Below are 243,793 nucleotides of genomic sequence, written 5' to 3'. Positions count from 1 at the left end.
AGACCTGGGCAGTCAGTTGTGTGATGTGAAGGGTTATTCTATTTTATGGAAAGCTTCAGGAGTCTCTTAGTACAAAAAATGTGTGAATAAAGAAGAGCCCAGGTAAATGTGGGAACTTACGAGGATTTTAGATCCAGAATCCAATCCGAAAATCCCAGCTGGACTGGCTTTTTGACAGGCTTCTTGATTTTGCAAGCCCCTTTGTGTTCTTTTGATTGTCACCACTTAAGATTCTGTCTCTGTGTGATTCTAATTATTTCACCTCTCCTGCCTTTAAATAGCAGCCTTCGAGGTCACTTTATCCACACTTTGCAATACAGCTAAGGCATTGCAGTATTTGTTAGTTCGGATCTGACAGCCTATTAACCTTCAACCGCACATAAATACATTCTTTGTTCATGCTGTGTTATAAAACAAACATTTTAATGGGAACTGATAGAATCATAAATGCTGCTTTCTCAGCGCAGAGATCCCAGCGCTTAACAGCAGTCTTTAAGTGTCTTCTCCCCTCATCTCTCTCCAGTGGCCATGGCCAGACCAGAGAAATGGCCGAGAGAATTTTATCACATGATAAAATGAGCTTTATTGCATGATAAAAGCACATTCACACAACACTATTGTACCATAGTCTTTGGGGAGGACTAAAACAATCCCAGCAACAATAATTCAGAATTCTGCTTCAGGAATTGGTATCCCACTCGCACTGGTATTCAGTAATAACTTTTGCTTCAGCGAAGTAGTGTTGATTTGGAGTATGCATTGGGTCCCAACAAAGTCTGTTTCTAAGATGGTAGCTTCCAGTAGAAGGGACTGCTGAAGTGGTCAAACCAGTCTTGTTGTTAAGTTAATGGTCATAACCAGGCCTGTAAGTACCTTATCTCCATGGCTAAAGACTGGACCATGTTGCCATTGGACTAACTAGGAAATGGTGGTGGCAGAAGAAAGAGTAGCCCACACCCCTTGCATCTGGCTGAAGACCGTATCATCTTGTAGGAAGGAGAACAATAGGCCAAGAGCTGAAGCTGGGCTTGGAAAGGAGACAGAGACTTGACTTGCTTTTCATGCTGAAACCAAACTATGGCTTGGGGGGGGGGGTCGCCCTAGAAAACAAATGGGGAAGCATGATTTGTTGGATTGTGAATGCTGTGAGTCCTACTATCTTATGCTCAGGTTGTATATATGTGCAAATAAAACCATACACTCTAAAGACACCACAGTCTCCAGTGATCTTCATTGCAAGGTAAGCAATGTTTCTTACCACTCAGAGACTTGGTGCACACAACAAATATACTCCTACTGTGTGTGATGAGCAGGTCATGCAACTAGACTTTCCCATCTTCTCCCTGCCCCATCTGCTCTGGAGGGTTGCCTAAAAGTATCCGTTGCATTCTCCGGGCTTAGGCCAGTTCCTTGTCTACCTGGATTGCCGGTAGAAAGTCAGCACTGTTTAGCCATGCAAGTGGGCTGACCTGCATCTCAGGCATGGGTTTCAATGCCCAGCATCAGGAACTCAGCAGTCCTTAAGCAAAGGCTGGATTAATGTGCTGAGCTCCCATGCTGACTCCATCAATGCCTCCCTCTGAACATCCTCCATTATCTGAAGAGCTCTGTTAACCAAACCTATTATCTTTCCCCCCTTGGTTTTTCAAGTTGAGAGAGGGAAAGCAACTTCTTTAATGGCCCACAGATTGATGATTAACATTTTACACGTCCCTGCTGGTAAGTAAAAGAACTGCTTTGTGGACAGTGAAAATGCCTGCGAGAAGGAAGCGGGAGTCAACTTGCTTTATTAAGTTGTGCTGCTTCATTAATCACTCTCTTTTTTATTGCAGTGCTTCAAGCCACATCCATTGCGCTTCCCCGGAATGGGTGAGATCAAGCGCAAGTGCTCTTAATGCACCTTTGACATCTGGCCTAGCAGCTGGCTATCTGCTACTGAGCTCTCGAGAACCGTTAAGAGCCATGTTCACTGTGACCATTCTATCCCTTCTGATTTAAAGCTACTGCAGAGGGCAATGAATTACCTTAAAGGAGCTCCTCTATAAAACCCTAAGTTTTATGCCGGACCCCCGCCGGCCTCACTACTTTGTGAGCATGAACAATCAGACAATTGAACTGATTTGACTTTGCCACTCCCGGAGTTTCATTGCCTTTAACCTGGGGATGTAATGATAGTAATGTTATGCTAAGTGCCTCTCTTACAAGGGCTGTCGGATCAAGTAGGGCAACCCATTCTTGTTAGTTGGAAACTGTGGTGATTTGCAGCGATAGGGAAAATAGATTGAGCCCGATTAACTTAGCTTGGAGTGTAGATTATTTTCATTTAAAGGTTTTGGAGGTTGGAAATGCCCTGATTATCTCTTTTAATTGTCTGCTCATTTGAAGGCAAGATTGCTCTGAAATTCTTAAACTTTGGGGTCAAAGCTTTCAGTTGCACAACTGCTGATGAGTTCCTTTACACGGCACTAGGAGTTTGCTTCTGGAAGATGGGCCCTTTGCTCTTGGGCATTAGGAAAGGTGCAGGGAAACTGATCAGTCCCCTCCACATGACTCTGATGAGGCTCCACCTGCAGCAGACCTACCAATTTGGTGCTGAAATTGTGACTATCAAATGGATGGACATTTTGTGGAAAGCAGCACCTGCAGCAAGGAAGTGAAAGAAACACACCTGTTAATGGTGGGCGTGGATGGGACCAGGGCCATTGTCCGTGGTGCCCTATGAGATGGGCATAGGCCTCCCCTTATCCAAGCATGGTGCTTGTTTGTTATTATTTGCCCATTACAATGTGCATGTTTGACTCTAAAAAGGGGGCATGGGAAAGAGCATGGGTGGAAAAGAGCTGATAAGCCTTTACTCCGGGCAGGAAAAATAAATACCTAAGTACAAAACATTCACAGTAGAAGCAATCCTGACCCACTGGGGCTTTCTGCGCCTTTAGGGCTGTGGCCACTCTTGTCCCAGTGATGGGGAAAGCTCCCCTCACCTCTTTATCCACTACTTGAATGAAAAGCACTCACATGTAGAAGAAGCAGTATGATTGTGCCACTGGCCCCCACCTCTGACAAAGCTAGGCAGGCTCAACCCCTGGCATCAATGCATTCTGTAGCTATAATAATATAAATTATTGTCTCACACCCATCAATTCCTATTTCCTCCCAACCCAACCTTCACTCCTCCTCCATACATCCCTGTGAAGTTTGGCTGCCCTTATCCCATTTCTGCTCTGTGTGCCCTCATCTCCACAGAGACTATGACTGCTCTCAGCCAATCCATTGACCACCACGACACAGGTGCCAACTCCTAGGGGTCGAGGTAATTTGGCCCCTGAGGGGGCAAAGTTGATGCACCAGGAAGAGGCCTGCTGCTCAGCACTCTTCTCGTGCTCCCAGCCTCTCCCACTTTCCACTCCCTCCCCACCCCAAGTCCCTCAACAGAGCGGTGGTGAGTGGGAGAGGCTGGGGGTGTGCCCAGTCATTTTGCCTCCCTAACACCAGCTCCCCGCTCCCCCCACCTCTCTGTTGCAGGCTTGGGGGTGGGGAGTGAGCCAACAAAGCAAAGTGACTGCTGCATCCAACACCTCTCAGGTGGGCGCCATTCGAAGAGAACGAGTGTGGTGTTCATGGTGAGTTCTTTTCCTGCAAAAATAGCACTGCTCAGCTCTGCTGCTGCACAGGGCAAAGGCACCAGGCAGGCAAGGGCAAGAGGTGCCTCATGTCCTCTAAGTTCTGGGTAGGTCTGCCTGATGTTCCCAAGTCGCCCATCTCTGGGCTCTCTATATCCTTCCGTGACTGTGGAATGAAAGATTAATCTTCCCTTCCCAAAGCACTCTAGTGCTGCTGTAAAATCATTAGGTCCTCAGAATGCCTTCAATTCCAAAAACCTATTTATGCTCTTTCCCCCTGCTGTATTTTATTTACTTGCCTATTATATTTATATCCACCTTTGTCTTCCAAGGATCTTAAGGTTCTCCTCCCCATTTCATCCTCACAAGAACCCTGTGAGGTAGTTTAAGCTAAGAGATGGTGACTGGCCCAAAGTCACCCAGTGAGCTTCACAGCTGAGTGGATGTTTGAACCCTGACCTCCCAGGTCCAGCACTCTAACCATTATACGCCACCACCATGATATCGGTAGTAAACAAACACAGGTGGTGAAACTGTTGCACATTTTTACACAACCGAAACAACTCTTTGCAATGTTTTCTCAACAGTGATATGTTCAGTACATATTTCAAAAGAAACATTATTATTTTCTGTTATCCAATAGAGAAGACTATGCATCTTAACATCTTTCATCATTTTTACTGTCTTGTTTGGGTGTCTTTGGGTACCTACTTCCAAGTTTGTTGCTTAAAAAGAAAAGAAAAAATAACACCCTTCTTTTTCCATATGTCTTCCACATTGTAACATTCTCTTACTATGGAATGTTGAATAGGTCCTATTTTAATTTCCTGTTACTATACATAAAAATTCAGTCTAAATTGTAGTGTATTGTTATGAGTTTATGAGGTTGGGGGGGAGGTCAGTCTCAATGAGTCCTGAATCCCTTCCACTTATCGGGATCCTGTATCTGTAACAAAGTGAAATGTAGCTCCTCTCTGCCCTGTAAGAATATTACTGGGCTCATTTCTCTTTCAGCATCACTTATTTCTACCTACTCTTTCACTTTCCCCTTGGTGACAGTTCTAAAAATATCTTCTTCTTTTTATTGGTGACTTTTCTAAAAGTGGCAGGTGAAGACTTGGCCAGAATATACTAGGAATATATGCACAGTGCATTGGCTTATTTACCGTATTTATAAAGTGTTTTATTCCAACTGTTGGCCCAAAAAGCTTCCAGAGAAGTTTTAGTGAAAAACAATCTAAAATAGATGACATAAAAGGAAAAGGGAATAGGGAGGAAGGAGGAAAGGAGCAAGCTCAGGTACTAGTTCTTAAAGTTATAATGACCAGTTGGGGTGGAAACAGTGCAGGGACCCTGATGGGATGACTGCTGCTTGGTGACACTTGCGGAAAAGCCAAAGGCAGCTCTGAGAAGCCATGATAGAATAACCCTGCTTCCTTTCTCTGTCTTTCTGCTCTGCAACCTGGTGGAATATTGGCATTTGCTCAGTACAATATATGTCCATTTCCAGCATGGCCTACTTTTAAAATGTTTCAATCTAAGCCCTGATGCTTCATCCAGAGCCGTCTTTCTCATAGGGCCTGGGTGCTGGCCTCTCAGGGGTGCCCCAGTGAGTGGAGGAGCTGCACGGCTTTGCTGGCAGCCTCCTCTTTCCCTGCACGCCACCAGCTGCGCCCCACCAACCATAAGGCTGGCGGGTGTGCAGCTTCCCTCCCAAGCCTCTGCGGGGATCACTGTCCCACAACGGCATGGGGGAGAGTTGTGCCCCCCAGTGGCTGGCAGTGAGCAGCTACGGGCACCCCAACACTATCCATGGTAATTTGGGGGCACTGGGTGGATATTTGCACCCCGGTGCTGCATCTGCTAAAGACAGCCCTGGTTTCACCCATAGTTTCATTTAAAGTCACACTGCGTTGTGTCAAAGACCATTATTATACATGCATATTTCTCCTATTGGTCCCTCCCTCCAGTTTCTCATTTTTCCATACTTAACTTCAGTTCTCCACATTTCCATACCAGTTTGTGATTCAAGCTCCATCCCCAAGTCCCCAGGGAAATTCTTCAGCATTTTAGCGTGAATTTCTTCTAAGACACATCTTTGTGTGCAATTTTGCCTAAAACACACAATTTTGCAAAAGAGTTTTCTCTAATACGATGCATGTTTCCACATCATTTCCACTAATATGTACCTTTTGGGGGCACACTTCACCCTTGTCCATGTATACATGACTTGGCTGGAGAGAACTGCATTGCTAAATTTGGAGAGGTGAAATTTTGAAGGATGGCTACACCTCAATTTTCACATTGTTTCAGAAAGCATGAATGAGGTAGGTTTGCCTTTAAATCAGAACTGCATCAAACTTTTCCCCACACCCCAACCCTACTTGAAGGTGCAGGACATATCTCTGAGGATCTGGTGTGGGGTAACAGAGGTGTGCTTTTAGTGTATAGTTTTTGTGGTAAAGAAGATGCACCCTGGCCTTTGATACCATATATACATAAGGTATATAGAATAGAATAGAATAGAATAGAATAGAATAGAATAGAATAATAGAAGAGAAGAGAAGAGAAGAGAACTCCCTTTATTCTATTAGTTGAAAATTGTTCTAACTAACCTGCCTTCAAAATATTATGGTGAAGGGTAGGTTAAAAATACATAATCATGGTCATCTATTGTTGTGTAGAAGAGCCTCCTGTTTGCCTCCGTTTATGCTCTGCTTTCAAATTTATAAATAAAACCAATGTTAACAGAGTCCCAAAGTACCTGCAAAAAGAGGTTTCGTTTGGAAGAATGGATTGGCACTGAATTTATAGTAGAAAGTCAACATCTTGAGCGTAGAAGAATTGTGTGGAAATGTCAGTTGGGGGTGGGGGGTTTATTGTTTTGTTTTGCTTTTGTTCTTGTTTTTAGTATGCATTTTGTGTTTTTATCTTGTATTTTTATACTATGAACCATCCTGAGATGAAAAACAGAGTACAGATTTAATAAATCCTCCTCATCATAATGGGGAGCTGCTGGGTGAAGGTTAGCAATATATTATGGCTTATAGCAAAAGCTGCTGTTCTGCTCATGCAGCCGACTTCCATCTACCCTCCTCTTCTCTCCTCTGTAGCACACTCAGAATCTTCACCTGTCAGGGCCTGGGCAGAGGAGGAATGGCAGAGACCGCCTCCCCATCCTAACCCTTCCAGGGAGGAGGAAGAGGAAGACAGTACAGATTTACAACAGGGGTTTGAGGGAGGTCACAGCTCAGAGGCAGATGAGGGGGAAAGTTGGGAAATCATGGGAAGGCCAGAGCAGCTGACTGACACGATGTCATTAGAAAGCATTCCAGACCCACCATCTCCCAGAACCCGGCAAGCCTTAAAAGCTGGAGAGCAAAGAGCTTGAAGACAGAGGGCAGTTAGTGGCATCCGTAGAGGAGGTGGTGATGATGATGATGAATGAGGAAATGGGAGAGAAGGGGGATGGAGATTGACTCGGGACAACACCATTATCCCAAGAGGCTGGGTTCTATAGCCTCTCTCTGTAAAGTTTGAAATAAAAAAGGACTGTAAGAAACTTTTCCTTGTCTTTATATTTTCCTGGGCAACCAGCCAGGAGCCGCTGACTTCATCCTGACATCACCAGAGGGTTGGATGACCCTCCAGAACAGATTTTTTGGGGAATGTGAAGGAAGAGGAGAGGAAAGGAAGAAGAAGTCCTGTTGCGTGAGCAGAAGTCTATTTGTGCAACAATCCTAGGTGTAAGAACATTTACTGTTTGTCGCAGGCAGCCATAAACTCATTAACTAAAATGTATATTGTGTAAAAATGAAACAAAAACACATAGAGAACATAATTTATTTTATTTTAGTGTCTCTGGACTCAGCTACACAGCTGCAAATAAAACATTTTAAAATGTGTTGTAAAGTGCAGTATACAAATGTGACACTAGATGGCGACAGTGAGCTATGCAAAATTCAATGCATTTTTCAAAACTTTTTTTAAAAAAGCATTTTCACAGCATTTTCAATATGTGTGTAGATTCCACCTCTGAGATTCGAAAGTATTATATGCTCTACATATATCAGCAATTGAAATCCTGGTTTGGGGCACTTAAATCCCATAGATTTCAATGCCCCCAAATCAACCTCACAGGTTACCAGATGGTGCTAACGGAAGCTTCCTTCCTGTACAAATCCTGCTCACCAGGATGACCACCAGAGGTTTTCACTTGGGTCTACTCTCTTAAGAAGGGCCCACCTATTAAGAAGGGCCCAACATATTTAAAAACCATGGCACTGCAGTCGTGCATTCTTCACCCACCCTCCTCAGCTTTTTCCTACTAATTTCAGAGTTCATATGTTATGGTTGATTGGGTGTTATTATGTATTATGACCTTGCTATGGATGTATCGGTTGCTGTATTCGGGGCCAGGGAAGAATTTTATGTCCATATTGTCTGGTCCAGAGTTTTCCGCCTACCTTATAGCGATCGTCACAGCTTTGGCAGATAAGTCACCGGGTAGTAGAATGCATAGTAAGGAATGGGGGGGGGCAGGGAGTTGTAGGGCACTGCTTTCCTCTCCTAAGAAGTCCAGATCCAAGGGAGGTGTGTCTTTCCATAAACCCAGATTGGGACTGAGGGCCATAGCACCCCCCTCCCCAGTGGCAACTCTGATGAGCTGTTCCTACTTGATATATTTCATCCTATCTGGGACTGGCAGTCAGCAGGTGGGCTGACTGATTTGAAAATCACCCAGTGCCTAAGCCAAAGCACTTACATCTGTAATCAATACAGTTTTGGACAGTTTCAACCCAAAAATGTAGCACCATGTCTCTGTGATTATACCCATTAGGCATCCAGGTGGCAGGCTCACTGCACTTGAGGACACAAGTAGCAGCTTCAGAGAGGTAGATTTTCATTGTGACCTGGAATAGGAAAGGATTTGCCTCCTTTTCCCATGTACTGCGGAATTGCTCCTGACTGGACCTCCCAAAGGTTGCTCTTCAGAGATTAAAACCCCCCAAAAGATTCATATAACTCCATGTGATGACTTTAAAGCCAAGTGTAGTTTGGCTCTCAGGCATATTTAGTTGATGGAATATTATAAAATATTGTAGCCATTCCTAACTCCAAAATTATGTACACAAATAAAAGGCCTGTTAAATTGGGAGTATTGTATGTGTCTGGAGATCTGTTCATAAAGAGGTGTGCACATTCCTTTCCCAAACTGGCCCTCCAGCTGGGGAGAGGTCCCATCTTTCTCTTTCTTATCCTTCTTGATGTGACCACAGCAGACTCCTGTTTGGAAGTTCATGTGCAGTTCCCAGGGAGAAGGTGCATTTGGCAGAGCTCAGTCCCAGATGAAAAGTCTTCGAATTCTGGCCTTACCTTTTCCCTGCTGAATGACTTTAACAGCAGACACCTGGGGGCAGTGCAAGTAGGACCTGGCTGGTCAAACCTGAAATTATTGATCGCCTGAAGTGAATAATCATTTTCTATCGAACTCCAGGTTAGTGTTGATCTCATTGCCCACAAGGGACTCTTTCCTAGATTGCAGTCCATTTATTTTATAGCATTTGATCAGTGCAACTAATAATTGAGCCTGCTCCTATCTGCATAGCCTGGCCTCTTCATTTGCCTAACCCGACTCAACATCCCATCTTTTGGGCATGCAACGATGTCACAGAATGCAGGAACTATCTATTAAACTGTACCTTTTCCTGCTTTTAGCCAAAGGACAAGAGTAAATTTTGTGAGGGAAAAAAATCATGTCAAACAATTGATTTCTTATACATTTTTTTTTAATTTTCTTCAGCATTAAAGAAAGGAACTTCATCAACATTGATTGTCATTTACAGAAAACATTCAAAAATCATGTGTGCATTATTATGGAATGCTAACAGTATTGAACTAATAACTTACAGGACATAAAATAAGACAAAAAGCTATTACATTCTAAAGAAATAGAAAACCTTTTAAAAATTTTTGATGGGTTGTGGGGATGCTGGTCCTAAAACATTTATAAGAAAATAATAATAATGGTCACTTTCTAAATGAATCAGGCTGTAGTTTTTACTCACGTTCACATAAATATTAAACATGGGAGAAAGAGCAGAGAGAGAGAACCATGTCAGAAGGAAACTGCGGATGTCAAACAAATGTTTTGTCATCTGTTTGTGTGTTTGCTTTCTGTATCTAAAGGCCAATAAAATACATCATTATTAATTTTATCATACAATTAAGCTTCATGGGGGGGGAATTAATATTGATTCTATGAGATGTTTACTTCTAGGGAATAATAATTATTAATGGTTTCAAGTGAATCTTTTTGACTGGGTATTTTTTTGTCTCTCCTTGTTTTCAGGCCAGAACACAACTCTGATTCTTTGTTGTTGTTTTTCTAAGAGTGGTGAGCATGCTTGATTAAAGTTGCAAACTACTCCTAAAAGGAAGATAAAATAAACTTACAACAATAACAGCTACAGCCAAGCACCAAATAACTTGTGGTTCCAACAGCACAGAGATGTAACATCTCACTTCACGTTAACAAAAGTTACTGGAAATAGGATAAAAATAGTTAACCTTTGAAACTTGGAAGTATATGAAAATCAGTTTCTCTCATAATTCTAAAAGCAAGGAAGCATTTCCAGGGATTTTTTTCTTCAAAAAATATTAGAAAGTTTTATTTAAATCTTATTACTTTTTTAAAATAAATTGGTCATCATAAAATATTACCCATGAAAATCAAACTTAGGTAACCTGCAAAGGCAACCCAAATCACTTGCACTTGTAGTTGTGCTCCTGTCTGCCTTTCTCATAGCTGTAATACAGTGAAGGTTTCCCCCCCCTACTATGGTCCTTAAAACATTTATTTGGTGAAGGTCAGTTATGGCTTCATCTTGTAGCTACTGAGTGGTCTGACCTCAGATTCAAATAAGAAACGAAAAGTGTATAAAAATATTTTGTTCATTGGAGAGAAATATTAGATTCTGCTGATCCACACTGGAAAGGTTTGTCAAAAGGCATAAAGCTCAATTCACTACAATATTTTTCCTGTGCAAATCTCATTGAAGCAAATGAGAGCAGCACAACTTTGAACTAACAGTTTAGTGCAGTACTCGCCTGGACTTACACACCTCTCATTTATTTCTATGGGATGTGCACAGAAAAATATACCGGCGGATTTGCTCATATGCTCTTTGAACAATTGTTCTGGAAACAGAATTTTTCTAATGCACAATTTTCAGTGCACAGTCCCATTGGGAACATTTCATTGACAACTCTCCTCCTCCTCCCTGTTATAAAGCAGGAGGGTGACACTAACACCAAGGCTGTTCAAAAGGCTTTATCTATTACAATCAGTTTCCATAAAAAACTGAAGAGTACATTACACTCATAGGAAGCAAGTACATAATTTGCTCTTTGATGTTTTTTTTCTCTTTATAAAAGCATTACAAAGTCTTATGCTTAAACAGAGACATAGGAAAAAAATCAGTGTTTTTAAACTGTCCCAAAGATATTTACAGGAAAAAATACAGAGACAGCTTACATAGTATTAGACCTTCTGTGAGTATATATTATTAAAAGTAATTCCATTTGAAAAAATATTGTATTTGTCTTCTACATTTCTACAATACATATTCAGGTTTTACTTTGTGTTTTTCTTCAGTGTTGTTGATCAAATGAGGCAGATGGTAGAGAGTTGAGTAAGCAAAAGAGATTGTGTAGCTGTTCCAAGTCCTAATTCATGTAAGTCGCACCTCATTTTTACAACCAGAGCAAGTTACTTTGACACGATAGTCGTCTGAAGGCTGCTTTTTAAATTGAACCCTTCCAATCATGGCCGTAGACAGGATTTCGGGGGGGGGGGGAGGGCTAGGGGGGCAGCCAAAGCTGTGGAGCTTTTTTTTGTTGAGCTTTTCTTAGGAGATCACCCTCTAAAGTTGGTGAGCTTTTTAGGGGTTTTTTGGGGGGGGGGCATTATAGAGTGATTTTTGGTATTGTGACCAGTTGTGAAATATTCATCAAATTCTCTGATATTTTCTGCTTCCTGATTCAACTGAGTATCAAAGGCCAGCCCAGCAATACAGCTGAAAGATGCCATGGCTTGGAGTTTGGCAATCTAATTGGTAGAAAATTCAACACTTGCAGGGCACTTACAAATCGGACATCGATGGCATTCTTAAAGAGGATGTCCTTAGCGGACTGTTGAGATCATAATACAGCACAAGGAGAGAGGTGGTGCCGAAGGGTTGTTGGGCTGAACCCTTTATTCTCACAGTCAACAAAAACAAAACACAACCTGTAATGGCTGTGCTAGTTAACATCTTACGTGTCCACCTGGATCTACTCTGAAAAGGTTCATGGAGCTTCTGCGAGAGATAAAGATATCCTCAGCTATATCCTCAGAACTGCCTCATGCAAGTCTCTTAGGGCACTCTGTTCAGATGTCCTTTCTGATGCCTATTGTGGCTTTTGTACCCTCCTGTGTTTTCTCCCCTGGCATCTATGCCATTGCTGACATCCTTCTCTGTCCCTTTAGTCACCTTAGGGTTCTTGCTTCCCCAGGAGAAAGCAGAGCTACTACAACTGCCATGTTCAGCTGCTAAGTGTTTCTGGTCCTCCCATGTGACAAAAGATCTGGCCATGGACTAATGTGAGTGCTTGAAATATCGATGGAAGAAGCAGCCCTAGAGTGGGGGAAAGTTAGACAAAAGGCATTGCAGCATTCCTACCTACACGGATTCAAAACGAATTTGGAAAGCCTCATATATTTCATTTGTGCTTTATTTATGGCCATGGATACAATCACTGTGCCTCTGTGTCTTGTAAGCTGTAGGCCAGGTTGCAGGCAGAGAGAACCATATTTGCTAACGCCATTTGATGGCTTTCCAAAATAAGTGCAGGAGCAAATCCTCACCACCCAGAGAGGAACGCTTGCTTTGCATGAAAGAACTTCTAAAGGTCATGTCATTGTAGAGCATCTTATTAAATAACACATTTTTTTGCCTGATTCAGACATTGAAGTGACACATTGAAAAGAACACAATCATAGTGCATTTGATCCCTAGAAGAAGCTGACAGACTAATCTATTTTGCTTCAATTCTTTAAGCTGGGAATCTAATCAAAGACAAATATAAGTGCTTTTCTCTTTCTTTAAATAAGCTGTTTTAAGTAGAATACTCTTCAAGGTAGAGGCTGTTCTCCGCAGCAGCCCAACTGGCTTGAATAATATATGCTGCCTGAATAATAAAGGATGAATGTGGCAATGTAATAAAACAACAACAACAAGGTAATGGTGTTTTTTTTTTTAAAAAAAACCACAATATTTCTGAACTCCATTTGCTGTTGAACATACTTGACTGTTGCCAATTCCCATCTATGCTAAAGGGTATCTGCCTTTTCTAGGAACAAGCATACATTCCCCTCTCACACAACAGCAGTATTTTCAGTCACAAGTTAGCAGCTCCATCCTCCAAAAAGAATAAAACAAAAAACCAACAATTATGCCATAAAATAAAATCAACACTGGTATCTATAGTAGATGAAGCTTTTTCTTTATGTTAGCTTACAGAAGACAGCGTGCAAAGCAAACATTTTCTGCAAATGTTCATAAAAAATAATAACACTCAGATTTTATTGCTGCTATATCCAATGCTGTTGACTTTCACTCATCCATTGTTCTGTGGTTGAACCACTGGGATGAGAAAAATAGGCAAGTATTATACATCAAGTTACTAAACTCACTGTACGCAGTTTAATCCTCATAATCTGCAGTAATGCAGAGGACCATTTGAGCCCCACACCACAGGCGCCTCTCCTCACAAATGTTTGTGCGTTTCTTTATTCTTTTTCATGTAAACTGAGCAGATGATTTTTTTTATTATTATAAAACACTAGTATATGAGCACAATCAATCCATGTCACTATACATTCAGATTGCTGTTTTAGGAAGAACTGTTGCATTAGTTACCACTGGAGAAATATCAGGTACCTTCTCAACAAGAAAGAGCTACCGTTTCTCAACGTCATTGAGGGGAAGAGTATAAACATAGCTGGTTTGAGGAAAAATTACCTAGCCATAAATTTTAAATAGGAGGCTTATCAGAGTGAAAGATTACTTAAAATATCTCCCATATTTAAGGTTTCACAAGTGGCAAAATGACCAGTGTGAATTTTAATAATGTGATATAGAAAGTAGAAGGCATTATAAAATCAAATACATGTCAAGACCAGTGAATTTTAAACAGAACATTCAAATATCACCCTTAGCCTTGCTTCTGAAAATACCCTTCCCTCCATTCTAAACATAATTGGGGGGGGGGGAAATAAGTTTAATGATTTCCATTGAATTTACCGCTTAATAAATGCACTTGGATTACAGTCCAAAGTCTGCAATCTTAAAATGTATTATTTATTGTAATAAACAGAACTTGCTTCAAACTAAATGTGCTTAATAACAGGCCTAAATTCTGCAAAGCTTTGTACTATGAAGCTTTTACAGAGTATGCATAAAAGTAATATTTAAAGTTCTGTGGCTTCAGAGATTGCGCCTGTGTCTTTGGTGTGGGGGTTATACTAGACAGTCAGCTTTGTCTGGACTGTCAAGGGGAGGAACTAGAGTGAGTTGTACAGCACATGCTTCCTATGGCTGAAGGTTCCAGGTTCAGTCCTGGCATCTATAGTTAAGGGAAGGACCTGCTGAAATTAGGTTTCACCTTACATAAAATGCTGTGTTTTAGCTGCATTGCATTCCAGTTGCTCTACAGAACGCTTTAGGCATGTAGCCAGTATTTTCCTATAGAGCTTCTGTATTTCCACCCACGGGTGACTGAGTTTTATGTTTGGCTCCTGAGTGCCTATATATGCAAATGAAGCTGCTTGCATCCCAAAGACACAGCAGCTGGGGGCTGTAGGTCTTTGGGTGCTGGTCAGTCTGCATGCAGGAGGAGGAGGAAGGAGACATAGATTTTGGAACGCTCCTTGGTAATAGTGTCAGATGCTTAAAGGCTCATGCTGGGACCAGTGCGAGAAAGTGTGTAAAAAACTGGAAACAATGTACCTCTGTTATTTTGTAACGTTTGAAACTTTGTTCTGCAAGTAAAGGTTTCAAAACGCATTTCCAGTATTGAAGATTTATTTCTGCGAAAAGTCAGATCAGAGGTCTTCCATTGTTACAATAACTAACAGGACCTGCCCCTCAGACTTGGTGATAATCTCTATACAGTTTATGGCTGTCTCTAAAAATCAAACTGGATGAATTAATTTGAATAGGAAGCAGCAGCATTTCCCCCCTTGTTGTTGTTGTTGTTGTTGTTGTTGTTGTTGTTTAACTTTCTCTTCTGTTCCTGTTCCCTCATCCATTATTTATGTAGCATTTTAATTTTGCAAAGGATTCAAGCCAAGATCTTGCTAGGCAAGAAGGGTACGCTCAGCTGATCACTTCTTTTATTTGCTGGCCCAGGTGCCTCCAGCTGCCAGGACAGCAACACAGGAAGCCATACAAATGACCTGACAACATCTTGGAATTGCAATGGCCACGGTTTTATTGATTCCAGATGTCAGTTGGCTTTGGCATGTGTCTCAAAACAACCAACCTAATTGTTGCCTGATTCATGGTCATTCCTGGGATCCCCATATGACACACATCACATAGGACAATCCCTCCAGGAAACCATTTGATGAGTTATATGGCCTGTTGGGCCCATCTGGGTTTTCAGAAAGAATCCTTTCCCCCAAACACCTTTACTGGTGTACCTTGATACTTGGATCAAAAAGCAACCCCCCCATTTAGACTAAGGGTTCAACCCAATCATAGGCGCCAGCTGAGGTGTCTTCAGCCCCCTCTATATGGTTTCCCAGGGAGCTCAGCTCCCCCAATATTGAGGTGGGCGAAGGAGGCCAAGCACCAAGCAGAGCACTCCCCACCTCCACTGCCTCTGCCACCTCCTCTCCCCCACTCCCAGGCCAAGCATCTGTGCTGCCACTGCCTCCTTCTCCCGCCATTGCTGCCGTGGGGTTCTCGACAGAAGCGGCTGTGGCTCAGGTGGGTCCACAAGTGGCCAGCCCCCCTGTGGCCAGGAACCTTGCTGCAGCGCTCCATTGCTGTTGTCGCCACTTCTCCCCCTACTGCTGCTGACTGTGGCTGCTGTGGTGGATGCAGCAGCAGCTGCCACTCAGGCCCTGCCAGCCTCAGCCATGCTGCAGCCCAGCTGGCAGGGGGCTCAGTGGGCTGGGTTAGGCGCTGGGCCTCCTCCTGGCTCCGTGTGTGCACACGTGATGTCACAGGCACATACCATGTGCCACGCAGTGATGCCACAGGGGCACTACATGGCGCTGAGCCACTCCAATGCTGGGCCAAAGGCGGTGCCTCTGAACCCAATGCCTTTTTCTGCCAGCAAGTTGTGACAGTTGCTGTGAGGGAGGTAGACAAAATCTCCAAAATGGCTCAATTTGTCTGCAGGCAAATTCCTCCCTGGCCCTCAATACGGTGACCTGAGTGACCCCACTGCAAGGCCATACATATGCACGGCCCACTTACCTGGCATGAAGCCAGTTTAAATGCAGTGGAGATGGACCTCAAAAGTACCACCCCTAGCTTGGCCATGATTGGCCAGTTCAAATTTGATTTCACCAGGCTGCAACTGCTGCCGCCGCCGAAATGGTAAGCGGTCTTTCCTGCAATGGTGTAATGGTGAAGTGTTAAAGTAAAGACCATGCTTACAGAAATGGATGCCTTTAGATTTACAAACTTTTCATAAAACTTTTGAGATTTTATAACCCATATCCTGTCTGCCCTAACGTCTATTCTTCCCCTAAACCCCACAACCATTTCCTCTCTTCTGAAAGTTATTTATCATCACTGATATCTAAGTGACCTTTCCAAGCTTGTGGGTGAACAGCATAGAACAGCCTTCCAATACATCGTGCTTTCCAGATGTTTTGGACTATAACTCCCATCATCCCTGGGCATGCTGGATGGGGCTGATAAGAGTTGTAGTCCAAAACATCTGGAGAGCAGCAAGTTGGGGAAGGGTGGTGCAGGATGGCACATGAGTTCTGAGCACATTTACCCATCTTGTTTCTCCAATTGTTTCTAGAATGCGACATGAAAGAGAAAGGCTTAAAGGAGAGAATTTAAGTGGGCAAATGCATCAATAGCTTTATGTAGAGCCTATGCTGTACCTTTGGTTCCACAGGAAGCTGCCTGATCTCAGGTCAGTCTATTTGCCTATCTGGTCCAGCTCTGACTTGAAGCAATCTCCAAAATCCTATGGAGAGTTCTTTTTACACCTGCTACAAGATCCATTTTTAAAAAGACAAACAAACCAAAACCATAGAGATACCAGTTGCCTCCTACATATGCAACAAGTGCTTTACCACTGAACTGTGGCCTCTTCCTTGGACATCATTTGAACTGGGAGATACTGGTTCCAGGATCTCTAAGGACCAATTTGAAGGGGCAGTTCCTAAGCCTATCTGAGGGGCGTTTTTTGATTTCCTTTTGGCCAAATGAGCTCTAAGAAATGTACTGCAAGAAATGGTAGGACAGAGCTTACACACTTTGCCGGCGTTCTTGCAATGGCATAAGTGTTAAAAAGTACAGGTACAAATCATGGAATCGCTTCAGAGATACCCACCAATCCACACAGTACTTTCCTTTGCACGATTACAGGCACATACTGCTCAATTGTGTGGAGAATATTTGGTAGCAGAAATGAGTGTGTGAGCTGGCTCTAATTCTTTTAAGGGTGGGATACCCTGTGAAGTGCTTTGGTCTGTCAACAAACAGAGGGGCTCAACTGGATGATTCTTTTGCAATAGGAACAACTTGGTTGTTATTTTACTGCTATCCCATATATTTTTCCATGTGGTAAATCAGCAAAACTGTAGCAATTATGCAAATGTGTTACAATTGTCTGTCAAAGATCTTGATCAAAACACACTTACTTAGATTAAATCCCAAGTCCTGCTGCCTTAACAGGGACTTATATTCAAGCAGGTGCGTTTATAATGGTGGTGCAAGTAATCCATCCTTTTTTTTGACCACAGAAAATGCTTTGCAGACCAAATGTTAAATACGCCAGTACTGTACTTTGAAATTCTATTTATATGGTCAGAATTTGATTCTGAAGGATGGAAATTCACAATATGGATCTCGTGCTCACAATCAAAGTGTGAAATCAGTGGTGCATTTTGCTGAGGAAAGAGTAACAGTGAATTCAGTTTGTAACCTCATCATCTCTAATAGCTGGCTTGAAAGCCTTGTCTGGGTCTTCCACATTTTGGCATCTCAAATTGTGCCTTTCAACACATTTCTAATAATGGTTTCCTTATTATTACTGTTATTTTATATATCTTATTATTTTTAATAAGGTAATATCCCTGAGTGGCATACAGTGCAACATCTGCATCAAGCAGTGATTGTCATTTACAAAGTGAAGATTTAAAAGGAAAGAATAAGATGGCCCTAGTGTTCGATATACAGTTCTTACAGCATATCAGAGACACTGGTTAGTTTATAAAGAGGAGGCAGAATGGCTGAGTCATGTGTACACACACACACACACACACACACACACACCTTTTTAGTGTCCAGAAAAAAATAGCTGTTTGTCTCAAGTTTCAAAGTTTCAATTCCATATGCATTTCACCATTGATCCCATATTACCATTTTGGAAAATACAATTGCACCCTGATGCAAAGCTCTTGGATGGGTGGCCTGTGGTGCTATTTCCAACAGGAAGAGAAGTTGTGGTTATATAAAGGAATGGTAATATGAATCTGTCTGGGCATCATGGTCTCTACTTCACATAATGAATTCCTGGCATAGGGCAATAGTTTGGTGACCTTGTTTTTGGACTGGACCATTAGAATTCTCGTTTTACTGGTGCAAACCTCACTATGTGTGCTCATTTGAAAATGAAAACCTACCTGACGTTGGCACCCCACCTCCCTCTTTGTCTGTCATTTTTACCACGTTGATAGTGTGGAGTTAAAGTGAGTACTGATCTTCAGCCCATGTAAATATATCCTCGGATTCAACAAAAACAGATTCAACCCAAATCCTACAGCTGGGAGCATCCCAACATCCCCACAATGCAGAACGCACATAGAGTATCAAGAAGGAAAACAAGAAGATTATGTTAGATGAGAGTTGAAAGAGCTCAGGACCTCCCTGCCTCAAATCCTGCAAGGTCCCTAACACAAACCAATCATCAAATATATATTGCATTTGGAAACAGCTTGGTTTAATTGAGTGTCTTCTATTACCCTGTTTTCCTAGCAATCAGTAAAGTAATCTTTCCATTAGAAGGAAATATGACTCTTGGAATTAATTCTTTATACAGAGAGCCAGCAGGAGTGACATTTATACAAAATTAAGTCCCTGTAGAAGTGTAACAAGCAGTCTACATCTGTCTGCTCAGACACTGAGAATAAAGTGGCTCAGTGCTTTTACATTATCAGAATACAATATAAAGTGTTATTGCTGTGTTGGTTCCAGAGGAGGAGAGACAAATCAAGTAAAGGAAGAAGGGGTATCCGTTACAAGGACAGCTTCTGTTGTCTCGCCATATCCTGTTATTCTGAAGAGGGAAAGCAGAAGAAGAAAGAAGAAGCAGGAGGCAGTCCAAGAGTATTCAAAGGAGGTTTTTCCTATTCAGTTGGCATGGAGCTCAGACTCTTATTTTGTAAAACAATTCTTTATCAGTCACTGAAAAACCAGTGCCATTTATAGTGTAACTTCTGCCTGTCTCTCTGTTGTTAAAAGCACAGGAGCTTTATAAGGGGCGGAAGGAAATATGGCGATGTGGCACCCAGAGCCACTTGGAGGGACATAGCCTGTGGTGATGGGGTGGGAAGTGGAAGATCTGATCCTGGTTTGGTTAATGATTCTAAACATCATTGGATTAAATTTTGTATATATACTTCAAAATAATTCCACTTTCAGGAGACTGCATCTACTGAGACGGGAGACTGCAGCTATTGAGATGTGATGTAAGAAAGGCATGAAATGGAAGGAAGGGGAAATCATGAAGGAAGGGTACACACACAATGTGGGTTGCCAGTGCGGAGGAGCAGATAAGTGGGAGGGAAAAGGACAGAGTGCGCATGGACATTCAATTGCCTAATGGCATCCGTCTCCCCAGGAGATCGCAGCTGCAGAGATAAGAAAATGAAATTCATTCTGCTATCTGGAGAGGTCGCTTCCTGGTTTGCATGGAGAAGCCCAGTACCAGAAGCATGCAGCTGCATTGAGGCAGCACCGGATGTTGAAATTCTGTGCCCCCAACAATTTTGCACCCAGGGCTACAGTCCCTGTGCCCCCCCAAAATGTTACACCACTGTAAACATGAGTAGCCAACAGTTGCAGGGAGAAGGTCAGGCAGGCCAAAGCTCTGAATGATCTCAGGCTTGCAAGAGAGGTTAATAAGAAAAGAAAAGGTTTCTTCAGCTATGTTTGAAGCAAGAGGAAGAACAAGTAATAGTATGTCCCTTGCGTGCAGAAGACGAAGAAATGCTATTGTGCGACAGAGAGAAGGCAGAACTGCTCAACACTTACTTCACCTCTGTCTTCACCCAAAAGCAAAGTGATGCCCAACCTGGTAAAAGCAGAATAAACAATGCAAGGAGGGAGTTGCAGCCCAAGACAGGAAAAGAGGAGGTAAGGGAACACTTAACTACTTTAAACAAATTCAATTCTCCAGGACCTGAAAAGCTGCACCCAAGGCTACTAAAGGAGCTTGTGGATGTAATCTCAGAGCCTCTGTCTATAATCTTTGATAATTCCTGGAGAACAAGGGAAGTGCCTATGGACTAGAGGTGGGAAAATGTTGTTTCCATCTTCAAAAAGTGGTGGGGGTGGGGAAGAGAAGACCCAGCTAACTACTGTCCGGTCAGCTTTATGTCAATACCAGAAAAGGTTCTGGAACAGATAATTAAGCAGTCAGTCTATAAGCACTTAGAAAAGGATGCTGTGATTACTATCATCCAGCATGGGTTCCCCCCGTGCCAGACAAATATATATCTCTCTCTCTTTTATAGAGTTACAAGCTTGGTGGATCAGAGGAATGTGGTGGATGTAGTGTATCTTGATTTCCGTAAGGTTTTGACAAAGTGCCCCTTGATATTCTTGTGGTGAAGCTGGTAAAATGTGGGAGTTAATTGTTAGGTGAATTTGTAGCTGGTTGACTGATCAGACCTAGAGTACTTACTAACAGTTCCTCATCATCCTGGAACAAACCTGACAAGTGGGGTGCTGCAGGGCTCTGTCCTGAGACCATTGTTGTTCAACATCTTTATAAACAACTTGGATGAAGGTATTCATCCAAACTGGGAGGGGTGGCAATGCCACAGAAGACAGAATCAGAATTCAAGAAACTAACAAAATAAATTTCAATAGGGACAAATGAAAGGTTCTACAGTTACACCAGAGGGGGGGGGGACCTGGTGTGCTAGTAGTACATGTGAAAAGGATTTAGGGGTCTTAGTGGAACAATAGTGTGATAAGGCTGCAAAAAGAGCCAATGCTATTCTGTGCTGCATCAACAGCAGTATAGTGTCCAGATCAAGGGAAGTAATAGTACCACTCTATTCTGCCTTGGTCAGAACCCAATTTAATAAGGACACTGGGAAGTGTGCAGAGAAAGGCGACCAAGATGCTTTAAGGGTCTGGAAACCAATTCTTATGAGGAATGATTGAGGGAGTTGGGTATGTTTAGTCTAGTAAAGAGGAGACTGAGTGGAAACATCATCTTCAAATATCTCAAGGGCTGTCACATGGAGGATGGAGCAAGCTTGTTTCTCCTGCTCTGGAGCCTAGGCCCTTAACCAATGGATTCAAGTTACAAAGTATGTATGAGCTGACAGTATGAGCTGTTCGGCAGTGGAACAGTCTCCATTGGAGTGTAGTGGACTCTCCTTCCCTGGAGGTTTTTAAGCAGAGGTTGGATGGCCACCTGTCATGCATGCTTTAGCTGAGATTCATGCATTGCAGGGGTTGGACTAGATGACCCTTAGGGTCCCTTCCAACTCCACAGTTCTATGATTCCATGAAATAGAGTGTAAGATCTTCACTAGTTCTAATGTAGGTCAGGCATTTAATGATTTTGTTCTCATTTACAACAAAGGACAAACATTTGTAAATTACGTTGGAATCTCTAGGTGGCACAGCAAATTAATTTAGGAAATGAAAGTGAATTTGCATATGTCAGTTAATGTGTTTCTATTTTGGAAAATGGGGTACTGGCTTAAATCACCACCACCACCAAAAAAACTCATTCTACTTTTTTTTTTTTTTTTACAGCTGTGCTTTTCCAAACTAAAGTCTGGAATGCAGAGAACAGATTTCAATAAAATTAGGAGCTGCATATACTACAGTATGGACTTTAAAAAAGCTTATCCCAAGTCGGATATGATTGCTATGGGCCGTTGTTGTCAGAGGGTATAAAGAATATATTTGTGTCATAGAAAAGAGGCAGTAGAAGGTGGAACATAATGGGTTGCAGAAGAAAGGCAAGAGAGGATACATCCTATAGTATCTAGCAGGCTTCCAGGAGGTTTGGGAGGTGGGCCAGGCCAGTTTTAGAAGACCACAAATATGTTGCAGAGATGGCAAGGTTTAGACCTTGGAATCTTGTGTCCTGACTAGCATCTTCTATAACCATCCTTGGATAGCTGTTGAAGGACAACACATGCCCAAGGCATCTAAGATGCAGCTTTGAAGAAGACTGCTAAGAGAGATTGGACCCAGTCTACAGTTGGGAGAAATCTGCTCTTGGAATGGCTCTGCCCTTGCAATTCTTAACACATCTACAACCGTAGGGGTTGGGGAGTAGGGGATAGGTTTCATATGAAATCTCTTAGATGCTGGTGGAATGTTATGTAGAAGCTCTGTGGCTTGAGGATTCATGGTCCAGAGATCAGGGGCATTAATGGTAGGTGCTTCAATGGGTTGAACTAGCACTCCTGTATTGTTTAGACATAGCAGTTGAGCAATGAAAGCCCTGGATTTGAAATGAACTAGTGAAAACAGCTGTTGATCCAGACACTGGGATATTAAAATTGCATTCAACAATGGGTATGCAGATGGAAAGCCTCCACTTTCACCTCACAGCCTCACAATAATACCTTAGTGGATGATAACAGGTTGTTTGCTCTTGTAACTTTTGCTTTACTCCTTCAGAGTTACATCACTGGGCTGCTCCATCACCCTTGGGGAATATCAGAGCAATAGTGATGATTTTTGTTTGACAAAGTGTTAATAAAATAAACTCTTTCTGATTCACAAAAAAACTGTTTTGGACAAGTCTACATTTTACTCTCTGGTTTAAATACTCTATTGGCATTGTGTCCTATAATATTAGGTTTAATATATGTTTTATCACCGGGGGGGGGGGGGGAATCTCCCAATAACTTTTTCTCTGTCCATTTGAATTATCCAGACAAGGCTTTGGCACCACAATACTAACCTGACTTTTCATTCACTGACTGCGTACTGCATTCACATTATATACAAACTGATCAGAAAAGGTACCATCTTGTCATTATACATGGGTGGATGGCAGAGCAAAATCCTAATTGCCCAACATAAAACTAGCACATTACATGAAGAGTTAAAAATGCAGAAGAGCGTCCCTAGAAAATAGGCATTTTTTAAGCTACAGCAAGTGTTTGCGTATTCCATATATGTGTGTGTATATATGTACTATATTGGTATATAGCAGGGATGGCTATCTGGTGATTCATTAACCAATTTCATCCTGAGTCTGGGGTTGCTACCAAATTTGAATCACGTTGTGGTTAAACTTTGCCTGTAGTTTTATTTGGAGGAAAGGAAATGCTGATTTTATGTATGTTAATGTATGAATGCTTTTTAAATACTTCATCTCTCTTGGGCATATTGAGCTTAGCCGCCCGGCATGGTGAAGTAGAGATGTGTAGCAAAATAGACTTCTGGCACCTGAGTGCTGTTTTAAGGATAGAGAATGTCAAAGCCATCCATCCCTGGTATATACTATCCATGTATGTATACACACAGGACATGATCCTTGCCCATGTGTTAAAAGATCCCCAAAGGGCGTAAGGGAGACCTGTTTTCACTTGTTCCTCTCAGTTTGTGCATAGCATAATGGAAATTTACAGAGAATGGGAAGTCCCTAAAGCTCGTTCATGTGAGCTCAGATGGGGGTATGGGAGGCACACAGAGACCACCCATTGCCCAGATTCCTCTAGAATGCTGCATGCACACTGGCTGAGGAGAGGGTTGAAACAGAGCTCTTTTAAGCCCCCTGAGGTATCCTCCATGCACGCACACGGCACCCAGGCAGGAAAGGCTCATGCCCATATATATATATACACACCTACACACACACACACCTATTTCCAAGACAGCCACATATTGCCACATGCATTTAACTAGCTAAAAACATAGAAATAGGTAAGCCTAGTTTAGTGGAAATTTTTTAAATTATATTTGAACAATAAACAGCAAGAGTAATACCGCAAAGTACTCCTCTGTTTTCATTTATATCTACAATAAACTTCTATAAACAGTTTGTCTCCCAAAAACAAAGCCCCCAATAAAATAAAATCAAAAATAAAGGTAACACCCAGTGTTCTATATTTGCAAATTTCTGGTAAGTTAAAAATAAACAAAACAAAACAAAAAGAAGGGAAAAATTAACATAAAGGGAAAAAGAAGAGAAACAAAAACAGGCCCCACTCAGAGGTGCATATTTACATTCTTCAAACTGTAGCGGTGAAAAATAATTCTATTAAGTGCAGGACATTCCTAGTGTTGCAGTAGTGACATATTTAAGAAAGTCTCCATGAAAACAATTCTTTTGTCTGAAGAGTGATGCATTCCATGAAATATTCTAGCTTTGCCTTCACTTGCAGCCAGTGGCAGAGTCTGGATTGAACAGTTCCTTGTATAACGGAGGAAACAGTGTATTCACTATATCGGGATGAGATTGTTTAAATACCTGCAGTTTTTCTCCGTGCAAGTTGCAAAGTGCAGTGATAGTTGGTATCTTGGCTACTAACTATAAGACAGACAAAGAAGCAAATTGAGAGAAAGTTTATTCTTAAAGAAATTGTCTCATGAAATCCTGATTTCTAAACTGATTGGCTTTCCTGCTGCAATTTTCTTCTAAAAGCAGCAGCTGTACATGAAAATGACACAGAGAGGTGTGTGCATGTGATTTGGATTGGGGCCTCTGAGTTGGAAGTGGGGTTCTACATCCTTACATTGCCGGAGCTGCTATTTTCTGGCTACCTGAAGGAGCACCACCTGCCATATAGATTACCTGGGTCTTAACTTCAGAGGGCTTGCTTTATGTGTTAGGCCACTAGGTATGTAAGGACAAGAGTTAATGCCTTTTCAGTGGTGGCACTACAGCTCTGGAATATCCTCTATGTGGAGCCAATAGGCTCCATCTCTGGCCAGTTTCTACAGAGAACACTTTTCATTTGACAGATTTGTAATGTTTAAAACTTTACTACTGATGTTTCTCTCCAGTAGCTTTATATGACTACTTTTTAGTTTTATCTATACTGGTGTTTTTAATGTGTGGCGTTTGCTTTCTGATTTCCTCTTTCTTGTGTTGTGACATTCCTATGAGTGCCCTTGGGGCACAGGAGCAGACTATGAGCAATGGAGGGAAATATATGGAGGCACACATTCTATGCCTGTATATTTTCCTTTCCGTGGCTAGTAGCAGCTCCATGGGAAAGACTTGGACCATAACATACAGGAAGCAGAAGCCCCTGGTGTGTGTGTGTGTGTATGGCTGGGTGGCTGGCAGCTGCCCGACTGACACTAGTCTTGCTGGTGCTCATCAAATGATATGGGGTGCGGCAGGGAGGTGGCAAGGTCAGGAACACTGCACACGTTCAGTGACGGAAGCACCGGCTTGGCTTCCCCATGTTGGGAGAGCAGCTCTGGGGCACTGCGGCCTCGCCATGCTGGCTGCTCCTGATGGAGGGGAAGCATTGGAATTCCCTTTGCCATACCAAAGACCTTATCCAAATCAGCCCAGCTGCTTTATGTTTATGAGGTTGTTTTTCTTTATAAAATAAACCCAAAGCAGCTAATAATAATAAGCATGAAACGTCATAAAACAGTTCCAATTACAGTGAAAACAGTTCAGATAACTGCATTCAAATTCACACTATAAAAATAAGAGCAGAATACAACAATTCATCATGAAGGCGGTGGGACAGGTCTCTGCTGTAAAATTTAATTAGAGCCTAATAAGGTTTCTTTAAATAAAATAAATTAATTGTAATACAAATTATCAGAGCATGGGGATTGAAACTGAATTATTTTTCTTTGAGTTTTTATAATGTATCTTGACTGATGTTTTAAATTGGGGGCTAACACCAGCAAGCTTGACTTGCAGTTGCATTGTGCCTATTAGCCTGTGATCAGCAGATCAGCCGGAGCGAAAGGCCATTCTAGCTGGGCATGCATCCTTCCCTTGCGTATGGGTGGGGGAAACTGCAGGGCAGGGAGACTCCATCAGCACAGCTCCAAGTGCACAATCTATTGCTCTACATGCAAATCCCTTCACACACTGGATGCAGCAGATTTTAAATTCTGGGGTAGATTCTAGCATGTGTGTGGAATAGAAGCCATAGCAATGTCTGAAGATCACATGGTGAGCCCTGATATACAAGGAAAATTCCTGGGTAGGAGCGTGAAGAACTATTTGATTCAAACAAGAAAGCCTTTGGGGGCAGGAACATTGGAATCACTAATAGCCAATCAGAAAAAGGGGGAATTAAAATCAATATTAATTAAGTGTACACTTTTTACATAGGAGTGTCAGTTTGTGTACTGAAGAGCTACCTTTGCCAAAGTCTCATCGTCAAGATGATTCTTCTGGATCACATGTTGAAGTGCAAAATAAATCTTTTCCTGAAGCTTCTGGACTTTCCTCGGTTCCAACAGCCAAGCCCGATCTGGCCAAAAGAAATAAAATAAATTCAAATGAAGGCATAAACTAAAGCCAGAAAGATGGAAAGATGGCTTGTAGCCATAGGTGTTAATAGTGTGGTGGTCCCAGTTGCAGAGCCACCCCTCCCTGCGCAGAAGCTATAGCTAAGGCATAAAGGAACAAACTCAACCAGACTACGATCTGGATTAGAAATGGACACAACTTTATTGATTCCAGATGCAGGTGAACTTTTGCTCAGGCATTGGGTGTATATCCATCCAGCCTCCTGCTAGAGGGCTGAAACTTTGACAGAGTTGTGCCAAGGTTTATGGTGTCCCCAAGACGGCAAACTACCAAGGTGGCTATTCCCACCTGCCCCACACTTGGCTTCTGGACAGAGACTTCCACCAAGGCCCCTCTAACAGGGAACCATGAGTACACACCTGATCTTTGGTGATGCACCAATTCAACTGGGACCTGGATAACTAGGATTCCACCCAATGCCTTACCTGCCCAAATTTGCTATGGGGAAAGTTGCTCGTTTTGCTATGGGAAAGGCAAAACCTCGCCTGTTTGCAGGCAAATTTCTTCCTGGCTCCAAATATGGCAACCATTAGCAACCAGAGCAAGGTCAGGTATTACAAGGAGGTAAACATGATTAAAACAAGGAATAGTAAAAAACAAGTGACTTGGAATGCAGAATAAGGCTAAACAAGACACATTACAAAAGCATGACAAGGAGGGAGGGAGGGTGCGCTCTTCTGCCAGCTGTGATGAAGGTGGCGGGCTCAGTCGGCTTTCAAGCATCCCTGGTGCACTGGAGAAGAAGCATCTGCTTCCCAGTCCATAAGTGAGGCTCTGCTCCCTCAGGTGCCCAGGATTTGGTGGGCAATCCCATCCGGCAATGTGTCCGGCCATGCCCACGAGTAGTCCTGGCTGCCACGACAGGCCACAACTGCCTTCCACCCGAATAGAGTAAGTGGCCATTGTAACCCCACCATGAGGAGGAAGTGCAATATTTTAGCTCCCCATCTCAAAAGAGCTAAGTTTTTAGTATTTGGGTTTATCTGATATTAGCTTTCACTTTAGGTGCAGGCAGCAATGCATTCCTCTCTACCCTTGCCCTATGGCTTTCCCAGCCCCTGCAAGCTGCTCACATATCACAGCTGTACTAGGCAGGTTCTGGGGAAAATAGATGTTTTGGAAACCTACCACACAATCTAGCAGACCACTGTGTAAGTCTATGATTGGGACACTAATTTGTGAAACTTGAAACCACATAACTTTAAAGGACATTCCACTGAAAACAAGAATGTTTGTTTCCATTGCAAGCAATGTGGTTTGAACCAATATGCTGAATGTCCTCTCCCAGTTCCTGCTCTGACTGAAGATTAGTGCTTTCTGGTTCTTGGACTAGAAATGGCATCTTTTCTGCTGTAGTTCTGAGCCTCTTATTTTCTTATATGTGGAGATATTTGACAGTGGCCAGAGCAGTCCTGGTTTAGCTGCTTTCCTGCAATTTTCCTTTTTATTATCCTGTTGATGAATTCCATAAAGATAATGCTGCGTGTAGCAGGGGCAACAAAATCATACTTCGGTTCTATCCTTGAAATATCAAGTAACTGCCAGGAAAACGTCCGCAAGTTTAGTAATGGAATTGAATTAAAGTGCAATGGAAACTTTGCTGTACGATATCCAGAGTTATATGGCTATATAGTCCATATGCCATACCTCTTCTGTATTCAAACATGCACACAGCAGCAGTTGTAACTTGTAACATCAATTCTTCTCCTTCTCCACTAATCCTATTTTACAGTTTGGCATGACTGGCCTTCAGGTTTAGCTGTGCAAATTGCCACTGCCTGAAAGCCCACCTCCTTCCCTGCAGAGAGGTTTCTCTTGGTAGTTCCATTGTCCTCAGCATCTTAAAAGTGGTTGGCATTCTCTCTGGCAGTTGTGTAACTCCCTCCCCACAGAGATACATCTGGCATCTTCTTTATGCAGCTTTTGGCAAATACTGAAGATGCTGTTGCAATACAGTATACAGTTACTGACTCACACTTGCATGCATGAAAGGGTTAACTTGGGCCCTGAGTTCAAGCTGCCAATGGGTGGAGTTTAGTGGGCTCCCAGCAACTTTTGATCCCCCCTTTCCTCTCTCTGCTGTCTTCCTGGAAGAAAGGAGTCATGCGGAATGGCTCCCTGACAAAGAAAAATCAAGTGAATGAATCTCTCTAAAATAGATTTTACACCCTGCAGCTTTCCTAAAGCTTGCACGATCCTTTTGTGATGAAACCAAGTTCTTTTCTTTTAAGTCATTTGGATCCTTTTTTCTTCTTTGCTTTTCTGCCTGTAGGTGGAGACTTTTTTTTGCTGTAACTCCTGAAACTCTGAGTAACCTCTTCAATTATTTGGAAAACTAAATGTCTGATTTATTCTAGTATTTTCATGAAGATTGTTTGTTTAAAGGTGGATGAGGTGAGATTTAAATCTAACCAAGTTTTAATGTGCCTGGTAGCTATGAGAGAGTAAAAAATCTCCTCCAAGCCTCTTTCTCCAACCTAACAACAACAACAGCAACAACAACAACAACAGCAACAACCTACACTGGTTGTTCAGCTGTTGCTCTCTGCCATGTGAAAAAGGAAGAGTCACCAGGTTATGTGCTGCTGTGTAGCACTTTAAAAAACCTGCCACATGAATCAGGATAAACTTACCCACTATGCAGAAGCACTGTAATATAATACACTATGGTAAAGGCCAAGCCATGCAGTAGAACAGTGTGGTTGGTCCCCAGCTAGCATGCCAACGGTTTGGCATGATAGCACCATCCATCACCATCTGGCCGACCATTGCTCATTCCTGCTCTAGCACATATTTACCCAAGTTTGTTCCTGTAAACCTCAGGGATCATGTAGCCCAGCTTCAATGCTTAACCTCTTCAGTTGTAATTTTTATTGAATTACAGGCAAAATACAAGACAGATCAAACCCATTCAGTAATTTAACGTACGTACTTATGTGAAGAACAACAGTAATCAGCATAGGCTGAAAAGAACTGGAAATAGTGAAGTTTCTATGGGACGCAGGTGGGAAAGTATAATTTGTTGAAGATAACTACCTGGTGATATCAGAACAGCAGATGAAAACAAGGCAATTTCCTCCTCAGTCAGCTGCAAGGAACATAAATTCTTTGCAAAGTCAAATGCTTCATTCACGAGGTCATCAGAACCTGCGTGCAGAAGACAAAGTCAACATAAAATCATATTGCTTCACATGTAATGTTTTCCCAGGAATATTATTGTGATCAAATGCATGCATGTGTCCATAATGAATGGGCATCAGTTCTCTTCCATTTCCCTTACATCCAGGCAGTGAAACAAATATATCATGCAGAAGAACCAGTCAATTTCCTACACTAACAACACATACATTCTTGGTGCTTAGAGATAGTTATGAGGAAAAGCAGTTTCAATCTTCCCTGAAGAGCTGCTGATTGAGATCAGAACATTAGCATGCGCACATGAGAACTGAGGATATTTTCTCTGGGGTCTGTAAGGGATGTTCAGCAAGCATGACTTTCACTGCTATCGCACTTCAGTGACAGGACAACAGACCACTTGTCGTTTTTCTTATAGCTACTAAAGACAGAGAAGGCCCATTTCTTGTGCAAATGAGAAGCTAACTAAACTATTGCCTTTGGACGATTTATTTGAGGCCTTATTTAACTTGCCTCATATATATCCTAAAGATACAACATTTTGAATCCAGAGTTCCTGTGAGTGAAACTCCAGTCATGGGAAGTTCCTACTGGAAGAAGTTGGTTGTATTTTGTTGATTCGTCCTTTCCATCTGCAACCTCTGAAATAACTGCTAAAGAGCATCATACTCTGATGAACATGGTAGGTTGGAGGGGAGGCTTAAGGGGGAGCTAGTAAAAATCATCTTTATTCAGTGGGAACCTTAGCTGAATCTCATGCTCTTTCACAAGCTCTTCCATCTATAGAGGTAACTCTGGATCCAACCAGTACCCTTGAGTATGCCAGAAAAAAGCACTGGATCCAACCTCGGGGAAAACTCAAAAAGAGAAAGAACCAACTATTGTGCTGAATGCTACAAAGAAGGCTAGGTATGTTTTCAGTTACTTTTCTAATCTTTCTGTGTAATGAGTTATAGTTTTACAGCAGATTATCAGTTGTTGCCAATTCAATAGTCATAAAAGAACTCTTCCCACAAGCTGGATTGAAACATAACATAACAGTGAACAAAGAACTAAGTGTGATATGAGGTTCCAGTCAAATATATAGTTGTATGTGCTTATTGACTCATTTAAAGCACTTTTACTCCAGTCTTTAAAAGAAGAAGACAAGACTCCAGAGTGGCTGACAAAGTTCAGAGATAAGAAATAATTCCAACTCATTTCCACCGGAGTTTAATGTATAGACCTGTGGCTTGTATTGTGGCTTAAATTTATTTGGCACACTTATGAAGGTACACTTATAAGTGGATGCTAATATAATCCCTTTTCATGAGTCAGCTTTACCTTTTGTTCTTGATCACTTCACGATTATTATAATTTTACTCTCATTACTCTCACTGTTTATATTTGAGCATCAATTTTGTTTCTACCATACAATAGTAATATAAAGGAGGCTCACAAAAAGATATAAAGCAGTGAAATACAACAGTACAAATGGGACAGCAGAATAATGGCCCAGTATACCGGAAGGAGAATCACCCCCCCCCCATTGTTCAGCCCAGACACCTCTGAGGGCCTTCTCGTGGTTCCCTCACTGCAAGAAATGAAGTTACAGGGAACCAGGCAGAGGACCTTCTCAGCAGTGACACCCTCCTTTCAGATGAACGCCATTCCTTCAGATGTCAAGGAGATAAAGAACTACACAACTTTTAGAAGACAGCTGAATGCAGCCACGTATCAGGAAGTTTTTAATGTTTGACATTTTCTTATGTTTTATATGTGCTGTAAGCCACCCAGAGTGGCTGGGGAAAACCCAGCCAGATGGGTGGGGTACAGTTTATTATTATGATTATGATTATGATTATTATTATTAGTCAAGGGTGATGCAATTAAGGGCTTATCCACACTTACCTTTGCCTCGCTCTTCCCAGGCACAGGCCTGTGCTTTAAAGCTCTGTGTCTGTGCATTTTTTTCTTGCCCTGAGCTTTCCCTGTGAATCCTTGCTCTTTAGTGCTCAATTAGAGTAAACATCAGTTCAGGTTTTCCACCTTCAGTGTACGTTAGCATCATTTTTATACCTTATACAGTAAATAAAAAACTTAAGCGGATCCAAGCCCTGATTTACATTCTTTCTACTTTGCCCTTTCCCCAAATCTTAATATGGCGTTAATGTTTCTCCCAGCTCTGTTTACCCAAAGGGCTGGAGAAGAAGCATCTAAAATGATGATTACACAATCAGAGGTTCAGATTAACGAGAGTGTTATTAACCTATGACCTCACTTATATGGAAACAAGCAGTGCCTGGGGAATGACAGTGGAATCTAACAGATTCTTTTTATTTAAAATATCTTCAATGGTGATGAGTCGATACTCATTTGATAATATATGGCTGCAGGTGCCACCATTATATACACAGATCACACCACAATTTTATGGCTTGAGTAAACAATGAAGAAACCACCCTACCCAAAGCCTTGAACATTTGCATCCCTCCATATTTTCCTTCAAACAGAACAGTGTTGTTGAGTGGATTGAAGGCACGGCACATTCTGACTAAAACCACTTCCAAGCAGCCTGGAAAGACAGCAAAAGTTACTGTACAGATATATCACGATGAGATATTTGCATTCAGCCATTTTCTGGAAGGTATTCACAAACAAATTATTATTCCTGATCTCCACAGCTAGATGCAGTGGCTAGTGCAAGCTAGCCTGTAGCTCTTCTTTTGCAATTGTGGGATTTCGGTAATATTCTGTGAAAAAGGCAGTGAATGAGCGGATGAGCTGCTTCTCCCCTGACACAGAAGGGAGAAGTCACAGAATTACTCTAATTTAATCATAACAGTGCTGGCTGAATATGCATGGAAACAGTATTGGACGACTCAATTGTGAGAATGTATTGTGGACCACCAAGCCCTTGCTTTGCCTACTTTTGAAGTTGAGGTTGTCCTGCAAAAGTAAAAAACAGTCCAGCATGCTTTGCTCCAAAAATCCCACCCCTCCCCCATCTCATTAAGAGAAAAACAACTACAATTGAATATAATTTTAAACCAACAAAATATATGTAAAATATTGTGTTCTCTAAACACTTTTGTTGCATTTATTTATTTATTTATTTATTTATTTTTGATAGGCATTGGAAGAAAAAAACAGCATTAGAAGATAGCTGCTTGGCTGAAATGATGATAATGCAGTTCTGTAGTGAAGTTGATTTTATCAGTCTTTTTTGTCCTTTATCCAGCTCAACATTATTTGCAGGGCAACCCTATCTATGTCTTTTCAGAAGTAAGTCCCACTGAGTTCAAAGGGTACGAGCATTTTAAAACTCTCACTTCTGCTCAGGTGTAAGGGGGCACAACGGGATATCCTCTGCACATGTAGGTCATAGTCAAATTTTAGGCATTGTTTAACACTCTAGCTTTTTCAGTGACATAGCATGATGTCCCATCTGATACCCTGTTTGAATCCTGAAGCTGAGTTATCAATGTTTCTGTAAGCTTTGGTAATTCTGTTCCTCAAATACTGCTGTTAGTAAATTAACTGTTGTCGTCCCCAACCTGATCCCCTCCAGAAGTTGAGCTCAACTCCCATGAGCCCCAGCCAGCTGTTGCTGTTTAAAACACCTGGAGGGCCCTTGGTCATGAAGGCTAATGGAAACACTGACACCATCTCTGTTTACTCACCTGATTTGAGAAGTAGAATTTGATCATTTTGACAGAGCTCCATGAAGCCTGTTATCCGCTTGGCAAATTCCACCACGTACTGAATGGCATGTGTGATCTGGATTGCGCACTGCTGCCATAATGCTTCTCTTGACTTCCGGAAGAAACGTGCGTGCAAAAGGAGAGCAGAAGGTAATCATATAGCAAGTTGATCCTTCAGACGTGAAATGAATGTATGCTGTTCAGCCACATGATCAATAATATATTGATGACAATTACTCATGTGATAGGGGCAGATCCCATTGTTACTGAAGCAATAAGTGGTATTCAACTAAGCTTTACTTCAGGTAGACCCACTGAAATGTATGACATGACTTAAGTTAGGTTTATTAATTTTAATAGATCTTCTCAGAAAAACTTAGTTGAATACCGCCCATTGTGCAGATGCTTTAACCTACTATGATAATTACTAAGTGCATAAATTAAAATAGCAAGAAAAAATAACTCTATTTAATAGGACTGTTTTGTGGTGTTAAACACAAAAACATTCATGTAAGTCCAGGGTGTAAATTTCAGGGTGTACTCACTGCTGAATTGACCTCGTCTGAGGATGGGGCAAATATAATAAATTTATCAGTTCCTGCATGTTCCTTGAACTCTATGGTAATTGATCCAGAATCATTACAAAGCATAGTTTCTAGTAATGCAAGTCGAGTCGCTCCACGAGTAGATGCACAGCTCACAGGTCCAGAAGTAGGTTTTATCTAATCATTAGACCCTGATGCAGCAGTGGAAAACTTCCAGTCCATGAGACAGATTATACCTGGCATGGGTCCTAATTTTCCCCAAATCACACCCACCTGCCCCACACCTGTTGTCATATGTAACATCAGGTGTGGGGCAGGTAAAAAGATGTGGCTGCAAAGGAACAATTGGAACCCTTAAAGAGCGCTCCTGATTGTTACTTAGCAAGCCAGACATGCTGTGAGTGCCAGTTACCTGATGGGGGCTGGCAAGTAAATCCCAATGGGATTCGCTCCACGATGGACTTCTCAGTCAGGAACTCCATAGTGCAACCACTCCCTGCCCAAAGCAGCGTGATGTCAGTGCTGTTCTGCTCATTGGCACTGACAGCATCACTTGCCAAGGAACAACTGGGAGCAGATGAAAATGCCCAATGTAAACGGCCGCACACACCTGTCAAAGCAGTCTATATGTTGGATCCAGTTTCCCACCCCTCCTCTAAGGTAGAGATGTGCATGTCTCACCTGGTTTCTGGAGAATGTGCTTTTTCCTTCCCATTAGGATTATTCAGACTTTTCTGTCCAGTGAGCCCCTGAGCTTCCACTGGCAGATCGAGGGACATCTGAGTCCATCAAACTCCTGTATGTTTTATTATCTGAGTGGAGGAGGATCCACACCAACATCTCATAAAAAGGCCCTGACACATGTGGGAATGCTAATTTTAGGGAACAACACGAATCCACCAATGGGACTCAGTTCCCATGTCTTTTAGACCATGTTCCCTCACAAGAGCTGAAGAGGACAAGGAGCAAAGCCCCAAGAGTGACTGATGTAACCTGCATGAACAAGGCTTGTTCTAACACACGGAGCATCTTTTTGCTCCAGTTCCTGTTTATGACTGGGTTCCTTATGCAGTGCTTGTGGGTGCTCTGGAGTCCTCACTCGCCCCTTGGCATCCATTGAGCCAGCCTTCCAGCTGGCTGCTAAAACTTTATTCTAAAAGGAAAAGGGACCCTGCTGCTACTGGGTAAGGGATGTCCTATTCAACAACAATAATTTATTATTTATACCCCACCCATCATACTGGGTTTCCCCAACCACTCTGGGCAGCCTCCAACTTATATAAAAACATAATAAAAGATTATCATTAAAAAACTTCCCTATCCAGGGCCGCCTTCTGATGTCTTCTAAAGGTTGCATCTCATTGGCTTGGGGAAGGGGGTGTCACATAAACGCCATACGCTCCAACATTTCTCTAGTGAACATAGGGATGTCCTAAGGAAAAGTGGGACATTCCAGTATCAAATCAGAAACCGGGAAGACTCCTGTAAACCTGGGGCTGTCCCTGGAAAATATGGACACTTGGAGGGTCTGTTGTTTTATTTGTTTATTGGATGTTTGTGTTGGTGTTTGCCATAGTGCTCCACTGAATTCCTTCCTAAGACGTTGCTCCTGTTTTAAAATGTCATTTTTCAAAAGTGCTGTCCTCAAGTGTGTTATCCAGCAATTAATTGGCAGAAATAATGCACAGAACAACAGTGATTAGGAATGAGTAATAACAACATTAATAATTTATATGCTGCCCATCTGACAAGAATATAGAAGCCTAATACAGTGAGTTGTGTTTTTGGTACCTTGCTCTGGTATTCTTTGACTTCTTCATATGTGTGGGTTTGCCAGGCCAGCTGGTGTAGTTCCTCTATTGTGTACTGACATGTCTCCAAATGGGACTTAATGATATTCTGTGCAATTCGGTCTAAGAAAGAGGAAGAAAAAGGAAGAAACTCTGCTTCACAATCATTATTATTTTAAATATAGGTACTTTGTTTTACATTGCTCTAATCATGTTTTCTTTTGCTAAGAAGGCAGGACAGAATTAAATAATAATGTTATCTAGTAATACTAGGATAATAGTAAAGATGAGGATAATGACAGCCAATCCTTTATTGCAGTGACCATACGATGAGCTGGCAGCTGAACAATAGTCTCAAGAACACTTTCCCCATTGCTACAACACACCGGGCACTTTTTTTTAGTGGTACTGTACTCCACTGCCATGTAGAAGCAGCAATTTATTACTTGCACTTTCTATTAATTTGTCTATTAATTTGTCTTCGCAAGGGTCAAATAACATAACCCGATAATCAGCCAACAACAAACACAAATCTTTGGTTGTGCATGTTGCTTGAACATCACTCCTGTGGCCATAAGGTGATGGCAAAACAGCAACTAACAGTAAGTACATGTGGAATGCAAGTGCTGCAAAACTGAAGTGGAAGAGATTCAAGCCCATATTGGGGAATGTACACTTGTGCAATTAAAGTGGACGGAACTGCTTTATCCCCACCATGCAACAAATCCACTTTAAAAAAGTAACAGACTCTTTTGTGGTCAGGAAAGTAATGTGGAAGTGCATTTTTGAAAAGGGTGGAATGAATGAATGGCTTATAAACACCCCAAAAGGAAATCAGGATAAATTCAGGAAGCTTGCTCCTTGCAAATCAATAAGAATGAATGCTCAATAAAAAATTGATATACTCTAACTTCTACAAGCAAAACAGGATGAATGCTCAATATATAGGTTGTCTGCAGGAGCCCTGGAAAACAGGGAATGAGACATTCTGCAATATAGTACAATAGCTATATTCTACCATATTGCACAACTGCTGAAGTAAGGCACAACAAGGACACTCAATATGAGCTGAGCTGAGCTGCTTCTCTGCTCAAAATGGCAAAACGAGTGCCATTTTGAGCAGAGAAGCAGCTCAGCTCATGGATCTGGACATATGCATTATTTAATTAATCCATTTATTTAAAATATTCATGATCCAAATATGCATAGCAGTATAAAAGAGAAATAAATAAAAATTATTAATACCAAGTACAAGATGTGTATGGAGAAGCAGCAAAAACTATAAGGCACAATGAAGCAGAATTAACATTAAAAATTCCATGACAAATAAAGGGTAACTTGGCTTAGCACTGAAAAGATTTTAATTATGGCACCAAAGATCAGCTTGTATAACGTATTTCCACTAAAGGAGGCACTCAGAGAAGAACCTCAAATGAAGACTTTTAAGACATGGGCAGACTGTTATGGGAAGAGATGTTCCATTAGGCATTTGGGTCCCAAGCCATTTATGAATTCAGTGGTAGGTGCCAGCTCCTGGATTTGGCTTTGAGGTGAACAGGCAGACAATGCAGTTCGTCCAATAAATTGTGTAATCCAAATCTACTTGGCTAAACCAGTCAGAATTTTGTAAGCCAAGTTCTACTTCAAGTCATCTTCAGGGACAACACCACTTGCATGTCAAGGTCCCCAAGATACCCCCCCCCAAAAAAAACCACACACATCACATAGAATTTTTGATTAAGGTTTTTGGCATAATTTTGGCCACAACTTTATTAACATACATGGATGTGAGTGGTTGCTTAGGGATTGGTTAGGACTATCTGTCCCCCTGCCTGGGGACAGAACTGATTTCTGGATTCCAGCGAAAGTCAGTAAGGGGAAACAATATTGGGGAGAAACTGGAGCTGTCCCACAGGCCCTCACCTTCTCCCCGCATGCTCCCAGGGGCTTACGCGGGCCAAACTCGATTCCAAGGATTTTGATGAAAGCATGGCAAGCCCCTGAATTCCTTTAACGGAATTCCCTTGCAGCAGCAGCATTGGAGGGGCAGGCACAGCCAATCCTTACCCCTCCTCCAACCAATTTTTAACCAATGCCTAACCGCAACCTTACAAGTTGTGACGATTTGCTACGCAGTAGGTAAAAACCAAATGGCACCAGCCAATCAGCCAAATGGACAAAATTCCTACCAGACCCCTGCCCCAATGGCAGACGACCCCATGATAGGCATAGCAAGGTCAACTCACAAGACCTAAAATAATGGAGGGAGGGCGGGTGATCCGGTGCACGCAGCGAAAGAGAAAGCTGAACGCTGTGTGCACTGCTTAAAAAACCTCTGTTCCCTCCCCCAAATTAGCAACATCAAAATTACCCCAGCAACTCAAACTACCAATCCCTGCCAGAGACCAACCATCCCAACCCGCCTGGCAATAGAGGGGTGGCTTGGCTGGCCCCGACCGCAACACGGGCTCTCTTTTAATGAGAATACGCCATGCAAGACAGTACAGAAATCCAGCTGGGAGGTCCCCAGAGCAGGGATCACTGTGCCAGGCAACCCATGTAGATGGCAGGCAAGAGGCACTCAGTGCCAGTGAGGACACCTGGGCTGCCAAGGCCCAGCCCCCTGTATAGGCAGGTTTCTGTCCCATAAAGACTGTAAGATATAGATACATATTTTAGGATCTGTGGTCACTGTGAGACCAAGAACCATTCTAGTTTCACCCAATGCACCCTGCGAAGTGATCCCAGTCACTTCACAAGCTTCTGGTAAAAGAATAGATTTCCCTATGGCAGCAATGTAGGCCTAGGTTCACATTCACAGTGCGCATGTGCACTCCTTGCTACACATGCAGCCAACCTCAAATGGATCTGCATTGATAGTATTTTTTAAATTAAAAATTTTTTTGGTAACGGGGCAAGATGTTGAAATTCCAATCAAACCACCAAAATCCTGGCCATTGAGCCACTGCATATAAACAGCTTTCCAAGCAATAACAGAAATCATGCGGAGAATTCCAAGCAACCTCCACAAAGTAGCCAAAACCACTTAACAACCACCTTGCACTATTATTGATCAGCATAGCTAATATTTAAACCTTTGAAGCACTGCTCCTCTTAAACCATTTTGTCTCATAAATGTTAGTTATCTTGAAATAAGTTGGTTCAGCTGCTTTTGAAGTTAAAGCCCTCTGCCGCTCCACATCATCGCTTTCTGTGCATGTGCCCCTTGTTCCTCAGGATGATGGCAAACCTCCCTCTAGGTGTGCAAAGCCTTAGGGTGGGCAGCAGAAGCAGCCGCTGCCAGCAAGGCTGTGTGTGCTGGCATCTGAAAACAAGCCAGGTGCAAAGGCAGCCTTGAGATTCTTGTGCCGCAGGCCAGCGGAGCTGGAATGTATCAAAGAAAGGCTGTGCTTGGACTCAGGGGACCCGAGTCTGACAGCTCATTCTGTGGGCTGATTAGAGTTACATAAGCATCGGAGGCTGCTTGCTTGCTTAGTTGGCATTGATGAAAGAGAGAAAGGGATTAGTCTTCGAATGGAAGACAGTGGGCTGAAAGGTCTTTTGAAAAAGCCACAAAAAAGCTAGAGATGAAGAGTCCAAGTTAATGTGAGCTTTTTCATAGACTAGCCAACAACAGAACACATGCCAGTTAAAGTGGGTGGGCGGGTAAGAGGAGCAGAGATCTGTTTTTACCCAGACACTTCAGAATGAATGCAACTTTCTATCACATCAAGAGGCCTGGTGCCTCAACCAATAAAGTCTCCATGATCCATATTTCCTGCTATTCAGAATCCCCACGTTATGTTGGCCATGGAGCATACGCGCCACAAAACTTCTTGTTCACTGGTTAGAATTACTTTCTTTATGTAGAACTACAGCAGGTAACACTCAAATTATTTTCTTCAGATCATTTGGATGAGTCTTCACTATCAAATTATTATTTTCCCTTTCCTTCTTGGAGAAGAGTAACCCTTTCCCAAACAGAGCTAGTGAGGAGAAATGGAAATGCTGAGAAAGGAAAAAGGAAACACCTCTTCCAGTGCTGCAGAGGCAAAGTGGACAAGGAGTGTGGGGAGGGATCTTAAAGATCATCCAGTCCGCTACCTCTTGATAGCGCCCCAGTGAGCCCAAAATATGGGGTTTGGTGGGGCAAGCTCATCCTGGTTAAGTACGGGAACACCTATCTCTTCATCAAAGAAACGTCAGGCATCTCCAGTTTCCTGCATTTTTCATGTGTGATCAAACTTAACCAGTATGTCTGTGTCCTTATTTCTCTCCCCCTCCCACCACAATCCTCTCAAATTTTATTCTATTGCTCTCGTACACTAGTTGTTTCATTTTGCATTAATTTCATCTCATGGGTCACAGTGCTAATATCAGAAATTATGGATGAATCTACACTTAAGGTTTTTAATGTTCAGGAAGGGTTAAGGAATGCTTTGGATAACATATATGGACACATAACGTCTTACTTTAAACATTCATAATGTGTTATTAAAATGTGACACAAGAGGGTGGTGCAGTGCAACCAGCAGTAGGGAGACAGCATTTTGGTGAAAAAAACAAAGGTAATAAATGCTTTATTTTACAAGTGACATTTTAGAACAATATATCTAATATGGTTCTAATAACATTAAATAGGTCAGTGTAGATCCAGCCTATGTTGCCATTTGGGGAAGAAAGGGATTTTACATTAAACTCAGAAGAGAAACAATCTATGACTCTCCTTTGTGGCATTCAGTAAAAAGTGACCTGGGTTCACATTTTTCATAGCTTAGCCCAGGACCAATTCTTGCATTTCAATTTTTATCCAAAATCATACCCATGAAATATAAAGTGCCAAGGATTTATAGTATACCTGTATCTACTCATAAGGGGCGTGGGTGGCGCTGTGGTCTAACCCACAAAGCCTAGGGCTTGCCGATCAGAAGGTCGGCTGCTTGAATCCCCATGACGGGGTGAGCTCCTGTTGCTCGGTCCCTGCTCCTGCCAACCTAGCAGTTCGAAAGCACGTTAAAGTGCAAGTAGATAAATAGGTACTGCTCTGGCAGGAAGGTAAACAGCATTTCTGTGCACTGCTTTGGTTTGCCAGTGGCTTAGTCATGCTGGCCACATTACCTGGAAGCTGTACGCCGGCTCCCTCGGCCAATAAAGCAAGATGAGTGCCGCAACCCCAGAGTCATTCGTGACTGGACCTAATGGTCAGAGGTCCCTTTACCCTTTACTTTATCTACTCATAAGTCTGGCCTATCTATATGCTATACAGGCAATGCTTAAAATGGGCTAGAGTGATGCCTTATTTTAGTCGCTGCACTAATGTACAGAGTCAACAAGTGCTTCTGCATTGTGTGGATATGTCCTAAGTCAGTGACGGCATGGTCAGTTCACACATGATGTGGAAGTACATATTGACAGTTCTCCATATCATGACCACACCAGGTATAAATGGAAGCTATTCAATTGTTCTCAGCTCAACATGCTTCAGACTTAGGTTGCTGGCTTGCTATTTGAATTGCAGGTAGACGTGGTATACAGTCTCCCAGTGTTACAATCTGTGCCATGGAAGTGACTCCTAGATGATTGAAAAGTGACCCTCCACCCGCTTTGAGTTCCATAGGGATTGTATAATGCAGTGATGCAGGAAAATGACAGTGTGTGGCGCAGAGTGCTCATGTCAAAACTGGAGTTATATAGTACACAGCTTTCAAAATAGCAACTGACCTTTTCTATTTCTGATTTCAGTAGATTCTCTTCCTGACACCATAGTCCCTTATTTTTAGACTACAGCAGACTTTTCCACAGAAGAGTATCTTCAAAGGTTACTTATAGCTAAGATGTGAGTTTCACTGAAGGCTTAAATAAAATATCAACAACATGGACATGTACAGAAAAGGAGCATTATCAGTTCGATCTTAAGATGCTGTTAAAAATGATAGTTATTTACTTTAGTAAGAAAGCATCAATTTATTATATACTGGATTTACACTTCATGCTACAGCCCATATTTTATTTCTGTTTCTTAATTCTTATTGGCTTTGTGAAGTACCAGCTGCTCATACTTCTCAACTTCATCTCTATAACTCTCTTGGAAAGTGTGAAGGCTTTTTGCCAAAGATAGGTTGCCTCCTACAAGCCCAAGAAATAAACTGATTTGCTTTTCTCTGTGAGTGTTAAATATCATTTGCCTAAAACCATGGATTTTGGAGCCCAATTCAGAGTTGGGGAATGGGCATGATCACACAGATACAGGCTCAAACAACATTTACATTGAGATCATTATTTTACCTCAGAGGTAAAATAATTATTTTACCCAGGTTACCCATTATTTTACCCAGGTTTTAAGATTGGTCAGAAGAAGAGTGAATGGACAGAGGCTACAAAACCCCTTTCTCTCTGCTGGTTATTTTTCAGCTCATAATCATTCCAAACTGTGTTTTTACATACTAGGAGGTGAAAAAGTGGGGGATCAAGATGAGGAAACATTGTGGGGGAGTGTTTATGAGTTGGAAAAGGACCAGAGAGAAAAGAGTTAAGCAACTTCTGGCTTATTAGACCCCAGACTGATTATTGCCTTAAAAATTCTCTCCATCTGAAAATGACCAGAGGGGAAAGGATTAAGCCGCCTCTCTCCCTCTTCCCTCTCTCTGCCCCTACTAGCAGCCTGCCTAGACTGACCTGGGGTCCTGTGCTGCTCAGACTGTTCATAGGAACAGCGCCTTCTCCTCAGAGATGCCTTGTGCCAGAAGCAGGATGCCAAACAAATGAGGCCTATAGATGGGACTTGTTATTTCAAAGGAAGTCTATGCCATTTCTTCCCTATGTTCCTTGCATAGTTTTGTGGTATTTTTAAATGAGAGTTTAACATTTCCTTGTTTTATAGGAAGCTGTACACTAAATTTAGGAGCACAAGCTCAAAAGCAGTAAAGCGCTTTCTGGATAAAGTAAATAAATACACTTGGAAATGAATACCTAAGATCCTTTTTTGACTTTGACCTTTTTGCTTCATTTCCTGACTCTTATTAATTATTTACTTAGAACAATTTAATTCAGTCTGTTTTAGGAGATGGCATTTTCTGTTTAAAATTTGAATGTGCAAAAATCTGAAACAAGAAGGGAATTGAAGTTAGAGCTCCTAATGTCTTACAGTGAAATCTACTAAGAAAGGGCAGAAAATGGGTGGGGGTGAGCACTGATTAGGTAAAAAGGTAAAGGACCCCTGGATGGTTAAGTCCACTTGAAGGTGACTATGGGGTGCGGCGCTCATCTCATTTTTCGGGCCAAAGGAGCCGGCGTTTGTCCACAGACAGTTTTCTGGATCATGTGGCCATCAGGACTAAACTGCATCTGGCACAACAGGACACTGTGACGAGTGCCAGAGCACACGGAAATGCCGTTTACCTTCCTGCCACAGTGGTGCCTATTTATCTACCCGCACTGGCGTGCTTTGGAGGCTCCCCTCTTTCCCCTGCAGAGCTGACCCTTCACAACCTTTCACTTTGATATCCTGCAATCTTGGTGGGATCGTTTTTATAAATAGACGATCAGAATAAAAGTACCCAGGAAACAAAAAGATGCTTAAAAATGAATGAAAGAAAAAGTTCAAACCTTTCCTAGATTTGAGACTTCTGAAAGTCTGAAAATTTCACAATTTGCGGCTCTCCCCACAAAAAGCCAGTTTCCTTTGAAGCTTCACTACTCAGCAGAAAGAATGGAATCTGCTTAAAACTGCAGCACATCCTTGACTTCTTTATCACATATTGGTGTCAGTCGGTCAATTGACCAATAGGAATGTTGGTGGAAGACTAACAGCACCCCCTGCTGGTGTCTGGGGCGGAGCTTTTTAAAAGAGATTTCCCAAAGTTGTTCAGCCGCCCAGCAAGCCCCGTGATGCCCTACACCCCCTGTGCCCTGCCCCCCCCCGTTTCCTATGCTACTAACAGTATTGGAACGAGATCCTTAATGTGGCTTAAAGGTCAGACACGTCTCTGGCCCCATAATGTGATTCAGCGTACGGCCCTCGTGTCTTTTTATTATAGGTCTTTCCTGCCTGGCCCAAGAATAAACTGTTCAGAGCCCAGCGTGCTCAGTGTGTCTCCGAAGCACCTTCTTTCTTTCATTTGTTCCTCTTCTCTCTTGAGAGAGCCCTGCTTTCTTAGCATCCACTTCTTATGCACAGGGAATAACATAACTTTGAAGTATGTCTCCTAAAATACTGATAATCATCCTCAATTAAAATGAATAATGAATTTTAATTTGCTACTTACCCTTAGGATACAGTTGAGTAGCTAAGAGCTCATTTCAGCTTATACACTGACTTGAGTTCTCTTAGGGATCCATTTTGAATTAATGCTGTATTGGCTCCATGGCTTTACTCTGGTGCTTGGAAGTATTTATTTGTATCATTTTATCACACATTCTCTTTCTTAACTAGAACTAATATTACTGGCCCCAACTGCTAGGTCATTTGTGATAAATGGCATGCTTCTGAACCCCCGTCCAAAAGACTGGTGTATCTTTTTCTGGAGGAGCTAAGAGTGGGACTGCACCAGGAGAAAAGTCAGTGAACCAGAGGCAATTAGTTGCATTAGTTTTATAAATGGAATTTATAGCAACAGAGATTAAGCTACAGATGAGCTTTGCTACAGGATTCTCTGCTGATGTTTAAGAGACACCAGCAACAGGATTTGATGAGCTCAAATTCAGGTTTCTAAACAGGGACATTCGGGATCTTCATTTTGGGTCATCCATTAACACTTATTCTCATGTGAACATATCAGTAGTTTTAAGGAAAACACTCACGGGCTGTAAATACAACAGGATAAACATTTCTTGTTGAGGGCAATCATTGCAGTTGTTTCCCTGGTGCTTTTGACTCACCCACCCCTTGCTTGCTGACTTATATCTCACATCAGGCCTGGCAAGGATGAGCATGGTTTTGCCCAAAACAGGCTCTGAAGCTTGGCAGGCCAGAGGACCCCCACCTGTGGAGAAATGGAAGGGGCTAGCGCTAGTCTCATGATGGTTCACTTTTCATTTCTCATGACTTATTGATTTATTTAAAATATTCCTATACTGTACTGCCTTTCATTTAAAAAAAACACAAAGCAAAGCTTAAAGGTAGAATCACAGCAATTTGTGAAAAGACATGAAAAGTACCGCAAGGCAAGCAGCAACTCTTGAGCCAGTGCAGTTCACAATAAGATGGTTTTACTGGCAAGCAAAGTGTTCCTCTCCTGCTCTGTTCAAACATTATAGCAAAGCTACAGATGCATTTTGTAATGTTTTTCCATGGCAGGGATGCCTTTACCACGGCTGCAGTCAAGGCTAACTACAGGGCGAAGCTGGTTTTGAGGACCTAAAAACTGACTGTACCACCTTTTTGCTGCTCCTTGGGTAGTAAGGATGCTTAATTTGATTCTGTCAATTGCAATTAAAACACATCTGATCTGCACCTCCTGGACTATCGTGCATATCAGAACGTTTTATCATCACTTGGATTTCATACTCCTCTGACTATTGTGATGCAAGAGTGAGGCTCCAAAATTATACAAAATGCATATTTAAATATGGTGTTGTTGTTTTTAAATAGCATTTAAACATGTACTTAAACACAACTTTTATTTTAAAAAATGAAGATTAAGCTTGAAACATGACAGAAAAGACTTATGGATAGTGTTTTTAATGTTTTTAATATCTGATGTTCTATTGTGCTTTTAATTCTGTTGGGAGCTGCCCAGGGTGGCAGGAGAAACCCAGCCAGATGGGCGGAGTATGTACAAACAAACAAACAAACAAACAAACAGATAGCAAGCCAGTAGGTGGCACTGCTTGTTAGTTGCCTCTTCCTTAGTCTAACTGTAGCTCTTGCAGAACTCCAGGGAGGAGAATGGATACAAAACTAGGAGGAGTCTGTTTTGCTTGTCAGGGGCTCTTGCTCCACCTACTGTTGGTCTTCCTGCCTTCTTCCCAGCCAGCCCCACTGGGCACCAGCCACTACTTACAAGAAGGAATTGCCTGTGTAGAGGCACCCAAAAAGGAACACACAGAAGCTTGCAGAGCCATCACAGACACATTTTGGGGCAGAAACGGCTTTTCTTTCAGAATATGCTGAGAAAGCGTGTTCTCCTTCAGGGAGAGCACGTGTTGCGGTGGGGTCTACTGAGCCACCCCTCTGTTACCAGGCAAGGTCTCTAAAGATGGCCTGGGGCAGTGATTGGTTCACTGGGTTGCTGGGGTAAAAGTTATGTTGCAATTTTGGTGGGAGGGGTAAAAAGGTTTAAATACTCTGCACACAGCCTTGTACTTTCTCTTTTGCTGCGTGCAACGGATCACCCGCCCACCCGCCCTAGAGTAAGGGGTTGTTGCGTTGACCTTGCTATCCCTGTCATGGGGGTCGTCTGCCTTTGAGCAGGGGCCTGGTAGGAATTTTTCCACCTGGCAAATTGGCTGGCTGGGTGGTTTTGGCCTACTGCGTAGCAAATCGTCACAACTTGTAAGGTTGTGGTTAGGCATTGGTTATAAATCTGGTGGAGGAGGGGTCAGGATAGGCTGTGCCTGCCCCTCCATGGTTGCTGTGGAAAGGGAATTCCGTTGGAGGAGGGGTCAGGATAGGCTGTGCCTGCCCCTCCATGGTTGCTGCGGAAAGGGAATTCTGTTAAAGGAATCCTGGGGCTTGCCATCTTTTCGTCCAATCCCTGGAATGGGACTAGGGCCGGCAAGCCTTCGGGGAGCAGGCGGGTGAGAGTTGAGGGTCTGTGACTCAGCTCCAATGCCTCCCCGACTTGCTTTCCCCCGCACTGTCTTTCGGTGGTGCCCGGAAGTCAGTTCTGTCCCCAGGCGGGGGGACAGATAGTCTTAACCAATGCCTAAACAACCACTCACAGTTTGTATTTGAATAAAGTTGTGGCCAAAATCATGCCAAAAATCTTAAACAAAAATTACGTGTCCGTTGTGAGTTATTTGGGGGGTGGATTGGGGACCTCGACACGCAAGGCACAGAACAGTTATAGCCTGTCCTCCCAGTTAAACTAGTTTAGCTCTTTGCCTGTGAGCTGCTTTTTAAGCAGTCTTAATTTTTTGAAAAGCAGTAAGTTATGTTTGTAGGGTTTTTTTTATTTCATTTTAACGGATATTTGTAAACTCCAACTCTTAACAAGCATCAAAATCATTAAAGCTTTAAAACTTTTAAATCTTTTAAATATTAAATTTTCAAAATGCAGAACAAATGACCAGCACTGAAGCAAATTCTCTAAAAATGCTTGGCAAAACAAATAGGTTTTGGGTAGGCAATGGAACATAAGGATTGCATGTGCCTATTTGATTTCAGTGGGAACCTCAGAGCTCAAGTTGCTTCTCAGAGTACAGTGGAAGCTCGATTTATGTACGGCTCTACTTACGTACGATTCCAGTTACAACCTTCAGTAGGTGCTTCGACTTATGAACTTTCCTCTAGGTACGAACAGAGGCTTTGCTGGCAGCCCAGAGCTTGCCCAGCCGGCCGGCTGCGGGGCAGCACTGGGGCTTCCGCGGCCGGGGAGAGGCCTCTGGTTTGCCGGAGCTCAGTTTGCCAGCTGCGGAGCACTTGTTTTTCTGACTGTGTGGCACCCACTTCAGCTACTGGTTGATTGTGTGACTGCATAAATGGATAAAAGCCCCCCCTCCAAACAATGACTACTGTATCATCAGTGCCCCTAAGAAAAAACATAAATGTTATTTTTTTTTTTCATTTACAGTACTGTCTTATTTATTTTATAGTACAGTACATTGATTATTGCCTTCATTTTATGGATCTATGGTCTCATTAGACAGTAAAATCCGTGTTAAATTGCTGTTTTAACATGGTGTTTTTCATTGTCTAGAATGGATCAATTCACTTTTCAATGGAAAAGTGCGTCTCTCCTTATGTATGTTTCTAGTTAGGACTGGACCTGCGGAACGGATTATGGTTGTAAGTAGAGGTTCCACTGTATACTGAATAGCATAATATCTGTTGGGGGAAGAGGAGGTGATAGGAGGGAGCATTTTGGTTTTTTTGTTTTGCCTCTTTCTACTCTTGATCTGGACAGAAGTGCTTTTACAAAATAAAAATGGAGAAGTAGCTTCTGGATTTGTTATGGTCAAGCATCTGAAGAATGAAACCCACTTAACAGTAGCATGCACCTTAACCATGTAAAAAAATTACTCAGATCCTCATGAAAACTAAGGAAATTATTCCACTACCCAAGCAAAACATGTTGATTTCCAATCCAATGGGAACGTTGTATTGTTTCCTTACTGCTTTCACCTTGTTCTGTTACTAATTGCAGTAGTGCTGTTGTAGCTCACCCACACTCTCACACCCTACAGATTGAGAATAATATTTCATGCATTTGATGAAGTAGATTGGTGTCCACCAAAACCTTTAGCGTAATAAATCTTTTATAGCACAATTCATGTCTTTTCAGAAGTAAGTCCTATTGAATTCATTGCTGGTTACTCTCGGATAAATTGGGTTAGGATTGCATCCTTAAAGTTGCCACAGGTCTGTTTCATTTTTGCTACAAGAGATGTAACACAGATCCCCTTCTGGAATTTATTTGCACCTCATTTAAGTGGCCAACATTGCACTTCCTAGTATATGCAGCAGATGAAACAGATTCTAATCCCAAATATTATGTCCAATAAGGAAAACACCATTCTGAAACAGCAAATGCTACTTTGGATAATTTTTGTTATGTTCTTGGAAACATTCTCCCTCTCACACTTGCAGGCTCCCCCAGCTTAATATTTCAGGAATATTATAAAAAGAAAGTCATATCAAGCCTGTATCAAAAACATTTTTATTTGCACACTCCCTTTCTGTACCACCAAGTTCTTATTTACTGCCACAAATGTGGGAGAAAACAACAGCAACAACAACAACCCGCCCAACGCATCCCAAACGTTAGACAAGAGGAGCAGGACACTAAGACTTGGAAAAAGAAACCATAAATATACTTGTGAATATATATGGGATGGGGCATGCCAGCATCAAAATGTTCCCCCGAAAGGGGGATCTTGAAATGATTCCAATCTCTCTCACACACACAATTTGTGCTCTAAATGTGGACTCAGGCCTTATCCTCTTGTCCCTTAGTAGTTATTTTTAAAGTGGTGACCACAGAAATTACAGGCTTGTTGCTTGCTTCCCACATTAAAACAAATATATTATTGTATTTATATCCCACCTTTTCACCCAAGGAACTCAAGGTGATGTACATGGTTCCCTCCTTATTTAATCCCTGTGAAGTAGGCTAGGCTGAGAGGCAGTGACTGGCCCAAGGTCAGCCAGTGAGCGTCATGTGAGGATTCGAACCCTGGTCTCCCAGATCCTGGTCCAACACTCTAACCACTACACCACACTCCGTTGCCACATGCATGCTTGGCACGCTATCACCTGCCCACTTCTCTGTTACCTCTGCCTTCACGGGCTAAATGGCACAGGCTCAGCTTCTCACAGGCAACTGGCTGGCAGCCCTCATTCTTTCTTTCTCTGCTTCCACTCTCTCTTGGATGGAAAGATGTGTTGCCATAAATGTCAATTGTAGCTTTTGTGTTACTTATTGCTTACAAGTACTGAAAAATGAGAAAGGGTTTGCTTCTCATGAAGCCCATGGGAAGAACACACGTTTTGTCTCCTGGCTTCCACCAGGGACAAAAGCTTGTTGTTTTGTAAATGAAAGCAAGGAATTCAGCCCAGGTAATGGTCTAAAGAGGCACTGGCTGGCTTGGATAGACTCCCGGTGAAACCTGGGAAATATGGAGAGCCTGTGTTGGATGGTGCAGGCAGGGCCTGGATGGGGCTCAAACCCTCCCAACATAAATGTGCACATGTTTATACAGACACCTCTCCAAATTCTATCCTTTGCCCTCTTATGGGGTAAGTCCTGCTAAAGACTTCCATAATGACTGTGGAAGGATTGCCCGTTCCCCTTGATTGTCCAGAACAATGTCTTCCTATAACCATAGAGGGAATGTTTGGTGCTTTCCATTTTCTGTTCAGTTACCCGTTTCTAGCTCCTATTCTCTTTTCCCTTCTGCTATGAGTGGTGGGGTTTCTTCAGTTAGTTCTCTCTGGATAGCAAGTTCTCTTGCAGTCAGAGTTTCCTTAGAATCTCAAGCATGAATTTATGATTAGGGAAATTCTTTCTTTTCTCTGGAAAAGGGATGCCTCGGGTGATTATCAGAAGAAGCCCCCTCCCCAGCCTCCTCCTCCTCCTCCTCTTGTTTGCGAATTCTTCTAGCAACAATTTTTATTCCAAGGATGCCTCAAACATTGTAAACAATTATTTTCTGAAACTTAAGAATTTGGGATGGACAGATCTGTCAGTTTTGGTTTCTCTCCGTTTCTCATTTTTTCTAATTTTAAATTCATATCTCCATATTTTTGCAGCATTTTGTGATTTTTTAAAAGACCCTCAAGAAAAATAGAGTGCAATTTAGTGTGAATTTCCCCTAATAAGCACATTGTTGTAGGCAGTTTTGACTAATTTCCTCTAATATTATGCATTTCAATGCAGACTTTTCTCACAGATGCATTTCTGTACACCTGATATGCTTGAAGAACCACATTGCAAAATGCAGAAAAGTACAAATTTTGAAGGATACCTGGATTTCAGTCACATATTGGTCTGAGAGGTGCAAATTAGGTAGTTTCTCAGTGGGCAAAGATTGGCAGAGCCAACGTTTTCTAGTTTTCTCCCCATCCTCCTTCCTGCTGAGCTGCACAAGGGAATAACTGAGGCCACATTTGCATCATACATTTAAAGCACTATTATATGACTGTAATAGCCATGGCTCCCCCAAAAGACCCTGCAAGTTGTACAGTAGTTTGTTTTGGGTGATGAGAGTTGTTAGGAGACCCCCTATTCCCCTCGCAGAGCTACCATTCCCCAAGTGGTTCAACATTAGTCCCTCTTCCCAGGCAAACCTGGGGGTTGTAGCTCTGTGAGGGAAAAGGGGGTCTTCTAACAACTTTCAGCACCCTTAGCAAACTACAGTTCCCAGAGTTCTTTGACGGGAGACGTAACTGCTTCAAGTGACATGATAGGGCTTCATGGTCCGGTTGTGGCCTCTGAGTAAGGAAGACGAAGGTGACAGGCTGTGCCCTTCCCTGGACAGATTGTAAGCAGGCAGAGCTGACTAAAGTCAGGCAGATGTGGTCATACCAACATGAAACAAAAATAGATGCAACTTTCAGTGGTGGAAAATAACGACTTGTAAAATATACACAGATTTTCTAGTTAGCATATGGAAGAAGAAACCTGTGCGACATGTTTCCCATACTTTAGCAAAGCAAAGAAATATGTATTTCTCAGCAATAATGGGAGAGTCAAATGCAGATATTGGACATGTGTTTTGGAAAATTCTGTACCTGTGATCCACATAAAATATGCCCGTTTTCTAACTAATTTCAAAAATGAGCAGGACAATATCACTTCTGAAATGGCCCTAATCAAAATGGTGCCCTCCATAATGAATTACAACTTCATTTTAGTAGCTGATGGGACAAGCAGCCCAACTTCTTCAGACCTGGGGCCCACTGCTATCACCAAGCTTCAATATGGGATTCACTTCTCTCTCTCTCTTTCTCTCTCTCTCTCTCTCCAACCCTCCCTCCTTCCCTTCTATAATCTTTCACTTCTATAACCATTTTTTATCCTTCTATAAACCAAGGTCCATTCATTTGATATCAGTAACTCAATATCAGCATATAATACATCTTAGAAAATATGCAAGTAAGTAAATATCAAAGCGTCTTATGTAAAGCTCTAAGGGTCAAAAATCAAATAATGTAGTCTGCCAATTTTAAAATACCTTTGGCTCCAAGCCATTGCTAAAAGGTAAATGTACTCATGTCCCAGTGATCTCTTGTGCCAATCCTAGGAGATTCCTCAGAGTTGACAGAACAGCTGGGGAGTTCTGTGGGGCAGTTTCTTGTCTTTCTTTTTAAACACCTCTAAAAACAAGTTGAGTGTGCTTGTATATACACTCCTTTGGATCAATGTCAACTGTAATGATGATGATGATGATGATATTTGTATACTGCCCTTTATCCAAAGATCACAGGGTAGTTCACAACATAGTAAAATACTGCTGAATATGTTGAGCTAAACATTTTGACATTTTTAATCTGTGTGTGTGTGTGTTTTATTATAGTAGCAGTGATGCATCACACTGGAGCAGGACTAATTATCCTGGCTGCTTCGCAGAAACATTTTTATGAGAAAATTGCCCCCTCTCCTTCCCAATCTTTTGCCCTCAAAATGATGTGGCATAAACAAAACATGAACTGGGGGGGGGGGGGGGGCTCCAGCTCACTGCAGGCAGATGGTGCCTTCCACTCCCACTTGGAACACTCACTGCCGTTCCAAACAAAAAGGAGGATATTTGAAAGGCTTTGGCACTAGTGTAAATTGATTAAACCTCAATTAGGAACACTGCCAAGGGCCATCATTTGTCAATTTTATAGTGACCTTATTAGATGGCCCAGAACATATGATGAACTGGATTAATTTATAGCAGGGATGCACAGCGTAAATCACTCTACTGTTTACTAGGAACCTTTTTCTCACCCAAGAATAGCATGGCTATGTTAACTACAAAAGTTTTTTTCTTTTTCTTTTTTCAATTTTATCACTGTGCTCTTTTTAATCCATTCTATACTGGTACCCTTTGCTTTTTCTCTCTTCACTCCAAAACACACATTTTTTTTAAAAAATAAATTCTGTTCATCTTGCTTCCTTCCTTTCCCCCCTCTACTTCATCCTGTGCTCTGTTGTATCACAGCCCAGCCCAGTCCACTCGCTTCTCGCTTTCTCTCTGCACCGCCATACATGACTGTAACCCTCTCTGAGCTTCTCCCTCTTTCACTTTCCCTTTACCTCCAGGTCTCTCAACAGCCTCATTTTCCCTTTTGTAGCTCATCACATTCTCCTTTCCTTCTACCACCCCAGAGAGCTGCAGCTCCACTTCTATTATTCCTCTTTTTTCTTTCCTTCTCCCATGGATTTCTTTGCAGCCTCATTACTCTCAGCTATTCCTGAGATAGCACACATGTCTCTATTTTTCTCTCTGCACCTCACAGCCAGTGGGGGCTTGTCTGCTAGAGCAAGTGGGGCACTGCCCTACCAATTGCTGTCTGCTCTCAGCCAGCCCCAATCTGCCTTCTTTCTTACTTACACCCAGCCTAGGGGGTGGTGCTGCCTGACAGCTTCTTGCTCCTCTGTAGAACTTGTCACGGAGAGGACGGGGCAAATATAGAATTAGTTGGCTCTGTCTGTTAGCTCTGCTCCACCTCTTGTTGACATCTCTGCCTTCCTCCTTACCAGTCCAATGAGCACCAGCCATCTTTACTCTTTCTCCATCCCACAATTTTCCAGCATTCTGACTTTGGTGGCAATAGCATAAACAGCCTTCAACATCCGAACATCAATGACTTTCACCCTCCCAGCATAAACAACCTTCAATACACACCAGAGAAATAATGTTGGACATGACTAGGCTGCGTAGCACAGCTGGCCACAGCATGGTGATCTCCACTGTACATCCCCAAATTCAGAGTCGGAGCAACACAGGGGATGGGATGGAGTCTTTCCCCTATTTCCCCAGGTTTTAAACCCTTTTAACACAACCAACCAGAAGCAGTGAAGCCACAATGCTAACTTTTAAAATGCAATACCCGCCTAATCAACACTTCCCCAAACAATATATGAACTGAAACTCATCTAACCTTCAAAATTTGGAGTTTTCTGAATTTTGCGAAGCAGTTCCCTAACCCAAAACTATTTATAAAAATTAATATATTGGGGAAAGTGTGCATAACAACGCTTATATGGATGAAAATAACATACAAAATGGCATTAGGGAAATTCATTGCAAACATTTGACTATTACACAAAGCTGCATACAAAAATGTGTACATTAAAGAGAAACTTGCAATAAAATGCTGGTGAATTTTCATGAGGACTTCTAAAAGAAATCACAAATCAACATGGAAATGTGGTGAAGTGAATGGAATACTGTGAAAAAAGCATAAACAGAGAAAGGGCTAGATTTAGGGTTTGATTTGTGCATCCTGCCGACGGGGCAGCACAAGAGAGAGAACAGTATTGCATACGCACTTTTTGAAGTGAGTGCCTTTTGTAGGACTTTTCAGACAAAGCCCCCAAAGCCTAACCATTTAAACTTAGGGGAGTTTAGAAGAGGGGGAAATATGTGCTGTTTTCAGGAGTGAACATTTAATAGTGTTTAACAGTAACTTCTGAGACGGTAGAAATTAGTAGATGGTGGATACTGTGGGAGAACTTCATTTAACATTGCTTTATTTGACTTTAAATTTTGTTTTAGAAATGCAGAGAGAATCAAGTAATTTTTTGTATTGTAATTTACAAGGCTTCATTCCAAGGATTGTTGAGAGCACTTAAGACGGTAATCATATAGAAGAAGAAGAAGAAGAAGAGTTTGGATTTGATATCCCGCCTTTCACTCCCTTTAAGGAGTCTCAAAGCGGCTAACATTCTCCTTTCCCTTCCTCCCCCACAACAAACACTCTGTGAGGTGAGTGGGGCTGAGAGACTGTGACTGGCCCAAGGTCACCCAGCAGCTGCATGTGGAGGAGCGGAGACGCGAACCCGGCTACCCAGATTACGTGACTACCGCTCTTAACCACTACACCACACTGGTATATAAAATATACCATTTACTTGGGAATAATTCCTTTGGTACTAAGTGAGAACCACTTCTGAATAAATGGTCTAAGCACAGTTTAGCATAGGCAGTAATATAGTTTAGGGGGGGGGATGGCACCCTTTGAATTTGTCCAGGCATGGTGTCAAAATAATTATTGAATATGATTAGAACTTTTAAATAGATACCCTGTTATTTGATTGCATCTCAATTGCATCTGCCTAGGCTCTTGCTATAGTAGTGGTTAAATTACTCACTAGATGGCAATATTGATCCATATAAATATAGTTGAGATGCATACACAGGATCTTTAAAGGAAGAGTAGAGTAATTAAAAATGATTTTCTATGTGGGATCTTAAAAAGTAGTTGTGGGGAAGAAAGATAAAAGGAACAGTAGCACAAGGAGTCCCTAGATGAATCAGTTTGTGTGCAATGAAGAAATCTGGGTTGAAAGAAATTGCATAAAATGGGGTGTATTCTGTAGCTAATTGATCAATGTCTAGTAAACACATTCAAACACGGGACGAGCCACTGCCGTGGGTAAATTCAGCAGAGCCCGAAGCAGTGACATTTGCATAGCACCCAACAAGCACCTCTAAACTGCAAGCATAAACTGGCTTAAACCTCCCCAGGGCATTCAGCCCTGGGAACAGGCTAGGGATCTCTAATATAGCCTTTTAGCAAAAATTTTATCGTAGGATAAAAGTTTCTATACCATTTCAAATCAGCACAAGAAATTGGGGTGTTTCAATGAAAACAAAGACAAGGTATGTATAAACATGTTTCAGTATAGAAGTACAGTATATGCCACCCTGAGCCCTGTTTAATACATCTGGGAAACTTTTCCACTTAGATGAATGTGTGGTGTCTTTGGAAAACAAATTGTGTTGTGTAAAACTCACACTAGGATTTCCAACTCCTGTTCTAAAAGAGTCCCTGTGAGTTTTTAAGGACAACAGAGCAAGGAGTAGCTTGGCATCTATGGGGTGCAGCTTTTTAGCAGCACACCTGCTAACCTTTTCTTTGTCAAGCCAAGGCACAGGATTCCTCATTTGCTCAGGACCTGGCAATACTAGAACAAGCTTGGATTGGCAGACTTGCTTTAAAGGCAGCACAAGTAATCTGCATAGAGTGCTGAGCATTCAAGGCTTTTATGCAGCTTTAAAGCAAAAGGAAGCATTGTTCAGTTTTGCAAGGAGCTAAGCGCTATGATCCCAATCTGGAAAATGTGGTTAGAACCTTTTCAACCCTCAATCATGCTTTCTCATGGGATGGCCTGGGACCTAACAGGGTAGCTATTGTATTCTCCACCCCCTCCCAATCACTGACTCATACTTTGTTAATCACTAATGCAACTAGATCAAACGGATTTTAATATCACATTTCCATTTTTAAAATGTTGCAATTATTACATGTTTTGGTTGGATTGGGACCAAGTCTGCCATTTCCAGGGGGGCTCCCTCCAATTGATACCATATTTTTATTTGTACATTTTTATTTATCTCCATGCCAGGAAATGTCTTGCTTAAATTGCTGCATACCAGGCTGCTGTTAAAGGCACAAAAGCAAAGACAGAAAAATGGTGGCAACCTCTCCTGCTCATGGTCAATTTCTAGGAAGGGAGGTACAGAGGAGGTTGTTTAGAAGACATGCCTGATGACCTGGAAGTCTTACCAGATGTAAAGGAGAACAGGGATACATCTGAGTGAATAATTAATCTTTAGCTTCTGTACCTCCTCCTAGGGGTGTTGGAGAATATAGACGAAAGTGGAAAAGGAAGCAGACATTGCTTCAGTTTGAATGTTTGTCTGTGGTCAGGAATGCAAATTAGTCAAGTGAATGAAATAGGCAAGTATTTTTTACATTGTTTCAGTTTCCTGATGAAATGAACGTGAGTTACATAAGTTACATAAATAGTTGTTACATTAAATAATGGACAGGGAGATTAATAACTTAGTATTTGGAGGGACGCGGGTGGCGCTGTGGGTTAAAGCCTCAGCGCCTAGGGCTTGCCGATCGAAAGGTTGGCGGTTCGAATCCCTGCGGCGGGGTGCGCTCCCGCTGTTCGGTCCCAGCGCCTGCCAACCTAGCAGTTCGAAAGCACCCCTGGGTGCAAGTAGATAAACAAGGACCGCTTACTAGCGGGAAGGTAAACGGCGTTTCCGTGTGCAGCTCTGGCTCGCCAGAGCAGCGATGTCACGCTGGCCACGTGACCCGGAAGTGTCTTCGGACAGCGCTGGCCCTTGGCCTCTTTGAGTGAGATGGGCGCACAACCCTAGAGTCTGTCAAGACTGGCCCGTACGGGCAGGGGTACCTTTACCTTTACCTTTATTTGGCAGAAAGTGAAATGCAGCATGACAGAAACAGCACTGATTGCAACAAACACAGGTCAACATGGAAATTGCTGTCTTCTTAGTACCTTAAAGGTAAAGGGACCCCTGACCATTAGGTCCAGTCGTGGCCGACTCTGGGGTTGCGGTGCTCATCTCGCTTTATTGGCCGAGGGAGCCGGCGTACAGCTTCCAGGTCATGTGGCCAGCATGACTAAGCCACTTCTGGCAAACCAGAGCAGCGCACGGAAACGTTGTTTACCTATTTATCTACTTGCACTTTGACGTGCTTTCGAACTGCTAGGTTGGCAGGAGCAGGGACTGAGCAACGGGAGCTCACCCCATCGTGGGGATTTGAACCGCCGACCTTCTGATTGGCCAGTCCTAGGCTCTGTGGTTTAACCCACAGCGCCACCCGCGTCCCTTCTTAGTACCTTACTGACCCTTATCTCTGTAGGAAAGAGCTCAGAAACTGGACTGCAATGCCAACTTCTAGGGAACAGGAAAGACACGAGATCAACATAAGGACTGGCTAAACCAAACCTGAATTCGCTTTCAGTGCTTTCTACCCCTTTTATTTCCCTCTAAAGGGAAGAAGCTGGTTCATGGGCTGCATCACCAATGCCACAGCCCATAAAACATGGTCTGCCTCTTCCTTCAACGTATTATATTTTAAAGTTCAAACTAATTAAATCCCCTTTTCCATGGTTGCGCACTGCATGGTTTTGTCTGTGGCAATCCATACTGGTTGAACAGTCTTTCTTCCCTGGTGGACTTGCCTGACAGCACCTTTATACAACTTCTATGGCCAGGTCAAGACTTCTCATTCCTTCAGTTTCTTAGCACTTTTGGGAGTGGAATATTTAGGTTCTTTTGGCTTTTTAATATATGTACACTTTTAATATATATCTTTAATTATATGTACACTGCTTTCAGCCTTATAAGGAAAGGTGCTGAAGAACTAAATATTTCAGCTGTTGCCTTGGTGTCTTGGAGATTTCAATGAACAGCAAGTTCAAGCAGCTCTTCTGTGGCCACTGGTTTGTATGCATTACCCTTAAATTAAAGGGACTTTAAGGGAGGATAAGTTTAAAAAATACAAGAGAAACTCTGCCATAGATATCAGTACAATATGCATCACCTGAAAGCAAGGTAAACAACTGGTTGGTTTCTGTAATTAAAACACTTCTTATGGGCATGAACCAAACATTGCTCACCAGGAAAACATCACTTTTCTTGCTATGCAAGACACCTAACAACAAGGTTATCAATCATCACCATCAAAGTTGGATAAATGATACCCTAACACATGAAACCACATCTTCCAAAGAGTTTACAAAGACAGTATGAACCCATCTATTCGAGATCCGGAATGCAGTTTTACTGGTATAAATCCAGAGTGTTCAGTGCAAGATCAAACAATGATGTTGTGCATTGTAATTAATTTAAGAGTGAGTTCTATTAATGATCCACCTTCAGAGCTCTTTGTTGACAAGAATGTGTATAGTTGTCAAAAAGATCATTAAAGCCCTCCTGATAATGAGCTCGTTTGATACAAGCTCCCTATTTAGTAATTATCACTTGATTGATTCATCAGTGGCTCTGGTGTTTCAGCTTCATAAACAGATCATGAATTGCTCCATTTACGCAATGTAAACATTTTAGAATTCTGTTAACTGAATCCACAACAAACCCAGTCATACATATGCCTCAGGACCAATCCATTCCAAAGGAAACTGCAGGGTTAGAAATACAAGCACACAGAGTCATTATGAGAGGTTAAAGGTAGACTTTTCTTACCTATTTCTGCCACGGTTATCCCAGGAGCTAATTGCCCATTGTTGCAAGAGCTATAGGTAAACAAGTTTGGTACTGAAGTGAGGTCATAGATAGGTTCCTGCTTGATCTGTTTGATTCCAGTCATGTCTAAGCCAGACTGATCTGGGGAGGGCTGGGCAGAATCCACATTGTAATAGCCTTCGGACTTTGGCAGGTCAATGACGTGCCCGTTTGAATAAGTGCCACCAGTTTCATTGTTTAGGTTGCTCAAGCCATTGGTGATGCTGTTGCTGTAGACTCGGGCCAAGGCTTCAGCCTCGCCACTTTGCTGCTGCCGTTGCTCCTGCAGTCGCTGTTGATGCTTCTGTACCTCTGCGTACAAGCTGTCCCTCTGCTTTTTGGACATTCTTCCAAACTTTACAGCTGAAACAAATCAACCAAAAAAACCCAGGCATTATTGGTGGTGGTGCTGACCTTTAAAGCCCTAAACGGCCTCAGCCCAGTATACCCGAAGGAGCGTCTCCACCCCCATTGTTCTGCCCAGACACTGAAGTCCAACTCCAAGGGCCTTCTGGCCGTTCCCTCGCTGTGAGAAGTGAGATTACAGAGAACCTGGCAGAGGGCCTTCTCGGTAGTCATGCCAGCCCTTTGGAATGCCCCCCGCAGATGTCAAAGAGATAAACAACTATATGACTTTCAGAAGACTCTAGTTTGGCTGATTACGTTACATAACTAGTATCCAGTATTAAGATCACTTTATTGTAATTTACTCTCTGTGGAGCCTCCTTTGAAGAGCAACCAGAACCTACAATTGGGCCAGAATGCAGCATCCAGCCTCCTAGCTGGGGGTGGGGTGGGGGGAGGGAGGCTTTCACAGGCTGGTCCTTAAAGAGCTTCCCAATTTGTTTCAAAATCCTAAAGGCTCTGTGTTCAGAGTATCTGAAGATGCTCCTTTTACTAAATCATATGTGTTTTGAAATGCTACTGGAAATATTTCAAAATATTTATGTTTCTGTTTACACTGCAGCAGCTTATCTTCTGCTTTAAAAGACAGAATTGTGTTCTTTCATTTAAATACATTTTTGTTAGCTCTGGTGACGAAAGGTAGAATATAATTTTAAAAAACACACACATTTGTCTATCTCTATTTTCATTTCTGAAATGATGGAGGAGACTCGATAGGGTAAGATTTGCTTTGATCTCATGGGGGCAGTTGAACCATATGATACCGTCATCACAAAATGGCAACCCGTTGTTCTCTTACATGTGCACCTGCTGCTACATTTTTGACAGACAAAAGCCTTAGGGTGTAGCCTGTGATCCTTACCCCAGTCACTTACACCAAAGTAAGTCCCGCTGGAACCAATAGGACCTGTTTCCAAGTAAATGTGCCAAGCAGCCAACATCCTGCTGTGAATAATGAGCAGGCCTGCTATTTCTTTTTCATCTCTCCATGTTCACCAAAGAGCAAACCAGTGCTCTATAAAAATGTACAGCCTTCAGATTTGTATCCTGTGTGATTTATCAATTTTCCCCAAACCTTTAATCTGTGCACTAACAGGATTAGTACCTTCTGAAGATAACAAGCCCTAAAGCCCTATTATCACAACCTGTCAACGTGGCTGTTATCTTCACACACTTAGTTTGAAGGGAAAAAGAGAGAGAATGTTACAGGTTACAGTTAAGGCCTAGGGGGAAATAACAGACTTGAAGGTAAACACTCTATAGGAATGGCATTTCTTCCAAAGAAGCAACATATTCATGGATTACTTTCCAGATATACATTTGCAACATATAATCTTAAAGTGCTAAATGTGTTCATTCCTCCTGAGATGAAAGAAGAAGAAATTGTGTTTCCATCGGAATAAGTCAATGTCATAATTCAAAGCCATGTCTCCATCATTTGCAAAAGGCAAAGAGACCATTGTACAGTTGCCAATGAAGTTAATCCAATTATTGCTAAGTGATTTTTTTTTTTTTTTTTGCAAAAGGCAAAGCAAGAGTAAGGTTTTCATGACCCTTTTTTCTAGTTTGATGCACTCCTGACAGCTGTGCTCTGTAGAGTAGGGCACATGGGCACCCTACATAGTCTGGAACCCTCTGCATTGGCAGGGCAGATGAGGGCTGCACCTGAAGAGCGCTGCATTCTTTGCTGCAACTGAAAGTTCCCAACACCTGAAATGAACTCTGAGTGGACAAAGAAATCTGGTGCCGGCAGGGCTGGGCTTGAAGGATGTAATAAACACAAGACAAGCATATTGAGATCAAAGCAGGCCACAGCTTTATTGATTTCAGATGGCAGTAGGTTTTGGTGTAGGTATTAGACGTGTATCCTGAATCATCCAATTCACTGCTGGTTAATTGCTTGGCAGGGTCGATCCTGAGTTAGGTGTTGCCCTATGACATACATCAAATCAAGGTGACCCCTCCAAGTGCACCACCTCAGGCAGGTGCTATGGCCCATCGGCCCCCAGTCTGGGCATCCAATGAACCACCCCTGGACCCCATTAATGGGGTACCCCATATTTAGGAGGGGTGTGGCTCTCTCCCTCCTGACTAAGGATCCAACCCTTATCTACTAGCAAGTTGTGACAATTGCTATGAGGAAGGGAAACCCCCAGAAAGGGCCAATTTGCCCGGAGGAATGTTTTCCTAGCAAGGCTCTAAGCATGACCGGCCCCCTCAACTTTGTGCAGGTGAAAACATGCTGTAAAGAGTGGGAGGGTGGGAGATCCAACTCTGACTGAGCCACTGCAGACAACTGTGGCCCCATTTTAAACCTGGGGAACAGACCTGGTTGAAGTCCAATGGGGAAGTCTCCCTTTAGATCCACTACCTAGGTCCCACCCATCAGGTTGGACCAGTCACAGGTAGGACTTGTCAGCCCCCACAGCTGGTGAGGGGGGACATGACGCCCCCCACTGACCATGTGGGAATCAGAAGCCACCTCTGCCTGGTGTGGCTAGCAGCCCTGAGCCGCAACTGCTGCTCCTGTTGAAAATGACATGAGAGTCCTTCTGCTTCAAATGTTGCTTGATTTGAAGTGAACATTCTCTTCCACGTCTTTATGGATGAATGTAAAACTGTCTAATAACGACTGCTTCTTGGGCTGTATGTGCACCAAATTCAGTTTTCTGGTGATCAAGAAGTAATGTGACAAACTTCCTTCACAATTCTATGGATTCTGAGCTTACAAATGTCTTCCTTTCATACTTTTCTAGCAATTACCATATTTTGGGCAACATGCATCCTCTATTAAAGCCTGCTGGGTGGCCCTGATGTACCTTAACCATTCTGAAGTGCATATTGACCCCCATTTTAAGGAAGAGGTGTACAAGTATCATATTTCAGGCTTTTTTCTACTAGCAATATAAGTGTCTTGTAATATAAGCATTATGGGCTACATGGTTTGTAGCTCATCAGAAAGTACTCTGTCAATTTCAATACTGCATGTGACTGTCAAGCAGTGAGCTCAAATATATTTATATGTTTCGTTTCTGCTCCCAAGTCTCAAAGCAGCTTAAAATAACAAAAAAATGCCATATAAAACCACCCACTTCATCAAGCAAAAGAATTGTCACAAATCGCCGTAACAACTACTGCTTCCGAAATTACTCCTAAAAATGCAGCAAAGGATGCTGCTATGTAATGTGGTATAGTAGACCTATCTTTGGAAGAGGTTCCAGAATCTGTGATTAACAACAGCAAAGGTTCAGTTCCAGATGTGCACAGACAATTTATATAATTCATGGAACACATATTGAAGCAAGTGCTGAGCCGTTAATCAAAATACCCATAGTGGTACCAAATGGAAAAGGTGCTACCTATGGTATTCTGGGGGGGACGCGGGTGGCGCTGTGGGTAAAACCTCAGTGCCTAGGACTTGCCGATCGTACGGTCGGCGGTTCGAATCCCCGCGGCGGGGTGAGCTCCCGTCGTTCGGTCCCAGCTCCTGCCCACCTAGCAGTTCGAAAGCACCCCTAAGTGCAAGTAGATAAATAGGTACTGCTCCAGCGGGAAGGTAAACGGCATTTCCGTGTGCTGCGCTGGTGCTGGCTCGCCAGAGCAGCAATGTCACGCTGGCCACGTGACCTGGAAGTGTCTGCGGACAGCGCTGGCTCCCGGCCTCTTAAGTGAGATGAGCGCACAACCCTAGAGTCGGACACAACTGGCCCGTATGGGCAGGGGTACCTTTACCTTTTATGGTATTCTGGACCAACCATACAATAGGGCTCTTAGGTAATATGGGTGGCAGTCAGTCACATTTTACTCAGAACAGATCCATTGAAATCAAATAAGTTAGGAGCATTAATTTCAATAGGACTACTTTGAGTAAAACTTAGTGTTGGGTGGGACTCATCACCTATAAAGAATGTAGACAGATAAAACTATGGATGGCTTTTATTTTATTTTTTAACTTTTTCTCTTTGTACATTTTTAATAGGACAAGTGGTGCAATTAGGTGATCTTTAACTTTGGACTTCATGGACTTCTGGAGGTCTCGATCCCTTTTGGATGAAAATGTGTATTAATTCACTTTGAAATGTGGCAATGCAGCCCTGCTGCACTGGGGGCCCCTCCTAGGAACGTAGGAAACTGCCTTATGTCAGAGACCATTGCTCCATCTTGCTCACTACTGTGTACACTTACTGGCATTTCAGGTAGCCCTACCTGCAGACAGTGGCAGAGGAAGGGGGGTGCGGGGGGCTGCGGTTTGCCCCAGGTGTCATCAATGAGAGGGGGGTGTGTGTGACAAAATGAGCTTTAAAAAAGGGGCTCACGTTTTAGGAGTGATGTGGTGGCTTAGGTGCCTGCAGGTTCCGTGCTGCCTAAAACTGCAGCTTGGGACTTGCGTCTGCCGACTGCCTCTCCCTCAGCCGCCCTACAGCTGAGAGGAAGGTGGCGGAGAGGCTCGCCCCGCCCCCATGGGCACGGATTGCCCGCCCCCGGCTGCAGGACATGTGCCCACACCAGGCACCTGAGCAGCTAGCTCCCCCGCTGCCTGCAGGGGGCAGACATTGATCCAGGGATTTCCGCTTGCAAAGCATTTGCTCCGCCCCTGAGCTTTGGCCCTTCTCCTGTTATTCTGCTGAGTGGGCCCTGGACTGCATCTCTGAAGTTCTGCCCTGCTGGTACCTCTGAACAGGACTACTATCAGCATCAAGTATGATAAACTACTGAGGTAAAACTGTTACACGTTTCCTTTTGGCAAAACACAAAATCTCAGGAGAAGACTATTTTAAATCCTCTGGAACCTTCCATTTCATTGTCTCCATATGAATGGCTAAACTATAAAGGCTACAAAGATTGACAAGTATCGTGGGGTGAGCAATTCTGCCTTCCTGACTAAATAATAGAAAAGGCTTTCAAACTTTTGGAAGCTTTTGGACAGGTCAAGGGCACAGTCCTAGCAGCTGTATTCGAAGACCTGTATGAGCCGACATCAAAACCCTGAAGGGCAGAGAGGAGATACTCCTTTAATGCCAACACTTTTAACACAATTTCAAGAACCTTTCAGCAAAAATGAGGGCTTATGAAGGAAGATCGCTGAACTTTAACATCCAAGAAGTTGCACTGATTTTAGAAGACAAACTTCATTAACCTTCCTGTGCTGGTTTTGCCACGAATTTTCATGAATTCACAATGAGTTACCATAACCATAACAAAACCACTTGGCCAGTAAAATACCATGTGCTAAACATATTTTAAAAATCTAACTTTAAAGTAGACATAAACCACTTATCTCATTCTAAGCTACTCAAAGGATCATTTTATTTTACACTAACTAAAAAAAACTTTTGTAGTCTAGAGGTGAGGGAAAGTGATGGGATAAAAGCATGGCTGAAAGATTCTAAAGGGATGTTGCATCCGAGAATGAGAAATGAGGCAACAGCCAAATAATTCTGCCTTACTTGCTACTGGTGCTTGAATCCTACAGCCCTGGCGGAGTTGTGCAGCTTGACGGGTCAGAAACAAAATCATGAACATTCAATGTATTCACTGTGCCAGATCTGCCTTGCAAGAAAAATGAAAGGCACCAGCGAGGGGAACGTGCCCTTTTTGTTATATTTCAAACCAGTGCTTTTCCCCCTCATTTTGACTCAAGAAAATCACCATTTTATAGTTTAAATCGGGAACAATAAATACAGTAAATGGACAAAAGTACAAAGATTCACAAAATGTTTAGGGGTATGCTTACCCCTGCGTCCCCCCAGAAAAAAGCACTGTTTCAACCTATAGCATATCCTGCACTCCCTAGCATATCTCTACTGGGCCTGTGAAATGCAAGGCCTCTGAGCTAGGGTTCTTTACTACCGTATTTGGTTTTCTCTCTCTTTTTTAATTTCATCAGATTCATCTAAGGAATATCCAATCTGAACATGTAATAACACAGATTTCCATTTTTTTACTATTGCTTTTAACATATACACCTGTAATCTAAAAGCTTACATGTAATATTTTAAGAGCAGTAACAAGCACTGTTTCTCCATGGCGCTGTTTAGGCAGAGAGCCTTCTCGGTAGTGGCACCCACCCTGTGGAACGCCCTCCCATTAGATGTCCAACAGATGTCTATGACTTTTAGAGGACATCTGAAGGCAGCCCTGTATAGGGAAGTTTTAAATGTTTGATGCTTTATGGTGTTTCTATATTTTGCTGGAAGCCGCCCAGAGACCTGTGCCCACCAACATCCTTGCAGCTGCATGTTGAGGGGATGGATGTCTGCAGCCGGGACCTGAGTGTACTCAAGGATCTTCCATGCTACAGACACACAGCCCAAATTGTGGTGGCTTGTCAGGCGCTCAGTGGGACCTACAAATGTGCCCTCATTATCCTCCATCCTGCCACACATAGGTTCCAGTTCCTGTGGGCTGAGATGTCATCAGCCCTCTATGTTGTTTAATAGGGGGTTCACCCTACTCTGAAATATTGCGAGGAGGCCGAGTGCCGAGTGGAGTGCTGCCTTGCGCCACCCTGCTGCTGCTGGCTTCTCCTCCCACCACAACTGTGGGGCTCTTGGGAGAAGTGACTGTGGCGATCACAGTTCAGGTGGCTCTGCAAGTGGCCAGCCCTCCTACAGTCAGGGTGCTCTGCTGCAGTGCTCTGTTGCTGCCACTGTTTTCCCCTTCCACTACCACCAACTGCAGCTGCTGTGGCAGATGTATTGGCTGCTCCCACTCCAGCCACAGCCCGGCTGGCAGGAAGCTCACCTGGTCTTCCACCAAGCTTGGTGGGCTGGGCTTGGGTCCTAGCCTCCTCCTGGCTTCATGTGCCTGTGTGACGTCACAGGTATGTGATGCTATTTCAGCCCTTGATATGTCCAAACTGAGGCAGTCAGTTATACGGCTGCTCTTGGCCAGAGGTTTAGCTAGCCACTCAGGAACCTGGAGCGTCGCATGAGCCCTCCGCCCAGGGTAGGGCAAGCCACCCTTTGGGTGGGGCAAGCCGGAGCAGGGCGGGCTACATCGAGCCTCACCACTGCCTCCCCCTCAGCTGTAGGGTGGCTGAGGGAGAGATGCCTCAAGCTATGCAGACTCTCCTCCACCCACTGACTCTTTACAGAATTGTGGCCCAATACTTATTATTTATTCTTTTGCAAATTGTCCACTAGCAATATCAAACCATTTTATCACCCTTCATGTTAGTCTTTTCTCCAATAGACACCTCATCAAACATCAAAATGCCTTAGGTTTTGGGAACAGCCATGGTCTCTGTTACAGAGCAGCCAGATGCCTCTCTGTTGGGAGTGAAAGGCAGAGCGCAATGAGTTTCAAAGGATTGATCTGTGGAAGCAGGAAGCAAGCTCTTTACCATCTCGAGACATTCCTAGGGCAAGACACTTCTGCAGTCGGCAGTGTTGGCAACGGTTTCTGTTGGTTCTGTCAATTAAGCAGTTTCTTTGCCTTGGGCAGGAGTATGAGGCATTGTTCTGTTGACTCCTCCTAAAGAATCCCTGGGGGGGGGGGAGAGAGAGAGAGCTTGATTCAATGACATTGTGTAACGTACTTTCTAAATGCTGCTTTTGCTATGTGCAAGAAAAGTCATAAAGATAATGAAAATCATCATGAGATTCTCTTTGCGTACCAACCTCTAGAGCCAGAGTGGTATCTATTTATTTTATATTAATTTCTCAAACCCTCAGTGAGTGAGAGACTTTCCCCTGTGTGCAAAGAAAGGTTCCAGCGGATTGAGCGGAAGAGACGAATAGTGGGTCAGGAAGGTCGTTTCTGCATGTGCCATAGAAGGAACTCCATACCCAATCAAAGTAAAAGTTAGGGAGGAACCCGGAAATAGTTCCCTCTGTAATATCACCACCACCACCACCACCAATTTCATAGAACTGTAGAGTTGGAAGGAGTCCTGAGGATCATCTAGTCCAACCCCCTGCAATGCATGAATATGCAGCTGTTCCATTCAGGGATCAAACCTGCAACCTTGGCATTAGCAGCACCACAGTACAACCAACATACCCTGCCTTTTCCCCTGACTAGACTCAAGGCAGCTTGCAGATAAAAACAAGAACACTAAAAACAGAAAAAATTAATAATTAAAATACAATTAAACATCAATATATTTAAATATATATACATATATAAAACCTGTTTAAAACATATCAATAATTACAATTGAAATGAAAGCTGGTACTTTGCCCCCTCCCCTCCCCACCCCATCAGGGTTGCAGCAGAAGAGATTAGGCTAATTGATCTGATACTTTTAAAACCAGTTCAAAAACAATAGGGTTAAACCTGCTTGAAGTGGGAGAGCTTCTCCTTATCTCCACGAGCTGTCTCCATGCAGCAGGGCTGAGGGGGATCATCTGCCCACAAGGCACACACAAAGGTAGCCATTAATGCTAATCACATCTAAACAGGACTGAGCCTCGGAGCAGCACTGGCTGGTTCAACTGCCTCTGAAGGCCAGGAACTCCTTTTCTGCTCAAAGCCAGATTTGCTCCTGATCGTCTTTATGCTGGGTTTTAAATGATTGTATCAATCAGGCTAATCCAGCGCTATGACCATCATAAATTACAGCAGCATCAGGATGGGAATTGTTTCAGTTCTGATGGGGCTGGCAGATATCCAAATGTACATTTTAAAGGAAGGGCATGTTTCGTGCATGGTCTGTCCTCCTCAGCATCTCCAATGAGGATGAGAAATGCTGTTTGGCCAGGAGACTTGAGAATGGCTGCCAGGCAACTTCCATGGATCACTGGTCAATATAAGACACCTTTATTCAAAGCGTTTTGGGGGTTTGGCTAGAAAATAATGTTATCGTTTTCAAAGAGAGTGAATCCATATATTTATCATAATAGTTGGACAGACTTGAAACTCTTGCTTAGCAATGCAATCCTAGGCAAAAGGAAGTCTCAGGTGAGTGCAGACAGCAGCCTTCCACAACCTGGTGATCTCTGGATGTCTTGGGCTACGACTGCTATGAGCCCCAGCGAGCTTGGGCAATGGTCCATAGGTGGGAGCTGCAGTCCAGAATTCCTGGAGGGTGTCTAAGACGGCAGCCTAAGTCTCTGTTCTAAGCTTGATCTGGATGGTACTGAAATCCTTTTTGATGCACCTAAACATATTTTCTTTCTCCATATGACCCCTAGGGAGGTGAGGAGGCCCCGCCTGCCCCGTGTCCGTCACAGGCTGCACAGCTTCTATTCTGCAGGGTGTCTGACAGAAAACATATTATTTGTCTCACTATTTGCTATGGTGACATTTACATAATTAATTGCACAATTAATCAGTTTATTATTATATGACTCCACACCATTCGTTTCAGTGAATGAAAATTGGATATTCCACAATGCAAATTGGAAAAAATGTCCTCAGGTATATATCATTATGTAGCATTTGCAGACACAAACAGTTGCAGAAAATACCAATCATATAGGCTGGGTTGATTTCTATTCTGGACATTGGATGAATAAGCAAACATTGGCAGTTTCCGATGTCTTTTCTGTTTTCATCAGAATTTTTTGACATCACTAATGATCATTAATAAAGCCTTACATACCGGTATTTTAACAATGTTTTTCACATACGTCTTTGGGCTAATTGTGTGGAAGTGCATATAGCTAGCTGTACAGGGACTCTTAATGCGGAACCTGCTGCTTCCTCCACTTATTCATATAAAGGCCTGGTTCACACGATGTGGTAAACCAGACTTTGATTGTGTGGACTCCCAAAGAAGAGCTCACAAAATCTTCCCCAGTTCCTTTTGCTCCAATACTGTTCTGAGCTAAGCCACAGAGCTGACAGACCCTCTGTGTCCCTATTTTCCAGGGACGTCTCTGATTTGGAGAAGTTGTCCCAGTTTCTTATTTGATCCCAGAATGTCCTACTTTTCCTTAGGATGTCCCTATTTTCATCGGAGAAGTGTTGGAGGGTATGAGCTGAGCATGTCTCCAGATTTGGTTTTGTGATTAAGCTCTCTCCTCATGAATAACAACCTGCAACCTGGAAGTTCCCTGACAGAATTTACTTTAAGTTAACTAGGAGAAAGTGGAAGATCCATGTAAATTTAAAACATTTTTAATTAGGAAACTTCTATACTGAACTATCAGTGTTTAGTTCAAATAGTGGCTAGTACAGATAATTCCAAAATTCAAACACAGCAGCATTTAGAGTATAATTTCATTGCTAAGTCAAGAAGGCAACGTCAAGAAGGCGATATTTTGTACAAAATATTGGTCCTTATTGAAAGCATATATGACAGCTTATAATTATAGAAATGACGAAAACTAGCACAGAATACAGATCTCTCTCTCTCTCTCTCTCTCTCTCTCTCTCTCTCACACACACGTCTCATACCTTGCAGCCTTCACATGTGATGACTCCATAGTGTATTCCAGAAGACTTGTCACCACAAATTTTGCATGGTATCACTTCAATTTGTGCTAGAAAAGAAACAAAGAATTAGTGCATGCTTGACAATACAATTTTCTCTCTTTCTTCCTTAATTTTGCATCATGGAAGATACAGATGGACAAGCCCTTTTCCTGCCTAGCCATAACAAGTGACTGTGAAATTGTATCCTGCACTGATGTAAGTTCTCAAACCTTTCATATAGTTTGGTTTTAATGAGCTCGCATTATCAAGCTACTCCCATTCCCCCTGAGAGGGTGCTCCACAGATTTCACCCTGAATTTACTTATCATGACATTAAGTCAGACTTCTCCTTTTGTTAATTATACCTCATGAAAATCCATTCTTCTCCTCTACAAATTAGTCTTTCGCTTCTCATCAGCCTTCTAATAATTTTGCAGGCAGTGATCTTGACCTCTCCCACACCCTTGGATAATGTACTGTGTAATAACAAGTCCTCAATTGCTCTTGACACGGTGCAGTTCATATCATATGATCACAAATACAAACCGTAGTTATTTAAAATTTTCATGAAACTCCATATGACTGATAGAGGCAACAAGGCATTCATTGTTTCCATAAGCATATACAGATTGGTGCATCCAAACAGCAAGACTGTCTGCATTTTGAAAGCTACGGAGATCCCATTTCCCCCATCCTTTATCTCTCAATAAGTACCAGATCACATATTGGTTTTCAATGTGGTAAACGCCTCATTTTACCACGTAATCACATAGTCAATGTTATATATCTGGCCATAAAGTAATTCATGTGAACCACACAGCTATGGTGAACTTATTTCTTTATTTCAGCCAATTACCAGTATTTATGGTGAACACAGTTTTAGTAAAACAGAGTAAAACAGGAAGTAACTCTATAAAGTAAGGGACAATTTAAACCATGGGTGGAGAAACTGAACTACAGCCCCCCCCCCCCAAAACCATTGGTCATACTAGCTGAGGGTGGTGGGAGGTGGTCCTGCAACTTCCAGTGGGCCACAGATTTGAAGGAAAGTTGTGAATGTATGGAACTGTCTCCAGATTTTTGGGTGGGGAAAAATATGCAGTGAGGTGAAAAGGCTCACCACGTACAGATTTCACCATGCCAATAAGTTATATACATGTCAGCTCCAAGGACTGTCAGTTGAACACATTCAGAGACATGGATCAAGAACCCTTCTGTATATCAGAAAGGAATCTCAAGATGCCCTGCTTTACAGTCAAGCAAACTGGCTGTTCTACAAAAAGTGCACATAAAAAAGCTAATTATGTTTTACAAAATACATCACAATTTAAGCATGATGTATGATGAGAGTTTATGACTAAGTAAAATTATTTAGCAGTGATTACTTTGGGGCTATTCAATATGCCACAGCCACAAATGATTTATATGAAGATGTTGTATAGAAATGAACAATTTCACTACAAACAAATGAATTACAAGCTGGTTTCCAGAAGACAGCTATTCACAGATTCCTTGGGAAACCAGCAGCTTTTTCACTTGTTCATGCAACACATGTTCCAGGCATCGGAAATACTCTTGGGGTGCAGCATTTGTAGAGTATTGTGCAAATGGGTAGAACAAGCTCTAGCGCATTGCATCTAGGAGCAGAAAGTCTGCTTCCTCCAGAGAAGCAACAGAGGGAAGTGTGTGGATACAGAATGGAGCCCTGGTAATCTCTGTGGTCCAGCAGCTTCTGCAAGAGCTCTTGGAACATGCTTTTCAAACTGCACCATGCATGGATTGAGACACCAAAAATGCCTGATAACATGATATATGATATGTTTCAAGAACTGCTACTTTGGGGAGCTGAGCTGAGAATTTCTGAAAAACATGTAATTTTTGTAATACGCTTACAATTTATTTATTTTTTAAGTACACAAACCCAGAACATTTGTTCATATGCCTGCTGAGAGTATCATGTTGAGATGCAAAGAACGGTACAGCTAGGTTAATGCTTGCAAGGGAGTGTTAGGCTTGTGTTTCTTACATAGCAGCCTTACTTGTGATATCACAAGCAGCTTTGGCAATGGCAGAACTTTCAAAAGCAGATTGTGATCTGGCTTTTGGGAAATAGGAAGGTGAAGGCTGATGACCAGAGGACAGAGAATCAAACGTACCTCTGGGTGTGGCCAAACCCTTGGGTGTACTTAAATAAATTATCAAAATTTTGGATTGCAGTAATTTATTCTGTATTGCTTTAATCTGTCCAGGTTATCTCCACTACACAGCACTAACATAGGAGTACCAATGCATGGGTTTGTTGTTGTTTTTTTTAAAAAAATGAATGACAAATGCCAGAAAAGCTACCTACCCCAATCACAATGCACCACCATTTTGTAAAGATTTTCTATGTTTATCTTTTTAAAAAATAAACCAGACACTGAATGGGCACTCCTACATTCCTGCTCTGGAGCACGCATATAGCCACAATTCTTCCGCAGCTTTTCATTTTAAAAAAAGAATGAATAACACAGTATCATGGCTACACTGAAGCCGCACCACTCTCCTCCCCAGTCTGTGAGATAGGTTTATTACTTTGACTAATTCTGTGAAAGGAAACAGAAACTGACCGTGCAATATGAAACATGCACATACAGTGGTACCTCGGGTTACAAACACCTCAGGTTACAAACACTTCAGGTTACAGACTCCGCTAACCCGGAAGTAGTACCCCGGGTTAAAAACTTTACCTCAGGATGAGAACAGAAATCGCGTGGCAGCAGTGGGAGGCCCCATAAGCTAAAGTGGTACCTCAGGTTAAGAACAGTTTCAGGTTAAGAATGGACCTCAGGAACAAATTAAGTTCGTAACCAGAGGTACCACTGTATTTTTAAAAGCTCCTCAGGACTGGTTTGCATACTGGACAGAACTGCTAAGTTCCTTCCACGTGCTTGTCCTTGAGCTCAGTTTTTCTTTTTGACAAGTGCTTGTTAGGATTGCAGGACTCACTGCACTATGTTTGCTGTGCGCATTCATGCCTCCAGCTCAAATACTATCTCCACATGACTGTGGGACTGAGGCTGAATTCACATGGCAGTTTATTCCATTTCTTTCCTTAGAGTTTCCTTAATGTCTGCATGATATTTAAGCTTTCACGTGACGCAAAAACCACTATCAGAAAATGAATTACATAGAGTGCATGTTTGCACTCATCTTCATGTTTTTTGATTCCAATAAAATATCAGTTTACAGCTCCCTTAACCTTGAAAATTGCGGGAGTAAGTGACAACATTTTGGGCAATAGGCTGGAATCCAGTTCTTTCCTTCTGTTTTCATTGGGGAATCATGGGGGGGTAAGAAGCATGCGCAGAAAGCAAGGGAGAGTAGTGACATTGCCCAATATGTCAGTTGTTTCACTCCATGCCCCTGGTGTGAATGAAATTTAGCATGACATGGTCATATTGGTCAAAAAGGCACAGTACTGCAGTGTGGAAGGAACAATAGAAAATGTGACAGGTGCACTAGCATTATAATCAGGAAAAATAATGAAGTTTTCCTAATGTCTAAATACACCCTGAGTGAACTCAAAGACAGCAAACAGAAGAGAAGGAAATTGATGGTAACGCCACCTGTGACCCTTTTTAAGGAAGGGTATATCAGGTGAAAGTGTAAGAGGAGCAGCCTTTCTAGATGTCAACATCTTACAGTGCTTGTCAAGTATTATGGTGCACAGCCAAGTGCTCTAGCAGAATGCACATCGCTGCAGGAAAGCTGCCAATGAAGTCTATATGCTTCCAGCTGCCATTGCCCCCATTCTCTCCCCACCCAAGGTTGAGCCACTTGGGTTTTGTGATGAGCTGTAACAACAGCTGGAGTTCCTTCTCTTGCTTGAACAGTCAGGCCTCCCTACCCACGGCCATCTAGTGGCTATGTGCCAAACACCACACCAACCGTGTGAACTGAGGGACAAGGTTTGGCTGGTGCTCCCCCTCCTACACGGCTCGGACGGCAGTTAACTGGAAATGCTGGAACAGTTGCATTTATCATCCTTCCAGTTAAAGCCACTTGGACATACCTAATGCTGTGCAGGACAAATGGCTCCGGATTCTTTCCATAACTAATAAAAAAGAGGGGGAAACATACTTGATGACTGTGATAGCTGACGGAACAGGCATCCTCACTAGCCTAGAGAAAAGAGATTTAAAGATGTTGGGAAATGCAGACTTGATGGCGTTCTCATAGGCACTCCTCTTTTGTCTAACAGACAGCAGGACAGTTTAAGGACTTGTAACAGAAAACTCAAATCAATTAATTGTACAGGCCTGAAGAAAAAGAAGCTTGTGTATTCTCAGAAACATCTTGAATTACTGTAATTAACACCCAGTGTACCAGGTTTCCTTTGCAGATTTAATGATTGTCAGCAACTCCTACACCTTGTTCACATTGCAGCTTTGTTCGACAATCTAGAACTAGGTTTCCCTCTCTTTTTTCAAAGCTTGCCACACTTCCTCATGCAGGCAGTCAAATAACTGACAAAATAATACAGCCTGTGGATCTTTCTTTCCAGGGTGGTCAAAAAATGAGTTTCCCTTACCAGGTTTGCCACATTTAAAGTTTTAATCATGTTTTGCAGATCTATGCCATTCTAATGCCACACTGAAATATGAAAATTTGCCATAAATATTGGTGTGGGCTGCCTTCTTAACTTCTGCTTGTGATCTTGATTCTGTGGACTTGTCTGTTTGGAAGATATATTTCCACCTCTGTCATCTGTTGTGACAATGTTGTTAGAAAAATACTTGCAAACATAACATATATAAATATATCTGACTGCTCTTTTATTCAGAATCCACAAAACCAGGTAATTAGCGTTTGGTACCTATGGGGGCATAAGGTGCCAAGTGTTAGAGGTCAAAGTCCCTTTGCACACACATCCCAAGAATATAGTTAAGGGGGCTGCCCCCCCCCCCGTTGATGGGCATTGCCATTCAAATGGGTTGTGTGTGTGCCGCGTCATGTGATTGATTATGTGGGGTGGGGCTTACCTGGGCTCCCCCAATATTTTATTCAAGTTGGCACCCCCTGTATGGAGGCTTTGAACGTGTTTGACATCCAGCCACTGCTGGTGCCTCTTTCAGCTAGGCATGGTGAAGATTGTTTCTATAAAAAGTGATTCATGAAATTGTAAAGAGAACTGTGCAACAAGGTGATTTTTTAACAAACCCAAAGCCACTTGGTATGTTCAGCATAATTCTAGCCAATTATTGCAAGCATTTTCAGGATGTCACAGCAGCTCAGCCAACAATGGGTGTAAGAGAAGAAAGCCCTCACTGGAACACTACAGATGACAGCCAGCTTTTTAAAAAATGTACCATTATGCATAGTCTCACACAGGAAGCAGCCACAGTGGACGGGAATGGAAATGGGACTAGAACTTGCTAGTTCCAACAAATAAATCAGTATTTGCTATTGTTCTTTGCAATAACAAATGTCCTGACAAACATGGGTCAGGAATGAAACCCTCTGCCTTCTTACACCCCTAACCATTGCCCAGTGGAGTTTTTTTGATGCCAAACCCCTATCATAAATCAGCTTGGGAAATCCCTTTTAAAAGCAATTTGCCAAGTGGCACTGGAAGGTTGCTGTCCAGGGAAAAAACTGAATCCCTGCTGGGTTCATGGCCTAGCTTCACAGCTTTCCTTTTTTAAAAATTTTGGCCATTAGTTTTTACTTTATATATTAAGTAATAAATGGCTGCATCCCTAAAACTGCATTTACTTTTGAGTTTCTGGGCTAAACATGTTTACTGAATGAAATGATGGGAGCTATGTTCTGAACCCTTAACAAAAGAGAATGGGGGTAAGAAATGCGAGTTTAGAATGGCTACGGTGACAGAAGACATTGCTGCAAAATAAACATAAGATTATTTGTTCTTCAAACCCACTAGGCCTCAGAGATTCAAGATACCATTTCCCTGATACAGCACACTTTCCCTAAAGAGATTACGACTGTAATCCCAAATATTATGCTAGTGCAGGCCATCTCATATTTGAGCTCATCAGATTCAATGTTCTGCACATAATCTCCAGCAGCTTTAGCTGGTGTTATATAAAGCTGCCCAGGGAATGGCTGTCTCTAAGTAGTAATGATGACCACACAGTAAAGTAGTAAGGGCCACACTTTTCAGGACATAAGGAGGAGGGGGTTGTGCAGACATTACATTTTACTCCTTGTCCCCCCTCCCCCCCAAAAAGTGTTCCATATATTTCTAGGTACTTGCAATCTTAATGAAAATTCTGCAATATGACATTTCTATTTACAAACCAAATTATTTGCTGTCTTCTATATATAAATTTTCTTCCCAAATTTGTTTAATACAATGATCTCTTGGCGTACTAAAATTTCCTAGTGACACATTTCCCTCCAAGTTTCAAAATAGGGATAACGCCCACAGCTCCCAGCAAAACACACACACACACCTGGAGACTTTGCTATGTGTTTGCTATATGTTGTAGTCATTTATTCTGCAACAGCTTGCTTCTCCATCTACATAAAAGCCAACACACTGTTTGTTCTTTTGGTTAAATGTATATTGGAAAATTGTCTGACAATATGTTTCTACCATTCAAAATACACCAAAGTAGCTGGAGTGATATAGGAAGTTGTGCCCTGCTTTTGTGCTTGTAAACATGTTTATATTAATGTGCTTTACAGACAAGATACATCTATCCCCAACCCACAGGGCCAACCCAATGCCTTTCCCCCAAGAATCAACCCTTCACAAAGCCATCGAGGTGGGAAGGCAATCAGGGCTGATTACCAGACAGCTCAGGGAGCAAATCGAACTTGGGAATGACATGACAGAGATAACACTGGAAGGAGCACATTTCTTGTAAAGGGCAAATTCTTTGCTCAAATATCTGCCAATGCTGCACAAAAGAAAGCCCAGAAAACAATCTGACTATTTTAAAAGTAGTATGATGGGAAAAGACTCATCCTTTGCAAGTGGAATATGTTCACAATGTGCAGGAAATGTTCAAAAAAGGGTGTTTTATTATTATTATACTGCCCTATACCTGGAGGTCTCAGGGCGGTTCAAAATATTTTTTTGCTATCATGTATCATGTCCAAACGGTACAGTGTGTGACCACAGCAATTAATGCCAATTTCTTCTTAGGTGTCATTATTTTGTTATTTACTCTCCATGAAGAACAAACCTAACTATTTGTGGGACTGTCATTAATTTCAAGATGAATTGAGGAGGTGTTGTCACAGTTATTTCACAGCATTCCAGATATTAACAAGGCACAAACCATTTTACACAGCCCAGGGGATGCCCTACACTGCTTTTTGATGCTATAACACAGAAACAATCTATAAAGAGGAGCAGTTAGTGTTCATCATGTTTGCAATATAATCTCCGTTGAAGAGTAGCTCTCAGAATGGGACTTTTGAAAAATAGGAGATGTTAAATTTGGAGACAGTGACCTAAAGGTGTACATTGTTTCAAGACTTAGTACCAAACTATGCAGAATACTACTAGAAACACACCATTCTGTTACTCCACCATGTGGAAATGGAACTAGAAAAGATGAAGGAGTTTGACATAATTAAGGAACTCGCCTAACCTACTTCGTGGTTTGCACCAGTTGTCACAGTCATCAGCATCTGATTTTTATAGGTTATTAAAGCAGCAGTCAGAGAAAAATATGCACTTTCCATACTGAAGGACTTTCTCCCAAAAGCAACAGGAGCTGAAGAACTTTCCAAAGTCAATGCCTCAAGTAGTTTGTAGTGAACACCTTTGGCAAAGCAAAGCACTAAACTGACTATCTTTCTCACACTCTTTGGGACCTCTTGTTATCATTGCTTGCCATTTGGAATCACAACACTCTTGAGATTTTTCACAGAAAAATGGCAGAACTCCTTGGAGGCATAAAAGGAGCCACTGTTTTCATGGCACATCAATGAAATACCATGACAAAACACTATCTGTCATTTTGAATATGCTCTATGAATCTGGACACAAGTGAAACAAGGAGAACTTAATTTCTTACCATGGTGAAATAGAGTGATCACACAACATGCAATAAAGCCGCTCTCAGAAGAGCTCCAAGTTGTAAGGGACCCGAAAATATCAATTAATCTAACATTACAGAAATGAGGTGCTCTCTCTCAGAATGGTGATCTATATTGGTTGATATTTGCAAGACAGCTCAATAGAGGCAATAAGCCTGTTACTGAAACCCAACATGTCCTGGGTTTGAGGATTAGAACATGTGGCTACCTTCATGATATAATGGACTTGATCTCCAATAAAGTTCTGTGATGTCAACAAGCCTACAATGGTTAGTGCTGATGCAAGCAGCTATGGACTAGTCTGAGTGTTACTACAGCTTTTACAGATACAGATGTGGTCCAACTTATTTCCTCACAGACCATAAATCTTCAGTGACCTTAAGCAGAAGAAAAGATTTGAGTCAAGTACCATTACAATGTGAACATCTAATAATGAGATTCACTCCAGTAGTCAAGTAACTGGTTGAGCCAGGTCTTTCCTGCTACTGTTCCATTCTTGTTAGAAATAAGCAGTGAAGTTCTTGTCCAACTTCCCTGCTGGTGTGTCCTCTAAGTCAGGGACCTTAGATGTTGTTGGCTACAACTCCCATAATCCTTGAACACACTTTTCCCTGTGTGTATGCTTCAGGAATCTGTACTTGGCCCCAACTTTCTGCCTATGCAGGGCACACCATGGCAGCAATGAGGATGTACAAAGAGTCATTTATTGCTGCCCAGGGCCACAGGAAGACTTAATGTGCAGGAACAAATGTGGGTGTCCAGTTCATCCCCTACACCACACAGATAATGTCACTTGCTGGACATTTCAGACAAACGGTCAGTCAGAATGGAGGAGAAAGGTGATACAAATTGGAAGTCTGCACAGTTGAGCAGTGATATAGAATACCCACTTCACAAGTGATGTTACCTGCATGGTTGAGGGGATAGATGGCAGGGATTTTTCATTATAAAAAATGGGGGCACAGAGCATTGGCTAACTATTTCCTACACAAAGTGGTAAAATCCTTCAGTGTGTGAAACAGCCAAAGGTCACAACATCAACAAATGCCATGAAACAGCATGTTTAAAAATGAGTGCAAGTTTTGAACTAAAACGGGCAATGCCTTTCCACCATTTAAGCAGGCCAAGAGCACTACAGATCTGGAATTGCAGAATTTCATACTGGCTTTTAACAACTTTAGGCCCTAACTAAAATCACCATCTATAATCCTTTGACAGTAGGAGGGATGGAAGAATGAGCATTCCTGAGTACGGCTTAAGATCTGAGCATAATTCTAAATTTAACTCCCCCCCCCACTACCTTTTAAATACAGTCGTTAATATATAAAACCAAATCCTTCTGCACTGAAGGATTGAATGTAACACTATTTTACAAAAGTGCAATAGAATGATATGGTTTAACTATTGGCAAATACTTCTCACGTGAGCCCTTGGATTATTTTAACATCACTATTCTCCTTGGCTATCCTGGGTTGGAACAGTCTCCCCCTCCCTGTCCTCAACTTAATTATTCCAACCAAAGAACAGGAGTCCTGGCAATAGCAAAACTTTAAGCCTGGCTGTCAGAGGGACAATTAATATTCAGAAATCAAGTTTGACTCTTGTCCTTCTGAGCTAACTGGATTCTCTTGGACTTCACTATCTACCACCTTTGCAGAGTCAGACAGGTGTGGTAAAGCTGGCTTGGGAGCCTGAGCGTCTTTACACAGACAACGGTGAACTGTGCAGGTGATGTGATCACGCAGCATTAATAAACATAGAAGAATTAGTATTCTGCCCATTGACCAGAGACTACACACATTCAGCATAAGATCTTCACAGAACTCACATGCATATGAGCTGTCCATGCATAAACTCTCCAGAGCTGGGTCCATGTTCATGTTTACAGGGTCTAGATCGCACATATGATGCATGAGCAGTTCTGTTGCTTTGCTCTAATGAAGTTGCTTGTGTGTGGTTTTAGGAGAAGCCAGAGATCTCTTGTTCCAGTCAAATTTCTAAGGTTCACTTTAGACCCCACAGATCAGGGCTGGGGAGCTTGTGACCCTACAGATGTTGCTGGACTCTGAATCTCATCAGCCCCAGTCAGCATAGCCATGGTCAGCCATGATGGAAGTTGTAGTCCAGCAAGGTCTAAGAGCTCACATCTTCCCCATTCCTGCATCAAAAATGCCGTAAAATCTGAAGAAAAATTTTGTCTGGTCAATTTGATTTGTCATCTTTCTTGATAATATTAAATCCACAGTAAAATCCCAATATTTCCTTTACTTTATTTATCTATTCACAGCTTTCACCAAAAATAAACTTTTATAATAAAGATAATACAAAATGTTCTGTAAAAGATGATTGAAAGAACCAGGCATACTCAATTGTTTCCCCAGTTCATGGTTGAGCTAGTAGAATTACCATAATAAATAGGAGTGTCACATGAGGGAATGTGACAATCCTATAGTATGAAAAAATGCAAAAAAGAGAGAAAAGACTCACCAGCTGAATCTGTTTTTATGCCAGGTTGATTTTCACACATTTTGACAAATCCAAGAGAGAATTTTTCTTCCTAAAAAGTGAACCCTGGCTTTAGAGGATGTTGTTGCTCTGTGGGTTGGTGACGGCACCTGTACTGATTCAAAGACTCTTATTAGGAGTCTTATTAGGTTGCATTAAAAGGATTAAATGAGCAGGGTCTTAGTGGCATAGATTGTGCCATTTCATTAAACAAGACAAGAAGCTGCTTGAGGAAACCATAGATAAAAGGTTCTTCTTTAGGCTCTTACCTTGTGTTATTTATGGTCCACATAACTGTGATAGCATTTAGTTCAGTGGGGTAATAATAATTGTGGAAGAGCTGAAGTTTGTGGATTGTTATTTGTATTTGAGATGACTTGGTGAATGGGGTTTTCTAACGTTCGGGTGGATTTTACTAGCAACTCTTCTTTTCCCCCGAGAGTTGTGAAGTGAGCAGGATTGCTTTCTAATACACAAAGAAATTAGATGTTTGGGGCTGCAGTCCAAACCCCTTTTGCACTGGGCTGAAGGGAGAGTGGAGAGTGGTGATGTCCGTGTCACTGAGCCAGCACAAAGTTCCCTTTTCTGTCCCTTCTGTGTGGAGAAGCGGAAATGCTTGGTGGTAGAATCCTGCAGAATACTCCATGGCGTTTCAGGGATGAGGAGGGGTTGATTCTGCCTGGGATCCACTGCATCATGAGTCATATGATGACACTGGGCTCCAGGTGGCCCAATGGCTGTGCAAGTTCCAGGCTGGTGCAGTGATTAGTCTGTGGCCCCAGCTGGCACACACAGTCCGTCTGTTAAGCCCTACTATTTTCTCTTTATAAAAAAATGCAGGCCATAATACTTTCTTTGGCAAACCAGCTATGTTTGCAGACAACCAGATGTCAAGTATTTCGTATTAAAATATATATTAGCAGTTCTGCCAGAGTTTTCTGCTTTATTTGAAAAATCCTAAACATGAAAATTCTGGGGGGCTACAAGATAGTTCAGATCTTCTGTTCCAAAGGTGGAAAAAGAGGTCTGACCTTGCAGGGTGAAATCTGACCTTGGAAGGCTGAGGTCCATGGCTGTAGGGCTATGCACTGAGGCTGCAATCCCATACACAATGACACACTAAGAACAATCACCCACTGCAGGTTATGAAGAGGGAAATGTAAACCCCTGAGGGATAGTGGAAATGAGCCTGTTAGCTCTTCCATCTCTTCATTGCCATTTCAGCCTGTTTCAATTGTTGGAAGGTGACTGTATGGAAAATTGGGGTTTGAAACACATGAGGAGTCCTTACAGATACAAACGGCCCCCTGCTCCAGACCATCACTTTCTGCACACTGTCAGGTGACTGAAACGGTGGAGCTTGGCAGCAGCACACTCACTTCCACTGCCCCCTCACATGTTGACATATCTGCTTTTATAATGCCTAAAAAGGACTTCAATGGGCCTTACTCCAGAGTAAACATATATAAGATTGACTTGCAAATCTTATTTATTTATTTAAGCTGTTTTTATATCACTTAATTGATGATGCTTTTAAGTGGTGTACATAAAACATACAGCGGATAAGATCAATTAAAATTAATCATAAAAGCAGATTATTATTTTTTTTTAAATCTTGCAGGTTTTCATATGTATAGCTTTGTTGCCTAAGTTTAGACTACAGAGCAATGTTTCCAACTCAAGATGAGTAACTTCCAAATAATCATAAACTCCATTTCCTATTCTACAGTCCTAGGCATCCTATATTTCTGATTAATAAGAAAAGCTCTCTATGAAGAGTTACCGAACATTCCAAAGAATACAGCTAGCCATAGCCCTTTTATTTCACAAAATACAAGTCTTTGATGTTGTGGGCCATAATTTTCCCTGACTTGAAAAATAATTGGTGTTTAATTTCCCTCTGTTGCAGCATTTCATTCTGATCACAGGAGGGGGAAAAACCCTTAATGTTCACTGTCTCATCTTGTACTTTTAGACTGAGCAGAAAACAAAAACTCTGATCAAAGTAATAGCCAAAATAAATTCGAAACCTAGTGAATTGCCTTGCCATTCTGGTGTGCAGCTTTAAAATATGGATCTGCCAGAGTAAGAGGATAAATATAATAAAATAATCCAGATGATGTTACAGTATTTGGAATTTGACCATGTGAGCCCCAAATGTTGGAATCTGAGAAAATAAATAACCTGAGCCATTTTAGTCTGTACCTCAATGAGCCAAGCAAAATTCCAAATTGATCCAAAAAGAGTTCACCTATCACTCATTCACCTCTTACATTCACTAGCTGAGTAGACAACTCCCATGAATGAGGCAAAATGGCTTCACAACCCTGAGTGGACAATATCCATGGCAATTTCCTGCAAATCTTTTACCTTGTGTGAAAATTAGCATGTGTGACAAGCACATACATCAAAGAAACCAACTCCTAGGGGCTGAGGTCCAATAAAATATCTGATGGCCCTGTCCCTCTCCCCAAGTTGATGTGCATTTCCATTCAAATGGTGTGCGTGTGTGCTGCGTCATGTGATCGATTATGCGGCACAGGGCTTACATGGGCCCCCAATATTTTATTCAAGTTGGCACTCGTGACACACATATCTCTTTGCTCTGTGTATAGAAGGAAGCCCCAATTTCCAGCAGGTTCTCAGCACAAGTCAAAATAAACACAACTCACGTCATGGTGTCCTTTGGGAGGAAGAGCAGGATATAAATTGAATGAATAAATAAATGTATGAATGTGATATCCTCAAGGAAGACTTTAGCATTCTGAATTGCTATGGCTCTCAGCATAAGCATCTTCTCTGGACAAGGCAGAAAGAGAGAGAAATCTGATAATCGAATCTATTCCATCAAAGTTCAAAAAGAACATAAACCAAGGGGAACAAAACCATCAAACCTAATCATAGAAGTAATCATAGAATCATAGAGTTGGAAGAGACCCCAAGGGCCATCGAGTCCAACCCCCTGCCAAGCAGGAAACACCATCAGAGCACTCCTGACATATGGTTGTCAAGCCTCTGCTTAAAGACCTCCAAAGAAGGAGACTCCACCACACTCCTTGGCAGCAAATTCCACTGTCAAACAGCTCTTACTGTCAGGAAGTTCTTCCTAATGTTTAGGTGGAATCCTCTTTCTTGTAGTTTGGATCCAATTTCTAATCGACTAGAAATATTATCTTATGGAAATAGACTAAATAATAAAAATCAAAAAGTTTAAGGGGAAAATTAGAAAAACCTAAAATTGAACAAGGCCTTAATGGGATGCCAGCTACAAACCTCGCCTCACTGAACTATTCGGTTTCCTCAGAAGGAAATAGAGAAATCATAAACCTTAAATGACCAAAATTCAAAAAAAGGAGGTAGAACTCCCAAAAATTCTGAAGTATTATAATCCAACTCCAAAGCGCAGTAGTTAAGGCCTTGTTCAATATATAATTTAAGGAACATTGGCTCCCAGTACGTTTCCGAGCACAATTCAAAGTGTTGGTGCTGACCTTGAAAGCCCTAAATGGCCTCAAAGGCCCAGTAGACCTGAAGGAGCATCTCCACCCCAATCCTTCAGCCTGGTCACTGAGGTCCAGTGCTGAGGGCCTTCTGGCGGTTCCCTCGCTGCGACAAGCCAAGTTACAGGGAACCAGCAATGTTTCGGGAAGTTTTTAATGACTGATGTTTTAATGTATTTTTAATCTTTTGTTGGAAGCCGCCCAGAGTGGCTGGGGAAACCCAGCAAGATGGGTGGGGTATAAATATTATTATTATTATTATTAGGAACCACCCTGTTATAGCAACTGCAGTTTGTTTTGAACTGTTTAAATGGATTAAGATAAATGAGTGATAGTAAGCAGTGAAAGATGGAAAGAATTTGCTGACTTAATTATTAACTGGAATACAAAAAGGGAGGCGGGAGGAGGTCGAGGAAACAAGTCATTGAAGGATGGAATTGTGTAAAATGGAAGGGTTTTTTTTTAAAGAAAGTTTTTGTTCTTTTTCCTGCTGGTGGGGTGGAGGTGTGGTTTTTATGTATTTTTTAATTTTTCTCTATTCTTATTTTTCTCTTTTTTCACTGTATTTTGTCTTTCTTTATTTTTTCTGTATTTGTTAAAATTTGAATAAATATCATTTGAACTGTTTACAGCTCTGCATCCTCAACGCGGCTGCAACCGGCCCTGGGTCCCTAAGACGCAGGGCAGGTAATAAACAGGGACAACGATTAATCTTAATCAGGGGTCAGCAAACTTTTTCAGCAGGGGGCCGGTCCACTGTCCCTCAGACCATGTGGGGGGCCGGACTATATTTTGGAAAGAAAAATGAACGAATTCCTATGCCCCACAAATAACCCAGAGATGCATTTGAAATAAAAGGACACATTCTACTCGTGTAAAAACACGCTGATTCCCAGACCGTCCACAGGCCGGATTTAGAAGGCGATTGGGCTGGATCCGGCCCCCAGGCCTTGGTTTGCCTACCCTCGATCTTAACCATAGCGATTACTCTCAAGAAAGAAGCAGCCCACCCGTCTCCTTGCGGCAGAGGCTGCCCACCGTCTCCGGAGCGCCCTTCATGTAAGCCACCAGTCGCTTCTCCCCCAAGGTCCGGGTCACGACGCTCATGCGCTGCAGGCTGGAGGAGAAGGGGAACTGCGCCAAGATGCCAATTTCGTAGACTTTCTGCAAGAGGCGAGGAGGTGAGCAGAAGGGCCAGGCGGGAGGCTGTCTCGGGGCCCCTGCGCTTCCCATCCCCAAGCCCCCCAAAAGGTGGAGAAAACTCCAGTGGCGCCGGGAGGAGAAAAGCAGGTACCACTCACCATCAGCTCCATCAGCTAAACCTGATGAATAAAATCATAAGATGCCAGCTAGAATGCTATAGAATACACCAGAAATTCTAGCAAATCTCAGACTTGAGTACTATAATGTTAAAAATCTACACTGGAGATGAACTCACCACTTACACCCCATTCTCCAAATCCCCAGTTTCTTTAAGCAGTCCTTATATGGCTAGGAGAGCCATATAAGGCATTCCTACTTCAGCATGCTGGTGGTGCTCCAGGATGCTAGGCCCAGAGGCCCTTGGGAAATGTAGTTTTGTTCTGGTGCACTACTAGTCTGCCACACGGGGGGGGGGGGGGGGAGAGAGAAAAGATCTCCCCTTTTCCCTTTCTCCATGGCTAGAGCACCACTGCTGGTCTAACGAGATCGGAGTGAATTTATATTGACTCAGAAATAAAATGAGCAATTTCTCTTTTGTGAGGAAAAAGGCTTTGCCTATTTCTGCCTCAGTCCTGACCTGAACCAGGGGGTCATTGCCCATCTTTAATAAAAGGGCAGCAGACATTTTTGTTGTCATAGAATAAAAATCATTTTAAATACACATATATTGATAATCATAGTTCGTAAAAAATAACCCACCAGATAAGAGGGCATCTTGCAGCCATTTCTATATAGACAATGCAGCACATGGATCTAGCTGAATTCTGTACATCCAGTCTGTTCTCCCTTTAGTTGAGTGACTTTTGCAGGCTTCTGTTTTAAAGGCAATGCACCCATCTCTGTGGGAGTAAAACTTTAAAGGGGACTGCATAGGCCAGAGTGAATTCTATGTAAAATTTAACATAGCTCTACTTAAGATGAGAAAATGGTGCTAATTTTCACCCGAAACTGGCCTTTGCTTCCTCGTCTCTCTTCTTTCTTTCTTTCTTTCTTTCTTTCTTTCAAAAAATACCTACAGAACTTTTCTTGAAGGGTGCACATTCCTTGACTGACTTTAGTATGCCAAAGGAAATTCAGTAGCAATGTCTAGAAACCTTGTGCAATTTTAAAAGATAAGTGCTTTCATTGTGGGAAGCAAGCATTATCCTTAGGGAATGTCATCAGATGAACTTGTGGGCTTGCTCTCTCTGTATCTCTTGCTGTTTTGTATTACTTCAGCCATGCAAACTCCAACAAACCTTCTAAGTGTCCTTTTTTACTGTCTTCCTTGTAAGTATAAGTGCAAAGAATAGTTTCGGTTGCAAGTCTTGTAATTGTGACATCTAAGTTGCTGCAGCTCTTGGGACATTTGAGCAAAGCGAGTCGGGTTCAGTCTTTGTAGGAGGTTAAGTTGTAGCAAATGAGACACTACCTCCTGGCTTAGATGAAATTCTATACCAATATGCCTATGGCATGATCTCTGTCAATGCTGAGGAATTACATCTGGCAGCCAAGGAACAAGCAAGGCAACATGTCTTTCCTGAATCCTATGAATGGTGCAGCTGAGCAAAAATGGCCTTCTAAAATTATCCATACTGTTGTGGGAAGAGGGAAGGCATTTTGTTGATACATAACCACCTGATCCTTAAGGTCTTGGTTGAAGGTCAGGGCTGTGCAGGTACATCAGCAAATCCAATCTGGTGCCCCAACCTGTGGGGCCACACGGACTTCCCTGCTGCCAGGGGTGTCAATTCCTGGGGACTGAGCTCTTTTGGGGCCCTCCAATATTTTAGGGAGGGGGCTGCTGCCATGTCCAAAAATCAGGGGACAGATGAGGGCGAGTGCAGAGCCAAGTGCTGCGTGGCTTCAGTGGCCGGCTCCCCCTGCTGTTGTGGAGGGGAAGGAAGTCGAAGCAGCCCCCCTGCCAGTGGCAGCAGGAGGAGCCCATGGAAGAGGAGACTCTGGCCATTGAAGCCATGATGCTGCTGTGTTCAGCATCACCCCTGTCTCCACCCCTGGGGAACCTCCTGGGCTGTGGGTCCTGCCTCAAAGTTGCACCACTGGTTAAAGTTGCACTCTAGCTGCACTACTGATCATTAAAGGGATATTCAAATGCCTTCCCTGCTTTTTTAAAAAGTAGAGATAAATGGATGGTTGTGGAGAACCACCATGTTGCTGCGGACTCCTTGGAGGGCAGGTGGCATATAAAGGTAGCAATTAAATACATGGACTCCCTTAGACTTCTAAAAATTATTTTCTTCACAAATCCATAAAATCTGGCTACAGCATTGCTTGTCTCCTGTTACTAGGCTGCATGATAGCATCTGGTTCCACAAGTGTCCTAGTGACTGCCATATTTTGTCCTGGCATGCATTCTACTCTGAGTCAGTAGGTCTGACACTTGCAGAGGCACTCAGGAATGGCCAGCCTCCATGCAAACATTTGCTAGAGCAAAGAACAGAGTCAGTGTGACAAACTCATACGTTTCTACTATAGTCACTCCTTTCAGACACAGTTTCCCCGATCTCCGGTTTACTACTGTAGAACAGAATCAACCACACAACACAAGCTTGTTGTATAGGCAAACTGTACGTTAATGAATTGACTGGTACTTGGACAATTCTTTATCATTCACATGGGTGTAGAGTCAAAAACAGACACACAAACATGCAACACAAACAGGAATTTCCCCAAAGAATTCTGAGTGTGTTTGTGGAAGATTTGACAAAGTCTAAAACCAAATGTCATCATTCACACTCCTGCAATCTCAATGAGAGTAGTAAATCCAGCAAGGTAAGTGATTATGCTAATTTAATACATATCATCCATTCAGATTTTCACATGGGGACATGGAGGCTAGCTCTCCTGGTGGCTATTAGTGAAGATAGCTAATTGGCAATATAGTGTTCAGTTAGGGATGCTTGAAGAAGTCAGTCTTCATGAATTCCTGAACAAATGACTAATGTGCAGATTGGAACTCAGCTATCCACTGGATTTCACACCGCTCTGAATGTTGCAATGCAGTTCTCAGCAGCTTAAGTGGATCAAATCATTAATTAAAATATGTATTTTGAGGGGGAAATACACATTTAAATGTGATTATATGTATTTTGAGGGGCAGTACATGTGTAAATATGTATTTAGAGAGATAAAATTAAATTCACAAATTAATGCAGAACTGGCATGGAACTGATCCATCTTTAAATATGCATTTTTTTAGAAGATACAAATGTAAATATGCATTTTTAGTGGGTGGGTATCCTTGAAACTTCACAGATTAATGTAGAGCCAGAATGGAATGGAGTTATGGGTAGAAATGTGAAAAAGTGACATGCACCGGAAATAGGCAGATTTGCATATCCCAGTGTTCACTGATAGCATACCTTCCAGAACAAGATGTTGGAGGCAGACTATGACAGGGTGACCATCATGCACAACTTTTGAGGTTCCAGAAGAATCTGGAAAGAGAATACTGGGCTTGGGGGTCCTTTAAGTAGAAAAAAGACAATTGATTTTGGCCCAGACTTCTTCCCCTATTGAAACTTGAGCCAACCAGAGAACTGATGCTGCCGTACCCATCACATCAATGTATTTCAGAAACTGAAACTATGGGAAGCACAGATTAGATGCATGACTACTGCCACACTTGAAGCTCTTTGTGATGACACAGAATCATGGAACTGTAGAGTCATCTAGTCCAACCCCCTGCAGGGCAGGAATCTCCACTAAAGAGCCCATAACAGATGGGCAGCCAACCTCTGCTGAAAAACTCCAAGGAAGGAGAGTCGCCCATCTCTCATGCGAGTCTCTTCCACTGTTCTTACTGTCAGAAAATTCCTTCCTGATGGTTAGTCAGAATCTCCTTTCTTGTAACTTAAAGCCATTGGTTTGGGTCCTACCCCTCCTTGCCCCCCACCGGGGCAGGAGAAAACAAGCTTGCTCCATGTGATAGCCCTTTAGATATCTGAAGATGGCTATCCTGGCAAGCCTCTAGCAGATACACCTGAAGTATTGTATGTGCTGTGTGGACATGCAATCCAAATAGGCAACAGAACCAGAGGTAATTGTCCCAACCAATTACCTGCACATTTCCTTATCAGAGTTGTCATTTACAGTGATGTGGATAGGAGTGGAAGCCACATGATTACAGCTGATTTGGGGGATACTTTCTGACTGAAGTGAGCTTTGGAGGGAAAAGAAAGGCACCCTGGCTGCCAGATTGCAAGGTCAGCTGCAAAAGAAAGCATCACTGCTGGGTTTCTAATCTTGAGTCTTGTGCTCATTAATAATACAAAATACAACATCAAACCTTTCTAAAACAAGAAGCCAAGAACTTCACTTTAATCACTCTGTCAGCACTTCTTGTTTGCGCTCCCAGAGACCAAGACTGCGCTCGGCGACAAAAAGAGTGCATCCATTTTTTAAGTCATTCTTCTAAACACACCAAAGGCTTCTGTTTCGAAGTGCAGCCAGTGAATAATGCATGCGAAGGCCAACTTTTGTTAATGTAAGGAGGGAAGGAAGAGATTTTAGCTGACTGAAAGGTCACTGCTGTGGTCTGGGAAATAAACTTAATTGGGGAGATGTAACAATAAAGGTAATTGTATTTTGCAGCTTTCTCAAGCTATGATCTCTCAGAGTGCACACAGGCACACGCACCCACCCACACACCCTGGTTTCATTAAATGGTGAAGTTATGGGTTGGGTTTTTTTTGCAGTATATGATAGGAAAATGCATGGGACCCACGATTTAACTTGTATCTGTGCATTCTAAAAAGTTTGGAGTGTCCAAATCACTCTGCACACTTGCCTCTGCTGTCTTTGTTTCAGGTTCAAAGTCACTCCATATAAAACAAAGCTCAGTGTTCTCTCAGTCACTATAGAGAAGAATCAAAAAGAGCTATAACTTTCCCTTTTTGGACAAAGTGGATGAAACTTACTGGCAAATGGGCCTTTTCAGAGTGAATTAAGCCTACCAAATTGCAGGCAAATGGGTTTAGGAGCTAGGGGACAGGGAGCAAAAGGGAATTTCCTTTTCCCTATACTCCCTTATGATGGGAGGAGTGGGGGAACTGTCTCTTTCTTACTTTAAGGTAAGTAAGAGGTAGACGAGTGATGTGTATTATTGCTTGTGCATTTTTAAAGATTCCTACTAGTCTAAATGTATATTGTCCCTTAAAATCACTCCTGGAGTAAAAGCAGATGAAGCTTCAATAAGGCCTTTGGAGGGAGGCCCAAGTTATGTGCCTGCAGGTGCAAGCAATTAGGCTCACAGGGGTGAGGAGATGGCCTTTATAGCAGTGGCCCCATGTTTATGCAACTCTACTCCAGCTGAGTTTGTATGACTTCATAACTGCAAGCCTTCAAAGGGGTGCTAGAGACCTAAATGTTCCAAATGGTTTTTTTTTTCTTTAGAAGTATATTTCACTGCTCTTAATTTATTACACAACCTTTCTACACTGCTTAATTGCAATAAAATATTTAAGCAGTTTCCAAAAAGAGCTAGTATGGAATCATTCTGTTCATTTTAATGATTTTATCAGCCCAAGTCGGGTGGTTTTATTTGTTGCTATTTTTATGCTGCTACTTTCCAATGTTAGTCATGTCCCAGGGATGAGACAGGGCTTTAGGGTTTCTCCCATATGTAACATCCACTTCATCAAGAAATCTTTGGATAGCCTTCTTACTCCTCTCAGGAAGATACTGTCATCCTGTGTTTAGGGTCAATGCTCCAATGATTCCCTACTCTAAGCATCATTTGAGTGGTGGATGGACCCAACATCATAGTAATCTTCCAAGGCACACTTCTGCCCTACTCACAAGTAGGGTATCCAAAAATTCTGTTGGAACCAGAAATGGAAGTGGAAACTGATAGAATTTGCATGTTCTGAAGTCAGAATGGAAATTAGGCAAGCAAATATGAATGTTTGTTTGTTTTTGTCTGCAAATGTTATGTAAATAAGTGTGTTATTTTATGCATATTTTTTTTTTACATTTTCCTACCATTGAAATGCATTGAAATTAAGTAATTAATTATGTTTCAACTATAGGAGATAGCTATGAATAAGAAAGGTTTTAGTGGAAACCGAAATGTGATGGAATGGAAACAGCGCAGATTGTGATGAACACAGAATGAGATGGAAATCAGTGCCTCCTTCCACCTCTACTCATGACTCAAGGCACCTCAGTGTGTCCTGTTGACACTCAGTCTGGGAATCACTGAGCTATCAAAATAAATGAATCAAGAGGACAACTTTCTATTTTCTCTGCTTTTCAAAGCCATCATTATGCACAGTGCAGTAGCAAAACACACACATTTATTGTTGTTGTTTTTTAAATGGCTAAATCACTTTGGGATGTTTTATGGGAAGCAATAAACAATTGGGGGGGGGAACAGACTGCTAAGGAGGACTGGGATCGTGTCCCCACATGGACAGACATCACCTCTTGGGTGACATTGAGCCAGTTCTCTTAACCATGCTCCCAGGTTGTTATAAGTGGAGGGGGAGTAAATATCCCCATGTACATAAGGGACATGTAATGGAGTATTCTTGTTCACTGTTTCAGTCAGCCAGTCAGCCATGCCCTCCCCAATGGTACAGTACTCCATTCCACTTCATTCACCCTCCCACAACAGCAAGTCAATATTCTGTAGCCGTCAAATGCACACTGCTGTTATTTGGCTATTGGTTTCCCCCCTCCCTCTTAGCCCCCTCCCCAAAACATTATTCATACTTCTACAAACTTTGGAGTTACCTGAAGTCTGCTGATATCCTTCTATTGTTTTTGAGTGATGCTGTTCTAGCTGTATAAGGAGTAGCACACAAGTCCTAACACAGGATATAGAAGGGATGCTTTGGCTCATGATACTCATGTTAACTCAAGGACTAAATTCAGAGTGTGGTGAGGGAGAGGACTACACAGGACAGTGAAGGAGCCACTCTTCACTGCAACATTTTTAGAAATGAGGTTAATTAAATACGGTTGTAAAACCTTAGAAATAAGATTAATTAAACTGGGCTGGGATTGTTCTCCTGAAAGTCACCCAGCCAGTAATCATGAGTAGAGGTTTGGAAAATGCAATGTCAAGGTGGCTCCTGGTACTTTGTCTATAGTATCTATCTGTCTCCTAGGGGTATTTTTTTCCTTCACTGCGGAGGTTTGACTCCCCTGCAAAATGTTATGTGGAGATGGCTCACCTGTAGTTCCAAATCTGAGGGAACAGAAGGAGTCTTGTGAAATGAGAGGAAGAGGCTGATCTGTCTCCTAAACATTGTAGAAAAATCTGGATTCATCTTGCTGGATGGGTACTACCATTGTAAAAAGTGAGACCTCTTAGTGGAGGCTCACCAAAGCCAAACATACATTCTGCCTGATGTTCATGATAATCACACAGAAATCACACTGGGAGCTCTCCAGGAGTAAGTCTGAGAATGGTTTATCCCATCAAAATCTTAAGGAACTAATCAGTTGCCAAGGGTGACTTGCGGCATTGTGAAAAATCAAAGAAAAGCTCTAAATTGTACATTAGCAGTAATGGCAATACTTTTCATTTATAGAATGCTTTCAAGTAGCCCTAAACTTTGCAAAGGACTTGATGCATTTATGTGTGTGATAAATGAGAGTCAATGCTCCAAGCACCCCTAAAACAATAGGGATTGTAATAATTATTACCACAGGTTATAATTATAGTTGATTTGATTAGCAGAATGAAACAGAAGTGCAATCCAAAAAAAAAGAGGGGCGGGGGAGAAAATAAGATGAGGCACTGAAGATAACTGAAAGTCTTCTATGTCTCAGGTCAGGCAGTATCTGAAGGCCAGGATCCAAAGAGCTATTTCCCCCCTTTAGAGGGCAGAACCCACACCCTCGTCCATCCATGTATCCAAACTTTTAAAAGAGGTTAATGGGCACAAGGAGATGCTCTTTGAAAAGAGCTCCCTTGGAAATTGGGAACTAGTTGTGCAGTTCTTTGAAGACAGGCTAAAGCGTTTTCATGACTCTCGGGGACTCTCTCTCTCTGTCCACTACACACACATATGTAAACATAAAGCTTCTCATACATGTATCAACTCTCCGAATCACCTGAAATGAAATGCACCTCTGTTGGTCATGCCTATTAATTTCAATGGGTCTACTCTGAGTAGGAATAGTATTGGATTCAGTCTGATGATTCTAGATAATAAACTACAGGTTCTCACAAGTTGGTAGTTAATCAAATAATCCAGTGAGGGAAGTATAATGACAATCATAATAACAAGTGTGTGATTCTCTGACAGACAATGTACAAATCATTCCTGCTTCCTAGTGAGGAAAAACTTAATTTCCTAGACAATATTTTTTAAAAAAAGAACTTTGGAACAATCAAAATATTTTTCCTCTTTTCTTTTCTCTAACCAGTAGATTGTGTATGACCATGGTAAAACACTAAGCTACTTTCTATAATATTCTTAAATCCTTAAATTATAATCACATTACCGTTGTGAGAAATAGCATCTTTATTAAAATGTCTTAATGGTGTGCTTATAATGACCTTTCATGCCATATTTTAATGCTCATTTAGAGGAGGGAAAATATAGTCCTTTAAACCAGATTCTCTTTCTGCACCATTCTTATGCATAATGCAATTACAATGACTTTCTGCACCTCCAAAGTACTAACATTTTCTATAACTGCAGAGGGGAGAAAAACATCCTGAATTCAAAGTACTGTACATGACAGACAGATCTTAGTACTATATCTCTTATTGCTTAAAATGATAGTAACAAGAGACTGCACTTGCATTTTCATTTTGGGTGGTTATACCTTCCTTATTACCCATTCCTAGCTTCACATTTCACTGGACATAATGATTTCTTATCATTCAGTTGAAAAGATCCAAGAGAAGCTGTAATACTAGGCTTAGTAAGAAGCATCCAGACAGCAGAAACATAATAATACCAGCAAACAGGTGCCAAACTATGGCACTTTGACGGTCTCTGATAAGGCACTCTTACTGGGTACAACTTTAGTTGATATCTCCAAGAGAAGAAAGGGAACTTGAAACCCCCACATACATGCCCATACACCCCAGCAACCGCCTGGCTCAGTTCCTATTACTTTTCCATTAGTATCTGCTGGACAACAAAGAGTTCTCCTTCCCTTCCCAACTGATATATTTTTCTTTGGCGATGCTGAAGGGCAGGGAGCTTCATTAATATATAGTTAAGTATTTGCCTGTGTGTATGTGTGTAAAACACTCTTTCCCTTTCTTTCCTCTACCAGTAGATCTACCTGGAAATCTTTATAACAAAATTCTCTCTTCTTCTCTCTCTACTTCATCGATCTAATGCTTTAATTGGCAGTCAGTAATGTCTGATGCGAAAATAATGGTCTTTTAAATACCTGGGAATGAAAAGCAAATTAAGTTAGCACAGTGTAAGAGGCAAGTAATTACATCATGTCAATTCTGTTTTATACAGTTTAGTCTTTAAACAGCATGCACAAAAAAGGACATGTCTGGGAGAAAATATGAATCCCATTTCTTCAGGTGACTCAGGTGCTTTTTCCTCAGAAAGGAAAGGGGATTATTACACGTAACAGCAGGCTTTTAGCTGAAATGTGTCTCAAATGCAGCTGCTAACGCCATTAGTTTGTGTATATTTAAAGATTTCCCGTCCTCCCATCACTTTGAAGTGTCAACAACCAGAGGTGCTAAGATGGTCCTCACTGATTGGATTGGGAAATGGTTTGTGTTTGAAATAAGATTTTCAGCTCCTGTAACTATGAGAAAACAGAAGTATGAGTATGAAAAATGAAAACAAAAGAAGTAAAATGAGAAAGATACATTGAAATGGGCATTTTGTGGCAATTTTGTAAGCTGGCACATGATTTCTCTGGAGACCCTTCAGAAGATAAAGAAAAAGCTTTTACTGGCTCAGGATAGGGATGTCCTGGTAATCTACTAGATGCAATCTCTGATATGGATATTAGCATTTTCCTGGTGCAATACTGCACAGCCCTGATGTCTGATTATACCAGATTTAATTTTGTTTGGGGGTGGTGATCAAACTCTTAGTGGAAATCTCTGCAGAAATAAAGGGAATGTTTTGCACACTTTTAGCTCATGTCTTGGGTCACTAGATTTTCTGCACTACTATGACACAGAACATGCCTTATTTGCTTAATTACATGTCATTATTTGTTAAATACACCTGCCAGGAACTTGTGACTGACCACAGCTCCCTGCTGAGTGGATCCTCAGCGGCAAAGCAAAGATCACCTCTGCGGAATTCTGCGGAATGGCTCCTAGTCTCAGGGATCTGGGAATGACTGTCAGAAAGAAGGTCACACCTTTTGGCTCATACTCCTATACTATTGGGTTGTTTTTGTTCTCTCTCTTTGTATCTCCATTCCATGGACTCCTGGGATGCGCCTGCATGAGAAACCAATTGCATTTGGCCTTGTCCATAAAGCCTTTTCCTAATCCACCTTGAGTCCTGGGGTGTGAAAAAGGTGGGGCATAAATATGATAATGATAATTATTAATAATAATAAAATAGGCATTTCTTCTTTCCCTCCTCAGAATGAATCAGGTACTGTAATGAACCCCTTCTTATTCTCAAATAATTCTTGTAAATTTTAAAGTTTAAAACAGGAGCTGGTGTAGTGTAGTGGAGTATCAGCCATGAAGCTCACTGGGTGACCTTGGGCCAGTCACTCAGCCTAACTTGCCTCACAGGATTGTTGTGAAGATGGAGAGGAGGAGAACCATGTATGCCAACTTGAGCTCTTTGAAGGAAATATGGGATATAAATCTAAAGATAAATAAACAAGCCTTCCCACACTTGTTTGATCCCAGATCCCATAGTTCCTTCCAAAACAAGGGATGCTGGGAAGCAAAGTATGGTGAGAATATTAACAACATAATGTCAGCAACTTCAGATCTAATATATGGTGGGAAATAAAAAGTGAAACATCATCATTTCATCCTACAGGTCTGGATTGCATGGAATCTAGAAGGGGAAGCATGCCAGAATGGCTATTTTGAACCTCTTGATTATATTCAGAAAGCTTTGGGAAGAATAAAGTCACTATCGTATTTATTCTACGTGACAAATTAGACCTTCAGATACTCTTTTTCAGACTCATTGACTTCCAAGCATGGAAGCAATGGCATTACTACAAAATGAGTGCTTGACCAAATTTTACTGGCCATTTTCGTTTAAGAGAAATGACCCTAACACAAAATAAATAGAGCTGAAATTAAGATATAAAAGCATAGTTCAAGTTCAGTGTCAGTGACTGTTCACAACATAAATTCTCATTACATTTGAGTTTTTCACCTTCTATATTCCAAAGAGAGTTTAGTAATGTTTTGCTCTTGCAGTGCTTCAATTCCCTAATTGGGCATTAAGATTATTTAAGGTATAAGCTACATCACTGGACTTACTGTCTTTTTAGTTACTTGTCCACTCAGAAATAAGTCCCCTATAATTCAATGAGAACTACTCCTAGGAAAGTACCGTATTTTTCCGTTTATGAGATGCCCCCATGTATAAAACGACCCCTATTTTTTAAAACCCCAAATTAAGAAAATGCACTATGCACTATCCATGTATAAGACGACCTCTTATTTTAAACTTTAAAAAATTGGAAAAAAAATATAGTCTTATAAATGGAAAAATGCGGTATGTCTAGGATTGCAGCCTAACAGTACAATCCTAGGATAGTTTACTTTGAAGTAAGTCCCACTGGTTTCAATGAGGCTTACGCCCAGGTAAATGGGCATAGGCCTCAATCTTAAAACAATCTTTTTCACATGAAACCATATATATCTTTATGGTAGCTGATGTGGGGGGGGGGGGCAAGGGAGAGGGGAAGTGGCTCATGCTGGCAAGTGTGGAAGGCGAAGATGCGCAGGGAAGCATTTCCCAACTATTCTGCTTTGCCAGCTCCAGGCAGCTGCAGCACAGAGGCCCAAATCTTACCCCTTCCCAGGAATTGAATTGTCTTTTGATCCAGTGCATTCATCACTGACCCTGCTCTGACCCCACAACACCCTGTCTGGGGTTTTTACATCAAACTCAGGGGTGGTGTATGCTGTGTTGGTCTTTGGGGAGACACTGTGGGGGCCTCTGCAGTACCGGAGCTTCCCATAAGTGGAGTCTGGGGAAGGGACAACTCTGCCGAGTCCTAATCCCACCAGAAGCATGGATTATGGATTAGGATGGTTTTGACCCACATTCTGTGAAGCAGGATACCTTCATGTAAGAATTGGTCCTCCACCCCAGGGCTCCCTGCCATCTCAGTCCATCTGGTAAGACACAGTTCAATCTGGATTTTCTGGAGTGTTCAATTTTAATTGTTTACTTCATATTTTCTTTACTAAAGAGCAACCCGATTATAAGATTTGCTAGAACCTGCAGCCAATGGATGGAACACAGGGAAGGGGCCAGATCTCCCCCCTCATCTTTAAACAATTGTCCCATCTAATGGTAAACTCTATATATTGTACAAGGTTGCACAATCCTACACTGAGAGAAACCAAGCCAGTAAAATATTACCACTTTTCTTGTACTTCATCTCTTATACAAATTCACAGTTCATTGATGGTGTAATCTCAGAACAAATTATTATTACAGGAAAGAAATATTTACAAATGATAAATAAATAATAAATATGCACACATGAAACTTATTATTAACTTGCCCAACAGTCCTACAGTTGCTTTGTTCATTTTATCCTCCTCATTATTGAAATGGAATACCAAATGATCTTAACACAAATACATTACAATGATTGGATAGACACTGTCTGCCAAATAGGTTTTCATTACATTTTGCTGTTTTTAGCGCTCTGCATCTAATATCCCCCTGCATGAGAATATATCTAATCTGATCTATAATTTATTGCTATATTTATAGCTATCTCACTACAGATCCATTCTCCATATACACTATTACATGCAAATTGCAACAGATATGTTAGCAGTGCCTATAATCAAACAAACAACATCTATACTGCCTTTATAAATTAGTGTGTCAGTCACTAGCAGATTTTGAAGTGTTATATAGTGGTACCTCGGTTTATGAACTCAATTCATTCCGGAAGTCCGTTCTTAAACCAAAACCGTTCTTAAACCGAGGCATGCTTTCCCTAATGAGGCCTCCTGCCCAGAGCCATCTTTCCCATAGGGCTTAGTGGCTCATTGCGCCAGGGCACTGGCCTCTCGGGGCCCCCCAGCAAGTGGGGGAGCTGCACAGATTTGCCGGCAGCCTCTCCTTTCCCTGCATGCCGCCAGCTGCGCCCTGCCAACCTTCCTACCCTCCTAGGCCCACCCCCCTCTTCTGGAGGGCACTTTGGCGATGCTGCTGCTTCTTGTGCTGCTCCCACAAGCGCTCCGTGGCTGCAGCAGACGAGGAGCTGCTCCTTGACTCTGAGGCAGCGGCTGAGGACGGGCCGCCACCTCTGCCACTGCCGCCTCTCCCTCGGCTGCGGGAATCCCCTCAGCCGCCCCGCCCGCCGAGCCACTGTCATCATTGTCCGAGGAAGCAGTGGGAGTGGCGGTGGTGGGAGTGGCTCCCAAGGGGCCTCCTCTGCCCCACCGATGCCTGCTGCCTCACCACCACTCCCCAGGGCACAGGCAGCGGCGTGGCAACCGCCTCCTGCTCCTCGGGCCCTCAGGCTGCTGGGCAGCAGCGAGAGCGTTGGCAGTGGGCTGTTGTTGTCAGGCAGCAGAGGAGGAAGAGGCGTCCCGGAGCCTCACAAGTGAGTGGGGGGTTCCAGCAGTCTGGCCAGCCACACCGCGTCCACCACATCGGTGGCGTCTTCTGTGGGCGGCGGCTTCCAGGGTGCTCCGCGAGTTGGGCCCCGAGTTCTAAATTCTGGGAAAGGGGGGGGGGGGCCGCTGGAGGGATCTTTGCACCACGGCATCGGATATGCTGAAGACGGCCCTGCTCCCGCCGCAGGTGCCCTTCCACCATTCGGATTCCGTTCTTAGACCGAGGTTCTCAAACCAAGACACTATTTCCGGTTTTGTGGAGTTTGTAAACCAAATCATTCTGAAACCAGACTGTTCTTAAACCGAGGTATTACTGTATTGCCTCTGTACTTACTCTCTCAAATGCATTCTTAATAGGGACCTGCCAGTTGACACAGAATTGTACATATTTTTCAGCTCACCTGATATCCAGATATAAGAACACATTGCTCTGAAATGCCATGTAGATGTCTGACACTCTCTTCTAAGCAACTTAGGCTCCACAAACGAATCAATGGCTTATACTCATCCATATGTAGTTTATCATCACTGACAGATATAAAATGGATAACAGTCTTTATGTGATAACTATGCAAATATAATGCCAGAAAGACTGAAATTAACTTTTAGCCCAGCCTTTGAAAAATTCATTTGGAACCCTGAATACAGGCCATCACCCTGAATGAGCATTGCTTATATAAAATATGAGGGAGCAGAATGGCAGTATTTAGAATCTCCTGCGAGTCTCTGTACAAGATTTGCTAGAGCTCAGGTTTCACGGCATTTGGGGAAAGTCACGTTCTGATCGCATTAGCAATCAGAGGCCTTTTAAGTTCATGCTGCAGTTCTAAATTCTAATGCAGTGGGTGCTGGCTAGAGCTTCCTGCACGGTTGGAAGCATGTAGCTTGTAAATATTAAAGAAATATATAGGATGCTTCACATGTACCATACAGGTTTCTGGTATAAGGTGCTGGCACCAGAAAAATCCACCTGGCAATGCTCCTACAAAATCCACAATCAATGGTGGTTACAAAGGAACAAAAGAAGATTTTTGTAGCCTTGTAAAAGACTAGCCTAGCAGAAAAAGCCCAAATAGTGGGCAGATCTGCCCTCCCAACACCAGCATTGGTGCAGCCAGACAAGGCTGCATTGGGACAGGATGGCTGGGAGGCTGGGGCTGTGCAGGTGTATTAGTGGAGTCAATCTAGTGGCCCAGGCACTCCCAAACTTGTTGCCACCCTGCCCTGCTCTGCCCCTGCTCCCTTCAGGTAAGCCGCAGACATGCCAGTGTTCGAAGGGTGACCATAGATGTCACTGCTGCACCCGAGGCATGAGAGCTGCTTGCTTTTCTTGATGAAAAGTGGAGTGTGAGGAAGAACAAAGTTTAGCATGCCCCTGCAAACAGATGAAACTGAGCATTTGTATAGGTGTGCAGATATTCAGCGCAAGCCATGCATACTCACAGGAAGGGGGAATGCGGAAACAAAGGATCTGCCAGGCCCTGCATTTAGGTACACGTCTGAGGTCACATGTTTCTCCTCATTTCTGAAATATAGTGCAGGAACAAAAGGATTCTAAACTGCATGTGGAGACTACATGAATAAAAAAGGTTCCCCACTTGGTGAAGTTGTGAGGAACTGGATGAAGCCACAGGACTTCAGGGGCCAGACTGATGCACAGCAACACAGAGAAAGGGTTAGCACATCCTACATGTACAGTTACTTCTCACTTCTGCTTCTGCTGATGGCCCTGACTGATGGCCAGAACAAAGTATATGCCTAGCATGCCAATAGCATCACAATAGTGTGACAATATATATGTGATTAAAAAGCAGAGACATCACCTTGCCAACAAAGGTCCGTATAGTAAAAGCTATGGTTTTCCCCATAGTGATGTATGGAAGTGAGAGCTGGACCATAAAGAAGGCTGATCGCCAAAGAATTGATGCTTTTGAATTCTGGTGCTGGAGGAGACTCTTGAGAGTCCCATGGACTGCAAGAAGATCAAACCTATCCATTCTTAAGGAAATCAGCCCTGAGTGCTCACTGGAAGGACAGATCGTGAAGCTGAGGCTCCAAGACTCTGGCCACCTCGTGAGAAGAGAAGACTCCCTGGAAAAGACCCTGATGTTGGGAAAGATGGAGGGCGCAAGGAGAAGAGGACGAGATGGTTGGACAGTGTTCTCGAAGCTACCAGCATGAGTTTGAACAAACTGCAGGAGGCAGTGGAAGACACGAGTGCCTGGTGTGCTCTGGTCCAGGGGGTCACGAAGAGTCGGACACGACTAAACGACTAAACAACAACATATATGTGATTATATTCCATTCATATATTATCACATACTATCAATTCATGTAATGTCTTGTTCACACCCTATATTTAAGGCACACCATTCATTCCTCAATATTTATTGGAAAGGGCCCTTGGGTCCCTGAATGTTGAGGGGGCCAGTTGAGTGCCCCACACGTGCGAGGTCACTGCAGCTTCAGCAGCCTGTCCCTCCAGAGCATTCAGCCTCCTCCAGATGAAGAAGAAGAGAAGAGTTTATCTCTTTATCACTACCCGAAGGAGTCTCAAAGTGGCTAACATTCTCCTTTCCCTTCCTCCCCCACAACAAACACTCTGTGAGGTAAGTGAGGCTGAGAGACTTCAGAGAAGTGTGACTGGCCCAAGGTCACCCAGCAGCTGCATGTGGAGGAGCGGAGACGCGAACCCGGTTCACCAGATTACGAGACTACCGCCCTTAACTACTACACCACATGCACATTGCACGTGCTGGACTCCCTCAATCTTGGGTACAACCTGGCACCTCAGGGTTGGGCAAAAGGAATCTGCAGGTGTAGACACGAGGTAGAATTAGAGGCATAATTTATGTTGTGTGCTTGATCTCTGAAAAATATTAATTAAGCAGCACTACTACCTGAAAATGGTTGGATAGTGTCCTTGAAGCTACAAACATGAGTCTGACCAAACTGCGGGAGGCAGTGGAAGACAGAAGTGCCTGGCGTGCTCTGGTCCAGGGGGTCACGAAGAGTCGGACACGACTAAATGACTAAACAACAACAACACTACCTGAAAAATGTCAGCCAAAGAGTTGCTCTGCCATTTATCTTAGTTTGAAAGTCTGTGTTAAAGCCTTCAGATTGAATTTAGGATACCACATTACAGTGGTACCTCGGGTTAAGTACTTAATTCGTTCCGGAGGTCCATTCTTAACCTGAAACTGTTCTTAACCTGAAGCACCACTTTAGCTAATTGGGCCTCCTGCTGCCTCCGCACCGCCGGAGCACGATTTCTGTTCTCATCCTGAAGGAAAGTTCTTAACCCGAGGTACTGTTTCTGGGTTAGTGGAGTCTATAACCTGAAGCATATGTAACCTGAAGCATATGTAACCTGAAGCATATGTAACCTGAGGTACCACTGAATTTGCATTCCTTTATCTGTATATATATCCATGTATCCTGGTTTTGTAAGTGGATACACGTTAAAGTCATTGGCCAATCCATATGAAGACTTCCAAATGCAGGTTGGCCATCAATCTGGACCACATCTGGACCAATCTGGACCAGCTATTTTGTAGAACAGGATGCAATGGATTTCTCCCACAACATGAACACAAGAAGTTTCATTGAAGAAGAACAAGCTGTCTCATTTAGTTGCAGAAATCTACTTTAAGGAATAATATGCTGTGGGTTAAAGCCTCAGTGCCTAGGGCTTGCCGATCGAAAGGTCGGCGGTTTGAATCCCCGCGGCGGGGTGCGCTCCCGTTGTTCGGTCCCAGCGCCTGCCAACCTAGCAGTTCAAAAGCACTCTCGGGTGCAAGTAGATAAATAGGGACCGCTTACTAGTGGGAAGGTAAACGGCGTTTCCGTGTGCGGCTCTGACTTGCCAGAGCAGTGATGTCATGCTGGCCACGTGAGCTGGAAGTGTCTGTGGACAGCGCTGGCCCCCGGCCTCTTTGAGTGAGATGGGCGCACAACCCTAGAGTCTGTCAAGACTGGCCCGTACGGGCAGGGGTACCTTTACCTTTACCTTATGCTTGTGCAAAGTGATAATTTTAAGAGGGGTGGGGAGCTCTTCTGTAGGCCAATAGTTCCTCCTGCAAAAGACTGCTTAAAGAACATTCATATCCTGTGGTTTAGAATGTATTATTTGCTTCGTTGTTCAATTTTAGTGGTTCATATGAAAGCTGCAATTTTGTATGGGGCTATATAAAGGGCTGGACTGCTTCTTACATGGGCGCTTTTTTCTAAAAAATGTTTAGGAGTACTCTCATTTTCCTACTCATATTGAAATACTGCCCCTCAATGAGGCCAAACTCAGATTCACAAAATGTTTAGGGGTATGCGTACCCCTGCATGCTCCCCCCAAAAAGCCCTGGGTATAGTACTAAACTTTAGCATGTGCATAAACCTGGTGTAGGGGAAACACGGAAGACCATTGTAATTTCGAGGAGTTAGATGACATGTCTCTTTCCCTTTACATCCCCAGTTTAAAGTTTTCCGATTCATGCTGGTATAACTTGTTTTCCAGGAGTTTCCTGGGTCTCCTGTGTTCTAAGTGCTGATTGGCTAGTGGGGAGGATACCCAGTTGCAGTGAATTGGGTTGGAGACTCTCAGCTGCTCCGCATTCATGTTGAGTCACACCCGGTGTCCCGGGCTGATCAATCAAGTCAATCAAAGTTGGCTATAAAAGCTGTAGGTTGAAGGGGCTCAGAGAGCGTCTTCACAGGTCGAGGTACCAGATACTGTGAGACTGTTGGCCGGGGTCTCTCTCATTGTTCTCCAACCCAATTCACTGCAGTGAATTCACCATGTTTATTTGGAAACAGAAGCAAAAAGAAATAGTTCAAAATATCTAAATGATGCCACTGCACCTGAACATTATTGGGGGGGGGGGGGGAGAAAACCACTCTTAAACTACAGAAGTTGTGCTGCAAATAAATGTGTTGAAGAAGACACTTCTCTCCGTCTTAAAAGCTCTCATGTACTGAAAAACTGGTGGAACAGAATGCTCATAAGAGAATCACAGGTGGCACTCCTGTGTTCACTTACTTGGTAGAAAGCCCCCTTGAGCTCCATGTGATTTACTTCTGGGTAAACAGGCATATGATAGGGCCGGACACTTACTGAGATCAGGTACAAATGAGTGGTAATTTTTCACTCACTGAATCAAGCACAAGACTGTTGAATAGCTAAGGCAAGCCAAATCTCCTGCCAAGGCTCTGCACCAGGGGACACGCCTCTACCAAAGACCCGGAAAAAGATGCGCAACACCTGCTCTGTTTGTCGTCTGAATTATTTTCACTTCACACATTTTCACTCAATATAAGCCATCACTCCTTCCCAGGCAGGTGGAAATATTGCACTTTTAGTTTGAGGTGTGAATTTGAAGGAAATAACACAGAGGCTATTCTGCAATAGTGTCTGTGAAATGTTGCTTAATAATAGAAAAGTCTCTCCTTCTCAGAGAGAAAAGATCAGAAAAAGAAGACGTGAGAGAAATCAAACCCACAATTGCCTCTTACTGCTGTAAATAACCATGTTTCTTTGGGCCTCTTTTCTGGCAATAATTCCTCTATTTCCCTCCATAATCTTCCTTTAATTTATATTGGTTGCAGTCAACTATGTTCTACTCAGAGTAGACCCGTTGAAATTAATTGTGTCATGCTTATTAATTTAAATGGGTCTATGTTGAGGTTAATTAATGCCAAATCAAGAATTGAAGTGGGCTATTTCAGACAGTTCTGCAAAGCTGAAAGAGGACTTCTCCAAACACCTAGAACAGAAGAGGGGATCTCTAAAATGATTTGGGGTAATTCAGAGATTTTGATGTTGAAAAACAACTGTGCAAACAACATGCTTGCAAAATTTCTCTCTAATATTGCCAGAAAAGAAAAATGACAGAGGACGGAGAACTCTTTTGGTGATTGACAGGTATAGCTTCTAATCCAGGGGCAGCTCTTCCATCACAGTGCTTTGGGGAGCAGATGTTCTGTGTTTTTGATAGTTCTGCAAGTGGTGCTTGCTTGGAAAATGCCTAACACGCACAAGCCACACACACCCCAAGCTAATTTTCCATAATTTGTCAGGTTTTTTTAAAAGCCTAGAGTAACCTCATTTATGTAAGCCATTATTACATAAAATAGCCAGAAAACAATAGGGGAGATTAAGTGGATATTTTTTAGCCCCACCAAAACTATAAAGGCTGTTCTCACAGAAAAAACACTTCAGCTATCCTTCTGATATTTGACGGGATTCACCCGCTCAGAACAGGCTAACAACCTGCAAATTGCATAAATTTCTACCACTTTTAAAATAAAAAAGTCATAGAAGGTTCCTTAATTCCTCACTGCCAATGTATTCAGCACAACCTCCATGGACCTACTCAACTGTAACTTGGCAGGATTAATTCATTCTGGAGGAGCTGCTGTGCCTCCAAACGTCATCCAATTCCGTCACAAGGAATTCCTACTCCCACCCATATTATTGCCATTTTTAGATTTACCCATATATCCCCTCTCCTGCACCAGACTTGCACACTGATAAATTTGGAGACTGTTTTACTGATGCTGCCTTGCTATCTGATGGGTATAAATCCTTGAGCTGTCTGGGTAGAGGCACCTGAATTATGAAACTTCTTAAGGTGTGTGTGTGGGGGGGTGTTGTCTGTCAGTTTTCCTCTCAGTTCTCTTTTAGAAAACAGATCACTTTGATTAAACTGGCTGCTGTGTTGTTTTTGTGTGTGTTTTTTGAGGATATAACAGCCATCTACTATACTGTTTTAATTTGTCTTATTTGTCCTTGTTAAAGATTTTGAAAATTTGTTCTCCTATTTGTTCTCTATGGAAGCAGTAAATACAAATTTGAGAAAAAGATTGATTAAATGAATGCAGAAACAAATAACATGAAACTTTCCAATTAGCACTTTAGTTTGTCAAAGAGATGTTAGCTTTGAAAGGTAAAGGTAAAGGTACCCCGACCATTAGGTCCAGTCGTGGACGACTCTGGGGTTGTGCGCTTATCTCGCTCTATAGGCTGAGGGAGCCGGCATTTGTCTGCAGACAGCTTCCGGGTCATGTGGCCAGCTTTGGTTCTGGCGAACCAAAGCAGCACATGGAAACGCTGTTTACCTTCCTGCCGGAGCGGTACCTATTTATCTACTTGCACTTTGACATGCTTTCGAACTGCTAGGTGGGCAGGAGCAGGGACCGAACAACAGGAGCTCACTCCATTGTGGGGATCGGGAAGCCACCCACGAAATACTTGTGGGTCATTTTTTCCTATAGTAGTCTAAATGTGAATAAATCTCAGCTTTTTTACTTTACAAATATTCTACATAGAGCAAATGAATAAGGAGGGGGGGGGGGAATTGGGTGCTGCTTCCAACATCAATATATAAAACTTTACCAACAAGGAATTGTACTTTCTAGAAGTGGAATCTTTAAAAATAGCACTACAGGATTTCTTATTTCTGGCCTCTCTGTCAAATCGTATCAGCTGTGTTGAGTCTACTTTACAAGAGAGAAGGGATTTTGTTTTCCTCATGGCCAGTTTCAGCAACTGCAGCTTGTAGACAAAGTGTCAATTTGGGCTCCTTACATTTTAGATGGAAAATATAAAAATAGTTCTCACTTAAAATAGTTCACCTTCTATTTCTGGCAATCTTTTTTGCCCAGTCCCACAAGAACTTAATACAACAAAGGAGTGGTGCGGTTAGGTAATTTTAAGATGCAATCCTATACCCATTAACTTGGGAATAAGTTCCATTTAACACAATGGGACTTACTGCTGAGTTAGCAGGCTTAGGACTACACAGCACACTATGGACTGTAGGTTTTACACCTCCACTTCTGTAGATGGCAGTGTGCATTTCTTCAGGTCACTCATTGTCTTCAGGTCACAAAATGAGTTGACCTGCTGCAGGGCCCTGGACTTCTGCCCCCAAGTCCTTCCTTGATGACACTGCTGTGGGAAAGTTGCAATGGATTCTTCCACCAGCTCATCAGGGGTCAACTTGGGCTTTTTTTCAAGGCCAGGACTTAAGGTTGCCTCTCTTGCGCAGATGTAACTACATGCACAACAGTTTCCAAACACCTCTAATTATAGCAAAATAATGGGGAAGAGGTGCATCATGTGGTCCCTGGGAAGGCATCTCAGGGCCCCATACACCCACAGAAAGTGAGGAGGAGGAAGTCCACTCTCACAACAAGCCTTGCAAGTCTTGTACGCAATTTTACCTAATTCACATTTTTTTGCAAAAAAAAAAACAAAACCCTAATAGAATGAATTTTTGCATGTTATCTTCACTAAATACATGCACTTTATGCACACTTTACCATAGCATATGCATTTCTGTAACTACTATTTAGCTGGAGAAGTGCACATTTTAAGGAGTTTTGGTTTGCATATTGTTTTGGAAAGTGCAAATTAGGTATATTAGCTTTTAAAAAATGTGTACTGATTCAAATTTCTTTCCCACCCATCGCTGCCAGCTTGAGTACTATAGGCAGAATCATCATCTCTAGGATTCAAAAGGCCACATCTTCCTCTAGGATTCAAAACTTTCTTCCGTCCATAAGCAGGGATAGGACTAAACATGAGAGATCCTTCCAAGGATGCAGGCAGTTGTGCAAGCAGGACAAAGACATCAGTGGGTGCAGCCTCCACCTGGTAGCCTCTCTATGTCAATACTACATCTCAAACCACAATACAACATCTCAAACCACCTGCTAGCACATTGCATAACTTAATAGCATGAAATGTGACCTCAGTCTCATTCAGTTGTCAGTTGCGTCAATGGAATTTTGAGTGCAAATAGCAGGCACAGCAGTGGGATCAAGACTGAGATACTGGTCCACCACCAGCACCTGCTACTTGCACTATTTGGCATAAATTAGCCCTTTCCATTCAGTGCAAATAGCAGGCATAGAGGCTAAGGTCCAGACCAGGACTGCGGGAAGAGCAAAGAAAAGCCTCTCCCACAAGGGTCTTTATCTCAGTTGACTCTATTTACACTTCAAGAAAATGAGACATTTACACCTAAATTGATGAGTTAAAAGAAACTTTAATTTAGGTTGTTTCTGCTTCCTCTACAAGGCTCAGAACCAAAACTCAGGACCCCCCCCCCCCCCCCAGTTCTTTAATAGATATAAATGCTGTTGTGAACAGCAGCAGCAGCAGCAACCACCACCATAATATTAGTGCCCAGATAGGAAAACCCACCATGTTTCTTAGGATCCCACTACTTGCTAGAGTAGACTATAGCTGTGGATGAAGCTACAGACACATAATGTGGTTGATGCCACATCTAGCCTCAGCAGAAAATTATGCAAGAATATATTTTTTTAAAAAAGTATTCAAGCAACTTAAAAGCCAGGTCAGCTTACCCTTCTAGAAACAGAATAGCAGTGGTCTAAGAAGAGGAACAAAATACACACACAGACAAAAACCAGGGCTGTCTTTTGCAGGTCATAAAATCCAATTAAAAACCTAGGAAAGTACATAAGCCGTATCCCTTTAAAACTCAATGTCTCCTCTATCACTTGGACAGAAAAGACTCACACCTACACAGATCAGTTTTTTAAAAAGGGGGAAAACCACTGGGTCATGGAGCTCTCTTTCATGTGAGGTTTATTAATGTAGGCTGCCAATGAAAAGTCCAGATGTCTCTCTCTCCCACAATAGAAATGTGTTGAGTACAATTCTGGCAACCTGGCTAGTTAAACTAAGGAGGACAAAAAGGGACCATTTCTTCGCCTGTGCCTAACTCTAGACAGTAAAAGGCAGGGGATAAACCCTAGCAAATGAAAAGATAGAAGTACATACAAAGCGAATGCTTTACAGCTAATGTTCTTTAGCTGGTAAACTTTATTTATTTTTATTTTTTTAAAAACCACACAATTCTAGGCCACTTCATACATTCCATATTTTTTCTTACTTAAACTCAACCTCTTCCTGGGCAGAGGCACCTGGGAGAGGGTATTTCTTCTATTTCAGCTGAGATCCAAGGCTACCATGCTGATTATTGTTCTTGTGACCAGCACTTTGTGATATTCCTGGTATCCAGCATGGATGTTGGAAATATTGGTTGGAATGACCTGTCCATTCTCCCTCGCTAATGATCTGCCTTGAGCAGCTCTCATGCTGCACTCACCCAAACATCTGGCACTCTCCATCTGAGGAATATTTCCAAGCTACCCTTCTTCACTACAGCCTTACACAGATTTTGGTTCACCCGGATTTCTTGCAGCTTTTGCACCTGATGCTGCAAGACCCACAACAATGGATCGAGTGTGGGCCAAAACTTCTTTTTTCAGTTCACCATTTCCACATTCTGCCAATGGCTGCCTAGAAAGTGTATTGGTAACCCTCAGGTATTTCCCTAGCCCATCCCTGAGGTCAAATGAATACTTCATCATCCACAGTTGAAAGCATCACTGAGTAGGTTTGAGGTCATCTTATAGTCATAAAAATCAGGAGTCTACAGTTCACTTTGCATGCAAAGGCGCACAAGGGTCCAGCCACGCAAGAATGTGACATGAGCCAACTGTAAATGCATCTTCCGTTCTCTGGCAGCAATTCCAAATGTGATGCTGTGGCGGCAGAAACTGCAGCATAGTCTGGTTCTCAGTAAGTCATGCTGTGGAAGTGTCTCCAAGGAAGGTCAGGTTTCACTGTTGGAAAAACATTTTAAATACCTGAACTAGCCTTTAGGTTTTCCCATATCCTGTATAAAAAGGTAAAGGTAAAGGTACCCCTGCCCATACGGGCCAGTCGTGTCCGACTCTAGGGTTGTGCACTCATGTCACTTAAGAGGCCGGGAGCCAGCGCTGTCCGAAGACACTTCCGCGTCACGTGGCCAGCGTGACAAAGCTGCTCTGGCGAGCCAGCACCAGCGCAGCACACGGAAACCCCGTTTACCTTCCCGCTATAAAGCGGTACCTATTTATCTACTTGCACTTAGGGGTGCTTTAAGCCTTTGACTGTGTTGACCACAGCAAACTATGGCAAGTTCTTAAAGAAATGGGAGTGCCTGATCACCTCATCTGTCTCCTGAGAAATCTCTATGCGGGTCAAGAAGCTACAGTTAGAACTGGATATGGAACAACTGATTGGTTCAAAATTGGGAAAGGAGTACGACAAGGCTGTATATTGTCTCCCGGCTTATTTAACTTATATGCAGAATTCATCATGCGAAAGGCTGGGCTGGATGAATCCCAAGATGGAATTAAGATTGCCGGAAGAAATATCAACAACCTCAGATATGCAGATGACACAACCTTGATGGCAGAAAGTGAGGAGGAATTGAAGAACCTTTTATTGAGGGTGAAAGAGGAGAGCGCAAAATATGGTCTGAAGCTCAACATCAAAAAAACGAAGATCATGGCCACTGGTCCCATCACCTCCTGGCAAATAGAAGGGGAGGAAATGGAGGCAGTGAGAGATTTTACTTTCTTGGGCTCCATGATCACTGCAGATGGTGACAGCAGCCACAAAATTAAGAGACGCCTGCTTCTTGGGAGGAAAGCAATGACAAACCTAGACAGCATTTTAAAAAGTAGAGACATCACCTTGCCAGCAAAGGTCCGTATAGTAAAAGCTATGGTTTTCCCAGTAGTGATGTATGGAAGTGAGAGCTGGACCATAAAGAAGGCTGATCGCCGAAGAATTGACGCTTTTGAATTATGGTGCTGGAGGAGACTCTTGAGAGTCCCATGGGACTGCAAGAAGACCAAATCTCTCCATTCTGAAGGAAATCAGCCCTGAGTGCTCACTGGAAGGACAGATCGTGAAGCTGAGGCTCCAATACTTTGGCCACCTCTTGAGAAGAGAAGACTCACTGGAAAAGACCCTGATGTTGGGAAAGATGGAGGGTACAAGGAGAAGGGGACGACAGAGGACGAGATGGTTAGACAGTGTTCTCGAAGCTACAAACATGAATCTGACCAAACTGCGGGTGGCAGTGGAAGACAGGAGTGCCTGGCGTGCTCTGGTCCATGGGGTCACGAAGAGTCGGACACGACTGAACGACTAAACAACAACAAGGGGTGCTTTTGAACTGCTAGGTGGGCAGGAACTGGGACTGAAAGACGGGAGCTCACCCCGAACTGCCAACCATACGATTGGCAAGTCCTAGGCACTGAGGTTTTACCCACAGCGCCACCCGCGTCCCATATCCTGTATATATCCCTCCAGAATCATGGGAGAAGGCCTTCACTACAATTAAACATTTATAAGATACATACTATAGATTCTAAAAGAGTTTTAAGGGCAATTTATAGCTCTAATTACAAATGTAAGATAACACAGTAAGAAGGTTTAAGCAGAAATGGGAATCAGATCTGGGTAGGACAATAGAGACCTGCTCACATGACTTTATAAGCAAACACACTTGATCTCTGCTTAACAGTTTGCACTATCAGGGGGGAAAACGGTGGATGTACCTTCTCTCCTCAGTGGTAACACTCCTGTATGTCTAATGTAATGACACGTGTAGAAGATGGACCTGATTGCTCTATTTATTAGTATTAGTATTAGTATTAGTATTAGTATTAGTATTATTAGTATTATTTACAATTCTACTGTATTCTACCCAGCCAGATGGGTGGGGTATAAATATAATAATAATAATAATAATAATAATAATAATAATAATAATAATAAGAATTATTCAATTACTATTGCTACTACTACCAGCACCACTATTATGAAAATTATTGTAAAAGTCAGAGGAACAACTTGGTATCTGTTTCAAGTGGCCAGTGTTGATCTTCAAGTCTATGAAGAGAAACCAAAGACTAGTATTAATCTGTGAGATTCCTAAGTGGGGAGGGTGTAATCATTAGCTGTACATTTTACATGTTGGCCCTGAGGAACAGGGAAAGAAAAAGGCAACCCTTCTGCCTGATAAATTTTAATGTTGCCAGATTTCCAAAATCTGTAGTACTATTTCTTCAAAAGTGTTATTGATCATGACTAAAATACAGCTTGCAGTGCAGAGAGGTAAAATGAATAGAATAAGAATCTGGAAACTTTAGCAGCCAAACTGGCTATTTAAAATCTTATTCTAGAGCACAGGCCAAACCTATGGCAAAACAGCTTTTACACGGAACGCTTCTCCTGGTTTTCTGCTGCTTGGTCACAATTATGTAATTGTATTAACTCGCTGGTCCACCAGTTATTTAGTCCACTAACTATTTACATGACAAGTATGAATTGTCACTCAAATAAAAGCCAATCTAAGGCAATCCAACTTCAGAACAAAGCCATGTGGTTGTTTAAGGGCTTATCCAGACCTCCACTTGCCCGGCTGCTTTTCCATGGGGAAACGCAATCTTTAGCGCTGAATTTTCCATGCATTGCCCTTTGTTCAGATTCAGCACTAAAGAGCGGTTTTTCCAGGTAGGGCAAAGCAAAATTGCTTGGACCCATGCGTAGAAAGCACGGGACAAGCAGAAACTTGTTCAGACCCATGCTTTCTAGGCATGGGACAAGTGGCAGTGTGGGTGAGCCCTAAGGCCAAACGTCTGGCTTTAACATGCTGCAATGTGCATCTAGGGTTGCCATATGTCCAGGGGGGATTTTTAAAAAATGCCAAAATGCCCAGAGCTCTTGAAGGAGATAACGGTGTAAAAGGAAAATTACAAAGGTGATGAGAAATAGGAGGACAGGATGGTGTCACAATTGCAACAGAGTTGTGTCACGAGCACACGCTGTAAGGATGTAGAAAAACATGTTGTGTAAAGAGGAACACGTAGCCATACCATATAGCCGCATAAGGAAGCAGCTTATGCAGAAAACCGGAGCCAATGATAAACTGCCAAGAGGGCACTAGATGAGCCAAATAAGGGAATGAGGGGAATGGGGTGATGTGAAGGGTATAAAAGATGCTAGCTTGCTTGCTGTAAGTGCCGCCAGCCTTTGGAAGCAATTCTGCTTGGTTGCCTCTGCGCAGAACTGAATAAATCCTTTCTCCGTGAACCACACCCTGGTGTTCATTACTCTCCTTTCTCATTCCACGTGGGGCAACGCGCAAAGGGAGACGGGACAAGGTAAAAAGGCTTCACTCTGGGAGCACAAAAAGCTGTACGGTGGAAGCAGAAGCAAGTGGTCAGAAGCCAGCGGTTGCTTCCTTTCCTGCCGATAGCGAGGCCGTCGCTAGCCAAGTGTGCAGGGTGGGGGGTGGCAGGGTGTGTGTGCGTGTGCGCAGTGGAGCACTTAGAGAGAGGTGGGGAATGTGAACACAACCACCGCCTGCCTGCCTCGGTCCCCTCAGCTCCTGGCTCCTGGCCCCTTTCCTCACCTGGGTATCTCTTTCCTCACCTGGGCATGCTAACTCATGAAAGAAACAGTGTATAATAGGCCCACCATGATTTCACTGACAAAAGGCAAATGCGTTTGGAAGGCATGTACAAAAGAATTTAAAGAAATGAAAATTAAGCAAAACAACATACAGGACGACAATAAATAATAAACTAGTACAGTGGAACCTCGAGTTGCAGACGTAATCCGTCCTGGAGGCATGTCCACAACTCGAAGCGTTCTCATCCAGAAGTGCCACGTCTGCGCATGCACACAAAGCAATTTAGTGCTTCTGCGCATGCGCAAGCGGTGAGACCCGGAAGTAACCATTCTGGTACTTCTGGGTTGCTGTGGGATGCAACTTGAAAAGATGTAACCTGAAGCAAATGCAACATGAGGTATGACTGTATAGAGCATGGGTGGGCAAACTAAGGCCCAGGATCCAGCCCAATCACCTTCTCAATCCGGCCCGCAGACGGTCTGGGAATCAGCGTGTTTTTACATGAGTAGAATGTGCCCTTTTATTTAAAATGCATCTCTTGGTTATTTGTGGGGCATAGGAATTCGTTCATATTTTTTCCCCAAAATATAGTCCAGTCCCCCCCCCCCGCCCCAAGGTCTGAGGGATAGTGGACCGGCCCCCTGCTGAAAAAGTTTGCTGAGCCCTGGTATAGAGGCAGGTTTTATTTATCTAAGTATTTCTGTATTGCTCTTCACCATTACAGTCACAGGACAGTGTACAACAAAATAAAGTAAGGCACACATAATACAATAATTTAAACCAACTCACATGAAATATGCATTGCTAATATAGTTCCTTCATTACACTTAAATCTGGCTTTGCCCATCACAACTCTCCATGCCTAATTCCTTCTAGTTCCTAGAACAGGGACCCTGAAGCACAGTTTCAGTTTCTGACATTGCTGCTTCAGCAGTTTGAACTTTGGAGGGTTCTATAGAATTATTTCTCTTTGAATGTCCCATTACTGCTTCTGACTATAAATACAAACCTAGGGAGACTGACAGGATATGTTTAGCAGGTGACCAGGAAGAGTCTACTTTTTCTATAGTTTTTGTCATGACTCTGTCATTACCTGTTCCATCCTTTTGACCAGGGAAGTATTGAAACAAATAAGTGTGTGTGAATGACTGCTACAGATTGCAGTGAATGTTGGAAGTCACAAGCAGATGTCAATAATCCATTACATATGTTGAGGTCCCCAAATACTGAGACAGACCAGTGAGCATAAACCCATTTTCTTGCAAAACATATATTCAAATGTGACAATTTTTTTAAAAAATTGGAAAATGAATTCACAATCCTTGTCAATATTCACGTGGGTATAATTCCATCATTCCAGACATTCTGTTTGGTGCTTGCAAGATTATCAGTCTACCTTGGGGTGGTTGACAGTCCACTTTGGACATTTATGAACCAAGTCAGAGTGTTCTGCTAAAATGTTTCATTGTCAGATGGACTCCTTTTTGTCATTTCAGCTTTCTGCATGTCTTGCACTAGATCTCACATGATCTAGTTTGCATTTTTATCTGTGGTCTGATTTGTTAGGAATGCATGAGTACAGGAAAATCAGTCACATGCGTGTTGTGGGTTGCAATACAGAACCATTTGAGTTCCATTCCCAATTCAACAATTCTAAAGGAAATGCTTATCTGCCCTTTGGAAGAATTGTGATACTTTCCTAAAAGCTGCGAAACAAAGTGAAGTCCTTAGATAAAAGGCATGAAAATCTATAGAAATGGATGAGCAACAATTTTTCTAACCACTACAAAAACTCTTTTACAGAATGGTGTGCAAAGTCTTTAAAAAAATACCCACTCTCAATATAAATATAAAATGTCAACTTCATTATCAACTGCAGAAACAATATGAAAAAGGCGATAGAACACTATGATTAAAGATCAAACTGCTCCCGTTACACTGCTGCCATTTAGTCACCTAGAAGAATCTTCTTAACAGTAGAGAGCCTATTTAATGTAACATTATATCCTTGAAATTCTCTCAGTGGAAAAAACACACTTTTGTACTGCAAGGTGGAGGGGATGGGAAAGTTCCTGTATAAATAAAAGCTCAGATTCACAAGCATTACAAAAGCTTTATATAACAGTGGACAATGGAAACATCAGTGTCAAAATTGTCATTACTCAGCCCTCCTATGGTGTTCAAATGGGCTTAACTTGGTTGGTCGTCATGCGGGAAGTAGGTTTATTTATTATCTTTATTAAAAATGTACATATTTATTTTAAAACTTCTGTGGTGGATTTTAATTCAATAGGATTGAACGGTGTGTTTTTATTTATTAAAGGAAGAGAGACTGAAGCCTAACATTTATTCATTTCTAGGACTGAGATTTAAAATGTCTAACCTAACCAAGCACTTCAAAAATACTTCTTCATGAAGCCTTCCAGCCTTCACACTGAAGCTTCATTCAGCTGATTGCCACTTCTTCCCAACCAGTGACACAAGGGAGAAGGAGATCTGAATCGGTCAAGAACTTGGGGATGAGAGTGGCTGTGGGACTGCATATGCCCCCTTCTTGCCTGGCCCCTCTCAGGTGTGAATTCCCCCTGGCTCCTGGGCTCAGTTTTGGCTATCTCTTAAACTCACTTTGAAAATTGAAATTAATCAGTGTTCCATGGTGAGTTTATTTCCCATTTATACATTCCATGTATATCCCAGCTTTCTTCTGTCAAGGGGCTCAAGACAATCTACATAAGCTTCCTAGGCAGCCTCCCTTCCTAGTATCCCTTCCTCCCCTCACACCGAGACCTGCTCAGTTTTCAGCAGGGCCCCTTCAGACCATCCTCTGTGACCTAGGACAATGAATGATTTCCATTTACACTGAATTGGGAATGGTCCTGGGCAACTCCTAAACAGATAAAGGGTGTATGTGTGTGCATCATTGCACAAAGAGGTGGTGAAGGTCACACCCTACTCCCAATCACTAAACCCAGGTTCAGTTGCTAAGTGTGAACTGGGCTCAAGCAGCTGATAAAAAAAGTTCATGGGTAGACTTCCCCATTAGGATATTGAGCCTCTATATTTCCAGTTCTCCCAGACCTAAGAGTTGTTTAATGGCATCACTGTTTAAAAATAATTGGAAATGCTCTTGATTACTACAAAGCTTCATGCGTGTTCCTTCCCATTGCCATATTCTCCAAGACAACATGTTTGTTAAAATATTAATTAGAAAAGCTTTTCTCTCTCTCTCTCTTCACAGTGGCCTCCGGAGAAAATCTCACAGCTCTATTGTGCTATTGCTCCGTTAACCCCAATTTAGTAACTAGTCTCCATTCTGGTGATGGCAAACTGCTTTGTCCTTTCTCCTTCACAAAGTTGTGTAACTCATTAGCAAGCCCTTGCTAATTGAATTTGATTTAGTGTCAACACTATCACAGTCACACTGAAGAGCGCCAATAAAATTTCAATCCTACTTGCTGTGATCATTAAGTCTGGTTGTCGAACAACAGGAGCCTTGCCTTTGTGCTGAAGGTTGTCAGATCAAGCTCACAGGAACTCTGCATTACAATGCCCATCTCCATTCTAAACTGAAGGCAGCAAATATGGCATGCACAAAACACTGCTCTTGACTATTCTTGGGTATCTGATCTTTTGAAAATAAAGCATAGGCTCAAATTTAAATGACTAGGTACCCTAGCTATAGCAAAATGCTTCTATTTAAAAACAGCATGAAGATATCTCAACACTCTTCAATCTATTGATTTTTTCATAAGGCTCAATTATTGTGGTTATCACCAGAGTCCCAAAGAAGCCTAAGCACAAGACCTGCATTCACAATGGGATTTATTTTTTATTTTTTTAATCCACTCATCAGCATCCTCTATTCTGTTGCAATTTAAGGCTGAAATTACCCAAGAGTTTAAAAGCAACATGTCATGCTGTTTAGGGAAGTTGCTCTTTGGGCGTCTGCACCTTTTCATAAGCTGTAAAAAAACATTGCCGCCACTCCAGGTCCTTTTCCATGGGTAAGTGAGGACTATGATTCCCACCCCCACTTAGCCTGACTTGGCTTTTGGATGCCATGCAGACATATCTGAGAGGCTACATAGCATTGCCATATAATCATCATGGGATATGATCTGAAATTGCTCAATATTCAGTAGGAAGGATTTTTTTAAAATGGTGCAAAAGCTGATCAGGGATGTAAACAGCTGCCCACATCCCCCAAAACCCAGGAAGGACTTTTTGGAATATATGTATCCCCAACCCCAGAACTACTTTTGCAGTGGAACAATACTCTGCAGCCTATGGACCATGGAATGTGGGGTTTAGCCTTTGCCTTTACTGTTCTAGCCTTTGCCTTTATTCCTGGGAAAGAGTAGAATTAAAGGTTTAGGGCAAAGGAGCAGCTTGGTTATCCAGTGTTGCCCAGTACATCTAACAGGAGGCCAGTAGGAACAGGACTACCCCCCCCCAACTCAGTAGCCTAATCTTCATCAGCCCACCCTGCCACTTAATGTTGCAGGGCTAGCTGACAGGCTGAGAGTCAATTTATAGGGCACCATCCATATACATGGCACTTTACATGACACTATAAGAGAACAGGTATCAGCCCTGAGGCGCATACACCTTGGATCTCAAACACCTTGACTCCCAAACAAACTGGCTTCCGAATGATCAAAACACGGAAGTGAGTGTTCTGGTTTCCAAACGATTTTCGGAAGCTGAACATCCGGCGCAGCTTCTGATTGGCTGCAGGATGAACAGTTCCAAGAGTTAAACGGACTCCCGGAACGCATTCTGTCCGAGAACCAAGGCACGACTGTACAAACTAAAAATGGACACACATGGAAAAATAAAAGAAAGGGGAAGGATGCACATTATGAGGCACTGGAAATAGCAAGATGAGGCACATTATCAGTTCAATAGAACATGGGACAGGGATAGGGATACCCCCCTCCCCCATTTTAAGTTTAGTTTTCCAATTTCCACATCAGTTTTCACCCCCCCTCCCAAGTCCATTAGTATTTTAGTGTGGAGTTCTCATAATATACACATTTTATGAAATTTTGCCCAGTATACCCATTTTTGTGAAACCCCATATATTCACATTTTCCCTAATGCATTTCTCTGTGTTATTATCTCTAGCACATGCATTTTAGACACACTTTATTGTGTTTTATGTACACATTATTTGGCTGGAGAACCGCACTGCAAAATCAGACTTTGGAAACTGCCACTTTGGAAGGATGTCTACGTTTCAGTTCACAAGCTATTTGGAAAGGTGCAAATTAGGTAGGTTTGCCTTTTGATGCAAACTGAATTGAATTTATCCCCCATCCCTAGACAGAGAGCACCTCTGCTGGCCTCATGGCCACAAGTATCACTAGTATGGGATGAGTCCCAGGGGAACAGTTGATGGCTATGTGCATGAGCAGCAAAGAGAAGTTAACTGTTGTTGTTGTTGTTGTTGTTGTTGTTGTTGTTTTACTAATCTGATGCTTTGAGTGAAGGTGGGCATCATCTGATAAGCTCAGCTGATAACATCTGTTCTTTCCTTGCTCTCTGTTTCTGCATTGCATAATAGAGAAGTATGGCATTTCATCAGTTAATTACGTTGCATGTCACCTATGTTAATTTAGCAAAATTGTGACTCTTGGTCCATTCTTTGTGCATTTTCATTTCATAGCACGCATGTATGTCTGATATTTCTTTGCCAAAAAATTGTGTGGTGCTTCTTCTTCTTTACTCTGTGCTATGTTCCTGAAGGCACAACAATGTCATGGATGGTTTGTCCCATGGGTGTTATTTTTCTGAGTTAAATGGTGCAAGCGTCTTAATTGTATAAGTTATTACCACCTAATGAAAGATGCTGTGACAGATTCAATAGGCATGAAGATACTTAGAACTGTTGCATCCATTTCCTGATGGAGAAGCACATCTCCACACGAAGCACTGGGCTTATTTGTAAAGCTTTTGCTTTGACAAAAAGATTTCTTGAGAAACTGAGATGCAAAACACACCAAAACATCCTTTACATTAACATTGAATATATTATATTGACATTCTAAGTAGCACTTTGGTGTTTAGACCGAGGGGGCAGCGATCATTTATATCGGCAGGCCAACCAACCTCCTCTTGTCCTGAGGGTTTTCCTTTAAATTGTGAGGACTCACCGCTGGTGAGCCCTGGCACCTGGCCAGCCCAGATACCAGCCCTCTTTCCTTGGGCTCATTCTGAGACTGAAGACAAGCTGCTAAAATTAACAAGGCGTCAAAGTTATTGCAGAAATGCTTCTTCTCAATCTAACCTTTATTATAAAAAACTAATTACTTTTCTTTTAGTAGCAGCATGTCTACTAGTGGCACAGAATAGGAAAGGATTGGAACATCTGTGTATCTCCCATGGAAGCAGAATGTGTGGTGTATTGCTTTATTAGAAAAATTAACAAACAGATTACATGTATTAAATAATACAAATGGTGAAGATGATTTTGTTGAACTATGGCACCCTTTTTTAAAATTCTAACCCTGAAGAATGTCAACTACCGATATCACAGATTGGACTTGGGCAACCTTAACTAGATTGATCCATCCTGAAGTGGGGAGGGGGGAATGAGTTAGGGTTTTGTTTTTGTATCTTTTTCTCTTTTTTGTAAGTGTGTGTGTGTGTGTCAGTCACATGGGGGGGGGATGACTCTTCTCTTTCTTCTTGCACTTGCAGCCACTCTGTGCAATATTAAAGTGGAGGGGGGGATCTGTGACTCTCCAGATGTTGCTAGGAGCCCCAGGCAGCATGACCAAGGCATGACAATAGGAACTGGAACCCAACCACATCTGCAGGGCCAGAGGTTCCCCATCCCTGCATTAAAGCATACTGTATTTCCTTAAAGAAATGGAAATTCATTCACAGGCTGTAGAGAAATCTAACTCTCACTTTCCAGCACAAGTTTAGATGGATAAACAACCTTACCTTCCAAGGCTGTCTCAAGCTCAATGACTTTTCCATACAGTTGTGTATACATAGAAGAATCACTCAAACCATATTGAGCCAATGTGGTGTAGCAGTTAGAGTTTTGGACTAGGCCTAGGAGACCAGGGTTCAAATCTACACTCAGCCATGAAGTTCACTGGGTGATCTTGGGCCACCCACCTCCTCTCAGCCTACCCTACCTCACAGGGTTGCTGTGGGGATTAAATGAGAAGAGGGAGAATTATGTACAACACTTTGAACTCACTAAATAAATAAATAAAATTTGAGGCATCTTTCCATGTATGCACATCTGTATAGAAAGTCAGGTGTATAGTCATTTTAGCCTGCTGAGGCAAATAATTAATATTATTATATTATATTATATTATATTATATTATATTATATTAATCTTTTTAAAGTATTATTTTATAGTTTTGTTGTCCTGGGCTCCTTGGTGGTGAAGGGTGAGATAAGCATTGCAATGATATTAATGATAATATCAACAAAGAAGTTCATGGCACCTTAAATATTAGCAAACATATTGTGGCAAATGCTTACATGGGCCAGAACCCCCCTTGTCAGATGCCTAGTCCAGCAAGGAAGCTTCAGTTGCCATGATTGTGCTGGAACTGGAACGGGAAGTGTAGGTTTCCTCTTTCACTAACTGCATATCTCTGAAGAGGGTGATAGAAGAAACATTCATTCCACTTGCTCCTCATGTGCACACAATGCTGGCTGACAGAATATAGAGTTCTCTCTTGCTAAGATGTGAGTCTTCTAGTAAAACTTGGCAGTGCATGACTGACGATTTCTTGAATGGCTTCGAAACTAAGCTGCTGACAGCAGAAAGAGAATGGGAGGAGGAGATTTGCGCTATCCTGAAATCCAGATCACTGAATATCAAAACAGCTATTAAGTGACGGGGGAGGAAAGGGTTCAAAGACATTTCTCTTGGGGCCGCTGAAACACTTTGAGAATCAGCTCTTTGGTGGCCTTAAAAAAAGGTAAGCTCACATGTGAGAGAGAATAGAAAAAAATAATGCAAAACAGCTGATTCAAGACTGGCACGTCTTCTGTGCAGCTCTAATGCAATGTATATTGTGTCCACAGTCTTTTTTCCACCTTCCATTGCTTTCAGATTAAAAGAATCTTAGGTAAGCAGAAGTCAAATACACGTGATTTGCTACTCTCCCTTCAAAGTGGTTGAATCACAACTATTTGTCTAATCCTATTGTGATTCTGATACAGTCAAATATGCACTGCATATCAGCTATTTTGGGCTGATTCCCTAACTGGCTCTGACTGCTGTGTAATAACCTTGCTATTTGCACATTCCTTTAAAAAAACACACACCATTTTTGCAGGGCTCTGTAGATTACTGTGACATACAAGCAACGGGTAATCCTGTAATGTAAGGGGTTTTTCCTGAACACTTCAGCACTGAATGTGCAAGGTTGTGACTGCCTACTTTCATGGTTGTAAATGTACAGCATGCACTGCAAATATTTGAATCTCTTAAATACAGACGTGGGTAGCTTTATTTTGATCAGTAAGCAGCAGCGGTCCTGTACTTATTAAGGTCCTGTTCCTTTAAATGTGGCTTTAACTGGGTCTGGCATTTCTGTTGTCCTCTGATATGGGCTGAAAACCTACAGAATATTTATTCTGGGCAGGGGTGGGGGGCGAGTTCTGGTGTGCAGAAGGAACTGGCAAGTCTGTTCTCATCCCAGTATACTTCTGTCATTTTGCCGCCTCACTAGACAAAACAGGAACTTGAATAATATGAATCATAATTACATTGACTTTCAATTCTGAAAAATTAATGTAAATGGACACAGCAGGCAAATACAAAAATGAATTACTTGGGTGTCAGAAAGTGCTGTCCAGTGCTTTTTCCCCCTTTTGTTGTTTAAAATTAAGCTGTTTCAAATTCAGCGAATGCTATCATTTATTTTTAACCACCTTGGATATTGTGAAACATCTTGGGCACCCTTACAAGGCTGAAAGTCAGAGCTAAGAACCTAAGCAGAGCCCTGCTGGATCAAGCCAAAGACCTGTCTAGCCCATTCCTATCAGTCTCACCTAGTTCAGTCCTATTGGGTCCACTCCTATTTAGTAATATCCTGTTTTCCATTGGAGGCAGCCAGACCTTTGGGAAGCCTCTGGGAAGCCCAGAAGCAGAACCTGGGCAAAATAGCCCCTCCCTGCTGTTGTTCCCCAGTGAGTGGTGTAGGAGATATTTATATTTATTCATTATTATTTTAACATTAGGTGAGCAGAATGTTGTTGTGTTCATGTCCCACTTGCAGGCTTCCCGTTGGCATCTGGTTGACCACTCTGTGAGAACAAGATGCTGGACTACATGGGCCCTGACTTGCTTCAGCTGACTCTTCTTACGTTCTTAATTTTTTTTAAGTGCCACCAGCTCATACAATATAACATGGCAGTGTACAGCAGTAGGTACAATAATGGGACCAGTGACAACCAATGCCCAACTTCTAGCAGAGGCCAATTAGGGGAGAACAAACAGCGCTCTCCGTGGTTGGGCTGTGATAGAAGAACTCAGGTCATTCTTAAGCTCAGGGTGATATGCAAGGCACATCAGGAGGCACATCAGACTGAGAAGGGGCAATTAGCACCAGTCATCCAGGGGCTTTCGCAGCTGAGTAGCTATTTGAAGCTACATCACCTCAATCCTGGTACCTGAGACACTCCAAAGCATTACACCATGCTGGCTTATTACACCATGCTCACTACAGATGCTCATTCAACTTATCTGCCTCCTTAAATTCTGTTACACTTGGTAAAGGCATCTGGTACAGTAAAAGTAAAGGAAGGTACACCATGCTAACAGGAGGCAAAGAAGCAACATTTGCACACAAAATATGTAAGTAGCAACAGCTTCTCTTAGCATTTTCTCTGTGGTGTGGCAAGGTATTTCCATAAGAACATACAGGGAACCCTTCTGGATCAGGCCAGTGCCCATCTAGCCCTGCATCCTGTTCTCACAGGGGCCACCCAGATATCTGCCCACAGGAAGCCCACAAGCAGGACCTGAGCAAAAAACCCCCACAAAAACAAAACCCACTCTCCCCACTTGGGATTCCCAGAATTGGGTATTCAGAGACATAGCATAGCCGTCACAGCTAGCTGCTTTCCTTTGTGACTGACCAACTGGTTGCTGCATAAAAAGCAGGTTGTCTTCTTCGTACACAAGCACCATTCAGACTCTACAGGACAGAACTGTTCCTTCCTTCAATGTTTCTTCCTTGGGTCCTCACCCACTCACTGAAAATGTTCATTGCATGAGATGCACAAAAAGCCCTGCATATCCCATCAGAAGAGTGAGATAGCTTTCCGTAACACTCCATACATTTATCCTCATAGCCAAACTACAGGCAAGTCCATCCTTGGACAAAGACAGTTTTCAGGGAAACTGTAGCATGAAATCTTTGAATTGCAATTAATTGGGCAATTCAATTCTAGAACCTTCAAGTGCTCTGGCAACTGCATAAACTAACATCCACTGCTTACTGGCCAAAGGAGCCATGACATAGGGCTGGGCTTTCTATGTGATGATTTCTCTCTGGGAACTCTCTCTCTCTGGGAAAGCATATGTTCATTCCAGTTCTCCATAGTTCCACATCAGTTTACACTTCTCCTTTTAAAGTCCTCACGAAGATTCATTAGACCCTTAGAAAGAGAATATAGTAATCAGAAGGTGCATTATACAGACAAGGATCATTGTCCCATAGAGCTTATTGGGTGTTTCTAAGCACTGACTGATAGCAGCTGCCTGGGGCTTCAGGTGAGGGTCTAGTCCTACCTGGAAAAGCTGGAGATTGAATCTGGGATGGTCAGGATGCAAAGCAGCTGCTCTGCCACTGAGCTGAACAGCCTTAGACTTAAGAGGGAGGAGAAGAATGGTAGTACAAAGCCTTGTTGCATTCAGGGGTCACACAGAAAAATTGTCTTGCCTAATTGAAATGTTATTAATTTAAGAGAAGATATGTTAACAGTTATTAAACCTCATCTTTAATAAAGCATTTAAAAGAACAAAAAATAAGAGTAATGGGGAAATACAAGTGGAATATAATGCTTTGCTGCTTTAGCATCAAGCGCTCTGGAGTAACTAGTTTACGGATCAAGTTGTAAAACTTTATGATGAGCAAGGAAAAGGGTCTATTATTTCTCTCTTGTTCCCCTAGAGATTCCATTTAGAGATTCGTGAAGAGGAATGGAGTTTATTTACATCTTAGCAATTCACCATCTGAAGAAAACATTAACAATACCAAATACATACATGCACACAGAAGAGAAAATGTCATCTTTTACAAATAAAAAACCCTGAGAAACAAAAAAGAGATAAATTATTCCCATGGCGAAAGCTTACCGTATATAGTCAGAATGTCATAGGCATAGTCAGCCATATTCATTTTTCTACTTTGTTTTTATTCCATTTTCCCCTTTGTAAATTGTTTAAAGGAATAAATAAAACAAACCCCAAAAAGAGCAATTCAAACTATAGATCAGTAGCAAATCCTACACTTCCGTTTGTCACTTCTTAGCATGTTAAATCTTTGGATTATTGAAGCACAATAATAATTCCAATTCTGTTGTTTTAGGGACTCCACTCTGGATTTGTATAGGGTTTGTTCCTAAGCCTTTTCTTCTCCCGAAGATGTCCTGAAAGGCAGCTACCAACTTAAAGGTAAAGGTAAAGGTACCCCTGCTCGTATGGGCCAGTCTTGACAGACTCTAGGGTTGTGCGCCCATCTCACTCAAGAAGCCGGGGGCCAGCGCTGTCCAGAGACACTTCCGGGTCACGTGGCCAGTGTGACATTGCTGCTCTGGTGAGCCAGAGCCGCACACAGAAACGCCGTTTACCTTCCCGCTAGTAAGCGGTCCCTATTTATCTACTTGCACCCGGGAGTGCTTTCAAACTGCTAGGTTGGCAGGCGCTGGGACCGAACGACGGGAGCGCACCCTGCTGCAGGGATTCGAACTGCCGACCTTTCGATTGGCAAGCCCTAGGCGCTGAGGCTTTTATCCACAGCGCCACCCACGTCCCAACCCGCGTACCAACTTGGATGACTTTAAAAGAGAGTTAGACAAAATTGTGGAGGAAAAGGCTATCAGTGGCTATGTTCTGTTTCCAGTATCAGAGGTGGTGCAACCCTGAGGACCAGTTTCTGGAGAACACCAGAGGGGAGAGTGTTTTGGTGCTCATGTCCTGCTTTCAGGCTTCCCATAAGTGTCCAGTTGGCCACTGTGAGAACATAGTGCTGGACCAGATGGGCCTTGGGCCTCATTCAGCTGGGCTCTTCTTATGGCCCACCAACCCCTGCCCTGCGCAGCATGGTTATGCCTTGTAAGGGTCTCCTGTGGAGTGAGGACATTACGAAAGGCTTGATCCAGTTCTAGAAGGATGCCTGAGCAACACTGGATCCCCTGCCCTGCTGCTTCCTTTCTTCCAGCCCAGAGGGAGCTGATACTCTTTCATATTTACAAGCATTTCTTTTGCACTGCCCTCCTGTCTCAAAGGGCACCCCTCTCCACTGGCAAACCATTTTTTCCCCTTGGGTAGGATGGGAAGCTATGGGGAGGGAAGGGGGTCAGGGCAATGGCAGAACCAGGTGTCCATCTGGCATAGTATTGTCTACACTGGCTGCCAGTGCTGGGGACTGAACCTGGGATCCTCTGCACTCAAAGCAGATGTTCTGCCACTGAGCTATGGTCCTTCCTCTGTTAAATACATTAGGAAGCAGGAAGCGTTAATCTTTCTTGAGGAACGGCTAAGGGAGCTGGGCATGTTTAGCCTGGAGAAGAGGAGGTTAAGGGGTGATATGATAGCCATGTTCAAATATATAAAAGGATGTCACATAGAGGAGGGAGAAAGGTTGTTTTCTGCTGCTCCAGAGAAGCGGACACGGAGCAATGGATCCAAACTACAAGAAAGAAGATTCCACCTCAACATTAGGAAGAACTTCCTGACAGTAAGAGCTGTTCGACAGTGGAATTTGCTGCCAAGGAGTGTGGCGGAGTCTCCTTCTTTGGAGGTCTTTAAGCGGAGGCTTGACAACCATATGTCAGGAGTGCTCTGATGGTGTTTCCTGCTTGGCAGGGGGTTGGACTCGATGGCCCTTGTGGTCTCTTCCAACTCTATGATTCTATGATTCTATGATTCCTTTAACTGTAGCCAATCTATCGTGTAGAATTTACAGCTGGTCAAACTTCTGCATCTTAAAATAAATAAATCCTAGGCTTTTTTTTTACCTTCCTTCTCTCTTTTACTTGCCACTTTTCCTGTGCTTAAACCTGTAATAGCTTTTCAATTAAATAAAACTGAATTTCAAAAATGCACAAACCCAATACTTACCTTTGGTCTCCGTTTAAAATTACCCCCCTCCCCCGCCTCCACACACACCTCTACTATCTTAATTTAATTCAAAAATATTATACCTTTCTCTAAGCATTCTGGGATTAAATAGTTAGGTCACAATTTCATGATGACTAGCTGATTATAATTTCATCATATAATTAGCAGTGGCAATTAGAATGCTTCAAAATGATGTTTAATTGAGTAGTACATGTTACAAAATTACCAAAGGCTTCATTATAGGTAATATGGGCCAAGGAAACAGGTGGTAGCCCAGAAGTGAACTTCAATGATATCAAAACCTTTTGAAAAGCATTATTAATATCATTTAGATAGCAGGCCGATGAACACAGACCAGGAGTAAGTCCTACTGAACTCAGCGGAGTTCACATCTAAGTAAACATGTATAAGGATTGCACCGCCTGAAGTACAAAAATACTGGAATCCTTATACATGTTTACTTAGATGTGAACTCCTGCAGTCGGAAGCAGTGCCCGGGTGGAAATCGCTAAAAATGTCTGGGAAAATCCGGGTGTATGGCAATCCATGTCATCTCAACAACTTTTCTGTCCAGATTTTCACTGTTTGAAAAATGGCAACCCTAACATTGGATGTGCTAATGCTGTTGCTGCTCTGATCTCTAAAGAAATATGCATGCTTTACTGTGAAATCTGAGAAGAAATATATGCAGAAGAGAACAGATAATGTTATACACTGTATGACTTTTAAAGAAGCTGAATAGAAGCTTGGCAAGTCATCTACAAGTGATGGGATTTTTAAGAGCTTAAAGATAAGTACTCTTAAAGTGTCAAAATAGTGCATTCAACAGTAGGAGCTTGATGCATGTCATTTATCCTCTGCTAGGCTTATTCCTGGTTATTCCTCCTCCGTTCTTCCATACTGATTTTGTACACAAACTGCCCTGTCAACTCCTACATTTGGAAGCAGCAGAAAGCAGTAATGTTAGCACCTACCTGAAGCTTTAATCACTCTTTGGGCTCTCAAATTCAGACCCAGCCAATGGCTAGGAATGATGGGAGATGTCATGTGAAACAGTCCCATGCAAGCTTATGCTGCTGTTGGCAATGTACTGCATAATCCACACAGCATTCTGACAGCAGAAGCGTTATTGAAACCCATGTTGTTTATCCAGCCTTTCAAGTAAAGGTAAAGGGACCCCTGACCATTAGGGCCGGTCGCGGATGACTCTGGGGTTGCGGCTCTCATCTTGCTTTATTGGCCGAGGGAGCTGGCGTACAGCTTCCGGGTCATGGGGCCAGCATGACAAAGCCATTTCTGGTGAACCAGAGCAGCGCACGGAAACGCTGTTTACCTTCCCGCCAGAGTGGTACCTATTTATCTACTTGCACTTTGACATGCTTTTGAACTGCTAGGTGGGCAGGAGCAGGGACCGAGCAACAGGAGCTCACCCCGTTGCAGGGATTCGAACCGCCGACCTTCTGATTGGCAAGCCCTAGGCTCAGTGGTTTATTTCCACATAAATTGCGCAAACATACTTCTGTCAGTCTAACTTTTATAAAGCACTTCTGTCGAGTCCCCTAAAAATATTTCTTAATCAACACAGGTGACCAGGCAAAGGACTGTTTTCAAGCCTAGGTAACCTCCTACCAATTCCGTGAAGGCCCCAAACATTTTTACATTTTGACTGTTTAATATGACTGTCAAAATGTAAAAATGACTGTTTTAATATGACTGTTTAATATACTTTTACACGCAGAAGTAGGCTCCACTGAGTTTTGTGAGATTTACTGAGGTGTGTACAGACCTCAATCCTAAACCCTCTTGTTTGGTATTTAGGCTGTGTACACATAGCAGTTTAAAGTGGACTCAATACACGCCACATGTGCCTGTTTTCTGCATCATCCATGTGACATTGTCTTCATTCAGGCAGAGGGAGTGTGCCCTGTTTTGCTGCCTGAGGTAAAATGGGAACATCCTGCCCTACCCCGCTGCCAAAGCCTCCCTTGCCTGGGTTGCAGAGCGGTACCCACAAAGCAGTAGAAACAATGGCAGGTTCCAGCCAAATCTTGTGAGATCTCACCAGAAACTGGTGCTGTTGCCAGCACGACTTCTCTGCCAGTGGGGTGGGCATGGCACCCACACAGCACTGCCTCTTGGGCTTGCACCACCCAATGCAGCTGCCTCACCCGGCCTCATGAGTGGGCCAGCCCTGCACTTAAGTGACAGCCTGACCTCCCCCGCCTTTCATTTGAATTTTCCTCATCTGCAGATAATACAGTAAGGAAAATAAAATCCAGCACAAAATTGCATGCTAATAAACTGGGCATATTGAAGCACATTGTGTGGGCAGGTTGTTTTTCCTACACATGGGTGCCATCTATCACTGTGCTCTGACTTCTATTGGAAATATGTTCATTGCTAAATTGCTGGTGGGCCAGTAGTGAAACACATGTGTTGTTGTTGTTGTTTAAAAAAACCCTGCTGTTTTGTATATCAGAAAACTTGTGTCTCAAAAATAATTTTAAAATGGTCCCATGCTCAGGTAGATAAATCCCTGCATGCATGCTCACAATGGACTTTGGGTTTCTGATGTGCAGGGAGGGGGTGGGGAGATGCTAACTGAGGTGAGGGGACACCAATGCAATGCAAATATGTCTCATCAAGCACTGCTTGTTCGTGTGGAGAGGAAATGTTGAGACAGAGTTCAGTTGGAAGTGATCATGTGTGGACAAATATGCACAAAAACGCACATGGGGTTATCAGGTCTGTGTGACTCACGTGTACATTAACACTCTTCTTCGCACCCCATTCGGCCTGCAAACAGGTAGGGGGCCACCAAAATGTAAACCATCCCAGTTGTGCCATCCAGTACGGGCCTTCTTGCCACAGCTACCTTGGTCTCTGTCCCAGTGCCAGATCACATCAAAAGTTTCCTTTACATGAGGAAAAGGATGAAGGAGCTGGGTGAGAAAGCAGTCAGTCCTTTTAAAGCAGGGGTTGGCAACGTGTGGCCCATGGGCTGGATGCAGCCCACAAAGACCAATTTCCCGGCACACGAGCTGCCCCTGAACCGAGCCACCCGCTCAGCAAGTCCCCCACGCACTGCGCTGAACCGCTGCAGTGCAGTGCGGGGACTTGTTGAGCGGTGCTGGAAATCACGTCTGCACATGCGCAGATACCAAAAATCGCGTCTGCGCATGTCCAGACACCAAAAATCACTTCTGTGCAGGCACGATTTTTGGCATCTGGGCATGTGCAGAAGCAATTTACGGCACCTCTGATATGCGCAGCCGCGATTTCTGGCGTTGCGCTGAGCCAGTCCAGCCCACAGACGATCTCCATGGGAGTGATCCGGCCCATGGCCGGTAAACCTTGCCGATGTCTGTTTTAAAGGGAGCCTCTACTCTGACCATCTATGAGATCTGATTGGACTACATGGCATGTAACCCCCTCCCTCAAGATCTTGCAAGGAGATCATCTTTCCTTTTAGCCATGGTGACCATTGTACCCCCCACCGGCAAATCAGCTGAAGGCTTTGATGAGTTCACCATGCTGTAACACTGTAGCATGTACACAGTCGTAATCTTACTGCCATCTGTGGGGCTTGCTTCTGAGTAGACAAATGCAAGATTAACCTGTTAATGATCTATTTGGGCTCCAAATAGATCTAGTTGGAACAGCAGCCCTCCCTAAAGCGTGGACACTAGAATTGGTTTCCTTCTTCCAGTCAAGTAACTTACTCTTTTTCAGTTTTAATGCCAAACTGGAATCTTGCCATGACAATAAACAGTAATTCCCCCTCCCTCGAAAAGTTTGCTTTTGCAATTATAGAACATAATCAAATCAAAAGTATAAGCTGGATCTGATTTGCGGTTTTCACAAAATATAATAGCTTTTTTTAAAGTTCCTGCTTTTCACTTGTCCCAAGATTAGTAAATCCGCTCATTTCTTGGATACGAGCCCCGTCACGGTCTAATAAAAGAAGCTAAATCACAGTAGGGACAAAGGTCTCTACTGTAGTTTACAGAAAAATAAGATTTAGAGTCATATGCTATACAGAGAGCGCCGAAAAGCTTTCATGAATGGAGCAAAATACAGCACTTCTGCGACGGAGTGGAGCAAACTGCAGACATCTTTGAACTTAGGCCTCATAGTAGCTGTCAGGAAAGCAAAGGGAGATGGAGAAGCAATCTGGGAGGCAGGGTACCACTTGCTTTAATTAGTGGTTTATGATACGCTGCACTCCCAAGTTTTAGCTTGAGCCTGTTTGTGCTCTCTTTCCCTCTCGAAAACGAGATGCTGTATACAATACTAGAATGACAACATGACACCATTTCCATTTTAGGCACCCTGGGGCTGCCTGTCGTTAGGTATGCAATTTTGACGGAGAGGAAAGGAAAAGAGAGGAAAGAAGGAGAGCAGAGGAGAGTCAGTGAAAGTGGCGGGTGCCTCCCAAATATTCCTTGTGGTCGTCAGAATTTTTGAGGCTACTGTTTCCAATCCTCCCCACCCCCATTCTCCATCGGCCCCCTTTGTATTAACTCGTTCTGCAACAAAAACTGGCTTGTCTCAAAGCAGCAATCAGATAAGTGATGAATGAAATAAGACACCAGCCTTTCACTCTTTTAAAAAAAACAAAAAACAGAGAGAGAGGAGAGAAATATTCAAACTGGACTTCTGCAGAAACTGAAACCCCAGGTAGCCCTTGACTTGTCTTCTCAGGTTTACTTCATGATACACTGGAGATTGCCACTTTTTAATTATTCAGCCAAAACAAAGCAGCAGCATTAATAACATGCCAAAAGAAAAAACAGCTAGCAATGAAAACGACACTTTTAAAAAGAGAGAGACTGAAATAAGCACCTACTACTACTACTACTACTAATAATAATAATAATAATTTCCTTACAGAAGCTGGAACTTGCAACAAGATTTAAGCTGCAAGCACATGCAGATTCAGATCCCCACTCCCCACCCAGATCCACACTGGGTAATTTGGCACCCATCATTCCACTGAACCTACCTTTGGGGAAGCCCATAGCTCAGCGGTCGAGAATTTACATTGCATGCAAAATCTCCCCCGTTCAGTCTCTAGGTGGGGCTGGGGTAAGACTTCTGTCAGAAATCCTGGAGATCTGCTCCAGTCAGTGTTGACAATGCTGAGCTAGATGGTACAGGGTGAGTCCTTTAAAAGAGGCCCTGTGGATACAGAGTACACATGTTCCACGTAGCCTCTTTTAAAAGACTCACCCTGTATAAGAGTGGTGTAAGTGATATAGGAGTGCTTTAAATGTATGATGTGGGTGTGATAAGGTAGAATAGTGTAAGGTGTTAGTATCAGTATAAGGCAGCTTCCTAAATTGCCAGTCTCTCTGGAGAGTGGAAACCCTTTGGAGACTGAGGGTGGCACAGTGGCTAGAAGGTCAGACTAGGACCTGGGAGGCCAAGGTTCAAATCACCACTCAGCTATGAAGACCACTGTAGCCTAACCTACCTCACAGGGTTGTTTTGAGGGTAAAATGAGGGAAGGGGAGAACCATGAGTGTGGAAGGATGATGTGATGTAATTGAGACTGAATGAGCTAAATAAAAAAAAAAAGGACCCAGGTTCTATTCCTGGCATCCTCCCTTGAGGCTGCGTGAGATTTCTATCTGGAATCCAAGAGAACCACGACCAGTCAATATATGCAATATTGAACTAGATGGAACAATGGTATTCCAGAATTATTATTGTGAAATTAAATGTGTGTGTACGATGCATACCATGTAGCCTTCTGGAGGAGAGGGTGGCTATAAATGTGTGTGTGTGTGTGTATACACACACACACACACACATATACACCAGTATATAGGCCCCCTTCTCTAGAATTACCTTCCATTGAACACAATCAGACTGATTTTAACATCAACACATATAGGGCTGAGTTTTTAAGTCCCAAATGCCTCAGAGAAGAAACAACAAAAGTTCAGAGGGAACTTCTCTAGTTTGCTTGATCTGGATTTCCCTCTCTGGAACCACAGGAAACAACTGTGACAAGAAGGAGGTTCACAGATACATTCTAAAGGTAAAGGTAAAGGTACCCCTTACAATTACGTCCAGTCATGAACGACTCTGGGGTTGCAGCGCTCATCTTTCTTTACTGGCCGAGGGAGCCAGTGTTTGTCTGCTTCCGCAGACAGTTTTTCCGGGTCATGTGGCCAGCATGACTAGGCCACTTCTGGCGAAACCAGAGCAGCGCATGGAAACGCCGTTTCTAAAGGTAGCCAGAATGTATTACCAAAACTTTCTATGAAAGCTACAGAAATTAAAGAAGAAAATTCAAAATTCATAACATGATCCACTCACCTATGCTGTGTACTCTTAGATCCAAGCAGCAGCACACAAAAATCTATTTGACGAAGAGAAGCATTATCATTTACTCACTCACTAGGGAATGTTTGAGGAGAAATTTCACTTCTTAACTGTAATTCATGTGACCAGTTTTAGGAAGGCAGCTGTGCACAAATGTCAGATTATTTCTTCTTTAAAATGTCGTGGGGAACCTGTGACTCTCCGGATGTTGGTGGAGTCCACCTCCCATCAGAACCAGCCAGCATCACCAGTCATCAGGGATGATGGCCTCTGAGGTCCAACATCATCTGCCACAAGTTAGCTGCAGCTGCTTCAAACTGGCTGTCACATTGAAGTGTGTGTGAAGGAGTCTTGGGAGATTGCAGATTGCAGCTCCGGAGGGAATATTTAAACCTCCTGTCCTTGTGGTGCCTTATCTGGATTGGCTCCCCACAATTACTTTTGAGTAAGAAAAAAGGTGCATCATAGCTTAAATATAGGGATGAGAGAATCTGTCTTTATCTTAAGTTCAGTTCTCCACATTTCCACTTCTGTTTGCTTCTTCTTTTTTTAAGTCCTCGTGAAAATTCATCTGGTCTTGGGTGCAAGTTTCTCCTAATGTTTGTATGCAATTTTGCCTAATGTACAGATTACGTTCCTGAATATAACACATTTTTTTCTATGTTAGTTTTACTAATATTTCCATTTTTTCTGTACACTTTAGTATATGCATTTTTGTACACATTACTTGTCTAGAGAACAACATTGCAAAATTCAGAAACATGTGAATTTCAAAGGATGGCAGTGTTTCAGTTCATGCATTGCTTTGGCAGGTGCAAATTAGGTAGAGATGACTTTTAATGCTAACTGAAAATAATTCCTTCCCCATCCCTGCTTGGACATAATATGCACCTTGACTCTAGGAGTCTTTTAATGGGACAATGTCTCTGCTTAATAACATACTTTTCAGAAGATCCACCAGCATTTTCTCTTCTTACTAGTAATCAAATATGTCAATGGTCAAAGTATTGGACCCCCACATTTTAAATCTAATTTCAAGTGCAGAGATTAATTTGGACAAGCAATGGGCTTGGGTGATGGACTTTGACAAGTCTCTGCTGTGCAAGATCTTCCAAATTCCATGGAGCGAGTGGAGTAGACTTTTTCCATGGAATTATTTTGAGTGAGTTCATCCATCTATAATATCAAACAACTTTGTTTCTTATCAGGCAAATTCCAAAGAGTGACAGGGAGAATTTGTAGCAAGTTACTTTTCTAGTGCTTCAGAAGATATTCTTTCATCAAAAAGTTTGGGGACTGCGACGGTGCTTTAAAGTGATACTAGATGATTATGAAATTCCTTTCAGATTAGAATGATGGACTAGTCCAGAGTTTTAAACCTGCTTTGTCCTTGGCTATCTCTCCATGTGTAAAAAGACTCTGTCATCTATAAAGGACTGTCTAATGGAATTTATCCATATTATGGGATGGGAGGTTTTTTAGAGTTTTAAGGTATTGTAAGTAGATAATAAAACCTTAGGGGGTTCTGTGTAATCTAAGAGTCGCTGTTCTTTCCTGCACCTCAAAGGACTGCCTCCCACCCCCACCCCTTGTTCCCTCTCAAACATGATACCTGGATATGAAAATGGATAAAATGTATGAAAACCTAAAGCTGTTTCAGTGCTTTTATCCTAAAAAATGAATCTAATAGGTAGCAACTTGCTTTCAAAGAGTCCCAGTTTTGTACCAGGTTTTTAGATGAGCCAGGTGGAAAAAGCCTTAGCCCACTGGTAGGCGCAAAGCCATAGAGCGGGTATGTAAGTGGATATAGAAAGATATAGCTGATGATTCCCCACCCCTCATTTACTATTATTTTGAAAATTTGGAAAGCCGGCATCCAGAACATGTGTGTATGTTTGTGAGTGTATGTGAAGGGGATGTGTGTAAAATAGAACACTCTCGCAGATTGTTATTCTTTTGCTAATTTAATTTAGATTCATAACTATTGACTCATTAATTTAATTCCATTCATAACTATTGACTCCATGAGAAGAAAGAAAGAAAGAAAGAAAGAAAGAAAGAAAGAAAGAAAGAAAGAAAGAAAGAAAAGAAAAGAAAAGAAAAGTTGGTTTAAAGCATTTTTCCTCTCTCCCTTATTGATACATTTTTGTACCTATTTTGGAATTAGTGAGGGGAGCATTAGGATGCGCGGGAACCCAACCAATCACTGTGCAAAAGGCTGCTGTTTCCATATAAAATAAATACATGTTTCACCTTGTTCCCCAGGGCTCCAAATTGCCAAGCATGTGATGTGCTGTCATAACTTATGCGTGACTGGCTGGTTACAGTGTCTGCTGATCTATATGGAGAGGTGAGAATTTGTCACTGTGCATAAGCAGAAAGATCAGTCAGATACAGTGATAGATCTGTTCCTTGCCTGGGTTCATCTGCTGCTATATTAAGGAGCCTCAGCAGCTGCCAAATCGAATTCTGAACTTAGTTTTGTAGTTAAGAAAATGGATGGGGGAGGGGAAGGAAGCAATGCTATCCTGATGCAACAACTTTATGATGCAATAACCATAGAAGTAATGTCTTATTATTGTGTCAAAATACACTGAGCAGCCATCGTCCTCCAAGTCAGCCATGAGGGGCCCAGTGCCATTCCATCATCTTTCCCATTTCATGGCAGTGCGTGTACAAAAAGAGCATTTCAGAGCAAAACACCAGGACACAAACAGGCACACACTCTTCTTTTGATCTATTTAGCATGAAAGTGTCTGCTTCAGGCAGAAATAACCTTCACATTCTCAGGCTCTGTGGTGTTCTGTAGGATCTACTGAATCCAACCCCTCCACCCTTGGGCTTAATATGTGTAACAGTATCGTATTCTGAAAGCATTGTATATATAACGTACAAGGCAATCTCTGCTTGGATACACAGACCTTATATCTGTAAGATGTAAGGGGAACAGTGGTGGAATATCTGCATTGCAGGCAAAGGCCCAGGTTCAATCACCGATATGCCTGTCTGAGAGCCTAGAGTCTCACTGCTGGTCAGCATACATATCCCCCAAGTGTCCCAATTTTCCAGGGACAGTTCCGGAATTTCAAGGGGACTGAAAATGGGGGAATCGATGAGGGTCAGTTGTGGGGGGATGAGAACTCCTGGGGTGGGAGCAGTGGCAGAAACACTGGCACTGAAGGGTCAGCATATCCTCCAACATTCCTCAGATCAAATGTCCCTATTTTCATCTGAGAAACATTGGAAGGTATGAGTGTAGACAATACTGATCTAGAGAGGCTAATGGTCTGACTTGATGGAAAGCAGTTACTTATGTTCCTAAGAGGATTCAAACAGTAAGAGCACACACAACAGAACATTACAGGTCAGCATTTAATGCCAACTTGAGATGGGTCTCTTTCCAATTGATCAAGTTAATGTGGTTTGTCAACATACAGGGTGACCTAAGCAGTTTCTGTGCCAAAACTGGGCCTAAACCCCAACTGAAATGGATCTAGAAAATCAGTTTCCTCCAAGAACTCCTGGATCTGGGCCAGTACCACCTTCTCAAGAACCTTGCCCAAGAAGGGGAGTTTGGCAACAGGCCTGTAGTTAGATTTTCTGAATCCAGAGAGGGTTTCCTGAGGAGTGGTATTATCAATGCCTCCTTCAAGCAGGCAGGGACCACCCCATCTCACAAGAAGGCATTAATCATCTCCCTGGACCAGCCTGGTGTCCCCTCCCTGATAGTTTTTTATCATCCAAGAGGGGAAAGGGTCCAAAACACACATGGTTGCCCTGATTGATACAATCACCTTGAGCCTTACTAACTGAAACTCATTCAACAGAACAGGACTAGATAGTGTTCTGGACACCCCTTGAGATTCATTTGCTGTAACAGCGGAGTCAAAATCAGCTGCATATACCGTATTTTTTGCGCTATAAGACGCACCAGACCACAAGACGCACCTAGTTTTTGGAGGAGGAAAACAAGAAAAAAAATATTCTGAATCTCAGAAGCCAGAACAGCAAGAGGGATCGCTGCGCAGTGAAAGCAGCAATCCCTCTTGCTGTTCTGGCTTCTGGGATAGCTGCGCAGCCTGCATTCGCTCCATAAGACGCACACACATTTCCCCTTACTTTTTAGGAGGGAAAAAGTGAGTCTTATAGAGAAAAAAATACGGTATGTACCTGAATATTTCATGGTGGCACAACACAGCAGAAAAATAAGTAAGTTCAATTTGTGTTGTGAAAGGCACATACAAAAACCGCTGTTCATTTCATTGACAGTGTCTCCATGCAAACTGTCTAACGCATGGATTGGCTTGACCGTATGCACAACCTCCACATTGTCACTGCTAATATGATACTCCACAAGGATGCCCTTGTGGAGCTGCCACCAAGCATATACTTCTTCTTTTGGCAATCTCTTCAGAAGATTTGAGTGGGCTGAAAGTACTCAGTGATTCACAGGGGCAGCGATGTAAGCTATTCACCTCTCTGTTATCATTTCCAGAACACAAGAGGCTGCCTTGTACTAAGTCAGACCACCGGTCCATCTCGCTCAGCACTGTCAACACTTATTGGCAGCAGCTCTCCCTGGTTTCAGGCAGGAGGCATTTCCAGCCACACCTGGAGCTTTCTGCATGCCAAGCAGCTGCTCTGCCCCTCAGCCACAATCCTTCTCCTAAATTTGTTGTACTTGTTTTTATACAATTCTGATCAAATCTTATTTCCCAGATGGCTTAAGTGTCCTGCTGTTGTTCAGTGTGGTCAAACAGAAAGCTGTTTTCTTTATAGTACAAACTGTTCATGCATATGTAGCGCTAAGAAGGATTTGCTCCATTCAGCAGGAACAAACAGGTCTGACTAACAAGTAAGGGGAACACTGTTGGGAATGAAGAGAAAAAGCTGATTAAGTGAAGATATTGTCACAGTTCCTCTGCTGAAAGAAACTTGTTCATGGTGTTTTACCAATACTTTCAAAATGCTGGTAAACTACCATTTTTTTTATTTCAGCACCATAACTTTATGTGTTTTGCTTTCTAGAAAGTACATCATGGAGCATAACTGTCAAAATTATCATCAAAAAATGAATGCTTAATATATTTTTAAAAATTTATAACATGTCTCAGTGAACCTAGAAGCCAGGTAAGATTATATGACTGACTCACTGCTGCCAACAAAACCACTGGTTGCAATCTGGTACTGGGCTGAAAATGTCTCCTGCATTTTTTGACCCATCTCCATCAATTAACAAGAAAAAGTGATTTCATTCAAAAACTATCAAAGAGGAAAGGGGGGAAACAATCAAGGAAATTGTTACTGGGTGGGATGTGCAGGTTTCATTACACTTACCTTACTTTCAAGGTGACTAGAAGGTTTTGAGGGTGTCTTTTCTTTCATGATACAAATCCTTCCTCTGGGGCTCTGCATTCTGCAGTCTTCCAAAGTGTCTGGGCTTTATGAAAACCACGTGATGGCCTTACCCAGGCTTCCTTGTAGCACAGTAAGCCAGGGAGCCTACCTACCATGTCCCTGACATCTTTTCATTGTTAATTTTTGTTACATTTAAGAAAAACCAGTTTAAATGAAAAAAGATAACAACAAATTCAGCTAGTCTTCCAGTGCTCCAGTTAATGTCCAGGAAAAGACACCAGGAAGCAATTCCTCCCGTGAGCCTTTTTCAGCTCAGGAAACAAAAGGAACCAGGGGTGCAGGGTGCGGACAGAGTTCTGTAGAAATGTTCATTGGAAAGAGAAAAACTAGGTTTTGCTAGGGGTGTTGGAGGAAAGAGACCACCAAGCAGATTTCCTTCTGCCCACCTGTTCATCTCCCATCATGCCATGGGCCCTTGCTGTGAGTGATTTTTATCTTAGATCTGTACAACAAAACATCCACACGTTATATGAAGATATATACGTAAGTTGCTCTACAGTGTACATTACTTACATATTCATTTTTGTATAATTGGTGCTGTCTCAGTAGTTGCCTTATTGCTTTTTTTAAGTATTGTTTTTCACTGCTGGAGGCAGCCACCATGCACTAAGGCCAGGATCTTAACCATTTCCACTCAAAAGTAAGACCCACTGCATTCAATGGGACCAATGGGGTTAGACTGCAGTGTTAATATGCTTCCTACTGGGAATTTTTAAAACCAGTGGAATGCACTATTTATTGTTCTTTTCACATGGAAAGATGTGAACTGTTTTGCTACTGTAGATTTCATCTGCATTCCTCACTGAGTTAAAGTTTGAGCCTCTTTGCCAAGGTGAGAAAAGCCATCCCATCCCTCTATCTCCTTTGTTTTAAAAGTGACCTTGTCCCATTTCCATTCTTTATTAAAGTTCTTTTTTACATGGTAGGAGAAAGAACTTAAAGTGCTCAGACATAAAACAAACATTTCAAACAAATTAGCTTGAGCATTATGTTTCAACAGGCACACATGAACAACCATTTTCTGACTAAAATATGTATTTATGAAATAAAATGTTGCAATTAAAAAGAAAGTTGGCATTAGGCTGAGTGAGGAGTAATTAATACAATCTGGACACAGAAAGAGCAAAATATCAACAGGATGTTAAACCTTTTCTCTGTGATGCCTGAGTGATAGGAAAAAGATAGAACACCATGTTTATATTGGTCTATGGGTCACTGGATTCAATGGGTATACTGGATTCAATAGGGACATGGGGTGGTACTGTGGTCTAAACCACCAAGCCTCTTGGGCTTGCCGATCGGAAGGTTGGCGATTCAAATCCGTGTGATGGGGTGAGCTCCTCTTGGTCTGTCCCAGCTTCTGCCAACCTAGCAGTTCGAAAGCACACCAGTGCAAGTAGATAAATAGATACCACTGCGTTGGGAAGATAAATGGTGTTTGTGTGCACTCTGGCTTCTGTCACAGTGTTCCGTTGTGCCAGAAGCGGTTTAGTCATGCTGGCCACATGACCCAGAAAGCTGTCTGTAGACAAAAGCCGGCTCCCTTGGCCTGAAAGCGAGATAAGCACCACACCCCATAGTCACCTTTAACTGGATTTAACCATCCAGGGGTAGTTTACCTTTACCTTTTACTGGATTCAATGGGTATATTCAGTGGCTGAATTGAAGTCATAGATAGCTTTGTGATGGACCATTAGTCACCTTATTAACTCTGTCTTTAAGATGCTACAAGACTGTTGTTTTTGCAGCAGAAGTCTAACAGGGCTACCTCCCTGGAAATTCATTACCTTTGAAAAGTAGTGCCAAGGAAAGGTACTTTATCTGTAAATATCTACTGGTGGTTGAGATATTGTGCTCTATGATATACATAAAAGTAAAAATTCTTACATTTCCACATCAGTGGCCAATGAAATGGAAGAAAGACTAGGGCAAAATAAACCAATTGCAGCTGAATAACAAATACAAGATGAAAGTGTGAGTGAATTTTTAGAATTGATTAAGGCACATTTATACATCCCTAGATTCTACTGACTTTGCTCAAAGTCTCCTTCCCAGAGCCATGGTCATCAAACTAATTGAGTGCAAGGACTAGTCATGGGTGCTGGATGGAGATAAGAGGGAGCCACTGATCCTTACTCCACTCCCTTCACTGAGCAGCAGGTGGATCATGTCCCCGATTTTATCTGCTGCAGCAGTAGAGGAAGAGGCAAACCCTTGCTGCAGAGACTTTTACTTTATTGACACACAACTGTCATCACTAAGAAAGAAAAAGAACCTTAGCCTCCTAGTTCTTTAAAAAGAAATCAAACCACACAACTGACTTAACTAAAGCAAAATGCTCTTTGGTCTCCTGCTGTATTCTACAAAAGAATCTTGGAAATATGACTGCTTGCTGCCATGGTGTTTGAATAGGGTTTATCCTGCTTGCAAACCTTTAGCTAATAATGGAAAAAAATCAATATACTCTCCCAACTCGTTATAATGTCTTCATTTTACATTGCCAAGAGTTTAATAATGCACAGTAGGTATTAAGGACAGACGAAGCACATCTTGTTTATGTCCTTCAGTCTTTTTACTTTAAACACACAAACACTGAATTATGTGCTTTCCTCTGATTTTGATGTACTGAAGCAGGGATGCCGAATCCTTGGGGACAAAGCATCCCCCCCATTTGTTTACCGGGGGGGGGGGGGACTCAATGTTCGCCATGTCAGGTCAGAGGAGCTAGGAACACAGCAGCATCCCCAAGAAGCAGAGCACCACTGCATCTTTTGAGCCCTTGTGGCTCGGGAGCTTCTCCTCTTGCCAGCAGCTGCATCCTGCCCTTGCCCAACCTACCCGCTCTGCATCTTCCCTTGGCTTTGTGGAGCCCTGCATGGGCCATGGGGTGAAGTGTGATGGGGGGGGGCTCCTTGAGGCCCAGTAGCTGACCTGCTTCCACTCTCGTGTGACGTTCCTTGGAGCTGACCCACTTCATTTCTTCTCAGCTATGCTGCCCCACCTTGCCTGAAAGAAGGAGGGGGGGGAAACACTCCTATCTGAGTCTGGGGAAGGAGAGGGAAAACAGTCCCTGGCCCGCGGCAGCGGCAGCAGCAGGAGGAGGAGCCACTGGCCATTAATGCCCTGCTGCTGCTGCCACGTTCCTGGATCCTCAGCCAGGCACAACATCTGGACATGATGTGACAGGCATGAGGCATGGTGGTGCCCCCCCCCCATCTCATTCACAAGCTGGCATCTCTGTACTGAAGTTTTTGTTAAAGGGGAGAATTATTATTTTCTTATCTGAAGATTGCAAACATAATTTTCATGGTAAAACAATTTTCCATTTCCCTCTGATAGAATGGCGGCACTTGTACTAAGCTCACTGAGTCACACGAAACAAAACAAAATGAAAAGGGAGGCAAATCCTGATTTTGCTGTGCAGTATGAGACCTACCAGACAAGCCAGTCTTGCTTTAAGGATGGGTGAGTTCCCCCTGGCTCACCTTGCAATTTGCTTGGTTTTTCCAGTCTTTCTCAAACATAATGGCTTTATTACAGTAATCCAAGAAAGTTTAGAAAGCTGAAGCTCAAGTGAGCTTCTGGACAGTCCTCCGCATTCCTCCTCTTTCCCAAGCAAACATGGCCTTGCAGAAGAGAAGATTGCCAAGGCAGACATATTGGATGTGCTCAGACTTACTCAGAGGCACCTGTTGTCACTGGGACGCTTAGGAGATGTTGTTTCCAGTGCCTCCCAGCCTGATTTAAATCAGCTTCCTCTGGAAAGTGCTACCATTCCCATGCATTCCAATGAAAATAGAGGTCCAGAAGTATCCACAGGGGCAGTAAGGCCTTAAGGGTGGAGTCAGCAGGGTCTCTGCCACACTGCTGGTTCCCTCTCTTCACATTATGAAGTTTGCCTGGGAAAGGGCGAGGGCTCTCCCTGAACCTCATTAAGGTTGCAAGTCAGATTGCAATAAACTTAATGGCCCCTGCCTGAAACCTGGGGAGCAGCTGCCAGTCAGCATAGGCAATACTGAGCTAGATGGTTCAATAGTCTGACTCTGTATAAGGCAGCTTCCTATGTTTGGGGGACAAGCCACGGAATCCACTGTATCACTGCTTATCTTCAGGTGTGTCACTAATATACAGTACTTCACTGTGCAGAAAGGCATTTTGCAGCTGCTTCTAAGGTCTACAATGAAACCAAAACCCCTTTTAAAAAAAAATAGATACTATGTTGTAAAATTCAAAACTTTTTATTTTTTCCAGTAATCATCTTCTCTACCCCCCCCCCCACTCCCCGACCATCATATGTGCTTTCAGAGCATATAATAAAAGAAATTGAACAAAATAGATTTGGATGGACCTATTGCTGGTAATCAAATTAGCTGAAGGCAGAACCAAAGATGTGTAGTTCAGTTACATAATCATGTTGCAATACACCTGTGCTATCTGTATTACGAAAAGCAATAATATTTAAGAATATGGCTTTTTATTTTACTTCATTTGGCTCTACTGCTGTGTTGATGTAGATGGCTGACCTTTTATTTGAACTTGGCTGGATAAACTGCATAATTCTATCAGTGTCTATAAATCTAGCTGCTTAGCAACAACAGCAACAATAGTTTTCAGCTGAGCAATATGATACAAACTATGGAACAAACTACAGTAGTTCTCTTGGTGTGGGTTTCTGTAGGAAGTCTATCAGATACTTTGTATTATTGAACAGAAGGAAATGGCAAAGGGACTCAGCTTGAATAAGCTGATTAAATAAACATAGATATTTATATTATTAGAAACCATTTGGTTCTCTTTAATTTTCCGTATGGTGGCAGAAGATCAGAGTTTATACAGGTCTTTTAAAAAAAATGAAAGCCACATCTGGATGAACAGAATATATATATTTTTATATACACACACACTATAGAAGAATATGGAAAAAATGTTTTAAATATTCAAATGTTTGTAATATCAGGAAAAATCAGATCCAGGTAGCTGATCCTCACGAAATAGGAACATTTAAACGAGGAAATTGGGAAATCTAATGGCTGAAACCCTTAGCATGTGTGTTTAATATGAGGAACAGTGTAAAAAGGGGAAAACAATCAAACACAAATTCATACACACAATTGCTTACAAATATCATCATCCGAAGGATAGTTTACCTGTTTTTTTTAACTAATGAGAAACGTATTTCATAATAGTGCCAGCAGCACATTAAAGAATCACTCATGTGCTGTGACTGAGATCAGAATGACACAATGCACCGCAGCTACTTCCTTTCACAGCAATTTAATTGACTGATTCCCACTAAAAATTCTCCAAATGCACACAATAGCTTCATGTTGTGTTTTTAGAGTAGCGCTACTCAGGATCCGAGGGGAGCTTATGTAATGGGTACAACAGGGGATGGGTAATCAGGACAAAAACTGAGCAAACTCTGCTGGATACGATTCATGTGGGTTACACATGAAAAAGGCCTGTCGGGATCCATTTGTAGGGCTTGGCAGTGGGGAAAACACAGGCTTGTTCATTTGAAAGTGTGTTTTATTAAAAGCGCGGTTCTCATCTAGTTTGGAGGTATTTGTTTTTTAAAAAGAGGTAGGAATGGGGATGCCTTGATTTTATTCACACTAACATTCACAAGCAGTGTTTTGGTTTTTAAAAAAGACTTGTTTGTATCTAAACAGTATAATATGATATATTTTAGAAAGTGACAAAATAGTTGTATCAAGGTGATAGGACCTCTTGACTACAGAACATACATAATGGAATGTTAACACGCAGCACTTAAGCTCAGCTGTCCATTTTCAGAAAAAGTCCAAGTCAGCACTCCCCCCTCCCCAGCAGAATCTTTTTAAGGATTTAGAGAAGCAAACGGCGAGTATCAATATTCCCTGTGCAAACTCACATCTTTGTTCTGCTCTGTCTTGCTCACTCTGTCTCTTTGAATTTCCTATAAAAGCTAAATTAGGTCTCAGGGGCACTGCCACACTAAACAAGGATCTCTTCTAGTCCATTGTGATGGAAGTAAATGTACTCTGGAGGGAGATGTACTTGAAGGAGAGGCTAAAGTGTCTCCCCTAGTTTTCCAATATTTAAACCCACTTGCTTCACCCTCCCTGCAAAACAGGGTTGGGAAAAGGAAACTCTCTTCTGCACAGCTGCAATATTGCATTGCAATAATTTACAGTACCAGGCTGGAAATTTCCCCAAGCAAATAAATTGAAAACTATCAATAACTATCAACTATCAATGATCAAGTATCATGATCATAATTTTTCTGCTTTCTTCAATTTGGTTTTTCAGCCTCTCAGTCCTAAAGAGTGAAGAGAGGTAAAACTACCATGTTGCACTAGGAGAGTAGCAATAAAGAGGAAGGCTAAAGCAGAGGATGGGATGTGAGTGTTTTCACATGTTCATTGTTTTAGGAACTTGTTTAGTTTTCTTCTGTAGTACAGTGGTACCTCAGCTTACAGACGCTTCAGGTTACAGACTCCGTTAACCCAGAAATAGTACCTCGGGTTAAGAACTTTGCTTCAGGATGAGAACAGAAATTGCGCAGCAGCAGTCCCATTACTAAAGTGGTGCTTCAGGTTAAGAACAGTTTCAGGTTAAGAACGGACCTCCAGAATGAATTAAGTTCTTAAGCCGAGGTACCACTGTATTCTCAGTGGTGATACAGATGGTCAGTACAATGCAGGAGTGGAGGACCTCGTGCCTGGGGGGCAAATACAGCCTTCTAGATCTCTATGTTCAACCTTTGGGACTCTCCCCTAACCCTAACCCTAACCCCTTCTTGGTCCTGCTCTGCACCCTCCTCAAGTGTTTTTGCCTGGCTGGAATGTGCCCCTGAACTGTGATAAGGCTTCCTGGCCTAGATGGACAGGTCTGGGTGTAGGAAGTTCTGTCTTTGACTCACAGTCTGCTATACAAAGGTGAATTTTGATGTCAAAAGCTAAGTCACATAGCTTGCTTTATCAACTTATGTGGGTGGCTCCACCCACCATGGGGATGTAGTCCCTGGGAGATTCCATGCAGGAATACAACCTTTGAGTTGAAAAATGTCCCACAGGTCCCTTAGGCCAATGCTAAGATGTTGGGCGGAGGCTGATGGGAGATGGAATCCAGAAAAAAATGGAGGGTCACAAGTAAGGATGTGCACACCAGACACAAGAGCCACCTTGTATATATTTTTTATATTTTTGGGTAGCAGCCCAATGGGTTTTGGAGGCATCCAGTGTCTTTCCAATTCAACTCATTACTGGGGCTCTGCTTCCCCCTTCACTACAATGGGAAATATAAGCACAGTGGTAACTTTCCCCCCTTTTCACAAAAGTGGATGAAATTTACAGGAACAGCAGCTCCTTCAATGTGAATTGAGCCAGTCAAATTGTAGGCAGACCCATCTGGGGTTTTGTTTTTTAAACCATGGCACCTTTATAGTTTGGTTTTTTAAAAATAATTTTTAAAAAGTCTATAACAAATGCAGTTTTTAATGCCTCCCTCAAATCACCATAATTGGAGTGCCCTGGGAAATAATACACTGTGCCTAAAAGCTAGACCTGTCTGTCAAAACAAAAGATCCTGCCCACCACCTCCCCCCTCCCACTCTGAGCATTTCCCTGGTCAGCTTCACTTCATTTCTTAGGGGGGGGGGGAATGGCCATCTGGTTCATGGACAGCAAACAGCACAGAACAATTTGGATGCTTAGGGAATCCCTGATCCAAATTGAAATATATTGTTAATGGCTCTGTCTGATTTAGAAATGTAAGGACTTGCTTCAGAATTTGGGGTAAAAACAAAGCTGATGCAAAAGTCCCCCCCCCCCCCACTGCCCTTCAGGCTCCACAAATATATTTACTAGGAATTCTCTGGTGAACCATCCATAACATATTCAATATTTCATAGTATATTATCAGAAGGCATCTGAGAGTATTTGATTACCTTAATATATGACTACTAATATATGACTAATTTGCACTTTCTGGAAAAATATGCAAACCAAAACACATTTGCACCACTCATAATTTGGTGGTGCAGTTTTCCATCAAATAATGTTTACTATAATGTATAATGACTCCCTCCTCTGGCAACCTGCACAGAATTTTGCTCAACGGTTGCCATTAATTTGACTTTAATTAATTTTTATAATGGAATGTTTTTAGAATGTTTGATTATCTGATTGTTTGATTATTTAATTGTTGTTAGCCGCCCTGAGCCCGGCTTTGGCTGGGGAGGGCGGGATATAAATAAAATTTACTTACTTACTTACTTAATGTATATAATGCATATAATGTTTACTATAATGTACTATAATGATTCTGACCAAACTGCGGGAGGCAGTGGAAGACAGGAGGGCCTGGCGTGCTCTGGTCCATGGGGTCACGAAGAGTCGGACACGACTAAACGACTAAACAACATAATGTGTATTAAATGCAGAAATTATATTTAGGAAAATTGCTTGCTGAAATGTGTATATCAGGCAAAAATGCACACAAATACTGTGTATTATATTAGGAAAAATACTGAGAAACCTGTGAAGTGTAGCTTTCAATTCCTTATGATGTCTGAGTCCACTGCAAGGGTAGGTTTGGAAGGCATGAAGTCAAGCCTGTTACAAACTGCAAGGAACTCCTCAGCCTAGCATTCCAAGCCCCTGGTTATAAATGCCAGCCTATCGCAGATATTTTACACTGTTTTATATTTGGCAGCTAACAGTACTGGATGCTTCATATTTGATACACAGCACCATTTGCTAGTTGCAGCCCTGAAGAATACAGGAAGCTGCCTTACAGCGTGCCAGACCCTAAATCCATCTATCTCAGTATTGTTCACACTGATCAGCAGCCGTTTTCCAGGGTTTCAGGCAGAGTATGTTCCCAGCCCCCTCCGAATAATCCAGAGATTGAACATGGGACCTTCTGCATGCAAAAAGCAGGTGCTCCACCACTAAGCGGTGGTCTTTCTTCAGCCAATGATCTTTTGACATTAATGCTGTGTAGGCTCTTGAAGCCTTCATAGTGGAGCTTCTCCCTCCTTAGCATTTTGCAGGCTCTCAAGAGGGGAATGTTTGCCTTTTTTAGCTTCAGGTATATGGAATGTTGAGACAGATATTGTTACACCATGAACATCTCAATGAAGTAAAAAGAGGCTGGCTGGGAACAGTATTTGATTAATATTCCAAATCAGTCTTACAGGTATTAGTTTGGCATGTTATTTACATTACTTTCCAAGATGGCAAAGTTATACTGTTGATAGATAGATGATAGATATATAGATAGATGATAGATAAATATTTTATTTCTAAATTAGAAATCCATAACTGTAGAAGCAAAAAATCATTATGCTAATTGTTATGTTGCTGAAACTTTTCCTTTGAAAGTAACAATGAGATAAGAGGGAAATGAATAATCAAACACTGTGATCAACTTCTATCCTCCTCTCCAAGCCAAGGATTTTGTTTTATCTCTCAAATACAACTGCTTTTGCTGTTTTCTCTATTTCTCTCCAAATACATTTCTTTTAAAAACTATTTTCTATTGCAGTCCCTTTGATAAAATCAATTTACTTCATCATCAGAAAAGACAATATTCATGTGGGCTTTATCTTACTGATTAGCATTCATAACTCTGACAACTCAAATTCTGAAGGCCAAAGTAATTGCAGAAAATAAACCAAGAAGAATAAAGATACATCTCTCATTCTACATTATGAAATTGAAATGAGGGTGCAGACTACTCCAGACTGTTTTTTTTTCTTTTTCTTTTTTTGCAGGTGTGTTGGGCAAAATGTCATTTATGCAATAATAGTGCATTGGTGGTGGACTGTCCAAACAAATTCTGCTTTATCTGTTGCTTTGGGACAGGGAAGCATCTCCAAGGTCTTGCGAGGCCTCGGATGTGACTTCCAGTGCTTCACAAGGCTCCAGATGTTGTGTCAGGATTTTTTGTGGGTGCTCAGGCACCCAGAGCCCCTATAATTGGTTTGGGATGCTTTCCCAGTGTTACTATGTTATTGCCATCGTGAAGAGCATTAATGCGCTAAGGTGCAACAGAAGCAGGACAAGCCCCTCATAAGAGCATAACAGTCTGCTAGATCAGGCCAAAGGCCTATCTAGTCCAGCATCCTGTTCCTGTAATGCCAGCCAGATGCCTGTGGTGGCCTGCAAGCAGGAGGGCAATCTACCCTCCTACCATTTCCAGCAACTGGCATTCAGAAGCCATTCTGACCATGGAGGCAGAGCATAGCCATCGTGGGTAATAGCCATTGATAGCCATATCCTCCTCCATGTATTTGTCTGATCCTCTTTTAAAGCCAACCAAGTTGCTGTCTATCATTGTCTCCTCTGGGAGTGAATTCCATAAGTGCTGTGTGAAGAAGTGCTTTCTTTTGTCTGTCCTGAATTTTGGTTGCCCTTCTCTGAACCTTTTCAAACTATACAAGCTCCATTTTAAAAGCAGCAGCACCAGCAATGGCTCTCACTTTTAAATAAATTTATTTAGGAGGAAGATCCTAAGATCAAGTGCAATCATGGATGGTATAGCTAAAAAATAGTGCGACATCTTATAAATATATTTAGGGGAAAGGATGTGAAGGGCTGTGAAAAGGACATGCTGTGTGTAGAGCGGGAGGAAATGAGCAAATATACACAGAGTTAAGCCTCTAACTTGTTGAAATGCAGGACTGCAGCCAGTGTAGCTGCCTCTGTTTTTGTATAACACTTTGTGCTACATCTTAGCATGTTTACATTTTTTCTGACATGCACTCTAATACCAGAAAACTTGATGCCATGTCAAATTAATATAATGAAATCTTTGGCGGGGGGGGGGGGATGGAGGGACTCTAAGGAGCTGCAGCACAAGTGTCTCTCATGCCATTCCACTATTGTGTCCGCCAAAGCCAGGAAAGAAAGGAGGAAGAAGAAGGGGGGGAGAGAGAAACCACCCCCTTGCCAGTCCATTCAAGCCCTGGCCTTAACTGCTGAGATTGCTACCAGGAATTTCAATTAGTGCTAACTGCAGTGCAGGATTTCACATTCCCCCACCCTTTGCTTTGTTTTTGGGTCTTGTGGAGAAAGTTCATTAAGAACTAGATGGAGACCACCAACTTATTTAACAAAGCCCTTGCAAATAGACATCATGTTATTAGCGCAATGACTGGTCACTACCAAACAGCAGGGAAAATCTTACAGAACTACAGTACATGAGTCTAAATGTGTTGGATTTATATGTGGGACATTCAGGTTGAAATCCATATACCCATTAAACAAACAAATAAATAAATCCCAGTTCATAATCCATAGTTTTAATCAATTGCTGTTAACCATTTTGAGCTCCGTTGAAGAAAGGTAAGAGTGACATGGTTTAGATATGAAATAAATAAATAACTATGGCGTGGCACTCCGCTTTCTTCCTCTGTGAATAACCTACCACACAGCTTTAGTTTACTTAGTGAAATGAGATAACAATTGTAAAACATCTCATCGACTGCAAAGTGCTATGAAAATGTTCGTGATAAATGATAATTCTGATTCCATAAACCAATCAGTCATTTAATTTATGCTAATTTTTCTGGCACCGGTGGTATGAGATTCTACAGTCCACACAGTGTTTTATTTGTGGTTCTGATCTCAATGCCCAATGCAACACGATTAAGATATTATAGCCCAAAAGATGTAGAGGAATATACATGTTATTTATTTTTATTTCCCTCTTCTGCCTTTTTCCTACCCATATTAGATATGATCCCTCTGTTGAGATTTTCTGAGGCATAGCCAGTCGTAATTTTGAGACTATTCAATGTGAAAATTATGCAGATGATTTTTTTTTTGTCCTAACAGAGAGAAGCGAGCTGTTAACAATTCCCAAACCCTTGGACCCTTAGCTGGCTTTCAGGTGACAAAGAAGTATATAACAAGGCAGTCTTAGCATTCTCTGAGACACCAAACAAATCAGCACTCAGTGGCGCCGACTTGGGCCCCAGATGGTGGGTGCCCAGCTGTGTGACATCACAACATCACTTGCACCATCACGTGCACATGTTGTCATGTCATGACATCACATTGCACGCTGCTTGGCCTCTGCCCACCGCTGCTGCCCGCTGCCTTGCCTCCACTGGCTCTCCAGCACTGCAGCAGTGGCAGCTGGGCCAGGGCCTCTGCCACGTGGCCTCTGTTGGGGCCCACTGTGGTCACAGATGTGCTTGGGCACCCACGGTGGAAAGTTTGTGGGTGCTGAGGCCCCCAGGGCCCCCAAGACTTGATACCTATATCAGCATTGCATATAATTTTAGAACCAGACATTCCAGTGATCATATGAAGTGACCATAGGATATTACATAACACTGGGGTCAAGATTGTGCCCTGTCACACCCCTCAGATCAACTGCCAGGAGACTAAGGCACAGCGATCTGTCTGAAACTGGCCCTCCAAGTAGAGTGAAACAACCATAAAACAGAGCCCCCAAGTCACAACTCATGGAGATGGTCTAAGAGGAGACTGTGGTTAACAGTAGCAACAGCCACTGAGTGATCCAGGAGAAACAACTTGGCCAATTCCGTCCCAGAGCTAGGCCTGAATCCAAGTGAAAGGGGTCAAAATGACAAGTTCCATCCAAGGGCGCCCAAAGCTGCCACCTCTTGATTCTCTTCTCCCAATAAGATATATTGGTGATTAAGCAGCAGTTATCATAAGTCTCGGGGTCCAAGACTATTTAATGCATTACATGAACATTTTTATAAGCCACTTTAAATTTATTTTATAAGTAAAACTGGGGTACACATTTCTTTAGAAAACAAATCTATAGGCCATTTTCGGAATTGGTGACTTTGGAAACAAACTGCAGTGTTACCAAAATGTGAATGTTGTTCAGCTGAAGTACTATCAAAAACATCTGCTCTTCATTCATGATTTTAAATATAGTAGGAAGCATTTAATACACTCACCCCCATTTGTGTCTAATTAATCCAGTGATCAGGGGCAGCCCATCTATTTTTGCCAAACAGGCAAACAGGAAGGTATTACCAGTGTGGAGCCAGTGTGGTGTAGTGGTTAAGAGCCGTAGACTCGTAATTTGGGGAACCGGGTTCGCTTCCCCGCTCCTCCACCTGCAGCTGCTGGGTGACCTTGGGCCAGTCACACTTCTCTGAAGTCTCTCAGCCCCACTCACCTCACAGAGTGTTTGTTGTGGGGGAGGAAGGGAAAGGAGAATGTTAGCCGCTTTGAGACTCCTTTGGGTAGTGATAAAGCGGGATATCAAATCCAAACTACTCCTCCTCCTCCTCCCTGCTACTCCTCCCCACGAAGCCTCACTCACCAGGGTCATGCAGCTGAGATGGCTGTGGAGGCTTCCAGCGAGCCTCGGCTGAATGCCGCCACCTGACCCTGGTGGTGGTGGCAGGGGTGGGCGGGGAGACCACTAGTGTGCCACCCTGTGGGATTCCACCACCCAAGACGACTGCTTCACTCTGCCAGATGGCTGGGCTGGCCCTGCCAGCGCTACCTGGTAGTTGTGGATGGCATCCTTATACATACAAAGCTCACCAATATTTTCCGATTCAATTTGAAGGAAGATGCGGCTCCAGACACTCAAAGAGAGGCACACAAAGACATGAATGAGAGTTTTGAAAAATGAATAGGGAAATCCGTACACACATGAACTCACTGAGCTCTGGTTCAAGGTCTAATGGCTGCAATTCTGTATGGACATTTACTGGCAAGTAACTCATTGGAACCTACTTCTGAATAAACATGCAAAGAATGTTTCTAAATACTAGGAATGGACTGAACATATTTCCATTTCAATTTATGAGGCAAAAGTAGTGTTTTTCTTAGAAGCCCCCCCAAATTCTGATGTCACAGAATATTATATTAACTTTGATATTGTTCACTATCATTTTCTCCCTATATGCTGCTACCTTGCACTCCATCTCCCATCAAATTACTGTCCCTTCTTTCAGAATTTATCACATAGTTGAGCCCAACTAATCACTAATTACAGAGTAACTAGGGTGATACCTCAGCACTATGTACCAAATTGGATCTGGCTATGCGATGACATCACTGAGGCTAAACTAAGCCAGTTCAGAGAGAGGCAATATTTCCTCAATAAGCCACACTGATCATCCCAGACCCAGCCTGTTTGGTTGGGATCATTTTGTAAATAGGATGGTGTAAATATACCACAATGTTTTGACCACAATGAAGGCAAATTAAATAAATGCTTCCTTCATAAGTGAACATTTTCAAAGTTGTAACTGAACAGAAATAATTGCTTTGTTTATCCATATATTGAGTAAAAATTGGAGATTGAAAAACAGCCACTCTCCTGCTGGACTGGTGAATTTCTATTTTACAGATTCTGCTTCTGTCACTGAGACAAAACCTGTTAACACTTTAACTGAACCAAACATGTGATTTGCATGATTTGATATTGATCATTCTTAATTTTAGCAATTGAAATGAGGAACATTTTTCATGCCGTTTGCATGCTTTGCATGTTCCAATATTGCAGAGCTGAAAAGTTAGCCAGGGGATAAGGCCTGACATTCATACAAATGTTGAAGTGAACAGCATAATTGTACCATTTGCCCTGTGAACACAACAATAGGTAAATAAGGATGGAAGGAGATGAGAAAAAGAAAGGGAGAGCGGTGGGTGGGGTGGGGTGGGGGGAGATGAATGCCTATTACCCGTATTGGATGCAGAAATGAAGACAGCTACCTGCAAATTGTAGTGCTTCCCTTTTATTTGGCAATGGCAATTACTGAATAAATTAGGAAGACAGCTATAGATATAAATAATATGCCACTAAGAAGCAATGGCAAAGAGGAAGCCCATCATAGTCTATCCTTAGATTATTTTCACAGCAAGATCTGACCCCATCCTTTTGCCCTTCAGAAGTTATTAGAAAACATGTATATTTGCATAACGGAAATGCAGATCAGTAAAATCACAGCTTGATTTTAAGCAGGATGCCACCATCAAAATCAATAAAGTTGTAATCCTATGGACCATCAAAATCAATAAAGCTGTAATCCTGGATTAGGGTGTTTAAATTCAATGGGTCTTTATTTCTGAGTAAGCAAGCATGCCACTGATTGTGAATAATTTAAAAATCAGATAGACATCCTAATCCAGTCGAGTGATCCACACAGTTTCTCCTGGGCATGCCAGCTGTAGCAAGCACACAAAAGGCTGAGGCAGTCAAGCAAGACGACAACTGTTTCAGAGCTATGGTTGGCAATAATGCACATGGAACCATATGTTTCTCCCCATTCTGATTTCTATGCAACAGATTTAAGGAGTCACAAGCACTGAAGCAATTACACACAGACTTCCACCATGCACAGGATTCCCTGGATGAGAGCAGTGTATCATTTTAGGTCTGTAATAGTTCTATGTACAAATAAATATTTTGTGGAATTTATTATGCATCTATCTGGAATGTTTATTAAGGCTGCAATCCTGTGCACACTTATCTAGGACTAAGTCCCTTTGAACTTAGTGGGGCTTGCTTCAGAGTAAACATGCGTAGTATTGCACACTAAGGATTATTTAAGGGATGACAAGGACTGGCTTTTGAAGTGGGGAGCTTCTATCCAGAAGTAACAGTATTTTGTTTCTTGAAAATGTAAACTTTAAGGTGCAATTCATAAAATTGGTTTAAGCAAAGAGCAGATGATTTCATTTAGAGTTTAATATTGCCACTCCATTATATTTCTGCTTCAGACTTAGCACAGTGCATTGTTTAAACTTAGATATTTGTCAATGAAGAAGCAATTTTGAAAGATAAGTTGGGAATGTCAATACAAAAGGTAAATCTTAAAAATGTAGCTCTTTTGGATTATTCAGGTGCAGATACATAGAACTGGTGTGAGGAAAAACCCCTACTAGGATCAAACTGATATCTGTAGACTATATCATTTTCTTCATCAGTCACAGGTGCCAAACTTGCTTCCATTTAATATGTAACATATTTATACTAGTTAAGCCAATCCTAAGTCCTCTGAAATCACAACTGGCACTAAATTTGCCTTTACTTATTTGCACTTCAACTCAGATTGGCCTGTCTGGAAAGACCATTTGTAATAAAACATTCTGATTCCCTGTGCTTTTCCGTTAGCTGTAGCCTGTGCCTTTAAGCAAAGCTCTTCTCTGAAGGGCAGTGGCATAGCGTGGGGGGTGCAGGGGGGGCTGGCCGCATCCACGGGTTAGGGGGCGCAAATTACTTGCCTTGCCCCGGGTGCTGATAACCCACGCTACACCACTGCTGAAGGGTACTCTGAAGGCAGGAGCAACCACCTTGATGGAGCAAAACAGGTCTGGATCTGAACTGTGATTGGATGGGAGACTGCCTGAAAATTCTTTGTATGCTGCTTTCAGTTGCATCATGGAAGAAATATGAAGTGTAAATGTAATAAATAAATAAATAAGAATAAAAATCAATTAAAATCTAGTCACATAAAATGCACAAATGCTGCATTTTAAATTACATGTTAACCTGTATTTTAAATTGGGTCCCCCCCCCCAATTATGTTTTTACTGTAATTTTACTGGTGTTAGCCACCCTGAGCCCGGCTCTGGCAGGGGAGGGGTGGGGTATAAATAAAATGTATTATTATTATTATTTTGCTTTTGAATATGTGGTGGTGTATTTGGGGGCAGGATATGTGCATATATTCAGCACCAAAGATATGGCTGCTATTTTTGTCATTTAGCTTTTTGTAAACAGTAAGCATTTCACAGTAAAAATCCACATCAAGCCACATAACTCTGCTGAAGTGGCCTAGGCACAATTTTCTGGTGTCTGTAATTTTTAATACAGGTTCTTTGCCCATCCCAGAACCAGATCAGTGGGTTTTGCTTACCTGCAGAGAGTAGTACATAATAAGAATATGTCCAAGAACTTCACAAAGTGAAGAAAGCATTACACAATCATGAAAGGTACACTTGACAAGGGAGCTGAGTCACTCTCACCCCAAGTGCACCCATAAGTATGTGCATTCCCAGATTCCTGTTTGTCACATTTGAATGGTCTCTTTAAAACAACTCAGGTATAAAAATTTACAAAAGAAACGAAGTACAGAAAGTAGCCCTTGGAATGCATTGAAGAATACTCCCCATGATATCACAAATCATTTGAAATGCACTCTCAGTTTACACAGGGAACTAGTCACCCCAGAAACAGCAGAGCAGCATAAATTCATCTGCTTCTTCCAGCACAGATGGCATTCTTTGAATTATGCCGTTCCAAGAACCTACTTAGCCTACCAATATGATCCCTCAATACTTTTGCAAAATTGTATTACTCTTTAGTGTGTACTGGATTACTTCACTCATTCATTCAAGATTATTATATTCTCCCCTTCCAGGGCAGCTAGCAAATGATCATGCAAAGTAACACATCATTTGAACAATAAAGTTGTTACAACAACAGTTCAGCAGTGAATATTATTGGTAAAATAGTTTACCCCATTATACAAGCACCATCTTTTCTTATAGATTTGTTTGAAACAGAATCTATCTGTTCATGCAACTCGACCTCCCCTTGTTCTTGTGCCTCCCCATAATTTGCTCTGGAGGGTCCTTTGGGACTCTGGAGCATACTTTGAGGGGACTGCAGAGGTTGCAGGGGAAGGAGGTAGTTCCATTGTGCATGCAGAAGTTTGTTGTGCAAGCGGAGCAACAGCTTTGGATATCACCCACAGAAGTCTATGATCAGTCACAAATCTCTGTGCAGGCAATTACTGTGCAGATGCAACAAAATATTAAATCCCAACACCTTCTGGAATATAGCACAGTATGTCATAATATGGTCATGCAACTTGTTAATTACAAAATTGGAATTAATAAAGGAATTATAAAACAATGATTGTGCATTGATCAGCTGAACACATATTTTCTTTTACTTTTCTCAGTGACATTGCATAGGTAGAATGACATGAAGCCTATACACCCAAGGAAAATTGTGCATAGAATTAAAGACTAATACTTTTTAGATTATAAAAGATCCAGCCAAAGTCCTTTCTTTAATATAAAATCATGCAAACAGCCATAAAATAGAACAGGAAGAAATGAACACAGCTATGGGGTTTTCTCTACATACGATGCTAGTATTGTCTTTTTGGACAGCCTCTATCGTGCTATTTGACTGCATGTATGAATGAGCAGGATGGGGGGGGAGAATTTTAAAGCCTTGTACTGTATATGTTTTACATTCAAATTTCAGATTAAGGAATTGCAAAACCCGGCTGAAGTGCTACATGTTAAAATGGTCCAATTATATATTTGTCAATTTCCTTTTGATCAAGTTTCCCAGTCTTCTCTAAATCCTTTTACCAAACAACATTAACAAAATGTCTAATAAGACAATATAAAGCCACTCTAGTTATTCCTGCAAGACGAACTGAGAATTATCCAACACTCTGGGAACTGGGGGTTTATTGAGTTTTGGGTAGCCAACTGTGTTACTTATTAAGGCTGCAGTCCTAAGGACACTTGCTAGCAAGACACATTAGACACTATGGAACTTATTTCTGAATAAACGTAGGGTTGTGTTGTTAGTCAACTGGGTATGTAGAATCAAGGCAGCAAGGCTACAGTCTGAACCATACTAACTGGAGAATAAACTCAACTGAACTCAAAGTCCCACTGAGCTTACTTCTGAGTACTTTGTAAATTTGAGATTTCCCCGCTTCCTTGATGTTGTTGTTGTTGTTGTTGTTGTTTAGTCGTGTCCGACTCTTCATGACCCCATGGACCAGAGCACGCCAGGCACTTCTGTCTCCCCGCTTCCTTAGTATTGGCTAAATCCAGAGGAACTTCCTGCAGCAGAGTAAACCTTCTTTCATTAGAAAGAGCACCTTCTTCATCCAGAGGAAGAAGTTCCTCTGAATCCTACCTTGACAACATCTATTCAACGGGGTGTTTTAAAATTTACTCCTGTTTCATACTCATACCTTCAACAGGAGTTTGGAGACTGTACAGTTCTGTGGCAACAAAGCTTGGCAGCAATCCCTTAAAATCAACTGGAGTTTTACTACTGACTTCAGTGGGACCAGGATTGCACCCTTTCTAAAATGCTAAATGATTTTATAGCTTTGATTATCTCAGGCAATGTTTAATCTTTTGCGTTTCATAAAACTTCAAGCCACCAGATTTCACATGGGCATACAGTACACAGATTCTAATCTGATTTTTCTTGTTCATGTGAATAGCCTCAGGATAGCAAAATTTCCCTGTAGACTATGAAATAATCTCTCAAATAATGAGTTCATCTCATGAGTATCCACCACCAATGCTTGACCTTTTTTTTTTCCTTGAAAGAATACTTTGTTTACGGAGCTTTTAATCCAGAGATAATCTGGAATTGTCTTAAAAACAACAACCCTTAGGTATTTTATTATACAGCCTCATGCTAGTTCTTGAAACAATTACAGTCCATCAGAATAGTTTGATAATAAGACCATAAAAAGTACACTCAGTGTGCTTTGCATGTTGAGATAAATTGCAAACACTTCTCAAAGTAAATTCTCAGCACTATGTGTTTTGGAAAGGTGCAACACAATGGACATGATCCAAACAAACATTAAGCATGTGGATTTTCCTTTCCTTTCAGTGGGAAATTAAGCATTTGCTTAGATGTTCCTTTGAAATCAGTAGGGATCCACTGACTGACTTGGCTTGATCATGCACAAGGTGTGTAATTGTAGTTTAGACCTTAATAAGGTAATTTTGATGAAAAATGAGAGAAGCACGGTATATGAATTTGAAGGAACCAACATTGGATATTGGTAATAAATTTGGTAACCAAGTAAACACTAAGAAACCCTTTGAATCAAAGGGCATTTTCAGACATAACACAGATGGCAATTTATAGCCCTTATTGTATTGGGTGTACAGGCGTAAATGTTATTACTGCAGGGCATTACTTAATTTTAGTTTAATTCTAAAATGAAACTTACATTCCAACTAAGGTAGACTGCATTATATTTGAACTGGAAAAGGCAAACAACACATTTTAGTCATTCAAAAAGACATATAAAATAAACTGTCCCTGTTCACTGTAACCTTACTAGGATCTTGTACAATCAGTTTTCATAGAAACCATAGAAGAATGATTTAAATGGTATTCTTACCCAACAATGAGTTATTAATATCCAAACAGTATTTGACTCCATGAGTCATTGAGGTCTCTGTATTCTTCAGGATGCTCTTATTTAATGTTTTATGAATTTCTTTGCACTCTCTATCTAGCTCACTATGAGTTATGTGTAATTACTGATAGTTACTTACACTTCTAGTAACTAGTATGATTGTCATTAAAATACCCGTGGGTTGACTTGTAAAGGTATGAATGGGCAGGGTCATGCACTGAAGACACAACATGGACTATGAAAGGGCTGACTCACGTATATTGTATTGGTACACTGGTAAATCTAATTTCCATTCATCTGATGATTACTTCAATCAATATTAATTCCTGTGTGCTTCCTTTGTCTTCAGTTACAAAAGCAGACATCCTTCAGTTTCACAGACGCCAAGGCATTTTCCTCTGACTCCATTGCGTAAAGAAAAAACGCAGCTTGATGGCTTATTGGGGGTTTTCCCTTCTGATATTGCTTTCTTGCCCTACATAACCATTACAAAAATATTGCAAGTGGCTGTTACTGGTACAATATATTCATAGCATTAATTGTACCCTTGCTTTACCTAAGAAGTCACAGAATATTTCATTTGATTCCAAATACATTTGAATTAAAAGGAGTATGTGCTTTATAATGTGAGATATTTCTGTAAATTAACTATAAATTAATTCTTCATTTCCTAAAGTTTCTTGGCCTTCCTTTGAAAATAGGAATATGTTTCAATACTAATATCTAATTTTAAATGGAAAAAAATCCCAATACTGTTTCGATTAACATGGGCAATTCAAAAGTAAGTTCTGTATGTTTGGACCATATGCTTGGTACTATAATTATTTTGGTTTCATTGTTGAAATTTCCCCCCTGATAATTTCATATCACATGATTTGTTTCGTATAATATTCTAGATTGTTCACCCTCAAAAGGCCTGTGTCTAACAGAATATAATGTTTAAAAATCTAAAAGGGGTTAAACATATGGCCAAGGCAGAATTGTTATTACTAAAAGTGCTTCAAATGTGGCTAAATATATTTTTTTAATTGTTCTTATATTTATTTGTAAGCACTTTACTAAAGTAAAGCCTTTCAATATTTAATTAAAAAAACAGTGAGAAAAGAAAAATACTAATCTATGGAAAGAGTTTCAAAAAGATCATGGTATTTTCAATTTCAGGCTAGATTTATGTAATATGACTGGAAAGGTATCAGTCCATGCAAAATGAAACCAATGCATCCAAGGTACTAAGCAGAATCATACAGCATTGCATGTCCCCTAGATTTGTTAAGTATTGCTGCAAAGTTGGCTTGTGTTTTATGGTCATTGAAGGCCTTTCTACTCACAGTTCCTTTAATAAGCCTGGTCGTATCTATTTATGCCACATATAAATAGTATATTTAATGGTCAATGGTTCCCTGGATTTTTTTCATTGCTCACATCAATAAAAACTGAACCCCAGTGGTGACCAACTCAAATAAAAGTATCAATTCTGCCTAATGTATTATGGATAGCTTTTGACTGTTTCACAGATACTGCACCAAATCAATTAAGAATAAAAAAAATCATTCCTTAGGATGGCATTCAGAATTAATAATCATGTTTCAGTAACACACAATTATTGATAATTAAAGGAGAAATTTGTTTATGTTAATAATCTTGCGAAATTACCTACATTTCACTGTCAGACAAATTATATATTTTGAGTCATGAAGATTGAGTTTTATGCATTTTTTTATAATCCCCAAAACCTCCAAATTGTTGGGGGAACCATTCTACTTCCTAGGGGCCTATTCTGAGGCTAAAAAGAATACACACGCACACACTTGAATGCCAGATTTGTGAAGCTGTGATTGAATGCATTGTTGCCACTGTAAAGTTTTAAAAGTACAGATTTGAAAACAATTTGCGATGTATTGGCTTAACACATCTTTACAATAAATGATGTGTTGTGGATACTTATTAGTGATAAGGCATGCTTAGGATATCATCAGCTTCAGTTAACCTTGTCACTTCTCTACCATTTTGGTTACAGACCCAGCAACACTAAGAAGTATCAAAACCCTCGACATTTTAAGTATCCCACAGCGCATCAAAATCCATGGGTTTTTTGCATGGGAAAGCCACAATTTAGATGTGTTTGTTCTTTTTAATCTGGACTTCCTACTGTTTCTATAAGTATGTATTTTAATGTGAAAAAGGTGTTCAAGAGATGTTCCATTTCTTTTCTTTTTGGAAGAATCAGGCAGTGCCTTTTAAATTTCCAGCTCAAATGGGCATTTTAACAATTGCATATGAATTCTTTAGTTATTTTTTCTGTCAGCTCCTCCGTCCTCACAACCACAAACAATTCTGCGAGTCAGAGATCTTTTAATCGCAAACCACAGCGATTAGTTGAAGAGGGCAAGACCAATGTGTGAAACGCACAAAGAAGCTTGCATCAAACCAGATGCTACATACACTTCTGTGGTTCCGTTATACAGTGGCAATAGCAGAGAATTCTTGAATTACAGGAAAACGTTAACTTGGCTCTTCCCAGGCTCCTGTGAAATTTTGTTGCACAAGACACGAGAGAATCGCCTTAATACAGATAGCCTCATTCTGGGATCTGAAAAAACACTGCAACTCATCGAATTCTGGTCAGGGCAGGGATACAGCACCCCCAGGATTTTAAAATCAGACCGACCCCCTCCTCATCTACCCACGCTTCAGACGTTACTTTGGCAGATCAACAATTCATTTCTGCCGCCCTTTCGCCTACTTTGACTTGAAGTTTGAAGTTCAACCAACCAGGAGGGGCGAAGATGGAGAGGAGGAGAGGAGCGACAAAATGCGGGATATTTCGAAAGTGGAGATGGTGAGATGTATACTGTATATATCGCCGCTAAATAAGACCTTTATCGCCTCCTCTGCTATAACCGCGTGTTCAGCCTCGCAAGGTTAACGTGCTTTGATTTTGCTGAATGCCAATAAATCTATTGATTCCCGTGTCCTCTTCCCCTTCAGGGACAGAACTGAAAATGCGGTGTGATTAATATTCCATTAACAAACAACTCCGGTCCTAAATCGAACGAATCGCCACTACAGTATTGTACTAGACCTTCTCTAGGATTGTGGGCTGGAGGATCCTAGATGAACCCGGCGGCGTTTGGGATACTCGCTGTTGTTGTTGTTGTTGTTTTAAATAAAACAAAAGACATATCGGGGTTCATTTGGCACCATTGTCTCAGCAGAAGGAGATGTCAAAGGGAGAGGCGTTTTGAGTCCAACTTCAATCTGAGCACCGGAGCGAACCATCTTTCCTCGCCATGAAGCCCCACCAAGTGCAGTGGGCCTGAGGATGTAAGCCTAACCATACTGACTTGGGCTTAAGCCGTACAGAGGACGGTGGGACTTGCTTCCGAGTAAGCGTGCATAGGATCGGGCTGCGCTATGCGGGCTTGGAGCACAGCTTTACACTATTAGAAGTCTGTCACGTTGACTTACTCGGTCGATTTATTCTGTCTGCGCTTCGTGCCAACGTTTCATTTCATTGCTCTTCCGTGGTAACAAAGGCCCGATACTCATAAATGCAAGCAAATTGCTCAGCACACCCAGATTTATTTAGGATTTGTGGTCAGATCCAGACAAAGTTGCATCCACCATTGTGGACCCCTGACATGGGACGAAGCCTCCGCCCACAGCGGTGGATGACGGCAGAGCTGGTAGAGGGTCAGCGCGGGGGGAGAAAAGTCTTGTTGCACCTTAAAGCCTACTGGGTTTAACTTAGCAACGCTTTTTCAGACTGGACTCCACTTGGTCGGAATCGGGTACATCTGACGAAATGAACTCTCTAATCCAGGAATGCGCGTGGGCCATGAGATATTTGTTGGGTTTTAAGGTGCTACAAGACGCCTTGATGTTTCACGTATCGCTATACCCAACCTATGCGCCCCAGGTCAAGCTTGCACCCCTCCTGCAAGAGGAGCTATGCCGGCAACCAACACCGGAGCTGTAGCGTGGCTCGGAGTTGACTCTTCTCCCGCCCCGTAGATTTCCAGGCTGATGGACGCCATTCGGCCCTTGCTTTGTGGGGAAGGGGCCGGGAGCGAGCGCAGGCGCAGCTCCTTGGGGCGGGATCCAAAGGCCAGCTCCCCGCCTCGGCTGCCCGCCTGAAATGCAGCCACCGCCTGGGAAGGCGGCCCAGAGACCCGCAGGTTCTGCATTCAGATGGGCTCTTTGCCGCGGGGGCCGCAGCCGTCAAGATCCCGCCGTCAGCCCCCTCCCCCCCCCGAGCTTGCAAAGCTGGTGGCGGGTGGCGGGGAGGGGACGTGGTACGCCAGGAAAAGGGGCGCGGGGGGGGGGGAGAGTTTCCCCGGACTGTTTCCCGACGTCGAGGCCCTCGAGTCGGCCCCGATTTCAGCCCCGTCACAACAAAACGCTTAAACCGGCGAGCGGGAGGGATTCCTGCCAGTCCTGGTCACGAGAAGGCCCTTCTGATTGGCTCTCTTGCTGCCCTCTCCGCCCTCGGCCGAACTTTCGGGGGCGGGCCTTGCCAGGAGAAAGCGGTCTTGGTGGCGGGGCCCCCTCACCTGCAGGGGGAGAAGGCGAAGGGGGCGAGGAGGTGCCTTTGGTCGTGCGGGACACGAGCGAGAAGAGGCAGAGGCAGAGAGATGGTGGGCCAGCAGAAACGGAAGCAGCCACGGCGCTCCCCTTCGGGGCCTCATCCGTGGCATTGATTTCAAAGCCAGCAGTTCTATGTGCCCTCGTGCAGCCGCGGAGCGCGGTGGGAAGGCACTTACTTGGAAGTAAATGCCGCTGACTTCTTGGGCCTTAGCTCCTTCCGGTAAAGGTTAGGGCTGCTGCCAAACCCATTTTACTTAGGAAGGGGGAAAGTCCACCAATCCAGGAAGGTCCATCGGAGTTTTGGAGCGGATGTGAATTTCGCATCCTTCGGGAAACCACGGGGGGAACCTCTTCATTCGCGTTTTATTCAGGCAGATTTGACGACATGGTGCAAAGGCCCTTTTTAAAACTAGATGAGAGCAAACTTGCACCCCAAGCGTGCTTGGAAATAGGTTGCACTGAGTTTCATGGGACTTCATTCTGCGTAAGGGTGAACAGAACCAGACTGGTGTGTGGGGAACAGCAGATATTGTAAAAGCAGCACATTGAGGATGGAGAGGAAAGCAGACATACACAAACGAACCCCGCAATTTTTCGGTGGGAAGGGACTATAATTCAGCCTTTCTATATTTTCCCACCGAAGCTTCGTTTGCATCTGTCTGTGGAGTAAATGGAAAACCAAGTGTCAGTCCTGCAAATTTATTTTCAGGCCGATTCTACGTGCAAGGAACCTACAGTCCAAATGGAACTGCCGTTCACGCGTGGTGTTAAGGAAGACGTCGGCAAGATGTGCGTGTGTGGTGTCCTGTGATGTATAGAACCTATACAAATATTTATGAAAGAAAAGCGCTTGGAAAATCTGGATAGCTTTCGCTGAGTAATCTCTGCCTGCCAGGCGCTGGAGACTGGGCGGAGGGGATCCTGCCCTGGTCTCTGGACTTGTTTTCTCAGCCGAAAGAAGTGGGTCAGTGGAGCACATGACAAGCCCCGGCTCCAACACAGAAACATACAAAAGAGACAGACAGACGGAGAAAAGACAGCAGATGCTGCCGGATTCATAGCTTAGGTAAAAGCAAAACGGTTGGGTTTCAGACCAGACAGTGGCTGGTCGGACTGACACAGGCCCTTTATTGAGCCTCAAGTCAGCTACACCTTCTAGATCATTGCCCGCCCCTTTTTGTGCTCAGCAACCCAGCTACTGGACGTGCATGGTCCCCATCCTATTGCTTGCTTACTCGAAAGTAAGCACAGTTGGTCGCTATAGGGTTTGCTTCCCCAGGTAGAAATGCCCGAGGTTGGTCGACCTGCAGGACCATTCGAGTCGCATAGCCAGGTCATCGCTCGCCAACAATGCTCTTCGAAGGTTTACATTACGCGGGTGAAGGAGAACCTTCCCTGGCCAAGGGAAATGGGAGGCCGCAGAACTACGCGAGGCTTCCGAATCAGAGAAGCGCCTTATCCGAGTCCAGAAGGCGCTTTCCCCAAAACCAAGAGCGGCGCCTTCTATTTTGGCAGCGCATTTCCGCACATCTGGTGGTTCGCTTGGTTTTCCACTGCTCATGCTTGCCACCTCTTCATGCATATGACCCGACAGGATCTTGTCCTCCAAATATCCCAACACAAAAAATGTCGATTCAGCGATGTCAACTTGGAAGTCCCATGGAACTCAGTCCGAGCACGCAACTCAAGCCGGAGCATGCCCTCCCCCACCCCCGAAAGAAATCTCACTCATCTCAAAGCGGCTTACTCCCTAATAAGTGTGCTTAGCACTCGCTGTGGACACCTACCTGAGAGTAAGCCCCATTGAACACAGCAAGGAAACATGCACGGCATAAAAGACTGTTAGAATCTAATGGGGTTGTCATGTGTCCTCTTTTTCCAGGACACGTCCTCTTTCTCGGGGCAAAATTTGAGACAAATTGCATTTATTTGCTTTGAATGGCCGTCATTTTGCTCTTCAAAATATAGCAACTCTACAATGCTGCAGTAGCTCCACTTCCTACATAAGCCGGGTCATCCGTTTGGGCTTTTTTCCGGCATGTGTGGAGTGTCCTCGATCTTACTTCGAACTTCCCACCCTCGTGGTCCATTCTAGCCACTGTAGAATCCTAGTCCATCAGAAAAACAGGACTCAAGAGAAGGCCGGAAGGAAACAACCCCAGATTTCCGCAGCCGAGCCTCTGAAACCCAGTTCATCTAAAGTGAGAATCGAAGCTGAGAATGGCTTTGAGCGCGCGCAGAGTGCATTTCCCTAGATACTGAGCTGCGAGGTCAGAAAGCCAACAGGCCAGCCTCACCCCAGGAACCTCTCCATACAAAAAGATATACATTTGCGTCAATGGAGTGGATATGAAACGCCCGGCTTCTTCCCAGCTTTTCTTTACTCTACCCCTCCCCCCCCCCCCGCCCAAAGTGCTGCTCCTTCTTCCTCCACTCTCCGAGGCCCAGCAATGGCAAGGAAGCGCCCACGGCACTGCCTGCTGTCAGGCCTTCTCCGGCCCTCCACAGAGCACAGGCCGCCGCTCCAGCAGGGTCGATCCGACTGCGCGCGCCCCTCTACGGGCCGGCCTGCTTTCAGCTCCAAAGCACCCCTGACCGACCTGCGCTCCCGGGGAATCATCATCCGCCTTTTTGTCCCTAGGCTCAAAGTCATCCTGCAACGCACAGCACCTCTTCCCCACAGCCACAATCCTTACAGGTATGAAGGAAACTGCTCCTTCACATCAACACCCAGGGATCTCACCCCTCGCTTCTGGTATTATTAGTATTAGTATTGGTATTAGTATTATTTAGTAGGAATCGGGAATTTCGCTCCGACCCCGAACTCGTACCTTTGCCTAGAAACACTGCACAAAAGGATTTCTGGATGAGCCCTGAGTCTCTCCTCTCCTTAGATCAACAAGTTAAAATTGAACCCCTCGACACCCCCACCCAACCACCCTCAAAAACCCAACCCTCAAAAACCCAACCCCAAATCCCTTTGCGCACGGCCTGTCTCCAGGGATCTAGAGAGGAGTGAGACTGTTACCGAGGGCGCGCACACAGAGAGGTTTTTTTTTTTTTGCTTCCCCATCATACCAAGTTAACATACGCCCCCCTCCCTTCTGCATTGGAGGGCGCTGTCAGTTTTTATCTCCGCTTTTGCCTTCCCCGCCTCCTACTCGTTTGCGGGAGAGAGACAGCAGAGACAGAAAAGTTCACTCAGCAAATACATATCCAGCAACCAGCGTGAGTTGAGTTTGTGAGACTCTCCCGCCCCTTTCCCAGCTTTACCGAAGTCTCCTTAAAAGGGACCCGGGTTAAGTAGGGAGTGGGTTAGATATTGGGAGCGAGGAAACGCGCAAGCGCCCGTCACATCAGACTTCTGAGCGGCCCAGTAAGAGCGAGCGAAACAGAGCCATGCGCAATCCTAAAGTTTGCGTGCTTGGGTAGCGAAGACGCAAGGGTGCCTCTTCTAAGCTACCGGCCAATCCACTACTGAGTGAAGGGGCGGGAAGCCCGTTGGGCCGGCCTTATTTAACATGAGAACAGGGCCAAGAGCGCTGGTCAGAAGACCAACGAGAAAGCAGACCGCAAGCTCCGTTAGGCGCGCAAGACAGAAAGATGGAGCAGTGCCACCGGCGCGGCCGAAGGCTTCTGGTCCAGCGGAAAACGCGCTGAATGGGAGAGTAATATGCATTCCTCTCCCCCTTATTTTTTGGTTTTAGGTGGCAATCCTAACCTATTTACCTAGGAGTAAGCACAATTGACTTCAATGGAACAGACATGAGTAGGATTGAGCTGTAAGTCTATCATTTGAAAAACACTTTTGCACGGAAGGAGTGGTGTAAGAAGGACATGAATTGGGTGAAGGGCGGTATACACATAATAATAATAATAATAATAATAATCAACTTTGGGCGGGGTTTTTTTTGGACTCCACTCCCTGCGCCCCCACCCTCTCCATCCAATGCTTTGGGGACCTTTCTAAACAGCTTTGCGATCTTTTCTGACTGAAAGCGCGGTATAAAAGCACTTGGAATAAATACATCAATATAAGGATCAGGCCGGAGAGGGCCCACGGCAGCAAACTCGAGTTTCACTGGCTTAGGGAATAGGAGGCTGATAACTTGGAGTACTAGGATCCGCGTGTGGCCGCAATAACAGTTGAGAGTGGACTCGTGGAGTGGTGGGATGTGCTTGGGAAATGGAGGTTGGGAATGATGGTTTGGGTCTCTTTGGGGGAGGAGAGTGAGAGGTGAAAGCAGGTGTTGGTTCAAGGAACCCCTCGGAAATGAAAAACGAGTCGAGTCAACATGCGGGGTGGGGGTGGGGCTTCGGCTTCAGAGAGACTTCAGAAAAGTCCACTCAGCAGAATAAGCTAGGGGGGAGGGGAGCTCGTCACATTTTGAAGTAGTTGAAGGAGTCCACGTTACCATCTAAAGAGAGAGCCGCTCCTCCCGCACGTAAGGCCATGGAGTCCGGAGCCTAGAATTACCTAACCGCACCTCGGGGGACTCTCCTGGCCGAGGGACACCCCGGCAGTCCTTCCAAGAGGCAGGATCCACGGCCGCAGGCAGCTCAGCCCCCTGTCCTTCAAACATTTCAGCTCACCCCCCTTCAAACCCCGCCTCCCCACCCCTACCGCCAGCCTTGGACTCGAACAGTGATGCCAAAGGACGGCGAGTGCCACTGAACAAGGACCGATGGTGCCACGAGTGATGAGTTCCAAAGAAAGACAGTCAACAAGAATGGGATGCCAGCAGGCTAAGCGCGAGAGAGATGCCTGTCTGTGGGGACCACCTGCATAGGTGGACGAAGGTGCCCCACTACTCAGACACCAAGGGGGCCCAGGAAAAGGAGCCATCTGTGCCAAGGGGAGCCTCCAGCTGCCACTCCTACCCCCCGGGACTTGCTATAGCCAAGCATGCAGAGGGATCGCGGCCCCTCCTAAAAATGGGCGCGTCTCAAGTTTGGGATGCTCTGCCTCCGGTCTTGACCTGCACCCCTTGGGCTAAGTTGCACTCAGTGCGCCGACCAAGATATCCCGACTCTCCACGCAAATACGTGCGCCCCCCCCCTTTATTCTGAAAAGAAGAGCGGCGCTCCCTTTCTCCATCCCTGAGCACCGGCCACCTGCTTAGTGGATGTGGGCGCCCACCGGGGGAAGACCGAGTTGGGGGGCTCTGTTTCGAAACTCGCTCCCAACTCTGTGCCCGCCTCCCCAAGAGCGAGCCTCCGAAGCGCCAAGTCAGCCTCTCTCCCCGGGAAGCGCGTGGTGCTGAACTCGCCCCCAAGGAAGCCTCCCACAAACTTAGAAGAGGCTCCAGGAGAAGTTGTCGCGCAGGATGAAACCGCTCATGAAACTTCTGCTAGAGTATCAGGCGGAGAAAGAGCTCGGGCCCGACTGAGACACCTTTCTTAATAATAATCATAATAATAATACTAGACATGCTTCCGAAAAAGAGACACGAACGTGAGAACTTTCTGACAACGTCAGCATCCATTTCCTCTCCATCTTTGATCCCTCCTAGACGCCCCGAAGCAGATTTGTTAAGACCCCCGCCCCCCCCCGGCGCCTGGAGCAGGGGCTTCCGCCAAGCCAGCCGCCTATGGGCCGCCCGACGCCCCGCTCTCCCCGCGGATCCTTACCTCGCATGATGCTGGCGCTTCCCTGCTCCGCGCAGTCATGTAGCTCCCAGCTTTAAAATCCCCTTCTCAGCGAGCGCGCAGGCTGCGGCGGCGGCGAGAGCGGGGCTGCTCGGCTGCGAAGAGCATTCCTCCGAGGCTGCGCTCGCACCGGGCTGCCTCTCGCACACTTTTCTTGCTCGCAGACGCAAAGGCTGATCGCCTCCGCCCTCAGCCCAGGCTCTTTCTGGGTTGTGGCGCTTGGGCGTCCGGGCCGCCCCTCCTCCGCGCGCGCCTCTCCGCGACTCCCGAGATTTCTTTTGTGATCCCTGGAACTGAGGAGCGCCGGCCGCGGCGGCGGCGGCGGGAGGAGGAGGCGGGCGAGGGAGGGGTCGCGGTCGCCTTGTCAGTTTCGGAGCAGGAGCGAGAAATGACGGCGGGAGGAGGACGCGAGGGGGACGGGAGTTTCTTTCTCGAACAAGAAGACGCCGGCAGGGAAAGGCGCCGAAAGACAAGGGCCGGCCGTGGGGAGGGCAGAGCCTGTGCGTTTCTCACATGACACCCGCGCCTGTCGGAGCAGCTTTCTTTCCCGGCTGGGCTTTTGACAGGGACGCGCCGCCGAGCGCGGGAGACGGAGGGCGAGAGGTGCTGAGGGAAAGCTGGCAAGAGGCTTATAGCGGAGGGCGGGCGGGAGCCGGCCACTTCCAGCCCCGCCCACTGTCAGCGCCTCGGCCAATCGGAGGCGCCCGAGGTGGGAGCCCGGCTGAGGGAGAAGCTCGGCTCGGACGCGGGGGGCGAGGGGGGGCGGGGCCAAGGAGAAGGCGCGCCGGCGCGCGGAGACGCGGAGCGGGCGCGGAGCTGGCCTGGGCTGGCGCGCCTCTCGCTGGGCGACGAGACGCCGTGTGGTCAAAGCTGCGCTCTCCCGGCAAGCAGAGGAGGCCACGCGAAGGACTTCGCCCTCTGGAAATGTGCCCCCCAACCTCTGCCAGTCCCTCACCCGCAAATAGCTCGAAGAGATTATAAAAGGAGACGCGGGCAGATAGCGGGGCCGAGCAGCCCAAGCGCCCAACGGGAGAGCGCGGCTGAGGGGGCGCCCTTCGAGAAGCCCCGCTTGTCCCTTTGAACTTCCCGCCCGGACCTCCCTCTCTGCTCTTCTCTTCCTGGCCCAGAATATGGTCGAGAGTTTGCTTGTTTCTGGCCTCCTGCGAGCAGGCTCCCGTCTTCAACAGGAGGCAAACCGTCCAACACATAGAATTTATTCGACATGGTTTCTTTCAAATAGCTGTGAGAACATCCGAAGAAGCCGCCTGGTCACCGGGCGAGGCTCGCAAGCGGGCCATCAGGGCCCCCTCTCCCTCTTGCGCTCTCCAGAGACCGGATCCAGAAGCAGAGCTGCCTCCCACACGGGAGATGAAGCGCACAGTCACTGATAACTCCGTCCTCCATGAATCTGTTGGAGCTGTTCAGTGGCCATCACTACAATCTGTGGCCTTCTAGAGGAAAGGTGGCAAAAATTTGGTTGGGGAGACACCACTTACTGTGACCTAAATAAGGTTCAATACAAATCACTTTAGCAATTTGTATTCATAGGACCCAATATGCTGAGGCGTGGCTTTTTTGCGGGCAGCTCTCCCGAGTATCTGAATCCAGGTGTCACACCATGCTTCTGATTCAGGAGGCTGTTGCTTATTAAGTGCAGGCCAGAGAAAGCCAGGGAGACTTCAAAGCAGAGAACCTGTGGCCTCCAGATGTTGCAGGATGCCTGGCCATTGCACATGCTGGCTGGAGCTCATAGGAGTTGGAGTCCAACAACGTCTGGAGGGCCATAGTTTCTGCAACCCTACTTTAAAGTGTCACAATGTTCTCTCCTACTAAGGATTCAGGGTGATTGGAGATGCCAGGGTTTCTTTTGTTTGGATGTCAGACATACTAATTCAGTGTAAGAGGCACCTGCAAAATTTGTGAAGGCAATGATGAATTCCATACTGATCTTCAGAATAGTTGACAGGCTCAGCATAGACAGAACTGCCCAAACCTAGGATTTCAAAGCCCCTGCTTTGACTGAAGTTTCTACCTCCTTGTCTGGTAGGTACTGAAGTGGACATGCAAATCATGTTGGACCAATTCCTTTGTGTAGTTCTGTGGCCCAAATGTATACACTGAAAATCCAGCTGCCAGTTCAGCTGCTGAGGTCTTCCATTTGTACAGTGATACTGCTTCAATAATAGGCCTCTTCATAGGTACCCTTCATGCAGGGTTGAGCATGTTGACTCTACCTGCACATGAGGCAAGAAAGGCAATTTTGTGCGAGGAGGCTTGTGTGAGGAACATTGCATGATCACAGTTCTCAATCATAGTCTATATAGAAGCACCTTGTACTGCATATGTGTGTGTAGAGGTCAAGGTTGGGGCTAGCTGGTTAGCGGATTTCAGAGGTGGATGCATCAGACTGGGTTCTAGTCCTTTCCTCACCATGTTCACTGAATGTAGGGAAGAATGTCTGAGCTCATCAGAGAGGGATAAATGAGTCTGTTAATACTTATTTCTACCAGTTCTTTATCATTTAAAGGTTTAAATTCAGTTTGTCCCATTGCCATGTCAGTTTGCAAACTTAAAAATAAATAAATCAGCACCAAAAAATATTATTCGTTCCATGCACATTTCTCGTATACTCATTTTTGTATGGTGGTTTGGCTGATATACACATGTTTACAATAAATTCCCCTAATACAAAGCATTTTGCACATATAAATGCATCTTGTGCACACTTCCTCCTAAGAGGCACTTTTTTTGCATGTATTATTTTGGTTGAGAACTCAGTTGCAAAATTCAGGTAATTTCACATTCAAGTTGCAAACTAGGATTTTGGTCTGAGACAATGAACAATGTTTTTGAAGTTTTGTGAATATTGCTTTCAGTCTCATAGAATTCAGAATGACCATCAGAATTTTTGAAGCAAGATGCAAAATGAATGAAACAAGCATATTCAATCTCCTCTTCCTCCTATTCCTCAAATGTGGTGAGAAGCATTTTCTGCACTTCCTGTTTAGTGCTAATCTATGCAGTATCAGCAATAGTATGTGCTGCAGTTCAGAAATATTCACACGACCATTCTTGTTGAGCTAATTCATTGCAACTCAGGCATGCTAATTTTTTTCCCTTATTATGCTGTATGACTCTGAATAAGATTTAGCTAAGTAGTAATGCATGCCTAGTAATGAGTGGAGGGGGGGCAAGAGCACATAAGTAGAGTCACATTCCCATGTGCATTGCATTTTTGCCTCCCTTGTGCTGGCTCTGTGGGGATTCCCAAGGCTGATGTGCATCCGCAGGCACACTTACAACCTTGGATCTGCATATGTCATCTAGCTTCCTGATATCAAGTGGTGTGCTTACTTGCACATGTAGAAGGGAGACTACTGGATCATCTCTTTTTCTCACCACAGAACGGGATTCTTTACAAATCTGTACACTTAAAATATCCATTCCGTGCACTAGGTTGCTATCAGATGCCTATATAAATTTCTGGATCAGGGGCTGGATTTTATTTGGTAAAAAACTGAGTCTAATTCCTCTGCTTAGTTTCAAATATGTTAGTTAACAAGCTGAAAACAAATAAAGAATTATCAAAGGTACATCATTCATATGTGTGGATTTCAGGTAGAACAAAGAAAAGTTGCATTCGGAATAGTCAGCAGCAGAAGCACCTTTCTGCAGTTGTGTGTGCGACATATTTTAAGGCTATGCTTAAAGGGCGCAGCACTTCATTACTCTTAAACAACTAAGCGACGACAATCAGAGCTGCATTAACATCGTACCACATTATGCCTAATTTACTTACTTCATTAAAAATTACTGGAGAGAAAACATAGTCATTAAGCCTTCTGCACCTACTGAATGGCTTCTGCACCCCCTTCAAATAACCCCTCTTTCTGTTTTCGGGAAAGAAAGAATTATGTGACCCAGAATCACTATTTGTTTCTGTGCTTCATTAAAAAGCAGGATAGGGCACTGTGCAATATTTGAATTGCATCTGCCCGAAGCAAATATAACTTGAATACCAGGCATTCCTAACCTTCCAGAAGTCACTGAATACAGTACTTGAAAACTTTCTTTTAAGCATTTGCATTACAAACATGGAAGCAGAAAATTGTCTCTGCTGCTTCAAGAACACAGGCATCTCTCTCTGTGAAGCTATAGCTGGAGCTCACGTTCTGCATTATGTAACTCTTCCCTGCTTCTTTGTTGCTACTCTCTGCTTTAAAATGATACATAAGGCATGCACAGAGAAACATTATGTCTAGTCAAACTCCTGCGTAGCTTATCATTCATTTTATGTCAGCTTGCATTAATATACTTCCCTTTTCTTGAAGGGCATGCCATTTTCTTCTGATTTGTATAGCAAGGTGTGTTTTAAAAACACCAAGAAAAACTTGTTAAATTAGCAATACTTTACATAATCAGTTGCATAATTTAAAATATTTCACAAGAATATTATTAACGTTATGTCTTTATGCATTATTAGATTCAATAGTTCGCTCAGCACAGTAAAAAACCCAGACCTAATATTTTATCTATGCTTCTAATTGAATCAACATGAAGTGTTAATTTTTCTAAAGATCATACTGTACCTCTAGAATGTTCACAATATTTTACAATACTGAGATGCAATTTCTAACCTTAATTTTCCCCTGCACATTAAGAAATGTACTTTAAAATACTATTTATTGATTAAAATATATTTCTATTTTTTTCAAATGTACAGTTATGTTCAAAATTAGCTATAAATTGTAATTTATGAATGATTATCTATATCCTACAATTTTCATGAACTATGGTTTGATTTTTAAAAACCAGAACAACAAAATAAAGCTTAGAATCATAGAACTGTAGATTTGGAAGAGACCCTAAGGGTCATCTAGTCTAACCCCCTGCAATGCAAGAATCTCAACTAGATCATACATAACAGATGGCCAGCCAAACTCTGCTTAAAATCTTCCAAGGAAGGAGAGTCTACCACCTCCTGAGGGTGACTGTTCCACTTTCAAATAGCTCTTTACTTTCATAAAGTTCCTGATTTTAGTCAGAACCTCCTTTTTTTTGTAACTTGAAGCCATTGGTTTGGGTCCTAGCCTCCAGATCAGAAAAAAACAAGCTTGCTCAATCTTTCACATGACAGCCCTTGAGATATTTGAGGATGGCTATCGTATCACCTCTCAATCTGCTCTTGGTTTCCCCTTGATCAGTTGCCCTCTGCACATGTTCCAACTTGTCAATATCCTCCTTAACTTGTAGTACCCATAACTAGGCACAGTATTCCAGGTGTGGTTGTAATAAGGCAGAATAGAGTGGAACTATTGCCCCCTTGATTAGAACACTATGCTTCTGTTGATGCAACCTAGAATAGCATTAGCTTTTCTTTCTTTCTTTCTTTCTTTCTTTCTTTCTTTCTTTCTTTCTTTCATCTGCTGCATCACATGTTAAGCTTGTGGTCTACTAAGATCCCCCAGATCCTTTCCACATGTACTACTGGCAATCTAGATATCTCCCATGTGAATCTAGTTCTTCCTGCCTAAGTGTAGAACCTTAAATTTGTCCTTATTGAAAATCATTTTGTTAGTTTTGGCCCAGAGGCAGAAAAGATTAATGATGTTTCAGAATGAATTCATCCTGAATCATGGTTATGGCTTATGCCATGGTATTGTGTCCAAATTGAAAAAGTTATTGTGTGAGAGTGGGCAGGAAGACAGATTCAAAATCCATGCTCTGAAGTGGGTTTCTAAGTTTCATGCTCTGAAGTGTCATGAAGTCTGAATGGAAAAACTATAGTTACAACCAGTTACAACCTCTGGAGGCTACTTCTCTTACAGATGGGAATATTTTATGGAAAGGAAAGAAGTCACACAGCTCTAAACCACAGTTTGAACTTCTGAACCATGGTCTGACATGAGGTCTAAATTCAGCATCAGTATTGCAGAATACACATCTCTTCCCACACCTGTTTCATTTTCACTACCAGAACACACCCTTTAGAGAATGTGTGAGTGGGGAATGTGTCTATATCTGCTTGTTTTAACATATGCTATTTTTCTAGAAAAAGAGGTGCCGGAACTCACCATGAACACCTCCCTCATTCTCTTAGAATGGCAATGGTGCCCACCTGAGAGGTGCCAGAACTGAGTTCCGCTGGCTTTCTGCTGAAAAAACAAACAAACCCTGGTTTTAACAGTCAATGAAAAATGGAGAACCAAACATCACACTTTTTATTTTCCTTTATTTTCCCTTCTTAAAGGAGATTATGTGCATGCAGATATTAAAAGAAAGGTCAGAATCTGAATTTGAGATTTGAGTTTTAAGTTCTAAGACAATGTTCAGTTTTTTGTGAACCTGCATATTGTAGTGTTAAAATTTTCTTTGGGATTTCATTAAAACAAACAAACATAGGTTTGAATATCACATTTTCTCTGATACATTAAACATATCCAGCCTCTGAGGTTCCACATCCTTTCTCAAGATTCCTGGTAAATGCTTGTGCTGTTAATTTTCCAGGCTGGCACAGGGTACGAAGAACGGCAAACATTTCTTCAGAAAGAGGGAGGCCCGTTGTAGTGGGCCAACTCAAGTAATGAGGGAAGCCTTAGCAACTTTTCTGCATGCTGTAGTTGCTAGCCTGTATTTTAGCAGGTCTCTCCTTCCCCCACTTTCGCCTGCTCTACTGTTTCAAAGAGAGGCTACTCTTTGCACAAATGTTCAAAACATTAAGGCTGCATTCACATGGCAGGTTTTTTATTTCCCCTGCGTTTCCCAACTGCTAATTTCCATATTATGTTTGAGTTCATTTCCAAGTTATTTGATTCCAGAATAACTACCCCTTAATCTGGAAAACCGCAGAGTAAAGTGATGAAATTTGTGGCGGCACACCTCCATACTGTTTTTTCCTGCTGTTTTCATGGGAGAATCATGGGGAAGCATATGTAGAAGGACTGGAGGAGAAGCAATGTTAGAAAGCAAGACAGAAGTGATAGCATTATAATCAGGAAAACTAATGCAATCTCCCCACATCTGGATGCACCTTAATAATTCAATGTTTTGTAAGCACAGAGTACCAGAATGTGTTGTGTAAGAGTCATATAAAGATGCCAAATAATTTCATTGAATTACAATTTCAATCTCTCCTGGGCAGGGTTGTTCAGTATGGTCTTGTTCAACACAATCACATTAGGCTTTAAAATGGCTGAATTTACTTTCATAGGCCCTATTATTTTTGCAAGCTACTAAGAATTATTATAATAGGCAGGCAGTTTTATCAGAAAGCTTTGGGCTGAGGAGGACACAGAGTAGTACAAACACAGGGCTGCTCAGTTTAATTAATATAATAATATAAAACAGATGATAGGAAGAGAATATATGTCAAAGCACTGAGTAAATTCCTACATTTATTTTTTTATGGGAAACGTCTAACAAGCTTTTGTAAGATGCCTGCACTGATAAAAGAAGAAATTTAATCTTAAATGTGTTCTCCAGCTTATTTAAATGCCTATCAAGTGCCAATTTGGTGTTTAAGCAATGATATATTTTTTTTAAAAAAACCAGTCATTATTAACAAGTGATGGTTTTTGACTTAATGACCTGGGGTGATGCCAATAGCAACTTGCACTTTAGCAAACTGGTTGTTAACTTCATTAATGGCCAATTTCTTCAGGATTATTGCTGTTAATACATGAAATTCAATGACTTGAAGATAATTTGCATTTTTTTAAAGGAAAATTAGCTGTGACATGCTTGGAGTTTTCTCTAGGGGTACTTCCAGATGAAGATTTTGTTTGTTTTGTTTAGTGTAAGTGCACTGAATCAGTATGCTTGATACCCACGAAGAATGTGGAGGCAATGCTGATTCTAGCTGAGGGACAGAAGAAAGAGGCAGACACCAACACATGAAATTAAACTAGTCATCGCTTTCTGGTAGAACCATAGCATACAACAGGGTGAGGTACAGAATTCAGCCAGTGGTCTGCACCCACAGCCTCCCTCCTGTGGGTCACTTTGACAGGTGGTTGGGATTGCCCATTTGCCAATCACCTGATGTCACCACACTGTTGGGTGACACATTTTTTCTTTGCAGTCTGGATTGAACATACACCTCACTGCAAAGGAATGTTTTTGGGGAATGTCAGAGAGCAGCCGATCCTAGGAGCCACTGTTGATTAGCACTGATGTCAGGTCCTGCATACATCTGGGATTTGATCAATACCTCCTGAGTGGAACTAATCCCAATGGGGTTAACATTTGGCACCAAATTGAAAAGGTGTCAAATACAAGGCCATATTTGAAGGGTCCCAATTGTATCTTTGTACCTTTGTATCTAGGGACGCGGGTGGCGCTGTGGGTAAAAGCCTCAGCGCCTAGGGCTTGCCGATCGAAAGGTCGGCGGTTCGAATCCCCGCGGCGGGGTGCGCTCCCGCTGTTCGGTCCCAGCGCCTGCCAACCTAGCAGTTCGAAAGCACGTCAAAGTGCAAGTAGATAAATAGGAACCGCTTACTAGCGGGAAGGTAAACGGCGTTTCCGTGTGCGGCTCTAGCTCGCCAGAGCAGCGATGTCATGCTGGCCACGTGACCCGGAAGTGTCTGCGGACAGCACTGGCCCCCGGCCTCTTGAGTGAGATGGGCGCACAACCCTAGAGTCTGTCAAGACTGGCCCGTACGGGCAGGGGTACCTTTACCTTTTTACCTTTGTATCTTAGGGGGAAATGGCCAAATCAGGACCTCTGCTGAACCTAATTAGGCCCATGGGCAGGTGGTTTCCAATGCTGGCATACCACATTAGCTAAGAACAGTGTGGAGTCCCAATTTCTTCACTGAGATGTATAGTGAGAACAGCAGGGAGACTACCGGTAAGTGTTTTGTAGCTTGTTTAATGTATGAGAAGGACAGATATGAAGTTGGCTCTCCATATAAGATGTTTATAGCCAGCAGCAATGCCATCAAGACAGGACTTTGGGGCAGACATCCAGGGTCCCACTCAGCAGAATGAGAAAGACATCCCTAAATACACCAAGGCTGGCTCACCCCCATTTGAAAGAACAACATATCATGGCCCCCCGAGCAACAACCTCCTAATTGAGTTTGGTACTGTGACAATTATATACAAAGTAAATCTCACTCTGCCAAAAGAACACAATGAAAACACCATTGGGCAGAAAAGAGCACAGAAACAAATGATTATGAATTAGAAACGTAAGATGAGCCTGCTGGCTTAGGCAAATGACCCATCTAGTCTAGCACTGTTCTCACAGTGGAAACCCACAAGAAGGATCCTCGCACAAGAGTGTTCTCCCTCCGACGGCTTCTAGCAACAGGTATTCAGAAGCACTACTTGTCTCTTACTATCTCTGATCAGAGCTAGCAAAACAAACAAACAAACAAACCTGAAAGCAAAACCACATTTTCATATGCCATACAGACATAGTCCACTGTGCCAAACAGATAGGTCAGTGTGTTGCAGACTCTGGGGTGGGGGGGTGGGGTTGAGTTTTATATGCCATTTACAACTCTCATGACACCTAATGCGAACATAGCCCCAGTTCTGCATAGCTTGCTGCAAGGTAGAACATGCCCCCTCATCCCTGTTCCTGACAACTTCCTGCGTCCTCATAGGCCCTGATACAGGGGTTGCAGGCTCACTCTTCTGATCTCTGCTAGCTACTTTTGATAGACTCTGCTGGGCTCTACCAGGTTGAGTGTGGTTAAGCACAATTCAAAGACTGATCATGGCCTTGTTCTCCTGTAATTTGTTTGCAGAGCACATGAGCTGAAGGTGGACGGCAGCTGCACTACCAGTCTGACCCTAGATGCCAGGTCTCCAGGCTAGCCTTCCTCTGATGTTTGCACATTCAGGATGGATGTCTGAAAAAGGAACCCTTTGCACAAGCAACAGCTCAGAAGCAACAGCTTGTAGCACATGACCAGGACACCCAGTTGTGTTGGTGTCCTGCAAATGTGGAGCCCCCGTGTGCAAGCAGCAACCCAGTCAGATGGGTCAGTATGAGGACCAAATAGGATCAGTTGAAGATTGCCAATCTGTTATTTAAATTTTTTTAGAAATGGGGAAAGCCAGCAACAGAGACTAGCAGTGTTTGGTAAGAAAGTAGAGCTTAGTGGTTCAGGGTGGGTAGTCAGTAGAGCACACACAGAGAGAAAGAGAGAGAGGGGGGGGAGAGAGATGTATGTGTTGTGAGATATTTATCTCTCTCTCTCTCTCTCTCTCTCTCTCTCTCTCTCTCTCACACACACACACACACACACACACACATATACACAGGGCAAAACAGCAAATGAGTGCACCCTCTCCTTTGAGGTACCGTTTTTTCACATCTCCAATTTTGAACCACACCACTAAAGTCATTTATGGGAATAGATGACATCTGATTATGGCTAACAAAAGTAGTTTTCACTCATGAGTATTCAACAAGTGAGTTTCATTGTCAGTAATCAAGCAACAACAAAAAGATCTGGAGTCAATTGGTCCTTGGAATGTTTCAGTTCAAACTCCTGGCCCTTCATTTAAAGAGAGAGAAAAACTGGAGAAGTGATATACATGTTTCTGCCTTACGTATGGATTACCAATTGCCAATTAAAATTAAGCAGAATCTACCCCAACATTTCTTGCCCATATCTGATAGGAACTTCATTTTTATTTTTTGCACAATTATTTCAACCTGGTTTCAGAGAGGAATGCAGTCAAATGGAAACCACTGTAGATCCCCATGCAAATTATTTTTACTGCTGATTTGCTGCACAAATTTGTCTGCTTGTATTTGACTTAAATAATGCAAGAGGGTTTGATGCCAACCCAGTGCTGCACAATGCTGAATTTGACACCCACACAGAGTTTGGGTTATCTGGCTTGTCAAAAAAGGTCTTTCCCCTCTGCTACCTTCAAGAGGGCAGTGAGTTCAAAGAAAATGCATGGCAGCAATGGAAAGTGATGCATTATTCTCCCCAACCCCATTCACCTCCCCCACCACATAGCTACACTTCATAATATGCCATAACATTGGCAAGCAAAGCTCAGAGCTCTTTAAGAACAAGGCAAAGTTCATGAATAATGGTTGAATTAGGAAACTGATAATTAAATGAGACAGCTGAATGCCAGTGGAGTCCCCAGTGGAAAGTACTCTTCATTGAAGATATTTTCCACCTTTCATTTCCCCCCACTTTTGGTACAATCTAGCAGTTCATTACTGCAGACATTTTTAAAAATAAAAAAATCCTGTATGATAAAAGAAATATTCATGTTTTTCACTTAACATTTTTGCTGGGTGCTTTCTGTTTTCTAAAATGTACAGTTTGGAAAAACACTATAAGGCATTGTAGTGCTCTGGTTCTGTTTGGCAGGTTGCCTGCAGCAGGGAGAGCCGGGTGACTTCTGTTCCACCTCTAGGCCAATGGCTTTGTGGGGCTTCAAGTTTCCACTAGTGATGGAGGAAGAATTAGTTGGGTCCACTTTTCATAGTGGATCGACCCAACCCTGCAATTTCTAAATGGTCTTGGAATCAGAATAAAACTCCTGGTTGGATAATGCACTTCTCCATATTTTATGATGTGCACCAAATATGTTTATTTTACGTAAAAAAGGGGGGGCATACAAAATGTGTACAATTTAAATGTGGTCTTTTAGCATATTATTTCAAATACCTGCACAAAAAGAGGCAGCAACAATCTATGATTGAACAACAGCAAAGCAGAATTAAGTTGCTCCATCCATCTCCGGGTTTAACACACACACACACACACACACACGGGCTTTTTGTGATCCGCATGAAGCTCCTGGGCTTAGTCATCCAGAGGTTTAGGCTAAGACATTGTCAATATGTGGATGACCCACAGTTTTACCTCTGTTTTGCATTCCCTGTTCCAAGAAGGCAGTTGAAATCCTGAAAAAGATGGCTTGGGGCTGGATGAAGGCAATCTGAAACCAGAGAGGGGCTGTGTACAGACAGTACATTTAAAGAACATGGCTTCCACCAAAGAATCCTGGGAACAGCAGTCTGTTCAGGTTGCTGGGAACTGTTGCTCTCTGAGGGATGAACTACAGTGCCCATAATTCTTTGGGGAAGCAATGCACTTTCTGTGTATGTTGTGCATACAGCCAAGATGGAGGTATTGTGGGTTGGAAATTGGGCTGAGGTGTGCAAACGATTCTGGATAGAGTCTGGAATGTAGTTTGGGAGTACTCTTGGGCTAGGGCTAGGCATTATATATGGAGGTGCAGGTAGCATCAGAGGGGTTTTTTTACAGCTTTTTACAGCTGGTTTAGAGAAACAACACTTTGCTTCAGTGATATTGTGCTTTGGTCACATCCAGGAGAAATTATGCTAATATGCTATAGGTGGGGCTGCCCTTAAAGGTAGTTTAGAAACTGCACTTTGGGCCCAATTTAAGAAATTGGCATCAAATCATACCCAGAGATGGGGAGAGTATCTTATATGTGCCTGCTTGGCAGTGCTCCTTTGTAGGTGGGTTGTAATATTGTTCATTGTGGTTTAAGTATCAGAGAGAGTGTTTGAGGGAGTGAATGATTGCAGCGGTTGTGTGAGTGCTTGTTTGAATTTTACACAATCTTGTCTTTTCGTACTCTCTTATTTTATTTATACTGATAATGGATATTCTTTACACACTTATTATTACATAAATAATTTGAGATGTTTCTTAATGTAATATGGGATGCGGGTGGCGCCGATCAGAAGGTCGGCGGTTCGAATCCCCACGACATGGTGAGTTCCTGTTGCTCGGTCCCTGCTCCTGCCAACCTAGCAGTTCAAAAGCACATCAAAGTGCAAGTAGATAAATAGGTACCGCTCCGGCGGGAAGGTAAATGGCGTTTCCATGTGCTGCTCTGGTCCACCAGAAGTGGCTTTGTCATGCTGGCCACATGACCAGGAAGCTGTACGCCGGCTCCCTCGGCCAATAAAGCGAGATGAGTGCCACAACCCCAGCCACAACTGGACTGAATGGTCAGGGGTCCCTTTACCCTTTACCTGTAATGTAATATATATAATCTATATAAAAAGATCTATATAGTACTTATTACATAAACTGCTTTGAGACCTAATAGTTAAACATGCTGATTTTACTTACATTTTAATTTTTTTAGGACAACTTGTTTTTAACATTTGATTTTATTGGTATTTTAAAATAAATATTTCATATCATTTTATGCAAATCAGCAATAAGTGACTTTTTCTAATAAAATGGTATATTAATCTTATGAAAGAAAATAAATTAAGGGAACATAATTATGTCAGTAAGTCTGCTCATCCTTCTATGTGTCCTGTATGAATCTGACTGTCTACAATCTTGCACTTATTTTCAGATGAATGTTGAATGGGTTAAACATTTATCCCAACTGCATAAATGCATTCAGTGAATGCATGGCAAAGGAGGACTGACCCATAAATGGCAACATTCATTCACCCTTTTCATTTGAAATACATAAGCCATGTCATCTCAGCACTCTTCTTTCCCGCTCTCTTTTTTCTTTTTTCCTAAATGAGATTCACGATGAATGTCAGTGTTTCTGAGCAAACCTACTCAGACTTTTTTTTAAACCAGTGATTCTTAATTTTGCTCTCTTGACAGCTTTGCTTCTATGTTGCTAGGATATTTTTAGCAATCCTGCACAAACATCAGGAAATTTTTCACTTTATTTTGAGGGCCTTAACATAAACACCAGAGAAACCATTAGTGTTTAATATGTACCTATAATGCCTGGTATGCGTAATAATATATTACTGAGGGAAAATGTATTTCCTTAGTGTAAGAATTGGTGGCTTAATACAGGAAACAATATGATTTTTCATTCTGAAATGGTGTAGAATGTGGAAAAGTGAGATTAATTTTTGAAAAGAAAGAATGTGGGAGAATGGGCAGGGAGACCCGTCTGCTCCCTTTCTCTTCACTTTTAGACAGAAACTGTGTAGTATTTCCAATAACATAACAAGGTAGGGCAAAGAGCAGAGCCATCTTAAGTATATCTGGCACCATGGTGCAAAGATCCCTCTGCCCACCCCCCACCCCCGGTTTCCCAGAGTTGCTGACCTTTTTACGGCACTGTCTGCAGCTTTGAGGGGCTGGAGGAGGCGGGCAGCAGCTGGAGGGCGGCTCTTCTGGCGGCCTCAGCGAGGCAGGGGCAGTGAGCTGATGCCAGGAGGTGCTGCGCCCAGCCTCCGCCTCTTCCCTGGCACCCTCCAGAACTTGGCGCCCTGGCGCCCTGCGCCACTTGCCTCTAGGGGCAAGACGCCCCTGGCAAAGAGAATTATAGAGCTGCCTCCAACGCCTGTGCCTCCAATGACAGAACACCCTTCTTTGATTCTGTGTAGGCCTCTGGCAGTAAATCAGCTCCATATGATGGAGAGAGAGGGCCTTCAGGTAGCCCAGGGAGCTCCTATGTGGGTAGGTGGGTTGAGAGCACAATATTTGGTGATTTAGAAAACTTATAAACCTCTTGATCAAAAAGTGTACGGATAAAAAGTGTTGTTTGTTGTTGTTTAGTCGTGTCCGACTCTTCGTGACCCCCTGGACCACAGCACGCCAGGCCCTCCTGTCTTCCACTGCCTCCCGCAGTTTGGTCAAACTCATGCAGGTAGCTTCAAGAACACCATCCAACCATCTCATCCTCTGTCGTCCCCTTCTCCTTGTGCCCTCCATCTTTCCCAACATCAGGGTCTTTTCCAGGGAGATAAAAAGTAGAACACAGCAAAAATGCACAAACCAATGAAAAACAAATACGCACAAACCAACCCACCATCTTTAAAACTAAAGATAAAATCAATACAACTTCTAAAACAAATAAAGGTAATTTAGAAAGAAGCTGGCAGGTGTCTAAAGCATTATAGGCAGGGAGTTCCAAAGCTCAGGTGCTGCCTGTAAATAGGTGAAACAGGTGAAAAATGCCTCCTTCTGCTGAATGGAGGATCTGCCGCATCAGTGACCTTTCCATCAGCAGAAGGATAGTATTGGATACAAACCACAGTGGATTCATTTTTGACTATTTCCAAGTATAATTCTTCCTAAAGTTTAATTTACATATGCATGCTCATTACTCCATGTCTTGTCGCTTCTCATGGAGTTTCAGCACTTGATAACTTGCAGCAATCCGTGTGAGCAATTTCTATTTAAACATATTGTGCTTGAGCTGAGATGAAAGCTCCGTATGTGGTGCTTGATGTGGGATGGTTTTTTGTCACACAAATGGTTAGTCACTGCGCAACGGACCCGGAGAGGGAGGAGGGCAACTCCACGAAGCCCCATCCTTTGAGAATTTTAAATGCCACCAAATCTTCTGGAAGAGCTGTTGGGCAGGAGCAGGCACAACCTCCAGACCTGGATTTTGCCACCTGCTCCCCTCCCAGATTTTGCTCCCAGACAGGGGTGCCAACTTGAATAAAAGGGGGGAGCAGTAAGCCCTGCACCATGTAATCAATCACAGGACAGGACACACCCACACCACTTGAATATCAATGCCCGCCAACTTTGGGGGCCCCTCAAATATTATATGGGGCCCCCGAAGAGACCTCAGCCGCTAGGCATTGGCTCATTTGCTCCCAGAGGTTGCTTCCCAGAAGGACTTACTCTTTGCCTATTGCCGAGATTGAGACAGACGGACCCTGAGCCCAAATCAGCACAAGGGGAGGGGAAGTCTGTCCTTTGGGCTTTGGGTGAAAGACCTACACGTAGAGGCCTTTTACAAAACATGGTCACAAGCCAACTTGTACTATGCAAAAGGTATATATAAATATTCTCAACAAATGGGTCTGTGACTCACTCTTTTGTCCAGATATAACTCGAGGAGTAATCTCACTTGGATATTATCTGCCAGTGGCTCAGGTCAAAGGACTGGCAAATGTAATGTGCAGAAAGGCAAAGAGCAGGCAGCTGGCTCCACACTTAAACATCCTGTACCACCAGAAAGTTTAAATGCTTAGCCTTATTTCCTTGGAATTGGATCCCATTGGATATCTACATGTGCTTCTGTTGTGAGTTGCGATATTCTCCAGCTTTCTAAACATAGTATTTTGTCACTGGAAACAGGGCTATACCCCACATCTCAATGATTTCTACCCATTGCAGTGCTGAGCATTGTGTGGAATGTGATTTTGTGAAATGTGATGAAAACATATTTGGCAGTTCCAGTGATATCACTGGTGGTGATAGGCATGAGTCCTCCTCTTGTCCCTTAAGTTGATAATGAGGAGGATGGTGTTTAATAGCTGAATATTTCCTTTTACAACCCTCCCCCCCCAAAAAAAAGACTGCCTATCTAAACCATTTAACAACAACAAAAATGGTGAATACCAGAAAGGGTATGTCTTCCTCAGAATCATTTTTTATGAAGTCTGTGTAGTTTCTTCTCTGCTCTTGCCAATGGATGGGCCTTCAACATCACTATCTCACAGCCTAATCTGCTTCTCATGGTTATCAGGATAAAAGGACCAACACAGGCTGTCCTGAGCTTCTTGGGAAAAGGATTGCATTCAAATGTGTCAAACAAATACCATATAAAGGAATAAATATTGCCTTATTGTTGTTGTTTTAAAAGAAGTGGTACACATGAATATGGCTGTCCTGTTGTAAGATCCACCCCCCCAAGTGTCATGGCCCTAAAAGCAAATTCTAAGGCTTTTTATCGTCTGGAAATGCCTCAGGTCTATCATTATAATTATTGAATATGTACAGTAGTGTTGTCTATAGTTGTGTTTTACAAGTACATTGATTTAGACTGGAGATATTTACATCAGATTTGAATGTAGACATAGATGATATAAGCATTGCCACCATATAGGTTAAGCCACGGACAATTAATACATTAAAACCAAAATTTTTGTTGCAGTGTGGTGGTGTTCTTTTTTTAAAAAAAGAAAATGTTTATTATTTCTGCTTGTTTAGCTTTACATTATTTTCAGTAAAGTAGTATTTTCCTCTGTCATGGTTAGTCACCACACTTTGCAAATCTGCAGTGAACTGGTGTCATAATAAAGGTGGTTTCCTTCCAAAGCAATCTGTTTAAATAACATTTTATAGGCATAATGTGATACATTATGAGGAGAGCCTCACATTTATAGCCTCGCTATAGCTTCAAACGTTCATCATGCTTTGTGGAGTGTGTCATTAAAAATACATAGTTGAGCAATTGATTTTTCTTCATATGGTGTAAATGGCAATCCTGGGAATTTATGGCACTGGGCGGGAGGGGAAGCATCTGGAGAATGAAGAGCCTTTCGAGTCAGCATAGGCAGTCTTCCCCAACCAGGCGCCCTCCATAAGTTTTGGACTAGAAGTCCCATCAGCCCCAGCCATGCCAGCTCAGGCTGATGGAACTTATAGACCAAAGCACCTGGAGGGCACCTGGCTGAGAAAAGCTGCGGCACAGGGCAATGGATTGGGAGAGGAAGGAGAGGTGAAAGCTCAGGCCAGGGTGCCAAATATGTCTCTGCAGAGTGGGCTCATCCAGACTCCCAACTGCCCTGACACTTTCCCCTGGGAAAACCTGGTCTTTATTGCTGAGTCAAATGTCAGTCGGGTTTTCATGGACTGATGTTGGCTCGGATTCGTTTAGCGCTAAAAAGTAGATTTTCCTGGGAAAGCAGCAGGGCAAATGGAACTATGGACAAGCCAAGGGGCAAATCCTAAACCCAGCCCACTGCATCCTACACCGGCCCTTATGGACAGAGGCCTGCAGTTGCAGAGATATATTCACTGCACTGGTCCTTGCAATATACAAACCCCCTTTCCAGACACATTCTGCTCAGTGGTGCATATATTATAATATACTGCAGAAAATCACCAATCTTGTGGGGGAAAGTCCCCATTTACCCTGAAAACTTGGTTGTTCTTTGCCCATGCTTTTTACACATTTGCAATGCCAGTTGGGAATTGATGAAACAATCTACCCACTGTTGCATTTCAATTAAATACTTGAATTATATCCAATGTACATGTATATCTAGGTTTGCTGTTTCCTCAGTGAACTTACTATGAGATATTTTTAAAAGCAGTCTCACCCGAAAGGGATACCTGATTACTAGTTGATGAGGTGATTATTGAATTTATTGGTCTCCAATCTTCTGTGCAATTTGGCGAGCAACCTATAGAATAATTTTACCAAAAATAAAAGAAGTCCAGTAATATATTACAATGAGATTCTGATAATAGTCTCCAGGACTCCAGGGAATGTTCCTAACCAGCATGTACCTTTACAGCATTAATTAAGCATTATCCTGCTTTTAATCACAGTATATATACTGATAAAAATGACCTGCCAAGGAACAATAAAAAAGGCAAAATCAAATGTTCTAAAACCTTGTTTTTGTCCACACCTAGATATGAAGTATCTTCTGAGGTTCTACTGAATTAATGTAATGGTGCACTGAGCTCCTCCATGCTAAAGATCCTGGCTTGTGCATCAGTACTCACATGGACCATTAGACTTGTAGAAGTCAGCTGGTACATAACCTGTTAAACTTGGGTCCACCATCTGTTGATGGTATGACACCATCCATCAACCAGTGTGATCAGCTGCAGAATCTTCCAGCAGAGCACCAGAGTTTTCTTGCTTTCCAGTGGTCAGTCTTTTCCAGAGTTCCCTGTTGAGAAAACTCCTTTCCCACTCAGTTCTGTTCAAAGTACAAAGTTTTTATTGCCGGCCAAACATATTGCAAAGTTGGGTGCGGTCTGCGGTCTGTGGGTTAGACTTCCATGCAAAATGCATAGAGCTGTACACACACCACCTTCACACAACCAGGAACCTCAACTACACAGGGTTCCAGCTAGGCAGTAGGTGCATAAAACTCTTCTTTGCAAACACCCTCGCTCCACTCATGGATGTCAGAGGGTGGGGCTGGTGCATGATGTCAGCAATGGGATCAGAAAGAATGACCATGTTCTGTTGTCCATGAGTTTACCCTACACTGGATTGTTGAAATTACAATACAATGTAATGTGAACATGCACCACTGCTAATTTTTTTGTGGAAAGTGTAGGGTACAATTGTGGTTCATACCAACTGAGCAGTCCAACCATGCGAAGAAAGGTTTTTATCTAAATGGCCTTAAGAGATATTTTAACATGATAGAAAATGTATCCTCCCCACTTTAAAATGACCCATATGACATTTATAGTTGTGCATCCATAAAGTTTCAGCTAATATTTCCATTCACAACATGCATTTTCAGAGACTAGCAACAAGGAAGATATTCATTTTGTAAAATTTAGTAAAATGTCTGTTAACTTGTTTGACAGATGAAATCAAATTCTCCCTTGCAAAACTGCAAAATGTAGAGCTAGGTATTTAGTAGGCACTTAGGGCAATGTTTTATTCTGTTTGTATGCACAGGAGGCTACTAATTTTACATTATTTACACCATTTTTGTAAAACCGTTGCAATTAAACAACAATAGCAACATTTTCCTACAATAGAAAGTGCACATTTTTCATTCTGTATAAGGATGCTGATGTTAGCAGTTCAGCTAGTAGAAGCCATCATAATTCTATGGAGATTATGTGAGCTAAGTTGATTTGCACCCAGTGAAGATCAGAACACCCCACCTCATTTTCAATGAACTCATATTATTGTCCAATAGACATGGATGCAAGTGACCAGATATAGTTGTGATTTTTATTCAGTGTATCACCATAAGAAGGAACTCTTCAATCTAAATGGCCGTAGATATTTTAACTTATGATAGAAATTTTCTCCTCCTCCCCCTTAAAAAAAGTGGATTATTTTTTCGGACTCCAGTGTTTTGGGCCAGCAGAAGAGATATTATATATATATATATATATATATATATATATATATATATATATATATCCCCTCTTCGAGATTTCATATATTATTCGCTTTTCCCACTATTCAGGCTGCTTTGCCAAAGAAGGATTTTCCTGCGACACATTGTACCTTCTCTTTTTGAGTGAAGAGGGGGATGGAGATGCTTCTTAATTTCTGATTTAGCAATAAAGTAACAAATCTTGAGCAAGATAAGTTCCTATGAAGAAATCCTTAAATCTATAATGTAGCAAGGCATAGATCATACAAAGCAAAGGAGCGCATTTGCAGTTACATCTGGAATAATGGTGGGGGTTTAAAATATTCTAGAAATGAGAATCATAATTGCATGTTATATCAATGCCTGCATAATGCTATATGTGCGTGAACACCCCCCCCCCCCCGCAATAGCTAAGGAGGCATTTTTTCTGGCTTCTAGTTCAATGATAAAACAGATTAAATTTAAAAAACATAGTATAAGTATGGACACAGTTCTCATAAATGAAATATAAGTAGAAGTCAACACTTAGTTCAGTTTACCTTCCGGGTGTATGGGTCTTATAAATCATTATACTCTATAGCCCCCTTTTGTTTGTTTGTCTGTCTATCTAAAACTATATCTATATTGCAATTTCCTGATTTTCCCTCATTACAATTTGCAAAACTGTCAGGTGTTCATGAATTAAATCTATAAAGTAAAAATATGGTTTTAAAATCTGCAAAGTAATGCGATTTTTTTTCTGCTTAAAATAAAATAAAAATATCAGAAGTTTGGGTGTTAGTAAAACTTTCTTTTTGTCTTGACTTGAATAGCACTCCTGTTAAAGTCTCGGGCTGTATAATTCATTCAAATTGCCACCTCTGCTCTGCTGTGGTTTGTACTTTTCTGATTTCTTCTTGCCTTTTAACTCTGCCCATATATTTCTTGTCAAGCACGACCAATGCATTTTAAAATAATCATGTTCATTTTAAATGGAACTTCCCTAGTGGCCTTTTCTCTCCCCGCCCCCTAAACCCTCTCATTTCTCCCCTCTCTTTCTGACCATCCCCCCTCCCCTTATATTAAAAGATTCCCTGCTGGAATTTAATTTTCAGTTAAATCTTCACCCCACCCTCAGGGCTCCGAGACAGAATGAAATAACTCCCACTAAAAAGTAATGCAGCACTCCTAGCTATGGTCATGTAATATCAGTTGTCAGGCTGTCAAAGCAAATGTGAAATCTAAACTCACTGGTTTGGCTAGTAAAGGGTGTGTGTGTGTGTCTGTGCGTACACATGGCTGTGAGCCGATGGGGAGGAAAAACACAACTTGTGACCTCAGAAACAACTATCCCTCATATTTGTTACTCAATATGCTAGAGAGTATAGGGTGTTATGAAAACACAATCCTCTGTATACCTGTATTATTTCTTGCCCCATCGTTTGTGATGAAACAAAACGGAATAGATGAATGGGGGTGGGAAATGGGGAAGGTCTCTTCTTGTATCTTGAGGAGCATGGCTGCCTAATGATTTCGCAAAATGCTCTGAGAGGAACCGAAGAGAATGAAAGCTGCATTTTAGACAAAAGCAAGGCAAAATGGCAAACTGAAATATTCTTGCTTTCTCATTTCAAGAATGAAATAGGAAATATAGGACTGTATGTGTGAATGTCTGGGAGAAGCTACATCTGGGCCAAGAAGCAAATAGGTAAACAATGTAACTGTTTAGTCTGTAGATTGAAATGTATAACAATGAATTCCTATCCAAATGACTATGATAAAATTGCAGCAAGTTAATCTTGGAGATTTTTGTACCTATGCAATCAATTGGTCATATGTGCATATACAAACAATTAATCTCAAAACAAATTATTCTACAAAAAGAAAAGAAAACCTCAAGTTGTCTGCGATCCTGGGATCAAGGCACTGCTATACAGAAGGGTTCATGGGTATAACTAATATAAGGTGACAGCTCAGTTTGGATCTGTCTGCTTGTCCCTAGCTAGACAATTTTCATGAGCTGTTTGTTTACCCATGAAAAGCTCAATTCAGCTCATAGAAGAGATGAGTAGCTCTCATCTCAGTGAGTAAAATGTTATAAGCAACCAGTGAGTTATGCTGTTGGAGATTTGGTCTTTTTTCGAGAAAAACAGCTCAGCAACTAACATCCAGTTTTTCCACTAAAGAAGGCAAGTACTTGCTTTCAGGAGAAAACCATCTCTGTGTGAATTCTCGGGGGGCCAACTGCAGGGTGGGGAGGGAGGGAGGGAGAGTAGAAGATATTTTAACTGACAGCACTGTTGTGGACAGGCAAGTGGGAGACTTTCAAGAAGCACCACAGTCATTTCTCCTATATACGCACACACAGGAAAAAAGAGAGAAGAGAAAGCTAAACACACATGGAAAATTAAGTGTTGTTTGATGAAATATTTTGCACTTGATAAGTGACATCCAAGCACAAAACCCATGTGTAAAATGCAATTTATCAATGCAGTCTTTGTTTAGAAAAATCACCACAGAGAAGAAGCCACATCTTTCTGCTTGCTATTCTCAAATATTTTTGACAAATTTGAAACTCGCACACCCATTTATGAACTACACTATGTACATGAATTTTGTACCTACATTTTGTACTTGGGAATAAAATGTTTAACACACTAAGTTGACTCAAGTACAGTTCATGTGTGATGTTGATTTCTTTTGAACAAAAGGCGGCTTATCTTTATTATCAGTGTGTTGAAGGGCTTTACAATTCCTAGACAGATGCAAGCCAAGTACAAGATGCTGTGTGTTCTTCTATGGCTGCACATCTCATATTGTATACTATTGATCATCAGGTGGTGGGTTGTGACTAGGAGGCTGTGCAGTGACTTTGGACAAATCACAAGCCAAGGGACTAGCAACGTATAAGAGTTCTGCTGAAAGCTTTTGCTAACCACCTGGTTCCTATGTATAATCAACCCATTTCCTTCCAAATCATTACAATCCTTTAAAAAAAAATTCCTTTGGATTTAATCTTGCTATGGTTACATTTTTGTTTGAGTGGTAAAAGAAAGAAAGAAATTAAATACCAACAAACTGAAAGCATAATAAAAAGACTGGAGCCAAAACAGTTACAAACTAATATAAATGCATATGATATATAAAACATAATTTAATGAATTCAATTATTTATTTGCTTTAGGTAGAAATAAATATTTATTTATACCTAAAGCAAAGGAATACAAACAGTATATATTGACAAAAACCCCAACTGAACAAACGTAGTTCATGAAACATCAAGAAGCACAAAAATGTCAACCTTAATTTTCAAATGAATAATACCACTTTTAATTATTGTATTTCGCATTTGCAGGTGGTGTTACATTTCCATTTGGCTTATTGCACGTTGAGCTATCATTACATTTCTGCCAAGTACAGAGACCGTGGAGGAAGACCACAGCTGAAACACCTTTGGGTTTTGCAAAAGTTTGTTAGGACCACCTCTTTTCATATGAACCTTCCTGGACTCTGAGGTCCTCTTCTGCAGCCCTTTTTCATGTGCCTCTCCCTTGAGAGGTCTGGAGGGGGGCAACACGAGAATGGGCTTTCTCAGCAGTGGCTCCCTGTCTGTGAATTTGCTCTCCCCAGGAAAGTTCGCCTGGCATCGTTACACATCTTTAGGCGTCAGGCAAAAACATTCCTTTTAACCAGGCCTTTGGTTGATTTGATTGACATCCTATGCCCTTTTAAAATGTGGGGCTTTGGGGGGGTGTTATTGGGTTGTTGTTTTTATTTTAATTATATATTTTGTTGTTTTATATTTTGATTTTGCTCTAAGACCTCCAGGGCAGTATATAAATTCAATAAATAATAATAATTTCTGTGATAAAAACATCACTGAGCCACAGTGCTCCAGTTTGTGATATTTTGATATAAATACCCCCCCCCCCGAATATTATGGGGCTGTTCCATGTGTAGCCTTCTTTAGGCTGTCTCAAGTGATTATATTTTATTAATTTCATCTCCCTCTCTCTCTCTTTCCCTCTGCTTGTTTTAGTAGTGCAAGTCTATATTCTGTCTCTGTGATTTTTAAAATTATGTTCTTAATTTCTTTGCCCCAGTGTGCCTTATTAATTATCAAATTATTCTCTCTGTGTCTGCATGTCAGGAGTAGTGAGTGGTGACAAGCAGGCAAGAGCAAAGCACTAGGCCACCCGGGCAGGGGTTGTCAGACACCTCATAGTCCCACGAGGGCTTTTTCAGAGAACCATACAGGGTGAGTGTAGAATCATAGCATCATAGAATTGTAGAGTTGGAAGGGACCCTAAGGGTCATCTAGTCCAACCCCTGCAAGAATCTCACCTAGATCATACATAACAGATGGCCATCCAACCTCTGTCTAAAAATCTCCAAGGAAGGAGAGTCCACCAAATCCCAAGCAAGACCGTTCCACTCTCAAAGGGCTCTTACTGTCAGAAAGTTCTTCTTGATTTTTAGCCAGAGCCTCCTTTCTTGTAACTCGAAGCCATTGGTTTGGGTCCTAGCCTCTAGGGCGGGAGAAAACAAGTTTGCTCCATCTTTTATGTGACAGCCCTTGAGAAATCTGAAGATAGATATCTCCTCTCAGTCTCCTCTTTTGCAGGCTAAACATACCCAGCTCCCTCAGTCGTTCCTCACAATGCTTGGTTTCCAAACCCTGGATTAGCCTACTTGCCCTCCTCTGCACACCTTCCAGCTTGTCAACATCCTTAAATTGTAGTGCCCAGAATTGGACACAGTATTCCAGTTGTGGTCTGACCAAAGTAGAATACAGTGGTACCTCAGGTTAAGTACTTAATTTGTTCCGGAGGTCCGTTCTTAACCTGAAACTGTTCTTAACCTGAAGCACCACTTTAGCTAATGGGGCCTCCTGCTGCCGCCGTGCCACCGGAGCATGATTTCTGTTCTCATCCTGAAGCAAAGTTCTTAACCCGAAGCACTATTTTTGGGTTAGCAGAGTCTGTAACCTGAAGCGTATGTAACCTGAAGCGTATGTAACCTAAGGTACCACTGTAGAGTGGTACGATTACTTTGATCTGGACACTAGACTTCTATTTAGGCAGCCTAGAATAGCATTAGTCTGTATTTATTTTTGCTGCTGCATCACACTGGTGACTCATGTTAAGCTTGTGGTCTACTAAGACCCCTAGATCCTTTTCACATGCACTACTGGCAAGCCAGGTGCCCCCCTCCCAATCTTATGCTTGTGTATCCTGATGATAAACAGCTCTTCTTCCGTGTCATCACCACAAAGGGGGCATGGCCCCCCTAAACACTTTCCCGCTCCAGGCCCAGTGACTGTTGAGGGAAGGAGAAGCTGATCTCTCAGAAGAGCCCACTCAATAGCGCTGCTTTGCATCTCTCTCTCTGCTATATATGAGGTCCTTAGGTGATGATAGTGAGGATCATGAAACCGGTTGCACTTCCTTTTGTGGAGAGGCTTGCCTGTCAAAAGTTTGAGAGTTTCTAGATATACTTGCTATTGATGCTTCAGCACAAATTTCTTTTGCAAAGTTGCAGATCATTTATAATAGCAGCAGGTCCTTTGGCTACACTCTTGTCTTGTCCACATAAGCGTTTCTTTCTCCACTTTAATTTTGAGGTGTTTGGTTATTATTACTGTATTTCTCCCAGGGTATTATATGCAGAAATTTGGTTTGGCTGGGCTCCTCCTTTCTGTCTTTAAAGAACAGAATCCTTTTAAAAGATTCTGTTCTTTTGTGAAGCTTGTATGCTGGCTGATTTTTTGGTGTGAAAATATATCAACCATGGAAAGTAGGAGGGTTGTGATTATGCAAAAAAAGAAAAAGGGAAAAAAAGGTTGTCAGGGTTTGAAGTATATTGGTATATACTTTGGGGCATGAAAACCATGCAAGCATATGGCCAGCTATTTACATTTTTCAAACTTCATAACGTAGGAGATGAAAAGACTTTTTTTGGTGGGGGGGTTATAAGGCTCTGGGTATATAAAAAGAGGTGAGAACTGAAGCATTTCAGATGAGATTGTCAAACTAAATTTGCCCCTCTTGCTGAACAGCACACATGAAATCTGAGGAGACAATCGAGAGTCTGTAGCAGCTATTGAGATATTTAATTCTCTCTCAGGGCACATCTACCTTGCACATTAAACAGGTTTAACATCTTCCCAGGGAATCCTGGGTGCTGCAGGGCTCTCTGAAAGTGCTACCACTCCTTTTCCAAACTGCATTTACCAGGATTCCTTGGGGCAGCACTGAGTAAAGGCCTTGGCAAAATACTTTCTCATCTGTCCCCTTAATACTTTGGTAGTCACAGATGGACATACTTTGTGCTGGTGGCATTTACAAATGGACAAATCTGGCAATTTTGTTTCATCCCAGTTTTTTGAGTTCAGTTCTCTAAATTTCTGCATCAGTTTATGAATTTTTCAAAATAAATTCTCATGAAAATTTGTCAGCTTTCTTGTGTGCATTTCTCTTGATACACACAAATTTTGTACATCAGGAGAAACACAGTTTTGCTTAATATACACATTTTTGCAAGCAGTTTCCATTGCCTATAATTCATTTTTATGGGCTGTTTTAAAAATTAATAAATGCATTTTAATGTACTCATTCCTCTAATAATCACATTTTTGTGGTTGGAAAAGTATTGCAAGATTCAGAGCAAAGTTCAAAGGATAGTTATGTTTTGGTTCACATGTTGTTTTGAGAAGTGTGGATTGAGTAGTTTTAAAATGCAAACCAAATTCAAATCCATTGCGCCCCATCCCTAGTGGCAATGGTGGGCCCCAAGTTCAGTGCTGTGATCCGTGTGGCACAACTTGCAGCCACCATCTGAATTTCCTACAATACTCCAAAGGGGGATATTAGAATGGCAGATTCCTCAACCCATTTGGCCAATGCAGGCGTCCTGAGGCAGGCATTGGAATAGCAGTGGGCTCTGCTTGAGGGGACTGTGTGCTGATGTCAACAAAGCCATGAAAGTTAAACTGATGTAAAAAACAAAAAACAAACAAACAAAAACCTGATATAAAACCAAAATTCATTTGTAATGTCATTTTTATTTAAGGGTCTGAGGTTAACCATATTTGTAAATATAACCTCTTCTCTTTCCCCCAGTTTATATCAGGACTCCTAAATTCTTCAAAATGAGTCCCAAGTCTTTTGTTTCAGGATCCATATACCAGATCATAAATATATTTTCAGGAAGAAAATGTGAATTCAGAACTGGAGAAATATTGAGATAAAACAGATCTAAACAAGAGAATCTCAATATATGACCCTCTTTTTCTAGTTTTGTTTTCATTCAGCAAGTAACAATTTCCCCCATTGGATATCAAATTTTTCAGTACCAATCCTCTATAGCCTGTTAAATACCGTATAAATTATTTCATTCTGGAAGATCACCATTTACTTTCACACCTCCTTTATTATAAACACACCATAGGTCCACTGAAGTTTATAAAATAGATCTTGGGTGTCAATTACAAAAATGATGCTCTGGCAAGCATAGTATCTCATGGAACAAATACTTGCTGCTTCCATATTTCAGCAGGTCACATTTGGCGTGGCCTGGAAAGAAAGCAACAGGAATTTTTAATGCATGCAGCCTTTTATGATAAGATTGCCCATACTCATGCTTTTCTGATTGTATATTAGTATCAGCATCTGAAGAGCCACCTCTTAACTCCTATGAATGTAAGGGCAACCAAGGTTAAGCTAAGTGCTTGTTGTAAGCCAAAGAAGGGCATCTATAAGTTACGGCAGCAATGATTACAGCAATTTGTGGCAGAGAGGAGGAGTTAATTCTGCTCTTTCTGAGTTTATTGTAATCTCATGACACTCTGGCCTGACCTCTGCAAAAGGGGGCGGGTGGAAACGGGAGACAAAAAGGCAGAGGCAAATATAGTATTTGCTTTATTGAAAATGAGATTTTTTTTCCTGGAAGCAAATTTCTGAGTTGCAATACTAGGACAACAGTGTGAGTACAGGAGGGATTTTATTAACTTGGTGGAGCAGAGTTTTTTAGCATCATGGACGCAAACCAATTCCTTCAGCAACTACTGTGATAATTTTTCTTAGATCCTAGGCTGTGCTAATTTATAATTTGTATGCTCTCCCTTTCCTTTTGTCTCACATTTAGAAACCTGATCACCCAGGGATCTGAACTGTGAAGGAAGCCTCCATACATGGAGAAGTCTCCTCCAGACAGACATTAGCCTGGAAATGACAACAACCATGATGGAGACAGGAGGCAGAGTGGGACTCGGACGTGTGTGGGGCCAAAGATGAAGCCCCAAGCCCACTTTCCACATGTTTATCCTCTATGCATGAATAATACATTCTTATTTAACAAATATTTATTTAACAAATATTTAACAAAATTTACAGACCAGTTACTTGACAGAAGATCTCTAGTAGTTTACAAAGAAGAATTGAAAATATTCATTACAAAAAACCAAATATTCAAATGTAAATGAAACCAGCAATTTATAAAAAAAGGATACACAATCAAATTTCATGTTAAAATTTCACATACCTTAGTTGGCTTGATGAAACAAATTTTTTTTTAGCAGGTGCCAAAAACAATGCAGCAAACGTACCCCTGCCTAATAATAATACATTGTGGGTATGTTTAATTTTGCATTTAGCATTCACATTGAATTTTTAGATTAGGATTGGGTCCTTGATTTGCTTGTGTGATTGGTGATGTGGGGCCTGTGAGCTGGTATCATTGTTTCTGAAGCTGAGACTTTCCCCTTGCTATGGCATGCATAAAGTTACAGATGTAGTTTCCACAGGTCAGTCTGGCAGCCCTGCAAGAACGTGAGGCTGCTGTTGTGCTGTTCCAATATTTGTTTTCTTTTCTGCCCTGCAATATGAAATGTACCAACACTAGAGTTGTGTGCATGTGGACACTCAAAATTCTTCACCATATTGGTGGTAAGAGAAGTTGGAAGGTGGGGAGAAAATTATTTCATTAGATGCCTCTAGGGGAGGTGAAATTCTTCAGCAGTTTCTCATGGAGGGGCCTTACTACTGGCATTGGGGATTGCCATAGGACAGCTTCTTGCTCTTTTAAAAAAGATTTTATTCTTCTTCTGCTGCTGAGCTGGTGGCCTGGTCACCATTTTGCATCCTTCACAATGCTCAGCCCTAGCATAGAGACTATTTGTAGAACATTTTCAGAGTGGCCTTCCTTTTTAGGGGGATGTGAAAAAGAAGAATTTCAGTCCCCTTCCCCTGTAAAAGGTCTTCTGAGAAATTGGGCCGAGAAAAGTTTTCTCCTCTCTCATAACACAAGAAAAAATGGGTATTGAATGAAGCTAAATGTTGGATGATTCAGGACAGATAAAAGGAAGCAGTTCTTCATGCAGCACTTGGCTGAACAATGGAACTGATTCCCACTGGAGGCAGGGAGCCACCAGCCTAGATGGCCAGATACAAGTCACGAGCAGGGGAGCAGTGGCGGAGCTTCATGCCCCAGCACCGGGGGCGGAGAGCAGGCGGGGGCGGGGTGTGCCATCCTGGGGGCAGGGCATGCCGCCTACAGGGGTAGGGTGCCCAGCGGGGCGGGGGGGGGGCATTCACGATGGCACCCTGGGGATTACGCTGCCGGGGTTTGCCCCCCTCTTATTTTCACAATAATTCATTTTGGTACAGTTTAAAAATGTATTTACCCATATTAACATAGGATGATGATGATAATGGGGATGATTATTTGGCATCCCCTTGGCTTGGTGCCCTGTGTGGGTGAATCGCCTGCACTGTTTTACATCCAGTGTTGTCTTGAGAGCTGTGCTCGGCCTCTGTGGTCCAAGGCAGTAGTGCTTCTGCATCCCACGTGCTGGAAACCACAGAGTGCTCATGTGCTTGGGTCCTGCTCACAGGCATCTGGTTCACCACTGTGAGAACAGCATTCTGGACTAGATGGGCAATTGTCTACACACACACACACAGAGAGAGAGGGGGGGGGAGGGAGAGGGAGAGAGCACACACACACACACAGACAGACAGACAGAGAGAGAGAGAGAGAGAGAGAGAGAGGGAGAGAGAGAGAGTTATCCTGCAGTTGTATTTGCTTCTATAGACCGAAATGAACAACAACTTAGAAGTTACCCTTATATAAATTAATGCCAGGATTCACTATTATAGGGAGAAATTGAGAAAAAAAAAAATATGCCCGTACAACAGCAGCACAGATCTTCTGTTTAAGTGAGAGGTTATATCATCTCCATTTCTTTTAAAATAATACTTTCCCTTTTTTTGCTGAACTCTTTTTCAGCTGCTTGGTTAATGATATCACACCTAAGTCAATTAAGACTGAGATGCTCTCTTACATTGTTCATGTGGGTAACTTAAAATAAAATAAAATAATGCACTTTATCCCTACCTGTGAGGATACATGTGCTACAGACAGAATGTAGTGGTCAGAATAGAAAAGCACAAAACCTATTCAATGAAGAGAAAATTGTGACTGAAATTTAAGCTCTTTAAAAGGCTTCTGGGGCAAGGAATTGGCAGCTTGGGAAATGTGGAATAGAAATAAAACCCAAACAGTCCAGGGCTGCTGCCTTGTCCCCACGATTGAGGGGCTCTGGATTTGTGCAATGTCAGCGCACCTCGTGGCTTGCTCACAGTGTGCTTATGTCACTCACACAGGCCCTGGGACATGCTGGTGTGTCGTGTGGACATCCCATGACTTGCACACATGACACAAGCATGTTCTGTGGTGTGTGCGTGTAGCTGCCGTGGAACTTTGGGGGTGCCTGGTCCTTTCAATGGAAATATTGGGGGTGCTGGCCCCTCAGCCCCCCCCCTCGGTGTCTATGAAACAGTCCGTTACTATCATTATTATGATGGGACATTATCAAACACATTTATTTATGAACAACATTTATATACCACTTTCCCCAAACCAATAACTTGAAGCAGCAAATAGAAGAAAAAGCAACAGGATGTGTCTGAAGTCCTCTCAGCTGAAGTGGAGAACTTTATGGTGCTCTGTTGATACATGCATTTAAAAAAGAAAATCCCACTGAAGATACATATCTGCTAAAAGCACAGGAACATAGGAATCTGCCTGATACAGTCAGCCTGTTGGTCCACCTAACTTAGTACTGTCAGCACTCACTGGCAGGGTTTCAGGCAAGAGTTTTCCCTGGATTGAATCTGGGACTTTTTGCATGGAAAGCATGTAGGGTTCCAGCATCAAAGCTCTGGGATGTTTGAATCTAATTAATGCATGAAGGGCTTAAACCATGGAGTGAGCTGCCCTGTCAGGTTTAGCCTATGTCCTCACTCCTCACCTTGAGATGAAATGGGCCACCAAGACTTTACTTTTCAGTGCCTCTGAACTTTTGGCTAGTTTTGTCTCTGTGATCTTAGTTGGAAGCTCCTTGTTTGTGTATTTGTCTCATTCCAGTCCTTATTTGCCCAGCCCAATCCTTACACACCCACCGCAGAGAGAAGAGTGGGGGCAGCAGCAGATCCCCACCTCATGCACTGCTTCCAGTCTTCATGGAGGCTTCCCAGGCAATGCAAAGTCCTGGAAAAACCAGCCTCCTTAAGTTAAAGCACGTTTCACCCTTCAGACAGGCAGCCTTCAGCTCACAGAGCAGCAACAGAGATGGAGATGGAAGGTAGAGTTTGTGTGCTTGTCCTCCATCACATGTTGCATTCATTGCCTTTTCATACATCTGAACTGTGAACTGGTTGGCCATAATTGGACAGACAAAAGAAAGTAGTTCATTTAATACGTAATTAACTTATGCCATTCTTCTGTAAGATGTGGTGCGGATTACTGACTTTGATGGCATTGAATTCATGGCTACTCCTCATGTTTGCTGAATGGAATTTTCAAAGGAAGGAAAGCGTTGAATACCAGTTACTGGGGACCAAGTGGCTGGTGAGGACAACTGCTCTCATGTGGGCTTCCCAGATTTAACTAATCAGCTATCATTGGTTTGTGTGTGTTTTTTAAAAAGGACGCCGGCCTAGATGGATTTTTGGTCTTATCTGGTAGGGCTCTTCTTATATTCAAATCACAGTGTTATAGAAGAAACCTGAAATGGCTTAAGTACCACTGCCCTGTGCCCTGCAGGAGTAAACAAATAGTTGTGAGAAACATTTACAACTGCCAATTTTCTAACAACCCGTGTAAGATTATCTTTATCAATGTAGAGCAAGCATGCTTTTTTAAAAAAAATAGAGGCTGTAGCTATGTGTTATGACTAGCTGTGTCTCCAAATGAGAGGCCCTTCTGCATCTCCCCTGTAACAATTAGTAATGCAAGACATCTGATGCGGCGTCATCTCACTGTGACTTTTTTCATCCCTTGTGCCATTTCATTGGCTGCCATTTGTACCGCAGCCAACAAAATCTTGTTTTGTCCGATGTTACTGAAGGAGAGAGGAGGAAGAGATCCAGGGTGTCTGCTTATGGTGGAAGGCATATCATTTCTGTTACAGTTGCCTCCATTCACAGAACAGACAATTTGGGTGAGCATTCATCCTGTTCTGAACACACTGTTCTTTAAAGAACTGTTTGAATATGTGCGCGGGGTGGTGGGGGGGGGACGGGACCTGGAGAAATGAATGCAGTGCTGTAAAAGAAAATTTGAAGTACTGAGAATATGAGAGCTAGTGTGGTGTAGTGGTTAGAGCGCTGGACCAGGACCTGGGAGACCAGAGTTTGACTACCTCCTTGAACATGCTCCCTGGGTGACCTTGGGCCAGTGACTGCCTCTCAGCGTAATCTACCTCACAGGGTTGTTGTGGGGATTATATGGGGTTGGGAGAACTATGCATGCCACCTTGATCTTCTTGGAGAAAAGGTGGGACATAATTTAAATGAATGAATGAATATATGCAGACAATTTACTTGCCCACCCAGTTTGTTTAGTGACAATTTTCCAGCATCATAGACGCTCCTGGCATCCTATAGCTAGAGACGTTTTCCTGCCACACATGTTGTGTCCTAGATGAACTCTGCACCTTCCCCTGAAGTTGTGTAAGATACATTTTTTATTTTAATGAATATTTTAGGATGATAGGAACTTAACTGCATAGATTTTTAAATAAAAGCTGCAGAAAAAAGAAAGGGAACTAAGTATCCACTTCCAGCATCTCAGATCTTTAGAGCAAAATGCATGATTTAGGTTTGTGGCAAGAAACAGCATCATGAATAACTCATCAATGTTGATGATATTTTATTCATTATTTTCTAGTCCTTAGGGCCCCACCAGCCTTGAACCTAGTGCAAATGTAAATTATGCCCATGCTATCTCATATATCAATCCTTAAGTCAGGAACAACACTTGACCATTCGTTTCCTTTAGAAAACAACAACCCAACCATAAGTGCGCTATGCTTTTCATGACTGTTTTTGGCTTGCATAATTCTGGTACACAGTCATGCTGTCACTTATAGCCGATTGCGTTTTCAAATGTGGTTCATCCATAAAATCTGCACATGCATACATAAGTAGGCCATACATACAATTAGCATGCATACTAAGTGAAAGTACACAAGAGCTTCCCAGAGGCAGCAGCTTGGCCACTGTGAGAACAGGGTGCTGGACAAGATGGGCTTGTGGCCTGATCCAGCAGAGCTCTCTTATAACGGACTCCCAGAACAGCATTACACTACGGTGGGGAGCAGTTCAGGAGTCCTCCTGGATATGAATAAAATTAAGCAAGCTGACACTGAACTCTGTGACGAAAGACAGAAGAGGTCAGGTGGAACAAAACCATTTACCATTTGAAATATCCAGGCTTGGATTTTTCCAGCTCACTGGTAATTATTTTGAGACTAATGAAACAATTCTCAAAATAGCAATTCCCTTGCATAAATCTCCAAACTAGCTGACAACCTCAAAAAAACAGACATTGTTTAGATCAGTGCTGGGGAATCTGCAACCTGTGGGCATCACCATTTGGCCTGCAAGGCCATTTTGGCCAAGTCATGATCACAGCAGTACTTGCCTTCCTCCCCCTCCCTGGTGAGTCGCACAAGGGCAACATAGAGACTAAGGAAGGTGACGCTGTCAGTCAATGCCACCCCCCGGACTGGATGTAAAGAACAAGGCCGCCTGATGAGGGATGGTTGAGGAGTGACTGAGGTTGGGTGGGCAGTGCCCCATTCAGCCTGATGGATCATTCTCCAGTGCCTCCACCCCATATTCTCGAGTCAAGCTGTTAATCTGGCTTATTCTGAATGTTTAATAAAAGTGATAGCCTTTTATCACTTTTATGGTTCTTTGCCACCTACAAGGATATTTATGTAGATACAAGAAGTTAGCTTTTTGCTTTGTGTTCTTCAAAGTGCTCAGGCATGGACTTGATTTTAAATGCATCCTGCTTAAAAGACATTAATCATAGACTGCTGCTTTGATTTTTGAGGGCTGCAGCTCCAAGAACCACTTTGCCACCTTGCAAATTGAAAAACCAAAAGATGCCAGTGGATGTACATTTAGTGTGGATACTCTCTGGTATCACCAAGTGTTTTGCTGAATCAGCCCATCATCTGATGTTCCTGGACCATTTCTTCTCAGGTTTTATTTGACAAGTTTTGACTTAGGTTGTCAAAAGAGGTTGGTCGCTTCTGTTTATGATCCTCAGTTCTTCTGGGGATGTTCTTATACTTTACAGCATTTACAGGAAAGTATAAGTTGAAAAGTCCATAAAAGCAGCCCCAGAAGAACTGAAGAATACATGGTGCAATTGTATGATTGTCCTGAAAGTATTCCAGAAAAGGGTTGTTGTTGTTGTTCCTCTCTCAACATGCAGAATCTGCCACTCACTTGTCACTGTTGTTTGGATTTATCCATGTGCAATTAAAGTTTCTTTTTTTCATGTATTCTTGTTTTAATATTTTGACTGAGACTAATTAGAACACTCTATTTTTTAAATCCTTTGGGAAAATTTAGGCCAGGGTGGGAAAACTTCAGGCTGGTGGGATCTACAATGTTTTCTACTATAATCCTGAAGTTCACTAATTACAGCCACGAGCAAAATAGTTGATTGGAGGGAAGGCAGATATGCATTCAGAATTAAGGAACATTTAGCCCAAGAATTTGTCTTCAGTACCAGAACTGAACTTAGAGTCCTTTCATGCAATATCCCTCTCCTAATTTCCCTCAAGCATTAACATTTCAGCAGCTTAATGTAGTGGTTTGGAACTTTTTTAGTTCTTGTAATTGTTAAGCAATTTAGGAGTCAGAAATCCTTACTGATTTACTGCAACTCAGCCTGATCTCCCTCTGTCCATTCCTCATTTATACAACCTATAGTAATATCTTATGCATTTTTACTCAGAAGCCCCACAATGTTCAATGTGATTTCCCTCCAGATTAGTATGCCTAGCTCTAGACAAAATCTTAACCACGGTGCATTCAGCTGAACTTTCAGGGATCTCAATTTTAGCCCCTGAAACCTATATCTCCTCCTTAATTTGTTATTACTTCTGGTTATTACCCACCATGAAATTCCATGGTTGAGCAGGAACATTTTTAGGACCTTTCTGTTGAGCAGAGGCATTGGTCCTGAGGGGTGCTGCTTTGCAAGTGCCTTTTTTGCAAGAACACCACTTGCACCCTGCAAGGGTCATGATTGCACGAGAGCTGTCAAACTAAGGTATCAATCCTACATGGGGCACAGAATTCGCTTGCAAGTGGCTGCCCTGCAAAGCTGCTGATTGTGAAGGAGCACCCTGCATAAATGAATCCCCTCCCCTACTCGGCTTTGTGTTTCATTAGGGTTTTCTAACCCTAATTAAACATTCTCACCAAACTAATTTGGGAATGGATGTGAAGTAGGTCTGGTGGTGCCTGGCATGGCTGCGAGGGTGGAGCTGACTGACCCTTTAGTCACGAATGGTGGGCTGTGCCTGAATTGGGAAAAGTTATGTTGCTGTAGACACAGATACACCCTCAAGCTCCACCATTAGGAAATGTCGGCGTTAGGAGCTTGCCTGTGGAAATAGCCCTTTGTGGATTTTGAGGATGTATTTAAAGTTTAGGAATTTGGCATTCTAATATTGTGGAAGTATAGGAGACTGGAAGAGAAATTACATGGCTGCCTGATTTGGTGAACCTGGCTATTGTGATGGCTATTGTCACCTGCAGTGAATGACTGCTTTCATGGGCAGGACTCTGACTCAGTACCAACCTCACTATCTGCCATCTCCTCTGAACTGAGCTCGCAAGCTGACCACTCCCACCCATCAGTGGGAAGAGGCACGAAACAGATATCTCCCAAATCATGCCCACTGGGGTGATGTGTGTGCACATGCCACATAAATGAAAATACAGAGGATGCATTCTGGATCTTTCACAAATGTTGCATTTTTTTGCAGTATAAGAACAGCGGGGAGCGGGGGGGAGGTACTGTATTCCAGAATACTAGTTGAATATTGACAACATTGTATAGTAGCATGCCACAAAATCCTTAAAAACTGCCACTCTACCACTATAAGTGGTAAGTGTAGCAAGTCTACATTTTGCAAGTCTACATTTCCATTATGTGTGGCTTCCTGTAATTAAAGGATGCATTTCATATTCCACAGCAGCAGTTAAAGATTGCTAGACTTTAGAAAGTGAGACAAGGATTAATGAGTTTGGAGGATTCTAAACAAAGAGATAGCCAATTATATGCAGGTACTAGTTTACTGGCTGTCACTTTCTGTTTTAGAAATTAAAAAAAAACCACAAGAGTTTCCACCTGTCTACTCAAGAGGATGCAGCCAAGCATTTTGGCTAGACAACAGTATAGTTATTTGTTTTTGGAGAATACTCTCCTTGTGAATTACGTGAACAATGGGGAATAACCCTAATATTTAGGAGCCATGCCTTTTAAAACCAACAACAGTAGTAGTAGTAGAAGTAGTAGTCGGAATAATTTATTGTTTATATGTCACCCATTCTGGGCAGCTCCCAACAAAAAATTGAAAAAACCAAACAATCATCAGGGAAGTTTTTAGTGTATGATGTTGTGTTGTTGTTTTTCCTATTTTTTGTTGGGAGCTGCCCATAATATCTCCACAGAACAGGACTATCCATGGGCTCACTCTTGCCAGGCATAGCAATAGCAGATGGCCAGGGGGAACATGCTCAGAGCCCTGCTCAAATGATCTAAGAGCCACACGGACGCCTTGCCCCTCCTTCCAAATCCCAGAGAATTATTGCCAGAAATAATATAGACAGATTCTAGCAGTATCATGTGGATCTGCTCCAGGTCTGTATTTCCCAGCATTTAATAGAAGATTAGAAGACTATAGGTCTTGCAGCTTCTAAATGGCTTCCGTAAAGTGGTTGGCAATGAGATATGCAGAAAGCGCCACAGCTGGATCAATGTGCCCACTTATCAAAGATGCCATTCCCATTTCTTGCCTATCCTCAAGCAGCCCATGAATGCAAAAGTCACTGTTTTCAGGCCAGAGTCTTCCACAGCCCTGCGAGGCGCTTGAGTGCTGCTGTCATCATGCCAGCAAGACCATTTATTTGCCAGATGTTAACAGCATACATAAAAGTGCCGAGCAGGTTTCATTGTACTGTTGGAATTGCTTCCCTGCTCTTCAGATAATCAAGCTCTTCATTGTGATTTGACTAAAATCTGCTACATTTAACTGTCTTGTCAATTATGCATCTCTTTTGGCACTTGAAGTCAAGCATCGGGGAGAGTGCAGGGGGTTATGCAACTGCTGCTTTGAACCTGCATCAACAAAACCCCTGACATTTGTTTTCCCTAACAACACTCCATTGATCTAGAGCTTTCAGCACAGATGAAGCACAAGAGTAGCTGATGCTGAATGCTAAAGAGATGCTTGCTGTTTCTCAGACTTTCACATTTTGGGCAGCCATATGATTGTTTGAATAACTCTGCTGCCTTCCTAACCAGCGTCCCCCACTCTGGGAGAGGACTGTTCCATTTGGTTGGCAATGCAACAAGAGACCTGCACCCACATCTCTGCCTGGCTTGCACTAAAGTGAGAAATGCTCAAACTGTGCCACATGGGAAATGAACGGATTAAATCATGAAAGCCTCCAATGAGCACAAAGTACCTTCCCCTATGGAGAAGGCTGCTGGTTGTATTTCTGCATGATCTATTGCCTTAAACCCTTGTGGTGGGGTGATTTTGGCACATTTCTTGGCTGGGTGTGAGAGGGTCACTCAGTTGCTCCAGATGCACACAGAATTACACTGCTAGTTGCATCTCTGTGTGAGTCAGAACTTTGTGTCTGTTCCCAACAAGACAGGAAAACTGAATCATGCAGAAACATTACAGGGGGCGGCCATGCTGGACCAAGACATGTTGTTGTTTGAAGTGTAGTCTGACTGCACTCCACTAGAGGCAAAAAATTTAAAAGTCACGGTACACCATTCAGACCCAATTCCTGGCATCTTTTTTTGATGGCGTTTCACTGCTATGTGAAGACATTCCTGTTTCAAATGGACTTTGGACTATTGAGACAATTGTTGCTTTCCCCTGTTGCAGTCTAGTCTTATTAGTGTGAGCTGGCTGCTGCTTTTATATTCACTTTTTTGTTTTATTGGTAATTTTGTGGGCTTATTGTTGTTAATCATCTTCTAGCATGGAAAGGTGGGGTGTAAGTGATATTTCATTTATTTATTTTTACAGGGCTTACACAGACATGCGTACAACAAAAGGTTTGGTGCACAAATAGCCCCAAGCACTGGATTGTTTGGAGTTACATCACATGCTATCACCCCCCCCCCAATACATTTTAGCAGTTCCCCAGTAGGACACCAGTTGGGTATAGTTTGAGGCCTCATCCACCACTCTGTAACCTGCCAGCTCCGTAAGTTCCATCTAGCACCTTCACCCTGAGCTTCAGTCTAACTAGAACCTCAGTCAAGCACTCACAGCACCACCCCTTCCCTTCCCCCTCAGTTACGAAGAACATGTTGTGGTCTTACTGTCAACAGCTTTGCCTCTCCCCAGGTCTCCTTATCTGTTTTATTAGGCTCCACTGCAAGGAGGAGAAAGGACATGTATTCTCTGACTCCAGGCTTGTCTCCTAGCCATTCTCCACCAGCAAGCCTTGATCCTGCATCCACACAGCAGAGAAGCATAGTGGGCAGTGGAGTACATAACATTCAGAAAAGCAATCACCCACACCCCGCTTCAAATTGTAATATGAACAAGTGACTCCACGAAACAAAAGAAGCCTAAAAACCAGGGCAACCCAATAAAAACCTGCTGTAGCCTGGAGCGTGGTGACAAATGTGTCTCAACCAAGCAACAGTATTCTGGCAATGTTGTGGCCATTTTTTCCTCCAGGAGTGAATTCCACAGTTGGAGTGCCATTAGAGAGAAGGCCCTATGCTATATCACCACACAAAAAGCTACCTCTACTGGTGGGACGATGAGACCCTGACTCCTGCAACCTAAGGTGGGTATGGGGTTAAGCACCACAATTTTGAGGTTCCAAGTTTTTACAACCCCTTAAACTGGCCTGGTAACATATAGGTGGCCAGAATAGATGCTGCAAAATAGGAATTATATGAAATTGCACAGAAGCACCAGACAGTGCTCTGACACTTGCATTCTGCACTAGCTGCACTTTCCAGACTATTTTCAAAGGAAGTCCTTGAAGGGCGCATTGATATATATCATAAGAATTCAGGACATGAGTTCCAAGCAGGCTGGAGTTATCTCATTTTAGTATATAAGGACTTTCCTCATCTTAAATCAGACCACTGATTCATTCTAGAATGAAACTGATTAATCTAGCATGCAGTGGCTCTCCAGGTTTTCAGGGAGGGGCTATTTTAATCTCTGTCATGTCCTTTAGCTCTTTCCGTCAGGTGAAGGGGGGATCAAAGGAAATCAACCTGGGAGCTTCTCAAGAGGTGCTGTCGGTAGACAGACCTATGCACAGCTGCTTCTTTTCTTCCATAAGAGAGGAACACAGGAGGGATATGACCTTGGAATGGTAGTAGCAGAAAGCCAAAAGAATTATGTTTATTGGGATGCAGGCAATCCAAATTCAGTATAGGAGCATACCAGGCCCCTTTCCAATCCCATCCTATTCCAGCAGTTTATCATTTCATACAACATGAAGATTTGTGAGGACTAAAAGCCACAGGAATACAGAATCTGCTTTGCCCTGTACTCCCACAATGCTCTTCCACAGGCATGAAACTTACCGTATTTTTATGTGTATAAGATGAGCTTTTTTGACCTAAAAATGAGGTTCAAAATTTAGGCTCGTCTTATACATGTGTAGTGCTGGGGGGGGGGGGGGGACTCACGGATGGTTTTTTGGCCCAAGCTCGAGATTGTAAGCGGTGATTGGCTGCTTGATTGTTGGGGGGAGGGATGCCGAAAATCGCTCACCTGCCAGAACGCAGCACACAACTGCTCGCGTCACTTACAGTTGCTGCTTACAATCTTGGGCTCGTACTTTGTTCCGATGGGTGAGCAATTTTCAGCATCTCTCTCCCCCCTCCAACAATCAAGCGGCCAACTGCCACTTAAAAACTTGGGCTTGCACCACCTATCAGCTCAGAAACCACCTATCAGCTCCCTGATCTCTGCCAGCGGCCGCCAATCACGCTCCCGCTTGTTGCGACCAGGGCAAGTGTCTATTGGCTGCCGCAAGTGGCAAACACAAGGGCTAATGGCAGTGATCAGGCAGCTGCGACACGAGCGGTTGTGTGCTGCATTCCGGTGGGTGAGCAATTTTCGGCATTCCCCCCAAATAATCCTCTCCAAAAGCTCAATCCCCCCTATTTTCTAAATTTTGAGGCCCCCAAAATAGAGGGAAAATATGGTACTTCTGAGAAGGGATGTTGGAGAATTCTGCCAAATGCAGAAATGGGAGTCAACATTACCCATGTTGGCTCATTTGTCAAGAATGGAAGTCAGTCCAGTGAATATGATTTGTATTTGCTGTTGTTGTTGTTGCTTTCAGTCCAGAAATGATACACAAATTCCCCATTTGCATTGCATTTCCTTTGCTTACTTACTTTTTACTTACTTCACCAAACCTTTATTAGGGATAACAAATATAGGCCATCATAAAACATATATAAAATTGTAAAATACAGTGGCACCTTGAGTTAATAACTTAATTTGTCCTGGAAGTCCGTTCCTAACCTGACACTGTTCTTAACCTGAGGTACCACTTTAGCTAATGGGGCCTCCTGCTGCCGCCACTGCGAGATTTCTGTTCTCATCCTGAAGCAAAGTTCTTAACCTGAGGTACTATTTCTGGGTTAGCAGAGTCTGTAACCTGAAGTGTTTGTAACCTGAAGATTCCGTAACCCGAGGTACCACTGTATATACAAATACATTTCCTTTGCATTGAAAAATTAATGGGGTGGAATAATGTAATGACAATGGAACTTACATATTATATGAAATTAATTACGTAAATTGCTAAGTTACATAACATTCCAATGAATAGAGAGATGAATAACATAATTTTTAGCAGATGAATTGCAGCAGAACATAAAATGATGCCTTCTTCCCTGTATAACTAGAAGGAGCATCTTCACCCCCATCATTCAGCCTGGACACTGAGATCCAGCTCTGATGGCAGATGGCCTTCTTGGTAGTGGTACCCTGTGGAACACTTTCCCATCAGATGTCAAGGAAATAAATAACTATCTGAAGGCAGCCCTGTATAGGCGAGTTTTTGATTGCTTGATATTTTACTGTGTTTGATGGTTTTATTTGCTGGAAGGCACCCAGAGTGGCTAGGGCAACCCAGTCAGATGGGTGGTATAGAAATATAAATAAATATCTATGGTATGGGAAAGGAAAGGTTCACAGAAGCTTTTATAACCATATAATTAGGAAATCTTTAATGAGAGTATGGGAGAAATATAAAGATCTATTGGAACAAAAGTCTCCTTGGTGGCTTTCACCACATGAAGCATTACTGCTCAAACCACTTGGAAAGAAAGGAAATGGCTGACATATATTGATTTATTAAAGGACCATGATAGAAAATGGAAATTAAGAGATTATTATGAGATCAAAGATCACTTTCAGAGTTGGTTGCACTATCGACAACTATATGAAACATATAAGGAAGATAGCAAGAAAGGGTTCAGCTATACAAGATCTAGGTTTCAAACAGAAGTGATCGAAGGGAAAGTGAAACTATTGAAGGCTGCATACAGCATACTACTAGAATGGGAGACGAAAGATGAAGAGGTAAAATCAGTCATGATCAAATGGGCACAAGATATAGGTCACAACATTATGATGGAAGATTGGGAAAGGTTATGGAAAATTGATTTAAAATTTACAGATTGTTCTTTGTTGAAAGAAAATTATATGAAGATGATGTATAGATGGTATATGTTAGTTAGGAAAAAATGCAGTTAGGAAAAATGTACAAAATCAGTTCAAATTTATGTTGGAAGTGTAAGAAAAAGGAGGGGACATTTTACCATATGTGGTGGGATTGTAATGAAATTAAGAAATTTTGGGAAATGATATACAATGAATTGAAGAAAATGTTCCATCTAACATTTGTTAAAAAACCTGAAGCATTTTTGTTAGGAATTGTAGGAAAGGACCTGCCAAAGAAGCTGAAAAACATCTTCATGTATGCGACAACAGCGGCGAGAGTCTTAATAGCACAAGGATGGAAGACTGAGGAAATCCCAACTAAAGAATTATGGCAAGAGGAACTGATGGACTATGCGTAATTGGTGAAATTGACACACAAACTACGGGACAAGGATAAGTGTGACTTTAAAGAGGAATGGGAACCTTTTACAAAGTACCTAAAGATGCAACAAAGTGAATTGGACTCCTTGGCAGGCTTTGAATAAACACTCACAAATCTTTTATTGATAATAATTAGTTAGATAAATTAAGGACTTATACAATTCTGTAACATGCAGAGAATAGCATTTATAGAGAAACCAGAGATTGGAACTGAGGGAAGTTGGGGGGGGGTGAGGGAAAAAATTAAGGATTATATGTTTTAAGATAATATGTTTTGTTGAATTACCTAATAATTTTTTATAAAAAAAAATTCAGTCTTGACAAAACAAACAAAGAAAAGAAAAATAAATAAATAAATAAATAGAGATAAATAAATAAATAAATAAATAATTCTTATTACTTCTTATATCCTGTGTGTGTATAGAACTTCACTGTGAGTGTCCTAACATTTGGCCTTAGATTTCTCACAATGGGAATAGTTCTCATTAGTTTGAGTAGAAAGGCTTTTCTCAACCTAGAGAAAATATGTAGCTCCAGCAAGCAATTTTCCATTTCATGCTGAATCTGTTTCATGATGTTCTTTTAATATTCAGATAATAAATGTACTGGAAATCCTTGCCAAAATATGGGGATCTTAATGAGTCTATCCCATTTCCCCTCACACCATATAAATTGGTTATAATCTATTTGGATGCCTTGGCATAATCAGGTTGCACGAGACGGGTGAATTGAAACACTTAGCCATAAGGAGATGGGAGCAGGCATGAAATGGGGAGCAGAATCATCTTCCCCAAGTCAAAAGGCTGTCAGTGAGAGTTGTCTTACTGGCGTATCATGTGGAATCAGTCTAGTTCTGGAATTCAGGAGAGGGCTGGGAGATTCACATTCACAGCACATTTCAAAGACCTGCTCTTGGCTATAGAGAAAATGCCAGTCTTACACCTGGCTGCCTGGGGAATAAGACCTATTGAATTCAATGGGCCTTACTTTTGAGTAGACATGTATAGGATTGTAAAGGCAAAAAGAAAAAGAAAAAAGAGGGAAAACACAGGCTATTTTAAAAAGATTTCTTGTATTTTCCATATTCCACCCCCAATCTTAATAACAACAAATATTTTTGTTTGGAAACCCAAGTTAGAGGAGAACTGCCCCTAAAAGACATATGATTTGTAGATTTAAAAAGAGAAAAGCAACGAGTCACACCAATACTCGTAAAAATGAATTAGTATATGATCTCTCTTTCATACACACCAAAACACACACACACAAAGGCAAATTCCAACTCTCATGCACACTGCATTTGTTTGTTTCTTGATTATTTAAATTTGTTTCCTATTACCTCAGTCGTCTGGGTGATGTACAATACAAATAAAATAATACAATAACTTATAAGAGCAGACCCAAAAAATCAAACTATTAATATCAGCTGATGCTGTACAGTTAAATTCTGGGATAAGGTCAATTTTTATTTCCTTTTTGCTTTCCTTTTTGTTTTCTTTGCCTGTTTCTATATTATCATAGCATTGGTTTTAATTGTATTTTTGTTATTTCAAACATAGAACTTGCCACAAAAGTGGTACAGGAATATTTTGATCTTCGTCATCATTTTGATCTTCATCATCACAGTTACTTGGAGCAGGGCTTTTAGTGTGGCTGCCCCTGTTCTATGGAATAGCATTCCTAATAAAAGCAGCTAGAATACTGTTTTGGGGGAGGGTATTGGTTTGGTTTGTTCTTGTTTTTATTATGTACTTTGTTGCTTTATTATGTATTTTATGCTGCAAACCACCCTGAGATCTTCAGATGCTTCAGATGCTACTACTAGTAATAATACTAAAATCAGCTCAAAAATATAGATATAAATATATTAAAATGGCTACACTAATCCTATAGTGGATCATGATACAAATACAAATACAAAGCTATCTGAACCTGTTCGTAAGGCATCTTTACTAGAAGTGTGTACCTCAAATTACAGAGTGAAATGGGATGATTCAGGGAAGGTTCTTGTCAGATTAACAAGGACCAAATTACCCAAGAGACCACCTTATGTACCCAGTAGATCACTGCGTTCTGTAGGAGAGTCTCTTGCTGAAGTTCCTAAAATACCAAAGCCTTCTCCACAGTAACTTAGGGCTTTCAGGGCGGCTGCCCCTGTTTTGTGGAACTGCATCCTCATTGAGATACGGCAGGTGCTCACTAGTTGTACTTTCCTGAAATAATTGAAAACGTTTTCCTTTTGACATGCTTTTCCAACTGGATGAACGAATGAACAAATGTAATAAAAAGTGGGTCTCTGCACTGATTATTTATTTGTACTGTTTTTGAATTGTCTGTAAACATTTATTATTATTTCCCATAGTAATAATCATGATGTGATTTACAATATAGTCAAACGTATATAAAATAGTTAAATATAATAAAAGATATATAAAACACACACACATATATATGTTAAAGTAATTGCATATATAACTATTTTTTTATATAAAAAATAATTATGTATATATGAAAACAGTTTAAAACAGAACAGCAGATATATAGAACCGATTGAAATTCAATACTAACACTGCGTCTACCCATAAGAACCCACCCGGCCCCTGGGATCCTCATCTGAGGCTCTTCTTCATCTGCCTCCTCCGCATGGGGTCTGGAGGGTGGCAACACAAGAACAGGCCTTTTCTGCAGTGGCTCCCCATTTGTGGAAGGCTCTCCCCAGGGGGTTCAGCTGGCACCTTCATCATGCGCATTTAGGTGCCGGGTGAAAATGTTTCACTTCAACCAGGAGTTCCCAGCCCTTTTTAAATGCATTTGTGGGAGGGGGAGTCATTGCTTTGCTTTTTTTTTATTATGTATTTTATAGTCTCATTTTGTATTTTTCTCTTGTGAACCACCCTGGGATCTTCAGATGAAGGGCAGTATATGAATTTAATAAGTAACAACAGGGATAGAAATCTCCATTTGGAGATTTGGACTTTGCTGAGGGGCAACATTTCCACTTTCTTTCCTGGATATTTTCCTTCCTTCCTGCTCCTGGAGCCAAGTTCCTTCCAGATATCCAGCAGTCCATTTGTGCCAACCTGTGCTTGCATGTCTAATCCCCTTCCAATTGAGACCAATGAACAATAATTAAAGAAAAAGAAGATCATTGCAGGGTGGGGGAGGGGACAACACCCCCCCCACTCTAGCCAGCGTGAGCCAGCAGGGCTTTGAATGTGATGGTCAATCTGCCACCTCAAAGCCCCCAACCCCCCCCCCCCAGGGCTGCACTGTAACTCTTTCTTTAGACTGAGGAATGATAAACCAATTCAGTCTTATATTTTATCTTGAACTGCAACTATAGTGCTACCTCTGGTTACGAATGCTCCTGGTTACAAATGCTTCATGTTACGAGTTCCGCTAACCTGGAAGTAGCTGATCCTGGTTGCGAATTTTGCCTCAGGATGCGAACGAAAATCATGCGCTAGAGGGGCACTATTAGCGAAAGTGTGCCTCAGGATAAGAACGGTTTCAGCTTAAGAAAGGACCTCTGGAACGAATTAAGTTCATAACCAGAGATACCACTGTACAGCGATGTTTTAAGGTTCCCATTTGGAAGTGCCAATTCTATATTGCAACCAGAAATTTTCAAGTGAGACATTTACACATCAAACAGCAATGAAATACAACCTGGACAACCCAAAGGCATTCAGTGTTGAGAAGATTTGCTGGGTAATTCCCTCCCCCCCATAATGAGAGACAAACTCAAACATTTTTCATTTGCTGCACAAGAAGGTTTATTTGTTTGTTTGTTGTTTGTTTGCCTAGCACATTCTTACAGCATCCCAGGATACAATGGCAACATGCCAGAATAAAAATTAAATGGTGGTCTAATCCTCTGGGGAAGATAGACTTGGATTTTTCTTTTAATGGAGACTTTGTTTTGCAGACAGTGTTTACTTTTGTCAGACAAACGGCAACAACATCTGCTAATGTTGGTAACAACTGACCTCTTCATCACGAGCTACTCATTTCAGAATGACTTCAGGCTGTTGCAGCGCTGGCCTACTCAGTGAGTCCTTCTGAAACAACCTTGTATTCTGAATGAACCATTGCTTACCTGCCTTTTATTTCCACTAGAGAAAGGAGTTCTAGAACATAAAAATCAGTTAGTAGATGGATACACAAGACGCAAATTTTATTTAGAATGGCCTACTGACTTAGGGTTCAGCTACACTTCCGCTCGGGTCTGAGCAGTTTTCTGCTTGTCTCTGGTTTCTAGGCATAGGTCCAAACAGTTTTGCATTTGCCCTGCCACTTTCCCTCAGAAAGCTCACTTTTTAGCACCAAATCAGAGCATGTGTCAATCGGGAGAAAACCTGACCGGTATTTGCTCCAATTTGCTCCAGTAAACAGCAGGTTTTCCTGTTAAAAATGGTGGGGTAAGCCGAATGAGCATCAGTATTGCTTGCTTCCAAACTCAATCCTATTCAAATAAATGGAATGGGAATTCTGAAAGAGCCCTGGATCTGTGGCCAATAAAATGGGGATATTGTATAAAGATCAACAATCTGTTCTATCCGTGTATCCGTGTATAAATTGAAACATAGCATGAGAATCCTAATCTGAAGGAGGGAAGAGGCAGATTCATTCACTTCCTTTTTTATTATTTTTTAAAAAGATATTTATTAAAAGTTTTATAGTTACAAAAAAAAGTGTAAAAGAAAAAAGAAACAATGAAAAATTTAACAAACAATACATCAAAAATAAGAAAAAAAGAAAAAGAAAAAAGAACAATACACCAAAACAGCATAAAAACCCCCCAAAACATTTAAAAACACATCCAAATTCCATATCTTTATCTTTCATTTACTTATTTCCTCGACTTCCTCACACCTCCCTTTTTTGTATTCTAGTTCAAATTAGCTAATTCAGCAAATCCTTTCCCTCTTTCTCAATTTTTGTTCTATAATTTATCTTAACTCAATCTAACTTTAAATTTTCCACTTTAGCCCATTAACAATCAGTTTTTACTTAATTCTTTATAACATTTCTGCTAAAACCATATAGCTTCATTCCAGCATTCTTCTAACATTCATTAATTTTACAATATTTCTGTAAATATACTTTAATTTTTTTCCAATCTTCTTCCATCGACTCTTCTCCCTGGTCTCGGATTCTGACAGTCATTTCCGCCATTTCCATATAGTCCATCAGCTTCATCTGCCATTCTTCCCGGGTGGGTAAATCTTGTGTTTTCCAATACTTTGTGATGAGGGCAAGGGGCAGATTCATTCACTTCGAATCTCCCTCATCCCTGACCAGATTATGGATGAGGAGGCGGATCTGGCCTGTATCACTGAGGTGGGTGAGCAGGGCAGAACTGGTCTCACTCAGCTGTGCCCACCTGCAACATCAGGGCCGACTTGAGGGTCACAGAGGGGGAGCTGCTGTGCTCCATAGAATCTAGAGTGTGTGTTGGGCAATTGGAACAGCTTAGGTATCTGCTGGTTTACCGCCCTACTCACTGCCAAGCAGTCTCCTTGCCTGAGCTTCCAGAGTTGGTTTCAGAGGTGGTGTTGAGGAATGGTGGTTCTGGGGGACTTAAACATCCATGCTGATGAGACTGGCTCTGGGGTGGCTCAGGACTTCATGGCTGCCATGGGGCCGTCCCAACATGTCACTGGCTCAATGCATGTGGCAGGCCACACTCTGTACCTTGTTTTTCAACTGGGCAAGAAGAGGTTGATCTGAGGGATATTTACACCAGTCCCTTGTCATGGCCAGATCACTGCCTCCTGAGAATTAGGCTTTCAGCATCTTTCCCCCTCTGTAGAGGTGAGGTCCACCCTCAGAGGCTGATGGATCCAATGGGTTTCCAGATGGCTCTGGAGGATTTTCCATTGACACAATCACTCAGTTTGGCTGCCCCTTCATTATAGACCTTTAGGCCTCAGGCAAAAACATTCCTCTTCAGCCAGACCTTTGGCTGATACCCTTTCAATTGTGTTGTGGAAAGGTGGGTTATTGGTTTGTTTCTCCTCTTGTTTTTATTATGTATTTTTTGTTTTTTTATACTGTATTTTTATGCTGTAAACTGCCTTGAAATGAATGAAGGGCAGTATACAAATTTTACTACAATGGAACCTTGGGTTGCAAATGTGATCTGTGCGGGAGGCATGTTCACAACCCGCAGCGTTCACAACCCACAGCGCTGCGCCTGCGCATGTGCGGGTCATGATTTGGCACTTCTGCACATGCAGAAGTGTGATTTAGTGCTTCTGCACATGCGTGAGCGCTGAAACCCGGAAGTAACCAGTTCTGGTACTTCTGGGTTTGGCGCAGTGTGCAACCCAAAAATGCATAACCTGAAGCATCTGTAACCTGAGGTACCACTGTAATGATAATAATAATGATAATAATAATCTGGAATGTGATCCACAGCTTGCTGATTGCCTGCCTCTGTTTCAAAATGTTGTCTTTCCCATTCCTAACTTAACCCTCTATCCAGTCAAAATAATGTCAAAGCTACTTTAGTTGCACCAAAGGACTTGGGTGTGTGAATGGCAGACACCACAAATGGTTTTCACAAGCAGTTTGCCATGTACCATGGGAGGGGTGTGAGAGACCTTTTGATATACAGAGCTGCATGTCCAATTGAGCCAATTTATGAGGGCACAAGGGCACGTGGCAGGAAGAGAGAGTTGAAAGCCCCATTGCGCAAGCAAAAATCATTCAGCTGTCAGGACTCAGTTGAATCCTGCCCATACACCAATAGCAGTTTGATGAAGGATCTACTCACAAATTCCCCTCTCTCTGTGAACACTGTGAGTAAGAGTAGGAGGGGAAAGAGAACCACAACTGCTGGTACCATGCCAACATCCATAAATTTAGGGGAACATCAGAAAGGAGCATGCACAACTAGGGATGGGGAAGAGATTTCATCCATTTCACATTCAGAGCTGCACTACTGAATTCTCACTTTCAGAAATGATATGTGAACACTGCCATCCTTTGAAATCTGAATTTTGTAATGCAGCCAAGTATTGTATATACAAAGGAATATTCTGAGGTAAAGGTAAAGGGACCCCTGACCATTAGGTCCAGTCGTGACCGACTCTGGGGTTGCGGTGCTCACCTTGCTTTATTGGCCGAGGGAGCCGGCGTACAGCTTCCGGGTCATGTGGCCAGCATAACTAAGCCACTTCTGGTGAACCAGAGCAGCGCACGGAAATGCCATTTACCTTCACTCCGGAGCAGTACCTATTTATCTACTTGCACTTTGACATGCTTTTGAACTGCTAGGTGGGCAGGAGCAGGGACCGAGCAACAGGAGCTCACCCCGTCGCAGGGATTCAAACCACCGACCTTCTGATCGGCAAGCCCTAGGCTCTGTGGTTTAACCCACAGCGCCACCCGCGTCCCATATTCTGAGGTAAGGTGTGCTTAAAAATGCATATAGCTGTGAAAATTTTTAAAAATGCATCGCATTGCAAAAATGTGCACATCAGGCAAAACTGCATGCAAAGATGTGCACTAAGGAGAAATGGTCTGTGCATGGATGTTGGGGTGGGACCAGTTGTCATGGCCCCATTTCACACACACACATGTAAAATGTGTTATGTGTGGCCACTGAAATGGTTATTACGGTATATGGAGAAATACTGAGCCTTTATTTTCAGTCAATGATTTTTTGACCCATACATATGAATAAATCTTTTTTTCTGGCCTCATGGTGAAAGCAGAAGATGCCTGAGAATAGTTTTTTAACCTGGCTTTGGAGAAGGGAGGCAGGCTGCTCACCTGACATTTAGAACAAAGTACAGTGGTACCTCGGTTTAAGAACAGCTTAGTTTATGAACAACTTGAAAAAGAAGACGAAGAGTTTGGATTTGATATCCTGCTTTATCACTACCCGAAAGAGTCTCAAAGCGGCTAACATTCTCCTTTCCCTTCCTCCCCGACAACAAACACTCTGTGAGGTGGGTGAGGCTGAGAGACTTCAAAGGAGTGTGACTGGCCCAAGGTCACCCAGCAGCTGCATGTGGAGGAGCGGGGAAGCAAACCCGGTTCACCAGATTACGTCCTCTGCTCTTAACCACTACACCACACTGGCTCTCAGATAAAGAACTTGGATAAAGAACGCTGCAAACCCAGAAGTAGGTGTTTTGGTTTGTCCTTGGAATAAGAACATGTTTCACTTCCTGTCAAGTGTGTTCCATTTGTAAATTGAGTCCCCCGCTGCTATGGAAAAGCGTGCCTTACTTTAAGAATGCTTTGGTTTAAGAACGGACTTCCGGAACGGATTAAGTTCGTAAACCAAGGTACCACTGTATTGGTAAACAAATCCTCAGGTTTCTGCAGACTGCTGCTGGAGTTAAGGGTCTTTGCCTTGACTCCCCCAAGGGCCACTGTTTACAGCACAGCATAAACATTCGTCTCCATTTGAGCCCATTCATTGCCCACCTAGGGGCCAGTGGCAGGGTGCAAAGTCCAGGTTCATTACGGGTGGAGCACTTTGAAGATTGGCCATTAGCATTAGATTCTGTTCCTGATGAAGTCAGGATCGTGTTCACATTGATTTCCACAGAAGTCAGAAGGATTTCCCTCTTAATTCCTTTTACCACCTTGCTGCACTGCAACCCTCTGTTCTTCATGGCAAACGCAGGCGAAGGTCTGAAGTTGGAAATTTGACAAAACAAAGGACATTCTTGAAAGTTAATCTGCTCGACAATGTATTCCTGCATAAAAAGGTCTATTCAAATCAGAACACCTTAGCTAGCTAGTTAGTGACTCAAGTTCAAGTGAGGTGAGTCTGACCTCTTTTACACTGTAGTATTTCATATTTTAATTGACAATATTCACATCTTTGAGCCTTTTTTTCATTTAGACTTTGATAAAATCTGCTCACAAAGGCAGATGGCAGGCTGTTATTTTTAATTCACAAGCCATGTTAAATATATGGCATATGTTAAAGAACTTCTCAGGCGCAGCCTTTGAATGCTACCACAATAAACTTACAAACTTACATCAAAAGGCAATCTGACAGGGGGAATTATGCATTGGTGCATACTTTTTCTGGGAAACAGAGCAAATGGTTCGGCTCCTTACTTGATAAAATTTTATAAAAACCGTAAAGCTACCATTGAAATGCTAACGCCTCCATAAAGGTAAAAAGTAGACGAGGGATCTTGCTAATTAGAGAAACGATCACTGGCATTGAGTGAAAATAGATGGGTTTGGGGGGAGGGGGAGGGGGGAAGAGGCATTTATGCACTTTTGTTCTTGCCTTTGCTTTCATGTAGAAGTAAAACCTCAGGCTGTTTTTTATGCAAGCGGATCTTGAGGATTCCACACTCTCTTATTAAAAAGTGCAATGCAATCCCATACAGGCCTACTCTGAAGTAAGCCCCATTGATATCAATGAAACTTATTCCCAGGTAAGCATGTAGAAGATTCTGCATTTGAAGTAATTGCTGTGAAATGGGAAGTTTTTCTTTTAATGGAAATAGCAGGTGCAAAGCCCTGATCCAGACTTAGACATTACTATTATTAACAATAAGAGTTCATAGCAGCTTGGCATGCAAAGTGACTTGCAACCTATTTAAAATATAGATATATTATAGTATTAATAGACGCATACAAAACATATAGGGACGCGGGTGGCGCTGTGGGTTAAAGCCTCAGCACCTAGGGCTTGCCGATCAAAAGGTCGGCGGTTCGAATCCCCGCGGCGGGGTGCGCTCCCGTTGTTCGGTCCCAGCGCCTGCCAACCTAGCAGTTCGAAAGCACCCCCGGGTGCAAGTAGATAAATAGGGACCGCTTACTAGCGGGAAGGTAAACGGTGTTTCCGTGTGTGGCTCTGGCTCGCCAGAGCAGCGATGTCACGCTGGCCACGTGACCCGGAAGTGTCTTCGGACAGCGCTGGCCCCCGGCCTCTTTGAGTGAGATGTGCGCACAACCCTAGAGTCTGTCAAGACTGGCCCGTTCGGGCAGGGGTACCTTTACCTTTACCTTTTTATACAAAACATATACAATTATCTATCATCCATCCATCCATCTCCTGCCTCATAGCAGCCCCAGGGAGCTTTGGCAGCACCCTGACAGCAAAACATCATTATCCTAGTACATCCGAAGCCGGGTGTTGGTGGTGGAAGATAAGCTTTTACCTGGCACTGAAAAGATGCCGGGGAAGGTGCAAGGTGAACCTCATTGGAGAAAGTATTCCACAGACAGGAAGCATCAACTGCAATGGATTTTTCCCTTCTCATCCTATGAGTTAACTTCAAAGAAGGGACTCAGAGTAGGATCTCAGCAGAAGGGCAAAGCATTGAAGTGTCCATGTCCCCCACACTAGGGTTCCATTCTAGAACTGAGGCCCATGCCTGTTATTTACTTTTTAAAAGACCTTTGCTAACGCAGGAATGGTGCCTCCTCCAGTTTGGGCCTCAGATGCCTGCTTGTACAGTCTCTTTTGCTGAGTTATGCAAGGTCTGAATCTCCTTTCAGTCTCAACTGTGAAACAGGTACTACGGTTTGCTATTATTCCCAATTAAATGCTTCACTTTGTGCAGCACAATTGATCCTTAATGGATTAAAAGCCTTTAAAGTAGTGTAGAGAGCAATGGTTTGATGTTTTCTTCCTGTCATGAACCATCCCCTTCTGTTTCTATGCAAAAGAATAGCTGTGGGCAATGCCATGATCCTTGACCAGGTGATGGTATTTCTTTGTTGTGGTTCATATACAACAGTGGTGGTGAACCACTGGCCCTCTAGATTTTGTGGACCTCATATCCCATCAATTCCAGCCAGCATGGACAATTGTCAGGGATTATGGGAGTAGTAGTTTAACATCTGGAGGACCATGGTTTTCCCACCCCTGATTTACAACATCATAGATCATGGCAGGGTGTTCATTGTGTCTCTATCCAGATCCAAGCAACCTCCTGGTTTAGATTTATGAAAGACCACTAATGAATTTGGGCTATTGCACATCATGAAAATATTTACTTCCTTTTTACATAATTTTGCCAATGCCTGTAGTATTTTTGGAGCAATTAATGCATCGATTGGACTGAAGAGTTTGCCATTAAATTCCTGATCACAGTTCAGAGTAAGAATCTGGAAGCTGGTCAAGTGTGGCAGAGTCTGATCAAGACCTGTAGCTTATTTATTTTTTCCCCAGAGAGAGAATTATTCATTCAATGGGACTGTACAGAACAAGCAAGAAAACCTATTTCATACCTACAAGATGAGACAGGATATGGGGAAAAATGTTATCGGGACTCTAAGGAATTTGGTGACGGCCACTAAACAAAGAATTATTCTAGTTCTTATCATTTGCTTTCCTAATCAACAGATCAAGGAAAAGTATCACTAATGACTCCCATCCAGGTTCTGTAACTATGATTCCACAGTTTAGATTTCTTACTGGTAGTCTGATCTTTTTGCAAAAGCTGCCTGGCAGTTTTTTGTTCTAATCCTCGTTCTGAAGGCTCCATTGCAGGAACGGAGGCAGCAGACCTCTGAATATCATCCCCTGGGAAACAGCAGCAAGAGAGAGGGCTACTGTCCAACATGTCCCACCTGTGGGCTTTCCATAAGCCTCTGCTTGGCCACTATGGGAAACAGGATGCTGGACCAGATCGGCCTTTGGTCTAAACCAGCAGGACTGTTATGTGGGAGGGAAATTGCACCTGCAGTCACAGAGCATCTTATGGAGAAGAAGTGAAGATGCACTGCAAGCCTGGAGGTGTAGCAACATCCTCTCAGAGCTCCTTATGCTTGCTCAGTTGCTAAGCACAGCCACCTCATTTGACACAAAGCAGGGCTGTCTCTTGCCCTTTCCTTTCACTGTCTCTCAGATGATATGTATCTGCTTCACCTTCATAGAACGAGGGTTCTATTGCCTGCATCCAGGAGGACAGTTGCAGGAGGTCTAGCTCATGCAATGTCCAAGCACACAAATGACACTTCTTCAATGCAGCCCCTTGTGGCAAACTAGATTGACAATTAGTCTAAGTTATTTTGAGTGGGTAGTTCATTGCCATTGCAGATTTTATTCCAGATTCTAGTGCACTTGAACTGCTGAAAACTGCCTGAAGCCACTGGGATGGAAGTTTTAAAGAAATATTATAAATGAGTGCCAAATAGCAAGTGCATTTTCTATACAGAGTTTGGATGGCTGGGTTGTTCATTATGAATAATTTATCCTTTCAGCATTGGCCTTTTTAATGAATAAATTATCTGAGATTTTTATTTACTAATAAATTAGATAGCTGACTATTTGGCATATAGAATTTATTATCCATCATGGACTAAAATCATGTTGAGAATTTCCTTTACATTAGCTGAATTTAGCATTTTAAACTGCATTTAAATAATGGTTACATTTAGAATAAGTGGGGTTTTTTTTACTGCTTATTAAACAATAGACTATTGAGATTCTGGGATGCATAGGAAGGCAGCAGAAATAAACTTTGTGTAGTTGTAATATTGTCAGCACTTATGCTTTCTGAAATGTTCAGTCCCTTACTGGTTGGTAAACATCTACAGAATTAATGAAATGACTCATATCTCCCTTTTTAATATGATAGATCCAAAAAGCAATTTAAGATTTGAAATTAAGATTGGCTGCAGCAATTTGCAGCTGAAGATCAGTATCCGAGGCTTTGCTCTCAGTGCCATCTTGGGATGTTCAGTGTATGAGAACGAAAAGCAGGACCTTTCCAGTGGTGGTGCTTTGATTGTGGAATTCAAAGCTCTCTCCGCCCCAGGATCCACCAAACTCCTCCTTTCTTCCTCTTTTGCCAGAAATTGTAGGCACTTTTTATTTCAGCAGACTTTTAATATGTAACACCCAGTTGACTGTTCTCTGTATTAAAATGTAACATATTTTACCTTTGTTGCTTCCACACTTTTGATTTGTTTTTAAGTGTTTTTCATTATTGCTTTCAGAATTTTGTTTTCGTTGTTCTTGCAATTCCTTTCCTGATTATGTTGTATAACACTCTGGGTACTTTTAGTAGAAGAATAAGAAAAATAAATTATTATAGTAGTTGCAGTAGTATATTAATATTAAAATGGTATTGATATGCCTCCCAACTGATCGATCAGTTCTGTTCTTGAAACCAGGTCTTTCTTTACACCCAGTTCTCAGTCACCTGGGTGTTTCTAGCCAATCAGAGAACATGATGTAAACAAGACATTGCTTCACTAAACAGCCAGTCAGGTGAGGACCACAATGAGGGCAAACAAAGCCAACTGCAGGAGAGGGACAGCAAGAAAGGGCAGTGCAAAGCAAGTCTAAACAGCACAGAAAACCTCCCAAAGGTTTCATATAGTGAATGGTCATCCTTGCTGAGACCCTTGACTTATGCCATTGCTGCAAGCACCCTCCACTTGGCAAAGCTATTCTTCTCCCTTTCTGTGTTGCAAAGTAAAGCTGAAAATTTGTGTGCTCTCCTTATGCTCGGCGTGTGCAAAGCTCCCATCACTGCCTTTACTCCAGTGTGTATTTCCATAGCCAAATTACTGCACTTACAAAAGATCCATAATGGAGTAATGAGAAGAAGGTGTTTCTCCTAAGATTACAGTCTTGACGATAGATAAGCATTTTTATGGAACACAGTAATTATTATAGTAATGTATAATTTTCCCCTGGATTGGCTGCCTCCTACCACACTAATCTAGAAAGCACTAACTCATTCGTAAATAGCATCATTAGGCGCTGCGGTAAATAAGCAGCTGATATGCCTTGTACTATGCACTAAGGCCTTGAGATTGCTTTCTTTTCTCCCCCATTTTTTTGTGTTTTTTTTGTTTGCACTCATTAATTCAGTTTTCATGGCTGCTGCAGCAGGTGGAGTATTTTATCTTCTCATCTCATTAATCACTACTGGGCTGCTGAGGAGAACTCTATTAATACCTGGTCAGGAGACAGCAGCAGTATAATCCATAACAACCCCTTGCAATAGCACAGCCAGCTGCGGAGCCAAGGTGCGGTAATATAACCAAGGCTTAAGTAATGTATGCAGACTAAATGTGAGGCATCTGTAAGGTAAGCCTGCACTACTTAAACAAGGGGCTGGCATCCTGTTTAAAACAGGCAGACACTTGCTGAGAACATAAGACAGAGCTGTAATTAGAAAACAGTATTAAGGAAGGGGGGAAAGCTTCCCAAATTGATTGGATGAGGATTAGGGATTTTGACTTTTGCTAATTTCTAACTGGGTGTACTCTCTTTCCTATGGAAAATGACCTATTCTCTCCAAATAGCTGCTGCATTGACACCTTAAAGCTGGATTGCAGGACAGAGATCGACTTGTGGCGTACGTCTGAGTTCCCCCCATTCTCTCTTTTCTTCCAATGTAATATAGAACTTTTCCCCCTTAAACTTTTGGGATGTATACAACTAAGTCAGAGTAGGCTCAGTGAAATCAATATACTTAAGTCAATTGATTGCAATGGGTCTCCTATGTGTGTGAACTAGATGGGTAAACCTATTTCTAGTCTTCCCAGAAGGGTTTGTCCCCATGTTGCCATTAGCTACTCCACTGAGTGTTTACTTCCCCTGGAGGTATTCTCTGCCACCGCCAACAAAGGCATATGACATCTGAGAATCTTGGCACCAATAATGTATCCCACACAAAGTTACAGTTTCCAGTACCTACTGATACTGGAAACTACAGGATTATTTGAGGGAAGCTGTCTATGACATGAACGCATGCTTTGTCTCACTGTCCCTCTGTCCTCACAGAGTTTTCTTCTATTTTCAGTGCACAAAAGTTGCTGGACTCCCAGCATCCATCAGCCCCATGCAGCTTTGCCAATGGCCCATGATCATGGAAGTGATAGTCCAACAAGACCTAGGAACCCAGGGTTGATGGCCCCTGACTTTTCAGAATTGACACGCTCTCTCCCTCCATCAACATTCCATTGCTCAGTGTCGGTTAACCTCCGACTTCTATTACACCATTGTTGTTATTACTGAACAAATTAACTCTCACTGATTACACTGCCCAACATACTGTTGCATGTTCAAGGAAATATCAAAGTTGAACATAGGCTGGTCCCTAGAACTATGTGGTGGTGCTTCAAGGAACCTTAGTTTTCACTGAGATGCATGTTGCAACTATTTTTAAAATGTACAAATTCATGCTTGTTGTACAGAACACAACTTCACAAGTAATATCCCTCACCTGAAATTCCATCCACCCACTTCCTTCTCTCAAGACACTTTGGGTAGGCCTGGACCTTGAATGTTATTTTGAGACACCCCCCCCCCCATGTCATTGCTGGTGTGTGCTGTTTGTTGGTGTTAATATGGCCTCACCACCCTCATCTCAGACCTATATCCATGATTAGAAAATAATACACTGGGATGTGCACAATGGTAATTACATGAGGTGTGATGTCTGAGTTTGGTTACTTTTAAATAAATGTGTCGGGTTTTTTGCTCCATAAGAATACAGGAGCATATGTAGATTCCCGTGCTCCCAAGTGCTGGCTTTAGGAGGTAACTTTCAATATTTTCCTAATCCTTTGTTCAGGTTATTTTTCACAATTTGATGGCGTCCAAGACATTTTCAAGGCATTTTCAGCATTTGCCTTTGGAAAGATTGGAAATGAGTAGTGCTCATATCATGTAAATTTTCAAATATTGCTGTATTTAAAGAAGTCAGACATTTTTTTAGCCCCATTTCAAACCTGAGGAGCATGTTAAATTCTACAGTTCTGCCATCGCTTCCTTTCTTCTGTGAAGGAAAGCTCATTCAATCTGTTCAATACGAGGCATCTCTTAAGACAGATTCATCCTAGAGATAAATTATCCCCTTCTGTGAAATGATGTGATCACAGGCCTTCCTCAAAACCAGTCCTTTCTATGAAGTGTCCCATTAGCAACTTCTTTAGACATCCGGGACTGAAGCCTCACATGCTCTCAAGGATATGTAGAACTTTTCCAGGTCATTAGCATACAGCTGCTATGTGGTGTAGACGACATGCAGTCAGACTTTGGTCTCCCTCTACACACAAAAAATAAAAATTGCAGTAATATCATTTCTTATGAAGAAAAGAAAAAGAATGCTCAAAGGGTCAGATGACTAAGTGATCAAATATATTATGAAATTTAAAAATAACAAGAGCCCAACCTACACGTATAAACAAGAGTTGACCATTTGGGATTTCAAAGACTCTTCAGTGACATACTGTATGTGTTAGGCCACTAATCACTCTTGATTTGATGATAAATTTGAATACTAATCCTCTTTGAATAGGGATTAAGCTTCAGTGAACTGGGGAGGCAGTCATTAGAATTCATCTCATCAAGACACAGTTTGAATGAAGTTCTGTAGATCCTGTGTACCACAGCCTTTTCAGTGCTAGTAACCTATTGCCCAAACTTGCAGAATTAGACATTAAGTAGATAAATTCAAACAAACTGTAACCAGTCTACATACTCCTTCCCTCCAGTCCAAAGCATCCATTCCTTGGTTACATTGCACCCAAAAGAACACTGCTGAATTGCAGAACAATCACAGCTGCAACTGATAAACCTCCATTTACTAATAAACAGAGTCCTGAAGTCCTGAAGGCAAAGAAAAGTGACAAAGTTGAGGAGGATGCACAAGGAATGCAACCTTATTTTGACTCTTATATGCTGCTTGATGCATTCAGAATTGTGAAGTTGTAGACAGGTGAAAAAATCCGGTCAAACATTATCTCCCTTTTGCAACATTTCCTAGCAAACACTGGAAAATACTGAGCAAAAAGCTTAGAAAAATGTACACACAGAGAGGTTTATACAGCTATCCATACCCTTTGAGAGGTTTTTGATTTCTGAAGAGGAAGCATCATGGAGAAATCTTTTCAGCATTCTGGCAACGCTTAATAGGAACACAGGCAGCTGCCTTGTATGGAATCAGACCATTGCTCCATCTGGCTTAGCACTATCTGGCAGCAGCTCTCTAGGATTCCAGGCTTGAGTTATTCCCAGACCTACACAGAGCTCCGAAGACAGGAGGGCCTGGCGTGCTCTGGTCCAGGGGGTCACGAAGAGTCGGACACGACTAAACAACAACAACAACACATAGAGCTCCCAGAAGCAAACCATGTACTCTGCCACAGAGCTACCACCCTTTGGGCCTGATAATCTCAGGAATTATTTCAGTCAAGACTACTCTGACATATGATAGAAACTCAATTTAGGCCTAATGAGGTGGCTAATCGTGATGACCCTGAACAGCCCTCTCAGAACTAGGGGTTAATATTGATCCCATGCACCTCAATTGCTTTTTCCCTGCTCTTCTTGGACCTGCGTCTCAGGTTCTGAACTGCTCTGTATAAAACAAAGCTCTGTTTCCCCATTCATTGTAATGGGGATTCTAAAAACCTGGGTTTTTTTTGCTAAAGTGGGTGGAATTTACAGGCACAAGAGCTCTTCCAGAGTGGATTATGCCCACCAGGGCCTTTTGCAGGGTTATGTAAAAGGGATTCACTTTTCACAATCCATTATGAGCGTTGGAAGGGAGGCTATTCCTCTGAGAGGAACAGAGGTTTGTCTCTTGGTCTTTCTTACCTTAAAACAATTAAGGCTCCATCTGCACTATACATTTAACTTTAAGTCATGGCTGCTGAGATGCCTGGGCCCCAAAAGGTGCCTCAGTAGGCCAGGTGCTGATGCTTGATCCGACTGCATTGCAAAATCTACCCTTGTACATGGGCTTGATCTCCAATCACTCCTAAATGAAACTAATTATCTGGACCTATTTCAATCTGGCTTTTTGCTTAATTTGGGGACAGAAACTGCCTTGGTTGCCTTGGTAGATAAGTAATGCTGCATGATAGACTGGGGGAGGGTGGCCCCTGCTTATTTTCCTGAATCCTCTGCAGCTTTCTGTTATCTCCAGCTTTGATAACCTTCTAGTTCTCCTGAAGAACTGGAGGCACTATACTCTGCTGGATACATTTCTACCAGTAAAGTAAACTGCAGATAGAATATGATAGAATTCAGGGGAACTTCTGTAGCACTCCGCAGCATTTACACCATGTCCTCCATTCTTTTAACCATATATTTGAAACCTGTAGGTGTGGACATTCCAGAATAACTTGAGAGAAACACCATCAGGTTGCTGCTGATAGGTAGTCCTATTTCTTCTCCTTCTCTAATTCAGCTACAGCAGTAATTATTGTGGAAAGGTTCCTAGAGCCAGCAATGGGCTGAATGAGAGCTGGTAAACTGAAATTTATTCCATGAAAAAATGGAAATGCAGATGTTAGCATATGATTCATATTGGCCATAGAGGTGGTGTTTGTTGGTTCTCTGCTAGCACTGTTTCTGGGCTGATTGAGTAGTTCAGAAGTGAGATCACTAAATGAAAGCCCAAGTTAATCCTGTGGCTAATAACACTTATTCCTGTATCAGCTGTGCCACCTCCTGAAAAATGATTATCTTGCCATAGTCATTCATTCTTTGGTAAGCTCCAGTCTGGATTACTGCAATGCATTTTGCCTAGGGCTGCCTCTGAAGAGTGTTTGAAAACTGAAACTGGTTCAGAAAATAGCAGCCAGGTTAACTAGCACTCACTGTGCTGGACTGAATACTTCAGTGCTTAAAGACAGTCCAGAAACTGCATCTGGTGCAGAATGCTGCTGCTAGCTTGTTATTTGGGGTAACAAGATGGGATCATATAAGACTGATTCTTAAATCACTGCATTGTACCCTTCTCCCTCTTGCACAGGGCTGGGACTGTTCTGGCTGTGTAAGGATAGGCGCCCAGCTTGCTATTAACTGGTGAGATCTAATTAAGCCGTACTGAGAGCAGACCTGTTGCAATTAATGGACCAGCAACTTTGGCTCATTTATTCCAGTGGGTCTAATCTGAGTATGACTAACCCAAAATATGGAGGATGATAAGTGTTCTTGGAAGAGAAATGGCCCTCTAAAAAGCACTGACATAGTCCTCTCTTCCATCTGGTGGGTTGTTTGCCGTGCTTCTTCCACCTTTGAATAGTGTGAACTCCCCTTCCTGCCCTTCACCCAGAGATGTTATGAGCAGAACATATATCTTATCAATGGGTGGGGAAAATATTCATTACAGATTACTTATCTATTTCTAAAGTTAAACAGCCATTCATTATAATTAGGCTAGCCTATTTCCCATGAAGACTACATAGCTCATTTTAATTACATATCTTCTCTCCATTATGCAAGCTGTAGTGTTTCAGACTCACATTGTTTATTGACCACACAGTTTTAATTACAGTCACTATGCTGGTCTCATATTGATTATGGCAATTAAGTGGCCAGCTAGTGCATCCTGCATTTGTCAGAGAGAGAGGCAAATGAAATGGCAGGTACAAAAATTGAAGCCTATATGTGAGCATAAGTAAGGGTTGCAGTCTGACGCAGTGAGGATCAATATGGTTCCAGTAAATATTGTAGAAGCAAAGCCAGGTGTATTAATAGCAAACAAAAATGATATTTAAAATCTCCTTAACTTTTGTGTGTAACAAACAACAACAACAACAACAACAACAACTTACATACATGCACACAGCTACAAATAAAACTGAATTAATCAGACAAGATTGGTTGAAATAGATACATAAATTCAATCATGCCGACTTCAGAAATTACACTGTTGTAAAAGCAACACATGAATGAGGAGAGTGGGAATGAACATGCTAAGCTCCAGCCGGGTCACCATTCCCACCATTCTCCACAAGCTGAAATCTGGACTTGAAGGAGGCACCCTACAGTTTGGAGACTGTTATCTTTCCAGTTGTAAAGTGTGCAGGGAGCCCTCAGAAGCAGCAAAGCCTGTTCAGAAGTTCATGCACCCCCTCAAGGAGGGCAATGGAGATGACAATAGAGGGTGGAGGAGCTTTGCAGCGATCAAAATACTACAATAAATTAGATGGGTATTGGAGAAAGAACCAGTTTGGTTCTATAAAGATATAGTTCAATAGCTGCAAGGTGCTGCCATGACTGAAAGTAAGGACCTTTTGGATCTGTTTGCAGCTGATGAGCCACTGGGCTGTGTTGTAGCATCTGCCTAGGCTACACACCAGCAATGACATGGGGGGGGGGTCTCAAAATAACATTCAAGGTCCAGGCCTACCCAAAGTGTCTTGAGAGAAGGAAGTGGGTGGATGGAATTTCAGGTGAGGGATATTACTTGTGAAGTTGTGTTCTGTACAACAAGCATGAATTTGTACATTTTAAAAATAGTTGCAACATGCATCTCAGTGAAAACTAAGGTTCCTTGAAGCACCACCACATAGTTCTAGGGACCAGCCTATGTTCAACTTTGATATTTCATAGAATCATAGAATCATAGAATCATAGAGTTGGAAGAGACCACAAGGGCCATCGAGACCAACCCCCTGCCAAGCAGGAAACACCATCAGAGCACTCCTGACATATGGTTGTCAAGCCTCTGCTTAAAGACCTCCAAAGAAGGAGACTCCACCACACTCCTTGGCAGCAAATTCCACTGTCGAACAGCTCTTACTGTCAGGAAGTTCTTCCTAATGTTTAGGTGGAATCTTCTTTCTTGTAGTTTGCATCCATTGCTCCGTGTCCGCTTCTCTGGAGCAGCAGAAAACAACCTTTCCCCCTCCTCTATGTGACATCCTTTTATATATTTGAACATGGCTATCATATCACCCCTTAACTTCCTCTTCTCCAGGCTAAACATGCCCAGCTCCCTTAGCCGTTCCTCATAAGGCATCGTTTCCAGGCCTTTGACCATTTTGGTTGCCCTCCTCTGGACACGTTCCAGTTTGTCAGTGTCCTTCTTGAACTGTGGTGCCCAGAACTGGACACAGTACTCCAGGTGAGGTCTGACCAGAGCAGAATACAGTGGCACTATTACTTCCCTTGATCTATGAGCTATACTCCTATTGATGCAGCCCAGAACTGCATTGGCTTTTTTAGCTGCCACGTCACACTGTTGGCTCATGTCAAGTTTGTGGTCAACCAAGACTCCTAGATCCTTTTCACATGTACTGCTCTCAAGCCAGGTGTCACCCATCTTGTATTTGTGCCTCTCATTTTTTTTGCCGAAGTGCAATACTTTACATTTCTCCCTGTTAAAGTCCCTGTTAAAGTGCATCTTGTTTGTTTTGGCCCAGTTCTCTAATCTGTCAAGGTCGTTTTGAAGTGTGATCCTGTCCTCTGGGGTGTTAGCCACCCCTCCCAGTTTGGTGTCATCTGCAAATTTGATCAGGATGCCCTTGAGTCCATCATCCAAGTCGTTGATAAAGATGTTGAATAAGACCGGGCCCAAGACAGAACCCTGTGGCACCCCACTAGTCACTCTTCTCCAGGATGAAGAGGAACCATTGATGAGCACCCTTTGGGTTCGGTCAGTCAGCCAATTACAAATCCACTGAGTGGTAGCATAGTCAAGACCGCATTTTACCAGCTTCTTTACAAGAATATCATGGGGCACCTTGTCAAATGCCTTGCTGAAATCAAGGTAGGCTACATCCACTGCGTTCCCTTCATCTACCAGGCTTGTAATTCTGTCAAAAAACAAGATCAGGTTAGTCTGACATGACTTCTTTTTCAGAAATCCATGCTGACTATTGGTGATCACAGCATTCCTTTCTAGGTGCTCCTTCTGTCCACAATTTCCACAATTTCTGTCCACAATCATGTATAAAAATAATCCATACAAGCAGAAGTATTTTAGAACGAAGTACACCCCAAGTCTAAAGGAGCTCTTTCCCATAGGAATTCCTTTTTTTGTAGCTGTACAACAATGATCACCATTTTGTTTCCATCTTCAGCCTGAGCTGCCATATCTGATCTTATTTTGCCAGCTCTGATTCTAATTAGAGTCCGTTAAGGGCTGTGCATCATACATTCAATTAAATTTTTCACCTCTTGTGTTTCATTTAAATAATTAAATTCTTTCTAGATGAGCTTCGCCAAATCGTGATGTAATATAACAAGTACGGAAAGATAGCAGTCGCTCACCTCCTTAATCCACATTCAAGATGAGAGTCCGTTTGAAGTCCAAAATTCAGCATCCAATGACTGTACAGCTTGGCAGTCCCCCCCTTTATCTCTTCCATCTGGAACATGCCTGTTGTCCCCGCCCCCCAGATCTTATTATTTTGTAAAACAGGTCTCTCCTGCATGTAGGAGTGGCTCTGGAAAGTGCCAGCCGCACCGTGTTCTTAGACCCAGCGTCCCTGCCACACCTTGATGCGAGCCGACAGATCACGGACGATCTGCGGGTCTGTGAGACAGTCCTCCCCCACCCTGGGGAGTCTGCCAGGGCTAATTACCCCCATATCAACCCTGAATTACTGACACAGCTGGGGTCCATTCATGTGGGAAGCAGCCATTTCCCACAGCAGGAAGCTGGAAGTCCGGCTTACTGTAGCTCATGTAACCAGCAAATTCTTCTTGGGCTCTGGTACATTCCTCTGTCCTTTGGTTGCCCTTCTGTTCCAACTTCTGGTTTGTTCATTGTACCTGGCCTTCCTCTCAGTTCTGGCTTGAACTTCCTTCCTGCCTCTGTGGTTTGTCTTTGGGGCTTAATTTGCCTTCTGGCTTGCTCCTTGATGCTGCCTCCTTGTTGGTTCTGACTAAGTGGTTTATTCCATTGCATCTTGATCCAAGCTCATCTCAGACTGCTGCCACAACAGCAGCACTGTACATGCACCACGAGTTCCACAGGTTTAATTTTTGGTGGTCTCCAAATAACTGTGAAGATCCAGTTAAGTTTGCAGGGGGTTCAGTTTGAGCCCACAAATGTGACAAGGTCATGTTGCTTTCCTTGCCTTGGAATCAAGCTTCAGCAGAACCAGACCTATTGGAAACCTGTAAAGCCCCATCAGGAGGTCTGCAAAGCCTATCGGGGGACACAAAGGACACACAAAGTGTGAAGCTGCAATATATTTTTTAAATGTACAAATAAAAATACACACCACCCTTAATTATTTTAAGATAAGGAAAAAACAAATCTTGCCCTACAATACGGAATTATGGGGAAAACCTAATTGTTAATTTTCCCACAGAAATCTCCTAGGTCTATTTGTCTGAAATTTGGCAGGCCTAATCCACTGTGGAGGGGCTCTCATGACTATAAATTTAACCCACTTTGTCCAGAAAGGGGGGGGGGAGCAAGAGACAGTGCCCCCTATTTTCCACTCCTGAAAAGGGATTGAGAAAAGCAAATCCATTTTACTTCCCCCACAAAAACAAATAAGCGCGTTCTGCCCCGCCCCTGTTCCAGACTGTTCTGCCCTCTTCCGTGTCCAAAATCACCTGCGTGTTTGTGACTATGCATCAATTGAACACATCTAAAATGGTCACAATTGGACAGTTTGAAAGCACGTCAAAGTGCAAGTAGATAAATAGGTACCACTCTGACGGAAAGGTAAACAGCGTTTCCGTGCGCTGCTCTGGTTTGCCAGAAGTGGCTTAGTCATGCTGGCCACATGACCCGGAAGCTGTACGCCAGCTCCCTCAGCCAGTAAAGCAAGATGAGCACTGCAACCCCAGAGTCGTCCGCGACTGGACCTAATGGCCAGGGCTCCCTTTACCTTTTAAAGTGATTTTTGGCCCTGAAGGGGGTGGGTGGGGCAGGGGAAGAACAGACTTACATGTGATTACTGACATATACAATGACCTGAAACACAACCCCTGTGCCAGGGGCACCAACATGTGAGGGAGATTGGGGGGGGGGGTGACATCACGTGCATGGTGTCTTGAAGGAGCCAGGAATGTGGCGGCAGTGTGGCTTCAATGGCCAGGGGTCTCTGCCACTGGCCAGGGGCTGATTCCCACCTCCTTCCCCTCCAAGGGGGGGGGGGGGGAGGAGGAGCTGGTCCCTGAAGCTGCACTGGCTCATCAGACCTGGTGCAACATTATTTTGAACATTGGGGGCTCCATGCAGACAGGGAGCTGCCTGTAGCTGTTTTTAGATTCCCTGTTATATTGAATGGAGGAATTTTGATTCATACAGAACAACTCAGGAGTTGAATTACAAATCAAAGTGGAGAGTGTACAGAGCGACTCAGAAACAGATTGGAACTTTTTAAAATGCACAGATACAGATACAAGGTGAATCTTGGAGTCTGTACACACCCCTACTATTAATCTCTTCTTCTAGCTCATTGATATATATGTTAAATAAAGCCATGATGAATAATAAGCCTTCCCCTTACATTATAACAGGATGCCTCCATCCCGACTCAGCAAACTGCCATCTGCCACCATCTTTTATGCAATACAGTGCAGCATTTTTGGCAAACATACACTCCAGTTGTAAAATCTGACTCCCAGTTTGTCGCAGTGGCTATATTTCATTTAGCATAAATACAGAAGTACAAGAGAGTAGAGAACATGCTAGCAAAGTTATTTCTGTACCTGCTAAACTGAGATAACTGTTTCCAAACCACTATTATAAATGCTATTTAAGAATTTGATCCCTACTCACATGAACAGCCTTGGTAAACTGAAGCAATGTGCCATTCTGCTGCTGAGAATCTTGTTATAACAGCAGTTGGGTTAAAGGAAATGCACAACAGGATAGTGGTAAACATTCAAAAAATAATCCACTCCCCTTAAATATGTTTATGGTAAGATATGGCTTCTAAAGTTTTACTGAAGTTTTGGCACTACCGTATAGGTTTACAGTACTGTTGCATGATCCTTTCATTAAAAAAACAAAACAAAACCTATTCACATCCACAAATTTAGAAAAAACAACTGACAAAAGACATTTAATTATTTGTTCAACATCTACAACATGAATACAGAGATTCCAACCCACAGACTCACAATCTAAAGAAAAACAACTGCAGAGATGATGTTGGGGTTTGCAAGGTGTGCATCGCAGCCGCTACTACGTAAAGCAGAGTTGAATATCACTCACTTCTTGCAACGACTAGCCTCCTGTGGTACATAGGTGGTATGGGGGCAGTGCCCTCCCAACGGCAGTACCACCGCTCACTGGGAATGGGATGTCAGGGTGAGGTAGTGGTTCGGCCAGGGGCACTGTGGATTGCCCTCTGCTGACCACTAGCTTCCTGTAACCTCACCCTGACCAATCCATGCCTTCGTGAGCAGTGAGAAGTCACGGCTTCTGCTCTGCCCCCCCCATGTCCTGCTGCTACCAGTTAGAGGATTTCCGTTAGAGGATTTCAAACAGTGAAAATCCAGTTGTGGAAGTTTTGCCCAAAGTTGTTGCCCTTTAAGCAACTGATGTTTCTGAGCTGTTTTTAAGGGAAACCGGCAAAAATGACACTACTGACACGGGTTACCAAACTTCCGGATTTTCCCGGACATTTTGGCGATTTCTGCCCGGACACTTCTTCCAACTGCAGTATTCTGGATATGTCCAGGAAATTCCGGACGTATGGCAACCCTACTGCCGGTACTAGCCAAACTCTGCTGTACTTGATTAAAGGAGACACTCGGAATGAACCTGCGCTACATCCCTTTCAAAAAGGGGCTCTAGGAAGGGAATGTACAATTTTTCTTTTGGGCTTTTAAGCACCTTCTGTTACCTTATTAATTGCAGACTGTACACAATGGAAAGTTTAAAAAGGTGAGGCATGGCTGAATCCATTGCATTGTGGTGCTCTGCTATGGTATAGCATTCTCTGATGATATGTCTCCTATGTAGATTCCAACCTGGTTATATCCCCTATATTCAATTTTTTTTGTTACAGTTATCCCACAAACTTGGTTGCTCAACTGTCAAGTGAAATGATAGAAGGCAATTTTGGAATCACATTATTAGTTGCTTAAAAAAGTGCCCCTAAATTTCTTTAAGAAGATTAATGCTTTGCTCATTAATGTTCTGGTGGTGACTGCAAAGGGCAAGACCCCTGCCTCGTTCAGAATACTAGAGGCCAGTTTTGCTAAGATAAAGACCTCTGAAAATGTTTAGTGCATTTCCTTTGAGAAGCAAAGGTTCTTCTGAGCACATCAGGTTCACTGCAGCTTAATGTTTTACAATACCCATTGATTTCCCTCCCCCCCCCCAAAAAAATAAATCTTCCCTCTGCACCCCAGTCTCATGCATAGCAAAGACTGGGTTAATAAAATCCATTACAACAATGGAAGAAAGGGGTGGGGGATAGAAGTGCAGTTCATAATGGATTAATTTGCCAACACAGATAACCACTACCCAATTTAACATCTCAATTAAGCAGCACTGTATGTGGCTGAAGCTTCTGGAGTTTTGGAATAAAGATGATGAGATCTGATTAACTTTAGCTTAGCAGCAATGCATAGTTGTATTAGATATCAGATTCAGAAGAGGAAATATCCTCAGTGTTAGCCATTTTATTAGCAGGACCACAGCTTTGGTTCCTGTTGCTATCCCCATTTTAGAAATTTTCAATAAGAAAAAAAATCTGGGTCTCCCAAGGCAGGTGACTAGGAAGTTCATACATTAAAGCACTATTCTAAACTAAAAGCAAATGCATATATCTCTAAAGCACATCCAGTTGAGGCACTTTGATTTGATAGAAATGTCAGTAAATGGTCAGACTTCAATTACACGGCATGTTTATGCTGCCCCATGGGCTTAGATTCATGATTTACCAGTCATTTTATTGACAACTGTCTACTGAGCAATGGCAATTGAATAATGACCCTGTTGGCTTACTCCAGGTAAAATGCTCTGTCACTTCCTTTTTATTCAGATTGGTTAATAGCTGAATATTGATGTGGGAGGGTTTGTTTTCATTTGAGGTTTTTTTTTAAAAAAATTACTTTGAATATACTTTTATATTTTGCAGCACTAAAGGACAGCCAGACATGATGACGAAAAGATGAAAATTTGGTTGCAGAAGAAACCTGATGAGATTGATGAAGAAATGTACCATTTAATAAGAAGAGGAGTATCTTGTCTTCTGTTGTTATGTAGGAACCCCCTAGAAGCTCAAGTACAGGGAAATCAAACTTTGTTCTTGATGAGGCCTGATTGCTGGCAGAGTGGTAACCAGCTCTTACCGCCAGGCCACACCTCTAAGTCAGCTGTCCAGAAGCTGGCCTCCTGGGTCATAGCTGTGACTCTTAAAGGCCATGAGCCAGGCATTTAATTGATAATGCCTACATGGCAAGGAACAACAATAACAAGTGTCATGCAGTTGGAATGTTTATTGGTGTATTGGAATGTATATTGCTGGACTACAACTCCTATCCTCCCTGACCATTGGCCGTTCCATCTGGACCTGTTGAAGTGGAATCCAAAGACAGAGGGAGAGCCACAGGTTCCCTACTACAATCTCTGCCAATGCAGGAAATCTGCTGTTACAAGACTTTTCCTCGTTGGCTCTACATCTCTGAAACACATTACCAGCTGAACTTCAACAAGCTTCATCACTTCTGCTGTTTAGGTTGTGAAGAGCCACTTGTTTGGTTGAATTGTGACTTTGGTTCCCCTCCCCCAACAACAAAGAAGGTGGCCTTTGGGCTCATCCAGGGACCTGATAAGACTTTCAACTCCCCAGCAGCATTTACTCCCCATCTTCAAATTCATCACGCTTGGGGTGAACTTTTTAGGTTGATGGTGTGCATCTTTCAGATTGTTGGGCAACAATTTCTTTTTGTCAGATCTGCAGCATGAGCTCCTTGATGCTTGTCAGCGCTCATGGTGGGTAGTTCAGGGAAGTTATCATATAGTTAAGGAATGGTGAGCAGCAGCCATCTGCATCTTTCAGGATGAATGGTGTAGTCCTAAGACTTACCTTTGGGGCTGGGGGACTTGCAGGCATGATTAGTAGTGCCTTTTTTAAAAAGATTTTTATTTTATTTTAGTTATTTTATTTTGACAAAGTAATAATAATAATAAACAAATAAGAAAAAATGTGCACCCCTCCCCTGAGACCATTCCATTGTAAGTATCCAACCTCCCAAAATTTCAGCACCTCTTGCAATGATTTGATCTCTTTTTGTTTTAACAGTACAAATTCTACAAACACCTTCCATATCTCCTCAAAATCATTTCTCCTGCATATTCCCCGTCTTACCCTAATAGCACATGCTAACTTAACATTAATAGCTATATCCCACACCTCTTTATACTATTCTTCCATTTTATATTCACCTTGCCCCTTCTACTTCCTAGCTATAATGCTGTAACTGGTGCAGCTATCAATAAATTTGTGAGCCTGTGAAACTTACACCCCATTGTAAATACCTTCTCCAAACTAACTTATAATAATTTATTTTTATCCTTATAGACAACATTTTCAAAGTGTGTTTCTCCCATATTTTCCCCAGCTTTGACTGTTTATCTGCCCTGTTGTCTCCTTTTCCTACACTTCTTTTAATTGATTTTGTTGATCCTCCATTTCTACTAATATTTTATAAATTTCACAGGTTTCCCCCTTTATCACTATATTTTCTTCTTTATCTCCCCTTTTTATAATCTTTCTTTTCAAATTTTGTATATTCTTTGCAGTTCTTGTTCTCCCTTAACCACTTCTTTGTCCATTGCTCCAGTTGTATACAGTTATTTCAAGTTATTTTACTTCCTGTTAGAGCTTCTCTTATTTGTTCTTTGCTTCTCATTTTCTCCATCCATTCCTTTATTTTAAGTATTTTCTCCTCTTTTGCTTCTTTTTCAATTATTAGGAGTGCATTTGAGGCCGACCTGCAACATCTCAGTGGGGCCCTAAGAAAGGCCTCCCTACTCGCCTAAAAGATGGGGTTTAAGGGAAGGGGTTGGTGAAATGCTACCCCTCACCCTTAGCAGGGTTGACTCACCCACAGTTTGTTATATTCAGATGGAGAAGGGCCGTAGCTCAGTGGTAGAAAATCTGCTTTGCATGCAGAAGGACCTGGTTAAGTCTGTGGTGTCTCTAGGCAGGGTTGGGAGAGATGCCTGCCTGAAACCCCAGAGAGCCCCTGCTAATTAGAGGAGACAATACTGAGAAGAATGGACCAATGATCTGCCTCAGTATAAGACAACCTCCTATGTTTCTGGTATCCTGCACCATTGTCCCCACTGAAGATCTGTTGTTAACCCAACCTTGATACTTGACTTCTTATTTCATTTTGTAGCTGCAATCAAGCACCATTCACCAGCTGGCATTTACACAGATAAAACCTCAAGCCTATCAATGATAGCCATTTTTAGAATTATGAACATTTCTATATTGCAAATAAGGTAAAGGTAAAGGGACCCCTGACCATTAGGTCCAATCGTGACCGACTCTGGGATTGCAGCGCTCATCTCAAGGGAGCCGGCGTACAGCTTCCAGGTCATGTGGCCGGCATGGCTAAGCCACTTCTGGCAAACCAGAGCAGCACACAGATACACCGTTTACCTTCCCGCCGGAGTGGTACCTATTTATCTACTTGCACTTTGACATGCTTTTGAACTGCTAGGTTGGCAGGAGCAGGGACCGAGCAATGGGAGCTCACCCCGTCGTGGGGATTCAAACCGCCGACCTTCTGATCAGCAAGTCCTAGGCTCTGTGGTTTAACCCACAGCGCCACCTGCGTCCCAATATTGCAAATGGATAGCTGTAATTCTCTAACAACGCAATCCTATGTATGCTTACTCAGATGCTGTTGGATTCCATCAGTTGTAGCCAACTTGGTCAATGGTCAAGGATGTTGGGAGTTGTAGTCTACCAGTATCAGGATGACAACAAGTTCCCCACCATTGTTGTACATTGATTTTCTCTCTTAGGGCAATGTTTTATCACATGCTGCATGACATTTTTTTCTGCCACTGGACAGTTAAAACGGCACCAGTGTCTATTTTTTTCTGATTTGTGTGTGTGCATGTGCAGTTCTTAACTTAATGTAATTCCTTAATACATTCCTACCACAATCCTTTTTATGCAGCTGAATGCATTTGATCTCCAACAAATTTCTCACACTATACCTTTGATTAAAAACACACATACCCTGGATGTCTTTGAAGACACTGTTCTGCTCTGGTGTGAAGTTAATGGATTTATTAAAAATTAGAGTCTCATCACTTAATGTTATATATCTGTGCAAAGTATGTATTATGCCAAGAGAAAGAGAACACCACAATCATGGCAGAAAAAATGAAATATTTCACAGATTATATTGTTCATAGTGTTCATGTTCCGGTTTATTTTTTATCATAAAATGCACAAGAAAAAGGCGTGCTCTGTTACAAAATTAGTCTTAGTGGAAATTACCTTTATCTTTAATCTTTAATCAAGAAAAATGCAAATATTTGATAAAGAAAAATTCCTCCTGCCTCTTTTGCTCCTATTTACTGTATTTTTTGCTCTATAGGGCGCACCGGACCATAGGGCGCACCTAGTTTTTTGGGGGGGAAATAAAGAAAAAAAAATTTCCCGCTCGCTGTCTTGGCTTCCTTTTTAGCCGCGGGGCTGGGGCAGGGGAAGCTCGAGCTTCCCCCGACCCCAGCCCCCAGAACGAGTCCGGGAACGGGGGCAAGGTTGCATGCAACCTCACCTTCACTCCCGGAGCTTGCTGCTATCCGCAAGCGTTCTGAGCCCGGCAGGAACTCCCGCTGGGCTCTGAAGGCTTGCGGATAGCTGCTTGAAGCCCTGGGTGCGCAGCGCCGTGCTCCCTGGGCTCCAGGCTGCAGGCAGCTATCCACAAGCCTGCAGAGCCCGGCGGGAACTCCCGCGGGCTCCAAAGGCTTGCAGATAGCTTTCTGAAGCCTGGAGAGCGAGAGGGGTCGGTGCACACTGACTCCTCTCGCTTTCCAGGCTTCAGCGAAAACCTGCATTCGCTCTATAGGACGCACAGAAATTTCCCCTTCATTTTTGGAGGGGAAAAAGTGCGTCCTATAGAGTGAAAAATACAGTATATTTAGGTAAATTCCTCTGTGTCCAATTGCACACTTCCAGGAAAGTTTGTATAGGATGGTATTCCTTATGTTTTGGAATCACAAAATAGAGGATAATGTACAACCATATACCTTATAAATATATTATGAATGCTTGTTTTAGCTGAATTTAACAACTTAAATACCTGTGTAATTTAAAAAAGAAAAACAAATACTTAAATACAATATTATAGATTACTATCCACACATTAAAAAATATAACCAGCAGAAAATTACCTTTAAATAAAAATTTCATGTCATCCATTTTTTTTCTACACTGAAGAATACTCAAGGTGGCTCACAATATTATTACAATTTATAAACTCAAAATTATAAATAAAACCCAGCAATAATAAAAGCAGCAGTGAAAACATTGACGGGCCCAAGCACACCTCCCTAGACAAGCTGCTCCACAATCTGGGCACCAAAATTCAGAGTACACGCTCTGTCTCTCTGTTTCTGTGTTTTGTCACCCACCAAATCTCAGGCAACAAGGTGGCATTTAAGAACAGGATGCTGGACTAGAAAGGGCTTTGGTCTGCTGCAGCAGGGCTCTGATGCTCTTAAAACCAAAGGCTTATCAAGTTCGGCATCCTGTTGTCACAGTGCCTGCCCAGATACCCATGCCAGCAAGAAGGACCTGAGGCAACAACATTATTCTGTTCATGTTTCCAGCAACTTATATTCAGAGGCTTTGACAGTGGCATGACTAGAAGCTGGTGGTCACTGACAGTCTTATCCTCCATTTTTTCTTATTGCCTTTTTAAAAAACAATTTTGTATTTGTTTAAAAACTTTGTGTAAAAACAAATACAAAATTGTTTTTTAAAAAGGTGATACAAAATACAATACAATACAATACAAAAACCATTAAACACTTATCCAGCTGTACATCTAATGGAGTTTGTTTTATCCAATGACTCTAGACACAAACTTACACATTCAGATATATTACTTAATGTACCGTCTCCACATAAAGTAAGAGAATATTCAGTGGGTGGTGTAACAAGGTCTTTATTTGGGTCATTAACATAGTTAAAGAAAGGGGTCCACATTTCTTGGACGGTGTCTCAATTCATTATGCCTTCTAATTACTTTTAAAGCCATCCTGATTGCTTGTCCTTCCCTACATCCCTTGTGGTAGCAAATTCCATAATGTAACTATGGTTAGTGTGAAGAAGTCCTTCCTTTTCTTAGTCCTGAGTCTCCCACCAACCAGACTAGGGAGGAGGAAGCAGACAGACAGGGCTGCCTCCTGGGCTAGTGGTAAGGAAGAGGATGGGGCAGGTAGGCTTGGAGAACAGGGAACCCAAAAGGTTGCTCCAGAGAAGCGGACACGGAGCAATGGATCCAAACTACAAGAAAGAAGATTCCACCTAAACATTAGGAAGAACTTTCTGACAGTAAGAGCTGTTTGACAGTGGAATTTGCTGCCAAGGAGTGTGGTGGAGTCTCCTTCTTTGGAGGTCTTTAAGCAGAGGCTTGACAACCATATGTCAGGAGTGCTCTGATGGTGTTTCCTGCTTGGCAGGGGGTTGGACTCGATGGCCCTTGTGGTCTCTTCCAACTCTATGATTCTATGATTCTAGGTTTGTGGGACTCACTTAATTGCAATATTCCCTTCATTGCAGAACCCACACTATCGCCAAGGCAAGCCTGTATATTCTGTTAGTAAATTCTGCTACTTCTGTAGAGCAGGCATCAGTTTCAAAGGATAGACTGAATCATTCTTCCCGCCCTTTGCAAGAGAAAAATAAGTACTCAGAGTTTGTATCTGTCAGTGACGGTGAAGATTTCTATAAACTTTGTTTCTGCCCTTAGCAGAAATAATTTGCACTCTTACATTTTTTGAAACTTCTCCAAGTATTCTTCTTCTTCTGTTTTTTTATAAAAGTCATGTAAAGTAGTTGCTGACTCTGCCTCTTTTTAAGCTGTACACCCTTGAGGTGTGTTATTGAGGCTGTGAAGTTGGCTATGTTAGGTGTAGGGTTTATGAATATGAAAAGCAGGAAATTTGCATGATTGTGGTGTATCAGTCATTTAAATTCTTTCCTGTTAGAGAACATAAAGAGGCTATCAGTGCATGAAACATTCAATTAATGAAAACTAAATCCTTAAAACAAAAGCACAAACTTGAAAAAAAGAAAAAGAAAACCATGGAGAAGAAAAGGAAAAAGGAGGAAGATTTCACTTCTTAATGCATTTCATTTCCTTGAATCTTTAAAGATAGAATCTGAAGATCCAGTGTCAACACCATTGCGCCTTCAAAACTCAGCTCTGCTTCAGATTGCAGCATTTCAAACTTTTTCTTCTGAAATCAAAACAAGGGAATGTAACC

The 243,793-nt window shown here is 42.5% G+C and overlaps 1 protein-coding gene across 1 annotated transcript; it reads right to left on the bottom strand.

The window, feature by feature from the left end:
• Positions 1 to 24,122: 24,122 nt before the first annotated feature.
• Positions 24,123 to 168,338, bottom strand: RORB (RAR related orphan receptor B). The gene is made up of 10 exons (XM_083403466.1): positions 168,166 to 168,338; positions 69,417 to 69,502; positions 66,418 to 66,559; positions 58,629 to 59,030; positions 35,794 to 35,915; positions 33,437 to 33,569; positions 32,221 to 32,328; positions 29,676 to 29,786; positions 26,468 to 26,580; positions 24,123 to 24,659 (listed from the first exon to the last, which is right to left on the bottom strand). Exons 1-10 carry the CDS (start codon positions 168,170 to 168,172, stop codon positions 24,504 to 24,506), a joined length of 1,380 nt encoding a protein of 459 aa, XP_083259592.1. The 5' UTR covers positions 168,173 to 168,338; the 3' UTR covers positions 24,123 to 24,503.
• Positions 168,339 to 243,793: the final 75,455 nt, after the last annotated feature.

The sequence above is a fragment of the Podarcis tiliguerta genome (assembly GCF_965153285.1).
Source record: "Podarcis tiliguerta genome assembly, chromosome: 11".
Lineage (NCBI taxonomy): Eukaryota > Metazoa > Chordata > Lepidosauria > Squamata > Lacertidae > Podarcis > Podarcis tiliguerta.
This window is presented reverse-complemented; position numbering and strand designations above follow the sequence as displayed.

What these genes read in the sequence shown, in the direction of transcription:
- RORB (XM_083403466.1), bottom strand. An exon ending in GATAACCGTGGCAGAAATAG is followed by an intron (nt 35,916 to 58,628) that starts GTAAGAAAAGTC and finishes CCTCTTTCTTAG; the next exon opens with ACCGAATTGCACAGAATATC. An exon ending in ACGATGAGACTTTGGCAAAG is followed by an intron (nt 24,660 to 26,467) that starts GTAGCTCTTCAG and finishes TCTGTCTTATAG; the next exon opens with TTAGTAGCCAAGATACCAAC.